The 251,118-nt window shown below is 39.1% G+C and overlaps 11 protein-coding genes and 2 non-coding genes across 17 annotated transcripts; 8 read left to right on the plus strand and 5 right to left on the minus strand.

Annotated features, from left to right (window-relative positions):
* Positions 1 to 1,141: 1,141 nt before the first annotated feature.
* Positions 1,142 to 23,335, plus strand: LOC109044220 (maltase A3). Its single transcript, XM_019061806.2, is given in 3 exon segments — positions 1,142 to 1,299; positions 20,069 to 20,920; positions 20,923 to 23,335. Coding segments are annotated over 2 exon segments (1,743 nt in total). The 5' UTR covers positions 1,142 to 1,299; positions 20,069 to 20,092; the 3' UTR covers positions 21,838 to 23,335.
* Positions 11,835 to 16,985, plus strand: LOC109044219 (maltase A3). Its single transcript, XM_019061805.2, has 2 exons — positions 11,835 to 12,263; positions 13,159 to 16,985. Exon 2 carries the CDS (start codon positions 13,185 to 13,187, stop codon positions 14,931 to 14,933), a length of 1,749 nt encoding a protein of 582 aa, XP_018917350.2. The 5' UTR covers positions 11,835 to 12,263; positions 13,159 to 13,184; the 3' UTR covers positions 14,934 to 16,985.
* Positions 23,336 to 25,077: 1,742 nt separating the features above from the next.
* LOC109044218 (Tyrosine decarboxylase 2) lies at positions 25,078 to 46,418 on the minus strand. Its single transcript, XM_072297928.1, has 8 exons — positions 46,185 to 46,418; positions 43,102 to 43,388; positions 41,714 to 41,963; positions 40,910 to 41,099; positions 40,176 to 40,243; positions 36,194 to 36,402; positions 33,546 to 33,611; positions 25,078 to 28,327 (listed from the first exon to the last, which is right to left on the minus strand). The coding sequence occupies exons 1-8, from the start codon at positions 46,389 to 46,391 to the stop codon at positions 28,132 to 28,134; spliced, it is 1,473 nt and encodes a 490-aa protein (XP_072154029.1). The 5' UTR covers positions 46,392 to 46,418; the 3' UTR covers positions 25,078 to 28,131.
* A 25,390-nt stretch (positions 46,419 to 71,808) lies between these two features.
* TRNAG-GCC (transfer RNA glycine (anticodon GCC)) lies at positions 71,809 to 71,879 on the plus strand. Its single transcript has one exon. It is a non-coding gene; the product is annotated as a tRNA-Gly (tRNA).
* Positions 71,880 to 74,080: 2,201 nt separating this feature from the next.
* TRNAG-GCC (transfer RNA glycine (anticodon GCC)) lies at positions 74,081 to 74,151 on the minus strand. The gene has a single exon. It is a non-coding gene; the product is annotated as a tRNA-Gly (tRNA).
* Positions 74,152 to 81,471: 7,320 nt separating this feature from the next.
* Positions 81,472 to 82,631, plus strand: Rrp47 (Ribosomal RNA processing 47). The gene has a single exon (XM_019061802.2). The coding sequence runs from the start codon at positions 81,730 to 81,732 to the stop codon at positions 82,189 to 82,191; it is 462 nt and encodes a 153-aa protein (XP_018917347.2). The 5' UTR covers positions 81,472 to 81,729; the 3' UTR covers positions 82,192 to 82,631.
* A 954-nt stretch (positions 82,632 to 83,585) lies between these two features.
* Btk (tyrosine-protein kinase Btk29A) lies at positions 83,586 to 144,930 on the minus strand. Of its 3 annotated transcripts, XM_019061795.2 has the most exons (18): positions 144,774 to 144,930; positions 142,736 to 142,910; positions 139,794 to 139,871; positions 133,349 to 133,616; positions 131,993 to 132,208; positions 106,907 to 106,959; positions 100,446 to 100,526; positions 99,277 to 99,341; positions 98,310 to 98,375; positions 97,509 to 97,637; positions 97,048 to 97,241; positions 96,388 to 96,559; positions 95,690 to 95,858; positions 94,821 to 94,939; positions 94,137 to 94,255; positions 93,492 to 93,625; positions 90,285 to 90,368; positions 83,586 to 89,319 (listed from the first exon to the last, which is right to left on the minus strand). In XM_019061795.2, the coding sequence occupies exons 2-18, from the start codon at positions 142,883 to 142,885 to the stop codon at positions 89,302 to 89,304; spliced, it is 2,115 nt and encodes a 704-aa protein (XP_018917340.1). In that variant the 5' UTR covers positions 142,886 to 142,910; positions 144,774 to 144,930; the 3' UTR covers positions 83,586 to 89,301. The 3 variants fall into 3 exon arrangements, with proteins under 3 accessions (XP_018917340.1, XP_072154030.1, XP_072154031.1); XM_072297929.1 differs by lacking the exon at positions 139,794 to 139,871; XM_072297930.1 differs by lacking the exons at positions 131,993 to 132,208; positions 133,349 to 133,616; positions 139,794 to 139,871; positions 142,736 to 142,910; positions 144,774 to 144,930 and adding an exon at positions 120,195 to 120,838.
* A 215-nt stretch (positions 144,931 to 145,145) lies between these two features.
* Positions 145,146 to 149,702, plus strand: MED7 (mediator complex subunit 7). The gene is made up of 4 exons (XM_019061801.2): positions 145,146 to 145,630; positions 146,480 to 146,671; positions 147,140 to 147,430; positions 148,495 to 149,702. Exons 2-4 carry the CDS (start codon positions 146,480 to 146,482, stop codon positions 148,672 to 148,674), a joined length of 663 nt encoding a protein of 220 aa, XP_018917346.1. The 5' UTR covers positions 145,146 to 145,630; the 3' UTR covers positions 148,675 to 149,702.
* A 1,223-nt stretch (positions 149,703 to 150,925) lies between these two features.
* LOC109044215 (RNA exonuclease 4) lies at positions 150,926 to 154,214 on the plus strand. Its single transcript, XM_072297932.1, has 2 exons — positions 150,926 to 151,121; positions 152,088 to 154,214. The coding sequence occupies exon 2, from the start codon at positions 153,319 to 153,321 to the stop codon at positions 154,168 to 154,170; it is 852 nt and encodes a 283-aa protein (XP_072154033.1). The 5' UTR covers positions 150,926 to 151,121; positions 152,088 to 153,318; the 3' UTR covers positions 154,171 to 154,214.
* A 1,797-nt stretch (positions 154,215 to 156,011) lies between these two features.
* On the minus strand, positions 156,012 to 164,637 carry LOC109044214 (fumarate hydratase, mitochondrial). The gene is made up of 8 exons (XM_019061798.2): positions 164,338 to 164,637; positions 163,658 to 163,783; positions 163,142 to 163,342; positions 160,034 to 160,279; positions 159,167 to 159,359; positions 158,223 to 158,426; positions 157,392 to 157,684; positions 156,012 to 156,438 (listed from the first exon to the last, which is right to left on the minus strand). The coding sequence occupies exons 1-8, from the start codon at positions 164,449 to 164,451 to the stop codon at positions 156,307 to 156,309; spliced, it is 1,509 nt and encodes a 502-aa protein (XP_018917343.1). The 5' UTR covers positions 164,452 to 164,637; the 3' UTR covers positions 156,012 to 156,306.
* Positions 164,638 to 165,511: 874 nt separating this feature from the next.
* Positions 165,512 to 186,574, plus strand: LOC109044211 (acyl-CoA:lysophosphatidylglycerol acyltransferase 1). 3 transcript variants are annotated; one of them, XM_019061791.2, is made up of 9 exons: positions 165,512 to 165,807; positions 166,574 to 166,645; positions 169,040 to 169,251; positions 169,933 to 170,147; positions 173,750 to 173,886; positions 174,497 to 174,654; positions 177,417 to 177,500; positions 179,455 to 179,600; positions 180,147 to 186,574. In XM_019061791.2, exons 2-9 carry the CDS (start codon positions 166,635 to 166,637, stop codon positions 180,387 to 180,389), a joined length of 1,206 nt encoding a protein of 401 aa, XP_018917336.1. In that variant the 5' UTR covers positions 165,512 to 165,807; positions 166,574 to 166,634; the 3' UTR covers positions 180,390 to 186,574. The 3 variants fall into 3 exon arrangements, with proteins under 3 accessions (XP_018917336.1, XP_018917337.1, XP_018917338.1); XM_019061792.2 differs by lacking the exon at positions 177,417 to 177,500 and having other exon boundaries at positions 165,513 to 165,807; positions 179,443 to 179,600; XM_019061793.2 differs by lacking the exon at positions 177,417 to 177,500 and having other exon boundaries at positions 165,514 to 165,807.
* A 10,622-nt stretch (positions 186,575 to 197,196) lies between these two features.
* Positions 197,197 to 226,261, plus strand: LOC109044364 (alpha-tocopherol transfer protein). The gene is made up of 7 exons (XM_072297934.1): positions 197,197 to 197,219; positions 210,376 to 210,509; positions 217,437 to 217,587; positions 220,702 to 220,957; positions 222,427 to 222,537; positions 223,362 to 223,470; positions 225,024 to 226,261. Coding segments are annotated over exons 1-7 (915 nt in total). The 5' UTR covers positions 197,197 to 197,217; the 3' UTR covers positions 225,176 to 226,261.
* A 2,102-nt stretch (positions 226,262 to 228,363) lies between these two features.
* LOC109044195 (juvenile hormone acid O-methyltransferase) lies at positions 228,364 to 245,571 on the minus strand. The gene is made up of 6 exons (XM_019061769.2): positions 245,277 to 245,571; positions 239,598 to 239,811; positions 237,486 to 237,664; positions 236,431 to 236,563; positions 230,567 to 230,714; positions 228,364 to 228,615 (listed from the first exon to the last, which is right to left on the minus strand). Exons 1-6 carry the CDS (start codon positions 245,531 to 245,533, stop codon positions 228,503 to 228,505), a joined length of 1,044 nt encoding a protein of 347 aa, XP_018917314.2. The 5' UTR covers positions 245,534 to 245,571; the 3' UTR covers positions 228,364 to 228,502.
* Between the last annotated feature and the right edge of the window lie 5,547 nt (positions 245,572 to 251,118).

Raw genomic sequence — 251,118 nt, forward strand, 5'->3', positions numbered from 1 at the left:
GAAAAAAAATGGATTTTTTTGGTGGAAATTAAGTACCTACTTAAAATGTTGTGTTAAAGTCTTGCCCACACATTATCTTGTAAAAAATCAGAAAAATATTCAGAATTTTAATTCAAGTGGAATCATTGATTAGTATGTGCCCAGACAGCTAACAAAATTTCTAGTTGGACTGTAGTGGCCAAACACAAATATTTAATCAAATAACACTGTATTTAAATTACTGGCAGGTACCTTATTTTCCGACTTCAATAATAAGGTACACTTCTCTTATTATATTTACTTGAATTAAGGTGATTCGTCAAGCCCACCAAGTGACGTGGTCAAACTGGTATGCGACATATCGCATCGATTCGGTCGAAAATCTCGGCAGATTTTGAATTTTTAGTAAAAAAAAAGGACGATAGCCCCTGCGCACAAGCCTAAAGTATCATTCTAATCCCAAAAATCGGCAAAATTCAGGGAAATGAAAGCAGAATAGTGTTTGGAAAGAAATCTCGCATTCGATACAGAAATCGATAGTCGAATCAAATGCGCGGTTTTTTTCCAAACACTATTCTGCTTTCATTTCTTTGAATTTTGCCGATTTTTTGGTAAAGAATAATTCTTTAGGCTTATACGCAGGGACTATCGTCCTTTTTTTTTACTATAAATTTTAAAGCTGCTGAGATTTTTGACCTGATCGATACGATGTATCGCACGCAAGCTCGACCACGTCACTTGAGCTGGACGAATCACCTTAAAATCCAAATGAAAATTGGACTACATTTTGCAAATAGGAACTATAATTTCTGGCTCAGCTTAGAAACAACGTATGTACCATCAGTTTCCTTATGCACATACGTGTTTTTACAGATAAGCCAGAAATTATTGTTCCGAATTGCAAAATGTAGTCCAATTGTAATCAAGAACCGGAGTTGACGATCTGATCAGCTGCTCGACTATGATGACCCCTCCCCTCTCCTACTCTCCTTGTGTACGGATCTTTGTAAACTGCTCATATACGTAGGGTCATACACATTTCTCCAAATAATTGTAAGTAAGTGATGCACACGCTATTGCATCTGATGAAATTTGGCATCGCTGACCTACGGTCCTTGGTCCATTCATGCAGGTGATTATCTCGTGCGAGACTGAGCTTCAGCCAGTTAAAGTCTTCGCCTCATTCGATCAATCGCAGCAATCAGATTCGCTGCACCGCGCGTGGCGAATTTGATTTTAGTCTAAAGCACTCTGACATGGATGTTTGGTGATTATCTGTGCGTTCCTTGGATCTATCGTTTCGGAGCTTGCCACAAAATTGTAAGTCCTGCGTTCCTGATACTTTTCAGCAATACCAAAAATGACTAACTTGTAACAAATTAAGGGTCGTTCTTCTCTGTTTCGGTTAGGGGTGCTGCTGTTACCCCTATCACAAATTGTGCTTACTTCAATGAACTACCTCCCCGGGGGAAAAAAACCGCTCTAAAAATAGTTCCAATATTGTAACTGTGATCTGTTCTTTTAAAAATCCAAAAATTTTGTGCAAATCCGGACGAGAGTCAGTTTCCCCGTTTCGTTTGATTCGCCCGTTTCAAATTCGCCAATCTGACTGTGTTTTAAAAAATTAATCAACAAAAATAAAATCGCGAGAACATTCGAGGGGATTGGAGGACAAGGCTCATAAGTGCAGTTTTTAAAGAAAATTGAGATATAAATGATTTCAATTAAAACTAGTCTTAGTTCATATTTTAAGAAAAATTCAATTCCATATTCCGATTTTTAAGCATCGAAAAGTCAGTTTAAACTTTCTTTCCGCCATGAGGATCCATGGAATTCTGAAACTTCAATCACGTATTTCTTAAAATAGCAAATACTGCACTTATGCGTCTTGTCTTGCAAGCCCCTCATTTAAGTGTTGTTACGCTAACTGCAGTTTGCGGTTTCACAAATTTAATGGGGGGGGGGGGGGGAGGGGGAGAGGTGTTCTTGTGTTGTTAGGTATCGTGTTTCTGTCTTCTATGCGATGCTCCTGAACATTTTTAAATGAAAATAAAGTGTTTACTGAAAAAATGTAGGGTGAACTTTTTAAAGCCAAAGGCGTCGTTTCCGTTACGTGCACAATTTGACGTCAGTAGTGTGGACACGCAAAATGTTAATTTTTCAACGTTTAGTTTTGCATTGTCACATATTTTCCAAAACTCTAGAGATTCTGGACATCTCTTTACTCAAGGACTCGTGCTTTATTCTATTAAGTTCTGCTTGCATTTTCTCTAAATTTTAAAACTAAAGCGAGATTTGAATGCATTTTTTTCAAGTTTTTGCTTGTGATTGTCGAATGTGATTGTTTGTTGTGCTTTATGATTTAACAAATCTGACTTCTTACTTGCGCCTCGAGTCCACTGTGTCAATGAATAGGTTAAGTATTTAATTAAATTAACGAACTGTATCGATCGGCACTTTTCCAATGGAGCAAAGTGGGAGGACGTCAATGTTTAAATACCGCTGCATGCTTTTGTACTCTCGTCGTATTGTATTTATTAGGGCATTAAACTTAAGTTTTGAAGTTTACTTTTTACCAACTTAAAAATGATATTTGATTTTAAAGAAATCATATTGCGATAAAAATATACGATTTCCTCTAAAATGTGTTCAGATATGTTAAACGTGTGATCTCGGACCGATATTCTTATGATTCTCTCTTCTGTCCTATGAAAAGTAACGTACATGAAAGCGCCCTTTAAACGAGGTTGAGCCTTGAAATTCAGCTGAGAACTACTCACTGTCATGAAAAAATCGACCGTAATTCTCTGATGTCCGCCCTTGCATAATCATACAAAAATTGAAAAGCAATTATCCCAGGATTTTACTTATTTTAAACTCGCGAAAGAAATTTCCAAAACGCCTAAACTTTGTCAATTTTGGGACTCTTTTCGAAAACTCGCATTCATCCAAAACCTTCCCAAGATAAATCTGAAAAACTCGATTATTAACATCTTGACGTAAAAGCCTCTTTCTGGTCATCGCATCCTACTTAATTATAAAGCGTTGCTGCGCGGCAATCAACCAGCGTGACACGCGCAATGGCGCCTACAAACCTAACGGGATACTTCACGCGTTGCGCAATGCGTGAAGTATCCCGTTAGGTTTGTAGGCGCCAGTGCGCGTTCTGCGCTGCTAACACGCCGCTCCGCTTTGTGTTAGGCTCTAATATTTAAACTCGCGGAGTCAGCATTCAAATTTATTCTTTTATGTTTTGGGCTTTTACTGTGCTGCAGCGTGGTGTAGCGCAACTGAACGCTCACAATTGGACGTATTTGACTCAAGAGGGCCGATGTACAAATAAGTTAAAAACGAAAAATTGCGTGCTTCTTAGTTTTTCTCCTCTCTTATTAATTTTTGTATAGTTTCTTTCATCACAACTACGGCTTATTGAGATTCATATCGATGCCATTGCTTCGAAAAGGTTTCACAAATATTTACCACGTTTTAAAAATGTAAATGCCTTTAAAATAAAGTAATCAGTTTCATTAAAAAAAAGAATGTGCATTTAAGGCATATTTTATATCGGAAATTTCAAGGATAGAAATGAAACCAAGTATTTACCAAAGACAATTTGAAAAGATGAACCAAAAGAAGAAATTAAAATTTCCTTTAAAATATGAGTTACGCTAACGCCACCTCATTATCTCTTAATTTTCTCATTTCGATATTGTCAATATAATTTTACACACAGACTAAAATATGACGCTTGAATTTGATTTTAGTGGACTTTACATTTGTGGACTTAACTTAGTGGACGTTTAAGTAATGGACTTAACAAAAGTGTGGGCTTTAGAACTGTGGACGTAAAAATTGTGGACGAAAAGTCTGTGGACGTAAAAAAAGTGGATATAAAGTCCGTGTACCCATCGATCTCCCTTATTAGTATGTTATCCCCTCGTTCACAGGTCGCACAGTGGATCAAGTCAATGGAGGAAGTCGAACATAAAATTTTTGATACAAATTGTAAAATTTTACGATTATCTCATCACAATTTTAATTTTAAGGGGTGCTTTTCATAGAAAATTTAACGAAAAAACCAAAGAAACTACTTTAAAAACGTCAACATTTTAATAGAATGTGTGTTGATTGTAGATATACGCTTTTAAAGTTTTTAAATCACGTCCGATCTCTCCCATTGACTCGATCCACTGTATGATCGTCCCGGAAATCGTGCCTGGAGCACTGCATCCATTCATTGAGGGTGGCTCATATTGCATTCCCTCACCTCGGGTACACGGAATGCTCGGGTGCCCAATGATGCGTCGAAAAGCAGGGACGTAGGCGCTGATCTGCCATGCTAAGGAAGAACGCTGTATGAACATTCGAGAGTTGCCAAATATCCTTCGATGAAACGTTCATTCTTAGGGAAACTAATGAATATTTTTCCTTGAAATTTTCAGGAACTTTAGGTGAAATTGCGAACAAAATAATCTGAAAAATTAGAAGAAAAATATCCATAAGTTTGCCAGAAAATTCGTGTTTTATCATAGGAAATTTGGCAGCGTTTGAAGGTTCATACGGCGTTTTTCCTTAGCACGGCGGTGATATCTCGCCATTCGGGAAGCTGTACAACCACAGCCTAAGCGGGGAAATGTTGTTCGTGTATGATTGCATAATCTCTTCCCGACGCTCGTCGCCTCAACGTCGTCCTCGTAAAGCTTCCCTCAATTAAATAATGATCGCGCCGCTCCAACATCCCTCGAATCGTCCCTTCATAGTAATATTTCAGTTCCACTTCAGCGGCTACGAAAATCTTCCCCCAGTGATCAGTCCCCAGGATAATTATCAGTGATCGTTGTCTGGACGCGGTGTCGTGATCAAACCCACGTGGGGTACCAGAATTCGGTCACTAATATCCCTCGATGAGTGTCTTGAGCCAGATTTGATTCGTTCATTTTTTTTTCATTTTTCACCTTAATCAATCCGATTGATCAAAAAAACTTCTTCATTTCATTGATTTTCGGTTCTTGTCGGGGGACAGTTACCACTCAATGGGTGATTTTAATCGGTTAACAGTTCTGAATTCATTTATTGGTGCTCATTCTCTGGGTGCAGTGTTTTAAAAGACTCTCACTTATCTTTAATAAGGATTTAAGCTTTAAATCCTCCGTCCTTAGATTCTAAAGCTAAAGATAGTTCTTCTAATAGCTGGTCCTCCTAGCTTGATCTACATTGGTACTTAAATGCAGTGATTCAATTGAATTTTGCCTCTTGTCTAATGTTGATCAGTACTTAATTAACCTAAGATCAAAATTAAGATTATTTAAAGACACAGAATGAATGGACTCCTGTTCGTCGATTTCTTGTTGAGTGTCTTCACCGCCACCAAGTTCACCTTTTTCGTTGAATCTTCTTCAACGTTCCTTTCAAAATTCGTGCTGTAGACGTCAATATTCCGGGCCACCTTCGTGTCGCTAAATTAGGAACGGAACTGAGTTAGAGGATTCCTTCCAAGATGATGTGGTTATCGAACGAAACAGAATGGCTCGCCTCGCGAGTGGACAAGTGGGTGGCTCAGTGTCGCGGGTACTCGAAGCTGCGATCGTGCAGGATCTCGCGGGGCTACCAGACGATGATGGCCAAACCGGACCCTTGTAAAATATTTTGGTCCCGGGCCGACTGCGCCTTCCTGGACGACGTCCTGGAGATCGACACGAGTTGCGCCATCCCGGAGCCCGATAATCGCGTGACGTCATCGAAGCCCCTCGACGAAAGCTCGTATCCCCGCAGAGCGTCAGCCGAAAGCTCGCACCTGAAACCCCAGCCTTGGAACAGCAACGAGATCTCGCGGCATTCCCAGTCACTGCGGGAGTTGAATTACTTGAACGAGCTCGAGAGCAGCAAGTTCTACCCCAGAGTGGCGCTTCCGAAACCGAAATTATCCGAAAATATATCGCCCGCTGGAAGTCAATTTCTGGATCATTATATAAACGTTAACGACGACACAATCGAAGTAGTTCAAAGTGATGTTAATCTCAATTACGATAACGATAGGAGCTATACGGATCTAACGCGGATCAAGAACAATGCGAATGTACTGCGATCTCCAGCGAGATATCGAGAGTGCGAAATCGAAGGAGGCTCGACGAGAGACTTGAACAGGAATTATGAAATTGAGAGGCATTACTCTATACGGAACCGGAGGTGCTCGTCGAAAAATATGAACAGGATCGGTGGAAGACCCGTTAGAATTAAAATCTACACGACGAAAATCTATAACAGCAGGGATGACGTGAGGAATATTAACAAAAGTTATTCCGCTCGTAATGACGGGGAGAATCATCGCAAGGCGGAAGAGGAGACTTCGGATTGGATGGCCAAAGTTCTTAGGGAGGACTTCGACTATTCGGACATTTTCAAAAAGTGCAAACCGAGGAGGAATTCTAACTTGAACGAGCTGCAGGGATTGAGTTTTTCGGATGCCGGTGTCGACCATTTAAGGAACTATCAAGACACCTCGAATAACTTGTTGACACCCATGAGCGAGCTGAGTCTAACGTTTGGCGAAAATGATGCGATGAGCTACCAAGAGGAAACAGCAAGATTTTAACAGGTGTGTGCCTCTGTAATGTTTTGACGAAACTGTCAAACTATATTTCTTAAGAAATATGAAAAAAAAAAAAAAAAAAAAAAAAAAAAAAAAACCTGGGGGAAAACCGGGAAACAAGGCTAAAAATACAACACTAAAAACCCGAGATATTTTGTAATTTTTAATATATTTTCCGACTACAAATGAATCAGTTTTGAGTCGAAACATTTTAGCCTTGTTTCCTTTTTTTCTCCTTGTGGGCTTTTTCATGTTATACAATTGTCCCGGGCTGCTTCGTAAAAATTTGCACCTGTGTCCTAAGAAATCCTTGTAGGGTATTTTCTCTAAGTAAAACTTACGAGATAGGTACAATTTAAGTGAGAGAATGTGCTGAGAACCTCTCCTTTCATATCTTCCTCTTATTTCAGGCTATAAAGTAGATATTTAATTTTTTAAATGATTACATACTGACCTAGAAGTAGCTCAAGCAATCATGCTGGCAATAACACATTTCTATTTCCTCGAATTTAACATGCGTACAAGCAGTTAAAAACGTCGGCATAAAAATAAATTAATAGGTAAGACTTTGAACTCACTCGTTCTAATTTCTGAGACTTGACCAGTATGCATTTGTGCTAGATATGATGCTAATCCATTTACGTATTGAGCATTGATGCCAGCTGAATCATATTCTCGCTATTAAAAGATTCCAATGGTTTAAATTGGAAAATACTATCGCTCACTATATAAAGAGAAAAAAATCCGAGCAAGGCTTTGCGCTTATTATGATCTATTCTCAAGGGTGCCCATACTCTCCTCTCCCTTGCTTCCCAATTCTACGGCGAAGTCCTACATTTTCAATTTTGCTCGAATTTAAAGGTTTTTTTGCGTTAAAAATGAATTCTTCGCAGATAATTTCTCAGAATATGCATCAGAGCTTCGCCAAAAGTTGACAATTCTGTCAATGTAAACAATTTATTGTGTTTAAGGGTCACAAGGCGCTTAACAGCTTCATAACGTTAACCTCACTCTACGATGCCCACAACCGCACGTTGCAATAAAATATGCACATTCAGTTTGAAAAGTGCCTCAAATAATTTTTATTTTTATCCCTGTTTTACTTGGAAGCAAAAAAGTCTTGGTGAAATTATATGATCGGCAGTGAAAATATTATGCTGCCTAAAAACAACTTTTGACTTGTTTAATTTATATTGACGGAGTAAAAAGTGTTTCAAGGTAGGCATACCCTCTTTTAACGAAATTTTTGCATTTCTTCAAGGCTCGATGCGTCAACGACATATATTCTCAAAACCTCCGTAGTGTACCTAATCTTCCACGCGTGCCTCTATCGGCAAAAAATTCCGAGTTCATTGTCAAGTAAATTAATGAGCTATGTACGCACTGTTTGTGGCAAATATTGGAATTGTTCCGTCGTTGACTCAGCGACGAATCAGCATCCGGTACATGGACGTAGGAATACACACAATGTGCGCAGATTAGAGTCCTGAAGAAACCAACCCTGTTTACGTAAGAAGCGATCGAGTGAAATCACGACGTGCTGCGCAAAACATTAGCGTGCTCGTCGAATGTATTCCAGAAATTGTATCAAGGAGATCCAAATTGAAGTAGGACGCTCACAAGAATGATTAGGATTGAGAAAAATTTGGCTAAATTTATATTAATATCGAAACTACATAAGCAAATGTTTTGATTGTGGCACATCAGGATTTCCACTTCTTATTCACTTTTTACGAAGCCAGAGGTAGAAGTTTTGAGATGGAATATTCAAAGAATATTCTTGGGTGGCGAAGGAAACTCACACCAAAAGAGGCAGTTATGATGGTCAATCAGCCCTTTTGAATGTGCAATTTTTTGGGAAATCTGCAACGAGCAAATAATTCAACAACAATATACGTTCTGGCCAACAAATGTCCAGAATCGGGTCAATGGCCGATATCGATCGGTCTTCATGGATTTCAGGCTGGTCATCATTGACCGTAAAATATACGCAGAATTTGTAGCTATTGAAATAAATTTTATCACAAAATAATTTAATGATAGTTTTAGCAAGCATTTTTTTGGAATTTTAAGCGATTGGATTTTAAGAATTATACATATAATCATACCAAAACATTGCTTTAATGAATGAACAAAAAAAAAAAAAAAAAAAAAAAAAAAAAAAAAAAAAAAAAAAAAAAAAAAAAAAAAGATTGACGAAAACGTGAGAGGCAGCAAACACGCGAGTAATGTTATCAAGAATATGCAGCACGGAAGAAACCTAATATTTTGTCGAAAAAAAAGGAGTTTGGGGAAAATCTCACGCGATTATTTTATATCTTCGCTAAAATATAATGCTATTAACTGACCTTTTGCCTCCTCCAGTGATTTATGCAGTACTTAATGGTTAAAACTAGTAATTCGGCAAGGCCGCCAAAAGGTCACAGTTTATCAGCTGTGAGCCTTATCGACAGGCTGAGGCATAGACGAAAAAGTCAATGCTGCTACCACCCCCTCATTCATCGAGGAAATTCATAGTTTCAACCAAGATAATTGTTCAATTTTATATGGAATATTTTCATCCTGATAATGAGAGGTCAGAGGCATTTCAAGTTTCGGCGAAACAAAGTGCTCTCACACCAAAATACTCATGACAAAGATAGGTAAATTATGCCCGTTGGATGATGCAAGTCATAGACACATGTAAACAGTGGTGTCAGTAGCCATGTTTGCATACGAGCAACGCGTCAAGTTTGAAATTGGTTATAGGACATTTCGTCAACGATTTTTTGTCCGAGTACTTGTTTTTTCCAGTAGTTTAAGTCCACGTGTTTTTCCAGCAGGGGAGTTTCGGTCCACTTACCAATTATTGAGACCCAGAGTTAATCGGTCAACATGTAAATACAAACAACATTTGCTCACGACGGTTTTGGATGAAATGTATAATGTCTTTGGAAGAATATGAGGGTTTGCTCGTTTTTTGTTTGTTTGATTGACCAAACGGAAACAAATATATAACGGAGAATTTTGACGTCAATTCCATGAGGAAAAATTCACTAAAACTCTCTACACCTCTTTGGTGCAACAGGACTTAATAATTTTTCAAGAAAATCCCATCTTCTTATACTTGAACCGGATGAATCTTTTGATTTTCCTCAGCTAAAGGCTCTTAGATTTTTCCTATGTTCGATAACTTCGCGACGGCGCTTCAAACTACTATTTCGCCATGAAGATGTTGCAAAGTGTCATACTAGATTGAAGGTACCCCAACGTATCATGATTGATGGCATCTTTCAAAAGCACGAAGTTCCCTCGCAAATTAAATCGAGTGACGACGAAAAAAAGAGAGCTGCAGTCAAAAAACTTGCTAAGTCCTAGTATCTGGATCCAATAACGTTTAGCATGATTTTTTAACTTAATTAGAGGGAAAAGTGACTTGATCCAAGCAGGAATATGCTCAAATTTACCGCCGAGAAGATTTCCTTTCAAATCAATAGAGAAAATAGTGCCTGTTTAGAGAAAAAAGAATTCTTAAATAAAAAAAAGTCACTTAGATCAAGCAAAAATCCGCTTTCATTCAGCTATTTTATTCTTGATTATAAATAAAATCTTCTTGACGCATACTCAAGAATGTTTCTGCCTAAATCGAGTCACATTTTTCTCTAATGAAATTCAAAAATTATGCTAAACGTTGATAAATACGGATGCTAGGACTAAGTGAGTTTTTTTTAGATTATCGCTCTCTTTTTGTAACGTAGTATCTTGATTTATTTTGCAAGGAAAGCTACAACCCTTAAGGGAAGTTTGTCATTCTTGACACGCTGGAGCGCCTTCAACCCCGTATGATACTGTGCAACATCTACGTCTCGAAATAGTTGCTTGAAACGCTGTAGTACTCCGCGGCGCTGCGGGCGACCAGCGTGAAACGCGCATAGGCGCCTACAAACCTAACAGGGATACTTCACGCATTGCGCAACGCGTGAAGTATCCCGTTAGGTTTGTAGGCGCTAAGTGAGCCTCTCGCGCTGGCTGCACGCCGCCGCGCCGCTCTGCTCTGTTTGGCTCTAATATTTAAACTCGCAGAGTCAGCGTTTTTCAACTCATGACTTTGAAATGCTTGCACACTCTGCATGGACTATTCTCATTTAAATTAATGAACAAAGATATGTATTAAAGGAAAATATATTGTGTTTTCTGTAAATATTAAGGTGATTCCGTGTCAAATTTAATGATTTTCAAAGCCCTCTAATTTTTTCTTCTCATGTGATCGTGGTCTTATCATAGATAGTATGAAGAATATTAATTGATTTTTCGAAAAAAAGTATGAAGAATGGGACTGTTGCATGCAAGAGATACAGCCGCGCGAATAGACTTTTTAGAGGTTAAATGACACGAAAATTACGATGGTCACATTAAAAAAGTCTGAAATACACTCCTTACTGCGCAATTTGCGTTGTTAGGAACGCGCTTTTTCAAATTTCCCGCGTCTGGGGGCAGTTTTCTAATCACCGAAAACAAGCAAACGGCGGGCTCGGTGATTTCCGGAAGATGCCGAGTCGTTGTTGTTGTTGTTATTTTTTCCTTCAGTTTGTTTACAAACCCAACGTGATCTCCCATAGTGGTCCATATACGCTTTATGCGGTAATCAAATCGATCAACTTTTAAATATCCAACGCAATCCTTCCACACCTCATTTCACGATGTCACGAGCTCCGATTTTTAGGTTATGTTGTCAGTTTTAGTTGACCGGAAATAGCCGCGAGTTGCCGTTAATTGTTTCCGTTAGAAAACTGCCCCCAGACGCGGGAAATTCGAAAAAGCGCGTTCCCAACAACGCAAATTGCGCAGTAAGGAGTGTATTTCAGACTTTTTTAATGTGACCATCGTAGTTTTCGTGTCGTTTAACCTCTAAAAAGTCTATTCGCACGGCTGCATCTCTTGTATGCAACAGGCCCATTGTTGGAGGAATTATTTTTTCTCATGTTTCCTCGAAACTTGACTTTTAGCTTTTCCGCCCTTCTTCAAATAAGCCGTTCCATTGATAGTGCGGAGAGGACTGGAGTCAGCAACCTAGCAATCTCCTATTTGCGCTACGCTGCACACGACGAATAATGAATGGAAAGAACTGAAAGAACAAGCGCGATAAAAGACGATAGATAGCGAATCAGCTATTTATTTAATGAGGAAGTACGTTTTGTGAAGGTGTCCAAAATAGAAGGTGCTATCACGTTTATTTTATGTCAAGTAATTAGGTGACTCTACGTTTCCACGCGTCACAGTTTCATGAGCGTGACTTCGGGGGCGATCGTGATAAGGGCATCTGAATGGAAAACTGTTGCAGTGAATAAACGTTAAAGCGACTTCAGTTGTTCCGTTGTCTCTGTGATTCTGTCACTTGGAAAATACAATAGTCGCGCGCGGGCCGGTGCTTCTCAACATGCTCGCGTTAGTCGAGTTGAACGCGTCAACGATAGAAAAATTCCCTTCATTTTGTGAAATACCTTACGCAACCCCTTCGGTCTGATATGTTGGATAGTGAGTTCGACTGCAAATAACACTTTTTGGTGCGTCGCATGATTCGTGTTACTTTCGTATAAAAAATTTGTATTAATTTTTTTGTGTATTGATTCTTTCATCTCGCTCTTCGTCTCCTTGTTGGGTCTACTCTTCTCTTCTATGTCAATCTTTCTTCTCACCTGCCTCTGTCTCACTTAAGGTAAAACTTTATCTTCTTTATCTAGTTTTCTCTTTTCCTCTTCTTTTTTACTATTTCTGCTTTTACAGAAATATTGCATACTTACTCTGTCACGAAGGTGTTGAGCATAAAAGTTGGTTAAATAGGATTTTTATCCTTTGATACCTTCATTTCTTTCAATCATCAAAATATCGTTGAGAGACACTGTAGCGTAATTGCATTTCTAAATTTTGATCAGCCTTAGGGGGGGGGGTTAAACTTTAAATCGAAGTAATATAAGCTTTTCAAAGTTTTTTTTCTTATCTTATTAATAATTTGATGTAGGTAATTATGTGGTAGCTCTCCTCGTTTCTGTAGTGGCTCTATATAAATGCTCACAATAGTACTGAATTTTTTCCAACAAGTAATTGTGTTAATTAATTTTATATTTTTATGGCTCAATTATTACATACTTATGGTATTATAGCAATAATAGGAATTATTATAAAATTATCTTCACCACGAGTAAAAGCTTACTTACAACTATAAATGATGCAACGACATTCAATGCTGATTCCCCTGAGCTGTTACCAACGAATAAAAAAAAAATGTGTAATTACTTTATGCTCACGTCTCATTTTCCTGAAAGATAACCAGCCCCTAATGTTTCTTGAAATTTTCTGTGAATTTTTTCGCTTCTCCCAAATTTTCCCGTACAATTTAAAGGAGATATTATGGTTACTTCTCTTTTGAAAAAATTAAGCATGTTCAGAGATTTTTAAACGTTGCAATGGAGTTTCGACTTTTTCTACTTTCAATATCAAAATATTACTCCATCTAATCTCTTGCGATTCACAACCTACTCAACTGCGTATTTTGATTACTGAAGACACCTATTGATTTTCTCTTATACAACTGCATTTCTATCTTGTTCCAGAAATCTCATTTTACCGGTAGCCCAAAATGAACCGGACACCGGCAGGCGTCCTCGCGCTGCTGGCGCTGCTCACGGTTGCCCAGCACGCGTCCACAGAGGCACCTTTGGATTGGTGGCAAACTGACGTCATCTACCAGATCTACCCCCGCTCCTTCAAGGACAGCAACGGCGACGGCATCGGGGACCTGAAAGGCATCACCGAGAAAGCCGACTACCTCAAAAGCCTCGGGATCGGCGCCATCTGGATCTCGCCCATCTTCAAATCCCCGATGGCCGACTTCGGTTACGACATCGCCGACTTCCGCGCCATCGAGCCCATCTTCGGCACCATGGAGGACTTCAAAATCCTGAGAGACACCTTCCACGAGAAAGGCATCAAAGTCATCTTGGACTTCGTGCCGAACCACTCCTCGGACGAGCACGAGTGGTTCCAGAAGTCCGTCCAGAACATCGCCCCCTACTCGGACTACTACGTCTGGGTCGACGCCAAGTACGTCAACGGGACCCGCACGCCGCCCTCCAACTGGCTCTCCTACTTCGAGGGCTCCGCCTGGACCTGGAACGAGAACCGCCAGAAGTACTATCTCCACCAGTATCACCCCAAACAACCTGACCTCAACTACCGCAACCCGGCCGTCATGAAGGAGATGCAGGAAGTCCTCCGCTTTTGGCTCGACCTGGGGGTCGATGGCTTCCGAGTCGACACCGTCTTCACCCTCGTCGAAGACGACAGGTACCTAGACGAGCCCCGCTCTTTCATCCCCGGCCTCGAGCCCACCAACATCGGGTACCTCGATCACATCTACACCAAAGACCAACCCGGAACCTACGACGTCATCTACCAGTTCAGGGCCTTCCTCGATGAGTACCAGAAGAACAGCACGAAACCGACGACGACGAAGTTCATGGCGACCGAGGCCTACTCCACCCTGGACGACACGATGCGTTACTACGGCAACGCCACCAACAACGGCTCGCACTTCCCGTTCAACTTCCTGCTCACGACCGAGGTGGACAGGCAGTCCGAGGCGGATTTCTTCAAGAGCCTCATCGATTCGTGGTACGAGAAGATGCCCGCCGGGAGGTGGGCGAACTGGGTGATCGGGAACCACGATAAACCGCGAGCTGCCTCCCGGTTCGGGCGGGACATGCTGGACAGCATCCACATGATCCAGTTCCTCATCCCCGGGACCGTCGTCACGTACATGGGCGACGAGATCGCCATGAAGGACGCCTTCATCCGGTGGAAGGAGACTGTCGATCCTCCGGGTGTCAACAGCGGCAAGCGGCTCTACACGAGCTTCTCGCGCGATCCCGAGCGATCCCCGTTCTTGTGGGACGACACCCTCAGCGCTGGGTTCTCGTCGAACCGTACGACATGGCTGCCGATTCACCCCAACTACTGGGACTTCAACCTCGCCAAGCAGGAGAAAAGCCCCAAGAGTCATCTTAGTATCTACAAGCGGCTGCTAAAGCTGAAGAGCTTCCCGGTTATCCAGCGAGGGTCTGTGAAGCTGACTGCGCCGAATAAGAATATTTTAGTCATCGAGAGGCGTCAAGAGAAGACCGTCTTCGTGGCGGTCGTTAATATCGGCAGTTTCTACGAGACGTTCGATTTGACGAAGCACGTGTCCCTACCGGAACCCAAGTTGGTTGTTTACACCTCGAGTATGAACTGTGAGCATAAAGAGGATGAAGCTGTGGATGCGTCCGCTATTAAGTTGCGACCGAAAGCTGGAGTGGTGCTGTCGAATCAGAAGAATAAAGTCGACTGATAGGAAGGTACATTTTAAGCACTGGTGATGAAGGAACGCGACGATACTTTAAGTGTTCTGCAGCACGCAACCACAGTTTTCGGTAGTTGATTTTAGGAGCAGTCTCTTGTGAAATTTACTAAAAGGAGGGAAAATGGCCCGAACTGTACACTGAAAAAAAAAGTTACGGGCTATAGAGACATACCGTGCGTTCCGGGCTCAGATGCCGAAAGTACCGGGTGCTGGAGCCGTAGCTTCGATTGCTCCAGGTGATAAGCCTGGAACTGTCGGCCTCAGAGCCCGAGACGCGGACGGTATGTCTACATAGCCCGTAAGCCCGGCTTCCACGGCCGGAGCTTTTTTTCAGTGTACGTAACAGCGTGGTATAATAGTGCTGGGTCCTCACTATTTTGCGGGAAAACAAGGCCAAAAAGTTCACAAAGTTTGAGTTTTAATAAGTATCAGTATAAGACCCGGGGGGGGGGGGGGGGGTATTCAGCTCAGACAGCTTTGAGATCAAAATTGTTGATTCTAATTGAAATTCTTGGCCTTGTTTTCCCCGTAAAATAGTGTGGACCCAGAAATATTTCACCACTTCGTTACTTGACTAAAAGTTAGATACTTTTTTGCAAATAACTAAGAAAAAAGATGCATCATCAGAACGCAAGTGTCTCACTTTCTCTCACTCACTCTTTCATACTTCATGACGTGCTGGCAACAGTGTTGCAGACCGTCTTTTAGGTAATTTTTTGGTACATTTTTAGTTTTTTACATGTTTTATTTCATCTCAAAATGAATGCGTAGTTAATTTGTTTATCTATTTCCAGTTGTGGGTACATCAACTGTGGAATTACAGTCAGCCGAAAGGCCCATCGTCAAAACGTGAGCGCCACGATTTGTTATAACGTAACTATTTTGACGTAGATGCTTATGCCTAATCGTTCTAATGAAGGAAAATTATGCTCCATACCACATAACGTGCTTTTCATGCGCGTGATTTTCCCTCTACAAGACAAATTGGCCAAAAGATTCTTACAAGTCAAAATAGGCGCATCCTCAGAGAATGACATGCTTTTTTCTCATTTTTGTGTGCTTGTTACTCAGTATATAAGTTGCTTTTCTGTTCCTACCAATAATCAAAATGTACAAAATTCACGATGTAAATATTTACAACTTTTTAATAAGAATTTTGGAATCGATCAAAAAATTCTTTCCAGGTGGGACGAACGATGGAAATTTTAAAGAAATAAACGATGAAATTTTTTACTCCATTGTCCGACCCAAAGTCTGGCAGCACACTTACGATCCAGTCATAGCAATTCCTGACGGTATTGGATTTTACAAATAAACTCAGCGTATGATCTTATTTAGCTCAGAATACTCATATTTTGCCAAATTATTATCACATTTTTCATACACACTTCCTATCACACCACGAATACTCATAATAAATATTTTGGGTTTTAAATAAATTCTGACTGATTCATGTGGTTATTTCATAGACTCTGAGACAATCACATGATAGCAGTTACCCGCGATAGATTTCAATAAAAATATGTCGTAATGTGCGTACGTAAAAGATGTCGCATAAGAAATAAAGAAGTGGAATAAATAGTGCATGCAATTTACTCAACCTAAAGCACCCAGGATAACAGGGCAATAGAGCGTTTTAAAAGTAAATATGTACTTGATTTTTAGGAATTTCAAAAGGAAAGTATGATTTAAGGATCACGAATTCAAATATCTTGTTCTTATTTTAATAATTTTTTCACTTTTCAACATTTTTTGAACCCACTATTTTTTCATTTGATGAATGGAAAATGTGTTAGTTTCACAATATGTAATGGATATGTTTATTTTACTCTTATACCTAGATCTCTAAGACTGCGATATTAACAAAACTCTCTGTGAAGCTTTAGACTAAATCAAGGTTACCCATAATTTTTCATATTTTATGAATGCGATGTTGATGTTATAATTATTGTACGATATATTTCTTGTTATTTTTGTTTTGTTTTAAATTCTTCTTTGAAATTAATCTTTCATGTTTGGAATAATATATGATGAAATTAATTCCTACGTTTTTTCTTACAACCTCGTCCTAAAATAATTAGTCTGAAATCAAAATAAAAGTAAAGACCATCCTCTCTCAGCGTCTCAGCGGGCTTCCACTTTTAGAGCTCAGCCTCTCGCTCAACCCTTGTCATTACCTCATTGTTTACTTTGAAGCAAAGTCTCGACAATATCATTTGACCAACAAGTTGGACAATCTTGTTGGACTTGTTGGACAAACTACTCATCACGTTACTTGACAGCCAACAAGAGGTAATATTAGCGAAGCTGCCTGAAGTAATATTAGTATTTTAATTCCCTGCGTGGAAATGTATTTTTACCATTGCTACTACATGATGAATTAGGTCATTTTACTAAAGCTCAGAATTCCAAGAATTTAAAAAAGCAAGCAAACAAAAAAAGCAACTTACGAATGGGAAGGAAAATTTGTCTTCCTCAATCTGCAAAGGAAAATCTTAACTTCATCAATGAAATGCATATAGCTGGCAACGACACAAATTTTGAAACAGTCTTTTGCAGATTTAACGAAAAGGTATCATTAGGACGACTGAATCGAAATCAGTTCTACTGAATTTCGAGTCGCAATTTTTTTCTACTGTTTTCAGAAAAGTGGGTAACTTTACGCTTGAAAACTTGTTGTGAATCTCCCCCAAATTTTAAAGTGTTCAAACCGATTTATAACAGTACCCTAGTGATATTCACATTTCTAAAGCAGTATATGAGTTTGATTCGCTTTTAAATAAATTAAACTTAAGAGGAGATTTTATACTTGAAAGTGCTAAATATAGCTTCTGTAATAAGCGGGCAGAAATTTCCTTCGAGGCGATGAGTATGCAATACCGCACAACAATCGTGTCTGAATAGTTTTACAGCTCAAAAATACAGGAGTTCTTATGGCTCTCGCCTAAACTATTCATGATGAGGTAAGTATTGCTCTTCCTCACTTGGTGGAAGAAATAATTGTTTCTTAAAGACGCGCAAGAGGAAGATATCTGGGATAAGATCAAATGATTCTCAACTTTAATGTCCCAGAGCTTTGATTCGTCATCCTTATAGATCTTACAAAAAAACCAATTTCACCGGTAATTTTAGGAGTGAAAAGCCGTTTCCGTTTGACATGGTTTGTTCTTATTTGCTTTAACAACAATACAAAAAAATAAAGAAATTTTTTCTGCTGCCTTGAAGTATTTTTCATCACATTTGGGACATTTTACACATAGTGTAATGGTGTCCTAAGAGCACGTCCATACCATAGATTATCAAGAAGACGTCAAAATTCTCGGTAATAATATGTCTGAACAAACACATTTCTCATTCGTTTCAGTATTGAAGTTAAAGATGATGAAAACAAGCCATGTAAAAAAATTTATTTTTTTTCAAATGTGCTGCGTTTTGCAATAAGCAGGAAGTACTATTTCTGAGCCACCTAAAAAAGCAATTATTTTCATACAGGGATATATGGCGGACAGGTTGTTTCTGAATTGAGCCAGGAATAGTAGGTCTATGATGCAAAATGTAAAGCCGAAATATGCTATTGCACGGATTTTGAAACTTTATTAAGGTCACGGTCGGTAGTATAATGACAAATGATACACAAAATTGAAAAGTTATTTGATACTGCCCTGTAGTGAAGCATCCTGCTTTTAGCAATTCTCCAAGAAAAAATAAAAGCATTTGCAGTAATTAACCTTCTCCACAGGTTGCGATATCATTACAGAAGAATCGCAATCACTTACTTGTAAATGGACAGTACCCCTTTAGTAGCGAAGTATATTCATGCATGAATGCCCTTTTCAGCGATGAGGCGTCCAATTTTGATCAAAATGGAGTGCTACCATCCATCATTTTTTGCCGGACGAAACATGTCTTCCACGATTTCATTTGAAAATATTTTGAAGTATATGAACGTAGCTGGGGGACTACGGGGGAGGGGAGATTGCCCCCTCCCCCAGAATTGAAAATAGCCTCCTCGCCCCCTCCCAAAATCCTGTCGGGTGATAAAAAAAACTTCGTCAACGATAACTTTCGGTTGCAGTGAAACTCTCTACAACAATATCAAAATATTTGAGCTGAAAATACTTAAAATAGCGTAATTATGGGCAGAAATTACTAGAAGATTTGCGCCATTTAAACTTCAAAATGATTTGAATTAGAGTCAAAATTTTAATAATTTTCCGGGTGATACCCTTTTCGACACCTTTTGGACCAAACGGTATCCTATTTCCCCGATGACAGGGGGACCAGACCCTTTTCCTCCACAGCAAAATAACCAACCACACCTATGGTGAAGTAACGATTTAAGGGCTGATGACTCCCGACAAGCTTCGTATGACTTTGTCGCTTCTCTGACGTAAAGGACGGCGGCGCTTTCACGTGAGCTCTGTTTTGAAATGGATAATTTTTGCAAAATAATTAAAAATTAAGAAGCAGGAGTAATTTCACTAAATAATAAAGGGAACTCAAATCAACAATATAATGCAAATCAATTTGGAAAATCTCGTCATGTAAATACAGAAGATTCGAAAACGCCTTCAATTGAGGCGTGATACCTCACGCGTTCCGGAGAGTTCAAATAGTTGTATTCCTGCGCCTTAGCAAGGCGATGGAAGCTGAATATTGAAGTAGCGTCAACGCGTGGTTTTTCGGTTTTCCTGTGCCGCTACTGCAGTTTCGACCGTTATGGTCTCAGTTTAAGGGCGCTAATGTACGTCCTCACGCCAGAGGAGCGATAACTTAAATCGGAACTTTGATCGTTTATCGAGGCCTTTTAATTTAGAGGTATCAAAACTTACGATTTCTACATTCAGTATTGGTGAAGATATAATCTTGTAGCAATTACAACAACAGGTGACACTTCTTCGTGTTTTTATATTCATGGTCAGTTTGTAATTTTGTAGATCTATGGCAAATGTGCCATTTTTTTTCGAGAAAAAGGTTGTTAGCTTCTAGCTGAAAATAACTCACATTTTTATGAACTGTAAATTTGGGTCATTTTACCCTGACAATAATTTTCAACATATAACTAACCTTCCCGCATCGAACTACAAACATCTAACGTAAGAATGTATTATTTTTTGTTGCAGTAATCTTGCAGTCCCAAAGTCATCATGGCGAACATAAGATACCCCTTAATAGCACTGGCACAGTGTATCCTCCTCCACTCCATCTCGGCAGACACACCTCTGGACTGGTGGCAAACGAGCGTCATCTACCAAATCTACCCCCGCTCCTTCAAAGACAGCAACGGCGACGGCATCGGCGATCTGAACGGAATCATCCAAAAGGCCGACTACCTGAAAGACCTCGGCGTCGGCGCCATCTGGATATCGCCCTTCTTCAAATCCCCCATGATCGACAACGGCTACGACATCTCCGACTTCCGCGCCATCGAGCCCACCTTCGGCACCATGGAGGACTTCATCCGTCTGAGAGAGGCCTTCCACTCGCGCGGGATCAGGATCATCATGGACTTCGTGCCGAACCACTCCTCGGACGAGCACGAGTGGTTCCAGAAGTCCGTCCAGAACATCGCCCCCTACTCGGACTACTACGTCTGGGTCGACGCCAAGTACGTCAACGGGACCCGCACACCGCCCTCCAACTGGCTCTCCTACTTCGAGGGCTCCGCCTGGACCTGGAACGAGAACCGCCAGAAGTACTATCTCCACCAGTATCACCCCAAACAACCTGACCTCAACTACCGCAACCCGGCCGTCATGAAGGAGATGCAGGAAGTCCTCCGCTTTTGGCTCGACCTGGGGGTCGATGGCTTCCGAGTCGACACCGTCTTCACCCTCGTGGAGGACGACCGGTACCTCGATGAACCACGGTCGTATGCCGAGGGATTGGAACCGACCAACGTCGACTACCTCCGCCACGATTACACCCGCGACCAACCGGGGACCTACGACCTTGTCTACCGTTACGAGCGTTTATAGACGAGTACCAGAAGAGCAGCAACAAATCCGGAGGCACGAGGTTCGTGGCTACGGAGGACTACGCCCCTCTGGACGAGAAGATGCGCTACTACGGCAACGCCACCCACGCCGGCGCCCACTTCCCCTTCAACTTCCTCCTGATCACGGAGGTGGACCGCGAGACGAACGCCTTCCTCTTCAAGGAGGTCATCGACTCTTGGTACGCGAAGATGCCGGCCGGGAGGTGGGCGAACTGGGTGATCGGGAACCACGACCGGCCGAGGGCGGCCACCCGCTTCGGGCGGGACATGCTGGACAGCGTCCACATGATCCAGTTCCTCCTCCCGGGCACCGTGATCTCGTACATGGGGGATGAGATCGGCATGCAGAACCCGTACATCCGCTGGTCCGAAACCGTCGACCCTCCGGGCATCAACAGCGGGAAGCGGTTGTTCCTCATCTACTCGCGCGACCCCCAGCGAGCTCCGTTCCTGTGGGACGATTCCGTCAGCGCCGGGTTCTCGACCAATCGCACCACGTGGCTCCCGGTCCACCCGAACTACTGGGACTTCAATTTTGAAAAACAGAAGAAAAGTGCGAAGAGTCATCATAGCGTGTACAAACGGCTTGTCCGACTCAAGAGTGTTCCGACTATCCAGCGCGGTTCCCTTAAAATTTACGCCCCGAGTAAGAATATTCTGGTGGTAGAGCGGTTTCTGGAGCCGAATTCCCTGTTTTTGGGAGTGGTGAATGTTGGGAGTTTTTACGAAGCGTTCGACATGACCAAGCTTCTGCGAGTGCCGGAGATCAAGCTCTCGGTCTACGCGTCGAGTATGAATTCTGAGTATTCCGACAATGAAGTTGTGGATGTCGCTGCTGTTAAGTTACGACCAAAGGCTGGCGTTGTTTTGACGAACCAAAAGATTCCCTCGTGATAATTATAGTTTTGCTCTCGGAAAGGCCGGGTTTTTGTCTTGAAATTTCGCCATATTTGGCATCAATGTGTATGAGTCAATCGTTGTACCTTTTAGATTCACTAATTTTCTCTTGTCTTTTCAGGGAGTACTCAGGTAGTCATTATTCGTTTGTATAAATATGGAGATGGGACCGTTTGAATTTTTTTTCCAAGCGCTACTCGAGGTCGGGTGAAGATTCCTTTGTAAAATTATACTTTCACTTTCAAAAGGACAGAATTCTGCAGCATTTGCTTGCTACAAAATCTTGAAAATTATATGTCTCATGACTCCATGACTGCCAGCTGAAGTCCCCACTTTACTAACTTTTTGCTGTCATTCTATCATCAGAATTAATATAATGGAAATATGTTCGATTAATTTCTATAAGTCAAATTTTAGTTTTCACGAAAAACCAGTAATTAAAATTCTGCGGTAGCGAACTAACATCCAAAATTACAAAAAATTTCAATAGGTTTTTGCTGTGTCCATAATAATTTATACTAAAAATAGTTGAAAGATCTCTAATGCTATTTTAATCGAAGTGGTTTATTTTTTTTACGTTTTATTTTCATCCCCACCAAATCGTACACTTACAGCAAGCCACGCGATTTATAATTTTAAAACTTAAACATTTTAAAACCACGAAAAATGATCTTAGAGATTTCCTTCAAACTGAAGGATGGGCAAAAAGTCTTACTTATGTACTCGATTATTTACGAATCAAGCCTCCTGTGACTTCTTGAGAATTTTCTGTGCCAAGGACGAGAGGAGAAGCGAGCGAGTGACAAAACAAAACATATATTTCTGTAAAAGTATTATCTCCAATTGAATAAGTTTCTGGTTTAGTTTCATTCACTCTTTCCCAAAAAGCAACTATTTGCGATTTTTACTTTTTTATCGATGTCAAAACTCGAGAAATGCGTGTCTCCGATTGCGATGTTGTCAATGTCTCACCATGCCCTATTTTTTCTTTTAAAAAGAACTGACCAAATGTTACTCTTGAAATATTCTGTGCATTTTTGTTCACTCAGTTTAAAATCTCCACAGGAAGTTTGAATGGAGACAGGTCAGCATTTTTTAAAAGAAAATAAGGAAAATGTAATCGGAGATTTTCAACCGCTGCATTGGAGCTTTACGCGCCCTTCGACTTCAGCCGTCGATAATCGGGAAATAACTCTCTAAAATATTTACCGTTTCATTAAAGGATCTCTAGACATATCTTCTTTACATGTTCCAAGCAAAGTATATTGTCGATAGTGATGATTTCGTTTGTGCGTATTATGTCGGAGAATTTCAGGAGCAGCACCTAAAATGGTTCGATCGATCAAATAATGAGCTCTTTGTTGTAGTCCATATATTTGGTATACGATATACAGGGTGAGCGAAAAGTCCCCGACCCCCCCTCTAACTTTTGAACGAATTGAGCTAGGGAAATGAAACTTTGGGAATGTTCCTATCTCAAAAGGGACCATCTTTTGGGGGGGTCAAAATTTTGGTCCCCCCTTAGGGGGGGGCGCGAGGGGCCCCCAACTTTTTTTTTTCAAATGGCAACCCCTATCTTGTGATACATCATTCGAAAGAGCATAAAAAACTAAGAATTTTGGCGCAAACCGCAGATCAATATCTTAATTTTTGACCGAGTTATGATAGGTCAAAGGTCAAATTTGACCTATTTTCAAAAAATCATAACTCCGGTTCAAATTATCGTAAAGAAAAAACTAAAACGGGAAAATTTACCAAATTGTGTCCACTTTTAAGTAAAAATTGCAAAAATCACTTCGATTTAATTTTAAGGGGGGGCTCGGACCCCCAAATACGTCAATTCAAAGGTCATTCAATTTTCCTGCGAAATAAGCCAATTTCCCCTGGATTTGCCTCCACATTATCTCAGTAAGGTCAAAATCAGTTCAACATTACGTTGGCAAGTCCCCAAATTACGGGAAAAGTTTAAAAAAAAAATGAAATTTAAGGTTAAATTTGACCTTAAATATCATTTTTTTTTAAACTTTTCCCGAACTTTGGGGACTTGCAAACGTAATGTTGAACTGATTTTGACCTTACTGAGATAATGTGGAGGCAAATCCAGGGGAAATTGGCTTATTTCGCAGGAAAATTGAATGACCTTTGAATTGACGTATTTGGGGGTCCGAGCCCCCCCTTAAAATTAAATCGAAGTGATTTTTGCAATTTTTACTTAAAAGTGGACACAATTTGGTAAATTTTCCCGTTTTATTTTTTTCTTTACGATAATTTGAACCGGAGTTATGATTTTTTGAAAATAGGTCAAATTTGACCTTTGACCTATCATAACTCGGTCAAAAATTAAGATATTGATCTGCGGTTTGCGCCAAAATTCTTAGTTTTTTATGCTCTTTCGAATGATGTATCACAAGATAGGGGTTGCCATTTGAAAAAAAAAAGTTGGGGGCCCCTCGCGCCCCCCCTGAGGGGGAACCAAAATTTTGACCCCCCCAAAAGATGGTCCCTTTTGAGATAGGAACATTCCCAAAGTTTCATTTCCCTAGCTCAATTCGTTCAAAAGTTAGAGGGGGGGGGGGGTCGGGGACTTTTCGCTCACCCTGTATTTAAGTACCTAATGATAGCTAAAAGTTCATTAAAAATGAAGAATATTAAGAGAAAGGATAGTTAAAAATTATTTTCATCGTATCAAAAAGTACTAGATGCATGCATATCCATCAAGAATTCCAGACGCAGATTGCATTAAACTGCTGGTCGTCGCATATTTTGTTACCACGGTTGAAGCTTATAACTTGACGATACGTATTTAAATATTATTTATTTCTTTGTTTTGATTTTTTTATCCAAATATCTAAAGATAGATTACACATTTGGAAACCGGTCTCTTTGAAAATAATTTGCGTGTGTGTCGTTCCTTTATGTTCCATTCTAATTTTTTCATGTTACCAATAATTTATTTTAGTTAAGTATAAATGTGCACTGCTAGACTTTTGTTTATAGACTAAGATGTATGCCAACTGGCGTATTGTTACAATTAAATTTGATTTTGACAGCTCGTAAGCTGTAATCGTGTGTAGAATTAATTTTATATGTGTATCAAAAAAAGAAAAAAATCGAACCTACGAATTACTTACCCTCTTATCTTCTTTCGTCCCGGTCGATAATACAAGAAAACATTCTTTTGATTGAGACTATCAATTTTTTGCATAAGATTCTACGTGAAGTAAAAAGTACAACGTATTTCATGCCAATACGGTGGGTAATTAAATAAATTTATTCTCAGAGCTTGCCACAACATTATTGAGGGAAAGGAAATTTACAATGATACATTTCAAAGGTTAGAAAACTCCTTGTAAAATCGAACTTTTAAAAACGATTGTTTGAAAAAGTAGGTGAAAGATCTACATGAGACGGATAAAAAGAAAGAAATTGCTGCTAATGTTAGTGTGCGCCGTAATCACTGTGCGATACATCAGGAACTAAACTCATCATACTGTGACTTCGCTCATGAGTCTACACGTACGCTCTTTCTCAATTCAAAGCGAATTACCTCAAAACTACCAAAATTCGTTGACATACGATCTGTACGTGTATACAGGTTCGTTTTTTCTGAAGGGAGAGATTGAAAACTAAGAACTTTTCATATGAGTAGTCATCTAGAGGACAATCTGACAAAACTAAAATAAAACAAAACAATAAATCGAAGTCGACAAACCTGCGGTGAGAAAAGGAACAGCTACGGTAAGGTATTTTGCAACGAGAATTACCACGAACAATTTCTTTCTATGTGAAGAAAGCCCCACAAAAATACATAAATATACAATCCTTTTATAAAACACTGAAAGTAAGGTATGATAAAGTCTATGGTTATGACATATTTTGAAACACTATTGTCGATCGGCTGTATTTGTATTTTTCGGCGCGATCAAGATGAATTCTCAACTTTCCTGTATATGTTAAGTGTAATTTCAATTTTATTGCTTGCTAGGAGGGTTCAATTTATAAACAAATGGTGAATTTGGACCACCAGATAGGACAGAAATCAAGTGAAACAGTGAAGTGAAACAATTCCGAGATCCTTTTGGATAAAAAAAAAAAAAAATAATTCAAAGAAAATAGATTCAAGTCAGACGGACCGGCATTTAAAACCTGAAGTCGATGATTCCTCTGGCTATCTTAGAATCAACATATCCGCAACTTGCTTCCTTGTGCAAGCAAATGATTATGTCGATTTATGATCCCTTTTTTACTGACGGTATGTACACTACTTACAGTGTACATACACTAGAAAACGTTACACACTAGAAGCTACGCCCCCCGACCCCCCCCCCCCCCAGCGCTTCGCGTCTCCGGCGTAACGCGTTATTTCATCCTGACTGGACTATCTGGATACCGTCCAAAAAAGTTCGAGCTAACATACCCATCTTTAAACGAGCAACTGTTCGTACTCCTGGGTAGATGACAGTTGCGGCACGAAAAATTGAAGGCGTTTTTTTTTATCCCATGCGATTCACACTGCACTTCAACTGTTGAATGCCTCAATTGGGGTCATTTCAAAATCAATATTATAAACTAGGGGGTTTCGCCCCCTCACCGCTTGCTCGGTGCAACCCCCCGCAGCGCGTCGCACCCCCGCCCCCCAGGCGTTATGTGTTACCTGTTACTCGTATCGGTATCTGTATGATTTTGTATTACAGATTATGTTATAGAAATGGAATTTGGAGTGTATTTTACCACGGAGCGTATGTGTAGCTGCCAAACAACTAGAGTGATTAGAAAGTGTCGGAAAATCCGCCCAGAAGCAGTGGAATTTACACAGCTAAAAGAGTACAAGAAGAAAAAACTGCGCTTCAAATGGAGCAGGAAAATTTTTGTTCATAGAAAGTGAAATTGTTAAGTTAGATAGCCAGATTTTTCGGTAGCCATACCGAAGAAAACTTCGCTAATCTTAACCTGAGTTCGGGTTCTATGACTAAAAACTTCCGTTACTTGGAATAAAACTTTAGTGATCCATAAGAACTTGAACTTGAGACTTGTAACCAAAGATTTTTTCTCTGATGAAATAGACTCCAGATTTCACTCCTTTATGCCAGTGTAAGCGATCTACAAAGACTGGTAATATTGAAAAAGCCCTCATCTACTAAAGCACCGTTACGTAAAGATACGGTGTTTTTCCAATCTCTCAATGCCCATGAATCTTTGGTTGATGACGTTCAAGACGCATTCAAATCAAAAGGAACTATGTACAGGTGGTAAAACTCCCAATCTACGTATCTCGTTTTCTGTGTTAGAAAATGTCCATTATTTTTTTTAACAAAGAACAAATCAACATCGTCCCTTGAGGTTTTTTTTTTCAAAATTTGCCTCGCATAGAAAAGAAAAATTATGGAAGTGTTCAAGGTTTGACGTCGAGACGTAGTTTTCCACTGAAAGAAAGAGTATGACGGGAAGACTGCAACGTCGTAAACTGAGGTACCTGGTTCGGGAATCTCACCCATATATGGAGTACATTGAGTCGTAACAAGAATGGAGGAGCTGGTGCCACTTAAAGGTATTTTCCAGTCACCGAATTCCATGACTCTTGTGCGGTGCCAGGTCACCATTTCAATACATTATTGATTGTTTTCGATACACGGGTATCTGACCATCCGATGTAAACAAAGAGGGTATAAATGGTTTAATTCTCTACATCGCCGTTTTGGATCGAAAATGTATCAAAGAGGTGACCGAATTTCGGCGCACACCGGGCTTGGAACTTGTCGACCAGAACATGGCCCGAACCCACTTTATCATATCAGTGGCGTGGCGTGCTTTACGATATATCGATTGATCTGCCCTTTGAACCTAAGAAAAAGGATCGGAAACAGGATGTTCGCAGCGAACACCCTAATAATCGATTGTTTTCCATAGCTTCAAATAGGGAAGTATCGAATCGATCATGCATGTCTCGCCACTGCTTCATATCATGACTCTATGTGCTCTATGGTTTCACCGACGATATCCATTGTGACATGAGCTCCACCTTTGCATGAATTCTTACGAATCTCAGGGCTCATGTCAGAATGGACATAGTTCCTCTTGATTTAAATACCTATGTCTTAATTAAACCGAGTCTAGCAGAGAGGAACCGTCTGTTTCACGCGATAGCATGCCTGTCACCGCTTTTTTCATCCAAATAGAAGCTTTTCTAACGGTGTCCATGTTCATCTGGTTTCTTTTGGCTATAGACTCGGTCCACCCAGGGTATTTAGATTCTGACGCTATCCGGTGGCCTTTTAGCTGGATTCCTAGATTTCAATTGATTCCTTCGTTTGATTTCTTTCTGGGAGTTTCTTTCTTCTCGACTAGGTGGTTCTGCTTCTCGGTGGGGGATACCTTGGGTGACTTGGACCTGTCTCTCCGTGGACTCGTCGACTCGGCCGGAGGCAGAGCTCGTGTGTGACCGTCTCGGTGCGGTTTCAAGTGGACGGTTGTGTCTAAGTGACGGAATCTAAAACAAATACAACGACACAATAAAGACTCCTTCCCAAGTAGCATTTTTCAATGTAAAAGTTGCCACAAGTTGAAACAATGTTGGTATTCTGCCCTGCTAAGGAAGAACGCCGTATGAACATTCGAGAGTTGCCCAATTTCCCTTGATGAAACATGAATTTTTGACGACATTTACGTACATTTTTCTTTGAAATCTTCAGATATTTTAGAGTAAATTGAGTTAAAAATAGTCTGAAAATTTTGGGGAAAAATATTCACAATTTTCCTAGAAAATTCGGTTTTTATCGAAGGAAACTTGGCAACGTCTGAAGGCTCATACGGCGTTCTTCCTTAGCATGGCAGTATTAGTTGCAACATCGGTCAACTTTTGGTAGATAAGTGCCGATTTTCGGCGATCCGATCGGAAGACAAAGTTGTGACCTGCTGAGATCGCAAATTTGCTGAACCGAAGTTGTTTAAAATCTAAGATAGGCAACCAGCAATGCTTTGAAGTTGAAACATGTTTCAACTTAATTGCAACTAGTTCCAACAATGATAGGTCCTTCGGGGGAGAGAGTAGGCAATCTGCACATCAATCCATTAGTTGCAAGAATTAAACGATTTTGTTGCAAGTTGCTGCAACCTCTGCTACTTGGGTTTAAGCTCTAAGGCCTTGTCTCCACGAGACGTTTTCATGAGCTTTGGGCTACGGTCGAATCGTGGAAATGAAATTTCGGGCACCTTTTGTACTTACCGTCCCCATGGGATGGTGGATGGTGGGAAGTTCATATAACAAGTTTGCGTGGGAAGATGAATTGGTAAAATTTTCGTATTTTACCGGAGTTAAGATAATAATTCAACATGACTGAGAAAGGAGAATTTACACACAAATTTTTTGATGCTTCGCCTGAGAGTGCTCAAAGAGCTGATTTCGCGATGGTTTTTACAATTTTCTCTGATATTGGACATAGAATTAAAATAGATTTGAAAGTGAGAAAATGCACCGCCTAATGACGTCACCTTGCGGCATTTCCCATTTACACGTATGTATTTTAGCAGACTAAATTGTTTTGTCATATCTCCTCCAATAATTGTTCAATTTATGAACCAAGAGTGTCCTCGTGTTCAGTTTACTCAGTAGTTTCCACTTAAACGCGAAGTTCATCGCATTTTGGACACCTGCAAATTCTAAATTATACTTGTTTAATAAACAAACACCTGCAACAGGAACGCCCTGGTAAAAATTGGCGATAAGAGCTGCGTTTCAAAATACCATTGGAGTTCTTATAGTTGACTGAAGAGGGCGATAGAAAATCATATAGCTGGCTGTAGAAAGTGGAAAAAATCATACGGCCGGGCTACACGAAGCGATAAAAAATTATACAGCCGGGCTATAGTTCCTATCGCCGGGCTTTACACTTTATCGCCTGGTTGTCGCTTTGGAGTTGTTGGAAGTCATGAGTTGAAAAACGCAGACTCCGCGAGATTAAATATCAGAGCCTAACATAAAGCGGAGCGGCGGCGCACCGGCGCCTACAAACCTAACAGGGATACTTCACGCATTGCGCAATGCGTGAAGTATCCCTGTTAGGTTTGCAGGCGCCAATTGGTAAAATTTTCGTATTTTACCGGAGTTAAGATAATAATTCAACATGACTGAGAAAGGAGAATTTATACACAAATTTTTTGATGCTTCGCCTGAGAGTGCTCAAAGAGCTGATTTCGCGATGGTTTTTACAATTTTCTCTGATATTGGACATAGAATTAAAATAGATTTGAAAGTGAGAAAATGCACCGCCTAATGACGTCACCTTGCGGCATTTCCCATTTACACGTATGTATTTTAGCAGACTAAATTGTTTTGTCATATCTCCTCCAATAATTGTTCAATTTATGAACCAAGAGTGTCCTCGTGTTCAGTTTACTCAGTAGTTTCCACTTAAACGCGAAGTTCATCGCATTTTGGACACCTGCAAATTCTAAATTATACTTGTTTAATAAACAAACACCTGCAACAGGAACGCCCTGGTAAAAATTGGCGATAAGAGCTGCGTTTCAAAATACCATTGGAGTTCTTATAGTTGACTGAAGAGGGCGATAGAAAATCATATAGCTGGCTGTAGAAAGTGGAAAAAATCATACGGCCGGGCTACACGAAGCGATAAAAAATTATACAGCCGGGCTATAGTTCCTATCGCCGGGCTTTACACTTTATCGCCTGGTTGTCGCTTTGGAGTTGTTGGAAGTCATGAGTTGAAAAACGCAGACTCCGCGAGATTAAATATCAGAGCCTAACATAAAGCGGAGCGGCGGCGCACCGGCGCCTACAAACCTAACAGGGATACTTCACGCATTGCGCAATGCGTGAAGTATCCCTGTTAGGTTTGCAGGCGCCAATTGGTAAAATTTTCGTATTTTACCGGAGTTAAGATAATAATTCAACATGACTGAGAAAGGAGAATTTATACACAAATTTTTTGATGCTTCGCCTGAGAGTGCTCAAAGAGCTGATTTCGCGATGGTTTTTACAATTTTCTCTGATATTGGACATAGAATTAAAATAGATTTGAAAGTGAGAAAATGCACCGCCTAATGACGTCACCTTGCGGCATTTCCCATTTACACGTATGTATTTTAGCAGACTAAATTGTTTTGTCATATCTCCTCCAATAATTGTTCAATTTATGAACCAAGAGTGTCCTCGTGTTCAGTTTACTCAGTAGTTTCCACTTAAACGCGAAGTTCATCGCATTTTGGACACCTGCAAATTCTAAATTATACTTGTTTAATAAACAAACACCTGCAACAGGAACGCCCTGGTAAAAATTGGCGATAAGAGCTGCGTTTCAAAATACCATTGGAGTTCTTATAGTTGACTGAAGAGGGCGATAGAAAATCATATAGCTGGCTGTAGAAAGTGGAAAAAATCATACGGCCGGGCTACACGAAGCGATAAAAAATTATACAGCCGGGCTATAGTTCCTATCGCCGGGCTTTACACTTTATCGCCTGGTTGTCGCTTTGGAGTTGTTGGAAGTCATGAGTTGAAAAACGCAGACTCCGCGAGATTAAATATCAGAGCCTAACATAAAGCGGAGCGGCGGCGCACCGGCGCCTACAAACCTAACAGGGATACTTCACGCATTGCGCAATGCGTGAAGTATCCCTGTTAGGTTTGCAGGCGCCAATGCGCGTTTCGCGCTCTCTGCCTGCCCGCCGCGCCGCAGCGTGCCACGGTGTCTGAAGCAACTATTTCACACCAGAGGTATTGCACAATATCATAAGTAATTGAAGAAGCTCCAACATAATAGGAATGTTAGGCATCCTTTAAAAGAACGGAGCTTTCCTCGCAAAATAAATCAAAATACTGCGGCCCAAAAAGAGAGCGTTAGTCCAAAAACTCACTAAGTCCTAGCATCCGTAATCAGTAACGTTTAGCATACACTTTATCGCCAGGCTGTTGCTTAGTAACCATCGGCTATAAAAGGCCATAAGAAATTGTGTTGCCGGCTATAGAAGCTATTGGAAATCTTACAGCTAGCTGTAGGTCTATGGTATTTTGGAACACAGATTCTACTGCAAATTTTTTACCAGGGCGACAATATATCACATGATTTACTTTCACTTCTTCCTCCTCTCTCAGTCAGTTAGGTCCTCTACAGGGACTGGTTTGTACTACGATTGATATGGAGTTAGTCAATAACTGTCCCAACTTCGCAAGGGAGACTTTTCCCTTAGAAAAATCCCATGAAAACGTCCCATGAGAAATAGGTCTTACACAAAGAGGAAAATTTTCGGTTATTCGAATCGTTAAGTTTGGTTGGTAAAAAGGTCGGTTTTCGTGACGGAGGCCTTAGTCCTCCAAGCAGGGTTGTCATATTGAATGGTATAATGTGGATATTTTATACGGGTTAAATAGGAGAGAGAGCTGATTTTCAGCACTTTCTGTTAACAATGCAAGACTAAAAGGAAGCGCATATTGCATTGATTGGTTCGTAAATCGGACGATGTTTTCTCTCGATGTTAAACTCAGGCATGTTCTTCAAACAAAGTGACTACACATGAGACAGCATTGAGAAATAGGTACTATTACATTGTTCCAAACGATGAAACACGTATATTTTTATGGAGATCTATTCTCATCTTCGTAAGCACTTAATTGTTTCTAGACGACGCACTACATGCGCCGGAAATATTTAAATACCGCACATTTGCACCATATTGTTCGTGTACTCAACGCTTTTACGAACTACAACTCCCTGCCCGAAAAGGTGCGATTTAGGAATTCCGTCTTTAATGACGGCAAATACGTCGAATTTTTGAGATCTCGACTCATGGTTTAATATGACTCATTTGACACACATTGCACTGACTTGCAGACTCATTCAGACGAGTGTTTTCATGCACATCGATGGGTTATCTAAATACAATCCGAAGAGAGGAAGTTTGAGTGAAGGGAGGGATGTGTGAAATAGAAAACTTAAAAATTATATCAAAGCATGTATGAGAAGGAACCAGACCAATCCTAGAAGATAAAACCTGTGACATACATGAAAAGAGATGCTGCTTCCTTCATCTCAAATCTAAAAGGCAAGAAGAGGGTGATAGCTTTGAGCCGATAGAAAGCAGTTTTGAGTGTGCATCTAAATTCTCTACGTAGCACAGTTTTTAGAAAAATGATTATCTAGCCATTTTTAAGGGATCATTGAAAACAAAAATTTATTTAAATTAATCGAACGAGGAACCAAAATTTAAAGTTAGTATTTTTTAAGGTTAGCTAAGAAAATGTAAATTGCACGAGCTGAGTCCTTCAGTGCTGAGGACGCTTACGTAAAAAAAGGTTGTCATGCAGCTGCTCATTGGGTCGATTTATTTTAGATGAGCGCAATTTATTAGACGATCATTAGATTACAGTTTATGGGAAGTCTTCATACAGAAAAATAATAAATTAAATTCGTTAGCTCTCGGTTTTGTTTTTGCTGGAATTTCATCATCGCGTTAATGTTGACCCACATAAATCACGTTTACAAGGACGGATGTGTTATTTGAGAACCAAGAAATCCGCAAATCCATATTACTCTGCTTACATTATTTTTTCGGCTTTTTCTCCTAAATTTTACTTTACGTTGATCAGATCTACCTTTATTTTTTTGGAAGTATTTTTTCGCCACATCGAATGTAACTAGACATTATGAAGCTCACTAAAGAGCTTTTCACTACGAGAGAAAGTTCATTACCTCATCATGACATTTGGAGTCTCGCCTTGGAATAGAAATGCAAGAGGCCAACTGATCCAGGTAGCACTGAAATGAAAGAAAATGAATTTTGAAAGTAAATGACTATTTCCCTTGATCTCAAAAAAGCAGACGAATCAAGGTCAAACTCTAAACCACCCACAATTTGATTATGCATGCTTTCATCAGAATGAAGAAAAGGAGAATTTAGGGCTGGTTTGAAAGAAATATAGGTAGTGATTGATTAGGGATGAAAAAGAACATGCGGCAAATCATGGAGAGTAGAAAGTTTGACGATGATCCCCCTCTTCTTTATCTGCACAAGGGAATGATATAGATAATAGGACTTCACAGACAAAAGAAAACAAATAAAAAAACGAAAAAGCAAATCGGAGCAAATGACATGCAGCCAGCAGCAACAGCACTTTCACGTCACTACAATTCGGACATAACAACATGACAACCCAAGCAAAAGGAGAATATCCTCCATTCTTTTTCTTGTCTTTCGCGTCTAGTAAAATTGATTACGGGGGTAGCTCTGCAGGAACTCAATTTAATATGTCACATTTGTGCATTAAAGACACATTCATTTGATCAGAGAGGGGGAAGGTGTGGGCTGATTCAGGCACGGTCGGCACAAACCGCATTTTAGCGCCTACAAGACTCCAGGACTACTTCATGCATTGCGCCAAACAGCACGGTTAGCCCGGACGCACATTAGCGCCTACAAGACTCTGAGAATACTTCATGCATTGCACCAAACGGTGCGGTCGGCTCAAAGCGCATAGTACAGGACTCTAAAAACACTTCACGCACAGCGCGTTTACTACATTGCTCACTTTAATCGGTGAAGATTCGTAATTTCTTAGTGCTGGACCTACCGCGGTGTACACATTTTCGACTTGTGTACAGATTTTACACCTCTGAGTGGCACATTAGTGTATTGAGTCATTGACGTCGGAGTTAGTCCGTCTTTTTCTGATCGACTGTCGTTACAACGTGAACTTTTCTATATAACGCGGAAATCGGCCGCTACTTTGAGTCCTTATTATAGAGAAGATTACTGCACATGTTTTCAGCTTCAGATTATTACTTTTCCACCGCAGATTTTCATTGCTCGTACTTAAAAGCAGAAATAAAATATTTTTGATATTTGAGGTAGCCACCGGAAATTTTTGAATGAGTTAAGTAAACTTCACTCATCTCGGGAATGTGTGTACAATACTCGCATATTTACATGGTTGATGAGCAAATTAAAATCGAAAACACAGGAAAATGCGGAAACGAGGCTAAAATACAAAATACACAGGCAGGACTTTTCGGTGCCTTACGGCACCATTATCAACTGCTAAAAGAGAACCAAAAATAAAAAAGAAATTGAAATAACAATCCAACAAACGGCGTAACATGTTTGTTGTATTTCGTGCCTTGTTGTTAATTTTGTTATCACTGCAGTCTCATTCCAATACCAATTTCAACATGTAACGCCGTTTGTTGGATTTTTATTTTAACTTCTTTTTTATTTTTAATTCTATTTTAGCAGTTGATAATGGTGCCGTAAAGTGCCAAAACGTCCTGCCTGTGTATTTTGTATTTTAGCCTTGTTTCCGCATTTTCCTGTGTTTCCGATTGTCGTTTCCGTTTCGGGCTGCTTCTACAAGTCTCTTTGTTTCCACTGAGCAAATTACTGTGAATTTTCTCGACATTACATTTTCGTGACAAAATACTAATTTGCACAAGTTTGTCAAACAGGGTTTTCTATGCGGAAGAAATTGCTCAACATGTTGCCCATCAATCATAATTGGGCGGAAAGTAGTGTTAATCTTTGGAAATGACTTCCACACTACGGGGAGTCTATAAGGCAAGGTGAGCCGGGAAATTTATAATCATCTGCCCGCATTTCCGGCTCAAAGAAAGGCGTGGATATTGCTGGACACGGCAGGAGCAACAAAATGCATATAAACTTGTTTTATGACGACATTAAAGGGTGCGGTTTTGATGCCCTACAGGTTCGAATTTTTACAAGGAGACGATTCGTTCCGTGAAGCGTTAAAGTTAACGAGGATGAATGGACATGGTGCCCTCTGTTTACCATATTTTCATCAGTATACTCACAGGAAGGCCAAACATATGTATTTACACGATGACTGAATGAAAGGCCAAAGTTGCAGAAAAAAGAAAAAAAAATAAATTTTCAACACGATAAGACGTGAATGAAAAAATTGACAAAGTTGCCAAATTTTGTGATATGATACGATATTGTATTTACGGCGATTCGAGAGTCGGAAACTTTGAGTCGAAATTACACGGGATAAATCGCACGCCAGTTCAGTTATGCAGTTTCACAAAATGTAAATAATTTTTTGTTTGATAATTCTGTATCATAAACTTTTACTTTGTGCGTTTCAGTGGAAAAATTCGACGAACACGTAATTTTAAATTGGTGTGGAATGCTCAAAGCATGACGAGAACTTAGGTGCGGATCTAACGAGACAACTTGGAAGCGAGGTTGCCATCGTGTAGAGCAAACTTTTGTTTTGCAACTTTTAAATGGACAATTTGACGACAACGCAACTTGACAAAACTGGCAAAAGCTCAAAGTATAGTGGAAACTCGTCTGCAGACTCTGGCGGGAAGCTTTTAAGACTTACGTTGGCGTGGTGGGCTCCTCGCTGGGCTCATCCTCGATGATGTCATCGATCTCACTCGCCGAGAAGCGATTTGAGAAGCGTGACGAAGTGGGGTGTGCCATCGTTGGGTTGTAGATTTTTGGGTCGCTCACCATTCGGACGAAGAAGGACCGTTTGTAGGCTAGATCCTTTTTCCTCTTCACCATCTCAGACACCTCGTCCGAGACAATCTGTACAGAAAATTTGAAGTTAATATTATATTAAATGTTTCTCGGTGGCTGTAGGCTCTTCTACTGGAGTAAAAGCCACTAAAATATAAAAAAAAAAGAATTTTGAGGTTATATTTTCAGTAGACTTATATGTACAGTTTCATGATTGATGAGAGGATTCATAGATGAAGGCGTTCAGTGACTATTTTTTCTCTCTTTTCTTCTTCTTTTTTCTCTTCTTTGTTTTTTTTTCCTTTTTTCTTTTTTTCTTTTTTTAATTTTTTTCTTCTTTTAATGAGATATCTTATGTGGCAGAGGCTCAAAAAATGGTTCATAAAAATATTTAAAAATTGTAAAAAAAAAGTGTTAGTGGGTGGATTTTAAAACACCCACCGTTTTTTAATTTAACAACCCCGTGAGAATTGTAACATTGAAAATGCCGGCAGATATTGTTAAATATTATAATGAAGCTGCACACATACGATCTTTAAAAAGCTTGCTCAGCTTTTTTAGGAATTCTTTAAATTTATAATATTTAGCAAAATATTCTTTGCCTCTAGTTTTATTACAAGTAGGTATTTAATATTACTTTAGCTGTTAGAATGTTTAACCTTCGCGTGTTTTTTCAAATTCCATCGCTTTTCCTATAGTTAAATTTTAATTGCTTACGAGTCTCTGGCTGCAAAAAGCAGTCACTTAAAGTACAATTGGACGCATTTATTCTAAAAAGAGCTATGATGCGCGCAAACTCTATGCACATAGTTCCTTTTAGCATAAATACATCAAATTTGTTTCAGGGTGTGCTACTCAGACACATCAAGCACTATAACTCCTAAAGTTCATTTCAATACGTCAATATTCGAGTTGAAAGTTTATTTGTTCGTAAATCTATTTAACTTTTTGGCTTGAAACGCATTTTCTTCAAAATATCTTAACTTTTTCATCTCTAATATCCTTAACAAATTATAAAATGGGGAAATTAGCAGTCAGCGGGGATGAAAGGAACGACGAAAAGCTGAAGTAAATTAGTGGCAATATGGCAGTAATGGATGCAGCAATGCACGCGTTCTTATTTTTTGGTAGATAAGACGAAAAATTGGAAAGAGGGCCGATAAGCATACTGTTAACTTTGAAAGTGCAGTCGAACCGTTAGAAAACATAGCCATTCTTGTTTTGGAATAGAATTACCTATTAAAAGCACGGAAACAATTGTAGGTCAAATTAAAGAGAAGCAGAATACAGCACAGAAAAACGATACTTTAAGGGTTTGAAGTAACACTTACGCTGTGCAGATTCTTGTGGATTTTTGAGCTATGAGACTTCTCACATCAGTTTTCTCGAGACTTGTTTATTTTCCGATCAAAACAAGTACTGCACTCGTTATTAATTCCTGGGAACCGTAATCTTAGGCATGAAAATTTACTATTTCAAGAGAATATTAGCGTCGCCAAAATAGCTGCGTACATCATTGGATCTCCATATTTAGAATAACGCGTAGTCTTAAAGTTGAAAAAGTTTTTAATCGATTAAAAGTTAATACGAAAGTGCTGTATAAAAGAGGCATCATTTACTTATCACCCAATAAATGCCCTGGTAAAAATAAGCCATACAAATTACCTATAGCCCGGCCATAGGAAAAATCCTATGGTAAATTGAAACATGGCCTTTTGGCGATAGGAATTTTCTATAGCCGGCGATTGAGAATTCCTATGGCTGGCTGTAGGAATTCTCAATCGCCGGCTATAGAAAATTTAGGGGTTCGCAGCTAGGGGATGGTGGAAAAGGGATAATTGTGGAAATAAATTTTGAAACCATGAAAAATAATAATAATGAAACTACTGGGACGTAATTTACCCGATTTTGAAGATTAGACATTTTTACCTACCTTAGGGATTGAACCCGGGACCTGCCTGACACAAACCGAAGACCCTAACCATTAAGCTATACCAGATGCTGCCTTCATGTGACGCAAAACCGATATTTAACGTCGATTTGAACGGGAAACTAGGATATTTTCAATCTGCCTGGATTTGTCCGTGTATTTATTTTACTTTTTACTTTACTATATTTTTTAAATTTATTTTATCGTTTTACTTGATTTATTTCCTTGCTGACTCTATTTTTTTCTTCACTCTATTTTATTTTTTCAAGTACTTCATTTTTTTTCTTAAATTATTTACTTCTTATTCCCTTATTTTGTTTTATTTTTTACTGTAATTTATTTTAATACTTCATCATGTTTACTTTTTAAATTCATTCTATTCTTTAACCTCATTTAGTTTCTTCCCTTATACTTTATTTTTTCTTCACCTCATTTTATTACTCCATCTCCTTGCTCCCTCTAATTTTTTACTTCAATTTAGTCTTTGACTTCATTTTATCATATATTTAATTTACTTTATTTGATTTCTCTTCTGTTGTCTCTGTAATTCTATTATTTCTGCTACTCTATTATTTCCACTATTCTATTCTATTATTTTACTTATTTAAACTTTAAATTTTTCATTTTCATCATTGGATTGGTAGGCCTAAAGGGAAGAAGAGACAGTATATAGCGCTAGTGCGAGAGAGAGATATCCTAGGTGCGCGTGACTTTGGGCCCAACTGAAGCTCCGGTGCGGAGTGCTTTGCGCACTCATGCAACACATCTCAGCACCTATGCGCTGAATCTCACTCCCCTGTTCATTCTCAATCCGGATTTTCCGTTGGACGGAATCAACGATTTTTATCAGTGTATATGGCCGATTCAAATAAAAAAAAATCAAAATCAAATCAAATTTTGGAAAAGTAAGAATTATTGAGAAAAAATTGAAGAAAAATATTTTTAGAAAAGAAACCAGGATAGATTCACTGGCGCTTATGATGATTTTCGAAAAAAATTACTTTTTTAATTGCCCCTCGTGCACACGCGTATTTCCAATCGCCGGATACTGAACATTCTGTTGCCGGCTACAGATGGCTGTTTTGGCAGCGGATGGTTATTGCCGTTATCCACAAGTGGCCAGCTATTGAATGTCCTATCGCTGACTATTCACGGCTAACGCCGGCTGCAGAACGTTCTATCGCGGCCATTCGTGGCTATCGCTGGCTGTAGAACTTTCAATCGCCGCCTGTAGAACTTTCTCTCGCCAGCCATACGTGGCTATAGCCGGCGATTGAGCCTTCTATCGCCGGCCATTCGAGGCGATAGAGTTTTTTATCGCCGGCCATAAGGGCGATAAGAAAATCCTATCGCCAGCTATAAAAGCTATAGAAAATCCAACAGACGGCCATAAGATTTCTCTATCGCCTTTATGGCTTATTTTTACCAGGGTGATTAAATAATTAAATTTTCTTAAGACGGAATCGTTGGCAGTTTATGCGTATACAAATTATATGGGTACCACTTTCTTTTAAAAATGTATAAAAACTGATCCTTATAAAATCGTATAAAATCGAGCACCATCGTTAAAATTAAAGCTAATGGATACATATAAATACTGTAAAAAAGGAAAAATGTGGTATAAAATTGCCACAATTTTTAATGACTTAGTGAAAAAATGCCTAGTCGTAAAATATTTGCTTGTTCTCCATAACTAAAGCATGTGCGTATAAATGTATGAAACGAATATATTATGAGTGTTGTCTGCAGGGACTCAATATTTTAAGCAATATTAGAAATGAGAGTTACATGTTGATATTATAAAATACAGCAGGAAATGAAAGAAATGGATCGTTTAGCTGGGGACCCCGACGGTTTTAGGGAGAAATTCATAGAAACGAGGACATAGACTAAGAATCAGGTAGAATTTCACCTCCTCTTGAATAAGCGATTCCTTCAGTGTTCGTTCACCATACTCCTTGATGATTTCCCAGGCATAGTCTATGGAGAAGAAAAGGGGAAAAAAGGTTATTAGATAATAAATTGATTTAATAACCCTAACAGGGTGGTCCAAAAGTCTCGCCCACCACCAGGAAAACTTTTTTTTTGCCAAGTTAACTAGGTATTGAATTTAAACTTTGGGAGTATTGTTTGTCAAAAGTTTGAACTGTGAAAAAAGGTAGGATTCGCCCAATCGCCCTTACTCCATAGGGTGTGACCAAAATTTAGAAGGGCCCAATAGGAGCCGCAAGGATGGGTATTTTGAGTTAGAAAAATCTTCAAAGTTTCAACTCGACACTAAAATTAACGAAGAAAAATGATCAGGGTGTAAAGGTACTTTTGGTTAACCTTGCAGAAATTAACTAATTATTATACTTTGCCCTCGTTCTGTTATCAAAGTGCGTTAAATCAGGTAATATTCCTGAATAGAAAATTCAATTGGCTTCAGAGTTAACACCATCGGTTATGCATGTGTTGTATCTACAAAAAAGTATCTAAAACAGCGAACGCTTCCATACGTGAATGAGAGTCACGAAATATTTGAACAAGTTCCCTTTGTCAATAATCACATTCAAATGTGTTTTTTGGTCTTTTCCATATTATCTTTCTTTCATTAATTTAGACATGTTTTAAGGAAAATAAAACAACTTTTCTTTGGAGGTTTACCTATATCGTCCTGGGTTTGGTCATGGGCTACGACACAAAATCTTATGATGAATTTATCATTGACTTTTGAAGGAACCATGTGCAGTTTTCCGGAATCGTTAATGGCTTCCAAAAGTTTCTGATTCATTTTATTGACGGATTCTATTGTCATTCCCTGGTTGCCAACCAGTCGGAAACACACTAAGCCCAGCTGAAAAACAAAACGGAAGTCGAAGTCAACTGATATCACTGCTTCCTTAATATTTCGATTGAAAACTTAACACTCTTTCGATACTTGATTAATAAACGCTTACTCTGTAAATTTTAGTGAATGACTTCCTAAATACAATTCTGTGAGTATCGGATTTTTTTATGAATCTTCCAAAAGACCGCATACATTACTAGGAACGTTCACAATGTTCGATCTACATCTAAGAACATTTTTTAAAATATCTTTCTGTAATTAAGAATGTTTTTCAAGTTATCTTCCGATGGTCAAGAATATTTTTTGAAAAAAATTAATTTTTGTCCGAAAATATTTTCATAAATTCCTGTCTGGGTAAAATATATTTCTCTATTCTCTTGCAAAAATATTTGTTAAATTATCTTCCTACATGTCATGAAGTTTTCAAAAATGCAGATAATATATGTGTCCATCTCCAGTCCATCTCTAGTGCGTATACTTCCTACCTTGCTAAAGTCTCAACAAATTTTTGTCTCGTTATGATATATTTTCTATTTTTAATATTTGATGGTTTTATTAAACTTTTTGTGCTTTTTTATAACATTCTGAATCTAAGAGAAGATGATTGCAAAATGGTTTACCTTGACTTCATTCGATATTTCAAATCTGGAATCGGCCAAGACAAGTTTCTCGAATCGTTTGGCCAACTCGCAGTGATGTCTTATATATTTTTGGAGGCCGGAAATCCCGTAGGTGCGAAGAACGAACCAAAGTTTCAAGGATCTAAATCTCCGACTGAGAGGGATTTGCCAATGTCTATAATCTATCGCACCCTCAAATCCGTGCTTTAAGTAAACCGGGTTTACCACCAGCGCGCTGGTCAGTTTGTACCTATAAAATCGTAAAATTTTTCATTGAATCGTCTGATTATCATTACTTTATTGTTATTATTTCGAGTAGCGAATGTACTATACCTCACCTCTGGCGAAAAAAATCCCATAGCCAGAATTATTGTCCCTTGTCGAGAGACGAAATACGAGTTATAATTATGTCGACTCCTACGTCGCTCAAATGATGTAAAACGTGGTTTCTCACTCACAGATAGAAAACTTATGTTATATCTTCGAAAAGACCGTGACATTGCTCAATTTTTCCACATTTATTGCAAGTCTGACCAACTAAGGCTTAGTAAACTTGAGATATTTGTAATTGGATGAAACTAAGCACCAGGGGAATACTCAGACAAGAGCTCTGAAAAAACGCAAACGTGTAACAGCTCAGGACTCCTGACATATGTCGGATGGCGACGCATTAGGAATTGGAAGATAAAGAAAGGAAGAGGAGGGAGAGAAAGAAGGGGAGGAGAGAAAGAAGGGGAGGAGAGAAGAAGAGGTGGTGGGTGATGCAGGAGACGAGAAAGAATCAAAGAGGGGAAAAGAAGGAGAAGAAAGAGAAGAAGAGAAAGGAAACGACGAAAAAAATAAATCGTTCTTCTTATTCCTCTTTTTCTTCCTTTCTTTTGTTCTTCTTTTTTATTTTTCTTTCGTCTCTTTTCTTTTTGCTTTCTTATTTTATTGTTTTTCTTATTTTCAGATTTTCCTATTTTCCTTCTTTTTATTCTTATTCTTCTTCTTCATTTCGTTCATTTTCCTCTCCTTTCTCTTCTTCTTCTCTTCTTCTTTTCCTTCTTCTTATTCTTCTTCTTCCATTTCTGCTACTTCTTCTCCGTCTCCTCCTCTATTTTCTCTCGTTTTCCGATTTCGTCCTCATTCGACGTACGTTAGGCATTCGACGAGCTGTTTCTGAGAGTAGGATCCATCAATGCGAATTACAGCACTGAAAGCCGCGCTAAAGTTCGGCGGTAAGTCACGCTCGAGGATAAATGAAAAGACAAACGCGTAGCAGAGCCTGCTGAGAAAAGACCTCTGGCAATTTTCCATACCGTCGGAGATTGGAGGAAAATCATATAAATATCACTTTTAGAGAGAGCAAAGGCGGAGGCGGCGGCGGCGCGGCGGAATGAACTTACCGGTTCTTAACCCAGAGGCAGGAGCAGTCGAAGCAGGTGAGGAGCCACTTGTTGGTGTTGGTGCTGATCGAATCAGCGAATTGGACCCCTTTGAGGTAGGAGCGGAACTCCGGGCAGACGAAGGCGGCCCCGGCGTAGGCGGCGTCGATGTGGAGCCACACCGTCGGGAACTCCCGGCAGACCAACCCGATCTCCTCGACGTTGTCGAACGAGCAGACCGACGTCGTCCCCAGCGTCGCCGCCACGTAGAACGGGATCATCCCCATCGCTTGGTCCTGCATCATCACCTGTCCGAATGAAAACATGGTCGGGGTCACTTCAACGGAAACTGGCTGATGAACTGGACGTATTTATGCTAAAAGGAGATATGTGCAAGTGGAAAGATGGGGTGTGCTCGTTAGTTGGGTCATAAGAAACAATGTAAAAGTGGATATAGCTCCTTTTGAGAAAATTGAAAAGCGGGATTTGACATTAAATAAAAAAAGGCTAAGCGCCAAAATATGCTAACTCATGAGCCGCGGGCATGGCAAGAGAGCGTTGTGGACAGGGCTCATGAGTTAAAGACGCCGGACGGCGATCCCGATCCCGAAACCGTCACCGCACTCACCGCTGACGTCACTGGCGCTTTATATTCCCCATTCATTCTTATAGCCCGACCACTAACGAGCACACCCCATCTTTCCACTTCCACATATCTCCTTTTCGCATAAATACGTCCAAATGGCTGATCATTCTGCCGTGCAACGCAAAAACGCTGTAAACGCCATTTAACATTCTTTGGAAACGATGCATCATGGTAAATAAACTTGTGTACCTCGGAACAATGTTTTTACAGAATTTTTTTGCAAATACTATCAAGAACTTAACCTGAAAATTTGAGGTGCATGGGTAAAACAGTCTCTGTTTTATGAATTATTAACTACCAAAAAACGCGGGAAAATCTTGATGGATTTACGGCGTTCTTGCTTAGCGAGGTAGTATTGGAGTTGATAGACATAGATGTGGACAAACATGATAAGCAGAGGCTTGGCGTGAATTGCGATGTATCGATTGTTATGCCATTTAAACCTATGGCAAAGAATCGATTATTTAGGTGTTCGCTGCGAACATCCTGTTTCTCGATCCGTTTCCATAAGTTTAAATGGCATAATAATCGATATATCGCAATTCACGCCCCGCCACTGATGATAAAGGGAAAATGGAGCGATCCTATTTGAATCGACGTATGCGAAAACGTCCGATGCCCAAGGCAGTGTTTCAGAATTTGAGTGTACAATTTCGTTGTAACTTAACGACACAAGGATAGTTTAAGACGTTAGGAATGTAGAGCAATTTCATAAATAATCCCTCAAGTGTAATTAAACGTTTACAAAAGAGATCGATCCTATTCATCAGTCCTGGAGAGCTCTTTTAGACATTTAAATGTGAACTAGGGACCTAAGGCCGCTACGCGGCTAGCAACCACTGAAAAAACTACACGTAAAAAATCGTAGAGCAACCATATTTGAGTCTTTTAAGAGATTAATGAATTCACAACCCGACGGGTGCACCCGAAAAAAAGCGTATATTTGTCTCAGATTGCAACTTTATGCACCACTTTTATGTTTAGTTTCTAATAAGTGTTTTCAAAGAGCTACACACAGTTTTCTGAGAAGTTTCCGCGAATTTACCTATATGATGTTAAATAAAAGTATTGAAAATTTCGACGAGACATTTGCGTTCGTTCTATTTTCTTTTAATGTAACTAAAAAAAATTAAATATCTACCTAATTTCAGAATCCTTAAATGAGGATACACATTTTCCCTTTAATTGTGATAAAAACTAGAGCAGCAAGTCAAGAATGATGACACGCAGTCATACAGCATTTCTACAGTCTTGCAGGCCCTAATATGCGTTTCACGTTAACTAACCGACTGTACTGCGTTTGGCGCAATGCGAGAAGTATTCATGCAGTCTTGTAGGCGCTAATACGGGCCGTGCGCCGACCGCGCCGTTTGGCGCAATGCGTGAAGTGTTCCTAAAGTCTTGCAGGCGCTAATATACGTTCAACGCCGGCCGCACTGTGTTTGGCGCGATTATTCTACCGCAAGTTCGAATAATCGGGGCATCGAATAATGAAGCATATAAGGTCCATGTTGTGTCTCGACGCCGTATGAGCAATCCAACGTTGCCTCGTTCCTCCCGACTAAATATTTCTTCCGAGAAAAGTTAGGAAAGTTTTTTTATTAATGCGTATTCAATCTTTTCACTTCATTTATCATCAGAGGGCAAGACATCGATGACTTGTCAACAAACTAACCTGTACTAGCGTTGACATTAAAATGCGTTTATTTTTCAACTGTTTTCTGTTATGCCAAACTTCTACCTTAAATTAACTTCATTTTAAACTCGCGCATTCCTGTTGTAGATATTAAGGTTTCTATTCGCGCAACCTTTGTGCCTTTATCGCGCAATCCTCATATATTTTCTTAGACCTTTCGCGCAATCCTGGATTACCGAGAGAAGAATGAGCTTCAATTTCGCCCTAAAGATAAACGATATATCGCAACTTTCAGTTACTTCAATCCTCAAAGCCGACTTTCCCATTGGTAGTAATGATACAATGGACGTATTTATGCTAAAAGAAATTATGTTGCACGGAGCTCCTAAACACATGGTATGCTTTCGGTGTAAATATGTCCAAATCATGTTGCATTAGATTGAAATAGCGACTGGAGTCGATGTTTTTATCCCTAGATCCACATTTTAATCAAACTTTATGGAGCCGTGAACATGGCAAATAACAACTTCAAACAGCTTTTCTTCTATAGGGCTCTATGGTTTTTGCAATGAATCCTTCAAACCACCATACATCCAGTTATAGATAAATGTAGTTAAATCCAGTAAAATGAAAAATGTCATTAAAATCCAGTTATGTTGGTTATTTTTTGTAGTTCTTTTGTGATTGCTACTGTCCCATGCATAAGCACCATCAATCAATAAAAACTGTTCTAATTATAGCAGTTAATTTCGAGTTTTTTGGCATTAAGGTCCTATCTCCGGTGGACGGCCACACCTGTCTTACGTAAAAATGTGTGCCTACCTCTCTCAACGCAGCTCCTCTCAAACTATTGTGCTCATCTGGTTCAACAATTTTGAGCTTGACGAAAGCCATCATCGCCCCTTTCTCAACGCAGGAGTGAGCTTCTCTCGAGCAGTACGCGATGAGCTTTGAAAGTAGGACTCCTTCGTCGATGAACGGGTGCTGTGCCTTCAGATTTTTTATAGCGTGTGCTCTTGCTGAGATCATGGTGGTTAACACAATTTCGCTCGTAGATCCCTGCAAACAATAGCGAACTTAAAACAATATTTTGTGGCGGGAAATTTTATAGCGTGTGATCTTGCTGAGATCATGGTGGTTAACACAATTTCGCTCGTAGATCCTTGCAAACAATAGCGAACTTAAAACAATTTTTTGTGGCGGGAAATAGGCTCCATTTTTAAGAGGTTCAAGGAAAATTTCCTCCAGCACTCATGCATATTTGACTGATTTGGTGCGACATTGTAAATAGATTCATTTTTTAGCTTAGTGGTAGATTTCATAATTTAGTCGCACCATTCCGTTTCTTGTGAAATGGAATGATGTAGTTGCTGAGATTTGAAACCCTGGATCTTACCTAAACTTCATCGTCAAAAATTTTACTTTCACGTAACTTTTTATATCATCTGAAGTAAATCAGCTCTTGGTTCCACTGACTCTCAAGGTAGCTCGCTCTTTAATACTCATACGTGAAAATTTACTCTTTTTGTGCTTTCTTCATTTTTTATTTTTTGGCAAAATTAATTTTATCCAAAAAGAAACCGGCGAGAACTTATCGAGGAAAGCTATCTTGACTTAGAAGATCCTCAGGCATTTTTATCATTTCCCATTCAGTACACAAATCTAAGAGTTCATGCTCGAGGATATTTCAAAATTTACAAAATGAAAATATTACAAACTTTGTAGAATATAAGCCTCCGAGAATTAAAAATTAAAAACTCCCTGAGAAGATCTTCAGAACTCTGATATCAACGATGAACGACGACGATGCGTATCTCTAAGTGCTTTTTAAGAGTGCAAATACTTTTAAGGACAGAACCATGCCAATCATCAACACAGACAAATAACCCAATACATCCCCCCACCACCCCCCCCCTCATTATCACAAACCCATCATTACGCTAATCCACCCACTCCTAAACCCAAATCAACTCTAACAATCCCTTATATCAAATCCTCCCAACAACATTACCCCCTCAATCCCCCCCCAAAAATTCCCCCATCCCCCCCCTTCCACCGCTCAACCTCTAAACCCTATCCAATCTCCTTAATAAAACTCCCCAAATATCAACATCCCCCCGATACCTCCCACCATTCATCAAACTTCAAAACCAACCTCCTTTAAACCTCTCTACACACACCCCTCCCCCATTCCACCCCATAATAAATCCAAATAATCCTACCCCAAAAACCTACCCACCCTAACACATACTCCACCCCAACTTCTCACCACACCAACCCTTTCCAACCACCTCAAAACCATAAAACCAAAATACACCCACCCCAGCACAACCCCACTTACAACCCAAACCAAAAACATCCACACTATCTCACCCCCCAAACCACAACCCCCCCATACACAACATACCCCTCAGCCTCACTTCAAAACCCTACACCCCAAAAAAAAAAAAAAAAAAAAAAAAAAAAAAAAAAAAAAAAAAAAAAATCAAAAATACCCCCCCCCCTCACCTCCCCCACCCATACACCACCTCCCCACCCTCAACAACCAACCCCACCAAACAAACACTGCCCCCACTTCCCCCCCCACCCTTCTCACCAATCCCCACATTCCACCTACACACCTCCTAAACTTCTCTCCCTCATACCCCAAAAACCCAAATCCACAACCCCTACATCTCTACCAATTACCCCCCCCACCAATCAACCTACCCCCACCCCTCACAAATAAACCCCTAACATAATCCCATCTTTCATTCCCTTCCATACCACCCTCTCCAACCAAAACCAAACAAACCCAACCTCCCACCTCTCTATTCACAACCCAATTACCCACCCCAAAAAGACCACCTTCCCACCACAAACATTCACCACCCACCCTCACCAACACTCCCACTTTCTCCATTCATCCCCCCCATTCATAAACCACCACACTCTACTCCTCACTACCAAACAACACGTACACCCATCCTACCCCCCCCCACCTCACTATCTTCAAAACCACAAAAACCAACTACCAACAACTATCCACTTCCCCCTCCTCCAACAACCCTATTCCCCTCCCAATCCCCCCCCCCTTCCAATCCTTCACCTTCCCCCCAAATTCCCCAATAAAACTACCCTAAACTCCCCACATTCTCATACCTCCAAATTCATTTACATTAACCCACCTCCCCTCCATCCATCAACACCTCCCACTCCAACCATTCTTCCCACTCATCATCCCCCAACATTCCACTCCTCATCCCCCCTTAAAACCTTATCCACACCATCTCTTCATATACCATTCAACTATTCCCCAAATCCTCCCCAATCCCCATACACACACAACCACCAACCCCAAATCACCATAATCTCACCATCCCCCTACCCCCCTAATTTCCCCATCCCCCCCCAAAATCTCTTCCTACCCACCTCCACTCCAAAAAAAATATAAACATAAAATACCAAAACCTCTCTCCACCAACCCCCTCCCCCAACCCCCTCTCCCCCCCCCCCCAACCCACTCAACCCAATTCCATCCACACCTCCCACCACTCCTTTCCCCTCATCACCCATCATTTCCTACTCCATCCCTATTCATATCCCTTATAATACCCCCCCCTCTCCCCCTCCTTATCCACCTTAATCCCCCAACTCCAAACAATAATTTCCCACACCATACCCACTCCACCCACCAAAATCCTCAACACAACTCATCACCCACCCCCCACCACCCAAACAACAACACTTCTCCTCTCCTCACTCCCACCACCTATAATACAAAACCCCCCCCCCACCTAAACCTCCCCTCTCAAAATAACTATCTTCCCCACCCAACAACATAACAAAACCTCCATAACCACACTCCCTCAACTAAACCTCCACTTCCCTCACCCCCACCCATACCCCATATCTCCTCTTCTCCTCTCTTCTATTTCTAAACTTCTCACACTTTATCATCATTCCACACACCACACACAATCCCCCTCTTCCCCTTCTTCCCATCCCCAATCCCCCAATCACCCAAAAACCCTCCCACACCACTCCCCTCCACACACTTATCCCCCCACCACCACTCCTCCCCCCTCCTTACCCCCCTCCCACTCTCACCCCAAACCATCTTATCCCATCAAAAAAACAACACTCCTCCTCCCTATCCTTCATTAACCATTCTAACAAATTTCCCCTTCTACATCTCTTCCACTCCAAAAACTTCTCCCTTAAAAATCCCATTCAACAACACTAAACTTCCCACACCCACTATACAACCCCCTACCCCCCCCCCCCCAAAACCCCCTCACCCCTAACACAATACTTTCACACTTTTCCATACTACCCCCATAACCTAAAAATCACTACACCACACCCCTCCAATAACAAACCCCACCAACCAAACTATCTCCTCACAATTACTACCTCTCACATCAACATCCCAAACCCCATCTCAACTTTCCCACAAAAATCTCCCCCCAATAACCCCCTTCCAAACCAACCTTCACACCAACAACTTCCTTCCTAAATCCCAATCCTCCCCCACATTACCTCATAATCCACATCCCTCAACCCCTACATCCCCTCCCCCCCCATCCATAACCAACTTCCAACACTATACCACAACCCTCATTTACCCTACATCCACCTTAAATACCATACACATCCCAAAACCTTCTCCAATTTCAACAAACCCCCCATCCAAACCCTTCCCAAATCAAACATTCCCAAATCATTCATCACTCTCACCCCCTCCTACCAACAATCCAAACTTCTCCCCCTCACCCACTCCCACTCCCTCCCATACACTCCACCCTCCATACCACCCATAAAAAAATCACTCTCTAAAACTTACCCCCATTCCAAACCCCCCCCCTCCAACACACACCCATCACATAATAAAATACATTCCATCCCCCCCCCACAAAACAACTCACTCAACCAATCTCACACACACAAAAAAAATCAAATCCCCTCCACTCCAAATACAAACCCACCCCCCACCAAAATCCCTACACCTCTAAATCCCCCCCACCCCCCAACAACTCATCCCCCCACCTCCAAATACACCCAACCTTCAAACCCACAATTACTCCTACACAACACCCCCCCCCCCCCCCCTTCCAACAATCAACTCCTCCCCACACACTAACTATTCCTTCCAACAACCTTCCCACTCACCCCACCAAAAACCCCCTAACACCAAAACCCCCCCTTCTCCACCCCCCTTCATCTAACCCACCATTCAAACCCCCATTCAAACATACTAAATATTCCCCCCCCAATACCAACATCCCACCAACTCTCTCTACCCAACTCTTTTACAATCCCCATCCCCTCATCACCAAAATACAAAAACTAACCCACTGCAACCCCCCCCCATACCCAATCAACAAACCACACTTCCCCTCATAACCCCCTATACCCAACCCCCAACCACTCCATTCCTTCACATCACCCCAACTCTCTATCCCCCAATTCCTATCACCTATTTATACGTCCTATAAACACTCTTCAATCACCACCTCAACCAACAACCCCCAATCCCTATAATCCCTATCCCTCACTCCAATTACCTCTCCCCACCTCTCACCTCACACTTAACTATCCTCCCCAACCACACTCACCTTAAAATAATCGCACCTGTGCTTCTCACATTACCCCCCCCACACAAACATCAAAACCATAAATCAATTACATTCCACCACTTACCACTCAAATCATAATACAATCACTATCCACTACTACACTACCCCTCCTCATATCATTCAAAAAACCTTCCCTTCTACAAACCCCTCACCACATTTCTCCTCATTTATCTACCAAAAACAACCTTTACCCCACCCCCCTTTCCAACAACCCCACCTCTTCCCAACCCCCCATCATCACAACTCCCCCACCTAACCCATTGACTCAATCTTCACACATACCCTCGACCCCCCCCCCTACCTCAAATCCACAACCCCCCCCCCCTACCCTTCTAATCTTTCAATTTTAAACCTAAAACAATATCACGTCATACACCATCACTTAAATACATACCCTCTCATCTCAAACTACACCACCCCAAACTATTCCAAAACCATCCCATAACTCCCCCATCATACCCTCACACAAAATACCAAAAAATCAACAATACCACCCCTAAGCAATACCCCTAATCCTTCTAACAAAATATCAATACCCATTTTTATCTGTGGCCCATCCCTATACTTCCATCTAACATATCCCAACCAAACCTTCCAACCCATCACTCTAAATTCTAAAATCAATCCTATCACCCCCCTCATCTATATAATAACACATTCCTCCCCATCCTCACCATAACTCCACCCACAAATGTATCCATAAAACCATACACCACTTAAAATACTCCAAAATAATATATCAACGCCAATTAATAATGAGAAACTGCCCCACCAACCATTTTCCCGCCTACTACCCTACCAACCTTTCTATTATAACACCACATTCCACCAACCCCTCAAAATTCCTAATCCAATACATAATCACAACCAAATTCAACATTAAACCTTTACCACCCCTAAAATCACACCCCCCACACCAACATATACCCCAACCTTTTACTCTTTTACTCCACCTATCACCCAATTAAAATAACATCATTATCTAATAATCTACAAAAACCCTTCAACATACCCAAGCAATAAAATAACAAAATAACAAAAACCACTTTCCATCTCACACCATTTCTACACCCCACAATCCCAACCATGTCACAATTCTTTCATTTTGTTCATTGATCACAATTTACCTTCCCCCAACCCTTACAATTGAACTCACTCCTATACAACAACTAACTTCCTCCCACACCAATAAACCCAATCTTAACAATAGTATTCATATACCTCAATCACCCGTGTACCAATCCAACACACAAATCTAACTCAACCAAAAAAATCAACATCCAAACCCCCACACACCCCCCCAATACCCCCCCACACCACACCCACCACCCAAATAAAACACCCCTCACCCACACACTAAATAACAAAACCAACAACTCCCTAAGACAATCCTTCAACGTCACACTAAAAAGTGTGAAAAAAAACTGAACATTTGAACTACGGAAACATAGGCACAATGGATGAAATTCCATATGGACCAATTTGTAACATCTTGCCTGAAAGTGGTGGTTTTTTCTACATTTGAGACCAATATCATCTCTCTACGCGACAAAGCGTTAGCGAGATAGCGAGTTTAATTTTTTTACTTTGACTCCCCTCCCCACCTCCCTCCGTGTCGTCCGATTTCAAAAAGCGTCAGTGTTTAAGTATGGGAGGTGTCGTCTATCTAACTTTGAAAATATTATCGAAGATCAGGCCAAGGTTGAAACAGAAAATTTCGAATGAGGTCCATTCTTCCTTGCTCTAGTCACAAGAACAAGAGGCAAGTGAGAATTGGAATCGATGCGCAATACGTCATTACGAATCTTTGTTTACATTCCAAGGAGCCAAAAACGTGAATATCTCAGCGGTGAAAGAGTGAAAATGTCTGTGTGTGTTTCATGTCGTCTGTGTCAGTGACTACGCGCCTCACAGAGGAACAAGTGCGTCTTCATGAGAGCGGTATCAGCAACGCGCCGCGCCGCGCCGTCGCTAAATAGACACCAGAGACTCTGCGTGAAACTAAATTCGGCGATAGTACCATGAATATCCTTGCTATTGCGAAGATAGAAGATTGGGAGAAATAATGAAAGGGGAAGAAGAAGAAGGAGAAGAAGAGAAAAAGCAGAGAGCGAAAAAACGAGAGGAAAAAGGAGGGAGAGAAAATTTTTTGCCGCCATGTCCTTCATCTCCTCATCCCTCTCTCTTTTTCTTCTTCCTCTCTCCCTTTCCTTCCCCCTGTTTCCCTTCCTCACCTTTGTCCCGAATTCGAAAGAAAAAGACAAAAAAAGTAGCGAAGGGCGAAAAGAGGCGAGAAAAACGATAAAGAGACAATCTTTTTCCTCATATCCTTCCTCTCTTCATCCTCTTCCTCCTCTTCCGTTCCTTTCTCCTTATTGTCCTCTTCACCCTTGTCCTTGCATTCAAAATACAAAGACTTGAGTTTGTCAGACTAGTATTAATCCAATTTGTTTTTCATCGCCGTAAAAAGACTTGCGGAGGACCATGTGAGAGAACTTTCGGAGTCCATTAAGAGGAGCCTCAAACACTCACTCATATCTTGAAAGCTCTGGAAAATGTTACCCGTGGGAACCGCCTCAATAAAGAGACAAGAAAAATTATTAATGGGTGGCTCACGTATAACTTACCCCGGGCATAATTTTTTCCTCTACATCCTTTAGAATGTCGTCAAAGCTCTCTGGTTCCAAAGGAGCTTCGGATGGAATTTGATGCTTGAGCCAGCCTGGACTCACTACAGGTGTAACCCTCCGATCTTTAATGTTTTCTAGGTAGTCGGCCAGGTAGTCCAGTGTCGCTCGGCCATATTTTCGTAATTCATTCGTCTCCATTTTTCTGAAAACGAATTTAAATGGAAAGATGTGTCAGAACTGTTGAGCGATATTAAAAAGACAAAATTTTTGCTCTTTACATCGGTGTAAGGAAGACACTATAGAAAACATATTTCTCACACTTTGGTCTTTCACATTTCCCTTGAACAAATAGGCTGCATTATGAAAAGGCGAGCTCTGACTCAATTCAGAGACAACGTATACGCAATTACTTTCCTCATGCAGATAGGTATTTTATGGATGACAGTGGCGTGGCGTGCTTTGCGATATATCGATTGATCGGCCATTTAAACCTATGGAAAAGTATCGACAAACAGGGTATCCGCAGCGAACACCTTAATAATCGATTATTTACCACAGCTTCAAATGGGGAAATATCGATAGATCGAAAAGCACGCCACGTCACTGATGGATGAGGGGCCGTCCCTAAATTACGTAACGCAGCTTTTCGGCATTTTAACCCCCCTCCCCTCCCCCTTGTAAGACTTTCGTGACTTAGGTCACTGATCGTCATCCTACAACACGTATAAGCAAAATGGCATAACACTCTCCTCGAACCCCCCCCCCCCCCCTCCCCCGAGAGCGTTACGTATTTTAAGGTTGGCTCCTTTGGATACAAGATCGTAAAACAGATTACCTTTTGGGTTGATGGAATCTAAGAGTCAAAAGCTCTACAGAAAATTTTGTAAATAGTACAATAGAAACAGATATACACTATGCAGAAGTTGCAACTTTTTCGTAGAATCACCAGCATCAGATCACCCCCAAATTGCAACTTGTAAATTGAGGAATGCCCCCTCTCTATCGAATAGTATATTCTGCAAAAAAAGGAAGAAAAAAAAGAAAAAAAACTCTTCCTAGTTCAGCATACAAAAAGGAAATCGGAGGAGGTTAAAAGTTCATCTTCCAAAAATTGAAACCTGACCACCGACCGCATAGTTGGAGACGGCTGTTGTCGAGAATGCACCGTGGAGCTAGTTGAAGTCTTCGGAGGTAAGGGAGCGCGACTTCGGAATGTCTTGAATTTTCCGGGAGTCGTCTCATTGTGAGGCGCGTCGAGTCGCGTCGGGAGTCAGTAGGCGAGCCAGTGGCGTGGCGTGCTTTGCGATATATCGATTCATACGCCACTCAGACCTGTGAAAAAAGATCGATTATCAGGGTGTTCGCAGAGAACACCTTAGCAATCGATTCTTTACCATAGTTTCAAACGGCGAGATATCGATAATCGATCATTCACGCCACGCCACTGAGGCGAGCTGGTAATGTGGCGAGGCAGATCGCTCGGAAAAGTGCGGGATAGACTCGAGAAAGGCGCTGGTGCACGGATGAAAAGGAAGCAATTGGGGAAAGACAGATGTCGATGATTGTCGGATATCCAAACATCTCTATCGAATAGTATATTCTGCAAAAAAAAAAAAAAAAAAAAAAAAAAAAAAAAAAACTTCCTAGTTCAGCATACAAAAAGGAAATCGGAGGAGGTTGAAAGTTCATCTTCCAAAAACTGAAACCTGACCACCGCATAGTTGGAGACGGCTGTTGTCGAGAATGCACCGCGGAGATGAAGTCTTCGAAAGTAAGGGAGCGAAACTCCGGAACGTCTTGAATTTTCCGGGAGTCGTCCAGTGGCGTGGCGTGTTTTGCGATATATCGATCGTTATGCCATTTAAACCTATGGAAAAGGATCGATAAACAGGGTGTTCGCAGCGAACACCTTAACAATCGATTCTCTACCATAAGTTTAAATGGCATAACAATCGATATATCGCAAAGCACGCCACGCCACTGGAGTCGTCTCATTGTGAGGCGCGTCGAGTCGCGTCGGGAGTCAGTAGGCGAGATTGGTAATGTGGGGAGGCAGATCGCTCGGAAAAGTGCGGAATAGACTCGAGAAAGGCGCTGGTGCACGGATGAAAAGGAAGCAATTGGGGAAAGACAGATGTCGATGATTGTCGGATATCCAAACAATGATTTCTCATTAACACTAAGAGCTCTCCAACTGTAACCTAGAGCCCTTCCGATGCGGCGCGGCGGTGCTTCCTGTTCCGAATCCCCCCCCCCCCCCCAATTCGTCCTCCAGCCTCTCGTCAGATCTCTATTACGCTTTTCCGAACGCCCCATTCGCTGGGGAATAGGGATGTGAACCGGGATCGGAGGAATAAATTATGGGAAATGGATAAGTTGATGCTGAAACCTGATATGTCCGAAAAGTTGCGGGTTTACAGGGGAAGAAAAAGAACTTTTACATAACGATTAAAGCATTGAATGAGCGTTGGCGAGGACATCTGGACATATTTTTGCTAAAGAGAGTGTATTGTGTGGAAATGAATAAAATCAAAAGGAATCATGAGGCATGGAAATCTTCTCTATATTATACATTTGATTTAATTCATTTCAATACATAGTTCCGTTAAGCATACATAATTCAATCAAATGTTCCGAAGAGTAAATGGAAGAAGCATGGATAGTTATAAAAATTCAGCTCAATGTAGTTAAAAAAAAAAAAAAAAAAAAAAAAAAAAAAACATTAAATTTTATGTAGTTTTTCCAGAATCATTTCCAGCCGATAAATATCTTCTCGAGGGAGAAACCTTTCCACAAAAAACTCATTGCTTGATACCTCGATTTTTTTTCATCTATTCAGATTTGGTTGGTTCGTAAGTTTCAACCATCAGGACACACTGCTGACGCAGCTGATTCATTCTGCACACCGTGGGTGATCAACCTGAAATATGTCCATCCACTAGTGAGAAAATCCATCTTTTACCTTCTAATCTCTCACTTGCGGGCAGACCGAGCAGACCTGTAGCTCAACCTACCACTTTTAGAAGCGCCTTCAAAATCGAGAGGATATGATTTTACTCACTTCTAAGTTCGAATAGTCGCATCCTTGTCTATCGTCCCAGCATGAGAGATCTCCCAAACAGGGAATCAACATAGTCAGGGAGAAATACGGAAAAAAAGGGCTTAACCCGGAACAAATTGCATAACAATTTATTCCTGTGTAGACGTCATCAGTAGGTCCTCCTGAACAACATATAAAAAGTTTACCACGGTCCGACCCCGGAACACCCCCCAAAATGACGAAAATTCAAAATGGCGGCCATAATAAGGGCCTATGGGATTTCGGTATTTTAAAATGTTCCTATAGTGTCATGTGAGGTATCATTTCCTATGTAATTTTGGTCGCAGATTTCATTTCTGAAGTCCAAAAAGCCCCTAGGTCAAAGGGGGTGACCCAAATCCAAGATGGCGGCCAAATTTGAAATCCAAGAGGGTCATTTTTCAACTTTTACGTGATTGGGCAAGTGAGGTGTCGTTTCCTATGTAATTTTGGTCGTGCATTTCATTAATGATGTCAAAACAGCTCCCCTGTCAAAGAAGGTGTTCTAAATCCAAGATGGCGTCTAAATTTGAAAGGCAGGAGGGTGAATTTTTTCGATTTTTGCGTAAAAAAGAACAAGGCAAGGAAGGTGACTATTCCGTGTATGTCTAGTCGACAAGTCTAAATTAAACGTAAAAGATGAATTTTACTCAGAAATGAGACGTGTCATGCAAACGGTATGAAAATATTTTAATAGGAGCACCCAATGAGTTATTTTTGCTCATTTTTAAGGGCATCGATTCTCAATCAAGATGAGGACATCGAACGTGACGGATTCACCGAACAAGGCAAGGAAGGTGACTATTCCGTGCATTTTGGTCGATGAACCTAAATTAGGTGTTTAAATTTTATTTAATAAAACAAAGAGAAAAATAGTACTTCCGAAAGAAATGTTAGCTCAAAAACGCGCGTTCGCTCTATAAATTTAACAAAAGACAAAAAATATTCGTTTCCAATTATATTACGTCTTCAACATTCCTTGACAATCTCTGCAAGAGGATTTATACGGTTTTTTTCGCCAATTTCCTATTACTGGATATAGCATGGACTCAATCAAAAGCGACTTATCCTTATTCGGCACACTCTTCTAATCTATGGAGTAAGGTGGTACATGCGAAAGAATGCAGATCTTGATATCATTGAATAGGGTGTTGCAGCTTGCTAGAGCACCAACATAATTGTGACAGGAGAGGATCCGAACCTATTTGTTTTTTGGTTAAATCGATCAGAAAGGCGTCAATTTTTCTTTGCTATTTAGAAGTGATATTGAACGCTAAATCCAAAACTATCGCTCACAACATCTCTTATATCCGTCACAGATTTTGTCAACGTTTATGTAAGCAACTCCTGTTCTTAAATGAGTTTACTGGTTACGACTTGACCTCTCACATGCACGGAATCAGAAAATCAACTGGAAAGCTGAAAAAAATGTAACAATACCTCTCTTTGGTGCCGAAAAAATGAGACTTTCAAAGACGTATGTCATCAGTCTTCAAGGAAAAATTTAGCAGCTTAAAAAATCTTCGTCGCAAGTAGAGAAATTAATTCCGACATTATCAGCCATGAAGCACCACCAATTTAGGAACTACTTTCGAAACAAATTGATGACGGATAAGCCGATCCAGATGCTTGTCAATGGGGATGAATGAATGAAAACAACGATCTTCATTCCATTTTCTACTGACTTTCCTTCTGCTCCGGAATCGCTGCTCAATTAAAATCTTCGGGTGTAATTTTAAGAAAGGGTTTGACACCATGCGGTGTACTTGTAATATCATGCCCGGACCTCCGCAAGAGCAGAAGTTTTGAAGACTCGGACTCCAACTGTAAAAACTCGGAGAAACCCGAGGTGGACGGTCCTGACAAACCTGACACAGAATTTGAATCAGCACGCTCTTTCAGATTTTCTCCTATATTGACTAAAGTAGATCCGTCACGTTCAATGTCCTCATCTTGATTGAGAATCGATGCCCTTAAAAATGAGCAAAAATAACTCATTGGGTGCTCCTATTAAATTATTTTCATACCGTTTGCATGACACGTCTCATTTCTGAGTAAAATTCATCTTTTACGTTTAATTTAGACTTGTCGACTAGACATACACGGAATAGTCACCTTCCTTGCCTTGTTCGGTGAATTTTTTTTCAAAAATGCACCCTTCCGCCTTTCAAATTTAGCCACCATCTTGAATTTCGGGCACTCCCTATAAGCAGGGGGACTGTTTTGACTTGAGACATGACATTTACAACCAAAATTTCATAAGAATTGATACACCTCACTCTCATTTTTTACGCAAAAATCGAAAAAATTCACCCTCCTGCCTTTCAAATTTAGACGCCATCTTGGATTTAGAACACCCTCTTTGACAGGGGAGCTGTTTTGACATCATTAATGAAATGCACGACCAAAATTACATAGGAAACGACACCTCACTTGCCCAATCACGTAAAAGTTGAAAAATGACCCTCTTGGATTTCAAATTTGGCCGCCATCTTGGATTTGGGTCACCCCCTTTGACCTAGGGGCTTTTTGGACTTCAGAAATGAAATCTGCGACCAAAATTACATAGGAAATGATACCTCACATGACACTATAGGAACATTTTAAAATACCGAAATCCCATAGGCCCTTATTATGGCCGCCATTTTGAATTTTCGTCATTTTGGGGGGTGTTCCGGGGTCGGACCGTGGTAAACTTTTTATATGTTGTTCAGGAGGACCTACTGATGACGTCTACACAGGAATAAATTGTTATGCAATTTGTTCCGGGTCAAACCGTATTTCTCCCTGACTAACATGCTTTATTAGACATACACGGTTACATCTAAAAATAGCGGAATTGCCGAATTTTCGGAGAGTCGTAGGACAGTAAATATTGGATTTAGACATTTATCGTTCGGACGAAAATAATTATTTTTCGCCAGTTTTCACTTTGATCAAAAAATCTTAGTTTTGTGCTTCGCACGTCTGATTCCTTCCCAGATGTACTTAATAGCGAGTGGAATTTGAACTAAAAATTTACGAAAAAATTAGATTTACGGAAAAACTTCATTAATATAAACTTCGAAGGATTCTGCCTTTTTCTATTTCACTCGAGGGGAAGTGTCCCCTCCCGGACTCTCTTCCCCACCCGGTGACTGACGCTGCGCTGTGCTGAACGGTTCAGCCTGAACCTTTCCCCTACGTCTGACCGTTCCCCACTCCTCTGTCAATCGAACCATATGCCACCGCTTACGTATTGTCGCTCGCCCACCCAGGTACCTAGCGGCCAGCGGTCAGTTGATGATAAATCTCGCTCATGCTCCTATGCAGCTACGCATTGATTACGCCAGCTAATTACTTTCTAATAATTAGAATTTCTTCGATAATAGTTTTCTTTATTTATTCGACTGTATTTTTTTCTCTGTTCTACTGTGATTTCCTTGGTTCTCTACTGTGTTTTTCCTAAATCTCCGAGTCAGAAATCTGAAGCACTTCGGTATGCACCGAGTACTTCAGATGTGTGACCTGAAACCTTCGGTATATACCGAACTACTTCAATTGTCTGACCCGAACTTCGGCAGATGGACCTTAACTTTTCGGATGCGTGATCCGAAAACTTCAGAGATCCATATGATCTCAGCTTCGGGTTCCATGCACAAATTTTTTTCTCCGTGTTTCCTTTTAGGGGACGCAACTAAAATTTCAGTAAATTTTTTTCAGAAAAGTAAAGAAAAGAAAAGAAAAAAAAAAGTGGCTAACGATGGTTCCTCACCTTCACGTGGTGTTGGCTGTTTTTACTAAGTGGGAACCGTCCATTTTAAGATATAGTCTATTTCTTGCCCTGCCATTATTATTCTACAAGTTAATTGTGGAGTGAGAATTTCATAATGTTTTCTATGAAATCTTCAAAATATAGTGATAAAAAATTTGCAACTACTACAAAATCGGCTCGCGAAGCGAGCCGAATGTCACTCGCGTAGCGAGTGACCGGGGGTCCAGGGGGCGTAGCCCCGGCTAGGCGTGACGGGCGCGCGAAGCGCGCCCAGAACGGCTAGTATAATTATACATTTCAATTTTCTTTCGCAAAGGACCTCTACATTTTTCAATAATTTCATAAATAATGACCAAACAGAGCAAAAGATAAAAAATAAGATAAAATGAAAATATGTTAAAAATAATTTGAACTAAAAATTCCACACTTAAAATTTTTTAGGAATTTATCATAGCAGAGTCTAAAAAATTTAGTTATATTTTTAATTATTCAAAAAAAGAAAAAAACTAATGAAAATTTGCAAAATCATGCCAAAGAAGAAAGATTCAATTGTTGAAAACCCAAAAAATACGTTGTTACGAATTCGTAACGCTACGCCATAGAGCGTTAATGTTTAATGTATCTATGACAAACTTTAATGAAATTGGATGTAGTTTTACGCAATTTCACGGATCTTCAGAAATTTGCCCAAACTTTCGTAAAATTTTACGAAATTCACTAAAATTGCTTAAATTTGACGAAGACGTTAGAAATTGATGAAATTTCGTGAAGTCCATGAAATATAACGAAAAGTCCTTACTGTCCTACGACACCCCGAAAAATAAGTAAATACGACGATTTATTTCGAAATCCCGCGAAAATAACTGAAAACGCGAAAGTTCACGAAACTCGAGCGGAGCGAAGCTCTTAACCTTTTCCATCTGTCCGCGAGTGGGCTCCTTTGTGCGGCTGGATAGCGGAAGAGCGTCACGATCACCTTTGCACTCGACCTGGCTCAGCTCTCTTTTCTTACCGAGGGAAATGATTTCCTCCCACGGTGATAATTGGCCAGATCCTATCTACCCAGCCCCGAGCCCCGAGCGCATGTAAAACCCGCCTCATTCAACTCCGACGTGTCACTCATAACTTTTTCGCCCCTCTCTCTCTCCCTCTCCTTCGGTTTTTTTAATTATTTATGGCGGAATCGATTCGATTCCGTTCTCTCCGACTTATTAGTTCCTTTGTCGGGTCCGTGTCCATTGAGTCACGCATCGATCCACCGACGCTCAAATTAGTTCGCACTCTTGGTCAGTGACGTCACTCGCACCCCCGAAACTACCGCCTGGATCATTATGGTGACCCCGCAATCCTATTGGTCTCCCGCCGGGGGAAGTTATTTTCGGGGAGTACCTATTTGTATCGGCTATTTGTGAGACTCCACCGCCGGAAGAGGGACCGTAGTATGCCATTCATGAAAAAGCTCCTAACGCGGTGGGAAGGGGATCTGAGCTTTTGTTAAGGGTGCCTTACAAGGAGTGGGAGGGAGTTAAGGGTCTGCGCCGGCCACGCAGCACCGATATGCACCAATATCTCGACGATTTAAAATGAAAAAATTGCAAATTCCAGTGGATTTTGCTGCGATGTGATAATCATTCATTAAAAATTCAAAAAAATAAGGTGTACATATTGTCACCTTCCGGCCAAAGTAACACAAGCGCCATGCGACGTTTAAAAAGTTTCGCCACCATTTTATCTTTTCACAGAGATTGTTGGTTTGAAAATCTTGTTGGTTGAATCTGTTTGAAAATTTCACTGAATTTTATCGGCATCACAACGAAAATTCAGTGAAATTTTCGGACAGCTTCGTTGAACAATTTCTTTCAAAAAAATAAAATGGTGGCGAAAATGTTTAAACGTCGCATGGCGCTTGTGATACTTTGGCGGTAAGGTGACAATGTCTCGACGATTTAAAATGAAATATCGCAATTTCCAGTGGATTTTGCTGCGATGTGACAATCATTCATTAAAAATTTAAAAAAAATATTTTGTACAAGGAAATGGTAAAACGTATTGTATTTGTGACACTTGTTTAGGCGTTTAGTATTGAAATTGCGTGTTGAACGTGGCGATGACAAGTTCAGGTGGACTTATTTATCCTAAAAGGCGAACCAGAGACGGGTGGAGAAGAAGGAGTGTGCTCGTTAGTTGCGGTCCGTAAAAATGAATGGGAATTATAAAGCGCCATTGACGTCAGCGGCGGCGATAAAGACGCCGACTCCTACGACGATCCTCTTTAACTCATGAGCTCTCTGTCCACAACGCTCTCGTCACATCCCCACGGCTCATGAATTAGCGTATTTTGGCACTTAGTTTCCTTTGATTCAATGTCAATTCCTACTTTCCATTTGCCAAAAGGAACCACGCCCACTTTTACATTGTTCCTGCAGCTCAAACGAGCACACCTCACCTTTTCAACCCGTCTCTAGTTCTTTTTAGCATAATTACGTCCAGGTGCGACGTGCGCTTGAGGAGTATTTGGGGTTAAGAAATTAATGAGGAAGGACATTCAGTGTAGTGCTGAGGGTGATTTAATTAAATCAATTTGGGAGCCCCTAAACCTAACTGTTCTGAAATCTCGATAAATCTTTATCTCAGACTAAATTAAATTTTTTAAACCTCGTTTTTTTTTTTAACTTCTTAGTCCACTAGCTGAGCCGCACCTCTATTCAGCCTGAAGATTCTTATTCGTGGTCCCGCCGAAATCCTCCCTAATTGATTTATTATTAACCCTGTAAACACTTACTTAAGAAAGCCCTTTTTCTTATTCAACATTCTTGTGAAAGAGAATAACTTCAACCAACAATGGATATTATGCCTTTATTATGAGTTCAACATCGTTGCAATTTTCTGATGCAAAATTATAATTTCGAGTACTTACTCTACTCGATCAAGGACGTCATTATGTTCCATCATCTTTTACAGGTTTTTTTACTAATTGAAAAGGATATAGACGGTTTAGAATGCACATGCTACGACAGTTACACACTATGGTTTCCGCCCTCCTAGCTGTCACCCCATCCCTTTTTGCGTATTCCAAATTTATGCTTCAATTATTTTTTATTTACCGAGGAATTTTATATAAATAATCGGCCAAACTTCAATTTAAAATCCAACACTTCGGTCATGATAAACATTTTTATCAACCTCCTTTTACAATCAAATCTTCTTTTATCGTATTTATTATTGAGAGAAGAGAGAATATACGATTTTCTTACAAAATAGCCACCCAGCAACCCTGGTAAAAATTGGCGATAGGAGCTGCGTTTCAAAATACCATAGGAGTTCTTATAGCCGACTGAAGAAGGCGATAGAAACTCATATAGCTGGCTGTGGAAAGTGGAAAAAATCATACGGCCGGGCTACACGAAGCGATAAAAAATTATACAGCCGGGCTATAGTTCCTATCGCCGGGCTTTACACTTTATCGCCTGGCTGTTGCTTTTTCGCTATCGGCTATAAAAGGCTATAAGAAATTGTGTAGAAATTCGTGTGCTTTGTAAATTCTTAAGTTTATACGGAATCACCTTAATATTTACAAAACGCACATCATATTTTCCTCTACTACATATTTTTTTTCATCAATTAAAATGAGAATAATCCATACGGAGTGTGCAAACATTTCAAAGTCATGGGTTGAAAAACGCTGACTCCACGAGATTAAATATTAGAGCCTAACACAAAGCGGAGCGGCGGCGCGCTGGCGCCTACAAACCTAACAGGGATACTTCACGCATTGCGCAATGCGTGAAGTATCCCTGTTAGGTTTGTAGGCGCCAATGCGCGTTTCTCGCTGGCTGCCCGCCCGCCGCACCGTGCCGCAGCGTACCATGACGCTTGAAGCAACTATTTCACACCAGAGGTATTGCACAGTATCATACGAAATTGAAGGCGCTCCGACATATTAGGAATGGCAGGCATCTGTCAAAAGTACGGAGCTTTCCTCGCCAAATAAATCAAGATACTGCGGCCCAAAAAGAGAGCGGTAGTCCAAAAACTCACTAAGTCCTAGCATCCGTTATTAGTAACGTTTAGCATATACTTTATCGCCAGGCTGTTGCTTAATCGCTATCGGCTATAGCGTGATTATAGCATGAGAAATTGTGTTGCCGGCTATAGAAGCTATTGGAAATCTTCTAGCCGGCTGTAGGTTTATAGTATTTTGGAACACAGATTCTACTGCAAATTTTTACCATGGAAGTCCAAAACTTGCAGTTCGCCTTCAATAATATAGAAACGCGATATGTGCAGCTTGCGATTTCATTCAAGTAAACGTTTGTTTTATCATGAGCGAGAGATTTGAATCTAAGCATCGGTGATATCTCAGTTAGGAATTCATTTCAATCTTTGTTGGGCAATTCGAGTTCTAAGTAAAATTTTGATAGAAATTATGTATCAGAGTGCTTAAAGTCGCACCTTGTCCAGTGGTCCATTGGCAAAATGTGTGATATTACCATATCACCAGACAAATTAGGTAACTGTTTTTGATGATATAAGCTTTTCCTCTTGACTCGCATGCATATCGAGTGGAATGGAGGGGGGGGGGGGGGTTGAGACGTCGAACTTCAATTTCTGCCTACATTCGAGTGGGTGTTATGCGCAATGAACGGAAACCACCTAAATGTGTATACTGGCGCTTTTATCGAGAACAATAATACAAAACACGGCCCGGCACTGTGACTTCCCATATTTTATCGACGGAACTTCCAAAAACTTTGGGAATACAACGGATTTGACTCCTCCGCTTTCCTTATCTGGGCGCTCTGGCGTGTGCGACTCCCAGAAATGCGCATTAAGCTATCTTCAAATAGGCCTATTTCAATTCATTCTCACCTGAAAATTATATTAAAACTAAGATTAATTCTTCTCGCGTATAATTTTCCGAACTTGATTTGAAAATGTACCTAATCTAAACAGCGTCTGCTTCAAAATAGATTTTCCGCTCCCTCTTAAATGAGGTTTTGTCCGATTTCTCTTCTTGAACAATCTTTTTCCATTACACTCTCGTGTCCTCTTTCCTCCGCCTTTTCATCTATATGTACCTATGCCTTTTGTTTTTCTGTGACGCAACACACTCTTCTATGCCTTTTTAAAACCGTCCATACAAGTTCTGGCAAAATAGAGGGCTGTGCTTACAATATTTATATATATTTAGTTAAAAAGTGAATATAAATACGGTGGTTTAGCTCCGAACCCGTTTAGATAACATTTTCAAAATTTCCGTTCTAATTTCATTCTGGCTCATATTTTTGGTTGCTTAAGAAAAATAACTAATTTGCAGAATGGAGGCAAAATATTTTTCATAGACATGGTTGGACCATTTTCTTTGGGAAAGGGGGTGAGGGTCCATTTACCCCTTGCGTGGTCTTCCTACTGGTAATTAGTGGCGACTGTTGGGAGGTTACATCTCATTAGGACCCACCATGAATGTTTTTGAAGCAGAGAAGAAAAATCAGAGAATTTGGGGGAAAATCATCAGCGGAAAAATATCACCGAGAAATTTGCAACGTTGCATATTAAGATACATTTTTTTTGGTCATGAACCATAAAAACGATGTCAGGCAGTCTCAGAGAGAATTGCATTTTAATGATAAAGTATCAGTGAGGGTTATCAACCGTTGTCCTTCCAAGAAGTCCCCGACTATGAACCATTATTATTCTGTTCATAGACCAAAGTTTCAAGGTACTGATTGACACTTTCATGGCTTCAAATGTCTCTGAAAGTTTTCAATATGCGGAGGATTTAGACATAAATTTGCAGCACTCAATGAGTTTTGAAGGCAAGAAAGTTCCATATAGCGCCTTACGACTTAGATATCAGTATCGATGCCACAAGCAAAAGATTTAACATTATTTAAAATGCATTGCCCCCTTTCGAGCTGAAACGGGGGAGTGGCAGATAAGGAGCCATCATGGCTGGAGCTTCAGACGTTTATCGACAATTCATTGCTCCTCCGACATAAAAAAGTAACTCCGTTCTGACGTAAGATCAAGAAAGTAAGCGAGCCCATCGCGAGGGGCACACCAATTACCCAATTGCGTAGCAACCACCTAGGCGCCAAACTTTCTCGCGTTTATTTTATCTCTTTAATGTTTGAGATATTCCATTTTCTTTATTATTTTTCTTCAGGCACGTTACGATATGCCTTTATCCTGAGCCATGCACATCATTTTTGAACTTTAAAAATTCAAACGCTGACCTCTGAAAGAAAATCGTATTCCTACATATTGGATTTTAAAAGATTATTCCTAAACATACACCCTCCGTATTTTTCTATTCGTTCCCTCATTCATTGACGGAGCGGAAGGGGGGGGGGGGTCCTAAATTTTCTGCTGGTGTAGGGTAATAGGTATGCCCTTGTAAGGAGCGTAGAGTTATGTAAAAAGTAAAATTCATATTTATATATAAATGTTGTTAGGTCCTTACATTGAAAGAACATCAAAGAGGTTCATATTAGGAATTATTAATCCTGTCATGATGAAACTTAATAGCTTTCTAAAATCTTGTGCGGTAGGTATCCATATTCCATGGAAAATGAAATAAATCCATTCGAGTTTTCAAAGTTAAACATGACTCTGAAATAGCCGTGTGACCTACATAAATGACTTACTTAACTTGTTTTTAGGAGAATTTACTTCAACCCTCTTCATGGAACAGAGCATATCAATTTTTCTTTTTTCTGTCAAAATAATATTTCAGCTCACATGAGTACTTTTACGAAAATGTAATCTTTGTAAAAAATGGATGCATTACGAGTGCGTAGGTGTATAGAACTTAGAGTGAAATATTAATGAGCAGATTTTTCTGTGGGTAAGCACTTTAACTTAAAGTTCGTTGATAACTCTTTCCGTTGGACATATACGATCCGATTTTCTACTTTGTTTTTAAAGATAACAGCAAAGCGTAGGTATGGGAGAACTTTTCCGGATAAATTAAAAAGATTCAGGGTTTCTAAAAGAGGGGAAAATGGGCGTATCACAAGTCTATGATGTGACTTTCCTTCTAGAGAGAGGTCGTTTTTGAAGTGGCAAAAAGTAATCTTTCAGCCCGCAGCAGAACCTATTTCGCCAGAGAAATGAATAAAACCAAAACATGTCTGTTACACAAATCTGAGATTTTGTCCAAAGAATAAGAACAAATCGTCAAAGACAACTTGTCTTAATAGCTGATTCGACTCGAGAAAAAGTTACGGACCTAATGAGAAGCTCATGCAGCCAATCATGCTGGCTGAGCGTTCAACATCTGTGAATTTAGACAATTCTGGTTCTGATACGGTGTGACAAATATTTATGGAACTAACAGCACGAGTCAGTCGGCTGAGATATATTCCTCCCAGTTTTACGCCCTAAAAATTATAAGAAAGAAAAAATATGTACAATCTTTTAATTGTTGTACCTACCGATGTGACTGTCCGCGGAAAAAGGACCTTAATTCAAGCGACCTAAATTTTTGGGAGAGCGGTTTTCGCCTAGTTAGGTAGAAAAATCGGATTTTAAAATTTCTATGAAAAACTCGTTTTACTATCCCATAGAATTAGTTGCGAGCCGATCAAGTCATTTTCATGTCAAGAAAGAGCGTTTAAAGTTTCATTATGATCCGGCAATTTTGTGACCTGAACATAAAAAATTATAATTTTCAACCATTTCCTTCCCGAGCCACATTTTGTGAACAGTAATCTTTAAACAAGATTTTTTTTAAACGTAATCTTTAAACGGCCATAACTCATTTTTAGGTGTTAAAGTTCAATTTTGAGTTTTTGTGAACCGAGATCCTTTTTCCAACAGCAATCTCAGCCCGAGATGCTAAGAGGCACAGTGCAGCGAAGATAATGAAATAATTTTGCAATTAAATGCACTATAATGCAATTTACCATGAAATTGCAGTAGATTTATTCTGTCGATAAATCCCATTTTAAGCGATCGATAAAGTGAGTTCAATGTATGAGAACAAGAGGCAATTTGCAATGCAAAAGGAAATTGAAAGATTGCCACTAAGTATTTCAATTTATTGTAATAAATTTCAATAAAGAGAAGCCCCTTCTAATAGTGGATAGGCAACATAGACTACACTCCAATACAAAAGTGATTTTACCGCAGGTAAATGCAATTTATTTCTATAAGTCGATGGGCAAAGTGCAAAACCACGTATCTCTGCTAGCAACTTTGCATAATTCCTGTCATACTTTATTGTCTCTTCGGAAAACTATTCAACGTCATTTCTTGATAACTTATTTAATTATTATTCTCTGTTTGCAGAATATTCTGTAAAAATTTGAAGTCGTGAAGCTGGCCTGTTTCTCCTCAAAAAAAATACTGAAACGCCGCAATGGAGCCAAAAGGTTTCGCACTCTGGCCATTGACGTGCTACATCAAAAGTACCACGACCACCACGACTATCAGACCACGTATCTCGGTTTTCGACGTCGCAGACTTCCTGCCATACTTTATTTTTTAGATGAAAAACTACTCAACGTCAATTCTTGAACTTTTCCGTGATTTTTTTCCCTCTGTGTGAAAACAAAAATCTGCGAAAAATTCAGTGAATGATATCGGTTTGTTCTTTTTCACAAAAATAAAACAGGTTCGGAGATTTTCAAACACCGCAAACGAGATTTGTGGTCCAGTAGTTTCACCGTTGATGTATCATTAATAACGGAAAATCCCATTGAATTCTGAAGAAAATTTTTAAGAATGTTCAAATCAACAGATTTTAACAACAGGACATATGGACTTCATTTTGCAAAAAGGAACCATGAGCATTCCAATGTCGCTAAGATTGCGCAACTTCTTTTACCTTGCATTGCAAAGATAAACTGATCATCCAAACAAATTTTATTTTCACTCTTGATCAATTATAAATTCAAGACAAAAATTACCTTTGAAAAATAAATTTTTTGCAGGGCTTCAGTATTTCATTACAAAGAATGTAAGTTGCACAATCCTAGCCAAAGGAATGCTCTTGGTTTTTTTTTTGCAAAACGCAATCCGTACCTCGCTTTTCTCGAGAATTCTTAAAGTGTTCGTGGAAAGTTAAAAAAGTCCTATCGAAAGGAATAAAAACCAGATAAACTACCGCAGGAAAAACGGTGAAAGTGAAAAGTTCTTAAAAAGAGGAGAAACTCACGATGGATTGCAACAAGTTGTCGAGAGCGCGCAACAGATTGAGGGATCAGACTTGGGAGACGGGCGCGAAGAAGCAGGGTCTTCGGAGGGTCTCACCTCGGAGGGGCTAAAGTTGGGCGGAGACGTCCCTTTGCACCACGTCGCGGGGAGGCATTCGGGGGATGACTAGCGTCTCGGAAATCGCGGAGTCAACCACTTCTAACCGACACCGCAGTAAACATACCATTTTCCATCCCCCGCCGCCGAGACGGGGCACTCCCGCCCTTGAGAACGACGCATTTTCCTCCAACGCCTACCCTCGAAATATGTGTGACCGGTAACGGAAAAGGGCATTTTTGACTCGGACTAGGGCAGTGTTCGAAACTCACATTGGAGTCTCAGGAGCCGTGTGGCGCATCAGGCTCAATTTTTAAGGGCCATTGAAGGTTTTTTAGGGGCCAATTTGACTTTTCGCCTACGTATCACGGCGCATTTAGTGACAAGTTAGACGCAAGGTGTTATAGTTACAGAACTACTAGCTATTACTTGGGGAAATTTCGAAAAATCACTAAACAGAAAAACTAGGCTTTTTTTTGGGGGGGGGGGGGGCAATTTTAGGGGCCACGACCATTTTTTAGGCGCCATGATCGATTTCTCAGGCGCATTTGGCACGTTGGCGCCTGTGAGTTTCGAACACTGCAGGACTAGGCTAGGGTAACCTACAATAAATCGCATCGCCAAAAATGGACTAACTTCTCGGCAAGATTGTTCAAAATCGCTTGAAAAAATGGACAATGCCGTTGCTGTTGGTCTGCTTTTCCTTGAATTTCAGTCAGTGTTTTTAAGTTCTATCGATGTTATCGATGTTATCGATGTTATCGATGTACTCTGATCTTTGGATTTTTAAAATTTCGGCGAATTAAATTGGTACATTTTTTAAAGAAAATCCCTCCAATGGTTTGCTCATGGGCATGTTTTCACGTGCCATAAATTGCGCGACCAATCAGAAAATTGATTATCCAGCACCAATGTTTTTTCATACGGCGATCCTAAAATGAATACCGTGGGTACTCCATTTTTTATATGTCGATCCCTTTTTCGTGTAAGACGAAAATGCAAGTACCCATCAGGGCCGGATTTACCTTCTTGCCGCCCATGAGCCGCCTGTATTTTGCCGCCCCTTCTCATTCGTTTTGAAACATCAATAAAACCATCAAGTGAACGTGCTGGAGGTAGCGGGGTGCATAGAATGCGTTTACTCGTGTTAGACACATTTTTTTGCGAAAGCCCTGTCAACACTACTAGCAAAAGTTCACGGAACTTTGCGCGAAAGTTAAGTCCCGTAAACCTATCTTTTTGTGAACAATGCCTTCCGTTTACAAGCATTGAACGAAAAAATTAAGAAAGAACAAATATGAATGTGGTTTAGTAATTTTAACTTCCGCCGCCGCTCCACTCTGACCGTACTGTATTTGGCGCAATGCGGGAAGTATTCCTACAGTCTTGTAGGTGCTATGCGTTTCACGCCGACCGCTGCTGACCGCACTGTGTCTGACGCAATGCGAGAAGTATTCATGCAATCTTGTAGGCGCTAATATGTGTTACATGCCGACCGCCGCGCCGCGCCGAGGGCTTCTCCTTTTCATCTCAGGTCCTCGTCATCATTCCTCTCTGCGCTGAACTCCAGACCAAATTGCGTGTTTAGTCCCTCTCTTAACTCGACTAATTAAAGATGATGTCTCTTGTATCACCGAAAAACAACAAAATTAGAAATTACCATACTCTCAGGAAAGGGAGATTTGGTCCCCTTTTCTCATTGATAATTTTTTTTCCGAATCCCATTTTTTTTATACCTACATTTAAAAAAATTGCAAAAGTTGCCGCCATGAGCCGCGGCCCATGTGGCCACCCCCTTAATCCAGCCCTGGTACCCTTTTCTATCTAGGTTACCCTAACTCGGACTAAATTTTCACACTACATTACTCGAAGTGTGTGGATCCGCCTATGCACCACCGTGTCGACGTGAAAAAATTCTTCTTTTTTGGGGGGCTTTTCACGTGAATGAAAACGGAACTATTAGTTGCTGATCCTCGATGTATCGAATTCCGATCAATAATTCTGATTTGAAGTTTCAATTTTTCAATTTGTCTATTTCATTCCGTATGAAAAATGTCGCAGTGATTCTCCGTGATATTCTTCAAGATCCATGTGTACACTGCGATATCAAGCATCGGTGGTTCAATGGTAGAATGCTCGCCTGCCACGCGGGCGATCCGGGTTCGATTCCCGGCCGATGCAGTTTTGGAATTTTTTAGACGGGAAGACATTGGAACATGCAAAAACGTGAAAAAGTAGTGCAGCTGAAAAAAATTTTGAGGTATTTTACACACTCTAACCTATGTTTCCCTCCTGCCGTGCTAAGGAAGAACGCCGTATGAACCTTTAGACGTTGCCACATTTCCTTCAATAAAGATCTAATTCACTTGGAAAATTGTGAATGTTTTTCTTCAATTATTTCAGAAAATTTTGTTCGCAATTTTGTCTAAAATGTCTGAAAATTTCAAGGAAAAATACGCATAATATTTCTCAAAAACACATGTTTTATCCGGGGTGATTTGGCAACCACCGAATGTTCATACGGCGTTCTTCCTTAACACGGCAGCCTCTATGGAGAGTTGGAGAGCTCATGTTGAGCACTGAAAAAAAATTCTCGGCGTTTTTACCACAGTCCGTTGGTACGTTTACCATCTCACTTTTTTTTACCAATTATTGGTAATTTTACCCAGACAGACTGGTAAGCTTACCTAAAAACCGGTATTTTTACTGATTTTTTCAGGTAAGAATACCACTTTTATTGGTAATCATTTCCCGGTAACTTTGCCATTTTATCTCGGTAATTCTACCACAGTCGATAAAAAATATTGGCGTTTTTAGCAAGGTCCAGTAAAATTACCGAGAAAGTTCAATCATTTTACCGAGATTTCTCGGTACAGTTACCAATTCCATTAATGGTAATTTTACCAAGAAAAAACTGGGATCAAATAGAACCCTGAAGTCTTAGTAATTTTACCCTTTTCTTAGTAAATACACCGAGATTTTTTTTCAGTGAGACTGGCAACAGCGGGAACAACTCTTCCTCCGTCTTAACAATGCCGAACGACAATGTGTCTTTCGTTTCATCCATTATCAACCCTTATACCCCCTCTGTCTTACCTTTGCTGTGCTATTATACCTGTCACGTGTATTTTAGAAATGCATACTAATGCACCTCTATTCACTTTCTACATGCACCCTCCAACCCTCCTGCTCTATAGGATAGGTGTGTTGAAGTTTCGCCCCCCCCCCTCCCCCGCACTGGAGTTTCCATCAACGTAGTGCCTCATTTGCACTGCCCGTTGAGGACATGACCCATAGAGAAAAAGAAGGAGGTGTTTGCATCTCGGGTATCTTGGATTTTTTTATGACGTAAGTCGGTGCGGACGAGATAAATATCGATGATCTTGGAAATGGTATAGTTTATGGAAAAAAGTCATTCCATATTAAGTGTCTGAAATTACATTATATCATGAGTTGATTTAAGCAAAAAAAATCGGACGTTATGGTCCGTTTCTCATATTTCGACTTCCGGATTTTGCTGGCCAGGTTGTGCCGACCTACGTCACGGGGTAAACATTAAACAATCCTCAAGATGCAAACGCCTCCTTTTTTTCTCTCTATGGACATGACTTGTTTGCAGGCTACCAGAAAGAGAGGCTGAGGTGGTGATGCAAGTCGGTGCTGGAATTTCGAGTCATCGTGGCGCGAAACGACATTCGACAGACATCAAATGTGCAAGAGAATGCCATGAACCCTTTTATGAAATGAAATTATGTACGCCGCTGTAATGCCGAACGTCTGCCTTAGAGATAGATTCTCGAAAAGTCTAACACTGTTTCTCTGAGAAAAAAATCCTAAAAAATCAGAGCCGGTTTTATTTATTGTGACCTAATGACCATATAGGTCATAGGTTGGCGGCGATCTGCCGGCATTTCGAGACGGGACCGTGTTCGTAATGAGAGAATTCGCCAGGTGATGAAGGTTGAGAAAGATATCGTGCACGACGTCATGTCCAGGCAGTTATGCTGGTATGGACATGTGCAAAGAATGTCGGAGGAGAGGTTGCCCAAACAAGTTTTGGATTGGGTACCACCTGGGAAGAGGCGACGGGGACGTCCCGTAAAGGGTTGGCGGCAGGGCGTTGACGAAGAGATGTTGCGGTGTCAGTTGCCCGATAACCTCTGGGAAGACAGGAATATGTGGCGTTTGGGTGTCGTAGAACGCCAGAGTGCGTTGTAAAGCGACTTTATATATATATGACCATAGGTCGCTAGTTTAATTAGGGTTTCCCAAGTCTCTCTTTACGCAAACCTAACTGACAGCGGCTTAAAAAAGGCTGAGTAAAGTACTGCAGAGAATTGCTCACGCTTTCGCACCTTTCTCTCCAAAATTTCCAAAACTATTGCATCGGCCGGGAATCGAACCCGGATCGCCCGCGTGGCAGGCGAGCATTCTACCATTGAACCACCGATGCTTAATATTTCGGGCAGAAACAAGGATCCTGAAGAATCTCCTTATAAATCAGTGCGCCTTGGTAAAAATTGGCGATAAGGAGCTGCGTTTCAAAATACCATAGGAATTCTTATAGCCGGCTAAAGAAGGCTACAGAAAATCATATAGCTGGCTGTAGAATGCGGAGAAAATCATACGGCCGGGCTATACGAAGCGATAAAAAATTATGCAGTCGGGCTTTAGTTCCTATAGCCGGGTTTTACACTTTATCGCCTGGCTGTTGCTTTTTCGCCATCGATTATAAAATGCTATAAGAAATTGTGTAGAAATTCGTGTGCTTTGGACATCATTACGTTTGATACGGAACCACCTTAATATTTACAAAACGAACGTTATATTTTCCTTTAATACATATTTTTTTCATCAATTAAAACGAGAATAATCCATACAGGATGTGCAAACATTTCAAAATCATGAGTTGAATAACGCTGACTCCGCCAGATTAAATATTAGAGCCTAACACAAAGCGGAGCGGCGACGCACTGGCGCCTACAAACCTAACAGCGATACTTCACGCATTGCGCAACGCGTGAAGTATCCCTGTTAGGTTTGTAGGCGCCAATGCGCGTTTCGTGCTGGCTGCCCGCCTGTCGCACCGCAGCGCGCCACGGCGCTTGAAGCAACTATTTCACACCAGAGGTATTGCACAGTATCATACGAAACTGAAGGCGCTCTAATATATGAGGAATGGCAGGCATCCATCAAAAGTACGGAGCTTTCCTCGCAAAATAAATCAAGATACTACGGCCCAAAAAGAGAGCAGTGGTCCAAAAACTCACTAAGTCCTAGCATCCGTAATGAGTGACGTTTAGCATACACTTTATCGCCTGGCTGTGAGTTGCTTAATCGCCATTGGCTATAAAAGGCTATAAGAAATTGTGTAGCCGGCTATAGGAGCTATTGGAAATCTTAAAGCCGGCCGTAGGTCTATGGTATTTTGGAACACAGATTCTACTGCCAATTTTTACCAGGGCGACATTTCGCACAGAATAAAGGAAGTACGTTGGAAAATTCCAAATTCAAATTGGAATTGAAAAATTCGCCATTTCGAGGATCACTTATTCCGCCGAGCAACGCAAAAACGCCGTACACGTCATTTAACATTTTTATGGAAACAACGTATCATAGCAGAAAAACATGTGTACCTTGGAACAATGTTTTTACAAACTTATTTGGCAAATATTATCAAGAACTTAACCCGATAATTTAAGGTGCATGGGCAAAACAGTTTTTTATTTCATTAAGCGTTAAGTTCCAAAAACGCGGGAAAATCTTGAAGGATTTACGGCGTTCTTGCTTAGCACATCAGTATTATTAGTTCCATTTCCATGCCGGTGAGGAAAATAGGAGCGCGGTTAATCTACAATCATGTACACGGTAGCGATGACACAGTGGAATCCAGAGCGGCTCAACCGTGGATTTTTGAGCGTGGAAAAATGTGCATAGTGATATCATCACGTCCAGTGTAAAGTTACCCTCGTAAAAATTGACGATAGGAGCTGCGTTTCAAAATACCATAGGAGTTCTTATAGCCGACTAAAGAAGGCTATTGAAAATCTTATAGCTGGCTGTAGAAAGCGGAGCAAATCATATAGCCAGGCTATACGAAACTATAAAAAAGTATACAGTCGAGCTATGGTTCCTATCGCCGGGCTTTACACTTTATCGCCATTGGATATAAAAGGCTATACGAAATTGTGTAGAAATTCGTGTGCTTTGGAAATCATCAAGTTTGATACGGAACTATCTTAATATTTATTTACAAAACACACATTATATTTTCCTTTAAAACATATTTTTTTTCATCAATTAAAATGAGAATAATCCATGCAGAGTGTGCAAACATTTCAAAATTATGAGTTGAAAAACGCTGACTCCGCCAGATTAAATATTAGAGCCTAACACAAAGCGGAGCGGCGACGCACTGGCGCCTACAAACCTAACAGGGATACTTCACGCATTGCGCAATGCGTGAAGTATCCCTGTTAGGTTTGTAGGCGCCAATGCGCATTTCGCGCTCTCTGCCTGCCCGCCGCGCCGCAGCGTGCCACGGCGTCTGAAGCAACTATTTCACACCAGAGGTATTGCACAATATCATAAGTAATTGAAGAAGCTCCAACATATTAAGAATGACAGGCATCCTTCAAAAATACGGAGCTTTCCTCGCAAAATAAATCAAGATACTACGGCACAAAAAGAGAGCGGTAGTCCAAAAACTAACTAAGTCCTAGTATTCGTATTTAGTAACGTTTAGCATAAACTTTATCGTCTGGCTGTTGCTTAATCGCCATCGGCTATGAAAGGCTATAAGAAATTGTACAGCCGGCTAAAGAAGCTATTGGAAATCTTACAGCCGGCTTTAGGTCTATGGTATTTTGGAGCACAGATTCTACTGCCAATTATTATCAGGGTACATTGATCACGGTAATACTACTGCACTCACCGAGACATTTTCTTAAACCCACGGATCTACTACCGTGGATTCCGTGTGATATTGCAAGCGCTCAATTTTTATGTGCTTATTTCATTTTTATTAAGTCCGTTCTGCTTGGTTCATAGTTATCACCAAAATCCGGTCTCTAATTTAACAGACCTCGTGCGTTTCGCTAGCACAAACTTGGACCACATTTTGTAATAAGGAGCTACTATTTATGGCTCATTTTAGGAACAACATAAAGCCACTGGTTTCCCTATGCATAAAGGTGTTTTTATGGAAGAGCCGTAGATAGTGGTTCCTTTTTGCAAAATGAAATTCATTTGTAACTATTTCTTCCATCAGGTGGAGCAGAAAGCCACTCTTCTTCGTTCCGAGAGGAAACTAAGAGCAAAACACTCCCATATAGGTAGTCGATAGCCATCGATATGAGATTTACGAAGAGCCGTGGAATTTTTGCAGGAAAACGGGCAACGTGGAGATTGACCCAGTTATGGGGGATGATGCGCGGAGGGAAGAAATATCGGGAAGGCGAGGCGCCAGCGATGCGGGATTCCAAGCATTCCTCCAAGTTCCCTCCATCTCATTTTAAAGCGAGCCCCGGATGGTGACTTGATTATTAAAATCCACTTCCCTGCCGGTTGCGTGGCGGCGCGAAAAATGCCATCCGTTTCGAATCTATTTGTTCTCCGAAATTATATCATGGAAACGTCGCGTCGCGCTGAATCGTCCCGAGTCGTGCTCGCGTCTAGCCGCCAGAACTCGCGCGATTCTCTAACCTCTGAGCTCCTGCGGGTCGCGGGATGCGTTGCCGCGCTGCAGAAACGAGATATTTTAGAAGCCCCGCACCAATACAGATGTTGCATGTGTGAGGAATTCGCGATTTGATTGTTGATTCTTACGTAGAAGTTCGCGAGAAACACGATGGTACCACTGGTTTTCTCTATATTCAACTCCCAAGCTCAAAAAAAGCTCTCAAGTTGAGGCCAAAATTGAGGGGATATCCCACGCTATCCTGAGAGTCCACCTCTACATCAAGACAAACTCTCCATGGAAAGATAGGGAGCAAATACATTGGCAGGACTGCAGCACTTTATTTGGGGACTCTAAAACTGAAAACACGGCATCACTTGCACCACGGCATCGGTATGGACTCTCAGGATAGCGTGGGATATCCCCTCCATTTTGGCTTCAACTTGAGAGCTTTTTTTGAACTTGGGAGTTGATTTCAGAGAAGACCAGTGGCACCATCGTGTTTCTCGCGAACTTTTACCTGAGAATCAACAGTCACATCGCAAATTCCTCACACATGCAACATCTCCATTGTCTAAGCAATGAAATCAGAGGAGGCCAAATCTAGGTTCGAAGTTCAACGCTAATTCGTCACCTTCCGGCTAAAGTATCACAAGCGCCATGCGACGTCAAAAAAAATTTTGGCGCCATTTAATTTTTTTACAGAGAAATTGCTCAACGAGGCTGTCCGAAAATTTCAATGGATTTTCTTTGTGCTGCCGATGAAATTCAGTCAAATTTTCAAACTGATTCAACCAGAAATTGCTCTGTAAAAAAATAAAAACGCGGCGGAAACTTTAAAACGTAGCATGGCGCTTGGGATACTTTGGCCGGAAAGTGACGAAATCTCGCCGAATGATGGTTAGTGAGCAACTTCTGCAAAAATTAAATGAAGTTTGCAGAAAGATGAACTGGTGGATGGGCAGGTGATCACTTCGCTAAGCGATTTTTTTCAAATCACATACAGGTTTGGCTCTTTAAACCAAGCACTCGACTCTTTAGTCATCTGTCATCATTGAGCGAATCTGAACTTTGACCTCCGAGAGTAACCTTCACTCTGAATGGAAAAAGACATCATTCATGGATAAGATCTTTTAAATTTTAAAAATTTTACTTATTTATAATTTGTTTTATTGATATCTTTTTAATCAATATAATTTATCTAGATATACAGTTAGTTAACTTTAGGTTTAACCGCAACTGCTGGCACCTAATTAGCTGGAATTTAAATAAATTCTTATAATATATTGCTCTAATTTTTAAATTCTAAACGTTAAATTTTTAGTTATGTTAAATCGTAGATTTATATACATTTAAAACAATTTCTAACCTATTAACAACAACAACAATTAACACAATTATTTTACAATTTCTTAATTAAGTTTAATTAAGTCTGTCCTCCGGTAGAAAGTTCATGGAATTGAAAAGCGGACATCAAGCACGAATAGTTTTATCTTTGCGCCGTCATTAACGCGCATCCTTTCCCTTGCTCTTTTTCTGTATTATGTTTGCCCCCGTTTGCCTTATTTGCAGTGGTGCTTCAAAGGCTACGTGATCTTAACAGGCAAAGATAGGAAAGACATAATCCCAAGTCGGGTCAAATTGACCCGACTATCTCTTTTAGAGGAGTTTTGGGGCCGGTACATTCGAGTTTTAGATATGGACACAAATACAAAAAAAGAATAAAAAAATAAAAAAAATTGAGTGTCAACACAGCCGAATGAGGATAGAAGAGCGTGTTCGGGCCGTCGAATCTGAGGATACCTCATTCATAAACAACATAGAGCGGAGCATTGAGAGTTCACGCCTCGCGCCATCGCGTCATCGCGCCTTCAATTTCGCAGACGCAACATGGACATCCATCACGTACGAATAGTTGTATCTCTGCGCCGTCATCCAAGCGACTCTTGTTCCTTGCACTACTGTCATGTTGTGTTGGTACCGTTTGTTTTATTTGTAGTGGTACTTCAAGAGCTAGTGTACCATACAGTCGAGGATACGAAAGACGTAATCGAACCTCGTTTTTTAATTTTTCTTTCACAGCTGAGCGACATTTTACTGGCATCATAGAGCGGAGCATTGAGAGTTTACGCCTCACGCCATTGCGCCTTCAATTTCGCAGATGTAACGCGGACATTCGTCAAGCACAAATAGTTGTAACCCTGTGTTGTCACTAACGCGCATTGAGCTTCCTCTAATTTTTGGAATTTGAGAGGGGTTAAAGTTCAGTTTGCTCAAAATTGCTGTGACGAGTTCACATCAATAATCATTTTGGGGGAAAAGGATATTTTCAAGAATATTAAATACCTACAAATTTCAAACAAGCGTTGGAATTGATTTGTTCTGACAACTGGCATCTACATCAGCAACTTTCGACAGCGATTTTCAATGGAATGCCCCATTTTCCGTCCTCAAATTTTGAATTGCTTCCAAAGGAACAATATTGGAAATTTCGTTTTATTTTTTGCACCAATTGATGCAAAATTAACCATTTCATGCAGTAATATACGGTTATTTCATCTATTTTTACACTTCAAGAGTCACTTAGTCTGATTCCCACTTGAAATTAAGTCCCGATACCACTTGATAGGAAAGTGTCATACGAACATTTAACAAAAAAAAAAAAAAGAAAATCCCTAGCTTAAAAATATCATACCAAAGCGAGGTAACGACAGTTCGAGGTTTGCAGTTCTGGAAACGTGATTCAGAGAGAAAGTGCGATTCAAACATTTAGTTTGTCTTGTTTGACGCTCATTCAAATTTTCAGATATTTTACATTAAATTGCAAACAAAATTGTCTGAAGAATTGGAAGAAAAATATTTACCATTTCTCCAATAAATTCGTAATTCATCAGAGGAAATTTGGCAACGCCTGAAGGTTCATACGGCGTTTTTCCTTAGCACAGCATCATGGGAGAGCCATTATTGCGCGGATTCCTGGTAAAAGTCTGAGGATTTCGCGGAAAATGAAAACAAAGATATCGCGAGAGAAAACAGCTGAATGAAGATAGATGAACGGGCCTCGTTTTTAATTTTGTCTCCGAATCTGAGGATACCTCATGCGTGGACAGCATAGAGCGGAGCATTGTGAGTTCACATAGCGCACCATCGCGCCTTCAATTTTGCAGACGCAACACGGACATCCATCGAGTACGAATAGTTGTATCCCTGCGCCGTCATCGACGCGACTTCTTACCTTTGCTCTATTGCCATGATGTATTGGTTTCGTTTGTCTTATTTGTAGTGGTGCTTCAAAGGCTACGTGAGCAACACCTACGATGATAGAAGAGACTTAATCCGACCTAGTTACTTAACGTTTCTCCCGAATCCGAGCGACACCTTGTTGACAGCATAGAGCAGAGCATTGCGAGTTCGGGCGCAGCTCTTTTCGGCACCAAAAAAATAGCCTTCTTCGGCACATGACATTTAAGTAGTTTCTTCCAAAAACTAATGTGAAAATGACCCTTTTAGGCAGTGAGAGATTCTTTTAAAAACTATTTGCACTTCAGTTGATACCAACACTACAAAGAGAAGAGAAAAAAAATGACTTACCTTTTATCGGTATGAAGCCACTACGAAAGAATGACAATCGAGTTATGCTTTCATTTTGATACAGCGAAAATTTGTTTTATACACCTATTTCTCCTATTGCTCCTTGACGAGGGGTTAATCTTTGATTGCAACACCAATTTTCACTGGTAATGGAGTCTGATGTTCATTTAAGACACTGTTTGCTTCAAGAAAAGAGGTAAGTATGTGAAGTGCGTAAAAGTCTGAAGACTGCTGGCTGTGATAACTTTCAGCAGCGCTGGCAAAGGCAATGTTCTCAACTTCTCCGTGCCAAAAAGGGTTGTTTTTACGTTAGTTTAAGGTAGAAAGGCCTTAAATGTCTTGTGCCGAAAAGGGAAACCCCGCGAGTTCACGCCACGCGCCATCGCGCCTTCAATTTCGCAGATGCCACATGGACATCCATCAAGCACGAATAGTTGTATCTCTGCGCCGTCATCAACGAGTGAAAGGAATGAACTGGAATGAACCAGGATTGAACCACAGTTTGTTTACTTTCAAGTTTTAGAGGTTATATTTTTAGTAACCGCATGCCGTTGTCGCATGTCCAATTTTTAGTCTTTATCCCAAATAATTATTTCTTACTGATTCATCCGTCAGTCCATTCGAAAGAACAATTTTGTCTCAAAGTGTATAGTGCCATCAAATTTTTCCGTTCGTTTTCGTCTTGAATGCAGTTTCTGTTGACTTACTTAGGTATGGTCAAGTGTGTGCCAGGTCTTAATAATCATCTGTAACGTAGCCATCATGACGGGAGAAACCTCTGAAATAATCAATTTTGGAGAGCTGAGCAACGATGAATCTCTTAAGAAGTCAGTCACAAGTTTCAGTGACAGTGTTTCGAAGATTGGCGATACTCTAAAAACAATGTGCGACAGTGATATCTACAATCAGCTCGACAGCGAACATAAAGTCAAGTATGATATATTCCTCTCTTACTCATTAAATTCACTTTTTTGGCTCTATTTAAGGACTCAAGGTCATGATCCCAATGACCATGGAATCAAGAAGGAACTCGACCGAGTCAAGGGTCAAATGGCCGAAGCCAAGAAGGCTGAAGAAAGAAAATCAATGCCGAAGGTTGATCAGGGAGCAGCTAAAAGATTTGTGAGGAATGCATTATGGGATCCTGATGACAAAGATACCAAAAATAAGCAACAGATGCCAACAGGAGCCTCTTCTTCCAAGAAACGGAAAAGGAATGATTAAATTCCATCATGGGTTTTACTTCTGACTCTGTGTATAGTTTATGCCAAATGAGTTTACGCACGAACATCTGCCGTTCAGTTTAGCATTGAAAGTAAGCACAATGCATTATCAAAATGGCAGACCCTCCGTCTCACAAACAGTGTGTAAACTTATTTGGCATAGACAGAAACTAATCGCCTAAAAATTGTATCAATCATCTTTGGCTTTGAATCCATAATATGCATGTGCAGTTAGTTTTAAAGTAAATTGATTACATGATGGGCTCGTTAAAACTAAATGATCCCTGATGAGGTTTGACTGCACCAAAATTTATTTTGTGTTAAACTGTAATGACCAGATGATAAATTTGTACCTTTTCATGGACGCTATGCCCAACCACCTGTTTGTGAACAACACTGTGTAAATATTGTTTTTAAATACATTTTTATTTTTGTGCCCAACCCGACTTCGTTTCTGAATGCACAGTATTACATTTCCATGAGATCAGCAGTATTACTCCATCTTATTTATCCGATGCCCTCAGACTGTTTTAATTAATTGAAAGATACAGTACTCTCTCTCTTTAATGGTACACTCTGTAACGAAAAACTCTCTGTAACGGATGTATCCACCGGCCCCTCGACGTTCCTATACTAAACACATGTATTTTTCCCTCTATTTAACGGATGTGGCAACCCAGTGAATCCGATTCTGTACTGGATGAACCTTCCGGTCCCTTGAAGTCCGTTTCAGAGAGAGAGTACTGTACTTTAATCTTTTTTATCAACTTAAAAATATTCGATATAGTAATCCTCCTAACAGCATATCCTGAACTGGTTCCAAATTCTCAATTTTGCAGTAGGTACTGGCACCTCTTCTTCAAGGGAGGATTCAAAGGCCAAAATATTCCAATTATCGAAGATGAAAGCCTCAATTTCAGCAATCCTTTGCCTCAGTTTTTGCAGTAAAGACATTTATTTCTATCGTGGTACCTATCATTTATCAAGTCAAACAAGTCAGGTGTAATTTGTAGTCTTCATAGAAGTTGTTAGGTTGATGCACTGAGTTCTTCTGTTTCTCAAATAATTTGAATAAATCGAAAGTAAAAATCATATTTTACTTGTTACTAATTTTCTGGAAGGAAATTCATGACAAAACTAAAACAGTATTATCGAATTTGAGAACTTGGAACTTTTTTTTTTTATGGTGCAAGAAAAGAACGATTTTTTTTCATGAAGTACAATTATAGCAGCATTGCAAATGCACAGTTTCCTTTCCTGAAACTTGGCGGAAATTGAGTCAAGTAAAAGTATCTTTCTGAGACAGATTTGTTACATAATTCTTGATTCTTTCAGAACGACCCTTGAAGAACTAAAAATGAAATGATGGAGAAATAAAAACAAATGGGAAAAATGTGAATTTCTACCAATATTTATTGAATATCTTAGATATAAATCAGTACAAACATTGCAGTAAAAACAATACTGAGTAGATAAACAGCATAACAATGCTTATATACAGATTTTTGTCCATTTGCTTTGTAGAATTCAAAACAAATAAGTTTCTGGAAAGTCACTACCCTTACATTAATGAAGGTATGAGTTGGGGAGGAAACTTTTTCCCCAAAAATAATGAATAACTGTCATTAATAGCATATTTAAAAAATATTTTAGAAGTTCAAAGGATTATGTGTAACATTGTTTGAGGGACGCTGTGGAGTATTAATAAATGTTCTCAGTAGAGGATGATGTAGTATGAGTTTGACACGAATAATTAACAACGCTATTTCTGAATAATTTGCTCGTCTCTTCACATTCAATGCAAGATCCATTATATTTAAAATTAAAATTAAACCGTTGCATTTTATATTATAAATTAATAATAGAAAATAAAAAATGCTGTACCTATAGGTAAGACTTGATTCCTAATAATGTCAGGAATTATTTTATCATGGATCGAAATAATTCATTTCTTCCTCATCTGTCTGAAATGCTAGCTTCCACTTTTTTGAGCTAAAATCACAAAAAATGTGAGTGTTGAAGCACAGAAGGATTAATTTGGTTCTTAACGTGAGCAGTTAAAATAATTATAAATGAGCGAGTGGAATTCAATCTAAATGATTTCAATTTTTTAAAGCTAACACTATAAATTTTCAAGATCTACAGACTGTAGATTCTTTCATCTTTTTTCCTCTGTTCTTTCTTGTCATTAAATAGAATTTGGGCACATGAAATACATTTTTTCTTGAAGTCCAAATAAAACTTGTTTGGGTCATGAAGAGAGGAGAAGTGAAACACGATAAACCCCTCTGAGGAAAATTGGTAATGAACAAACAAGAATAATGAAAGAAACCATCCAAAAAAACCATCACACAAGATTTGATCTCTCGTAATCAACGACCCTAAAACATCAACTTTATTTCAGAAAAATTGTTCATTACATACATCCCATCACTTATGTTTCATACCAACCAAGGTATTTTTCGAACTCGTTCTGAAAATCGGTGATCCAATCTTTTACTTTCTGAAGATTAAACCAAAGAACTGATGTCTCAAAAAACCATTGACTCGCACCAAAACTCATGATGATTCTTCTGAGAGGAAAGGAGGAATACTTTTGAAGAAAAAAAAGTTTTGCCTATGTACCATGAGAGGGGTCCCAAGTTCCCGAGGAAAAAATTTTCATGGTCATCAAGATTTGAACGTCCACTTCCTTGCTGTTAAGCTTAAGGCACCATACAAAAGTGCCCCCAAGTTCTCAAAGATCATTTATTCCGGAAATATTGATAAAAAGCTTTCTTAATCTACCTGAAGACAACAAGAAAATTAGTTTTAAATAGTACGTAGTTCAGAGGAAAAAAGAGTGTAGCAAATTAATTATGCATTTACCTTCTCAGCATATGCCGATGAAGAAGAACTGAGCCATTTTTTTTTTCCATGACCTCATGAATTTTTATTGCCCTGCAAGATCAAGTAGATAACGCTTCAGGATCATTTTAATTGACTCATTTTTCATTGACCATTAACGCTGTGCAAACTGAAAAAGTCCAGGGACCTAAGTTTATTGCCTCCTAAACGAATGCAGATAGCTTAAGCTGTTCGGTTTGCTTGATTAGCAGATGACTGTAAATAAAAATATTTGAGAGTATCAGCTTAAATCATGGAAAATATCTGCCTCTAAATTCAATCAAATTGACATAATGTATATTGGTACTTTTTAGAGAGAATATTTGCGGTGAGGCTCAAAGTGTTTTCAGTTCTAATATGAATCCATGATACATATTTTTAACAATTTTAAGCCTAATGTGCTGACTAAAATATGCCTACTTTGGGTCTCAAGTCTCTAGATCTTTTGAGCTCCTTAGCTGTACCTTAGATAACAGAAGTATGTGTATACCATCTGCTAAATAGTCTAACTGAGAGTGCAATAAATTTGGACCTTCTTTCAAAGTTGATTGCTTTTTCTAACTAAAAAGTCTGCTTGGAAGGGCACATTGAAACAGGCAATGAAAGCGGAGTCACGTATTCTGATCCTATGACTGTCGGTTTGTACAATCAACACCACACTCTGCAGGTTAGGCAGTACAAAAATCAATCCAAAACTTTAATATTTTACGCAGGAGAAAAACCAAGTGACTGAATCCGGGTTAAAACACTGCAGTAATAGGTACAAATCACAATTCCAAAACAAAGTCTACTTGAGATCAAAACTAGGTACTTTATAAAGCATAAAATAAAAATACACATAATCTAAAAGAAAGACAAAACAAATTTTACATATTAACCAAAATGCTCACTGTTTATCGAGTACAACAGAGGCCACAAAATACAAATTTTTTCGCGCATGAACAACTTTTTGAGTTCTTGGTCTACAGAATTTCACTTACAGAGGAATGTGTTAGAAGTTTTAGGGCTGGTTTCAACTTGACAGAGCTACCTAAAAGTAACATGATGTTACAGCTAGTCTGATAGGCAATGGATAAATATGTTTGATGGCGTCAGCGATCAATTATTATTAAAAACAAAAATTCCGATAAAAAAGACTTTCTGATGGTTTACATTTGCAATGGTTTCTTGGATAGAGGAAGGAATCTGACTGGTAAAATACTGTGTTTATGATGATCGTTTTGGTGCCTTCTATTTTTTTGTTGCAGTTTCATATTGCTCTAATACATTTCATAATTACTTATTAGAACCATGAGAACTTGAAAAGACTGAGTCTTAATGACATGAGTTTGTATCAAATAAAATGCAAAAAGAACATTGCACATGCTTTACAAGAGTTCGTAAAGCTTCTGCGGTGAATGTAAAACCCACTGATTCACTTTAATAACACCATGAAAGGTAATTCTTTTCCCCCTTCAAGAGCTCTCTAATTACTTTCCTGAAGGAAGGGAGACTATAAGAGGCTTTTGGTCTATTTGAAGTGCGGCTACTCTGCCGTCTAAACCAATGCCAAAAAGATTCACTACGCCCTTGTTGACCTCTGAAGGGGCATCAATACCTGGGCTGACCGCGAACTAGAAAACAAACACAAAAAGAATGTAGCTTAAATAATTGCCTGATTCATTCGACTGAGCACGCTCATTAATTACCTAAGTGACTATCAAGTCACCAATTAAGTTTTCCTGATGCGCTACATTAGTAATAAAAGGACTTAGCTTTACAGCTTCGTCTGACAATATTCACTAATATGGTAGCTTTCTAATTGAATTTCTTTACAGTAGCTCTTGAAAGACAATCTTTCGTTTAAAATATTCTTAGTCTAAAGAAATGCAAGTAACTTTCTTCAAGGAATAAGGGAAAATATGCACCTCATTTTATGAGTTTGGCACAAGTTTCAATGCAAATCATACAGCTATGATACAGCTAACTTGATTGATACATGATACAGAGAGATTTTGACAAAAATTTAAGACTAATAAGCTCAATCCGTATAATTGTTTGACTCTAATAACAATATTAAAAATGTGTGAGAAAAAATATTCACTGTCACAAAGATTTTGAGAGGAGGGCAACGGGAAAATTTCCTGGACTTTTGTCAAAAATTGATGAAGTGAACATGAATCCTTTGGTTTCATTAACATAACTGTCCTACAGGTACAGTTCCAATCTACAGAAAAGAACTTGTCTTGCAATTTAAACAAGTTGGGATGAGAATGACTTCAAATAGATTTAGGGCAGAATTACAAAATGTTAATTTTAATTTATAATGCAGAGGGAAAAGTCGTTTGCCCAAGTAGCTATTTACAGAGTTCTCGAGTGATGTAGATAGTTTTATAATCTAAAGTAAGTTAGATATTGTATGGCGCATTTCATGATGACTTGATATATTGCTTTCACCACTTGCCATCTTTCAATTTGGTTTATTCCATGATATTCTCTAATTTTACTGAGATTACTATTTGAAATCAATGGATATTCCATTATGATTCGCAAATTGAATGTCATAAGTGTCTGCGATTGCTGAAATTCTAAGAGCCTAATTTCGTTTAAATGTATGCATAGCTTTGTTGTATTTTACCCTGCAATTTTCATAATGAAAAACCTCCATTCACTGAACTTAAAGATAAAATAACATAATTTGGCACAGAAGATGAAAATCCTAGAGTCTATTTGCCTAATAAAAGGAAGAAAAACATATTATTGAAGGAATGAGTCTAAAAGATTGTTTGTCTAGAGAATGAGTAGAATCTCTCGCAAAAATCTCAAGTGTTAGGTCTTCGTGCCTTTTCGCAATCATCTTCAAACTGATGAGTAAATTTTTTTAGTGCTTAGGAAAGCGGTATTTTTCTATTGCAGAGTATTGTTCTTTTTTCATACAAACAATTTAGAGTTTGAGACGAATTGGTGACAAAAAGAAAAAGCAGGAGAAATTTTTTATTTTTGTGAAGGCTTTTTTAGCAAATAGAGATAGCTTTTTTTGTGGATTTGAATCTTTTTGAGTCATTTATGGGAATGTGCTTACATTTAGAAGTATGGTAAAAGAGAAAGAGCATTATTAATCACAATAAATTTTAACATTTACAATGAAAACCTATAAAAATTACATACGTGTATGTGGCAGTAAAAACAGATGCTCGATAACTCATGAAAAAGGACATACTTGTGCAATTATTTTTTTTCTTTGTTTCTTTCTCCATTGTATCAAGATACCCCTTGCCAAGTGAAGTTTAGGAGTTAGTAAAATAGCAATCATATTAAAACCTTAACTTTTCAACGCCACAAAAGAAAAACAAACCAGTTCATTCTAGTAATGCAAATCTATAAATACAATGATGCTACTATCTGTTCGTCCGAGAAGACAGCAATAAAGCAATGCTTTATTTTATATTAGCTCTCATTGTTGAATTTACTTTCTACTGTTTTGTAAAATCAAGTGAATGCAGTTTATGGTCTGTTTCATGAAGATGGGTCTGGTTTCTAAAGACAAGGGGAAGAATTAAAATTTATGACCCAGAGAATGACTTATTTCAACATTAAATCATCTCCTTGCCAGTGAAAGACTCACTTCCTTGGCAAAATGGGGGAGGGGCACTCAATAGGCTAATACTGTTTGATGCTTAGTATTATCTAACAAAAATGACATTAAAAAGCGAAGAGCAGAGCCCTCTTGTGCTACGGCAAGTAATACTGCTGCCTTTGAGGCGAATGTAAAGTTCTCGATTCAATGTCTTGCACCACAACAATTCACAAGTCCACAATGACAGATCAGTCGGGGAATTTGAGAAAGTCCTGAGAGAAAAAATAAGTATTCAGATTTAAGCGATTGTTCGATATTAAAAGACTTGATTGTTCTTCGTTAGGTAGTTGATTCAAATGCAAATTAAAATTTCTGAGTATTGAAAGTAGGAATACTGATTATTCAACAGTAGAATTGTCGAAGAATTTAAAACAAATTAGAAAAAACTTAAAGAAAAATAAAAATAAAAAAGTAAAAGAAATTACAATAATAAAAAATTACAAAGATACAAATGACTTTTAACAAATGGAATTATAGAGTTCCTAAATGATTTTTATGTTTGCTGATTTGTAAAGTTTTATATAATGCAATAAAGTGATGGTCAGAACCAATTAAAGCACAAAGCGGACAATTTGAAGCACCTTTCGCAGCTTGATGAAGCGCGTTTAATCAATCCGCTAGTAATCCCTGAAAAACAGTAGAACATACAAATAATTAATGGTTGTATTAGGTAAATTTATCGCACCTTCAACTATTGGCTTGTATTTTATTGTTTTTTTTTTTAAAATTGGATTTTGCAGTCTAAAGCAGATTGTAATGGTATTTCTGATCACACCTACTGGAAGTTGCGATTATAAGTAGGACTCAATGGTAATTGATGAAAAAGAAAAAGAAAAAAAATATATTAAATTTTTTATGCACCTTGCAGTAAAGAAACAATATTTTTTAGAGCTCCATAATGCTCTATCTTAATGCTCAACACTCAGAAATGATGTTGAAGCAGTTGCGGACAACCAATAAATGATGGATACAAGGAACACATATGGATGGTCAAAGTGCTAAACAACGTATCTCCATTTATGATGTTGTAGACTTCCTACAGATTGTACAGCCTGTAGACTACGTCCTACTTAATTTATTTTTTTTGTGAAAAATAAATGTGGGTATGTTGTTTCACACTGTAGCTATTGATAGTTGTTTAGATTATGACTGATCATTTTTTTCTTCTTACTGTACCTCCTCCAGAGCATACTACCTCACTCTATTGCATACAATTTTTAAAGAATAATTGAAAAAGGGCCAAGTTATCACACACAATGTCTTGCTCTGATAATGCTTCATCAGCTGTCAAATGAAAAAATTACAGAAAATTTGAGCAGCTGAGAACTTCAAGAGAACTTTAGTCCCTCGGTCGCAGTGGAGCACAAGACATTCTCACTTCTTATGCCACTCCGTTCAAGAATGACTATTATCTTTACAAAATCCTGAAAATGCAAACGCGATACAGCTTTGTTAAGTAATAGACAATTTAAAATGATGAAGTTCCTTTTTCCAGGGTGAAAACACAGTAAAAATTGTCCTGTTAGAGAGTGTATTTGAGGATAACTAGACACCTATCATTGGTAAAAACTCCAAATGAAAATCAAACATACCTGCGATACTACGGACAATTGTTCTTTAAGATTTCTAAAGGATGGCCTATCATCAGGGAACTGGGACCAACACTGTCGCATGACCTGGGAAAAAAAAAAAAAAAAAAAAAAAAAAAAAAAAAAAAATTGAGAATGAGCCACTGCAGCCATAAATTAGAAGAAGAGAGTAAGATACCAAAAGGCAGGATTATCACACACTTAATGACCCTGTCATGCCTGATCCATGAAATTCTTCTCAAGTTAAAATTGTGGCTATTAATAATAGTTCAAAAGCATTAATTTAAGCTCTTCGACTCCTCAAATTTTCACTTTTTGCCTCATTTATGCCTACAGACCTATGAGGCTGATGATATTTGTAGACATTGGAAAATTTCGCTTTTATTTTTCCCCGATTTTGCGGTTATTTTTCCCGAATTTTGCGGTTATTTTAGCTGATTTCGCTGTTATTTTTCTAGCGCTTTTTGCATTTAGCAGTTTAAGATAAAGCTTTCACACAATCACGGGTTTTGCCGACTGGCGACTTGGACGGTCAACCGTTGGAATTCGGCGATTTACCCCGAATCTCCACCGCGGCGGTGCGTTTTCGGGGGTTCGGCACTCTCAACGTTGTGACGGACCGCCGCCATATTTGTTTACGAAACCAAGCCTACCGATCGCATGCCCAAGCATCGTGTGCTGATCGGTTATAGTATAATAATTCAAAATTAATTTAATCGTTTCAGTCGTTCCATTTTAGCCTCAATAAGCTAAGCTCACCGTTACGCGAACGTAAGTATTTGTTTACTTTTTGCAACTGTTTCACTCCACTTGTACATTGTACCAATGTCTTCATGGAGTGGGTTTTCCACCGGAATTTACGTATAAAAGTCTCCAAACGTCTCTGGTTACCTAATTGGTATGAATATCTAGTATTCTCAAATTTAAATGTAGTAGCGCTGCTTGATTTTGTAACTTTTAACTTCGAAGTTGTTTGTGATACCTCTTCGTTGATGCATCAAAGGTAACACCGGCCTCTTGCCGTAATGTGTCAATATTTGCGAAAGACGTCGAACATCCAACAAATTCCATTGCTCTCAGCAGTATAAACCATTATTTCAGTAATTTCCAGACCAAGTGCAAATAACTGAGAGGATAAATGCATAAATATCTCTTGACGCTTGCTGCCTGTTGGGCTGATTGTTTTATTTGTGTTGGGGTCAGAACAAAGCTGAATCAATGGCTTTTCTAGTTCAGAGGTAAGGAATTTATCTCAAGAGAATAATTTGATTCTGTTGTGCAGCCTCTCATAACACAGCCAGACCTAAAGTCCACATGCTTCTTTTAAGGTCAGAAAGGTCTTTAAGGTCTTTAAAGAAGTCAATATAAGTGAAAACTTTTTTTCGGGCCCTCAGCTACTTTATCTGCAAAGTGAAATCTACATTTTAACCATTCATGCTAGATATTCCAGAGAAATTGGTCAGTGATGAGTCTAAGTGTGTAGACTCTGATGGAAAATCCACCGGACAATGACGCTGGTGTTTTGAAAACAGTTACAAAAAAAAACAAATGTTTGCAAATGCGTAACAGACAAGTATCGAAATCTGAAGTCTACCATAAACGTACGACTTAACGTAGATTTGAAAGATTAGATTGAATGATTAAATGTAGCTGTGCCATTTCAGCTGGACCCGGGAAATCTAACTGGAGAGGTCTTGTGCCTGCGGGGAGGGAGTTGGGCGCTGCTGACACACTTCACAGTGAAATTGACCAAAATTGTCCAAGAAAAATGTTAGTTCTCTCTCTGAATAAGGGGTAGGGGACAATCCCTATTTGCCTGATGTGTGAGAATTTTCACCCTCATGATAAATTTTAATTTGAAAAAATATGTTCCTCCTAGAGGCCCAACCCCTTTCTTGCTAGCACCATTTACATTTTTAAAGCAGCCTCAGTCTTGATAGCCTGCTGAATGGGTTCCATAATGAACAGAGATGCAAAATTGCATGTAATTTCATATAAGGTAAAATTTCATGAAAGTATAACTTCTGCAATAGGCTCAGTAGGCCGTGAAATGCGTAGAATCAGAAAATCTCAATATTTAACAAAATAAGAGTCAAACTCTTAATTTTATTATAAGATAATTTTATGGGTGGTGTACACTCCTCCTAAGAAATCTGTGTACTTTCATATCATGTTAGATTTCATTTTACATCCCTGATAAGTGATGACAAAAAATCTCTGAAAAGAAGGAATGAATGCTGAGGATGGTCGCTCAAGACTCATTCTTCTGGCTGCTACTTTTTCTCTCCTAGAATGCATTGATAAACGGCGACATTGCAGCTTTTGTCTTAACGGGAGAAAACTTCCTTCATTCGACTATCAGGAATTAATATTAACTTGATAAAAATATTTAAATGTAAATTTTAATTAAGTACGTGGTTGCTTCAAGTCCGCCTAAAGTGTGAACCTTGCCCGCGATCCATAAATTCAAAACACCCGCGCAATATGCGCCGCCATCTTAGTTGTTTACATGAAAACGTTGAGGTGCTCGATCCCCGAACATGCACCGCCGCGGTGGAGATTCGGGGTAAATCGCCGAATTCCAACGGTTGACCGTCCAAGTCGCCAGTCGGAAAGATTCCACAATCACATGTTAAACTTATTTGAGGTTATGTTTATGCCCTGGCTGCCGCCATTTCTTTCATCAGTATTTTGATGCCATTGGAGAACGTTGATAGCTAGTAGCCAATGACGACCAATGCTCAGAAACAATTCTGTAATTTCTTATTTTGAAAAAAAGTGCGGCAAATTACACGCATACATACGTAAATTTCACTAAAATGTACGCATTTCCCGGATAAACTTGGATGATTTTGCAGATTCCACGCGATTTCACGATAAATCCGGAAAATGGCCCATTTTGCGTTATTTCGCTTTAGATTTTCGTGATCAGAGGGTTATGATTGGTGCTTCTGTCTGGTTTTCAGATTTCTAAGGACATTTTAAAAATTTTGCGGCGAATCGTGGCAGCAAAATTTTCCGATGTCTAGATATTTGACAGTAAGAATCCAATTATTAACAGGTGATAATCTCTTGGTTGGCCTGCCGTTTTCAAGTTTTGAATCATAATCCCAGGCTATTTGATATCGCTGAGCACCCTCTGTAGCAGCCAAGGAGAGACCTCTTAAATTAAATTTTTTTACACCATTTTAATGACGAACAGATATATACCTCATAAACTTCTTTGAAGCAGTTTTTCGGTTTCTCTAGGATGATCCCTCTTTGAACTCGTTCAACGACTTCAGTATTTTTTAGACGACCATAAGGCATTTTACCACAGGTGAATACTTCCCACATGAGAACACCTACAAAGAAAAGGGCAAACAAATTATAAATAAGAGTAAAGCTAAATAAGAAATAATATGATAACCTAGGTACAAATGTATGATTCCATGAAATGCACCATGTTAAAATTTGATACAGCAGCTGATATTTTGTTGTGAACTTGAAGCATACACCACTTTCTGCAGTTTCATCCACCATTATTTCTCTGGTAATTTGGATGCATTTAAGTCAAAACAAACTATCTTTATGACGACAAGAGCCCTGTCATGCATTTATTTTTATGGGTGTCATGGCTTTTGTCACAGTGAAAGTAGTTCTTTTTGATTCAATTATGTTCATTTGGCCCCAAACAGAGACATTTTTTTTTTTTAGCATAGCATAGATTTTTTCCTTTTTCAAAGGTTTTCTGCAAAAGCAAACTATTCAAAGTTTGGAGGAATCATCTTCATACCTGGGTATATTTCTGCTGAATGGAATACACTGATCGATGAGAATAAATACTACATAAATGCTCAGAGGATAGAAACTTACCGTAAGCCCAAACATCCGATTTGGAGGAGAACCTGGTGTAATTAAGAACTTCTGGAGGAGCCCATTTTATAGGAAACTTTGTGCCACCGGAACTTGTATACTGATCATCTAATACATATCTAAAAAACATTACAAACAAATACATATTAGACATGCATTATTTTAATCACACTCAGAGAGAATAAACATGGTTGATGAACAGAAGAGGAGTGAAAGAAGCAACGAAAGACTACGACATAAGACTCAAGTCTCATCACTGAGGTCATTGCTAGGTAAGAAACCTTGGCAGGTTGTTGCAAGCATCAATGAAAAATCCATATTCGGAGTGGAATAAATGGGAGGTCAATGACTTCTCTTTGACATTTGCAGGTATAAAGACAAGTTCATCGACTGCAATCTACTAGTTTACACAATCTAACATTGAAAAATTTTCAACTCCGTTTGTGTGTTTTTAGAAGCACTAAGTTCTTTTCAGATTCATTCAATTAGAACTGAGAATACCTTGCTCTACTGAGAAAAAATAAGAATGTCTAATAAAAACTTAATTCAAGCAGATGTGGAATGGCTCGAATTTATGAAATCTTCGGTTTTTGTTAAATTACGTATGTATGTATCTTCTATAAAACTGGAGTTCTACTGAGCTCATTTTTTAACCTGAAAAAATAAATAGAATAAGTAAAATACCTTGCTAAGCCAAAATCAGCTACTTTCACAACATTTTCAGATCCAACAAGACAATTCCGCGCTGCCAAATCCCGATGAATGTAGTTATGTCTTTCTAGATAAGCCATTCCTTTACAAACCTGTAACAAGAGAAAAGTAAAGAATGAATTATAAAAATTCAGACACGGTGCATCTTGCCCTGAATTTTTAGAAGAGTTACTTGTGAAGCAGTGTGAATGAAGAGTTCTACATTCAATTGAAAAATTAACTGCAATTTGGATTTAAATCTGAGTTTGTTAAGAAAAAAGAAATCTAAAGAATTTTTCAGCGAAGCTGATAATTTTATCATAACCTCCTCCTCTTTCCTCACAACAAACTAGACTCTTTTCAGTTCCCTGACTGAAGAGAAGATCTTTTGAGAGGGGATGGAAATGAAACCTAACATAACTTAGGTACACTTACAGCGAATAGAAAAATTAGAGCATGAGATGATTTAAAATAATTCACGCTAAAATAAGTCAATATAAAATTTTTTCACTTCTTCTGTGGCTTTGTTTACACTAGCACATCCTTCCACGCTGGAGACAAACGACTTGAGCTTTGAATAAGCTAGGCTATCCATTCTTCAGCTGCGCAAATCTTTCCAGCCAGCTAACGGTTTTTTTTTTTCAGCAAAAGTGGCAACTGAAAGCATTCAATAGTACACAAAAATATGCTAGGTGAAAAAAAACACCTAAAAATGGTGATGAACATTGAGGGACATACTAAATACAAAAACTTACTTCTTGTTTTTCCCTCTCAAAATGATCTCTTACCATCTTGCATTCTAAAAATAAGCTTGAATTATGTTGATATAGGTTCTTCATAATTTGTAATAACAAAGTACTTACTTGAATACACATGTCCAGGAGGAGGCCAACATTACCTCCCAAAGTATTTTCATGCCGCCTAAGATAATTCAACAAAGATCCATGTCTCATATACTCAGTGACAATATAAATAGGTCGATGTTTACTGCAGACTCCATATAGTTGGACTAGGTTTTGATGCTGAAGTTTTCTGAAGCACAAAGAAAAAAAATATACACGTGAGTAATACAAGACACATTCTTTGCATGAGGCAAGAGTAAAACATTTTGACCTTTTGAAATTAATGTCAGTAAGAGATACTGAATTAAATTTGAGACCCTAACTTGGTACATTCTGGTTCTAATTGATGATGAGTATTACCAATAACAATTAAAAGAGAAAAAGAAAAACTTTGAACCCCATACTTAGATTGGGAAACGTATATTTAAAAAAAAGCAGCATTTAATAGATAACGGACAGCGCCTGATTCAATTTTAAAAAAAAGTTGTTTTAGAGGTATTGACACGAAATTATGTAGGTTAACAAAGTTGAGTTTCCTCTATGGTTCACCACAATTTGACTATATTTTGGCGCGTACATCTGACACATATATTACCATTATTGGCCTAAAAAATGTTAATAAAATAGATACCCACATAGTATGAGGCAAGGTTGGAAAGGAAAAACTAATAATTTAGAGCCTTAGTTTAAACATGACATTATCAATATATTTAGCTTACGTCATGACTTTAGCCTCTTCGATGAAGTCATCTTCCGACATGGTGCCTTCTTTCATCATTTTTACAGCTGTGTCGATTGATCCACGCCACTTGCCGCGTCGTACGACACCAAATTGTCCAGAACCTAACTCTTCCAGCAACATGAGCTCCGCAGGATCAATTTCCCACTTATCTAGAAAAAAGGAACAAAGAAAATCAGTTTGAAAGCTTATTTTTATAGTAAAAATCTGAGTAGACTTCCTTCACCAATACAAGGGATTTTTTTTAGTTAATTTCCCGAAGAACATACATGTTCTATTGATCCTTCTCTTTCTGAATAAATTGGACATGTATTAGGGTTAACCTATCAAAATTATTAAGCTGCAAAAGAGGAGCTTTGCCAAGAAAAATTTTAAAAATAAGTCTACGTTTAAAACTTTAGGACTATAAGCAAGTGAGTGCAGAATACGAAATAGAGCGTTCCTGAGGGATCAGATAGGGTGCAGAAAATTATAATTGACTTAACTTCTCTGTCTCCTGGAAATTTATTAGAAAAAAGAGGAGAAGAAGCGCACTCAATTAGAAATGTATAATTTGAAGAATTGAAAAATTATGTGAAGGAAGGGGGCTGTTTTTTTTTTTTTCCTATATAAAGATTCATGATATTCTAAAGGCACTTACCATGACTAAGACCAGCAGTCGCTGGCACAGGTCTATCACAAGGAGATGTTTTCAGTCTAGATGCAAGTCCACCACTATTGTGCCTATGATAGTTAACTAAGTCTGGAATACTATTGCAACAGTGTTTTTCAGATAAGAAAAATTCTGCCCTTGAATTCTGTTTGATATGGTAGTGTTTGACATGCGGGTGGGGTCTGAAAAATACAATAAAAACAAATAATATAAAATCGGATGTTTCTTAATCACTTTTTGCAAACAAAAATTGCTCTAGGTGTAACATTTCGAAGTATTTTAAGAAAATAATTTTGGTAGTTCAATTTATTGACTTATTAAAATAGAAAAATTATGAAGCAATTTATTCAAGTTCTTTGAATTTTGGTACACTACTTTAAAAATTGGTTCTGATTCACTTCATCTCAATCCCTTTTTGAGAAAAATGCAAAATGAAATTGATTACTTACACTTTAGTATACAATGAGAGAGTGTACAATCCTTTTGTGGAGGAATTTCGTACTACAAAACAGCCTTCTTTATCTTCTTGTTTCAACAAGGACTCTGCCCTTTGTCTTGACATGTCACCAACATACCACCTGTAAAAAAAATTGGAGGGTTGTGGATGAGTTTAATAAATTAATTACTCTAACTACCCAAAGAAAAGCCGAGATCAATAAAATTCTAATCAACCATTGAAAACAAGAGTACGTTTGATGGATTCCTGAAATTGGATTTGACAGAACTTTCTATCTTTGGTCAATACTTAACAACACAATATCAAATTAACTGTTGATGAACAGTAAGAAGATATTACTAAAATGCACACAATGATGAAACTATAACTTTTGTTTCGATTTTTTATGGTAAATGTTTGTTTTAGCAGCTTTCTCAACCATCATCATCAACTGCCTTGAGTGACTCAGCTGTCAATGGTGGCTTGAGAAGTTGCTAAAGCACGATTTGGCGGTAAAAAACGAGAGTGAAAATAGCAGTTCCTTACATACTGTGTGTATTTTAATCTGGTTTTTAAGTTGCCTTTGACTTTTGGTTGAAAGTATCGGTAACATATAGTATGTATGACCCATAGTATTGATAAACGGAGGGTGGAAAATTCTGGTGCTTTTACAGAAGAATTTCTCCTGAACAAAAATTATCAATGATTAAACGATTTCAACTATCACCCACTTTTACACATAACTGATTCATTATAGATGAGATGGGAAACTACAAATTGCAGTAAACATACAAGTATAAAAGCATTTACTTACTCATATTTTTGTAATCCTAATAATTCTTTTTCTTTCACATAATTGCTGGGAATGTAACCGATAGACCTAAAAAACAAACAAACAGAGACGTTAATGAGAAATTCAAGCATGTGCTACATTTTTGCAAATCATTTTAAGTTAAAAATTATGCTTTGGTTTTAGGGGGAGAATTTGTTTCCTTTAAATCTTGGTGTTTTAAGGTGCAATACACATTCGACGTGTATATAACGTCATCGAACTAGCTGCAAGTTCGTTGAAGTTGCAATTACAACAAGGTTACATTATAATTTAACAAATTACAAGTAAAGATGAGACGAGTTGCCAGTTTCACAAAATGTTTTCAATAGTTAAATATCATCGAATGGCAACCTGTGATGCTGTTTGTCCGAACATTAGGTAGGTAAGTTTTTTCAAACTATTGACAAAGATCTGCTATTTGCAAAAATGAGAGCATAACCTCCTACGGTTTTATCAATTGATCTACATATATTAAGTAATAGCATCCATAAGATTGGAGAGCTTCAATTTGTAAACTCATAATGTTATTTTCAGTTGTATTGATCTTCTTTTTTTTTTAAATTTAATACTCGTATTTTGATGACAATCTACTTAATAGCTAGAAATCCTATTTGTTCTGGACAGTTCTGAAACTCTAAAATTATCTGAAGCAACTGAAAGTTGGATAGGGCATTCATTGGAAACACTTGTACCCATCAAGCAGCAGATAGTCTCCTCAGCTCAAATTAGAGTTGTCTGATTGAGGTATCTTATCTTGGTAAACAGTTTCTTACAGTAAGGGTAATTCTTTAGAAAAGTGGGCAAACTAGTCAAAACACATCGGGCGATACAATAAAGACATTGATTAAGCAGGAGGAGGAGAGGGGGGAGGCGGAGGGGGGGAGGACTGATGAAAAAAAAGGAGACGATTACGCATCGAAAGGTGCAAAAAATAAAAGGTGATAGTTACCCATGCTGGTCCTTGACTTTCCACCAGTGTTCCTGAGAATCATCTAACACTTGATACTCAGCACCCTGAAACCCAAATTTTTTGTCAATTTGTTTGTGCAAATTTGCCGTGGTATAATCAAAAACATTGAATCACATAGACCATACATCCTGTGTTACGGAACTTTTAAAAATTCACATGCCGATGAGTGGTGGCACCGACCCGCATCCATGAGTTCAGGTGTCCCAATCGCGCACACCTGCGCATGCGCAAGGGTGGCTCCAGTGAATTTTTGACGGATTGTGAGGCTTTTTTCCTCGGTTATTAATTAGTTCGGAAAAATGAAACGATACTATTCGGGTGTAAAATTATGTGTTCTAAAACTTTTCTTCATAGGAATTCTGTCTGAAAATGGACTCTAAACGAGATACTCGTGAAAAACCAAGCGCAGGAATGAATTCTCCATTGCCTCTCTGCAATCTCTTTGAGTGCTTGGGACACACTCTCTCTCCCCTTCCCTGCCGGCCCATAATGGCGCTCTGTGAGACTTGCTTCGCTCCACCTGTACTAAACCAAGTGGGACGCATGGTCTACGTGATTCGATGTCTTTGAGTATAATGCATTAAAGAAGGAGAGAAAAATAATAATTTTCTGTCTTTTCTTCATGATTGAAATTATTTTCAGTGACCACCATGTCACAGCCAGAATATATAAAATAAAAATAAAAAAATTGATAAAATAAAAATTTTCTGTTTTTCCTTCATGGTTAAAATTATTTTTAGTGACCTTCATGTCACTGCCAGAGGGAAAACAGGAAGTAAACAGGAAAAGTTGAAGATTCACATGTCCTCCAGTTATTTTTTGAAGTCTATAACCCGGTTACCTTGGAAAACTGAAAATCAAAGATGCTTTGCTGCTTATTTTGAAGTAATTCAAACCAACAAAAATGGTGCAGATAGATTCATATTCACTCATACATGCTCACAATTCAAAAGTTCAAAATTCGACTACGTTATACCCCAAGGCATAATATACAATGTTGGGACACCTTTGAAATAAATTTATTTTTAAATCTATCTTAAATTTTGAGTTTATTTTAAATTCATTTAAAACACAAATTTCTCTCGTCTCATTTAAAGAAAAAAAATTCCAGTCATTTAAAATGAGAGATATGAGCAGACATCAGTTACCTTTTCTAAAGAGAGATCTCCACCCTCGATGGCTTTGAAAGGATATAAGGCTACAACAACTTTTGTTCGAACCATGGGCTCCTGAAACAAAAAGACAAAATATTTAGAAATGATCTCCACCACAAACAAAATAGATTCTTTGCATCGGAGTACACCACTTTCATCAACAGACCTAGTTCATCTTACCGAAGTTCCTCGAGCTATTTTTGACCATCGCCCTGCCCTATCCCCCAATAATAAATATTCGGTAACACAACTGTTAATAATCGCTGATTGGCCGACGACACAGCGACAATATTCCAGCCGAGTCGATCGACGACTTCCTTCCAGTCCGCAAGGTTGAATGCGAAACTGGAATCAAGCGTGGTTCCGTCCGGCGTTTCCGCGACTCCTGGAAAAACGGACACCACAACCGGATTTTGCCCGCGTATCGTCGCTCTAGTTCCAAGATTTTTCCATGATATCTAAGCTCACAGTAACTGATTGTGAGGTCCCCCTTACACGGACTGAGTTCAAGAGAGGGAAGCATTTCAAAAGCTGCCTGTTGTACTTCTAGGGATCTGGGGGAGATTTTGCAGGTTGGCAACAAACTATCGATTTTAGGTGAGCAGGTTGTCTACTAAAACAGGCTTGCGAAAAATCAGTACTTTTACAGTACATTCCCAATAAATTCCGAACATCCTCAACAGAAAAATTCAGTGGTTTTTCAATACCTCCATTTGACGAAATTCGAAAAAGTTCAAAAATTTGAAATTCTCGCTTAAATGGCGACAAAAATGACGACAGTATTTCATTGGTGGCTTGAAGATTGACCGACTGCACAATCGCGATCTTGCAGGCATATACGCCTAAAAAATCAACGCGCAGGGGATTGCATTATTTCCAGGCTTTATTAAAAAACACGCGTGGAATGAAGGAAAAAATTCCGGACCTTCGTGCGGAATTTCCGCACTTCCTCAGTACTTCCGGACCGCCTTTAAGAATCAGTACTATTTTCGAAATGATCAGGGTGTCTACTAAAACAGGCTGGTCAAAAATAAGTAATTTTAGAGTACTTTTTCAGTAAATTCTCAAGAAATTCAGTACCTCCCCTGACAGAAAAATTCCGTACTTTTTCAGTACCTCCATTTGACTAAATTCAAAAAATTTCAAAAATTTGAAATTGCGCCAAAAATGACAAAATTTTTTAAAAAAATCCGGACCTTTTAGCGGAATTTCCGCACTTTTTCAGTACTTCCGGACCGCCCTGAAAAAATCAGTACTGCTTCCGGACTTGTAGACACCCTGACTGATAAACGCCCTGCAATTGAAAAGGCGATCCACGTCGCCGGGTCTGCAATCATTGCACCCGGTCGCGCCTCGCGCGGCCGACTTTTCGTGGCCGGCGCCTCTTGGAACCGTGGCTTCACCTGATAACCGAATTGATTGCTCTCTACTCATCAGCATCCGATTCTCGGCCGGCAGATGCATCGCTTTCGGCTGCCGCGCGCCGCGACGGAGAAGCGACTCATTTGCAACTTGGCCCGTTATTCGACCGCGACGCGTCGAGCGTCGGGGTGCCCCCCGTGCCCGTGCGCCCCCCTGCGACTCCCCTGTCCAACCCCCTCCGTCTGCGGCTTCCTCGTTGTTTTATTGATTCGACCGGCGGCGGCGTGCGTTTCACAATGAACCTACAAATGCAGCGGCCGGATCCGCGGGTGGGGCGCCACCGCGCCACGCGCCGTTCCCCAATTCCTCCGCCCGATGGCGCCTAAACACGTAAGTTCAGGATTTGCGGATTAATTAGTTGAGCCGGAGGATACCTGCGGGGTAAATAGGGACTGGGTTCGACGATTTCGGAGCAGACTTCGTGGCGCGATGCAACCCGCTCATAATTTTTTCATTTTCCGATTCCTCGACTCCTAACTCTTTTCCAGGGTGTCTACTAAAACAGGCTAACCAGAAATAAGTACTTTTACAGTACTTTTTCACGCTAGAAAAAAAAAACACATTGGATCTAGAGTCCAGACTCTTAGTAACATCGACAAGAAAAAATACTCTTGATTCAATCGGATTTTTGCTTAAATTATGAACCAAGCCTCTTAATTTGAGCGGATTTCCTTTTGATTTAAGCTTCAATCTGATTGAATCAAGAGTATTTTTTCTTTTCAATGTTTTCAAGAGTCTGCACTCTAGATCCAATGTGTTTTTCTTTTTTCGGTGCAGAACATTCTCGAGAAATTCAGTACCTCCTCAAACAGAAAAATTCCGTTCTTTTCATTACCTCCACTTGACGAAATTAGAAAAATTTCAAAAATGTGGAATTGCGACAAAAATTACGAAAAATTTTAAAAAATTCCGGAGCTTTTTGCGGAATTTACGCACCTTTCCAGTACTTCCGGACCGCCCTTAGAAAATCAGTACTATTTCCGGATTTGTAGACACCCTGACTTTTCTCTGATGATTCACGACTCTTTGAAAGGGAGGGGTATCGATAAGGGTCATTTTTGGGCCCACCCTCGCTGAATTTCTTCAACCTTACGATTTTTTACGCGTTGCAAGTCTATATTTTACGAAATGCATCCGATCATTTCCGGTCTCTTTCGGCTCTAATACTTGCCTTACCATGGTTTTTAAGGCCGATTTCAGCCATAAATGCGAATTCAGTGACTATTGACACACATAAATTTTGAGGGAAACAAAAAGGCGAGGATCGGATTTCTACTTTTGACGGAGGGCGGCATCTGGCGCGCACTCAAGGAGGCCTTCAATATTTTTCCTTATAATTCCCGAGAGTTTTTTCTGGTCGCCGGCGACCGTGAAAAGCTATGAAAAGGGTAACGGTAAAACGGTGCATGCATTATGCATTGTGCGGGGATCCGGGTATACGTTTGAGAAAGAGAGAGACGATTTGAAAGAGGAGAATTTGACGCAGCCACACCCAAGATATTGTGCGCTGGCGATGCGAGATCCACACAAGTATTCATTATTGCGAGTAAATACCGGAAACAGATATACTTGTGCTTAAACGCTGATGACTGCTTCAACGCTTCGTTTTGTTACAGTCCATGGTGTGTGGATTTCTGGAGTTGCAACCCCATTATTGTTCGGACATGACAGCTCTCTTCGAATCGGGATTCGGAGTCGCACATTACGTCGCTCCTTTGACGTAAGGGCGTATCTAGACTTTTACTTGAGCCCTGTTCTCAATATAACACCATTCTTTCTGGGGCTCATAAAGAAATCGAGATACGCCCATACGTCAGAGGAGCGACGATTAGTACTACCGAACCAGGGAAGAACGCCGTATGAACATTCGAGAGTTGCCAATTTCCTTCGATGAAATGTTTATTTTTGAGGAAAGCCGTGAATAGTTTCCCTCGAAAGTTTCAGGAACTTTAGGTGAAATTACGAGCAAAATTATCTCCAAAGTTGGAAGAAAAATATTTACAAATTTTCCCGAAAATTAGTGATTAACTACAGGAAATTTGGCAGCGCCTTGAGGCTCATACGGCGTTTTGCCTTAGCAGGGCAGAGTACTTTATGCATGCCTTCCGAGGATTCTTCTTGACTCGATACAATGTAATCCATAAGTCTCTTCAACACCGATATCTTTTTTGCTAATGTAGAGCTACAGAGTTGAAACTATTAAAGTGTTCCTGGGTCAAAAGGGAATATTTTTGGCCCCCAAAAAATTTCAGTGCCCACCCCCCCCCCCCCCCCCCTCTTAGGAGAGGCTACAGACCCTCTGCCTTTTTCTTCGAAATGCAATTCCTACTTTGTGGTTTATCGTTGGAGAGATTAGAGAAATAGACCATTTTTGGCACCAAGTTCAAGTCTCAATCAACTACGGTTCCAAAATGGGGGACAGTTGAAGTTCAAAATGGCCGAGAAAGTAATTGAGCATCCGCATCCTATGAGCGAATTTTCTTCAAACTCAGTGACCGAGGGTTTTTGGGAATGCTGAACACAAAGATGTTAATTTTTCAAAATACCCAGCGCTTTCTTGCAATTGCCGGAGATTAATACTTGAACGAGTCTAAAATGAATTCGCTTTAAAATTGGTAACAGTGGATATTTTCGGACACTTCAGCATGAATTTGACGCAAAGTTTGTCAAAATACCCAATCCTTTCCAAGATGGCGCCATTTTCCGGAAAAATATCGGTTTCCACACCGGCGAATCATTTCTTTTTTCGTACGGCGGACATCCTGGATATTAAAGCCGCTGGGGTATTCCGCGCAAATTTTGCCTCACAACATGCTAGAAAACAAAGAGCCAAATCGGAGATAGGGCGGATTGTAGTTTGCAGTTCAAAAGACCTGATTATGAAAGGAAGTTTTTGAAACTTGTTGATTCGCTTTGTTTGAGACTCAACGGAGCTATCTGATTAAAATTCAACTGCAGGCCTTCTATCGGCACAAAAATTAATTTCACCGCTTGCCACCTCTTTCATTCCGGAACGTGGGTATTTTCCCCTGCATACTCAAAAATAGCAACGCTATAGTCGAGTCTATTGTCACTTTCGCGAGCTTTCAAAATTAAAAGCGTGGGCTGACCGATTCACTGTCCGTGGGAGGATGATGCCTATCTATACAGGAGATAACTGCGATCGGGAAAATTACCCGCAACGCTTCAAAGCTTATTCCCCCTTTATTGTTCCTTTGCATGATTTTCCTTCCTAAACATCCTCATAAAAATAATAGCGAAGAGAAAGAATAAGCCCTTTCTTTCCATTGAAAGGGACATTATTTCCTGATTGTGGTGATGGCCAATACACCCTTTTCCTCTCTGAAAAATGTTCGACGTTGGCACCAGCCGGTCGATTGTTGAATCTTTATCGAATAATCGCCGCTTCCCTAACGTCAGAGCGTACATGAATTTTCACGTGGACCCGGTTATAGGACATTTTGTCAAGGATTTTTTGTCAGCGCACCTGTTTTTTCCAGTAGTTTACGTCCACGCGTTTTTTCGGCAGGGGAGTTTTGGTCCACAAGCCAACTATTATTGAGACTCAAAATAAAATATTTTTGACGGCATACTCAAGAATTTTTCTGCCTAAATCGAGTCACTTTTTTCTCTAATGAAATGTAATAGTTATGGTAAACTTTATTAAATACGGATGCTAGGACTTGATGGGTTTTGGGACTACCGCTCTCTTTTTGTGCCGTAGCATTTTGATTTATTTTGCGGAGAAAGCTGCGTATTCTTAAAGGATTCCCGTCATTCTAAATATGTTGGGGCGTCTTCAATTTCGAATGATACTATGCAACACCTCTGTTGTGAAATAGTTGCTTGAGGTGCCATGCATGCCGCGGCACGGCGAGCGGGCGGCCAGCGCGAAACGCGCATTGGCGCCTACAAACCTAAGTAGATACTTCAAACATTGCGCAATGCGTGAAGTATCCCTTTAGGTTTGTAGGCGCCAGTGAGCCTTTTGCGCTGGCTGCACGCCGCTCCGCTCTCTTTGGCTCTAAATATTTAAACTCGCAGAGTCAGCGTTTTTCAACTCATGATTTTGAAATGCTTACACACTCTGCACGGAGTATTCTCATTTAAATTGATGAAAAAAGATAAGTATAAAAGGAAAATATATTGTGTATTCTGTAAATATTAAGGTGACTCCGTGTCAACTTCAATGATTTTCAAAGCCCTCTAATTTTTTCTTTCATATTTTGTGCTTTTACTGTGCTGCAGCGCAACCAAACGCTCAAAATTGGACGTATTTGATTCTAACAGATCGATGTACAAATGGGTTAAAACCAAAGATTGCGTGCTTTTTGGTTTTTTCCCCTCTTTTATTCATTTTTGTACAGTTCATTTCAATACACGACTCATTTAGATATTAATATCGATGCCATCGCTTGAAAATGTTTTACAAATGTATGCTACGTTTTACAAAGATGAATCACAAGAAGAAAGTAACATTTCATTTAAAAAATGAGTTACCATAACAACACCTTCTATTTCAATTTTCTCATTTAGATATTGTCGATATAATTTTAAAATCGGACTTAAATACAATGCTTAAACCAAGTCACTGTTGCTTATTTTACGCATGGATGTAAACTACTGGACAAAACAGGTGCGTGGACAAAGAATCGTTGACGGAATGTCCTGAAACCCATTTCCCGATTTCCCTGACTGTAGCAACCCTGGATAATGATACACAGGGGATTGTCACTTGTGCTGGACATAGAATCGTGTTCTGCTGATAGAAGCTAAAATATTAGGCAAATAAAAATCAATTTAGAATAACTTAATGAAAGTTTATAGGAGATAATACAATGATTTGATATTGAAATTAATAAATTAACAAAACAAATGTCAACAATTTATACTCAAGGTTTTTGAACGCATAAGCTTGGCGCATCGGCGTATTTTATTATTTGTGGAAATAATCCAATGATCAAAACACGGTTCTATCCCAAGCACAACTGAAGATCAAAATGCATGCACTTTAAAGTTTTATCAAAACTTACTTTTGCTTTTAAGGCAGGCGTTCCACCGGGCATGGCTGGCGTGACTAAGCTACCTGAAACAACGAAAAAAAATCCCAGAATGAAAACAGGAGTTAAAATAGGAGTTATTGGTCTTATGTTAGGGAAAATGATGTTTTCGATTTATCATCATTCGTATAAATGAAATATCATGGTCATTGTTGGATTCAATTCTATATACACAACGGAGGAAAACCCCTGTGGTGGCGTCATCAGTGTTAACGACTGTTTGATTGGTGTTCACTGAATAAAGTTATCTGTACGGGAGATTGATTCTACGATCTATACTTCGGACTGGTTTTTTTCAGAGCGCTACGGAGGAAACTTAAAGATCAAAACGAACGAAGAGTTATTATTGGAAATTGATAGAGACGAATTCTTTTGTTTTTTTCAATACGGATCTTCGGTAATGACTTAAAAATCCGCTTTCCAACGACCGATCAAATACTTTCGCTCTAGAGCTAACTAAGTCAGCAAGGAGGTTCCCACTCCCTGAAATCCTTCAATCTTTGAGGATGCAACTGTTTCGACGCGTGGGAGCTATTTTAGACTACTCGCCCAGATGAAGGCGGACTACATAAGTACATACGCCTCGCACCAGTTAACGTAGAGAACTGAAAAAAGGCACGGCCTCTTCAATCTGTGAATATGCAACTATTTCGACACGTAGGGCCTACTTTCTTCTCCGTAATCCTTCCTTCAACGATTTTCCTTGGCCACGGAAGCATGTACGAACAAGAAATAATTGTTCCTAATTGCAAAATGTAGTTTATTTAGCGGGTTGCTAAATATCGACGGAAATTCATTAACGGAGTGGCCTTGAGATATTGCCGAAAATATTAATATTTGTAGTAGACGAACGTCTTTAGCTTGACCTGCTTCGCACTCAGCATCCTGGTTCGTCAGTAACTCCCGGACGACGGAACAGGACGAAACAGAAGTGCGACGACGGCGGGAGGGGAGGGGGGCCGAAAACTGATTTCCGGTTCAATGTCTAGCGTTTCTTCAATCGGGAAACGGACGGCGGAAAGGGACGCTCGACGTTCGACGCTTGCGCGCGCATAGTTAATTAGGCTACGAGCTGCGGGTGCGCGCCGCACAGTGGAACGATTCGATGAGATAGATCGAACACAACACCAGGGTGTCTACTAAAACAGGCTGGTCAAAAATAAGTACTTTTACAGTACTTTGTCAGAACATTCTCGAGAAATTCAGTACCTCCTCCAACAGAAAAATTACGTTCTTTTTCAGTACCTCCATTTGACGAAATTTAAAAAATTTGAAATTGAGACAAAAATGACAAAAAATTTAAAAAAATTCCGGACCATTTGGCGGAATTTCCACACTTTTTCAGTACTTCCGGACCGCCTTTAAAAGATCAGTTCTATTTCCGGACTATCCGGAAATTCCGGACTTGTAGACATCCTGAATACAGAAACTTTAAAGCCTCATAATTTTCATTAATATGAACTTGGGAGATTCGTGTGCGTTACTATTGGTTTTCTCTTAAAATTTTCATTACGGAACACCCCTTACAAAATTTACTATGTGAATAGCCATTAAAATGTACGGTTTCAGTAGAATATGTCATGTTCGACCTCTCCCGAGGCTCGTTTTACTGCGCGACGCCCGGCGCGTTTAACTGTCGGATTATGATACAACTCCACGCTGAGCCGACGCTGATCGTCCTACTTGACTGATTGTGAGACTAATCCAAAACTGAGGCCACTGTTGCCGCGTCGCTCCACGACTGCACGAAAAACTATCAGACCTGGTATTGCAGTTGCTTCAGATCAGAACTGCGTTCGCGCGACATTTCACCGCTCTGTAAAAAATACAATGCTCAGATAGCAGATCATCAGATGATCGCTTGACTACCCCTGCAGTTTACATCCTGCCCTTTTTCAATAATCCCCGATTATTGAAATTGACACACAAAGCTATAGACAAAGATGACAAAAGGGATATGGAGGGATCCTATTGATGGAACTTGGTGGTTGCAATGGACAAAGGCAGTAGGGAATAGATTAACTAACGGCAACCCACGAGAGGCCCGACAGTTAGTCTATCATTTTCTCCCTCAGTCCACAAGAACCACACATTTCAGCCAATAGGATAGCTCCATTCCCCTATGTCTGATTTGTCTATAGCTTTGTCTATCCATTTCAATAATCAGCCCGCAGGGCAAGCAAACTTAACTGCATTGACAGTCGAGCCAGAATTTAGAGATGACCACACATTTTTGACAACCTTGATTCCTTGTTGCTAAAGCTGCATATTATTTTTCTCGATGGGACTAAAAAGTAAATTTTTCTGTGAAATCGAATAGATAATCTTCGAGTGTCTACAATTTGATAGTTTCATTCATAATTACCGAACAATTACTTGTTGCAGAAATTAGGATAGAATGACCTAACCTGCTAAAATACATGTGTTTCAGTGAGGTATGCTGCCCTAAGACGTCATAAGGTGATAAAGTTTTTCACCTTTTCGATCTATTCTTAGCCAAGCCATATAATACAAACAAATTGAGGAAAATTCTGTGAACTCACAATCAGCTCTTCGAGGAGTTTCATATGCCTAACCCATTGTTGAACTACACACTCAAGGTAAAATTCAAAAATCGTAACAAACGAAGAGTATTTAGACATTTGTAGAAAAATGTCCCCGAATATTTCTTGGCAAAGATATACGTCAGTGCTAAGGAGATCCGCTTTTTGACGACCGATCTTCGTTAGAGAGGAGGATTCCACTCTCTGAACTCCTTCGAACTCTAAAGATGCGACTTTATCGACGCGTAAGAACTCCTTTTGCCTACGCTCCTGGATGAAGGCGAGCTAGGCTTCGTGCCAGGTAACCTGGATCAAAGTTAGCAAAAACGCACGGTCTACCTTCATCTGATAATAAGTGCGGTGATAACAGATCTCACGTGCCTCTATTACACCTTTTCTTTACGTTTTAAAATTTTTAGTTCTAAGAAGGGAATACTTTTTTCTTCAGATACAAGAATAGATAGCTTGTTCAAAATTGGACGTACAAATTTCAGACATTCGTAATTAGAAATGGAAAAAACTAATACTACAGGAATGGATGTTTAAATGAAACTGAGATTAAGCGAGAACTGAACATAATGACCTCAGAAATTTAGAGCGATTGTATAAACTAAAGACAATTTTTACATTCCTGAAGTCCTGTCCTTTTCCTGGAAAATCCGTACTTTTCCGCACTTTAAGCAGACTTTTCAGAATCCATTCAGTACTTTTCAAGCGTATCTGAACTTTTTCAACAGGAATCCTGGAATTATGTAAAACGATTCCTTCACTAAGGGCTGTCAAAATTTCCTACCTTCCAACTTTTTTTTTTTAAATTGACCGACTTCTAAAATTTTTCATGGTTTTTTCGGATCCTATAACGGGAGAAACTTCAGCTTCTCACCTGGACTGGGACTTAGGCGACTATTCTGCCGTGCTAAGAGAGAACGCCGTATGAACATTCAGGAGTTGCCAGATTTCCCTTGATAAAACCCTATTTTTTACAAAATTTATGCATATTTTTCCTTGAAATTTTCAGATATTTTAGATTAAAATGTGTACAAAATTGTCTGAAAATTTGAGAACATAATATTCACAATCTTTCCAGTAATGTCGGGTTTTATCGGAGGAAGCTTGGCAACGTCTGAAGGCTCATACGGCGTTCTTCCTTAGCACGGCAGTATTGGAAAGGTGACGTTGACGAGAGACAGCTTTAGGATTATCGTCTACTGATGCGGGACTAAAATACAGAGTGGATAAACCGACGAGGCGAACAATACTGTTACTTTAGTAATATGCAATTAACACGGAGAAATTACACCGAGAGCTTTCTCTGCTGGGTTAACGTTGTTCCACCGCTCGCTGACTACAGTTTATCCGACCCCGCTTTGGAGTCCCTCCTAGGCCAGATTGCCAGGTAGTCGTGGCACCATAGACTGCGATTTAGTGAATCAAACTATAGAATCAAACATTTTCCAATGCTCTAATTTCTGACCTTTGAATAAAGCTGCCGCTTTGCTTTCATTCGTTTTAATAAGGCTGACTTCTGCTAAACGCTGCTCCTAAAATTCCCTGGCTTTACCTGTGAATTCCCTATATTCCCCCGACTTCCCAGGTTTTCCAGACCGCCGAACCCCCTAACACTGAGAATGGGAGATGAGGAGGGGGATTTAGACGGGAAGAATTTCTGAAAATCCTGGGAAATGAGAATCGAAATCCCATTCCAAATCGTCCATACACAAAAAGTAAGCTATTCATAGGAAAGCGTTCGGATCAATGGAAAGAGGAGTCTGCTTTTGCATGAAATGAAAAAAAAGAAGGAACGGAGGGAGGCGGTTTCGGCGTGCAATAATGCAACTGCACCGAGCGCCTCCGGCCGCGAAAAATTCTTATTGCTTGCGCGTCGCGTACCCCATACCGCCTTGTATTTACGGTTCGCGAAATTGCGAACGGAGATGCCGATTTTTCACCTTCGAGGATTGCTCAGTAGAGGGTGCGTCGAGCTTGCTCGAAGGTGCCAACTGGGCGACTGGTGCTCACTTCCAGACTCTTGAAAACATTGGCAAGAAAAAGGACTCTTGATTCAATCAGATTTAAGCTTAAATCAAAAGGAAATCCGCTTAAAATAAGAGGCTTGGTTCTTGATTTAAGCTTAAATCTGAGTGAATCAAAAGTTATTTTTCTTGTCGATGTTTTTAAGAGTCTGGACTCTAGATCCAATGTTTTTTCCAGTGCTATTATTTAACTACAAACGCGTGCCAACCGATAATACCACACGAGGACAATTGGCTCTGCTAAAGGAAAGAGTACGTTGAATTCTTTACAAAATAAAGATTCTGATAACTTGAAATCCAAGTTCAATGGGATTAAAATGATCGAATAATTATTTAATGGATAAATGATTATTGTATCGTGGACCTACATTTTGCAAAAGGAAACTCATTATTTCCGGGTTTTTTTTTTTTTTTTTTTTTTTTTTTTTTTTTTTTTTTTTTTTTTTTTTTTTTTGTCAAAAATAAATGTAAGGTGTGACTTCCAGGTTTTCTCTGACCAAAATTCACTGACTGACTTTTCATGTCGACAATTCGTGCGTGCAGAACTAAGAATAAACGATTTTTTGCTTTAACTTCGCTGCGATTGACTGATACACATGAACCGTTTTTCTTCGGGTACAGACGATTTCCTCGAATAAAATTGCAAGTCCTTCTTGGAGTTTAATCTGCTTTCCGTCAGAATGGAACCCACATCCAGATTACGCAAATGTTGATGCAAAATTTTTTACACTTTCTGACTTCGGGCAGAAAAACGAAACCTCTACCTTAAATTAGACAACACCGTTGACTCCTCAGCGCACAATATATGAGTCTACAAGCTTGGCAAAATGTGACGTCACTCGTACACCAACAACCGCGGCAGGTCGTAAATGAATGGTCACATCGCACCGCCGAGATGGGGCAAGCACAATGATAGGTAGGGATAGGTGGGAGTGTTGCCGTGAGCTATGAGGTGTATGATCCCACAAGTTCATCCATGAACACCGTGAAAAAGAGGCGGATTTCGAGATGAGATTCGGCACTGTTGGTCCACGAATGCCTCCTTGGTAAATGGTGGACTTCGTGACGCAATAGAGGCAACCGACAATGAGGCTAGAACGAAAACTCGCTCACTTCACACGGTTTTTCGTGGAACTTTTTTGGGCTGTACCGATAGTAATTTAAGACATGAGATTCAAGCACACGGTCAGCGACGACAGACTAGCGTGATATACTGCCGCCGTACCAAGGAAGAACGCCGCTTGAGCCTTCAGACGTTGCCAAATTTCCCCCGAAACAAAATCGAGGAGAAATATGAATCTTTTCTCAATAAATTTTCACACAATTTAGATCTGACCGCGAATAAACTTCTTTGAAAAATTCAAGATTTAAAAAAAAAAAAAAAAAACCAGATTTACCTGGAAATTCGTATTTTATTAAAAGGTATTTGGCAATGTCTGAAGGCTCATACGCCGTTCTTCCTTAGCACGGCAGTATAGGAGATCTAAGAAGGTAAGATGAATGTGTCGATGGATAAAGTTGGAGAGTGCGTATTGCGTAAGTGTCCATGATTGATATGTTGTAAATTTTCTCTCGAGTTCAATTTTTTTAAAAGAAAACTAACAAACAGTTTTTCCTAAAATTGTCTGCGGATTTTCTTCTCTCGTCCAAACACTCTCACAGAATATTCCAAGGGAATATTTGGGCTGCTTTTCTCTATAAAAGAAGTAGACTATCATCGGAGATTTTGAAACACTGCAATGCAGATACGTATTTCCCGCACTTCTCTAGAAATACGATTCGCTTTTGGAACCAAGGAGATGTTAAAATATGCGCCGGATTGTCATTTTAAACAAATAGACTAGATTAATCTAAACAAGAAATCCGGTAAAAATCCGACAACATAAATAACTACATTTTCGACGAGTTTTAAGTACCAGAGAGAGCAGTATATATGAGACACGTGACAAAACATCAAATTAAGAATAAATCATTAAGAATTTGAACACAGAGTTCAACATCTTTCAGACTGGCGCAATCATTCAGTTACATAAAAGAAATTTCATAATCTCTAGCACTTCTAGGTAGAGATTCTCATGTTCGCGCATTTCTATTGAACTAATTGACTAATCAGACTGCATTAGCATTAATCGGGAAAATCAGAGTCATCGAGATAAATTGGGCTGAACCGTGATAAAGCGCGGCTAGTGGATAAGCGCGGCAAAATGGATTACTTTGTTGCGAACGACGTTCGCCGAACGTAGAGATTGATTTTAATTAACTGCTCATTTCTTTATTTTTTTAATATTTTATAAATGCTCAAGCGTCCTACGTGTCCGTCGTGCACCGACGACGTGCGAACGCTATGGGCGACAGAGTTTGTTATCACAAGCAGAAAAAGTGGAAGGCGCTTCAACTTTGTCAATGGCGAAGTCTGGATGCAACTATTCGTGTCCTTGGGGCGTCCGTGTTGCATACCTAAAAATTGCAGGCGCTCTAGCTTTCCCGAGCGCAACGTGTGGCTACGGGTGTTAGATCTCAAGGGGTTTCTGTGTTGCATTTAAAATCGTGTTTATCATGATATCCACGAAAGTCGGATGAGTCATTTAGCATCGCATCATGGCAGCGTTGCAAAATAGTACAAATCCCGAAACTATTCCAGTACTTTGTAGATTGACATCCGCGATGCCTTTAAAGGAATGTTACATACATTTAAGTCGCTTTCACAGCGCGCCCGGGCGCTGTGCGACACTTAATCGCCACTCTTGTCAGTCGACCCAGAGGTCATCTGGTAAATGGCATCTTGTAGTTTCATTTTGAATGCTACCTATCCGCGATTTTGTTCGTCTTCTCCCAGGCGGAACCCAATCCAATATCTTCTCAGGCGATCTGTCATCTGCCATTCGTTGAACATGACCATACCAGACGAGCTATTCGGTCATGATTTCATGCACGATGTTCTGCTCGGCGTTCATGATCTCACGCACTCTTTCGTTCCTTACGTGATCTCTCCTCGAGATTCCGGCTGATCTTCGCCAGAAATCCATCTCAGTTGCCTGAGGAATCTTTTTGGTGGAAAATTTGCACGATAGGGCAACGCTGCCGTGATGCAACACGGCTCATTTGAACTGTGAGGAATTCCTGGTGGACACGATTTTACATACAACGTAGAAAATCCGTGAAAACTAACAACCGCAGCCGTACATTGTGCTTAAGAAAGCCGGAGCGCCTGCAATTTTTGCGAATACAACACGGACATCCCGAGAACACGAATTGTTGCAGCCAGACCTAGCCGTTGAAAAGCCTTCAATTTTTCCCTTGTACTTTCCACGTACTATTTTGAAGAGGAGGAGGGTTTATGTTCCGTAGTGAATCAAATCTGCAGGTTGATTATTGAAATTTATAGATAAAGCGATAGACAAAAAAGACGAGGAGAAAACGGCGCGATCCTGTTGATTGAAATGAGTGGTTGCAATGGACAGAGGAAATAAGGAATAGACTAACAAACGGCAACCCACAAGGGACCCTATAGTTAGTCCATTATTTTCTATGACAACCGCCCGTTTCAACCAATAGGATCGCTCCAACGTCGTAATCAGTGGCGAGGCGTGAATGATCGGTGAAAGAATCGATTATTAGGGTGTTCGCTGCGAACACCCTAATAATCGATCCTTTTCCATACGTTTAAATGGTAGATCAATCGATATATCGCAAAACACGCCACGCCACTGCTTCATATCATTTGTCCATTGCTTTGTCTATCAATTTCAGGGATTAGCTCGCTGGTCTAGTGGCTCATCGGAATGAACCAATCTTTTTTCTCTTCTCTTTGAAAAAAGTAAACTTTCCTAGGCGAAAAAAGCGGAGGAGTGAAGCGCGAACGGCGAAGAACCCGTAGACTTGGCGCGTTACGAAACGTCGAAGAGCGCAGAAACCGAAGACCAAAGCGAGGTCGGCGAACGAAGAGGATGCTGCTCTAGTTAGATTTCGTGTTCCGCTTTACATAACGTTGACAGTTTCCATGTCTTCATGCACCGCGGTTCCCCGCCCCTCGTGCTCTTCGTCGCTGTTGCCAAAAATGCCTGAAAATCACCGAATTCACCCGGGAAATCAGCAGCAGTCAATAGGCCCGGGAGGGGGGGGGGAGGCAATGTTTTCGAGGATTATCTAAAAAAATTAATCGACAACGTCACCATTCGAAGCTGGAATTATGCGCTGCAACTTGTACATGTTGATGAATATTCGTCAGGAGGCGACATGAAACTCCTCCCTTCTTACAAGAGCTAATCCGAAGGTGATGGCGAGATTCCTTCCTCTTGGAGCCCCCAAAATAAAAGGAGGAAAAAGTGATGTTTCGCCATGAAAATAGCCAAATATTGCCTTCTAACAGTTCTTAGGCACTCCTTTAAAATAGTGTTACGGGGAGGTCCCCTCTCGGCTGGGGGCTGAGAAGGCATCCCTCCCCTCTCCATTTTTCCAAATTTAGCCCCCTCCCCCAGATTCAGTCTACTCAACGCAAATTGTACAGACTAAGGTTCGCTTTTGATATATCAGTACTCCAGAGCCAAAAGGTATTTAACTCCATTTGAGATACAGGGAAAACCCGCGCGTCGGCCCTATTGATTCCAATGTAAATCGCAAGTTTTGAAACTCTGTATTTCATAACCGGCGAAAGAGAGGGCTACCAAATTTTGCACACAGACGGAACCATTAACGGAATTTTCGAAAACGCCAATAACTTGATTTTCCTAAAAATGTGAGTTAGGTGCCTTTTGGCTCTGCGATGCTGATATAATCTTATTATTTCGAAGACTACTTTGAAAGCTGTTCGTCTAGAATTTTGAATTTTTCATATTCTAATAATTTCCGAATTTTTCCGAGCTCCACGGAAAAATATTCTGACGAACGGAAAGAAAGCTCAACAGGGTTGCCATAGAATTTCGAAAATGCATCTTCCTGATTTCCCTGACTCATTTTGGTGAAATTCCTTGCCAATTAAAGATGTGACGGATGGTTAAGAAGGCATAATTAAAAATAGTTTTCAGGCACTTGTTGTTTGAAACCTCAAACCCATTGTGGAAATCAAAGGAAGGCGATTTAACAAATTTTCCTTGACATTGTCATCATTTTCCCTGACATGTCCCGGTTTTCCCTGACTGTGGTAATCTTGGCTCAAGGATATCATTGCCTGATGACCCTCGCAGGAACTTCAGATTGGCGACCTGAGGTAGCTAGATCACACGGGAATGCTCTCTAAAAGAGACTAAATGATATTCGCTACCCCCCGGGGCTTCAGCAATCAGCGGGACTGGTTTGGTCCACTCGATGCAGTCGCAGCTCGAGGGTTGAGTCAAGGATAACCTGGATATCTTCACCGCGAACCAGTCCCATTAAACGCGCTGAAACTTGTTCGTTGACCGGCTTTAAGTGCTGAACAATTGAGCTTAAGTTCCGAGAAAAGGTGTTAACTCGCTAATTTATAGGGCGAGCAATGCTGTGACCGCTTATTAAGGTTGACGGGGCAGTAATGTAAACAACCACTTTAATTTGTTGATGGGTTTGCTGCGAACTTCCGCGCGAATTAGTGCTACCGTGCCTGGCTACTGACTACCTGCAAAATGTACCTATTACCGAAACACACTTTGAATTGAAGCTGAGGGTCACACCGAGTCGACGGTAGCATTAGTCGGAGAATGTGTTTTGATATTCGGGATTCGAGTGATCGTAAAGAAAAGAAAAAGAGGAGGAAAAAGAAACGATTTACTGATCATTAAAATTAGAGCACTCCGTTTTACTCACATCCGAAGCTTTTTGCGTAACAGTTTTTTCAGCTTTTTGCCTCGTATCACGCGTAGCCTCAATTTGTTTGTTTACACCTCGGTAATTTTAATGTATCAACTCCTCGTTAATTTTAATGCATTAACGCACTAATGTACGACATCAACTCCTTGTTAGTTTTAATGCATTAACGCAAAAATTTACGAACAAATACTTATTGATATTTAATGCATTTTTCTTTGGAAGTTGCATCATTAATAGTTTTTCTCAGCGTGATGTTTAGGTGCGTGTTTACGTGTGCATTTTTACATAAATAAGGTAGGCAAATGACAAGCAAATGGCAAGCCCCTGCGTTGAACATTCGCGAACCTTTCGAAGGTGGCTGATACGTCATACGTTTTGTGGACAAATCCCCTTTCTGTACATAGGGATTCAAATATAAGGTGATTTAACAATTCTCCCCTCATGCTACCGTCATTTTCCTTAACATTCCTCGGTTTTCACTTATACTTCGGCAGCCAGGGCCGAAAATCCCAGCTCCAGCTGCCGAACTTTTGGGGGTGCAAATATAACAGCCAATTCTTCTAGGAATTCTTTCTTTCAAATATGTTGCACGCATTAGATACAGTAGTGTGGATAGACTTTACAGGCGTAAAGTGACTTAAAAAGTCACGATGGTCACGTTAAAAAATGTGACCCCCCTAATGTGACCATCGTGATTCTCGTGCTATATTTCTGGCCTCAACATTTTTCCATTTTGGCCTCAACTTGAGAGCTTTTCTTGAGCTTCGGAGTTGATTTCAGAGAAAACCAGTGGCACCATCGTGTTTTTCGCGAACTTTTATATAAGATTCTTCATTCAAATCGCAAATTCTTCACCTATGCGCCATCTCCATTGTGAATATTTTTTTTGAAACTTATCAGAGAATTTTGTCTAGTATTTGATCTAAAATTTATGAAAATTTCGAGGAAAAACATACAATTTTTCTTTCCAAAATAAATGTTTTATCCGGTGACATTTGGCACCTCTCGAACGTTCATACGGCGTTCTTCCTTAGCACGGCAGCGTAGTGTTGGTGTCCATGAGATCAGCTTTTCCCTCGGTTTCTCCCTGGTGTATCCGACTACCCGGTCGGGTCGGTTGGGCTGCCCGTCGGCGTCGGGCATCGGATCCGCCTCGAGTGCGACGAGCGTGCTGTTATTAGTTGTGACACTGTGACACTGCAACTCCTGCAACATCGCCGCTCCCGCTCGTCGAGTCGCTTTCACACGGCACCGGTGTCACGGGTGTCACCTGCGCCGCCTCTCCCGCCATCCCTAAAGAGCCTAACTACCCTCGAAAACAAGGCGAGGATACGCGCTTTTCGAGGCTCTACACTCGAGCGAGCTCCGTTGCCCTGTTTCTCGTCGCACACTGGATCGAGTCGGTCAGACATGAAATTTTCGACTAAAACAGCTAATTTTGATGTTTATTTCGTCGCATTTTAAACTTCACGGGGTGCTTTTCCGAGAAAATTTTACGGGAAAACCAGTGGAGCCACTTTTAGAATCTTAAACTTTTGTACAAACGGAGTTAGGCCTTGTCTTCACGGGCCGTTTCACGGGATTTGTCCCAGGGAAAATCCCACTTACGAAGTTGGGAAAAATATTGAGTTAATCAATATTTTTCCCAGTACCAAGTATGGTCGCCTTTTACCCTTAGGACCCACTGAGAGAAGAAGTAGAAGCGTAAACAAATTATGCGATATTTTGTTGATTACTCCATTGTTCATGTTTAATTAGTTAAAATAATGTGTCTAATTGTCAATTGAGTGCAATTATTATTTTAATCCCGGTTAAATACTCGACTTTAACTAAGTTATCTTCCCGCGCAAACTAGTCGCAGGACCGTATGAGCCTTGTCCCGTGGAGACGGTAACTGGGAAAAATCCAGAAGTTTCACTCCTGCGATTCGAACTTGGGACAAATCCCATGAAAACGTCTCGTGGAGACAAGGCCTAAAACAGCAAATTTTGATGTTTATTTTGTCACATTTTCAACTTCAAGGGGTGCTTTAACGAGAATATTTTACGAGGAAATCAGTGGAACCAGTTTTAGGACATTGAAGTTTTGTATAAACGGAGTTATGAGCATTTGAAGTTTCCTAATTTTTGTCCGACCTCTCCCACTGACTCGAACCACTGTGCGTCGTCGCACGGCTCGCATCACCATTGGCTCAGGTCCGAGAGCCTGTCGCGAAACCCGTGGAAAAGTGACCGTTCCAGGGTGACCGTAGAAATTGAGCATAGGATTTCACTCATTTTCCAAGTTTTTCCCACAATAATTTGAGAAAATCCCTTGATTTTGGAGACCACACGGGTAGGATGGGTGATAATTTTAAGTTTTTCCGATCTGGCTAGAAGACAACCGAAGGTCGGGTAGTAATTTTCCATTTCTATGAATGTTATTTGAATCAGTGAGAACGAAACGCATCAACTCCGAAAAATGAAACTAAAGAAGACACACACAAAACTGCATGTAGGTGAAGAAATTAGTTTAAGGAAAAGATTTGGGGTGTTCAATGATTTTCAAGACCGAACAAAAAGACTACAATTCATACAATCGCGCTTTCATGACTGAAGGTTAGAAAAAATAATGAGTTTCAGGTGAGAATAATAATCGGGCCATCAATTTCGATAATTGATAGAGACTGTAGAATCTCTATTATGTGTGATTATCTTCATTATTCGCGATTTGGATTGTTTGCGGCTGGATAAGCAGCAATTTGGAGTATCCGCAATACGATAATTGATTCTACAGTTGGGAGTATTTTGAAGTTCAGTCATTGTGGGTTATGTTCAATCAAATTTCAATCCAGAAATCTATAGATTTACTCCGGCGTGTCAGTGGTTACTGAAATCGCCTGCAATGATTTAGATGATAAATTACCTTCGGCATGTTTCAGGAGGTCCACAGTTTTGTTTTTCGGCATGTTTCTCGAGAGAGTCGAATAAGACGATGCGCACGAATACGACTGAATGCAGCGCAGGGTAAAAAAGCAATGACTTGTAACTTAAGAAATACAGTACTTTTTACATTATTTTTCGCAGTTAATTGCGTTATTCATACTGCTGAGTGGAACTATTTGAAAAAAACGCAAATGTTTTTATGAAAACAGACGCAGCTACCTTCACCTTTTCACAAACGGCTGATCAATGACTGTCGGATTAAAATTCTTCAGAATTACTTAGAATTGAGACACACACTCGCGCACAAGTCGAAGTTAATAAAGAATCAATCGGTTAAGACGTATCGAATAAAGGAGAAGGTCACGATGACAGGCACGACACAAAAAGCTGCGATTGATGGGATGATCCGACAGCTGCAAGAATAAGATTTCGAGATGACTTGAACGCTGAAAGTGACATCGGCCGCTAATAACTTTCCTCTTGACAAGCCACTTGACATAAGTCGAGTACCATACAATGTAAGATACCTCTTCAGAATTTCACGAGGAATAAGCTGAATACTTTGAACATTTCTAACTTTTAACTCGCAAATAACACATTTTGTTCGCCGTCTTTGTCAACATAAAAGTCCCATCCCGAAAAAAGGAAATACTTTTTGAGCCAAAGCGAGCATTGAAGTAATTTCAGAGCTACTCACGGTAGACAATTTGTTTTTAGACTGCTGAACTTATTTTGACAAGCTTATATTTTTCGTGTAGCAAGACTGCTCAGTCAAAACAAGAACACACTTTGTGCTTGGTCGATAAAGAGCACAGCGTCGTTCAGAGCCAAGCTTTGCAGCACGAGAAAATTTAAGGCTTGACGATAAAATTCACCAATTTCCCCAGGTTTTCCCTGACTTTTTCAGGTCCTGTCTCCCTTTAAAAGACCAATTCCTCAATTTTGAATGAGACTCTGAAATTGTCGTTAAAGACTTCTCCAGCATGAAATTTTGACGAGGAACCTCATTTTCCAGTCCTTACGAGGACTGGGAAACAAGGATAGAAAGATTTCGAAAATCTATTTTTTCGAGTATCACGGAGTTTGTTTTGCGTTGAAATCTTTCTAAAAACTAATAAAAAGGCCGATTTCTCACTTATGGGTTAATTTCTAAAATCTACCGTGCGTTCAACTTCTTCAACACTAAGTTTTGACGAGGAACCTTCTTATTCACTTTACTTCCAAATTCAACATATCAAATATTACACGTTCGGGTCAGAGTTTGTCCCTCTCAAGATTCGAAAGTCTATCTTTCCGAATGTTACCAGGTTCGTTTTGAGTTGGAAGCTTTCTAAAAACTAATAAAAAGGCCACTTTCTCACTTATGGGTTGATTTCTAAACTCTACCGTGCGTTCAACTTCTTCAACGGGAAGTTTCGACGAGGAACCTTATTTCACTGAACTTCCAAAATTATCACTGTATAAAAAGTCCCGATTTCGGGACTAATTTCCAAAATCTACCGTGCGTTCAACTTCTTCAACAGGAAGTTTTGACGAGGAACCTTATTTCATTGAACTTCCAAAATTATTCCTGTATAAAAAGTCCGATTTCTCACTTTGGGACTAATTTCCAAAATCTACCGTGCGTTCAACTTCTTCAACATGAAGTTTCAACGGGGAACCTTATTTCACTGAGCTTCCAAAATTATCACTGTATAAAAAGTCCGATTTCGGGACTAATTTCCAAAATCTACCGTGCGTTCAACTTCTTCAACATGAAGTTTCGACACTTCTGAACTTCCAAACACAACGTTTCGAACATCAAAGATTTCGGTCGGAGTTCGAATCTCTCATCGCGTGACGGATCGCACGCGATTTTTCCCGGCGGCAACGGAAACGCAATCGAAGCCAAACTCGCAGAAATGATAACTGGACCCGCAATCAAATCCCCGACGGCGGGAAACTCGTTAACGGTGCTCGAATTTCTTTTCGCCGCGATTATCGGAGGGGCGAACTGCGAATCGGGCGGCGCTGCAACAAGGCGAAGGCGCACATAAATAAAGGACGCGATGGAATAAGTTGATCGGACGAGACCGAAGACGGACCAGGGAGTAATTGAGGCCGTGGCCACGGTGGACGGCGACGGACGCGGGCAGGTGTACGGGACGTCGGACGTTGGACGTCGGGACGCGGCGACCGATCCGCGCTTCGGAGGAAACCGCACTGACCCGACTGAACTCGCGGCGTCCGAGTCGCCGGGGCCTCCTCCGCTCCGCCGAGCCATCGCACAGGGGCCCCCGCCCGCGGCTCACGGGGAAAATCTCATCAAAAATCAGAATTCGAAATGTGACTGTCAGAGTGTCTACTAAAACAGGCTGGTCCAAAATAAGTACTGTTACAGTATTTTTCAGTACATTCTCGAGAAATTCAGTACCTCCTCCAACAGAAAAATTCCGTACTAAATCTCATCAAAAATAAGAATTAGAAATTTGACTGTCAGGGTGTCTACTAAAACAGGCTGGTCCAAAATAAGTACTTTTACAGTACTTTTTCAGTACATTCTCGAGAAATTCAGTACCTCCTCCAACAGAAAAATTCCGTACTAAATCTCATCAAAAATAAGAATTAGAAATTTGACTGTCAGGGTGTCTACTAAAACAGGCTGGTCCAAAATAAGTACTTTTACAGTGCTTATTTAGTACATTCTCGAGAAATTCAGTACCTCCTTTAACAGAAAAATTCCGTACTTTTTCAGTACCTCCATTCGACGAAATTAGAAAAATTTCAAAAATTTGAAATTGCGACTAAAATGACAAAAAATTGAAAAAAAAAAAATTCCGGACCTTTTTACGGAATTTCCGCACTTTTTCAGTACTTCCGGACCGCCCTGAGAAAATCAGTACTGTTTCCGGACTTTCCGGGAGTTCCGGACTTGTAGACACCCTGACTGTTGAATTTCGACGAAACCTTGAAAAATAGAAATTTAAGGCTACTTTTTTAAGAGTTGATGAAACTGTGTGAAATTTCATTGAAAATTCACGTGAGAGTTGACGTAAAATTAAGGGGCTATCTCAACTCTGGGGCTGAGGAAAATTTCATGAATAATTTGAATTTGAGATTTCTTGTAAAATTTCAATAGAACATTAAAAATTGAAAAGGCTTTTCTAAGCATTGGTGATTAGTGTCTCGTGTTTAGCGTAAAATTACGAGGACGACCTCAACCCCGGGATGCTATTTTTACTCGTCCGCCTGAAAAAGTGCGAGGCTCAGAGTGACACGTTTTTCAGAATTCCGTAACAGTTGTCCTGACTTTTCAATTGTGTTCTCAGAGGAGCCAGTGTGTTCTCAGTGTTCATTGTGTTCTGGAAGGAGAGCCTTCCATGTTATCTTATAAACATTTTACTCATGAAAAATATTAAGTGCGAAGCTTCTTGAAAATTAAAAGCAAGCGGGAAAGCTGTAATACGTTAGTATTGCAGCCTCCCTTCAGGGGCGATGTATGCAACCCGCACTAGAAAATATCTTACGACCCGAACACCCTCATTTCCTTCCCTTTTAAATTTCTAGAGATGTTGCCACCCTGCATTGACCCTAAACTGTTAGAAATCTCAGGAGTGAAACGCGAGGTGCATTTCACTAGGGAGCTTGTGCTGCTTCCAAACAACTAACGGATGTCTTAACTGACTAAAATCCTTTTTCCGGGGATAGGTCACGCTCACGTTTAAGTATGGTTTAGTTGGACGCACTCATCTTAGATTAAAGAGCTCGACTAGAAATTTGGAATCAGCGCTGTTCCCGATGACACGGGAGCATATGACGTCATTCTGCCACATTCGATGCGCATGCGTGCCTACACCAAAAATTAAACACGGAAAATAATCCGTATGACTCCTACGAAGTCCACGCAGAATAAGTTTACGCATTTTCAGACTACGACAGAAAATGCGCCAACTCGAGTCATGCATTTACTTGACAGGCAAAAGTGAAGTCAGACGATCTTCTGTCGCAGTCTAGAAGTGCGTAAACTTATTTGGCTAAAGGGCTCTAGCTAAAGACAACAGGGTGTGCTTTCCGATACGTAACTCCGAATGAGGAATGGAGATGTTGCATGTGTGAGGAATTTGCGATTTGACTGTTGGTTTAGTGTAAAAGTTCAAGAGAAACACGATGGTGCCATTGGTTTTCTCTGAAATCAACTCCCAAGCTCTAAAAAAGCTCTCAAGTTGAGGCCAATATGGAGGGCATATCCCATGGTGTCCTGATAGTCCACCTCTACACCAAGACAAACTCTCCATGCAAAGATAGGGAGCAAATACATTGACAGGGCTGCCACTTTATTTGGGGACTCAAAAACTGAAAACACGGCAACCCTGCTAATGTATTTGTTCCCTATCTTCGCATGGAGAGTTTGTCTTTATGCAGGGGTGGACTCTCAAGATAGCGTGGGATATCCTCTCCATTTTGGCCTCAACTTGAGAGCTTTTTTTGAGCTTGGGAGTTGATTTCAGAGAAAACCAGTGGCGCCATCGTGTTTCTCGCGAACTCTTACACAAGAATCAACAGTCAAATCGCAAATTCCTCACACATGCAACATCTCCATTCCTTGACCACGATTAAAATTCCCCGGTTTCCGTGACCATTGCAACCCTGGACGGTGGATGAAAGAAGGGCCTTAGAACTGAAAGTCAAAGTCCTCAGACGCGTCTACGTGTCTGGCAATGCTCGCAGTGATGAGTTTCGAGCCGTTTTACTGGGCCTCGCCGTCTTCGCAGCGCACGGCTACGGTGGCCGTCGGGCCGTCAGCTGATGACGTGACGTCAACAGTCACCGTCGCACCGTTACCTACGTACCTACGCCGCTTTGCACCGTACCCATGGGCCGTGTAGGATGCGCTCACCTGGTCACGGACTGTTGCCAAAGCTAACTAAGAAGTCGAAAAAATTACGGACGTCAGAAATCAAGCTGAAGGGTCTCAGGTCTTTGCATGCTCCGGCGAGGAAGCTGGACGTAACCCTGACAGACTCAGATCGCAGGACTCCCGACACGTGCCAAATGATGACGAAATCGGAGGGGAAACGACTAAGGAAGGAGAGAAAAAGGAAGAGAAACAAGTGTAGACGAAAACGACGAAGGAAACTAGAATATGAAAGGAAACACCGGATGAAGAAAGAGAAAAGGAAAATATTTTCGGAAATTCAACACACAAAATTCATTGCAAAAATGGGTAAGAACGATTGACTATTTAATTTTGGTAGGATCCACAACAAAATAGGAATACGCACTTTAAAACTGCGACTGGGGATTCACCACCTTGATTCTTGTACTTACTTGTAATGCGCAACTAAAGGCAGCTTATTATCTGCCGCACTCGAGTAGTGCGTTAACTTATTTGCCGTGGAACCAAAAATCCACAGCGATGAAGGCAAGAAAAACCTAATTTTCTGACATTTTGAATCATCGGCCGTTTCTTTGGGACCCTAGGAGCTCCGCAAGCCTAAGCTGACTGACCAATCAGATTGACGTGATCTGTCAACGAACAGCATATGACTGAGCCCTGTATGCATGATCTTAGGGTCCAGGCTCAGTCTAATGCACAGTTCCATTGATAGAATAGTCCATTGACACTCTACAGGTTCCTAGTTTCTTCATTTTCCGATTCCCTATCTTTCCCTGATCTTCAAGAGAACTCCCTTATAAACAATTACGCCGACTTCGCACGGGAAAAAGAGGTATGGGTTAAGTAAGTCCCAACTTAGACATTTCCGATTAATCGTGGTAGTAGCCCCAATCAATTAAGTTACTGACCCGAATGTTGCGGTGCTACCCCAACGTGAGTTGCGGTACTACCAAAACTAATTAGAAAGGTCCATATCATCAAACAAACGTAGAATCCGATGTATGATTGCTTAGATTTTCACTAAAATTAATGTGTACCTACTATTAACTACAAAGTCATTCTCATCTTTCCTTCATTCAAGCTTTAATTACAAGCAATTATGTGCACCCATCGAAAAGAAAACACATTGGATTGAGAGTCCAGACTCTTGAAACATTGCAAGAAAAAGACTCTGATCAATCAGATTAAGCTTAAATCAAAGGAAATCCGCTCAATTAGAGGATTGTTCTTGATCTAAGCTAAACTGATTGAATCAGGTATTTTTCTTGTCGATGTTTTAGGAGTCTGGATTTAGATCCAATGTGTTTTTTTTCCAGTGCTTAGTACAGTTAATCTGCTCGGTAGTGCCTTAATTTTAGAGGAGAACCCTTAACACTTTTTTCCCGCGGTCGGTTAAACGCTGTTCGTGAAATTCCCCGACTTTTCCAGCTCGGCGAAAATACTCCGACTTACTGGGATTTCCAGAAGGGCCGGAAACCCTGCTCGAGTGTTGTTCCTCTCCCTGTAAGGCACTCGAGTTTGCTCTGAGCGGGAACGAAAAATGGCTAATTTTGACTCGAGATCCCCAGAGTGGAATTCAACCGGCATCGATGGAAACACGCGATGTTTTCTCTGGGCGCGCACATCACGATCACGCTCTCGTCGCCGACGACACAGTGAGAGATGCTTGTCCGAGATCCGACCAAAAGCAAAAGCGAGCCCTCTTTGGAAATCGCCGCGCCGCATAGTGGATCGAGTCAATCAGAGAGGCCGGACATAAAATGTTTGACTAAAACTGCGAATTTTGATGTTTATTTCGTCACATTTAAATTTTGAGGGGTGCTCCTGGAAGAAAATTACGCGAGAAAACCAATGGAGCCACTTTTCAAATCTCAAAATTTTGTAAACACGGAGTTAAAAGTTCTTAAAGTTTCCAAATCATGTCCGACCTCTTCTATTGACTCGATCCACTGTGCGCCGCTTCATTCATGCCTCTCTCGTCCACAAGGGTCAGTTGCGCTTGTCACAGAATCGTGTTTTAATGGTTATAGATTATAGATACGCTAATACAGGGTGCGCAGGGCCCATCCTAAGACAGGCTGGCCAAAAATCGATACTTTTACGGTACTTTATCAGTACATTCCCAAGAAATTCAGCACCTCATCGACAGAAAAATTCAGTACTTTTCAGTACCTCCTATTGGCGAAATTCGAACAATTTAAAAAAATTGGATTCCTCGCTCAAATTGCGAAAAAAATGACAAAAATTTTTAAAAAAATTCGGACCTTCTAGCAGAATTTCCGCACTTTTTCAGTACTTCCAGACCGCCCTTAAAAAATCAGTACTAATTCCAGACTTTCCGGAAATTCCGGACTTGTACACACCCTGTAATAATATATGTCCAAACGCCTTTTTTCCACGTCCAATATTTACCAAGATATCACGCTTTGACGAACATGGTAAGCAACAACACAAAAACTGGAGTACCTGTATACGGGAGAGTAGTGCCATCTCAATCCTTTTACTACAGAAAAAGCGTGCCGCTCTCTGATTGGTCGGCTATCATGGAGCCCCAAAGTTGGACCAATGTAAACAAACCCCAGCCCCTCCGCTCCTAGTTTGGCCCAATGTAAACAAACAAGATGGCGAAAGAGTTCTACAAAGTTCTCGACGTGATTTTGAATGTGAAAGAAATTTTCTTGTATCGAACTCCTGAATTGAGTTCTGATCGATCTCTGATGAACATTTTTGTCGAAAATTAAGCTTTGAGTGTGATTATCATGTATTTCTCAGACGATGATACGTGTTCCTCTGGGTCGGATTGTTTACATTGGTCCAACTTTGGAGCTCTATGATGGCTTAGAACTGAAGAACCAATCAGAGAGCGGCACAGAGATGGCAATACTCTCCCGTATACAGGTACGTACACTAACGAAAACGGGAGATTGGCTGGTTGCGTCGGGGACAAATTGAAGGGGATTCAACGAGGCGTCGATTTTCAATTAGCTCGCTTGAGCTTTGGAACGTGAGAGACTACGAAAACTCTGATCTAAATTATCTCAGATATATTAAGACTTAATACGAACAATACATTTGTGAAAAGATTCAAATGCCTTAATCAATGGTGACCACAGAGATTTAGAATTGGATTTCCCTAATTTTTTCAGGTTTACCTCGGCGATCTGGAGCTAGTACCGTGACTTTTAAGGCGATTCGGGATCGAGGTGATGAAAAACACTCTCAAATCCTACATGACGCTGTATAGGTATTTTGATGCGACTTGTGGAAACTCGCTACTTCCGAAAATGTAATTCATCCGCAACTTCTTCTGGTTTTTCCTAGATCCACACTTGTCACCTGACTTTTCCCGGTTATTTCTGTTGCCACCCAGTTGATAGTGTTTTTACCCGTTGGGAGCGATCATAACTAACATAACGAACTTTTTCGGTATTACAGACACCACCCCCCCCCCCGGAATTACCTCGGTACGCTTCTTAACGAACCCTCAGACCCATCCTTAATAATTACGTGACGTTTGACGGACACCCCCCCCCTCTTTAAATCCCAAAAATCGTGGGAAACTGATGATTATGATATTATGATTGTGTGTATTTTTCAACCAATAGAGAGGGTTACGTAACACTGGCACTGCCTCCCCCCATCGCACCGCCCTTGTAACGCAAGCTCATCGTAGACCCATTCCCCCTGAGCGTAACGTCACTTATGAACGCTCCCTTTGGACCGTCTCTAAATTACGTAACGCACTTTTTCAGCATTTTTGACGCCCCCCCCCCCCCAACCTTGTAACGCTTTTGTGACGTACGTCCCTAAACTTCAACAATTAACAAAAGATGCAACCCCCTCCCCCTAGAGCGTTACGTAATTTACAGACGACCCTTTTCGAATTTTTGAGGGTTCGTTGTCGGCGCACGGAACTCATCAGCGCGATCGAATTTCAAAGATGGTCAGAACACAGGCATCCTGTGAACGCCGAGTGCAAAAACGCAAAAGCCTCACGGTTGAAGTTGCAGAGCAAAAGAGCGGGGTCAAGAAGGGGGGAGGTGTGGGAAAAATGAAAAGAGCTCAGCAGGAACTGGAGCGAGCGAACGGATTGAAGGCGAGGTTAGCAGCTTATCAAAGATGCAGGGACGGGACCCGGCGCGACCGGGTGCGCGCTGGACGTTCGATTCGAGAGCGAGCGGCCAACTGTCACTGCTCCGAGCTGACGATGAGAGATTTCCTTCCCGTCGCACGGTGGAACGAACTGATAGGAGAGGTCGGACATGAGATTTTTGGCTAAAACCGCAATTTTTCCTTTTCATTTTGCCACAAATTCAAATTCCAAGGGTCCTGGTGTCTACCAGTTATAAAAAATCGAAATTGGGGACTTTTAGGGGTGTATTTTTAAAGAAAATCGGGGGCTTTTTTCCCGAAATAGTATAGAGAAAGGGAGCTAGTTAGAGCGTTAAAGGGCGTATATTATATGACTAATTTTGCAAGTCATGTTGAATCGATAAAAACATACGCAAAACTAGGCACACTCAGTTTTCTATTCCTGATTATCCCGAGCCGCCGTGGCTGGCGGGAAAATTTGAAAATGCCGGTAGTTCAGGACGATTTCTGTCATTTTTCGGGGACCTGAACAAGAAAATTGGGGACTTTTGGGGATATCGGGGACACACTTCAAAAATCGGGCAGGATGTCTACTAAAACAGGTTGGTCAAAAATAAGTACTTTTACAGTATTCTCAGTATTCTCAAAAAATTCAGTACCTCCTCAAACAGGAAAATACCGTACTTTTCAGTGCCTCCATTTGACGATTTTCAAAAATTTGAAATCGCGACAAATATGACAAAAAATTTAAGAAAATTCCGGACCTTTCTGCGGAATTTCCGCACTTTTTCAGTACTTCCAGACCGCCCTTATAAAATCAGCACTATTTCCGGACTTGTAGACACCCTGATCGGGGATATTCGGGGACATTAGGGGCTTTTGGGGACCGGTAGACACCCTGCGGAAGGAAATTTCACAAAAAAACCAGTGTAGGTAGCCACTCTTGAACATTCTGTTTAATACGTTCGAAAATATAAACTAAACTTTCAAAGTTTCCGGAATTTTTCCGACTTCTCCTATCGACTCAGTCCACTGTGCGTCGGTAGGGAGCTCGGGACGCACAAAGCAGCGCGAGGACGCGCGAGAGACGCGGACGGCGAGGATTGAGATTAATTGAAAGTTGAAATGAGGCGGGAACCGGAAAAAACGGAGCCGGGCCATGCCGATGCCACTGGAAACCCCCCCCCCCCTCACCCCCGGCTTCCGAGAACCCCGAGGAAAAGCTCCGGATCAATCGGTCTTCGGCCGGACTTTGAGCTTGAGCTTTTCAGAGCGTTCGAGCGTGAAAGCCTGCGTTTACGCTGTGGGAAACGCCGAGCGGATGCGCGCTGGAGTGCCGAAAAGGTAAAAAGGTTCAAGTAGAATCTGCGGCATTTCGGCCGACTTTTCGACCTCCATTCTACTATACTAAGGAAGAACACCGTATGAGCCTTTGGACGTTGTCAAATTTTATTTGACAAATCTCAAATTTTCTGGTAAACTTTTGGATTTTTTTCCTCCAAATATTTAGAGAATTCCGTTCCTAATTTGGATTGCACTTAGCAAAAAGGAACCACGAGAATTGCAATGTTGCTAAGACTGTGCAACTTCTTTGGTCTTGGAAAAAAACCTGATTATCCATTGACAGTTTCAATTTTACTCGCTGAAAACTGTGAATCTAAGACGAAAATTACCATGTAAATTTCGTATTTTTTCACGATTTCAGTTATTTTACTACAAAGGATGAATTTGTACAATCTTAGCATCATTGCAATGCTTCTGGTTCCTTTTTGCAAAATGCAATCCATTTGATCTATGATATAGTGTCGAAAAGTTTCAATGAAAAATATGCATTACTATCCTCAAAAATAAGTAATTTTGAGAGTAAATTTGGCAACATTCGAATGTTCTTACGCCGTTTTTCCTTTGCTTGGCAGGGTTAGACAAGCTTTCATTCCTCTTTTGAATTATGTAAGACTGGCCTGACCTCGTTCCAAATTTTTCGAAAACTGTTGGAGTAAACCTAATGTTGAAAAAATTCTGGCTATTGCTTTTTCTCTGGGGTTGGAGACTCACATAAGACTGTTCCTCCTTTAAGGGACCCTGACAGATAAGCTCAGATCCTGTTCTCCTAGCTTATGCATTACTCAAGAAGCTTTTGGAGGTGTGTTGCCCTGCTGAGGAAGAGCACAGGCTTTTAGTGAAAATCGACTCTGTCGTTTAATGACATGAAGTCTTAAGGCCCAGTCCTCATGACCCTTGAAGAATTCCCAGAAACTTGCCCAATCTCAGATCACAAAAGATGCCAAGAAAAATGTAAAATTTCCTTATTTTTCCTATTTCCAAAACGAGTATCCGAAATATTCTTCATCTCTTAAGTTCAAGCTGATGATAATTAGCAAATTACAGATATGGTATGACGACAAGAAAAATGGTAGAATTTTTTAATTTCCAAAAAAAAAATTTGTCACATTACGGTCTCTGAAACTGGTGGCAAAAGAAGCTTCACAATTTTAATACATAATTTTTTTTTCTTCCTTTCTTTCTTCTTTTCAATTTGTTAGGAGCCAAATAAACTTCTTGCAGGCGCATGATGTGCTACCACTGCTTTGCAAATACGAGTTCAAAAAAAAATGGACAGAGTGTGTCAACTTTTTTAGGCGCAACGATGGCTCGCCCCCCCCCCCCCCAAATTTCAGACGCTAAAGCTCGATTATTTGTGCATGGCGCCCAGGGAATGCAGACACTGCTGCCAGCAAACGACATACTGATGAAATAAAAAACATGTTGATAACTTAGAATTAGTTAAGAAATTTATAAATAGTACTCACCAACTCGGTTGATGTTCTGGGAATGATTGGCGTTGTTCAACTGCTGAAGCTCAACAGAGGCATTATCGAGGGGAAGAGGGTTTTCCGGATTAAGCCACTCTGAACATGACTCGCATCCAGTCAAGTAGCGAGTTGAAGCCCTACAACATTCCCATCGTTTTCCGTTCCACAATCCTGGATGATAGTTTGTGGACAAATTTAAATTATTTGTGCACACTGAAAAAAAGGAGGGTATAAAATGAAATGCATGACAGAGGGAAGAGACAAACCTATACAACAGATACAATAAACAATAATAATTTTCTGCAATAGTCTGGATATAGAGAATTTCAGAAACATTTAAAATTTCGCTAGGGAACTTATCAATCAGGGTCGTTTGTGGGCCCACCCTGAAAATCTTTACATTTACGATTTTTGAGTCATTGAGGGTCTAAGTTTCACAGAATGTATCGTGGTTTGGTCATTATTGGTCTCTTTTCAGGTCTTTCTGTACATAGGTCTGAAAGCCGATTTTGGCGAAAAATGCGGACTTGGCGGGTTCGTAATTGAAAATTAGTCTTTGGACTCATGTTTAAACCAGTATTGGACCAGAGAACTAAATTACAATACATTCCATAAAATATAGACCTTCAGTGAAGAAAAAATCGTGGAGTTGAAGAGATTCAGCTAAGGTGTACCCAAAAACGGCTCTTATCAATACCCCTCCTATTACAAAGAGGTTTTTCACAGGCATTTCAAAGGGAAGAATGTTTTGGAAAATTATTCTTTAAAAAGCTGCATGATATGTAGACCTACACACAGCACACTCACCTGTGGATGAGCAAAAAGAAGCAATACCACTTATGAGTAAAAATCTTTCTAAGCAGCTGATGATGAAAAAAAAATAAGGAATGTAATTTTCATGATAACACTGCGATTCCTTATCGATAGGCTTCAAATTTTAGAGCTTTCAAGGACTTAAAAATGTAGGACTTTGTCCCTTTAATTAAGTGCTTACAGAGGCTTGAAAATCGGAAAAATCAAGGATATTCGGAACTTCTCAACGCAACCTAAGCCCTATAATTTTTTTCTTCTTTTCTTTTCTTTCTTTTTAAATAACTGGGCAATGCCCAGAACGATGAAAATCCAGACAGTAAATAGTCAAAAAGGCTTTGATTTAGCTTTGGTACAGTTTGGGACCAGAACATTATCGTTACAATTTGCTGATCTGCCGAAATTCATTAACTATTTCACAAACAATATGAAAAAGTGAAGAACTACCTTCTCTCAAGGCTAAAGAACATTATCGTTACAATTTGCTGATCTGCCGAAATCCATTAATTATTTCACAAACAATATGAAAATGTGAAGAACTACCTTCTCTCAAGGCTATGAGCCAATCAGTTCTGTCCTGTTCCCTTGCTGTGATAAGGTACAGGGTATACTCCTGACCGGATGAGTCTATATAACACAGCTGAAATGGGTAGCCAGAAGCAGAGGAATTGAGGACACTGCAATTATTGTCAACCAGGCTTAGACTTGAGTTTAAATCTTGAATCGATGAGTTGAGCGGCACGGAAGATATGACAGCATTCTCAATGACATTGACACTGTTTAGCTGAATTCTACCGCGTTCTTTCCTCCGCTGAAATGAAAAATCGATTAAAATTAAATCAGTTGCTCACAAAAGAAAACAAAAAACGGAGAAGGCGGAGGTGGATTTTGGCAATTGAAGCCTCTGGTGAAAGGAGGAGATAAGTAACATTCTCTTACAAATTGAGATAATGGCATTTTGGGATGAAAATTATTTCAAGGTAAACTACGCAAAGAATTATTTACTTACAGAGAGTGCTTCTAGCTCTACAACATGAATTCAAAATTTTTGGGACCACTTGACTCAATTTAATTTTCCAACAGTACTGAAACTCAATTTCCTCAAATTCACAGATATTAAACATATCTCTCTCATTCACTGTGGGCAATCATTGCCATTTTTTTAAAAAAGAGAAAAAGAGGGAGGAGGGGAGTAGGATAAATATGGATGGTACACAAAAAAAAAGAACACAGGCAACAACAAAGACCTTTTTTTAGGAAGTAAAATGTATTGCACGAGAAATAAGAAAAAATAATACAATAAAAGCATTAAGCAAGCATTGTGAAAGCAGTGCATATGTCTTGAATTGACACTGACTTTACTATCAGCTTCAGCAATGATTGGATCAGAGGCAAGTTGATCTCACTGTCATCTCACTAGGAGGAATCTAATAATCAACTGTTCGAAGAGTCCACACTACATATACCTTCATAGTGGCATTTTCGGAAAAAAACGAGTTAGGAACGATTTTGGCATTCTTCTGAGAGGTAACTAAGTACACCACGATAAAAATAAAAGGGCGAAGGGAAAAACACGGGGATACGACCACCCTCAACCACTAGTTACACCAAACAAATAACTTTTCGTAAAAAATGATGCACCACTCAACCTTCATTCTCGTTTTCCTCAGCATCATAAAAAATGCACTTAACGGGAGGGGGGCGGGCATGTTGCGGACCCTGCATTTCTGAGTCGAGAAGGGCCCGATCATTGAACTGCTGACTTCAAACCGGACTTGCTAACTTCAGATTGGGGGGTAGGGGGATTTTCACGAAGATTTTCCAGCCATGGTACTTAAAAATCACTCCTCCAAGGCAGGGTACCAACAATTAATTTTGAGGGGGATTTTCCTCGCACCGAGTACCTTTTCTTGTGGGGAGGGGGGGAGGAGGGTGTCGATATAAATGATTCAGGGAAACCCCCGACCCCGGACGAGGGTCGAAAAATGGGCGATACCCCAAAACAACTGAGCTGAAAACGTTACCTGGATCGGACACCCAACAGAACCGGAGATTTTCCCTCAAAGAAGCAAGAAAATCGCGTCGAAGTAAACTAACCGCACGAATCGGCAAAAACTGAAAGTTGAATACTTTGTGTAAAATATTTTAGTGTAATTTAAAGTAGCGGAGCTCGGAGCTTTCGCGGGGGTCCCTTCCGCCGTGAGAACGTCTGACACACTGCAGGGTACAACACCCTTCAGTGGGCTTGACCCATCTGACACGAGGGTTGTCATGGCTACAGCCTCCCGCCCGCCGCCGCCCCCTTGCACACTGCACTACGGAAAACAGCAGTAAGTGCAATTCCCGTGAGCCGGAAGCGCGTGAGGATACGCGCGAACCGCGGCTCACGCTGAAACCCACTTACTGCCGTCTTCCGTAGGGATATGCAATCGGGGATTCGGAATTGAAACGCGATTACGATCTAATTTGATCCCTAAACCCAGCATGTCCGCTACCGTGCGTGCCCTGGAAATGCAGCGTTCTTACGGGCCCCGGGGCCTGTCGGAGGTGCGGTTTCGGCGACGAGGGCTATTCAAGCGAAGCGAAGACAGAAGTCTTTGCGGAGCGATTAGAATTGCATTGACGGATGATGACTTACTTTCCCGAGGAGGGAAAAAATTGAGTCTTGCGAACGGCGGGTTGAGATGCCGACTGTGAATAGAAAAAAAACAAATCAATAACTGGACCACGATGGAATTTACGCTGGTAGAGAGGGATGAAGAAAGCCTCTGAGCGTATGTCGCGGCTTAAGCAAAAAAAAAGCTCAGCAGCAGTTGAAATACTCACTGTGGAGGACCACACGAAAGTATCAACTTACAAGGGGAACTTTCCAAGCTACCGCCTCCGATCGGGCTGAAAAAATTCGTACGAACTCTTTGGATGAATCCATTTGACCCGTGCTTTTTTTTTGTTTTGTTTTTTCCGATGCGCCCTGGAAACACCCCCAAAAAATCCCGAGAAGTCTTGTTTAGAGCGCGTGAGTCTATATACGCAGTTTCAGGGCCGGATTTACCTTCTTGCCGCCCCATTCTCATTCGTTTTGAAACATCAATACAAACCATCCAGTGAACGTGCCGGAGGAGGAAGAGGTATAAGACGCGTTTACTCGTGTTGGGCACATTTTTTGTGAAAGCCCCCTGTCAACACTAGCCAAAGTTTCGGCGACGAGGGCTATTCAAGCGAAGCGAAGACAGAAGTCTTTGTGGAGCGATTAGAATTGCATTGACGGATGATGACTTACTTTCCCGGTACTTAGCGCGAAAGTTGAGCTCCGTAAACCTATCTCTGTGTGGACAAGGCCCTTCATTTATGAGAAATGAATGAAAAAATTGTGAAAGTATAATCATGAATGTGGTTTAATAATTTTAACTTCCGCCACCGCGCCAATCGCACTGTGTTTGGCGCAATGCGTGAAGTATCCCTACAATCTCGTAGGCGCTATGCGGTTCACGCCGACCGCTGTTGACCGCGCTACGTTTGACGCAATGCGTGAAGTATTCATGGAGTCTTGTAGGCGCTAATATGGGTTTCATGCTGACCGGCGCGGCTCGACGAGGGCTTCTCCTTTTCATCTCAAATCCTCGTCATTATTGCTCTCTGCGCCGTACCGCTCCAGGCCAAATTGCGTGTTTGGTTTCTCTCTCAACTAGACTAATGAAAGAAGCTGTCTCTTGTATCACCGAAAGACGAACAAATCAGAAATTACCATACTTTAACCTAAGGAAATGGGAGATTTTGTCGCCATTTCCCGTTTGTGATTTTTTTTCGGAATCTGTTTTTTTTTTTTTTTTTTTTTAATACCTACATTTGAAGCAATTGCAAAATTTGCCGCCCCCTAAATTTGCCGCCATGGGCCGTGGCCCATGTGGCCACCCCCTAAATCCGGCCCTGCGCAGTTTAGCAGCTGAAAACAAGACTTATCGGAATTTTTTTGGGGGTGTTTCAGGGCGCATTGGAAAAAACAAAAAAACACGGGTCAAATGGATTCATCCAAAGAGTTCGTGCGAATTTTTTCAGCCCGATCGAAGGCGGCAGCTTGGGAAGTTCCCTTTGTTAGAAGAAAAAAAATTTGAGCAATTGCACTATGAAAAAACCTGTATGGTTGGAAACTAACAAAAGTAAGGTTCCATGACACCAGAAAAAAGTAAGACCACATCTCCATACACATCGTTTGAGATCGTCTAATGTACGTACCGAAGGCTAAAGTTGAAAAATGCGCACAATCGTAATCGTACATCAATTGAAACTGTTTCAAAATCGTCGATAATGTGTCATTTCTGTTAAATCAAACTGACCGAAATATCTCCTCGAAATGTTCTGTGAGAGTATCTGAGAAAGAGAGGAAAATTCTCAAAAACCTTCAGGAGGAACTGCTCGTTGATTCGTCCTCTAAAAAAAATAATAATATAGGAGCGAAGTGTTGCAACGTCGCTATCGGAGACACGCATTTTTCAACTTTAGCCATCGATACTTGTGACTGTCTACGGAAAAAAAGACACAAGGTCACAAAAACTCAAAATTGAGTTGTTGGCATCAGAGCACAGCAGAGTGTTCTAAAGTGAATCGCTCACGGCAAATTCTTGTGGATGTCGAAAGGACGTTTTCGGTCGGAAACTTAAACTCCAAATTTAGGGCTCCATCTACTCAAAAATTCCATTCATCGGAAGATTACTCCCGTTCGCTACAATCCTAAGTTTCTGAGACGGGTCAAACTTTATGAAATTCGTTGAGATTTCTAAAATTTCCGCAATATTCGTGACTTTATGGTCAAAAAAATTATAAAATTTGAGAGATCGTGAGCAACATGCGTGTGCATGGATGGAAACGTCATGAAAATGGGATGCGAATCGACGAGAATTATGGTACGTCCATCAGCCCACGGATTCTGAGCGATAATAATTCAGGCACGGCTGACGTGGGAGTTGCATACTCATAATTTTGAAGGCGATTTCTACGTATAATAAAATGTGCTCGGTAGAGCTGAATCGACGCGCTCAAGAACCACGACCACGCCACAGCTCACCATCAAATTTATTTAGGACCGAAGTTGTAGGAGGGTTCCACCACACTGTGGGGCTGAGCCCCTTGGTCACTCCATGGCTCAACCCCTGACAGAACATGAATTTACTTTTTCTAAATTGTGAGGGTTTCCATTACAGACACTTAGATTAGGTATTAAAGCACGGAAAACGGCATTTAAGACTTCGTTCAGGTTTTGTTAAGAGGGTAATATACTGCCGTGCTAAGGAAGAACGCCGTAAGAACATTCGAGAGTTGCCAAATATCCCTTGATAAAGCATGTATCATGACAACATTCATGCATATTTTTCCTTGCAATTTTCAGATATTTTAGATTAAATTGCCTACAAAATTGTCTGAAAATTTTGGAAAATAATATTCACAATTTTCCCAGTAAATTCGGTTTTTATTGGAGGAACCTTGGCGGCGTTTGAAGGCTTGAACGGCGTTCTTCTTTAGCACGGCAGAACAGTTGGAAAAATTTTCCTCAAAAATTTTTAAAAGAAATCATCAAGAAAATAATTTTACGAAATAGTGTATTTCTGTCGGAAAACACACTAAAATCTGTAGTTGAAAGCTCTTTTAGACTCGCAAGTTCTTGTCATTCTCCTGTTTCTGTCTTGTTGTCGCACATAGCAAAAAATGTATTTATAAAGTGATGGACGAAAGAATGATGACACACATAAAATGCGAAAAAGTGCTAAGCAGAAGCAACGGACTAAAAAGGCAGGCTACAGGAAATGACTGATGAAACAAGCGAGCAGGCATAAATGATTGAGAAATTTGAAATCGACAAATATTTTTTTAGAAAGCTTATAAGACTATAAAATTCAGATGTCTTGTGCTTTTAAATAAAAATTTCATCTGTTGCTAGCGGTAAGAGCATTTTCTGATCCAAATGTCAGTTATTAGGGCTAATCCATATTAGCAGTCCGATTGTTGAAATTTATGTCGGCACGACAAGAATCGAAAATCGATATATTACACGGCGCAGATAGGGCTAAGCCTTGTCTTATCATGCCGACAAAGCCAGTTAAAGTTTCAACAATCCGGCTGCAAAATAGAGAGAATGAATAAAAGTGAAAATGCAATTGCTTAGAAAACAGTTACAGTATTTGTGATTTAATATTTCCTCCCAACTTGATTCAGAATATTTTAGACCTCAATCATTCTAAATAACCAGCAGCATTTAATTCGAGATACCACAAACAGAGTCTATTTGGCATGCAAGCAAAACCAAAGCGTAGGTGTTCAACATGCAACATTAGAAAAAAAGCTGCTCATTTATATACTCCCGATAAATTTTGTTTGTTTGACATGATTCTAGGCATTGTTTCTTTAAAAATACTAATCAATTAGCTCTCTTGACAAGAGGATACTTGGAAGAAGACAAGATAAATCAATGTTTTGAGCTTAAAAAGATTGAGCGCTTGCTGAATGAGAATTATTCCCGTTTTTCTGGGAACTTGGATATTGGCACTTGGGCCCTTAAAAAAAATTGGTACAATTATGATTTTTTTCACCTCTTATAAGGGTCAGAAAATAATTATGATAGACTCAGCTAGCCTCAGTTTTGATCAGTATACACTTCATGTTTAACAACGCACATGCTATTAAAAAAAGAGTATCTTTTAACTTTATTTCCCGATCCACATAAGATAAGATACTTGTTTTCACAACTATCTTTGGGTATTCATGAAATAATTTTTTACTTTAGAAAGCTTTCAAGTCGACAGCCTTATATAAATTAATAATTTGCAAAAGTTAAGCTATTCAACTCCAAAATCATTGTGATTTGATTTGCACAAAGAAATATTTCCTCCACTACTCAAATGATAACCTCACCAGAGATTTAAAAAACAAAGACCGAATTTCAATGAGCAACCTTTGGGGATAAATTAATAAAATGTGTTAATGAGTAAGTTCATACCCTATTTAGAAGAAGGTGAAGGCTTTGTAAACATGGTAAATTTCCGTAACCACCTGTCGCGGATTTGGGCACCAATTCCTGAGAAACACCATTAGTTTTCAATGAATATTCACAACAAATCAGACGTTTCACAGCGAACAGTGATAGAAAGGGTGTGTAAAATTGGTTTTTTGTGCACGCGAATCTTTAACACCTGAATTGTTTACCATACATTTTTAGGAGAAACCCATGTAAAAGTGCAAACACAAGACTCAAGACAGTGCAAAGTGAATTTTAGAACTGGAGGTGACTCAGATATAAAACTCTTAATAATTTCTGAACACTCTACCCCAGTCATTTTAAAAGTAAGCGACATCTTTCCTTGGAATGACACGCTTCGTAAAATAAAAATTTACCTCCAGCTCCCAAGAACTTTTTGACGACTTCTGACAAAATTTTCAAACCCTTTCATTCAAGGGCTTAAAATATAATGTCAGAAGCGTTTTGGAATGTCTCCAGAAGGGAAAATTGTTTTCCATTCACCTTCATTTTCTATTACCTGTGATAACAGGCAAACATTAATAAAGCGATAAGACCCTGTTATTTTGGAAGTCCCCATTACAAAAGAAAATAAGGATGGTTCCTTTCAACAATCTCAAATGTGATATCTAAATGGGAGAAAAATCATTTGAAATTCAAAGTGTTTTTTCAAGAGATCTTCTGGGCATCCTTAAAAAATTTCAAGACTAGTTCCAGCCAAAAATTTGAAAAAAAGATAAAAAATTGGATGAAACTCTTAAAATGTGAATCAATACTGAAAATGTTAAGAGAAAGGACTAAGGGTTTGAAGTTGACCCTGCCTTGAAAATGTAGGATTGCCACAGTGATAGAAGTTGTCTACAATCCTGCATTCTCTTATTTCTACTGTTTGGTTCCCATCAGTAATCAGCCTAAAGCTCATACTATATGAAACACGATCTTGCAAAGAGCAGCACATTCTTAGTTACAATTAATGCAAAAACAAATTAGTAATTGGACTCAGTAATTATGATGCACATTCAGTATACATGTTTAAAGTTGAGAGAATATTAGTTCTGGTTAGTCTCAATGTGATCCACAAAGCAAAACGTCAGCACATGAATTGATGGTATGGACAAAATTATAAAATATGCTATCTGAACTTACAGAGGCCCTCACATCGACTGAAAAAGAGCTAGGGCTACCTATATCATTAACCCAGATAAAATTTACGAAGATCATGAAAATTATTGTTTTTAACTTTCTACGCCTCATGGAAATAAGACATTTTTTGCATTGGGACACAGACTGAAAATCACCACTTTTGAGGGTTTGAGTGATGTTGAGTATTGACAAGTGAAACAGGGACCATGAAGAAAGTTGGTACTCTGGTGAAAAATGGCTCGCTTTTTCTGGCAAATGTGCATTTAACAACAAAAACAACAAAAAAGAACCATATTGCATTCTCAAGCTTTCGACAGTAATGTTGTAAGTTCCCCTCCCCTCAGAATTCTGTTTGGTTTGTCTTGAATGAAGCATACAACCAAATATAGCATTTAACAACAGAGAATAATGGTAGGACTAACGTGAACATTGAACAGATAAAAGAAATTTCTTTCGGTTTCTTTGGAATAGCCATCATCAGGGACTAAACCTCACTTGTTCCAGTTTGTAAATCTATTTTGAAAAATAGATTTATGAGGATCAGAACCAACTTATATTTATTGATTAATGAGGAACTATGAAAGCGTGTGCAGAATAATATAAACAGGTGCAAGTTCGCAGACTGTTGGTTCTGACCTTATTGGTTCATCAGAGCCTATCTCACCACAGATACATCCCTTGAAAGATCAACCGTAAAAACTTGCATTTGAAAAAAAATCCAAGGTTATACAGGGAGAAAATACGGTGGGGACCTCACTCTTTCAATTCAAACAATACTAATAAACGGGCAATAATTCACTTTGGGAAATTAAGACTATATTTATGAAGAGCTTTCGTATTTTTTTGATTTGCTGCGATGCAACAATGTTGGACCTCATAAGTTTTTATGCACAAATTCCTAATGTTACAGAGCTTGAGACACATTGCTGCTGACAGCAATTAGAGTGACACCCATGTAACAGTGAAAAATGTGCACCTAAAGCGTTACTTTAGAGCCTTAGAATCTATTATAAACTGGTTTGCACCATTTGACAGGTTGGAGAAGCCTGACGTGAGCTGTTTTACTTTGTTCTTCTTTTTGCGTGGCAATTATTAAAATTTTGTGGTTGACAATGGAACAAGACAAGGGAGGGCTGAGATGGAATTATGTGACTGGTCAGCTATGTTGTTAGGAGTACCAAGAGTCATTTTGAGAGCCCTTTATCAGGATGAATATTCGACTGGTTGTCAGTCAGGAGGAGCTTTTACTTGCCTGGTTTATTATTCAGTCTAGTAAAAGGCTTGCTAAGACACTCTTGGTATCTCAAGTGACATAGCTGACCAATCACATAATTCCACTGCACCTTTGTCTTGTCAGTTTTTAAACACAAAATTTCGACAATCGGCCTCAGGTGTGATTTAAACCAGTGGACATCATTATAAACAAGTTTGTTTCAAGTAGCTAAGATTTTTAAATTAAGGAGATTTCTTGAAATGGACATACAAGTCCATAGCAGTGTTTCAAAATAGCCTGTACTTTTAATTTTATAATCCATGACTAAAGAGATGGAGATCTCCAAAAATGTCTGTCCTTTCCTCCAGATTTAACTACATGCAATGTCAGATATGATCTTGAGACTGGTTGCAAACAGTCTTCAACAAGAAATAAATTCAATTGCTAATCTATCCATGGCCACAATCTACAAGGATCGTCCAAAGTTCTATTCTGTGGATAAGAGAGGAATTATTTCAAACTGTTGGTGATTATGTAATATTTGTTAAATGAAAGTAGGAAAACATACCTCTCCTTCAGTATCATAGTAAATTAGATGTTTCCGGGTTAAAACGAACCATCGCTGTTTATAATTTATTGGAGTGAACCGCTTCTTGTTCTGTGACCTTTTGATCATCAAGCCTTGCTTGATGATTTCTTCTCCATCTTTGCCCGCCATCACAGGAAAAAATGGACTCAACAACCTATGCAGGAGAGAGACAAGTATGAATCAATAACACATTCTCAAATTGCACTACTATTTTGTCCTCAAAGATGTTAAAACAGCACCATTTCACTACTTTGTTACATTCAGTACGGGCTGTTTCTTGGCGTTTTTTCTCATATAAACACACAGTTTTTTTTTTTTTTTTTTTATTCATAGAAAATATAACAATTAGCATACAAATAATCAAGCTGTTCTTGAAAACTCAAATATGTGAGTTGTTGGAAGTTATGGATAAATCGTATCTTATAAAAGTTAAAATAAGTTAATATCATAGAATATTTCAGTACATGAGTTTTCAAATCTTTTAGTTTGGTTAGTTAATTATTCAATGAATAATTAATTGTATTCTTAACCTAGTTATTCTCTACGGAACCGGGACCGGCCATGGCCACTACGTCGGTAATAAACACACAGTTTGGGGTACTGTGTTTTTTCTTGCTTCGGAGCTGGCGGTTGAATAGGTGCATTCGCATCTCCGGCCTGCCTGATAATAATTTTTTTTGGGGTTTTCCTTGTTTTGATATGAGAATTGTTCAGCACGGATGGTAGATGGTGTGGGGATCACATTTTTGTGTCATGCCTCGCATCATATTTGTAACGGTGTTTCGATGCTGTCTTGGATTTTGTGGGATGCTAAGTTGGGTTCACTGATGGGTGTAATCTACTGATGAGGTCTAAAAAGATCCAAAATGTTAGAGATCTCTCAGCTTGACCTCAACTTAATATTTTAATGTAAGCTGCCTGCGCTGAACACTCTCCTCTCTCAGTCTTTTTCTGATACGCATTAGAGCTCAAAGATGTTGACTGTAGTTAAAGTTTTTGAACTTTTTGGCTTTGTTTTCCCCTTGAAACAATGTGGACCCAGCACCATTTCACCACCTCGTTACTACACAGCATCTTTGGACACATTGAGACTAAATATATCAAATCAAGAGCTGAGTTAATGCAACAAAAACACAAGAATTTGTTGGATTCCAAAGCGATTAACAACTTGTGCAGATGCGATTAACAGTCCATCTTGTTGCTCAAATTGTCGAGCCATTCTTTGAGTCAAATTCAGCAAATAAAAAGCTGACTATTTACACAATGTGTAAATCTTCAGTGCAACTACACAGAATCTGTGGGAATGTAATCCCAAGCCTTCAAATTACGATCTGTTCTATAAGTATGATGCCGCCCTAATCTTAAAGCCCGTTGCAGGTGTTTTAGATCATGATGTGCCCCTCCATCATAATATCTAACAAAAGACTAAGAGCAAGGAATTAAAGATTGAGGAACAAAAATATGTTGTCTTGAATTCGTATAGCTTCCAAAGTATGTTAATTCCAGAAGGAAAGTATAACCTAAGCCTAGGTACAGAAATGAGGGCTGACTCATACTCGTGAGGATATAATAATCCAGGAGAACCATGATGTTGAAAGTAAAAATAAAGAATATGGAATTGACAAGTGATAAGTAAGTAGCAGAAAGGAATCAAAGTACACATGAGGTCCAGTGTGTAAATGCAAACATAGACCGAGATTGAAGGAAGCATACCTAACAAACCACAATTCACACCATACACCCCTGCATATCATACAGCAGATAAATGAAATTCTTTAGATAGCCAGAATTTTAAATAGCAGTTGGAATGGAAGATTAACGATAGCCACACAATAGATTCGCAAATTATCATTGATGATACTCATGTTATGTTCGATCTAATTATGATATGAACTGATTTGTTTATTTTGTGTAGTGTTGAGAGGATGCCTCCTCTAGAGGGTGCAAACAAAGAGGAATGCTGGATTGAGATTTTTTTACGATTAAGAAAGCGTTGAAGCTAAGTTTTAATACTTACGAGAATCATAAAGAAGAAGGTGGGAGTATTAAAATTCACTGGGAGGCAGTAACAAAAAGACTTGAAGCACCCGAAGCCACCATGAAGAATTCGGGATTCGGAGAAAAAGACGTCAGTAGTCCCTGTCCGCGGTACACCATCAAACAAGGGTTTGGACACTCAAATGCGCACGCAGCCACAAAAGCTTCGCTGTTACCTTGACAGCCAATGAGCAGTAGAGTTTCAGGCGAAGCGCACCAATCAAAATTTAGTATTCGTACCGGCTTCAGTGTTGCTGTGGCTAGTCTACCAATCTGGTTTGACAGTGTACTTATGCTTGCAGACTAAAAAAAAACTGGATAAAGAAGAAGAAAAAGAAAGGGAAAAAAAAAACAATTGATTGAGTTAGGTTATGTTGTTTGTCATCAGTCATTTTCCTTTTGAGCTTTCGAATTTGATTCAGCTATATCATGTTGATCAAGCCTCTTGGTAAATAAAAAAGTTAACTGTGTGGGTATTTAAACGTGTTTCCGCCGCAATCAAAGTAACCGAGATCCAGTTGCTGTTTGCAGTAAGTACCTAACGCGGCGAAAGAAAAGTGTGTTACGTTCAACATTCCCTAGGGAATCAATGAGTATAATGCTTCATCGAAATTCTTACTTGAGTGAAAAGTTGGAGGAGAACTTTCGTTTCCACCGCTCACCTCAGTGAACATTGATCCTTTCCACTTTGCGTCTCTTTCACCCGTTTTCTGAAGTCTCTGAACTAAACTAGTTGCGAATTGCGAATCTACCTCTCTTTTATCATCTTCAACAGGGCGCTCTTCGTCATGTCTTTCTAGTTTCATTCCCTGGAAAAAGTTCTGCATCAACCTTAAGGTAGGTTCAATATCCATGTACAATATGATACTTTAAGCTGTAAGGCCTTCTTAAGGTGATTCGTCAAGCTCAAAAGAAGTGGTTGAACTGGCATGCGATATATCGCATCTTTTAGGTGAAAAATCTTGACAGATTTTGAATTTTTAGCAAAACAAAGGACAATAGCCCCTGCGATGACCTCGCATTCGATTCAGCTATCGATTTCTGTATCGAATGCGATGTTTTTCTCCCAACACTATTATGCTTTCATTTTTCTGAATTTTGCCGATTTTTGGGTTTAGAACGATTCTTTAGGCTCATGCGCAGGAGCTATCGTCCTTTTTTTTTGCTAAAACTTCAAAATCTGTCAAGATTTTTTACCTAATCGATGCGATATATAGGATGCCAGTTCGACCACGTCACTTGAGCTTGACGAATCACCTTAACTGGTGCAGAGGTGCCGGAACGTTAATAGAATAAGCTGTAGCTGAGAACCTGTACTGTTTGGGCACACCAGAGGGGCGAATTTTTAAGGTAATTTGTGTCTGTTGAACAAGCTTTAGAGTAATTTTTATTTTCAGAAAGTGAGCCTGAAAAGCACTTTAGAATATGGACCAATTCTTCAGTTTTGTTATACCCAAGTTTTTTTTTTTTTTTTTTTTTTTTTTTTTTGAGGGGGGTTAGTCATGCAATCAACAAACTTAATGATTGTTTTTAGCTGTATGGATGTTGAAAAAGACACTGGTGGTGAAAACACACTGAGATATCAATATACCCGAGCCTTTGATTCAGGAATAATTCCGGAAGCCATGAAGACTTGTAATTTTTCTGTCGTCTGTAATCTAAATCTTCCAATTTTACTGTCCACAGATGGCAACCCCTGATGCCAGCCAAGTTAGTTCTTTGCCTCTTCCGCCTGTCCAGTATATCAACAACTACACGGATGAAAATATCAAGCGAGGCAGAGCTCCGAAACCGCCTCCACCTATTGCGGACTCCTACACAATGTTCGGCAATCAATTCAGTGCTGATGACGTCATAATTCGGCCTTTAGAAAGTCAGGTAAAAAACGTTTTATCATCTTATTGTTGTGGTAGAAAAAAGGAAGAGAACTGATTTAATTTCTTACTAGCTTGATTTTTTATATCCATGACTGCTCTGTTTGGAATTTGCAGATCCAGTGCTAACCTTAGTATGTAAATTTCTGTTGAATGGTGCAATATTTTGATGTGACTTATCTTTTCTCTCCCCAGTTCTAACTTGTACAAGGTTGGACAGGAGTAGTTAGCAAGATGATTTCAATTTATTGTCCCTACCTAAAACGAGTCACATCATAGAATGTGAATGTGTGATCAATCACGCCCCAAGATCCAATCCATCATTCTATTAAGATTTTGTAAGATATAACTTTTTTCAATGAATGCTGAGATTGTGGAATTCAGGTTCTTTGGTCTATCAGGAAAAATAGGTTTAAGATATCTAGAAAGCTCATGATTGAAAATTATATCTTTATTTTGTTTCATTTTTCAGGGAATTAAACGGCTGTATCCTCAACATTTTGACCGAAGACGTGAATTAAGGAAGTTGAACCACTCGCTTCTAGTAAATTTCTTGGACCTGATAGACTTGTTAGTTCAGTCTCCAGATTCTCCGAGGAGAGCAGAAAAAGTTGAAGATCTTAGTTTATTGTTCATTCATATTCATCATCTTTTGAATGAATTCAGGCCACATCAAGCTCGAGAAACGCTGAGAGTCATGATGGAAATGCAACGTAGGCAAACTTTAGAAGCCATCAGTCGCTTCCAGAAACACTATGACAAGGTGAGTTGTATTTCTTCCAGATTTTCCTTCTATGGGCTTTATATTTAACCTTCACTTCTAAAAAAGTTACCAGAAGTTAAATTGAGAGATTGCAGTGACTTCTCAGCTGTCCTAATAACTTTCCCAGCATCTAACACTTTATTGCAATTTTTGCCAGTCTTGATGAGGAGGCAGTTAAAAGCTGGCTCAATTGAATGCACCAAAAATTGTTATTAGCTCTCTTCCGTCAAATCTACAGATTCACTTTCAAACATAACTGTGGGTCAAACTCCTCTTTTCACGAGGCTGTGATGTGATGTAGTTATAGTCTGTGCAGACCAATTAGTAGACCGAGCAATAATTCGGGCATTTTCGGGCGAGCCGAGAATTGCAACGTAGGATCCCGGCGAGGAGCTGCTGGGTCATCGCCGAACTCACTGGGGTATTGTTCCCATAGTGTCCACACCGGGCCTTTACCTGGCGGCCGAACCCTTGTCATTAAGGCTCTCTGTCTACTGGTGGACCAAAAATTTCTCACAAATTTTTTTATCATCTGTGAATTTTTCCTTTAGTTTAACAGATTCGGATTCAGCTTGCAATCCTGATGAAAAATATATATAATTTTAGGTAAGTGTAATGGTAAGTTCTTGTATTACAAAACTCGCGAAATTCGCGAGTTCTGTTTTACTCGGTCTAATTGGTTTGCACAGACTATAGGTTGGTGTCCTTCCAAATTAATGCAGTTCAGTGCAGCTTGTTGGTGCCTAAATAGTGTGCAGGGATGCAGGCTAGCCTCCTGTAGTTTAGTGGTTGTAGTGCTGGCCCTATGGCCAAAAGGTCCTGGGATCGATTCCCGGTCAGGTGACCTGAAAATTTCAATTCCTTTAATTAATGGGTGAATGAAAGAGAGAGATTTCCCTTACTGCAAAACAAATTCTACATCTGATTGAAGATATTTGCACGATCAAATACCTTAAAGCAGGTTACTCTTCTCATAAAAAGAGTGTTCGATGTTGAATGCAAAAAACTGGATGGATTCGAAGATCTTTTCTTAAGCGTTTAACATTTTTCTTTTTTTGATTCAGGTGATGGACATCCTAAATGAAGCCATCCAAATGCCTCCAGGAGCCAACTTAGATAACAAATTACTGGCAAGGACAGAATTCTTCGAAGAAACCAAAATGGATGACAAAGATGCAGAAACGCCGGATGCATGCTCGCCACAAGATCAGTTGATGTGTTCCATCATTGATGCAATGCAGTGAATGTTTTCAAAACTGACACTCTGTATGTTTCAGTTTTGTCTTTTAAGAAACAGATATCAACTTCAATCAGGTTTTGATTATCTAAGCTGTGATACACTGAGGTCGCACGTGACTTGGGTGCCACCAAACTTAGGACCAATACTCTCATTTCATTACTTTTCTGTAAATTTTGGAATTTAGAACAGGACAACACTTATGCCATTGGACTGAGTTTTCAGTAGCAGTTTCAAAACACGTTTATAAGTTTGCAGGACAAGTAGGAATAGAAAGGAGGGTGTCCCCATTCATTTTGAAGGAAGTTTGTGGCAATTTTTAGTCGAAAATATCAGCACCGCATTTAACGCATCACATTAAGGGTTTACTCATGGCATTGTCAAACACTCTTCTAAGTTTGCAAGACAAGTCGAAATGGAAGGAAGGTGGACCATGTGAAAGAAAAATTATGATGGGCATTTTTTTCCCTTAAATACACTAGAAGCTCTCTTGATGCAACTTAAGATTTACTGTTTGCTTTTCATATTTTTAGTGCATCATACGTAAATTTCAAGGCTCATTTGTTCAATAATTGATTGTGACTTTAACAAACATGCTGTGGGTATCGTTGCTAGAGGATTATTCTCCCATATTGTTTTATTTTTGTAACAAAAAACTTAGCAACATATTGACATGGAATTTTGTGAGTACACATATTCTTTATATGTAGTCTTGGAAAAATTCACAGAAATTTTCAAGGTGTTATGTTTTTTAGTTTTCTGTTTTAAAAATATAATATACCTATGAGAAAATTCAAAATGTATTGAAAGGCTAATTCTGATTAATGCTGTTGAAATGCTCCAAACTTATAGCAACTTGTAGTACTCAATATTAAGGTACTCCAGGCTACTTATTATTTGTACCCATCATTTTCTTGTTGGAATGTGGTTTTTATGCTTCTTTAATTTTGTTTTTGTTTGTACTTAATATATTACTATGGTGTAACTCTTGTAAATATATCTTAAAAATATTAAATGAACAAAGATTTTTCTAAATTTTGGATATTCTTTATTCATTTTCAATATCCTTAGCTATTGTAGTTTGCAAGTTCTGACTTTATTACCAATTTAATTAGGTGACCTATACAACCAGGGGCGCAGAGAGTTCTTTGCGTTCACATCCTTTTAGGCAGCCCTCGAATTGCTGTCCACATTAGACTGCACGCTTCACTTCTTTTTTGCGTAAAGTAACATGCTTATCAGTTTTCCTCTAAAAAAGTATGCATATTCAGATTTCCCTCACAAAAAGTCGCACATGCATCTGTATTAAGAAATACCTAACACAAAAAGTTAAAGAAAAATCACAAATGCCCTCTGCCTGCAAATTTCCCTCCTTTTAGGTGCGGCTTCATACATTTCTAGCAACAAGCCAGTCAAGCACTTTCTGCACCCCTGCATTGAAGCGCTTTATCTCTCACTTCCGACCACTAAGTAGGCAGAAAAACTGTTCTGGTACTTAAATCAAACTAAAAAGCTTGAAAGTGCTTTGCCGACAAAACTTGTTCTAGAAACTACTTTTGCAATGTAAGTAACTAAATTTCAACAACACAAAATTTCCTTTTTCAAGTTGTATGTTAGGATGGATTAGTTGCGCATTTCTAGCCGAAATTTTTGCTGACTTTTCATTGGATTATAGGCAAACTTCAGGAAAATTTGAACTTATATTGCACAATCATGCGTTCTTGTGAAAAAGTAAACTATTTGCGAAAATTTTGCAATCTTGGAGTGGAACTACGTTCTTCTTTACGAAAATGGTTATGTGATTGATGAGCTCCAAAAGCTCTTCTATTTTTAATCTGTCATCTGGTAACTTCGATAATTAATTTTAAGGAGATTTATCTCTCGATTCCCAACTGTCGGTCAAATAAAAAAAGTGACCAAGTTAGTGGTACATGAGTACTACAGTAGGCACTGGCACTGGTACCAAACTGGTACATACTCTAGGTAAAAGGCAAAATGACATTGACGAACGTTGCTTTGGCTGCTTGGAGCATTCGGTTCGTTACTTCGTTGAGCGTTCGCACTAATTTTAAAATTCCCGCTGTTTTGAGTGAGAGTTTTCCTGGTTCTTTTCCTTCCACGTTTCCGGTTCGGCAAATTCCATTTGTTCCTGTCGTGGTGTCGAACGAGTAGCAAAGGTCGACATCGGCAATGGTCGATTCGTGGCGAACGGTCAGAGGTCGATTCGCGAATGGTCATACGTCGATGCCCGAACGCACCGAACCAATCGAACCTAGTTCACCATTGTGCATTTTATTTTACTTTTCATTGTGCTTTTCATTTTATCGTTTGTTGCAAATGGAGCATTATGTATAGGCTGCTTGTCTTTGCCGAGGACGACACTAAAGACCTCTAAGTTTAAGTAGCTCTCTTAGCAGAACGAGAGCCATAGTGGATCAGGAAATTCCATCAATGGTTGTAAATTAATCTAAATTTATGCTTTGTTTCTGACCCTTAAAGTAGATACCTAAGTAACCAGGTCTCGATTTTTAATTTGACCTCGACTGATGAGCAATAAAAGCCTAGCGTCACCATTAATGTCTTCCTTTTCTTCATCAGAGAAAGGCTATGTCCAATAATAGACTTAATTGAAAATGAACTTTGGAGAAACGTTCTCCTCTTAATTTTGCACCATGATTTGAAGAGAAAGGTCTTCAGGATTTTTCCATTCTGATACTTGGAGGGAATTTAAGTTTTTTTAATATCTTTTCTAATAAGACCCAGCTGGGGCGCTAAGTGGCTTTTTTTATTTATTTTTATCTTTTAATGTGATTAGACATACACATCAATGGTGAACCTAGAAAAATTTCCATTGTGCAAGGAATATGGATTGATAGCATCTCAGAATCGGTGCATTACATGCAATTTTTCTTCATGTACTGATCCGTTATGCTTCAAAATAGTAAAAAATTTAAGAACATCTGAAATGATGCAACTGTAGATAGGATTGTGGTTAAGTGATGTCACCTTCATTATGCATCCCCTTAAAATGGAAGGATTTATAAAATGAACTTCAAATTTCTTCAATGAAAGTGAAAAACTCTTATGAAGTTGCGTGTAAAAATCAATGTCTCATTTCTGTGTTTTCAGAAACAAGTCGCGGTGAAAATGCCTAATTTTTTTTTTTAATTTCATGGCAAATAAACTTGATTTTTCTCGTCTTTGAAAGTATCATGTCCTACCGCGATGTGCAAAAAGAATGCTCGATAGGTACCTATGTCATAACTTTTTCCATGTTTGAATTAAAATGTTCCGATTAGGACTAGTGTGAGAAGTTCCAGTTGTACTTCTTTGAGGCTGGGCCTCAACCGGCTCTTTCACTTTTGCAGTCAAGTATACTTAGTGTTTCATCCTCTTATCTTTTTGTGTTCGTGTTTTCAGCACCCTGTCTCTCTTTAGTAGGGAGCCGAGGCACCCTTCTATGACTCAGTCTTGTCACGTTACAGTATGAGGAACTGCGCAAAAGCAGATTGAAGCAAAGGAAACTGCGTGTCGGTAGTAAATTCTAGGTATCCTACATGAATGTATTTATTTCCAAGTAACTCCTGTGGGTAACAAAGCGTTGGCTTCCACATCAAGAATAAAGTTGTCAAAGTAGAGGCTTGAAAGCAACTTACAATGAGGTAGATGTAAAGACCTGTGATATTAAAGCGTATTAAAGGTGATAAGGAACTTTACCATCGAAGAAATCTTCAGTCATGGCGACTATGACCATGGAGCAGAGACGTTTCCCTCGCTGTATAAGAAAATCTGCCATTAAAGTTTTTCAAGAACAAGAAAAGCTACAGTTTCATCTGCATTTTTCATCAACTTGGTTCTCAAGAAACCTTCAATGATCAGACGCAATGATATGCTCCTTTGGCGTGGTAGCGAGTGGAGATAATCTATGAACTGCTGAAAGACTACTTTTTCCTCAAAAAGTGGATTTTTCCACCTACCTACACGAAAGTCGTAGAATGTCCACTCAATTAGGGCTCAGACTGAAAAAGAAATTAATTAATTAATTTAAACTGACTCAAAAACACTTCCGGATTGAACAGCTTCGATTAACTTCCCACCGTTCCGACAATGAACAGCAGTGGCTAGGCAAGAAATTACTACTAAACAGACACACTGCCAAAAAAATAATTTATCCGACGACATGCGAAAATTTATTCAGTGAAAAATATTAGACATTCTTGACTAATAAATAGGTGTGTAGATGTACTATCACTATTACTAATGTCCTCAAAAGGGGTTAGTTTAATGAGAAACAATAACAAACTCGTCCGAACTCGCCCCGGCGAATGTTCATGACATTCGCGGCAGTTCGCGGAACCATTCGACCCGTTCGCTTCGAGTCGACGACTGCCCTTTTTTCGAATTCGACTTCTGCCGATGTCGACGATTGAACTCCGCTCGTGGTGTCACATGTCCCTGGTTTGAGGTTATACTTTTGCTCTCTCTTAATTTTTCTTCCTCGCAAGTTTTCCAATTTTACTCGAAGTAATGTTAAATTAAATTCCTTCGCCTAGTTTGGTCTCATGTCAAACTTTTTCTAAGTTATAATTTCCCTAGTGCGGTGGTCAGAGCACTTAACTCTACTGAATTAACCCAGAACTCTTTGACTATCATGTTAAACACAGATCAGCCTTGTGCAGTGGAAAAAGTAGCCTCTGTTGTCAGGAACTCTACTTCAAACAACTGGTTGCAGTTTCTTAAAGGTACCAAAAAACCAACTAAACAATCGAAGAAATCAAAATTTTCATTCAAACAAAAACAACTTTCCGCCTTGTCAGCTGTCGCTTCAAAAGTGAAGGAGGATTCCTCTCCATACATCGCCCCAGACTTCCCCCGTTACAAGAGTAAACCGGAGGTCGAGCCATCGCCGATCCCTATGGATGATGAAGAGGAGCCGCAAATTGACACTCAAACTGTTAATTTTCCATTAAAACCTTTTAGAAATAATTATGTAGCCCTTGATTGTGAAATGGTGGGTGTAGACAAAGACAAAAAAGGGAACATGCTAGGCAGAGTATCCATCGTAAACTGGAATGGAGAATGTATTTACGATAAATATGTCAAGCCCATGGAAAAAGTCACTGACTACAGAACCAGCGTTAGTGGCCTGAAAGCTACAGATCTACAAAATGGTGAGGATTTTACTGTTGTTCAAAAAGAGGTTGCAAGTATTCTGAAGGGTAAAATTTTAGTCGGTCATGCCTTAACCAATGATTTTAAAGTATTGTTTCTGAGTCATCCACGAAGAAAAATTCGAGACACTTCAACATTTCACAAATTTCGTCAGGCCTGTGGTAAAAGACCAAGTTTGAAAAAATTAGTGGCAAAATTTTTACGCAGGAACATCCAAGATGGGGAGCATTGTTCAATTGAGGATGCAAAAGCAACAATGCAACTGTTCCAATTGTTTTGTGAAGAATGGGAGTCTAGTATAAATGGAAAAAAGACTCGATCCAAAAGATAACCCAACATTTTGTCATCATGCAAATAAAATTTGTTTTACCTGTACCCATGATTTCAGTCCTTTCACTCCTATATTAAACTAACATCTTATCCCAAGAAGTTTACCAGCCCCAGAAAGATATTTTAATTGTGAGGAATTAAAGCTGGTTTCCTATAGAGTACCTGTATAGTGAGAGTATGGACAGATCGCTTCATGGAGGGCTTAGGGCCCAAAAGTGCAACCACCCTTCTAACCAACTTCTAACGCACAAAATTTCACTGCCAGTCTGCAGGTTCCAATTCTAACCGAGATGGCCAAGAATGTACATAAATGAGCGTTCTTCCGCAAAACTAAGTCAAACACGTGCTTAATAAACGACGGTTCGTAACAATAGTATTAGTAAATCGTTCTGGATAATTGAAATTCATAGGTTGGCTGCATTTCTGGGCCCTAACTTTATTCGCAGAAGCATCGGTGAAGGCCTGATGGATTTTCGGAGTTTCACATCTGTCCATACTCTTGCTATACAGGTACTCTAGTTTCCTATTGAACATCATTGCACATTTTTAGAAAGTTTTCTGCATCTATTCTATGAATCAGCAATTTTTATTCCGCAAGAATTTTCATGATTTTTCTTTGCTCTGATGCGAAAGTTCTACAGCAATTCTCTTCAAATATATTGGTTGGTTTTTATTTTTTGTTTCTATGAAATAATTAAATTTTAATAACTTCAATTAATACTTATGTCATTCTTGACTACCCATATCAGCATACCCATTCATCTGTTGCTACTTAAGATTGTTAATTTCACAGGTTTCAACCATCACAATGTTGATGCATAAAAATCCTCTCAGAAAAATAGATAAGTACTATCAGAAAATGACATTGTTTTTTTCCCATCTTGCACAGATTTTTCGGGAAATTGAATTTTAACATATGAAGCTCAATTATTGAAACTAAAACTGACCCAGATCTTTCAAGCGTGTTCAGCTTTTTCTTCTCTTAAAAAACTGGTATTTTTGCCTCCACCAAGAAATGAAGAATTTTGTTGTCATTGGAGCTTGTCAGCGTTCTTCCATAAAAAATCTGGCAAAAATACAATAAAGAAATTATAAAAGAATTGAACCCACTGAACACGATATATCAATTGATATCCTTTGAACTAAGGTAAAAAATCTTTAAATATGCATGTTACCTAGGAGAAGGAAATGAGTGAAACTAAAATTTTCTTTCGAAAATAATATCTGATCTCCCAACAGAGAAAGAATCATGCAAAGTAAAATTCAGCATGGACACAATTCTTTCATAAAGTGAGTCCCCTGCAGAATACCTCAATCATGATTCTCTTTTTAGAGCAAACACTCATAGAGGGTGCTCTTGGAAACTTATTGATGAGATCTTGCTTTAACAGTAAAATTATGTTTTGGAACCAAACAATTGGTTAATTTCTGGAATGGATGTAGTTGTTGGATTAGGTACATACTCAATTCCACCCTTAATATACTGTAAAGTTAGAGTCTTACAGGATAGCGAAAATAGTGAGATTAATCTCTTATTAACACATCTCCATTCTAAGATACCTGCGCAGGAGATAAAGCCTTTCATACTACACAGTGAACGACAACATCCACCACATAAAAGCGTACAATAGTTTCTTTTATTTTTGAACGATCCATTAGGGATCCACATATTTGTATTGGTTTTCTGTTAAAATCCATAGGATTTTATCATAGATGCGCATTTCCATTGCTTGCAAAAAAGCGAGACTGTCCCTTCGAGATGAAGAATAATGGAGAAATGATGTACTTTTGCAAGAGGATCAAAACAGAAAATAATAGTAAAAAAACTCCTATCACATGGTGTTGGTGCTAATAAATTTATTATTTGGACTTATGGATTAAATAACAGGTTTTTGTTGAATCCATCCTTAAAACAATGATTCAAAGTAGAAACAGTAATTCAATATGAATTTTTTGTAACAGATCCAAAAAATGCAGGTGGGAAACATATAAAATTTAAGATTAAAAATTGGCAGTAATCGATACCTACCTGCATTAATGATTACGCTGATTTAAAAACAACATAACTTACAGAATTTATACATTTAAGTACAGTTGTTATATACAATTAAAAAAATTTGTGACAGAATGAAGCTTATTACTTCGGTCCCAACATATCCTCAGGTCGGACCCATTTATCAAATTCATCACTGGTCAAATATCCCAATTTCAAGGCAGATTCTTTCAAAGTCGTTCCTTCCTTGTGCGCAGTTTTAGCAATTTTGGCAGCCTGAAAAACGTTGGAATAAAAGTTAAAGAACGAAGAGAAAAATTAAATTATTTTATTTCTTCCACGATTCTATAGAATCAGAGTTCCGCAAGCAGTTTTTTCTTTGTTAAAGTTGAAAAGTTTCAGGTGATGAAACATTCTTTACTCAATTTAAGGTTAAAAGATAGGAAAGCAGGGGAAAAAATTACATCCTGAAAAATTACATTCTTTGTGTTGAGCTATTTTTTAAAATCTTTTCATGAGCAATCCTTCTTTAGATAATCTATCAGGCCAAGATACAACCATCAAAACTTTGATCTGAGTGCAGAAGTTTAAAGGAGATTTAAGCCTAAGAATAATAGTTCACGAGGATAAGTGATTGTATTGGTTTAAAAGTGGAGGATCAGCACATAAATTTAATGGCTTCATCTGTGATTGCCTAATGACCTGAGTTTCCATAGACCAATACAATTTCAACAAAGGCCTAGTAAGCATTGGCACTGCATTCTAACATACAACTATTCTAAACAAATGATTTTCTGACAGAAAAACACACTTGGAATGAGGCAACGGCAGTTTCTTTTTAATTAATTTTTAGAAAACATCGAGTAAATTTTTTAAACCCTGAATGGCAAAGAAACCTTGTTTTGAACATGCCAAAAAGCGGATCCATTAGAAACAATACTTTTGCTAAAGGAATCCGAAGCTACGCAAGGGAAGCGGCATTTGCTGATTGGCTGAACTCATATTCAGGTGTCGCCTTGCTACGTCAACTTAACTGTCCGCTTTCAATTGGTCGGATTTTGATTAGCTGTTTCTTCCCTCACAAATGATTTTTTTAACTTTGTAATGAGCTTGATGGATTTTTACAAAATATTACGCAAGAAAATCAGTACCACAACCCTGCAAAAATTCCTGGTTACTGACGTATTTAAATAGCCTTGACAATAGATACAGAGAAGGATCAATCTCACCTTATCATATCCGATGTGTGGGTTCAATGCAGTTACTAACATGAGGGATTCATGGAGCAATTTATCGATGCGGTCTTTGTTGGCTTCAATTCCAACCACGCACTTGTCAGTAAAGGCTTTAGAGCTGTCTGAAATTAAACGTATGGAGCGAAGGACATTCGCGACCATGACTGGTTTGAATACATTCAATTCGAAGTGACCATTGCTTCCTCCGACTGTTACAGCAACATGGTTACCAATGACTTGAGCTGCGACCATGGTGATGGCCTCACATTGGGTGGGGTTTACCTTACCTGGAATTAAAAGTTTGACAAAATAACTTCAGAGGTGTCAACTTGAAGTCCCTGTATTACTTAGTATGGTTTTTTTTTTGGTCTGCGGTCAAAATTTGCATTTAATTAGTTACAGAACAATTAATCGTCATTTTACTACTTTTGTTCAATTTGTGAGGTACTCAAATGTATTTTGACACAGATCTCTGTAAAAGCAATTCCATTTCGTAATTGATAAATAGTGAGTGTAACTTATTTCTGTTTTATCACAAGAGAAGGAAACAAAAAAAGCCAGTTTTTCTTTTGTTCATCCTAAACTTTTTAGAAAAGTGAACAATGTCTGCCATCTGCTGACTTAACAACCAGACAAAATCCAAACATTGCTTCTGCTCAGCAAGGAGTTGTTTCCAGTTTCATGACTTGTAGAACGAAACAAATGTTGTTTTTCATACTATAAAAGTAGAACCATTCTAAGTAGACAAAATTGTAGGTTCAAAGAAAAATCTACCAAGTTGAACATTGCACAGAATATTTTTTTTAACGATTAATTTATTATTACCGGGCATAATACTGCTTCCTGGCTCATTTTCTGGGAGACTAAGTTCACCAAATCCACACCTTGGTCCAGATGCAAGGAATCGAATGTCGTTTGCAATTTTCATTAAACTGACAGCAATAGTGTTGAGGGCACCAGAAACTTCAACCAGAGAATCATGGGCAGCTAATGCTTCAAACTTGTTGGGAGCTGATTTAAAAGGCAAATCTAAAATCACAAAAAAAGGAGAGAAAAATTAGAAAAGCTCCACTGAAGATCAAAGTTCTTAAAGTTATAAATATTCCCAATTTTCTGATGCCTAACGACTTTATAAGCAATCAATTCATGCTTTGGTCAAAAAATAAAAATAAAAAATGGAAGAGGTAAAAATACTCAAAATGATAATGGTGATACATCTTGTACAATAGAAGAGTTATATTTAATATACTAGCATTCAGTCAATTATAAAGGAACTACATTTTGTAATAAGAAACTACTATTTGTGGCTCATTTTAGAAACAAATGGCACTTTCATGAATGAATTAATAATAGTGGGTAGTTCATCATTACAAAAAGTAGTCCAATTTAAATTTATCATTACACAATTACCTAGTTTTTCTCAATTGAAATCAAGTATCAGTTAGGCAAGGGAAAATTGTCAATTGTGGTAAAAAGTAATTTTCTCAAAATTAAGTTTTATAGGTAGTAAGTAGTTGTGAACATGGTTTGATTTTGAAAATAGGTAAGTGCAACTTCAAAACTATATGTTGAAGTAACAATGATGTTAGTCCTTTCTAATAAGAAATGGTTCATGTGAGACAAGCCTGTAAATTCTGACACACTGAAAAAAATTGGATGATGTATTAAGTAATGCAAAAGAGTAGGGTATCGATTCTCTACCAGATCAGTAGACTCCTTCTGCATAAAATTGTCAGATTACAGACTGGAGGACAAACTTCAACACTTACTTGTCAATTCGCTGATTTTGGAGGCGCATTTTTCGGCAAAGCCAATGCGGGTGTTTAAGCCTGTTCCGACAGCTGTACCTCCAATTGCAAGATTATAAAGTCGCGGCAGAGTATCCTTGACTCGTTCAATGCCAAATGCAATTTGTTGTACATAGCCACTGAATTCCTGACCAAGAGTCAATGGAGTAGCATCCTGAGAAAACAAATTCAGAAATTAAAATGCCCACAACCGGAAAACATTACAACCAATAAAAGTGGGTTGATAGCCTTGATCAATTTTTAATCCATCAAATATTGCCCCCCCCCCCCCCCCCAAAAAAAAATAAAAAAAAAAAAACCAGTAAGTTCCGGCAGACAGCAATATTCTTACAATTTTTACGACCCTGTTTTGTACGCATAAGGATCCAAACTAAATTTAAGTTATTCATCAATTAGCATTTTGAGTAGCTATTTCGTTCAGCTGTTTCTTGAGAGACAAATGTAAAAAGTTATAAACTCTGGAAAATTTCAGTTCAAATTCAAAGCTAGGGCTGTGAGAAATTAAACAGATAGACCACAAGAGAAAGTGTCTCAGAGAAAGGCGCAAAGAACAGTGCCATTTTATAAAGCATTCTTTGGTAACTCCAATTTAGTATAGTAAAGATTTAAGGTCTTCTCCTAATTTTAGTTTGTTATTGCTCATTGGTTTTGTTGACAGTTGAGTGCCCTAAAAATTTTACTGAATGCTATCAAAACATATTGGCAGATATTTGATGGACTCAATGAAAAGAAATAAATCTGTATCAACGAAAGGAGAAGGAACAAAGGAAAAGGGATGAGGATAACAATTTAAAACTCTTAGGGCATAATTCATTAGACGTTGGATACCTGAGTGTGAGTCCTTCCAATTTTGATGATTTTATCAAATTCAACAGATTTCTTTTGCAAAGCATCATGGAGCAACTGTAAGCTCGGCAATAAGCTAGAGTTGATTTCAACTGCAACAGCAATGTGCATAGCCGTGGGGAATGTGTCATTTGAGCTTTGGCTTTTGTTGACATGATCGTTTGGATGAACTGGAGTTTTAGAGCCCAGTTGTCCTCCCAAGATTTCAATTGCTCTGTTGCTAATAACCTGCAAAAAATCAATTTAAATAAATTTGCTTCATGTATTTATGTCGAACCACAAATATAATTTGATTTTGGAAACTCAACTCATTAACTAGTTTATCTAAAACTTTAAACTATTTTCCTTCTTCATTTTCTATCGCTGTCTGAAGTCTGAAGAAAAATGTTTACCATTGTATCTTTAATGTTCAGCTTGGTCTTTGGTTGCTAACCCCTCATGGGATGTCTTAAAATCAAAGATAAAACTTTCTTCTTCTCATATTCAGCCAGAGATCCATCAGACATTTCGAGATTCCATGTGCTGTTTTTAAGATATTTAACTCTGAATATCAGTAAAAGATTAGTCACGTTACTGCTCAAGTTCAGGCGGTGATTAAATCATGGCAAAAGCACTATAGATCCTTATCTTGCTATTCCTTTTTCTCTTTGAACTAAGCATCTTATAAACAATGGGCAAGAATGCTGTCTTGGAGGAAACGGTCTCAACTTGCTCTTTAAGTTTTACCATCCTACAGATCATTCACAGCTCACTCATAACAACTTGCTATTGTCCTTTTAATCTAACACTACTATTGTTATTGTTGTCTTATTGTCTTATTCTTAAATCAATCTTTCGTGCTCTGTTATTTCACTATCAGTCGCCATTTGATGCCATCACTCAGCAATTATTGATGGTTGTGTCATACATACATCATGATTAGCTTATAGAACAGAAAAGACTAGGAAAATATCAAAACCAAGATTCCATAGACTCACTTTGGATAAAAATTACACCTACTGATGCCACTGATGATGATCTCGCTTATTAAGGAGCTTGATTGACAAACAATGCTCTGACAGTTTTTGATGGTTCCAATAAAACGAAACAATGATTGTGCTGTGATGACCACAAACAACAACTGACATCAATGAGAACAATTACTTTTACTCTCAAATAATAAAATTTCATACCTAATAATGGGCCTGTTGCAAACTTTTGCTAGAGCAAAACTAAGAGTTGTTTCTTGTAGATAATGCCTCAAAAATCACGATGAGCGCATCGGCAAAGTCTGAAGTGCACTCATAACTTCACAATCTGCGTAAGAAATTTGCGTTTTTTTAAGCTTCCCGCTTCAAAAACGATACTACGGCATAGGTGAACATTTTGTTAGAGGAGTCGCTCCATCGTCGGCGATATTCATCATGGCCGACGCTTGCACGCAGTTCCGCGCGTAATTCAAGGAGAGTTCAAGGTCAATCAATTCGGGCGTGGAAAATATGAACGTTAACACACCGATTGTTATCTGGTCTAATCCAGTTCAGGTGTTATCTCGTCCCATCAAACGTGTTTTAGCGGATTGGCGTCGGCTATGATGATTATTGCCGCCGATGGAACGACTCCTCTTACAAAATGTTCACCTGTGCCGTAGTATCGTTTTTGAAGCGGGAAGCTCAAAAACCCGCAAATTTCTTACGCAGATTGTGAAGTTATGAGTGCAATGCAGAGTTTGCCGATGCGCTCATCGTGATTTTTGAGGCATTATCTATAAGAAACAACTCTTAGTTTTGCTCTAGCAAAAGTTTGCAACAGGCCCATTGAAGCGCTCTTACTTACCTCTTGAGTACCGAAAAAAGTAGTGTTGTTGTATTACTTAACGATGGCCATTTCGCTAATTTATAATTATTTATTTTTCGCATTTTACATTTCTTTTGCTGTTTTTTCTGTCCAGAAAAAAAAAAAACACTCAATGCTCTGAGATGGCAGCTTTGTCCTCGGAAATAGCCATTAGAGAATAATACAACTACTCAGCTTTTTTTGATGATTAGGAGGTAATAACTCATTACTCACTATAACATGTACTCTGGTAAAGATAATGCAAAATTCTTGTTAATGACGTTTTGATTGATCTTTAAGAAGAAAAATCTGTCTCGGAAAGTCAGTACAGGATGTCTGGCAAAATGAATACCCAAGTACTGGCAAAATGGCACAGCATGCTTGCTTGAGCTTTGCAAAACAATCACTGCATTCAAGTAATTTTATTTCAGAAAAAAAGAGACACAAAGTATGCTTGAAATTTGATAACGGTGCAGGAAAAGAAAGAAAAAAAAGATTAATTCCTGGAATACTCCATTATTTTTGTGCAATCTTTTGGATCATGAAATGAAAGACCGTCAAGCTCTTCATTCTTTTTGTTGAGGGGCTAGAGACTAGAGGGATAAGTGTAGTTCTTGAAAAAATTGAGATTGTAACGATCTCAACATATTATAGTTTTTTTCAAGTATACGGGGTGAAAAATTAACTGCTAAAATACAATTTTTAAGGTGATTTGACAGACGCCATTTTTTGTGTCAGAGCAACATGCAATATATCGCGTCCACTCGTTCCATAATTTCAGCTACTTGTCATTTTTTTTTAATGTTGAGATCGCACTTCTGTTGTCTTGAAGCTCAACAATTCATGTACCAAATTTGACTAAGAAATTCAGAGTAATACAGGCAGGGTTTTTTTAGAGAAAAAATATTGCATTCAATACTGACATCGAAACTGCACTTGAATGCGATTTTTTTCTTCTAAAAAAACCCTGCCTGAATTTCTTGGTCAAATTTGGTACATGAATTTCTCAGTCTCAAGACAACAGAAGTGCGATCTTAAAATTTGGAAAAATGACAAGTAGCTGAAATTATGGAACGAATTGCCGCGATACATTGCACGTCGCTCTGACAGAAAAAATGGCGTCCATCGAATCACCTTAAGTATCAAAACTTGAGTTTGAGCTCTTTTTCTGGTATAGAACTCCATGTAATTTTAAAACTTTACACATATATTTCTTGAAATAGGGAAAACTGCACTTATCCCACTTGTCTTTCAAGCCCCTCTATTGATCTTTACCTCATTGGTATTCATATTAGTTTGAGTGCCAGATCCAGTTTGCCAGATAACGAGGGGGAAATGCTCTTCATACAGCTGTCCACTGATAACTTCATTTGCAGCTTTGGCGATGGCATCAGCTATTTTCGGATCAAGACCATAATCTTTATTGACAAGAGCAGCTGCTTTTTTCAATAGCCCCATAGCTTTGATGACTGCTTCCTGAAAAGAAAAAAATTAAACACGATACAATTTATGTTTGATACCTTAATAGGACATGGCATAATTTAATTGCTCAAGATTTTTATCCGCAGCTTTAAACAGAGTGGATAATTGCAAGAGAGTAAGGAAAGGAAAAGAGATAATGCTCAGACACATCTTTTGATTCAGATTTGCAATGATTTATAAGATGCAATTGGTGGGACTGGTGAAAATTAGTATAAACTATTTTCATAGAATCATTTGTGATGAACTGATAACAATTTAATAACAAGAAAATATCTGAAGATAAGAGGGTAAATCTATACTGATACTTACGGGCATTCTTTCTGTGGTTCCACCGATCGGAAAGTTCATTGTTGAGCGAACAGTTTGTGCCCCATAGTATTTATCAGCAGGAACTTCCAACTCCCCAAAGGTGTCAGATTCCTTTCTGACCTTTTGCTGGAAAAAAAAACACAAAAGGAATAAGGCACCAAGTTTCGTCCAACTTTACACTAATTAATTTTGACATCCTTCTCAAGGCCTCAAAGGTGCTTTGAGCTCTATTTCTACGATCCCAGAATTTTTATTCTACAGCCTATCTGCCACTATAAATTATTCTCGACATTGGTGAAAAAAAAGACACAATAATACATAGTACTTTGGAGGAGCGATTACTCCGGCAGCACAACAGCTGCTCAACTTCTGTATGAGTCCTGTAAACAAACATGGAACACAAGCCCATCAAAATTTTAGCTCCTCATCCATCAACATACTGTTACAAAACTTACTTTTAGATAAGTGTCATACATGTGTTCTCTGTAGAGAGAATCTACTATGGAGCGGCTTGTTAGTTGAGCCGCGGGTCTAAGTGAATAGTGTCAAGTGGACACACCTAGAAAAATTAAACAGGATAGCAGTTGTAGAAACTAGGTTATTCATTGAGACCGACAATATAATTGCAATTGTAATGTAATTTTAACAAGGATGCTCATGTCAGTAAAGAATCTTTTTACCTGATTCATGGCAGAGGTTGAAAATTTGGTGACAGATAAAAGGTATTTGTCCACGAGCGTTCGTCTAGCTCCTCTCCTCCCAAGCCGGGATAGCTGAATAATGCCGGATGCCATGGTGTTAATACAGTTGAAAGCAATACTTGGGAGAAAAGGGGATTATGAAATCACAGTTATTGAAGACACGAACGACCTTCCCCACTCCTTCGGTTCGGCCCACAACAACAATATACGGCGACGAGGTTAGTCGGAGCACCTAAGGCAAGAGAAAGAGAGAGACAAATCCCTTCGCAAGTTTCGCAAGAACCGTGCAAAACCCAATAATAACACTGATAAGTGATAACAGCCTTGAGCTGATAAGAGGTAGATGCATGCGCCAATCACAATGCAGCTTGAAAAAACGCCGCTTGTAGGCGCGGAATGGCGCGGATTTCAACTGCGGAGTCTCAGCCGCCCCATTATGTATTCTCGGTATTTTAAAGAGAAATTTATCCACATTTCAGCGAGAAATTTGCATCAGTTTACCACATCATGCGGCCATTTACAGATTTAAGTGTCCTGGGAAATCAGACTTGTTGGTAAATGGCTAAATGGTCTCATGAACGTGAACCCAAACGTGTCTGAAGTGCAAAAAAGACCGCGGAAGCTGACTGCACCGAATAAACTTCCTTTTCTTCTGGCATACAATAAACCATGTAAATCTGATCAATTAGGATTACATTTTCGTTAATTTTTCTGCAAATGTACAGTGTTTGATGGCAGTTTATCCATGTAGTTGGGATAGTTAGTAGCTTGGCAGGATTGCATTTTGTCTACATATGTAGACAAAATGCATTGATGTAAAAAAATTTCATTATCAGTAAAACTAGCGCAATCAATTTGCAGCATTATCGGGCGCGTTCGGAAAATGTTCGTATCCCATTCCAGTCAAGAAAATACACCTCATGAAGGGGAAAACCCTGAAGAAAAGGGCATGCACAAAGATCTTTTTGTCGTGATAAGGTGCACGAAATAGAGGCAAAATTTGCAGTCATTGCACAAAAGTTGCTTAAAGCTGTTCGATCAAGAAACCAATCACGTCAGGGGACTGACTTACGTCACACTCTAGACGAATCGCTTACCTCCAATCACTATTGAGTGCTAAAGGACGTCAAAGAGAGGTCACGTGAATCTAAAGCGACATGTTCGTCCCGCGCTTCTGTCAGATCATGTGATAAGTGTTGTTTTTCTTGGCATGGCCGCAAATGCTAATAACGAATGTAAATCGACTGTTCTTGAACTCTCCTTATTTCTACCGTTTGCGAATGGTCATCCTCTATCTATATCATCTACGATCATCACCCTAAAGTTGTCTCCGGGTATTGCTAAAAAATTTTTAGTGGCCAAAGTTCATAAGTTCAACCTATCAGCTCAGATCCATGTTTCACCAGTGACACCTCTAATGGGATAATTCCCTTGATGGACTTACTTCGGGTAATTATTTTAATCCATTGAATGTACAATGTACCTATAAAAGTTTTACAAATAGCCTCTTGAACTCATAATCTGACCTTACTCTCCTACTAAGTACTCGAACTCTTCAGTAATGGCAGTTACTTAGCATGTACTTTAATCTATACGGTATGTTACCAGCTATCATGAAATAAAAGATAAATCCGATCATGGACTACAAATTACTGTGTCTTGTCTAGCTTCTATTGGATGCGTACGAGTAAGACCTTCCTTGTCTAAATTTCATAGATCTTTACCTCCTATAATGAATGATATAATTTTAGGTTAGGTCAAGCAGGACTTGATTTTGTCGGATTACTACCCAGTTTGACACTTCACTGTCTCTATGAACTGTACTTAGTCCTAAACTTCATCGGCTGTGGCTGTTACACCAGCAATTATAGATGCTATGAACATTACTGTTTACATTATTCCGAGACATAATAGTCGAGTGTTCTTGAGATCTGTCAAGAGACGAATGTTCTTGATGCATTCTCCTTAGTACTCATTGATGTAAGATAATCAACAGCAAGTATGTTATTTCTGGAAGGACACAAAGTATTGTGTTCTTTTATGAAGGCCATCCATCGGACCGTTGACGAGCAGATTCTTATCTTTCATATTCTGAAGGCTGCTGTGTGATCAAGGAATAACATTAAGTATCATGTTTGTGTCCTTTTTTTGTAACTAACTTCTAACAACATTTATTTTTACTCATGTTTTGACCTCTTATCTCTTTTTGTTTTAGAACTGCTTCAATACATGAGTACCTCTTTTATATTCCAAGAAACTAATCGCTGAATGGAAAAATGAATATTTTGTAAGTGTATCAAGTTTTCTATGATCGATGAAATAAGTTTAAACATAAAGTTTTCAAATGATTAAAATCGTAATTAAGGATTAAATTCCCATGGGCCACAAGACAAGGTGCAAATTTAAGCATTATGATGTATGTCTTCTCAGATGAACTTCGCACCGTAGACGATTTGTACAACAAAGATTACTGGAAGTCACTCCTCACAAAATTATTAATGTTTTTTTCAATGCATAAACTCAAACTTCCCATTCATAAAAAAAACCATAATCTACACGAGTTGAATACCCTAACAGTCTACATACATAAAGTTGCTTTTATAGCGCCGCCTCGCGCTCTGCGACGCCCAATCGCCATTGCCCCCTATCCTCCCAGAGATCATCAGGCAATTGGCACCTTCTGATCTCCTCCTCCACCCCTTGCAGTCCCCCCTAACAGTCTCTCTGGTATAAAAATATGGCAATTGCAAAATCAGCGCTTCGGCTCGGCTTCTCCATGTTGTTTGAACAACACAGGGATGAGAAAAAACACTGCTCCATTAAGATGCCCCCAAAATCTGTAGTGCGCCTTTTAATTCACGCATGCTCTGGTTTGTTATCAATTCAAATTTTTTGTAAGTAGTGCTAACTAGCACCTTAGAAGCTTGGTTAAGAGTTAATTTTAGTAATTTTCTTTGCACAAATAGTGTTTGACTTTAAATTTTACAGAGGAAACATTTATCAGAATGCCTAAATTCGTACCTTGACTAGTGGCTATTCATTTACCTCATGAAGCATTGTTGTCAATATTCTTTTTTATTGCTCTCATGGGCCCTGCTTTGAAACTATATTTCCTAAGAAGTAGAAAGAGGGAAAAATTTGAGACGTCCAATGAAAGAGATATTGAATGAAATTTCAAAATCCACCTCTTGAATGTATAGATATTTACATTTCTTTCAACTTTTGCTCAATTCTGAGATAAACAACGTTGAATATAGGGGTATGAAATTCTAATAAAGTAAAAGTTAGCTGTCACAATATAGAAAATTACGTAGAATAGGATCAAATTTTTACTGAGGAAGCAAGAAATCTGGGTCTTACGGTCTGCTGTTCTTGAAGTGGAGCTTCAATTAGAAAGCTTCTGTTGTCGTTCTGAATTTCCATCATTTATATGAAACTAGCGAAAAGCCCGTGACTGAAGTCATGGGTCTAGATACTTCACCAAAAATTATTAATTTAATGATGGGGATTAATTTTTTAGAATTTACCGATGCCCAATTAGCAGTGATCGTGATAAATAGCGATTTTATCGGTGGCAATATATCAAGGTATTATCGCACTAAAAATTGCAATATATGGCAATTAAATTGCTCCATATTGCAATTTTTGGTTCGATGATCGCGATCAAATTTCGTCGATAAAATCAAAATTAAATCGCCATTAATCGTGATTTTTATCAAAAAAATATTGTGATAAATTGCCGGGCGATAAAAGCGCAATTTTATCTGGATAAGATCGAGGATAATTGCTCAGATGTTGATGATCCTAGCAATTTTAGCGCCGATAAAATTGCAACATATCCCGATTTTGTTCTCAATGGAAAGAATATAAATTGCTTTGGTTTTGTGCTGGTCTATCCTAAACGATGTACCTAATCTATGTGCCCTCATTTCCTCCTCCTTTTCCAAGTCAACCATCTACCTTCCTCTGCATTCCGTACCAATCTGAATGTCCTCTCCCTGCACTTTCTCCTCTAACTGGTATGTGAGATCAGTCAAGGCTTGAGTCACTGTTATTCTGATAAATCAGAACAATGCTATTGAGTGTCTTAAATACTTTCCCAGGCATTCTTTGGTTACCCAGGTATGTTCCTCAACAGATCTAGTAATGATAATTGATGATTCCCTCGACAATATCCTCCAACAATTAAAAAATTAGCGTAAATTCAGCTATTAGTAAATCTGCAAAAGATCTCCAGAAAGAAGGCAAATTATGCAGATTTTGTGCAATAGTTCATGAAACTAATTGACCCCCCATGGACATGAGGGCTTTCAGGAAGATTTTTAATAGAAAAACTCCACTCTGATTACAGGTGTAAATAACTCAATATATGTAATTCAGGAAGTTGCCCAAAAAAACCAGGAATAATTTTTAGTCTGGTTTTTTTTATCAAATCATGTTACCATCAATGCAGTTACTATTGTGAATTTGAAAGCTACACAACAAAAATGGCAGTTTTTTTACAGAACTTCAACCGCAAAAGTACCTATAAGAGATATGAAATTAGGATCATTGGTGCATTTGTCAAAATTTTCCAATAATCCTCATTGTAACCTCATTCTTTGAAAGTCTAGTTCATAGATATAATTTAAATCAATTGTAACAATTTTTTTTTTCATGTTGCCTTTGTTTCCAATTCCAGCCGATCAATATATATTTTCCTAAAAGCTTTGCTGCGATTGGCTTTTGTGATCGTGAACAACATCTATTGTATACCAACCTATTGCATATGGATGCTCTTAATTTTACCCCTGAAGAAGTATCATCCCGCCCTATATTGGAGGATAGAGGGATTCTTCTTTCATTGGTTACTGTCCATGGTAACTCTGTGGAGTTGGTCTGCAGGCTATCACAGTAAGTAATTTTCTGCATAAGTACATCATGGAAAAATCCTAAGATAATTTTTAAGAATTAATAACCTTATTGATCTATGATCTTCATAAGCAGATTTTTCACTGGAATTTCATCAAACATCAGGGAGCAGAGTGCCAGCTGGTCTAGAATATGAGCAGAATGTAAATAAGCACTCTGGAAATTTGCCTCTGGGTCCAAAAAATTTTAAAAAAAATTTCCGAAAAAGGAGATAGATTTTTCCAATCAATAAGGTTTAAATAAATAAACAAACACTAATTTAGCTAATAGTATTTCACTTTATTTCGGAAAAACCAGGATTATGACTTGTAATGATACCCTATGTCATCGCTGCTAATCATTTGATTATCAATATTGATATTGCTTTGACCACTTTATATATGTATTTGTACTCCTCGTCATCTTACGTACGTACTCATCATCTTACCTGCATACATATCAACTCACCCAGTCTCTAGACTGAGTCTCTTAGCACCTTCACCATGTAAGCTTACTTTAATAAAGAATAGTATATTATGTACTTCAAGTGTTGTTCATCGAGCTATGCCAACCATCCGCACCACTGAGTTCATGAAATGTACTTTGCTCAAGTGAATTTTGTTTTGTTTTAGGTGTTTTTTTAAATTTTTCCCCTCAGTCATGTCTTTTTCTGTGCTTTTTCAGTTGTTGAAATGGGCGATGACATAAGACACTGTCTAGAAGATCGAACTCTAGTTCTAGTCAACCATCAGTCCACAGGGGACGTCCCAATGATGATGGCGACATTAAATCCAAAACCCAAAGTTTTACCATCTGTCATGTGGATCATGGACTACGTATTTAAGTTCACCAATTTTGGTATTGTATCTGTTGTACATGAGGACCATTTTATTCTATCGGTAAGAATTGTTTGTGTTGTAAAAATGTAGACTTACTCCAATTTCCAACATCCATCTCAAATATTAAAAATTTTTTTTCTTTTTTCTCCATCTTTTTCTCTAAAAAAAGAAGTATATAAAAACTTCCCTTAGTGAGGTTGATGCTGTTAGCATTCGTTTTTTCGACTGTATGACACCTTTTTTTTTCCTCTTTTACATTCTTTAACATATCATTTTTTCACTGATCCCTCATGATCCTCTCGCAGAATAGGCTTCAAAGTGTCTCAAGCAAATTCCAGGGTCCACATCGCACAGTGGGACGAAAAGGTGTCAAAACGGGACATTCGCCCATTAGACGATAATTTTTCGCCGATCTTCTCAAAACTTGACATTTTCGGTCTTTTTGGGAAAAGGAATTTAATATTATGTTCAGTATTTGGTTCATGGTGACAATCCCGCCAAAAAGTGATGTTGCCAAGTCTCTGTTTTAATCTATTTGATAAACAGATTAGCATGATTATGGTAGAGATTTAACCCACGTGTCGTTTGCTTTTTTTCATTGAAAAAGAAAATGAATTCACTTATCCTGAAATTGAGAAATGCTTTTATTAAGAAACAACACACCACCCCCCCCCCCCCCCTACCGTCTTCTTACCTATCGCAAAAACCGCATCGATATTTGACTATAGGGGAATGAGTTCATCAATGGGCAGACATTAAAGTGAATCCGAAAATCATAATCGAATAGGTTGCTCCCAAATATTATCATTCTTTGACACAGATGCTTTTTTCCCGTTTTTTATCAAGGACTTTTCTTCTTCCCTTTTGAGCGCCATTTTCTAAAATCCTGATTATACGAAATATGCAACACTACAACAGACACTCAAAAGCTCTAATCTTAAGATGTCAAGGCAAAATTCCATACTTTAGAAACGCCGAGTTTCTTAGGGGTCTTTTCTGCACTTCTGAGATATCGTTCATAAGAATGAGGATTTATTGCCACTCAATATATTGCAAATTTTTCCATCGAATAAGCTGGAATACAAATCATGGGATACTGTCAAACTGTCGCTACATTGGTTGAAATTATATTTTCAATTTCAGCCTCGATTCTAAGGACCGTTTCCATCACAACATCATTCGATTCTTTTCAAATTCAAAATAAAAAATTGCTCTACAAAAAAAGACGATAGCAATCAGTATCTTAGATATCAGATAAGCATTGCAGCAAGCTGATAAGCAACGCAGCGCACAGTGTGTCAAAACCCCAATCTAGCTGCTCAAAAGCCCCCTTATATGAAGTCAACAAATGGTGTTATTTATGGTCAGAGTGGGTTCACAGGCACCCACTGGTTACGTATCTATCATGGTTATCACAAAAATAAATTTTTTGGTCGCTAAAATGATAGGGATTGCAGCCGGCAAACCTCCAACCTCAATCTCCCCATCAGGAGTGGTGCCACTGTATTGCTTTTTTTTAGAGTACTTTGTGGCGAAAAAGGGTCATTTCTGGATGAAACGAGATGCCAAAGGCCAGAGAAAGGAAATATGACCGTTGATTTCTCCAAAATCATTATTTAAGTATTATAATTGCTCATTGAAAACAGTGCCCAAGACTGTTTACGTTTCCTGGCTTTAATAGAGCCGCAAAAGCGCGGAACTACACGGAACACCATGAAACTTATATGAGAGTGTTCAGAAAACTATCTAGATTTGAAATGTCTTTAGTTTTACTGCTACCTTCCGCAACCTTGAGAATAAGAGCACATTTTGTTCGGCGATTCCTAGTGTAAAAGCGAGCGGGCAGCGTTTTGCGATCTCCCCCTACAGGCTGTCACAGGTGAAGTGAGACGGAGGCAACATCCCACCACGCGCGCTCGGTCCCCTGATTTGAGTGAGCCTTATCATGAGGCTTTTCACCATACTAAATAAGACAGTGTGGTGGCTCAGTTGATTGCTTCTTTCATTATTACTTGCATGATCGGGGTTCAAATCCCGAGCAGATCAATTTTTTTAAATTTTATTTTCTATTTCATTACGATTTTCCCATTATCTATACTGTCATGGAAGGGGGAGGGGGGTCCTCATAAATACAAAGTTGCATCGTATTTTTAACAAGTTTCTTGTATGATTTGAAACAGACTTTCTTATTTATTTCTAATGAGGAAAGGTTTCGGGCATGGTTTATGAAACGTAGGAAAATGAAAAGGGGGGGGGGGGGGGCTCGCCGAAATTTTCCTTTACTGGCAAACATTTTGAAAATATTATCTTTGACTTATCACTTAGAGTTGCCGAAACGTATCATTTTAATAATATGGAATTCATATTTCTTTGGATGGCCAAATGAGAAATTCGCCATTTTGAAGTGGAATGCATAAGCCCAAGACATCCTCCAGGACTTATTTTGGATCGAAAAACACAATTTGACTAATTTTTGGGGTTCATCAGGTCACATAAGGCGCCTAAAACTTAGTTGGAATTTCACGATTTTTACATGATTTGAACAGGATTTTTACATGGCCGCCATTTTGAAAATTTTGATGACTAAGTTTTGAAATTTTAGGTGAACCTTCTTCAAGCTTACACTAATGCCTGTGCGAAATTTGGTGGTTATCCGACCAAATTTAGAGACGTGAAGAGGTTTTGAGCAGCTAGATTGGGGTTTTGACACACTGTGCGGCGGCGCGGCGGCCAGCAACGCAGCCCGTTGCGCTCAACCTCAACCGTCAATTGGTCTGAGAAAGCGCTCGATTTTAAGCGAACCGCGCTCATGTTTTCCCTTGTAACTTCCAAAGTCGGAAGAAGTCGGATGAAAACTAATATGATTCTGAAAGCTGAGGATACGCAGAATCTCGATATGCAAACCGTTTCTTGGACAAGTCTGGACATTTTTTTAAAACTCTAATTGAAGTTTGAATTTTAGTTTTTTGACTTGTCGATTTTGAATTCACTCTCTGACCCCCAGGAAGTTAAAAGTAATCATCACCAATGACGTAAACGAATAGCCTATGTTTGTATTCAATTGTTATAACAAAAAATTGCATTTAAAATCATCTCGGAAGCTAGAGGAGCAACATTTGTATACGTGCGCTTTTACCTCTTTTTTTCATCTTTCCGAAACACGCGTTTCTCTACGCCTGTCATTTGAATATTCCTCAATTAAATTGTTAAAATCTTCGTTATTCTGGAAGTTTAGACCCTCCAGGTAACTTCTACACCTTTGGTTTTTGCTTTTAATGATTTTCATTTTTACCGTGAATGTCCCGTTTCTGTAATGGGCTCGTCCCAATGTGCATCGGCTGATCTTTTCAAATCACAGGGGACAAAGACGCTATAACGGTTTGAGTGAAATCAATTCACTGGATTTTATTAGGACCTCTATTTTATTCAACGGACTTAGACTGGTAATCCATTAAATAACTAAAAGGTTAATTGAGTAAATTATCTCCTCCCTGTTTCTTCAATCAAACATTCAAACTTTACTGTGTCTCCTTAAAAATTCCAAGTAGCAACATTTTTTAGAGACTCTTCTCAAAAGAAAGTATCTTGACTTTAACAATGTAACGAGTGAAAAAATTATCATTGCCTGTGACAAACTGATTTACTTATTTTTATTCATCCAGGGTAAAAGCCAACGAGATCAAGGAATACTTCTATTACGGAAACATCTGCGTGAGTCTTACCTACCTCTAAAACGGAAATTGATGGTCTTGTTTCCAGAGGGCGGATTTCTGCGGAAGCGGAAAGAGACAAGTCAGAGGTATCGCATTTTTGTGTATTTTTTTATTCTTTACCTTTCCTAAGTGTTAAAAGGAGTTTTTAATCAAGTTTTAATTTTTCTTTGCAGCTTTGCCAAAGCATACTTTACTATCCAGTCTGATTTTAATCGTAAACTTATGGAATGGTTTTCTTGGTGGAATATTTTAATTGAATTTACAACAAAAAAAAAATTTGTTACTTTGTTACCTTATTATTGTATTCTAGTTTTTATTTATGTTTGTATCATCAAAGGTTATCTCGACCTTATTGCTGTCTTTGTGTTGATAATATTCTCTTACTAATGTTTCCTCATTACCCGTTGATACTATGAATAGATAAATAAATAAATAAGTATTCAATTAGTTTTAAAATGTTTGTGATTTATGATCAGATTGTACAAAAGCTGAAACTTAAAGTGTTGAACTGGAAAAATTTGAATTTTTGGCTTTAAAAACAATTTAAAAAGCAGATGGGGTAGATGCTCCAATTTTGACATGTTACTTGCACATATACTTTGTAATAAGATTGGGAGATAAATTAGAAAATTTTCAAATTGCAGGATTGTGACAAAAATTTTTACAGTATTGCTTTCTTAATTTTTTCTTCCTCAGGTATGCAATTAAGAATAATTTACCACATCTAGAGCATGTAACAATTCCACGCATGGGTGCAATTCGTGCTATAATGGATGAGCTTGCAACGCACAAAGAAGAATCGGAACAACCAACAGCAAACAATAACAAATTTGGCTCTGATTTTGAATATCGTGGTGAGTTTTTATGTTTTTCCTGTTTTAGTACTACATATCTTCTGAACTAATTACAGATTCAGGAAAATATTTTAATCAAGACGAACACAAAACAGTTTTATTTCTGTTGAGTTCTTTGTCTAAATATAAATTTATATATTTCTTGAAATTAAGCTTACTCCTGCTATTAGTGAATGCCGAGATCAGGTTTGACTTTGAAGAGAGCCTGTAATGCAGCAACATGCTTACTCTCTGATGTGAATACGCTGAATTTTAGTCCATATCTTCATTATTAGGTAGCTTATATCACCAATCTCATTCCATCAACATTTAGGATAGTGAAGCAAAAATTTAATTGCGCAGCGGTGAAACAAATATGTACATGCATAGTATATGAAGTGTGTAACCTAGAAAATGCATTTGTTCATCTGCAGTAATAAAAATGTTAAAAACACAACTCAATTTGATTTACTCATTTTCCAAAGACGGTACATGAGTCACATGAGTTGTACTTTGTCAGTCCATCTATGATGTTCTGATGCTGTTAATCTAACATTGGTTGTCCTTTATTTCCAAGTATATATCGATGAAGTAGTGTGGCTTTGTTCCGTTCAGTTGCCCTGATCATTCAACCCGAGTTGAATGAAATGTCCTTAAATGTGAGGTCATCATTCTTCATTATTCTCTTTTGCGCCAAAGCCAAGATTCTCACCTTACTTATCCCAAAATAATGCTTGATTAGACTGTTTGCTTCAATGCTTTCTTTTGAAAAGCACCATTTCTTCCTGCAAATCCTATTTGACACATTGTCAGTTGAGTCCAAAAGAAGAATGGCAGTTTTTACCATTGGTGCAGGGATGTAAGAAACTTCTCGACCGCGGAACCTGCAAGTGAAACGCACAAATGGGAAGACTGAAAAGGGGTTTTGAGTGTGAAGCAGAAAGGCAGGTTCACTTTAGTGATATTTCCCAAGTTTTGGATAATTTTAAGTACAGAGCGAAAAAAAGAAAAAGAAAATGGCCACTGTACCATGAAAAAAATCAGAAAGATAAAGGATTTTCAAAATGAGAAGGTTAATTGGAAAAGAGAATTCCTGCGTCCTAGCATGCTTCTCCAAGTGGCTTCCCTAATGATTTTGATGAATTAGTCATGAAATACAAAAGAGAAGACTGAAGAAAAAATGTCATTGTTTCATCAAAAGAAGGCAGTGTTTTCTGACAAAGGATCATATCCTTTTTTCCTAAGGCAATGTCAGCTTTACATTTAAAATAGCTGGATTTTATGGCTAAAATAGTCTAAGGCTCACTGCTTTAGTCATTGGTGTCTACAACCTTCAAATGTGAATTGTTTATGACTGAATGAGCCCTAGGAATGATGTGAAATGTACCACAAAGTTTAATTATTGTTTCATGTACCTCTGAGAGGATACACAGAAAGACATTCAGGACTCACGAAGCATATTATCCTACTGTGTTTGGATTGCATGGCAAATTATCTGTTAATCTGTGGCTGTGTTGATTTGAAAACCATAGTTTAAGTGTCAATTCCTTAACAGGGGTGCAGAAAATTAGTATTGCAAAGTAAGCGTAAGCACTCTTTCATATTTCGGCACTTTTCTTCATGGTCACATTTGCAATCTTCAGGATGCTCCCACCGAAATTTTTCAATTTCAAGGAAAAAGGTCCTTTTAAAAATGTTTAGGGTGTCCACGGTCAAAAAAAACCTGAAAATATCAGGAAAATCAGTCATAGATCAGGAAATTTTAATAGCATCAAGCATTTTTCAGCCACATGTAGTTTAGCACTTAGAAAAGTGAAACATTTGATTCAGTTCATAAATATGTTTGTAAAAGCAAATGAGTGTCAATTTTGTAACGTGAAAAATCAGGAAATATCATGTAAAATGTCAGGAAAAATCTGTAAAATCTAAAACATATTATATTTGACACCTGTTTCCTTCCTTTAATCATGCATTGTACCCCATGTTTGCATGTATCTGCATTTTATCAATTTGGTAAGTTTCTGCACTCCTGTCCCTCTAAGGCCATGGGAGGCCTCAATGTCCATTTCTATCCCCACTCATCAAAGAAGAAAAGCTGGTTATAGGTCAGTTTTGCTGATCGCAGAATCGTATTTTGATGCTTGATTTCTATAGATTAATTTAAACTAATAAGATCTGTCTATACAGCAACTCTCTACGTTCAATATTAAATGAGGTATTGCGTTTTGAAAAGTCGTGTTTTTGACATCATCCACCGCGGTAGTGGCACACTTGGTTTCAACCTCTGTTATTCTGTCAGTGCGCAGTGATGCACATTGCACAGGGCTCAAAGCGAAACTTCAACGACATTAAACATAAACAAACTCAAGAAACAGAGGGATTCGTACTTCAAGGATCTTCTTCTCAGGAGATTACGCCCTCGACGCGAAGAGGTTAGCCGATCAGTCAGTTTACCACCGTGTGTTTATGTTTAATGTCGTTGAAGTTGAGCAATGGGCCCTCTGCATCACTGATCGAACAAAAGAGGAAGAAACCAAGTGTGTCACTACCGCGGTGGGTGATGTCTAAAACCTGGCTTTTCAAAGTGCGATATCTCTGTTCATATCGAACATGGAAAGTTCCTGTTTGGATGGATCTTACTAGTTTTAGCTAATCTAAAAATAATGAGCATCAAACACGATTCTGTGACTAGTGCAACTGATCCATTGTTTGCCACTGTCCAACTTGTGTACATAATTGATTTTTTAAATTATGTATATTTTAATATTTTTGGCTTACCCAAGGAGCAAAATTGGCAAAGCGCTACCATGATCCGTTGTCGTTCTCCGACACAGGATGTATTAAAGATCCTAACAGTCCAATGAAAGGTTAGTCTGGTTGGTTTTTTTTTGCTTTCATCTGTTTAAAGTACAATGGAAAGTTGAAAATAGAATTTTAGTTTTATTGTTTTTCCACCCCCAATTTTTTCTAGGGTAGGTAGCAGTTTCCTAGGTTTTTGCTTTCATGCGACGTAATGTATCCATTCATTTGTTTCTTCTTCAGTTCATATTTTGGTTTGTCCCCCCTTTGTTTCCTCTCCTGTCCTATTTTTCTTTTTTGCTCTATATCAGAGGCCCTCAAAATTTATTGATTTTAATTAGGGCTGTGCGAGTACTCGAATTTCGAGTCGAGTCGAGCCGAGTATCGAGTACTCGACTCAGCTCGAAAGTTAGGTTAGGTTCGAGCGAGTACTCGAACTCGGCTCGAGTGTCAACAACACGAGTTTTTTTCGAGTATTTCGAGTTTTTTTGAGCCGGAAACGCCGAAAGAGTCCAACTTCCAAACATTTCAATCATACTTAAACTATTGTTAGTTTTGCCATCATTTTACGATTGAATAACATCAGAGTCTCGTCGGCAAATTTCTACCATCCGCAGCGCCAACACGCTACCGCCCGGCGATTTCCTGCCGCGCGCGCGGTTTGTAACTACACGGAGTCATATGAGCGCATTTATGCGCGCGACAAATTTCAACCTGCGGCGGCGACCGCCGCTTGGAAAACTGAAAGTGAGCACGTGTTTTGGACCTTTTGCGCTCCAGAAAAACGGTGTCGCGGCGGCAGAAAAAAGGTGCTGCGGCTACAAAAATAGGAATCGCGCGATTCCAAAAAACGTCGCGGCGACAACTGCCGCCGGCGACACGAATTGCGTACTCCGGTCCAACTTTTTATCTAGGGTAGGTAGCAGTTTTCCTAGGTTCATTTGCTTTCATCGCGACTTAAGTATCCATTCATTTGTTTCATCTTCAGTTGCATTATTTTGGTTTGCCCCCTAATTGTTTTGTTTTTTCCTCACTCTGTCCTATTTTTGTCTTTTTTGCTCTATATCGAGGCCCTCAAACATTATATGATTATTAAAATTGTTTGTCTTGTTTCTTTTCTTTTTTCCCACTTTCTCTGGTCATCCACTGCATACATCTGTTTCCTCTAATTCTCTATCATGCACCAACCCATCAACTGATTCCTCAATGGTTATTACTAATAAAATATCATATAACAGTCCTACAAAAGTTTTCAATCATGTAGTTACTCCAGTTACATAGGCTAAATTTTCTTGGAGCTGATTTGTAAGTTAGTCATGAGAAGACTGTGCGGAAGTAGAAAAGTTTATATTAGTTTTTTTATTCTAGCCCTTATATTGTGATTCAATCGGTAATGGCCAATTAAAAGAGAGGAGTGTTCTCAAACTTGTCTCCCATGTCTGACTGAGAATGACTTCTTTCAGAATCTGTTAAGACTTAGATTCGTAACTCTCTAGACTGTTCCATAAGAAAGTGACTTTAGACTCTTTGAGACACTACTTACTGTTTCTCAGCCTTTCTATTGATTGAGGCAAAAATGCAGTCACTGACACTTACAATCATTGTAAAGAGAAACTGAACATATGTAGGTTATCAAGCGTCTATCATATTTCTTGTTTCTGTTTGAGTTGCTCGCAAAATATTGAATGTCAGTTTTGTTTGGACTGAGTTAAGACAGACTTCAGTTTTGCATTATACACCTTAATTTTCCAAGCCTTCTTTAGGAAATATCTCATGAATGACGTACAGAATCTCAGAGCACTAGGTAGGATTTTTGATGGGGACAAAGTAAACTTTTTTGTTGAGCTGATCGAAAGGCAAATCCCTCTAAGATATGTCAAGTTCCTTACGTGAATGTTTACTTCCTATCCTTCAAAATCAATCCAAACCTCCGGTGAACATCCTGTCCACTTTCTCTAAGAATATATGTTGTGTGGGTAATTTACCATTCTAGCTCATTAAAATGCTTAGTTTTGCTTTCAGATCCAAATGAAGATGTTCTAAGCTGGATTCTAGACATAACGATAGGATACCCTGGCGGACGTCCCATAGACTTATCACACATTATCTTTGGACATAGAGACCCTTGTCAAACATTCCTGTACTATAGGCTATATCATTTATCTGAGGTAAGATTATTTTTTCCTACCATCCCTCTTTTTGCAAATTCATTCTCTTTTTCCCCCCTTTTAAATGAAATAAAAAATGTAGCACCAGTAATGATATAATTTTCTGCAAACATCTCTCCTCTATAGAAAAAAAAAAAAAAAAAAAAAAAAAAAAAAAAATTGGTTTTTTGCCTTACAAAGCAACTGACTTGGGTGCATTTTCAGTGTTCGTTCCGTAAGAAATCACCATGTAGCGTTCAGTGGCATTGCTTCACCATATTTGATGGGTGTTCAATAGGAGTATCAACTTAAGAGGAGGGTCTTAGGGAGTTCTTTCCTTAGCCCGAGGAAATGGGGGGAGGGGGGAGGAACTTTCCCAGAATATTTTCAAAAACTGAAACCCCAACATTATAATTTGCAACTCCTTCAGTGGAGACTGTATCACAAAATTGAATTCAATTTTTTTTATAAAACTGATACACTTAAGATTATTAAAATGACATCGTAGAATCTATGTCTTAGGCTACAGGAATCCATGTGTTAGTAACTACTTCATGAATGTTTCAGGTTCCAAAAGAAGAAGAGGCATTTTCCAAGTGGCTCCTTGACCGATGGGTTGAGAAAGAAACAATGCTGGAACAATTCTACACCTCTGGAGAGTTTCCTCAAAAATCAAGTGCCTACCTTATACCTCCTCGACCTGTGACGCAAAATAATCTTAGATTCCTTTTACTGCATCTTTTTTTCATGTTGTCTAGCTATGTCCATTATATAATTATTTCATTTATTATTTCTAAGATCAATGGGTAGCTTCTGGTTGATTAGGGTTCACATTATTTTCTTAGAATCATAATTCAATTTAAAATTGAGAGGTTGTTGGAAAAATCAAGAGAAATCAAGTCAATGAAAAACAAGCAAGTTTTTCTGGTTTCTTTTCAAACTATATTTTATCACACTGCAATTCTATCTCTACCCGGTGACAGATACAAGCTAGATGGGAAGTTGCAGCTCATCAACAGGGTGTCATCAAAGAATCAATATCAATGTATGCTTAGCTTTGAAGAAACCCGTTTCTGCCTTAGAAAACTATGCACAGTTTTTTGTTTTTTCCAAAAAACTAACATAAATGATCTTGTCTGCTTAATGACACCAAATCATGATTGAGTAGGCAGTTTATTTATTGCAGGTAAAAGAACTTACAGCAAAAAACATTTCAACAGAGGCTGCTGGCCCATTGTTGATGAGCTGTGCCTGGGCTTACACTTAATCTGCAGACATTTTCTCGTTATTAAAAAGTTGCACCTTCTCTCTTCACTGCAATACTCACTTATTTTTAGACTACTATGTTCTTTCCTCTCAAACTCTTGCTTGTCTTTACATCTCCCCTTTTCCTAAGTTTTGTTGTGAGGGGACCATCAAGTCCTACTGATGGTTAAGAGCAATGTTTCTCTTTTCACTGCAAATTTTTTATTCTCTATTTGGAGGATTAATGCCCTGTTTCCTTTCCTTCGTTTTTCTAACTTGAAACAAAAGTCATTAGGCTAAACTGAAATCAAATCTTGCTTAAATATCCTTAAACGCTCAAGATCACAGGAGCAAATCTCCAATAATTACATTTCGTATTATTCATCGCTCATTTAAACCTTGTATTAGTTCAGCTCAATTAATTTTATTTGAATCAATTTTCTAAAACAGCTTTCATCGGAATAAAGTAGTCCAGAAAGATTTTTTCATTCAGCCCAAATTTCAATTGAGTGTTTCTCGTTTTTTTGTCACCTGGAAAATGGTAGAGAGTGATATTTTTTTTTTTTATTCGTTTATTTGTTTCAAGCAGTGGATGATTTCTTTCAACATTTTCTCTAAACAACCCTGCCAACTCCTTTTGAGGATATGTGCCACGATTGATTTCCCATTTTTTTATTGTATTCAACTCGTCTATGGATGCTGATTAAAAGTCATCATTGCTCCAACTTTCTTCAAGCCCCCGTTTGCGCACAATCTAAGATAAGACTGCCGTTCAACAGTAGTGGCTGCTGACAACAAAATATGTAAACAAGCTAGGGTTTTCCTGATTTCCTTGATTGCACAGCTGACCCGTTCTCAAGTCCTGAAATGAGGGATCTCTTTGACTCTTCATTGTTGCACTGCCTTCATTTATTCAAGAAATTATGGAAAGATCCACCGCAGATTGTGCGGAAATAGTGGTTTGTAGAAAGTTGGCGCAATGATGACTTTTAATCAGCATCCGTAGACGAGTTTAATGGGGAAATAAATAGGAAATCGATCGTGGTACTTATCCCCACAAGGAGTTTCGAGGGTCTCTTAAGCTTTCGTTCATCAGTAGATGTAAATGATTATAATGGCCAATCCTCTCTCTTATGACCTGTTTGTTCAGGGTTTAGTTTTTGGACCAAACTATTTTTATAAAATGTCTAAGTTTATTTAAGTTCTTGTAAAATATTAAGTCTCATTTTCTCACTCACTCTTGCTTTCAAACTTGAACTAGAAAACAAATACAGAATGATTCTATCTTCAGTGTAGATGAGTTGAAACTACCATTCATGTTAGCTATTATCACAGCCCTATGGCTTCTAACGTTCCTTAAGCTATTCAGTTGTGTATCCATGGCTACGATGCTCATAGTCTTTTCGAGTGTATCATGACAAAGAAGATTTCCCAATGACTATCAAAACTTCAATGACCTACCCCTACCTTTTGACTTGTTGTGACCCAATTGTATGATAGAATATTTTGCAGGGGCTAAAATTATGTATGCACTACTACTTCTATAACTAACTAATGAACGTGTCGCTCTTACAGCGCTTCTGTGCACTCTGCAACACTCAACCGCTGCTAATAGCAATCCTGCCAGAGCTCATCCGGCAAATTGCACCTCCTCGTTTCCTGCCTTATTCCATCAATCCACGATTTGGCAGGGCGGAATGTAGAAAACTACTTCTATATCCTCTCTTAAAAAATTGCCGAATTCATTCATTCTTCTGGGAACATTGAACTGATTCCATAAGTAATCAGAGGAAAGAAAATTCATTTCAGGACCTCCATTATTTATCTGTTGCTTTTTTGAGCTGGATGTCTGGAAAACAAGAAAATAAGAAGAAGAACAAAAGTTATTTTGGAGAAAGACCAGTCTGTTAATGAGAAAGTATGGTTGAAGGATTTTTAATCCATACAAGTGGATCCTTATTATCAACAGTCTCGCATAATACTTCTCATTTGCATAAATTCCAATTATTCAGCATTGGCAATAAACTAAAAACTATGACAAATTGACCTGACAATCATCAAAAACTAAATTGAATACTCGTTCAAAACTGGTCAATAGCATTAAGTGCATAACTGGTCAATTACTAGGGTATAATTTCAGAAGCGAATATGATCTAAGCATTGTACGAGTTGATGAGAAAGTTTAATTTGCCCTCTCAAAAAGCTCCATTTGAAAAATGAGGTGAAAAGGAGGTTTTCAGCTCTGTTTCCATGCCAAATATCAATGAAGGAAAAAGTGAACATGATCTTATGAAGAGAATCATTTATTAGGAAATTGTTTGTTATATTAATTTTAGGTTAAGTCATTCGATGTAAATCCAAATTAGCTATAATTGTATGATGACATCCAAACCTTAACAAAAACTACTAAAACCGTTCTAAAAAAACGACTTCTGTTGTCTAACCATGTCATAGGTGTTTATGTTCTTAAATTCAGTTTTCCTCATTAGATCGGGCACTTATTTCAATCTTGTCTTAAAGCTATTTAAAGAGACTGATTCAAGTCTAAATTATTGTCAAAAGGAGAGGATACGGAAAATGAGATATTATCAGAAAGGCTGTAACCAGTGTTCAAAGATATTTGACTATGTAGGAGGAAAGATAAAACCAGGGGCAAATTTAATGAATTAAGGCTCTCAAGCAGTACCAAAAATCCCCTTTAGTAAGCAAGTCAATCTTTTTTTCTCTTTTTTAACTTCTTCTATGAAAAAGTGTGTAATTTCGTACATTGTCATATTTTTCTGATCATTTTGGAAGAGTATCGAATCGCTAAAAGTGTTGAATCAATAAATTGTAAGTGAATTGGCCTATTAACCTGAGTGAAAATTGTCTGTCTCCCGGCAAAATATTACCTTCCAGTTGTCAGCAGGATAGAAGCTATCTTAAAAATTTTTTGTTCAGAATTTTTCATGTTTAATTATGACAATTTAGCAGTAAAAAATAGTGCAATTAATCTTTTTCAAAGAAATAGCTAATTTTTTTGTTTTTGTTTTCACTCTTCAGCAGATAAACCGGCATACAGTTTAAATCAATAGATATCTGTCAAGGAATTATCACAAATGGCAAATTCAACAAATACTTGGACATTCCATTTCTTGTAAAACGAATGAGAATACCTACAAATTCTGGGCGTAAATTTTAAGTTTCATCACTCATTTTGAAGCCTTAATTCCTCTCTCTCATTTCCTCTGTCTTTTTTGAGATCGGCCCTCAGTTACGGTCTTTGATATTCTTCCCAAAAACAGTTGAAATGAAGCAACTTAATGGTTTACCATCAGGTGATCATTGATTAAAGAAATTACCATTTTCCTCATGCTTGTAGTTATCAAACTTTTTGGGTCGACCGTGGTATCAGCGCAGCACAGAGTGTAATGTTAGCATCATGGGACCTTTCAAGCCTTTCATGGGTTTTCTATAAGTTTCATTGCTATACAAGCATCGCTTGCGTTACAGCCTTTCTTGATCTCATTTGCAAGTATCATCTGACTTCGCGTGATTTTTTATCTGTGTACTTAGTTTTAATACCTACCTGTTTCTGCAAGTGCAAATTTTTCCAATTGTGGTAACTAATGAGTTGCTATCAAATTATTTATTTATGTCACATAGAAATTTTGAAACAATGTACAAAGTTTTTTCCCCCTCTCTCTCACTCAGTCAATATTGTTTTTACCTCTTTCAATTCTGATGAAATTTTTCTACCGCTTCCGTTACTCACCTCAAAGAAACCCATGCATTTAATTTTATGCCCTGCAACATCGTTGTAACACTTTTTTGTCGATCTTAGTTCATAAAATTCTGAAGAAATAATTTTATGTTGTTGGAAAGCTATTAGAGCCCAAATTCATTTTTCAGACGTGATCTTCAACCTTAAATTCATGTCATTATTTTCGACTTATAGAAGTAAGAGTGTATCTATTTTAACTCTTCTACGATTGTATTTTTGTTTTTTCAAAATCCTTTTTACTCTCTGTATTCTGCTCCTCTCTCACTTCATTAATCAGCCTCTACCTCTAGGAAACTGCAAGCTTGTTCATCAACCGCTCCAATAAAATCGAAACATTGTTTTAAATCTTTGTCCATTTTGATTAACAGGAGAATTTTGAATTGATGAAGACTTTGTATTCAAGCGATACCTCAAAAATGATCTGCCAGTTTTTGAATTCGGTCAATATTAAATGCTTGAATTTTTCCAGATCTGTTACATTTTCATTTTGTTTCCTTTATTTATGTCCCTCTATGCGGTCATAATTTCAAAATGCTAGTCTTTAGTTTTTTCTCTCTTTTTTTGGCAGAAATTCTGTTGATATGTTTTATGACCATGTGAGTTAAATGCGAGTCTCCTGTAGCATGATGTTTTAAACTTGTCCTTGCGGTTTTTAAGGTTCCTAAGATGAATTATTATGTTTGAAGTGGAAACCCCCGTTATTTAGTCCTTATCATTTTGAATAATTTTCTTATCGTCTTTTAAAAATGTATTTTTTATCGGTTTGTGGTAACTGTTTAAATTAATTTTTGGTGATAAATCTCTACTGAATTGGTACGCTCTCCTCCTAATCATCAATTCTGATCCCAGTAGAAATGTTAAGCGAAGCACCTTTTCTCTCTCTTCAACACTCACTTATAGTTAAATATTCACTACTTGGCTACTATTTAAGGAATAATAATGGTCTGAGCAAGCATCAACTTTGGCGGAATGATTGGAGTTGTCACTCCCTCTTCAGGTGTATTTGTAGCGTTTCCATACATTTGAAACATTTTATAAGAAAACCTCTAAATCTTTTTTTCTGTGAATCGCCAGGTGTCTACGCACAACATGAGATAATCAATTGGATGTTATTTTGTTTTTTGTTAAAAAATAAAACTTCAGAGAAAATTAGGCGACATCTGATGTAGTTTGACTGATTTTCTCTAAGTCCGTCCAATTGATCAGAAATTACTATTGAAGTATGGCTGGCGTGAATATTTCTAATTATTATAGCTTTAGAGTTGCCATATTCACCAAGGCTATATTTTTGGAGTTATTTAAAACCTCTTCATGATCAAATTCATATTGATACCTGATAAATCATGAGAAGTTTCAGGAATTTCTGACAAAAATTTCTTCAAATTTAAAATGTATAAATATGTTGCTTGGTAATGTGCTGAATTGAAATCTCTGGAATTGCTCTCCTTACAAAATTATGTAGACAAAATTGGTCAGTGAAATATTTTCATTAATTTTATCCTTTATTTTCATCGTGTGTTGTAAAAAGAGGAAAGGTCTACCCTATTTCATAAATCATAAATAAAATTCATGGAAACTGAGGTGTAACAATTCTGAACTATTCTTCCTGTCGGTTAAGCTTAGTTATTACCGTAGGTTAGATATTTTCACCCATTCAGCTTTGCCAGTAAGAGATGTGGATTCACCAAATGCATTTAACCATTAAACATTTTGGAGTTATAAGAAGGTCTTCAATTTAAGGACTTACGGTGGTGTCTTTGATCATAAATGGTCTATTCTTTTGGAGAAAACAAATATTTTTTTAATCGTCGAAATTGTAAATATTAGCCCTTAAGTATATTTTTAAGTGAGTTCCTGTCAAAAGTTATTTTTTTCAAGTAGTAATTTATATTTGTACATCAGGCAATAGGTATGTGCGCATTAGTTTTGACTATTCCCTGCATAAATTTGTTATTTTAAAATCAGTCGATTAAAACGGTGAAATTCATTGATTTTGTTTTGTGATTTTTTTCCCTATAATGTACTCTTGAAGTTAAAAATGGATGTCACTAAGCAACATGGAACCTTCTACATTTAGTTTTTTTAATACAGAACCTGTCTAATCCTAGAACAGATTTGACCTAGATCAAGTCGAATAAATGTTTTGAGGGAGGTTTTACTTCAAGCCATGTTCCAGTTTTAAAACTGTATGTTCAACTGTTAAGATGGCGGTTTGAGGCAGATAGAACCCTTTTCTTTGACATTTCTACAGATGGCTCGCTTCTGCTAAACAGTGTTTAGCCAAGGAATACCTACCTTTAGCCAAAATGACCCACCTATAGAATGGTCAAAAATACTTGAGTAGATTTGAAGTTTAATTGACTACTAGGTGGCTTCTGTATGCTCCTTGTTGCAACCACACGATCAATGTTTTTTTCTCTTGTCATTTTGCATACATCTCTTTCTATCACACAAGGCATCAGTTCTTAGCTGTTGCACATATATTTTTTCTTTCAAAACTCCCGATTTTAATAGTTCCCTATTTCTCAGTGATACCCAAGTAATAAATCAAGCACAGTAAAGTATGAACTTGGTCCAACTGAGCTCTAATGGAATCTTAAATGAGCCTTACTTAAGTTAGTAATATTCACTTGTCTGAAAAATTGTTTTATTTGTGAGCATCAGGATCTATAAATTTGGCGGCGAAAAGATGTAAACTTGATCATTCATCATTTAAACAATTGGCTTTCCCTCTCATAGGTATTTGCCAGTTCTAAATTAAAAAAATAGGAACACATTTTTCATCACATTTAGGACACACCATAAAGCGATTGATCCAAACATATCAGTAATAATATTAAAGTTCAAAGATAGCTGTTCCTGACCTTTACGAATCAGATGTTAAGTGCATAAGCTAGGTACTACTTGCTCATGCTCAGGGTGTCTATTGGTCCGGAAAGTCCGAAAATAATGCTATTTATTTGAAGGCCGTCCGGAAGTTCTGAAATAGTACGGAAATTCCCTCTGAAGGTCCGGAATTTGTTGCTTCATGCCACGGGCTCATTGTCCCCAAAAGGGGACGAAATCTCTCTTTCCTGAGAGTATAGTAATTTTTAGTTTTGTCGTTTTTCGGTGATACAAGAGACAGCATCTTTAATTAGTCGAGTTTAGAGAGGAACTAAACACGCAATTTGGCCTGGAGCTCAACGCAGAGAGGAATAATGACGAGTACTTGAGATGAAAAGGACAAGCCCTCTGCGCGGCGGTCGGCATGTAACACATATTAGCGCCTACAAGACTGCATGAATACTTCACCCATTGCGCCAAACACAGTACGGTCAGGAGCGGTTGGCGTGAAACGCATAGCGCCTACAAGACTGCATGAATACTTCACGCATTGCGCCAAACACAGTGCTATCATCGTGGCGGCGCAGCGGCGGAAGTTAAAATTATTAAACCACGTTTATGTTTGTTCTTTCATAATTTTTTCGTTCATTTCTTATAAGTGGAAGGCCTTGGCCACACAGTGATAGGTTTATGGAACTTAACTTTCGCACAAAGTTCCGTGAAATTTTGCTAGTTGTGTCGACAGGGCTTTCACAAAAAATGTATCCAACACGAGTAGGTAAACGCGTCTTATGCACCCCTGCCCTTCCGGCACGTTCACTTGATGGTTTTTATTGATGTTTCAAAACGGATGAGAAGGGGGCGGTAAAATACAGGCGGCCCGTGGGCGGCAAGTATAGGTAAATCCGGCCCTGAGAGGAGGTAGGTTCAGAAAAACCCTTTTTTTTTAGAGTTTTATCAGGTCAAATTTAAAAATCTATAGCGCGTTAGAGAGCCTAGAGTAGTGGCTTTTTAACGCGTTTTACAGATTTTCTCTTCCTATCTTAATTTAGGATATATTGAACAGTTAAACTTACTTTCTGGACGACCCTCGTACTTTAAGTAATATTTGGACTGCATTTTGCAATTTGGAACTATAAATTCTGGCTCTTCTGGAAAAACACTCATGTGCATAGGGAAACTAATGGCGCTTACGTTGTTTTTAAACCGGGCTAGAATTTATAGTTCCTAATTTCAAAATGTAGTCAGCCAGTTTTAGTAGACACCCTACCTATTTATGCGACAAAAAAAATCCCGATATGGAGAGATGGTGGTTTTGAAAACGCCTTCAATTGTGGAGTGATACCTTACACACTCCGGAGAGTACGAATAGTTGTATCATTGCGCCTTAGCAATGCGACGATGGAAGATTAATTTTGAAGTAGCCTCCACGCTGGCCTTATCGGTTTTTCTTTGCCGTCATTGCAGTTTTGACCGCATAGTTTAAGTGTGCTTCAAGCTAGGATTGTATTCAGCAAATGGATGATTTTTATAGAAGAATGAAAAATAAACAAGCGGTAATGAAATATAACTGAATAGTAGGAACTCAAATCAACCGAAAAAGTACCAAATTTTTCTGCTTATGAGGTACTGAATTTTTGGAAAGGTACCGAGAAAGAACTGTAAAAGAATTCAACTTCTGCCAGCCAGTTTTAGCAGACACACTGATGTTGCGTCCTGTTGGCAAAATTGCGTAGCTCTCGTAGGACTGGCCGGTCTTAAGTCCGAAAAATTGCGCCAGAGGCAGATCCAGCAATTTTGCCACACTGAATTCCTCCATTTAAACCTATACTAAATAATCGATTATTGTGGGAAGACCTGGCCCCCTCAAGAATCGATACATTCCCATAGGTGTAAATGGAGGAAATCTGGCGTTGCCAATTTGCTGAATCTGCCGATGAATTGCGCCAACTCGTCGATAATTAATTTTAGTTGCAATCCATACCTTAGCCGACGAATGTCCTCCACTGACGGATTTCTGACGAATCTCTCTCGAGTTTTTTGAAGCAACCTAAAACTACAAAAAGAAAAATCAAGGTTACGTAAATCAATAGTTCACGGTTAATTTCTTTCAATTTATTTCAGGATTTTTTAATAAAAAATAAAGTTTTTTTTTTTTTTTTTTTTTTTTTTTTTGTACAAACCCGGTGTCTGAGAAAACAAATCCGATCAATATAAATTCGTTTTATTGGGCGAGAGATGAATGATACTAACGGAAAAAGGATGGTTCTCGGCGAGAATATCCATCAAATTCAATTTTTTCAGAAATCGCTTCAAAAGTTGGAAAGAAAAGAAAATCCATGCATGGAAGCCTGAAAGTTGACCAATCAGAGAGCGGTTTTTTTCTAGTAAAAGGATTGAGATACAGTACCTACAGTTTCTGTACATGTGTTATTCGGGTGTACATGTGTTACAACAACTCCTATGCATTTTCGAAGAGGTGAAAAAAGCGAAAGTGCCTTCAATTTTGAACATGCAACACGGGCAACGCTCAAATGTTCATACGGCGTTTTTCCTTAGCACGGCAGTGTGCTTCTTCTCAGCCAGCTTGCCAGCGCTTTTTCGGTAAAGCAACTACCTACCCAGCAACGTGCGTAATCGACGAGAGACCCAGAGACCCAGTTTCTGGCACCCCTCCCGCCACCTCAGCTCGGCGCCCGGGTAAGTTCAAGTTCACCGAAAACGAAAGCAGCTCTCCGCTGTTTTACGCGATGCTCATCAACAGACGTACAATTTACGAAAGGAAAAGTAAATTGTAGCGCGCAGCTCAGATTATTCGATTCGCCCTCCTGTTTGATCGCGAGGCTAGGAGGGGAGCGTCCAACTTGACTCTTTGCGAAGTCCTCCGCTTTTTTTCAAGATTGAGGGCACTCTCGCATGTAATTGGACCACATTTTGCAATTTGGAACTATGCATTCTAGCCCGGTTCAAAAACAACGTATGTGCCATTAGTTTCCCTATGCACATGAGCAGGCCCGCCACAAGGGGAGGGGGGGATACTGGGTCCTTGGTACCGGGGCCCGGGCTCCGGAGGGGGCCCGTGTCACCCGTGAAAAACCACTACGAATTCACATGCAACCATAGTCTCGTAAGACAAAGTGAAAAATTTACCCTAAAAATTTCGCAAAAGGTGAAACGATTTTCAGAAACACGCTGGGGAACTGTAGAATTCTTCTTAAATTTTCAAAGAAGTATACTTCCTGGAAAATGTCTATCTATTTTCAGGATTTTCAGTACAGAGGGATAAATTTTTAGTAACTGCGTTTCATTTTCTTCCGTCGTCAGATGCTAAGAGTCTCCAGTCTGGGCATCCTCGACTTCAATGGCTCATGGGTCAACTCCCTTGCCATAGACAAACGAAGGGGGAATCCAGGGGGGCCTGGCCCTCTTAGAACTGAAAATAGTATCATATGCCCCCCCCCCCCCAAAAAAAAAAAAAAAATTCCAGATGTTTTGAATGCAACAATTCGCAAGTATTTTGTGCTGAAAGTAGAAAAAAAAACATAATTATTCCGCAGAAATTGATGGAAAAATTCTTTATGGAAGCTTCAAAATGCGTCCGATTAGTCGTATAAATTCTAAAATTTCTCGAGGGATGCCCCTCGGACCCCGCACCCTCCGTGCTTGTGGCCCGGACCTTAAAACTGGTACCAGGGCCCGAGATGGGATTTGGCGATCCTGACGGCGCAAAGATACAACTATTTGAACTCTCTGGAATGCGTGAGGTATCACGCTACATTTGAAGGCGTTATCGGAATAATCGTTTTGCATAGTTCATATTATTTTGTTATATTTGTTTTGTTGTATTTCACTTGTTATTTTTAATCCTCGTAGAAAAATCACCCATTTGTAAATACAATTCTAGCTGAAGCGCACTTCAGCTATGCATTCACCACTGCAAAAATTTCAGAGGAAATCGGCAAGCCCAGCGTGCATGGAGGCTATCTCCATTTAAATCTTCCGTCACATTCTTACGGCGCAATGATACAACTAATTGAAAATAAACAAGTGGCACGGAATATAACAAAAGAATATGAACTATGCAAAACGAAAATCCGGGTATCGGAACTTGGCTGATTTGAAAACGCCTTCAAATGCGGCGTGATACCTCACGCATTCCGGAGAGTTCAAATAGTTGTATCATTGCGCCTTTAAAATGCGACGGAAGATTGTAATTGAAATAGCCTTCATGCACGCTGGCCTTTTCAATTTCCGTTAACATTTTTGCAATCATGAATGCGCTTATATTAAGTGCGCTTCAGCTAGAACTGTATTTAGCAAATGGGTGGTTTTTATAGGAGGATTATAATTGAAGAAGTGGTTAGAAATGGAAACAAAATAATATGAACCATGCGAAACGATTATTCCGATAACGGAACTTGGCTGTTTTAAAAACGCCTTCAAATGCGGCGTGATACCTCACGCATTCCGGAGAGTTCGAATAGTTGTATCATTGCGCCTTAGAAATACGACGGAAGATTTAAATGGAAATAGCCTCCATGCACGCTTGGCGTGTCGATTTCCTTTGACATTTTTGCAGTGGTGAATGCATAGCTGAAGTGCGCTTCAGCTAGAATTGTATTTACAAATGGGTGGTTTTTCTACGAGGATTAAAAATTAGTCGTATAAATTCTAAAATTTCTCGAGGGATGCCCCTCGGAACCCCCCCCCCCCTCCTCTCCGTGCTTGGGGCCCGGACCTTAAAACTGGTACGAGGGCCCGAGATGGGATGTGGCGGGCCTGCACATGAGTGTTTTTCCAGACGAGCCAGAATTTATAGTTTCAAATCGCAAACTGCAGTCCAGTTTTACATTAAGCAGAGCGATGGCCGAAGTGCAAAACCACGTATCTCCGTTCGCGACGTTGTAGACTTCCTTTTATACTTTATTTTAGGGGCTCAGAGGACAAGGCACATAGGTGCAGTTTTGGAAAAAATTGAGATTTTAATAATGTCAGGTAAAACTAGTCTTTATGCATATTCTGTGAAAAATGCGCTTAAAAATTCCAATTTTCAAGCATCAAAAAGTTGCTGTACAATCTATCGCAAGAATTTGTGACATTCTTCCATGGGAAAGGGCCGTAAGGAGGTAGGGGTTTCCGGGGGGGGGGGGGTGGCTGGGAACAAGATAAGAAGGCCATAGAGTACATAGAGTCGTAATGTAAATGGGAGAGCTGGCGCCATGTTCTGCTCGACGAATTCCGAGCCCGGTGTGCGCCGAGTTCGGGTCGCTTTTTCGATACATTTTCGATCCAAAATGGCGGTGTGGAATACGTGGTAATTCCTATCTCCGTTGTTGTTGTTGTCATCGGATGGCCGGGTACCCGTGTATCGCAAACAATCGATTATGTATCGAAAAAGTGACCCGGCGTCACACAGGAGTCTCGGAATTCGGGACATGGAAAATGCTTAAAAGTGGCGCCAGCTCTCCCAATTACATTACGACTCTATGTACTCTATGAAGAAGGCACGCAGGTATACCCTTCCCGATCCTTTCGGCCAGAAATCGGTTTTCGGCTCCCGCCATGCTAGAGCTGTGGCGCGAAATTTGAATTTCAACAGCTTTGCAGTCTTATTAAATTGTTAGCCGAAAACAAATACAGGGTTATTCAAAAGTCACGCACCTCTGGCCATAACTTAAGTTCAAATTATGATGTAGATTTGAGGTTTAAGACGTTTTTCCTCATGTGGAGGGGGAAACTTTTTTGGGTACTTTCCAGTTTTTGATCCCCTCGGGAGGAGAGAGCGGGGGGGCAACTCAAAAATTTCAAATGGCCACCTCCCTCATGGCTAGTAGTGGTGCGTGACTTTTAAATAACCCTGTATGACCATCTGCTGTTGATGGAAACAATCACATTTTTCAAAGAATAAAATTAATTATTTTTCCGCTTGGCCTCGGCCTTTTATGGCATTGCTGACTTACCATAGTTACATATCGCTAATTTTCATCGTCAGGTCCGTATCAAAAACAAGTGCTGCTTGCCAATTTTACTACGTAGGCATGGTTAACCGTAATGCACATCGTGAGGTGCTAGTCGTTAGTGTAAATGGACAAGTGGAGCCTTGCGCATGATGAACAAATAATTGGACGGTACATTTATTACGCAAAGGGAACTGACTTTTGGCTCGTATAAAAAACGGAGTGTCATTCCATTACTCTTCCTGTGCAGAGGGGTGCTTTGATGAATGAATCACACACGACTTTAATGACGTTCAATTATCCTCCAGCCAAATTTCCCGGTTTGTTCACGTGAGTAGGAACAAAATCCGCCAACGAGCGCGAAGCCGAAGGATAAAATTATCAAATGAGCCGTTAGAAAGAGAGACTGTGCAACTCCATTATCGTTTCAGCGTTTCCGCCGACAGTTCACGGTCCTTTGCGGTAATTTTAGTAGATTTCCTTGAGAAAACGTAAGTTGATGATCATATAAAAAATAGTATGTACCTATCAAAGACTCTCGAGGGCAGTGTAGCTTTCGATATTGGCGCTGAAGGAGGAGGCAAAACTAGAGTAAATTTACAAAAATGTACTGAAATTCAGCAAAAGTGCATAAGAAAAAAGGTGCAATCATATTACTAACAGGGTAGGACCTATGTCTTAATATCCAAAAGTCTCGTGTCTAAAGATTGCTTGAAGATGTTACACGGTTGCGATAATATGGTTTCACCAATTTAATACTTCTTACAGCTATTTTTAAAAATGGCTTGTTGAAGCATAGCTAATTATTAATTGCAGCAAATGCTCGACGTGTTTCCGAAAATATACCGAAAAACTTAAAGCATACAAAAAGTGTACTTACCTGAACATAAACTTCTGGCAAAATGACTCGTTTAAGTACATTTTTTTCATACTTCTATCTTTTACATATTATAAAACTTATAACATATTTTCTTTTTCTTTTTGAAACTCGATAAAAAAACAACAGCGAAAAGAGCTATGGTAGCAAATTTTAAGGATCCATGAAAAGGCTTTAGATCTATAAAATGTTAGATTCACGCAGTTAATTTTTAAAGAATGAGATAAACTCGAAAAAAGACTATTTGGTAGATTTTTCCTACAACTGGTTTTCTCCACCTTTACTTCGGTATTATTCCCAAGTAGCATTTTTCAACGGAAAAATCGCGATATATTGCGATTTTATCGGCGATAAAATCGCTAGGATCATCAACATCTGAGCAATTATCCTCGATCTTGTTGCAATATAATCGCGATTTATATTGCGCGGAAATTTGTCGCAATATTATCGAAACAAAAATCACGATTTATGGCAATTTAATCTCAATTTTATCGATGAAAATTGATCGCGATTTTATCGAACAAATATTGCGATGCATAGCAATTTAATCGCCATAAATCGCAATATTTCATTCGATAATATTGCGATAAATTGCCACCCATATAATCGCGATAATCAACCGATAAAATCGCTATTTATCGCGATCACTGCTACTTGGGTTAAGACATTTGTTCCGGTAAAAAATGCTGTTTCCGTCTGTCGTGGGTAAGTTTTTTATTACCTACTTTATACTATGTTTTTAAAGCAAATTACCTCAAAAACAAGCGCATATTTATAAGTTTCGCACGAACTTACAGTAAAAATCAGCGAACATTGTAAGGCAATGTCTGAAGGTAGTAGCACTGAATATATTGGAGTTTGGATTGTAGCCGAGTGCTAGAAATAATGTAAAATTTCTTTAAAAAATTATTAAATGTACAAAAAGAGGTAGATCTGGCAACTACTCCCTGGCCGGGGTGGCGATGGGGCGATCGCCCCACTTTCATCGGCCAAAAGGGGCCCCGGAGGGGCCCCTTTTGGCCGATTTGAAGGGCCGTATTTCGCCGTTTCGAAGAAGCGCCCGAGGGCTTTTTCGGTTCGTCCTCGAGAAAGGGCCCCGAGACTCCTGAGAGGACAGGACACTTTATTGCCGATTCGGAGAGCGCCCTGAAGGAGCTTTTTTATGCCGTATCTAAGGGCGTTGCATTTTGAGAGCCCTTTTTTCTGATTCGAATAAGTCCAAAGGGGTCCTTTTTTGTCATTTCGGAAGAGCCCTGAAGGACTCATTTATTGCCGATTCGAAGAAGACTCGATGGAGCCTTTTTTTGCCGCTTCTAAGGACCTTAAAAGAGCCCCTTTATCTGATTCGAAGGAGTCCTTTTTTGCCGTTTCCAAGGGACCATTTATTGCCGATTTGAAGAGGCCTTGATGCGGTTTTATACCGCCTCTAAGGACCTTCAAGGCACCGGGCTCTTTATCGCCGATTCGACAAAAGGGTCCTTTTTGCCGGGGGCCCTTTGGTACTGATTCAGAGAGGCCTCGAGGGCGCATTTCTATGCAATTTTGAACTTTGGAGGCCCCTAGTAGGGAACCTTTCCTACCTTCCTCAAGGGATTTCGTAGGGGCCTTCGGCGATTTTTCCCCCCTTTAGCGAAATCCATAATGGGGGCTGTCCATATAATACGTAACGCAGTTTTTCCGATTTTTTTACCCCCATCCCCCCTCCGTAACGCATCGTAACGCAAGCTCGAACCATCCCCCCCCTCAAAAAAAATAAATAAATACGTAACACAAGCCTCGCCCCTCCCCCCTATTTTGGTCAGTTTTTTAAATTAACAAGGAAAAAAAAGGTCTTACGGCAAAAAAGAGTTACGTAACGTTGGGCTTGACCCCCCTCCTCCCCCTTTAATACGTTACATATTGTATGGGCAGCCCCAATGACTTTTTTCTAATTCTAGTTTAATTAACACAATAATTTTCAAAGTGTCAGATTTTTGTCAATTTTTTGTTTGTATTTTTATTTTCATTTTTATTTTTATTTCGATGGCTAAATTCTGAAAACACGTATCTCGGAATCCGCATCATTAACTCATGAACCCTGAGACTCATAAGGATACACGCAAAACATGAGCATCCTTACGAGTCTCAGGGTTCATGATGCGGATTCCGAGTTACGTGTTTTCAGAATTTAACCATCGATTTATTCATTCATTACGCGTCATTTAACTAGTAAACGGCACTGATTTTTCTATGAGCAGAGCGAAGAAAGGATCCAATAAAACGTTCAAAAAAAATTAAGACAGTTGTCAATTTTGGCGGCTAAAAAGTACATTTAAAAAAAACAAACGAACAAAAAAATCCGAACTGTGTTTTTCAGAATGTGTTCTTTTTAGACTGTCACTATTACTATTCTACTTGATTCTATGTATCTTCTGTATACTAATTTAGCTTTGGCACAATTTTTCGTTGGAAGAGGAAAATAAAAGTTGAATTCCAAGTATACAACGGATTCTCATTTTTTCATCCAGTTTAAGAAAATATACTAAGTTTTGCATTTCTGGTCTCTTTTTGGATAATGTTTCAAAAATAATATTAAAGAATAGGGTCTAAAATAGCGTAAAATTCATTCTAAAAGGGCCTAATTTTCAAAATTTTCCGGGGGAGGGCCCCCGGACCCCCCTTCTACTGGGGGGCCCCCCAGACCCCCCTAGGGGCCCGCCCCATACTTAATTTAGGGCCAGTCCGCCCCTGACTAATCCCCTGTACATAAAATGTGCTGCCATCTCTGATGAGAAACAGGTACTGAGCATACATTGACAATGTTTTGATTATTAAGAGTAATTTGATCTAATAGAATGTTATCAATTGTTACCATCAATGAAATATGTTACCTTGTTTGAAATTTAAATTATAGCCTTTGTGATATTGATTTTGTGACCCTGACGATGAAGTGTTCGCTTCGGAAAGCTTCGGTATAAATTTGTGAATAAAATGTAAGTTTTTTAAAGAAATTTTACATTATTTCTAGCACTCGGCTACAATCCGAACTCCAACTTACAGTAATAGACTGGGATATGGGGCAAAATTTGAGTATAGCCGCAAATCGGCAACACAAGTATGCTTGCTCGAATAATTTGCAAGCCAAAATCTTGCCATATTTTCAATTTAATTTGCGTGTATAATGTGGTACCTGTAAAATTTTAATTTAGGAGTATATTTGTGACCGTATTTTCGGGCTATTTTGAGGCGCGTTTATTGGCGTTATAATAACGTCTGCACCTTTAACCATAAAATATCGAATCTGCGGCTCCAAGTCGCACTCGTCCAAATTACAACTTTAATAACCCAATTCAAATTAGCGTTACATAAACTCGATTTGCTCTTTGTGTCCGACTGCGCACCGTAATGCAATGCATTGCAGTGGCGCTAACCACTCGATTATTCGACTTTCGGGAAGATCGCTGTATTATTCGTTGCGTAAAAATACCAGCTTTGTACCTATACCCCATTTGAGAGTCAGTTGCTGTGTACACAAGGTTTGCAGCTCGAAACTAGAATAATTTTGCATGCCATCATGATTTTGCATCAGGTGATCACCTGACGGCAGTTGCGCCGCACAGTGCGTTGATTACTAGAGAACAAGTGTCAAAAATCGATATCTCCGTTAAAAATTGTTGAAATTTCATAAAAATTTGGTGAGTTGCTCTTCTTGGTACGTATACTATCTTGCGACAAACAGACATTTTTGAGGAGAACATTTTGAGGGGGTTTTATGGCCCCTTTTTGAGGGGAACTCGGATAAAATCCTTTTTTAAAATTTTCCAAACATTATGCGGCTTAACGTTCACCACATAATGTTTGGAAAATTTCGACTTTTATTTTCAGGGGGATTTTTGTCACCATTCAACGCACTGTGCGCCGTTTTATTTGTCAAATTGGTCAGCCCTCTGCGATGACGTCAACCAAGTCAAAACGAACTTTCAACTTTCCATTGAGGAGGCTATCTATGGGGTGATTTACTAATAAGAGCAAATATATAATATTAGTAGTCGATTTTAAGAAATAGGGCTAAAGTAGGATTTAAGTTTGAAAAGAGGAAAACATATTTTTTAAAAGATTATTTGCGGGAAGATGGGGGGGGGGAGGGGTTAATTTTTCAGGAACTTATCCATACATAATAAAGTTTTCGTAATCTCCTGAATCTTCCGCAATGTAAGTACGATGGTTTTGTTTTCATTACTGTTAGAAATGGTTAGATCGTTTAAAATTACTCACGGACACCGATTTTCATGAAATTTGATTCAAAATATTGCCATAATGTGCCTAGCGTAAATGATCGATTATCGATAATTCCCCATTTGAAGCTATGATAAAGATTCGATTATCATGGTTTTTGTTGAGAACAGCCTATATATCGATCTTTTTCCATAGGTTTAAATGGCAAATCAATCGATATATCGTAAACAAGCCACTGTTGAGGACCTATTGCCTCGCGGAAAAATGGTTCTGGACATGAACGTATTTTGAACAGTTTTCCTCAACTTTGGAGGCAATTATCTCGGTCCCACGAAATAAGCGATAAGAACAAAAAAGTTGTATTTTTTATGATATTTTGAACGGTTAAGCTTTAATGAAGACTGCCATGACTTATGGTCGCAAATCCTACAAAAAGTGAGAAAGCATGGATAAAAAAAACCCTAATTCATACTTTTGAATCCAGAAATGAGAAGCATGCACAATAATGAGAGACTTGCATAAACAGGAATTTTCCTCATGTGATCCTGTATGAGGCAAATTGCAGGCAGAAGAAAATAAAAGCAATTGATTTTTTGGAATCCAAGGGCAGAGAAAGAGTGATTTTGAAAAGAAAATTCTATGGAGAATTCAAGTTTTATTTTAACCCACAAAATTGAACCCGAAATCTAACCGTGTAAGTACAGGAGGAGGGATCTTAGTCCACAAAAACTAAATATTGAGTTATTGACACAACAAAATAAAGGAGTTTTTTCCGAACATTTTGGGACGAACATCGCTCAAAATTGTCGGATTAAACCCCGAAGTGAAGGCGGTTTGAAATTAAAGTTCAAAATACATAAGTTCAGGAAAATGGTGTTTCAATTTCTAGTCTGCCTTGTTTCAGGACCGAGGATTGTCGGTTGAGATACACCTTTATTTCCTTTTATTAAGACAAACCCCATTTAAACTGATCGCTCCCTATTTTTAAGAAACTGGAGAGTTTTTTAAAATCTTCAAATCCAATTTTAGTGACCCGCCCCACCGCGACAAAAAACGATGAACTAAAAATTTTCCCATTCTGAACTATAATCGTTCTTTCTCTGGACGACCACATTTTAATTCTGAAACACCCTGTATGCATGGGAATACATATCTGCATCACAAAATTATCCAAAATTATAATTTTAAAGGTTCGATGGATCCATCAACTGGATGGCGTTATAGCTCTTCGCATTTCGTCAGTTTAAGCCGCTCGTCCACAAAAAAATGACGCACATAATTCAGTTCGCTTATAAAGCGACTTTTGTTCGATATAATTTCGTTCACTTTTGAGATCAAAGCTTTGGAATATTACAACCTAAAAAATATTTTACCCTGCTTGCCATGCGAGGCTGATGAGCGTTGCCAAATTTCACGCATTAAATATGAACTTCATAGAAAAATTTTGAATTTTTTTCTTCGAATTTTTCAAATGATGTTATTCGCCATTCAGTCTAGCGTTTTTGAAAATATCAAGGAAAAGTATCCATATGATAAGAATTTTTTTATGGGACATTCAACGACATTCGAATGTTTGTGCTACGCATTACCTTGATACGACTGTTTTTGTGGACTTGCGCGCTGATCAATGAATTTGATAAACAGAGGGATAGCAAAGGGAAAATGGGACGATCCTATTGGTTTGAAACGGGTGGTTGTGGTTGTTATGTACTAAAAGGGAAAAAATGATTGGCTAACTGGATTGCATTTCGCAAAAAGGAACCAGGAGGACCGCCGTGTTGCTAAAATTTTGCAACTTCACTCTTGCCGTAAAACTACTGTAATCGTGCAAAAATTAGACAATTTTTAAAGATGATCAGGTTTTTCTTCCAAGACAAAAGAAGTTACACAATCTTAGCAACATTGAAATGCTCTTGGTTCCTTTTTGCAAAATGCAATTCAACTGTAAGATCTCTCGTGGGTTGCCGTTACTTAGTCAATTCTTACGTCTTTCGTTCATTGTAACCATGCACACTCCCACCACTGTATCGCCCCATTTCCTCTTTGTCTTCTTTGTCCATTAGCTTTGTCTACCACCATCGGTGATCAGCTCGCGGTCCAAGCCAGAAAAAAACTCGCCGGTCGCAAGTATGTTAATCGTTGTTCATACTTATCAAGTCCATTTCCTTATGAGCTCTGAGCTCCAAAAGGGTGATCAGTGAAAATGTCCAGTCTAAAATGTCCAAATATAAAAATGTCCAATTAATAATACCCACTGTTGTAATGTCCTCTTTTTAATGTCCATGACATAAAATGTCCACCAAGCAAAAATACCCATGCTATCTAATGTCCAAAGTACTAAAAAGGCGTGTAACTACAAATATCAAAATCCAGGTGTTGTAATGTCCAAAGTAATAAAATGGCCGCCTGTATTTTGCCGCCTCCTTCTCATTCGTATTGAAACATCAATAAAAACCATCAAGTGAACGTGCCAGCGGGGGAGGGGTGCATAAGACGCGTTTACTCGTGTTGAACACATGTTTTGGGAATGCCCTGTCAACACTACTAGCAAAATTTAAGTTTCGTAATCTTATCTCTGTGTGGACAAGACCTTTCATTCATAAGAAATGAACAAAAAAATTATGGAAGAGCAAACATGAATGTGGTTTAATGCTTTTAACTTCCGCCGCCGCGCCGCGCAGACCGCGCCGTGTTTACCGCAATGCGTGAAGTATTCACGCAGTCTTGTAGGCGCCATGCGTTTCACGCTGACCGCACTGTGTTTGGCGCAATGCGTGAAGTATTCATGCATTCTTGTAGGCGCTATCCGTTTCACGCTGACCGCAATGATCACACTGTGTTTGATGCAATGCGTGAAGTATTCGTGTAGTCTTGTAGGCGCTAATATGTGTTACATGCCGATCGCCGCGCCGAGGGCTTCTCCTTTTCATCTCAAGCCCTCGTCATCATTGCTCTCTGCGCCGCGCCGTTCTAGACCAAATTGCGTGTTTGGTTTCTCTCTTAACTCGACTACTTAAAGATTCTATCTCTTGTATCACTGAAAGACAACAAAATTAAAAATTACTACACTCTCAGGTAATGAGAGATTTTGTCGCCTTTTCTCGTTTGTAATTTTTTTTTCTAAATCCAATATTTTTTTATACCTACATTTAAAAAAATTGCAAAATTTGCCGCCCTCTAGATTTGCCGCCATGGGCCGCGGCCCATGTGGCCACCCCCTTAATCCAGCCCTGACCACCTCAAAGCCCAAAAGAACGGTCTTGAACAACTCATCGTCCAAAGAAGAGGTGCTCATGATCAGATAAAGCACCCCGATTAGCCGTAAATACATCACGAACCAGCAAAAAGCGGAAAACATCGTTCAAAACTATGAAATTTATAAAGAAGACACTGACATTTACTTGAGAGCATCGGCAAATCTGTTGAAGAAGCCTGTTGTGGAACTTACTGGTGAGGAGGAAAATCCCTAATTGCGTTAATGATTTAGGTAAAGTTGTTTACTCTGGGCATTTTCAGTTAAGTGTCATTTTAGCGCTATGGACATTAGATATCACTTATGTATGCTTGTTAAAAGGACATTATATGTAATGGACATTAAAAATAGGACATTACGACAGTAGGTGTCTTTTATTGGACATTCTCGCAGCCGTTTTAGACTGGACATTTTCGCCTGTCACCCTCCAAAAAATTGCCTTTATTCTAGAGCTCGCTGGATATTGGACCTAATCGTTTACACATAAACCGATTCTGCTGTGTTCAGCAGGAACATCACAAGAACAATCGGATGCTGCCAAATTTCCTCGAGTTTAAAAACAATAGATTTGCTACGACTGCAAGAAGTAAAATAAAAATATCGATGAACCTATTCTACGCTTTTGAAAAACTTTAATGAAGGTACGTATGTCACTTTAAAATTTTCAAAACCGGCAAATTATTGCGATCCTTTGCAAAGGTTTCCGCAACGTATTGTTGTATTTAACTCTGAATTGGGTTGAAATTGTTGATTTTCAGACGTTACTTAACGTTAAGGATCTCGTTTAATGCCCCTTTGGAACATTGTAAACAACATCGAAGGGTGAAACTGTAAAACTGCATATCTCGTTTCTGGTATTAAAAATGTCTGCTCTCATTTCTGTTTTTCAAACAGGCGAACACACCAGCACTATCACTTGAAATTCTCACGGAGTGTTCTTTACACACATACAGCAGAAAAATCAAAGAATTTATCAGGAATTTAAACGTCGGCTGGTTTTTCCATGAGATTATGAAGTTTATAACAGGAAGTCTGCAACGTCGCAAACCGAAGTACGCGTTTATGCAGTTTCACCGACGATAAATCGATGACCAAAGTGCGAAACCACTTATCCCTGTTTGCGTCGTCGCAGACTTCCTGCCCTGCCATAAACTTTATTTTCTCATCGATACCAGCCAACGTAATTCCTTGAAAATCTCTTCGATTTTTCTTTTCTGTCAGCAGAATATTCAGTATCAAGTTCAATCTGTAAAGTTGGCTCGTTGCTCTAGGAAAAAATAAAATAGGAGCGGAAATTTTGGAACGGCGCAATGGAGATACGCGTGGTTTCTCAATTTGGTCTTCGAAAAACAGTTCAAGGAACGACGCGACGGTGAATACGGCCCATCAAGATCGGAGTGCGAATGAAATTTTTTGAAAAATCAAAAGACAAATCACTGAAAAAAAGTTACGAGCTATATAGACATACCGTCCGTTCCGGGCTAAGAGACCGAAAGTTCCGGGGCACTGGAGCCGTAGCTTTGATTGCTCCGGACGCCACGCCCGAAATTTTCGGCTCCTGCGGGCAAATTGTTGAAATTGATCGACAGAGCTATAGACAAAGTAGACAAAAGGGATATGACGGGATCCAATTGGTGGAAATAGATGGTTGCGATGGACAAAGGAGGTAGGTAATGGACAAACTAACGGCAAACCACAAGAAACCCCATAGTTAGTCCATTCATTTTTCGATCAGTCTATTAGAACCATCCATTTGAACTAATATGATCGCTCCATACTTTCTATGTCTTCGTTGTCCAGCGCTTTTCCTATCAATTTCAATAATCAGCCCGCTGAGCCTAAAACGTGGACAGTACATACAGGGTGGGCATAAAGTAACTGAAAAGTGTCTGAAACTTTTGAACAAAAAGAGATACCGTCAGTTGGTCTAACATGAGCCTCGGGGGTAACATGAGCCGTTTGGGGATTTTTTTTTCTCTTGCCTGTGGCAGCACTGTCGCGATAGTAAACAACGGAAACAACAACATGATGTGATAGTGGCGTGTCTTGGCGGAATTTCAATGGTATAGAGACACATTTTTCCATCGATGAGAAATTTTTATAAATTATTTAGTTTTTAGAATTTTTTGCCCCTTTTTCTATCTCTGAAACTAACCTCCTTGAAAAGTGACTATCGATAATCACAGAATAATTTTGCCGGTTGCCGAACCTCACAAATACCTCCAACTTTCATGCCCATGCATTGGATTTTGAACATTTTAGTTTTTGACCGATTTTTTTTGGAAAAACCAAAATTTGGGAATGTTGGAGGTAACTTGAGCCACCCAATTTTCGCAAGTCTTCCAGGAACAATCTATACAGTAATGGTTTTCATGATACATTCTTAGTAAAATTAGCATTCCTTTAGAGCATAAATCAAATCCTTCACGTATCTTTCATATTTACTGTTCGTCTTTTTAAGACTTGTATTCTATATATACTTATATAAGAAAAAAAAAAGAAAAAAACACTAAGAAGTGGCCCGAACTGTATGTAACAAGGTAGAGAAATGGTGCTGAGTCCACATCATTTTGAGGGGAAAACAAAGCCAAAAAGTTCCAAAAATTAAAATTAAAGTCAATATTAATTTTATACTTATATATATACTACTATAAATAAAAGTGAATCTAACGTAGCCCAAAATACTACTATATATATACTTTTTAAGAACCTTTGACTGATCTCTCTTGACTTTAGGTCCCACATGTCTTGTCGGTGTGCCTTTAAAGTAACTTAGTGCTATTGATTGTTAAATGATTTCCTGTTAGTCACAAGGTTTTAGATGTTAAATGTATTTCTTTGCCTGAAATTTGACGTAAATTGTAGGAAAATTAAAGTTTTGTACGTTTTTAGCCTGGTTTTTAATGTTTTGTAACTCAATTTTTTTTTTAAAAAACTTTTGGGAGGCTCATGTAAGCCTATAGTAGGCTTACATGTGCCTTTAATTTAAAAACAATAGGGTGGCTCATGTTACCCCACCTTGCAGGTAACATGAGCCACCTCAATTTTTTGTTTTTAAAAAATACCCAGTTTGCTGGAAAATTTTTTCAATGGGCTATTCTTACTCTTCTATGTGGAACTGATCTACAACAAAAATTGATTGCATGAAAAAAAAAATTACTGCAAAAATGCAAAGCCTCAAAGTCAAAAACCGGCTCATGTTAGACCAACTGACGGTATAGGGTTCCGGTTTGGACCATTGTTCATTGTGGCAAGGGGCTGATTTTTACAGGAGGCCTCATTAACGGGCCCTCCTAAAAATATCAGTCCCTTGCTACAATGAAAAATGGTCCAAACCGGAACCCTGTATCTCTTTTTGTTCAAAAGTTACAGACACTTTTCAGTTACTTTATGCCCACCTTGTGTATCTATAAAGCCCGTAAGTGCAACTTCCACGGCCGGAGTTTTTTTTTCTTTTTTCAGCGATTAAGTATATTTTAAACTTTCCGCGAAAACTCGCGTTGAATCCGAGGAGCCTTGGCAAGTTCCAAAGGCTCATACGGTGTTTTTCGTCTGCATTCACGTGCAGGATTTGAATCCCAAGGCAACGGGACGGGTTTTAAGGCGACGGCAAACCACAAAAGACCCCATAGTTAGTCCATTCATTTTTCCCTTTGTCTATTAGAACCACCCAATTCAACCAATTGGATCGCTCCATACTCCCTATGTCTTCTTTGTCCAGCGCTTTTTCTATCAATTTCATCAATTATTGATGAAATTGGGCCCGCTGAGCCCAGAACGTGGACAGTACACATATCTATACAGCCCGTGAGTACAACTTCCACAGCCGGAGTTTTTTTTCAGCGATTCAGTAAATTTTAAACTTTCCGAGAAAACTCGCGTTGAATCCGAGGAGCCTTGGCAAGTTCCAAAGGCTCATACGGTGTTTTTCGTGTGCATTCCCGTGCAGAATTCGAATCCCAAGGCGACGGGACGGGTTTTAAGGCGACAGCGCTGCCGCGTCTCGTCAGTTGGGTTGTTCCCGGTGACGGAGTCGGAGAGCAGAGCTTTGGAAGCTGCCCTCGCGCGGAGTCGGTGATTCAGTCCTCAGCGTGACCGCATCGATTTCACTGGGCCGTTGCCGCAGCCGTTGTCGTAGTCCTTGCCGTTGCCGTTGATATCGGTTGCGTTCCGCGCCAACGCGTGACCCGACCCCTCGCCGCCGGAGCCCCGATTCTCTTGTCACTCCCGTGCGCCCGTCCCGCGCCCGCTTTGGATAACCCTCCGCTCCCGTTTCGGCCCATCCAAGTAAGTGCTCTCGCCCAGCTATGGGCGACCCCTCCGGTGCGATACCGGAAACCGTATCCTAGGAAAAACTTGGAAAATTGGAGGGTCAAGTGGATTGCATTTTGCAAAAAGGAACCACTAACATTGCAATGATGCTAAGATTGTGCAACTTCATCTTTTGCAATAAAATTGCGGAGATCGTGAAAAACTATGAAATTTAGATGGTCATTTTTGTCTTAAATTTACAGTTTTTAGCAAGTAAAATAGAAATTATTAATGGATAATCGGGTTTTTCCCCCAAGACAAAAGAAATTGCACAATCTTAGCAACATTGCAATGCTAGTGGTTCCTTTTTGCAAAATGCAATCCAAGTGCATGAGCCTGCGGACCGATTATTGAAATTTATAGACAAAGCTATAGACAAAGAAGACATACGGAGCACTGGAAAAGAAACACATTGGATCTAGAGTCCAGACTCTTAAAAACATCGACAAGAAAAAATACTCTTGATTCAATCGGATTTTTGCTTAAATCAAGAACCAAGCCTCTTAATTTGTGCGGATTTCCTTTTGATTTAAGCTTAAATCTGATTGAATCAAGAGTACTTTTTCTTGTCTATGTTTTCAAGAGTCTGGACTCTCGATCCAATGTGTTTTTTTTTCCAGTGTAAGGGAGAAAATGATGGATTAATTATAGGGTCCCTCGTAGGTTGCAGTTAGTTAGTCTATTACCTATCTCCTATGTCTATTGCAACCACCCGCTTCCACCAATGGGATCCCTTCACATCCATTTAGTCTCCTTTGTCTATCACTTTCAATAATCGGCCCGCTGTTCAGCACTAGGACCGAAAAACCAAGATTCGTCACGGAATGAACAGTTTCAGGAAAAATCAGGGGAAAATCAGAAAATCTGCTCAAAAAACCGGAAACTTCTTCTTTTACAATAATAACAATTTAAACAGAGGGTAACAAGGCTTTTTTACACAAATGACGCGCCGAAACGTTTCGGCTGAAAACTCAGCCCTCCGCAGTTGGATAAAAAACCAATACAAAATTAAAAAATCTAAAATCTTAGCACGCGGCTATACTTACCTTTCAAAACGAGAAGAATCTTGTTCTTCTTTTACCTACCGCTCAATATAGACCATTGCATTATTGCACCTGAGCCGTCATTATTGATATCTTATATGAAATATTTGATTCGTCAAACCATCAGAGTAACAGAGAAGCTTTCATATTGACCAAATAACATAAATATCAAACAACAGGATAACGCTCTCGGAATTTAAAAATTGGACTGCGCATCAAAAAATCGGCTGAAAGATGAAAAGAAAAAGATCGGATCGATACTGATAACCGGAAATCCGAAGCGTTATATTTCTTTTCCTAAGAGTATTTCAAGTGAGAGGGAGAAATCCTCGGTTTTTTATCGGGAATGAGCTCGAAATAATCAAGGAATGAGCACGGTCCTTCCACTAACTTTGCTACTCCAGCGTTAAAGTCTCTGAGGTGTATCGCGGAATGAGGGCAACGGAGCTCACGCAGTTTGTGTTTCATCTTAATCATCAACATATTTTAATGTATTATAACTGAGTTTATTGACTTTTTCTTCATTTGAGGGTAAATGACTTAAAATTGAAGACAGGAATCTCGTGCATTATAAGTTCACATTTCCCGCCAAATCTGAAGATCTGTCATTTGAAGTGCAGCGCTATTCAGACCATTATAATGTTCCTGTATGGACGAAAGTTGTTCGATTTACCAAACTAATTCCATGTACATTGCTTTGAAATTTGTCCATTTGTTCTGTCTTGAATAACCCCCTTAGCCCCCCCCCCCCCCGTATTCAGTCACTCTTCATATACAGATATAGTACTGAATATACGAGCAGGGTTACCACTCAACCTGGGCCGCCAAAAGTTCTCTACTCAACTCTTAGGTTGAGTCGGCAACCCTGCCCATGCATTTAGTCCCGCCTGTATCCCTGAATATAGATTATGATCACTCTCACTATAACGTATCGCACTAACATTGTAAATTCAATTCCAGAGCTTTGTATGAGCTTGAGAGTTGATTAGGCAAAATTAGTGGCGTAATCTCTTTTCTTGAGAAAGTAACATCGGAATAATTAACTGAATTGAAAATCACGATCTCACCTAAACTTAACGGTCATAGTCTTGTAAAGAGTGTTGCTCCAGCAAACAGATCTTTAGAAGAATGTGTAATTTCGTTGCTTGCTTCGATTTTTTTTCTATTTTAAGCCGTAAAACCTCAAAAGAGACAAAAGACGGATGATAAGTCTTAATACTTGCGTACGTGTAGAGACAAGACGTGTTGCGTAGGTAGAGGCAAGACACAAAATTGCAAGGTCCGTTGGTTTCGTTTATACCAAGTGATAATTCTCGGAGACTTTAACGAAAGGGTAGGAAAATTGAAAAAGAAAAACATGCGTGGTTGCTTTCAATTTTGTGCTTGTACTGTCCACTACATAGATAGCTAAAGTTGAAAAATGTGTTTTTTCATTACAGCATTTACAGTGTCTCAAAGTATTATGTTGTTAAGTTTTCCGCGAAAAAAATATAATATGTGAAAAAATTAAACAACGTGAATACAAGGCTCACACTGGTAAATGCCGTCTATATGATCATTTACCTCCTCCCCCCATCATAAAAATATTCTCAAATGCCCCCTTTTTCGAAAAGGAATGTTTTGCCATGAAAGAAGCAATAAAGAGATCAAACAGGACTTTTGATATAAATACCAAAATAACTCGCCCATAATAATGATAATTTATGATTTCAAGACAACGCTCATTGTGCGACAAAAGAGGTCGGTGAAATAACTCGTAAAACTGTCTCGTATATATTGGACGACTCGTTTGGAGTATGTGCATACGTATATTGTTTCATTTTATCACTCGTACAGTGGTTTTTGCGCAATGCAACTCAGCAACAAAATACTTACTTCTCTCTCTAAGTGGAATTGGTTGGATGTTGAAAACAGTTATTTTCTAGTTGCATTCCAATTCAATTTAGGTTACCTTCTTGTATAACCCTAGGGTAGCGATTTGCGAATGATCAATTCATTTTAATCCGAAAATACTATCTTCATGTATTGCTCATTATTTTCTTGGTTTTCAAGTATCAAACCTTCGGCTCGGAATCTTATGAAAGGTAGCAGCAGCTCTGATTTTACGATTTTTTCCTGTAAATTTTTTTGCGGGTGTTTGGAGGCTCACATCGCTATGAATAAAGTGCAATTCCACGTTACTCCATTGCGGTGTTTCCAAATTTCCGCTCCTATTTTATTTTTAAATGAAAAACAAGCCAGTTTAATACCTAGAAAATTGCACAGAATACTTCGCTGATAGATGAAATTTTACTCAGACTATTTTTTCAAAGTAAAATTAAAGTATGACTGGAAGTCTGCAATGTCGCAAACGTAAAAAAAAAAAAAAAAAAAAAACAAAACGTGCTTTCGCACTCATGTCATCGACATACTCTCGTTCGAAAAAGGTAGAAAGGAAAAAAGTGAATATTTACCAAACAAACTAATTAAACTCAATTAAAAACTCATCATTAGGGTTTATTTATGATCTGGATTTCTTTATCACCGTATTAAACTCTTTTTGTCGTCTGACTCGAAATCATGGACCTTTTCTAATTCTGGCTGCTCTGAAGTGTAATGAAGAATTTGTATGCAGTGAGTGGAGTGTGATTTGCATCCAAAAGTGAGAAAGATTGATTGGATTCAAATTGAAAAGCCGCATTTGTAAGTGCTTTGAGCGGTTGTAATCCTCCGAGGAAAATTTCCTATCAATCAGAGCTGCAATCAAGAAAATCGCTAATGAGATGGAAATCTTGCAGGCTTAATTTTTCTCAAGGTTTCGACGTGGGTGAGATGAGTATATCTCAGCGCTATAGTACTTATTTCCCACCCATTCATCAAATTTCACTAATTTTTGAAATAGCATGAGGTTTTGAAGTATAAAATTTCGATTTTGGCAGTAGAATTTTTTCTTTATAGCGGGTTGATGATGCTGTTGGCTGATATAAAGGTCAGTTTTCAAGCACGTGCAAAGACGGTTCGAGCAGGCTGGTAACACTTACTTTTCTCCATTTAAACCTGTATTCAATTATCGATTCTTGTTGGGGCTTTCGCCCCCTGAGAATCGATCCATTTTCATAGGTTTAAATGGAGAGAAAATAATATCGCCAACCTCCTTGATCCGCCGATGAGCACGTAAGGCGCTTAATGCAATTTTCTTGTGTGTTTTCTCACAGTGAGTGCCATAAGCGAGTAACAAACAGATTTTCTGTATTTTTTAAATGTTTACCTTTCTCCAAGCATCAAAACCTAAATTTTAAACCTAGCCTTTGCTTTATTTTGTTCCAGGAAAATGGCTCCTATAATATCTAATGACCTTGATAAATATTTTTCCGATGTTGATATTCCTGACGAATTACGTGACGATATTGATAGTCTAAAAGCTTGGCTTGAGAAACAGCCACATCTTCCAAAAGTTTCAGGTGAGTTTCAGCACAAATATCAGCAAACCAACTAGTTTTTTTCTGAGGTAAACATGAGTTAATAAAGTATCTATTATTTTAGACTCTTATTATTTTAATGAAAATAATTGATTCATTTCATTTGAAGCCAATGTAAGGCAAACACGCAACGTCTCACAACTCTTATGTGGCTTTGTTTTACTGAAAATTCACAAGATTCATTTTATCTTTACTTTAACGATTCGAAATGACCAGCTCATGTCGCTATGTGATATAGCATGGTTACTCGTCTCGTTTACAAATAAAATCCAGGGGAAAACATCATGTAAAGCAAAAAGCAGATATATCTCTCATGTTTCTTGTGAGGTTACACGTTATAAGAATAAACGACAGAAGCACGTTTGGGGTCACGCACGTGAAATACTTTTTCAAAATTATGGGCTGCTGGTGTGCGAATGTGTAATTGCGAAAGATTGAGCCTAATTGCCGTGCGCATGGATAGACAACGTTCACGGACAGATTTTGTCATGTTTCATCTGGGCGAGGTACATACTCTACCTGTAAAATTATGCAAAGTGGTAACGTTTAGTGAGGATAATTTTTTCGCTAATTTCAGTCTAATTGTGAGTGTTGTAAAGCTGCAAAACTGAAGATCCCGCACAATCTTGAGGTCTCGGCCGGTTGATTGATCTTGACACCAACACCAATAATCGGTTTGATGATCATTTGTCACCATTAAATTCGCCATCAAATGCGATACTGCCAACTTGTACCATTGCACATTTGTCGGCTTAAGTGATTTCACATGTACAAGTTTAACCCAAAATTTGCAACACCAATCGTGCGGATATTCTATGCGTGGGCCTTGGGTGTTTTTTTTTCGCTGTAGACGGGCAAAAAATACTTTTTTCTCGCGAATCGTTTACCGTGTTTTTTTAAGTATCGCTAAATGGTGATAGTATTGAGCGGGTGGTATTTCTCTGATTACCATCCATTACTTCCTTGCCTTTGTGCATCTATCGATCACAAAAAAATGCTGCCTAAAGCTCAAATCGAGGGCGCCTTTTGTGAATAGGAAGGAGGAAGATATCACGCCCCCTCGCTCCCACACTTCGTCACTATGATAATTTACGGATCCATTGACTCATACATCGACTAAACATATAAGAGGATAAATACAACAAATATCAATACAGTCTCTTTTTAAAAGGATTTTTTTTCTCTCTTGACTCACCACCAGGAACTCAGGATTGTCACTTTTTTTTATACATCATCGATTGAGGATGAAACGCATGTTTATGAGGAACACACCCAGGCAAACACTGTCCATTTATCTCAGCTACTTTTCCTTTGCTTTCTTTGTTTCTGTCAAATTTAAATAAATTTAAGGCAGTCTTAATAAAAAACGTACTTACAGTTGACACTGTCAGCAATTTGAAGGGTGGTTGCTTCCTTGAAATACTAAAGGTTGATGCACACATATACCTATCTAGAGAGGAATATGAGCGAACTAAAGCTGATAGGTTTTATCACTGAAAAAGACTTTATAGCTGTCGGTTCCTCGCAGAATTTGAGCTTATAATTGAACTTTTTTGGTCCTAATTTAATTTTTTGAACTTATGTGATCCGTGTGATTTTCTTCTCCGAAGAATTTTACAAAATCAGCACGAATGATCTCATTCAGAACCGACAGAATGAAATAATTTGGATTCAATTGACATTTGAATTAATTATGAATGGAGAAATTATTTAAGTATCCCATACCTGCATACCCAGTCGATTATTTTGATCTGTTTCATTCAGTCAGAAGCTAGGCACTATACCGGGCCAAACTCAGCTCGACTTTACACAAGCTAGCATAAAGAATCTTTAAATGAATGTTCTCATACATTTTCATCAAAAGCAGGGCTGGGATGCGCATTGAAGATTCAACTTTTTCCTCTGGTATCATCTTTTTATGGGTGCCGCTATCATTGAAATTTTAAAAATTAGCCGCAGATGAAGTCATGGTAAAAGTGGCACTCGTACAATTTACAATTTAAATTATAATAACGCATATTAAAATTCTAGCGAGTAATCCCTTTAATAATGTAACTTGATATTCTGAAATCAAATGTTCATGGTTTTGACGTAGGTAAAACGACCAGCAATATGCGTAAGAATACGAGTATGAAGAATCTCGACAGAATATCAAGAACCAAAGATCTCTTTAGTTAACCAATATTCTGGGGTAACAGTCAATAACCTTTTAAACGAATACTACAGACAGATTAACCTTGATCTTGCAATTTTGCTTGAATACGTCGTCCGTAATTTGATGCATGCGTGGGTTGTACTTGTGGGAACCACGGAGTCATACAAAGCAAGCAGGAAAGATAGTTAAATTCTGAATCGTCGCAAAAAAAGGACAAGTGGATAACTGGAGGGGAAAAATCCACCGCAAAAAGTAGGTAAACGGTAATTTTTTCCCTCTTATTATTTTCCTGTTCCGGATAAAGACGCGGTATTTTTTTTCTGTGTAAGATAATCTTGAGTGAAAGGGAAAATGAACAAAACTATCATGCGTCTGAACATCTTTTACGTATGTTTTGTTTCAATGCTCTCCCACAAGCCATGAAAAATTTCAATAAATTCTAAATCGACTCGTGAGTTTTTTACCCACCTTTATAGTTAGGCGGGACCAGGAACTGGTCGTGAGGGTGGAGGGGAGGGGGAGGAAAAGGGTACCACATCAACGGAGCTGGGAGACTCAAAAAAAACTCCACCAATGGGGGTCTGCTTGCAGTTTGGTAACATCCCTAGTTCCAAAGGAGGGTTCAGAGAATATTTCTAGCTTTAAAAGGGGATCCAGTGGGCCTCCTCCGGATTAGGTTGAAAAATCAAGTCGTCTCAGGAGCAGCGTTGAGCTGTTCTTGCCGAAAAATTGATGAAATTACAATTTTCCAGATGTCATTTTTTTTTAAAAAAAAAAATTTACGAGGAAAATTAAAGAGAATGTCAAAAAATTTTCCAACGCCACAATTTAGCCGTAACGGCAATTGACTAATGCCATTAAAATCACGCTTATTCATCGTTTCATGAAATATATGCGTCAGTATTTAAAATATTTCAATTTTTCTCCCTCCCACACCGCGGTGGAAAATGAAAATTTCTTCGCCGAAGCTACTAAAATTATGCGAAGTATTTTGTAGGAATTCCTTGAAATCCACACGTGAAGTCTCATCGACCATTTCACCTCTTTTCAAAGAATCACACCATAATTTCAAAACCATGATAACAGTGGAAAAAACAAGGAGGAAAAACGGGAAACAAGGCTAAAAATACACAATTAATGAAATCCGAGACGTTCCGACTCAAAACTGAGTCATTTTCAGTAGGAAACAATAAAAATTTAAAATTTCCCGTTTTTCCTCCTTGTTTTTTTCACTGCTAATTTCAAAACCTTCACACTTTCCTCCCTTATTACCATTTCACTTTATTGCCGATGGGGGGGGGGGGGGGGGGGGGGGCTCCTGCCGCCCTGTAGTGGAGGAGATCAGAAGCCTCGCCGTCTAAGCACCGTGCGCCGCGCACAATGAAAAATCCACCGGTTGCAATGCCATAAAAAGGCGTTAATTATCTTCCATTATCATAACGTCAGTTTTGGGAGCACCAGACTGCTGCGCGGCGCGCGCGCGCGCGTCGTTTTTTATTGACGTGGACGCTCCGACAAACCTGTTTGTGTCTCAACCGTTGTGTGGTGTACCTTATCCATTGACCACTAGAATCAACCCGTGGCCCGTTCTCGGCCGAGCCCCCCTTCTCCCCCCCCCCCCATCACGGCAACCTCAGCCCCCAACCATTCACCTAGAATCTGTGTCTTTCCCCCGTTGCCGGCTTTCTGTTTACGTCGATGGGGCAATCGCGAAATCGCTTCGTTGGAATGCGGCGATTTCATCAATGCTATCATTCACTCATAAGTCATCTACCTAGTGGCTAATTCAATTCGAAATTCAGTAATCTGTCATGGCAAACTTTTTGTACAAGGAAAAAAGAGTAAATTTTACATCTTGAATTTTGAATTAGCACTCTGTCGCGAGATATTTGCACAGATGTTACACACATAGTCAAATTTGGCAGTTTGTGCTTAGGTCAACTGTTAAATTTTGAAAACCTACCAAGTTTTTTCCCCCTAAGGATTGAATTTGTCAACACTTCGTGAGAAAATTGATGAAAATACCAATTATTCCTCTAAAATGAGGCAGTTCAAAATCGTATGCATTTCCCCTTCAAACTTTCAAATAATCTGTATTTTACGGGAAACTAAGCTATCTTGAAATAGTCGCGCGCTCAGAGCTAAAACTTCTTGAAAGTATCATAATATAGTAGGACATTTAATATAAGATCTAATCCATGTCTTTGGTTATTTTCCGGTTGAAAAATCAGGAAAAAATCATATTCCTACAATTTAACGTGAAATAATTTGTTAGATGTTTAAGCATGCGGCAAGACGCTTGATTTGACTATTAGCCCGCAGAAGTAAATCCATTAACTTTGCTAGTCTATCGTTAAAGTCTCTAAGATGTAACGCGGAATGAGGACAATGGAGCCCACACAGTTTTTAAATTGCCTCATACTCGTATTACCTCAATCATGAACACTTTTGAAGGTATTATGACTGTGATTATATGAAATTTTTCTTAATTTTAGGTGCAAATTACTTAATATTGAAGACAGTAATTTAGTGCATTTTGAGTGCACACGTCCCTCTGGATCTAAGATCTGTCATTTAGAGTATGGCACTACTACGACTATTATGACCAGTAACGCGCAACATGCATGTAGACTACAATGCGTGATATTAAAACAAACCTGCACTTTTGTGCGGGTGCCATAATGTTAGAAAAAACTTAAGTTGCTCCCTACATATTTTTTAACACTTGGTCTGGAAAAATTTCCCTAAAATTCCATCGTACCACAATTTTTTTACAAAATTCAAGCACTTCATTCCCCGGAAAAAATGTAGTTTTTTAGAGAACTGGTATGGGTATTATGGAGAAACAAATCAAGGAGGTCTTGTCATTTCCCAGGTAAAAGAACGTTACAACATTTCAAACTTAGAACATACGTCCCCTCGTACATTCACGCATGCACTTTCAATTTTCATTATGAAACTGTCGGGCGCTTCTCAAGGAAAATTTCACTGATTTTGCCTCTAGTTACACGCAAAGTTCAACAAAATGTTGGAAATTGATTTCAGCCATACTCTTGTGAAAACTTGAATCCTTTAAACTTTTGAAACTTTGGAGTGGAGCCATGTTCTTTAGTCTGGGAACCCGTCCACGATTATTGGATTCAAGACAAGAAATACATGGTATTCCACTGACAAGTTACAACTTAAACTATTTGAGGATTATGCCCTTACTCTAGCGGCGATTTTTTCCTGTTTTTCCCCCTATTTTTTGGCCAGACGACCTATATTTAAAATGCGACCATTTAACTTTAAATAAACCTAAACCGATTATTTAATGTCTAAAAAGAAGGGTAAACATTTTTTGTTAGAAGACTTGGGGCACTTCTCATGTCCTTTTTGCTGCAAAACTCGAATATTTCCCTAATTATTTCGATATACAACAAATATTTCCGAAAATTGAATTTTTTGCTGAAAGACGTGGGTCTGGGACATTCTACGGTTTAGTCAGGTTGAATCGCTGGCCCCACACAGAAATTCTGCGGCTAGAGCTGTACAACCGACAGTTAATTTCGATTGCAACATTCTGTCGTGAGTCTGCTGGTTCCAGGTCAAAGTGGCTAACCTACCCATACATTCACCGTCATCCAAAGACAAAATATCTCAGATGTTTAAGCGATGCACATAAATGTGCGTTGCAAACGTTACTTTCGGGACATCCCGTTTTGGACAGGAGCACTTATTTCCAACTTTGATAATTATGAATGATGAATACGTTACGCACAGTTAAGTGCCAGAGAATTTCTTTGAACTGGGAGTTAAGTTTGAGGAATTGTCGGCTCAACTAGACAACACCTCAACCATCATTCCTTTTTTTTGTAGGTTGCAATGATTGTTGCAATAACTAATTGAGGTAGTATATTTTTTAATGCGATCGTTAAATTTAAAATCGTGCCAAATTAAAATAGGAAAGATCCAAATCACGTTTTGGGAAAATGATTTAGGATTAGTTGTGAACTTAACGCGCTCATTTTCTCTGGTCAAAAATTCAAAGTCGAGCAAAAATATTTTAAATGTGAAAATCGGCGCTGAATTTCATAATTGATCATAACGTATGTCTTTTGGAGGAATAGAACTTTAAACAGTGGCGTGTCGGGCTTTGCGATAAATCGATTAATCTATGTCATTTAAACCGATGGAAAAGGACCGATAGTCAGGGTGTGCGCAGCGAAGACCTTAATGATCGATTCTTTACCATAGCCTCAAATGGAGAAATATTGATAATCGATCGTTCACGCCCCGCCACTGAACTTTAAATCCTTTACCTTCGGTTCGTTCTTAATGTGATTTTATTCCTACCCATGAAGCTAGGTTCAAATCTTCCTGTATTTGTCTCTTTTATGTAAATTAGGTGCGCATATTTTCAATTTTCCGTGATATTAAGTGTAAAACTACGAGGGGAGGGAAGACAAAATCGGAGAACCACCTGACGTGATTAGGTGGTATCACCCTTAATGGAACTAATATTTCAGGCTTTCCCATAAAGGTATCTACATTGGGAGACTTATTGGTACATACATATGTTCTAAGAAAATGAGCCACGGAGGTCCGATTTATTTTTTGTGGAGCAGTCAAAATTTTGGACGGCCCCTTAGAGTGGAAGAAATTTCCTTTGCTAAGTCTTTGAGTATCTGTATGACCGATTTAGCACAATCTCCTTTCCTTGATGAAATATCGAACTTTTCGTGTATCAATGGGCTTATTTGTTATTGTTCCAGATCGACAACTTCTAGTTTTTTTCAATGTCAACCAGCAAAGCACAGAGAGGACCAAAAAGTTCCTGGAATGTCACTACACAATTCGGACGCATGCACCTGACTTTTTCTCAAATCGAACGGTCGATGAGTTCAGGAACATCGCGGACTATCTGTAAGTATATTCAGGGGTTTTTTCACCCTCATTTTGACTCAACTTTATCCTTTTACTAACAAAACCTGTTAATACTTATGCAGGGGCCGACTGGTAGTCGAAAAGTTAGGAGGAGACCTAAATGTAAGGGCCCCTCTTGTCGTTCGGGGGCCCCTCTAGGAAGTGCCGGGGGCCCTCCCCCGGTAAATTTTGAAAATTTCACACTTTTTAAACACGTAGGCATTATTGGAGTTTGATTCTACAGTACTTGAACTTCAAAATGACCCATTCTCAGGATTCATCGGGGGTCGCTTCATCACAAATGCTTTTGGCGACCTTCCATGTCTCTTAGAGACAAATTTTCAAGGAATTCGGGGCCTTTTGGTGATTGAAAAGAATAAGAAAATTACAAAATTACGAGGAAAAAACGATGACTCGAAAAAATTCGCCGCGGGGGCCCCTTCGGGACCTCTGCGGCAAAGAGGTGTGTGAAAAAACGGCCAAAAATGCCTCAAGACATTTTCGAATTTTGATCACTTGGGGTGATACAGTAGCTTCCGAGACGCCCAAAACCGGTCGCCGTTTTGCTTAGAAGCGCCGGGTTGCGACGTTACCATTTTTTAAAGTGGAAACCTTTAAAAATTCATATCTCCGCCGTATCTCAACCGATTTCAATGAACTTTTTTTTAAAATGTTCCTCTTAAATAGAGCTTTCTAGTGATGTATAGTTTTCTGTGGTTTACTTGGCTGTAAATGGCACTTACGCGGTTTTAGCAGTTTTTGATAGACACAAAAATTTAGTTTTTATTTTACCACGATCGTGGAATCGACGGAATCTAAACAAAAACCAGTCTAAATGAAAGTTCAAATTCTCACCTTTCTAACGAGCACAAGATCATCCCGGGGAAACGTTTAGTTTCCGAGATATGACCGCTCAAAGTTGGTCACATGCGCTTTTGCGCAATGTGAATGCGTCTTATCACTGCGTCATTCGCGAACTAGAGGTCCCTAATGTTCAATTTACGTTGAAATAATTACACAGAACAGTAAGGTGTACAACACGAGCCGTATTTTCACCTTCGGCTACCGATGTGTGACGTTGCCATTATTTGAAGTGAAAAATCTTAAAAATGCATAACTCCGCTGCATTTCAACCGATTTCAATGAACTTTTTTTTAAAATTTTCCTCTTAAATAGAGCTATCTAATGGCATATAGGTTTCTGAATTTTATTTAACTTGGGGAGGTACTTAGGTCGTTTATTTGGTTCTTTGTAGAGATTTTTCATACAAAAAATAGTGTTGCTATTTTTTTTTCCTTCTTTTTTTCTTTTTTTTTCGGAAGGGGGTCTGTATTTCCCCCGAATCTTTTTAACATTCAAACTAGATCGGAAGATCACCATCGCTTAAAGTATAATGCAAACATCTTGGTAAATTAGCAACACCACCTACTCTTGTACAATAAGAGTGTCGCTTTCAATATTTGTACACGTTAGGATAGTGATTAAAAGAATCCCTTTTTTAAAAGTTCTTTCTTTTAAATTTTGCCATTTCAAACCCTCCCACAACCCGCGGGAGAAAAAAAGAAAAAAAGAAAGAAAAAAAATAGCAACACTATTTTTTGTATGAAAAATCTCTACAAAGAACCAAATAAACGACCTAAGTACCTCCCCAAGTTAAATAAAATTCAGAAACCTATATGCCATTAGATAGCTCTATTTAAGAGGAAAATTTTAAAAAAAAGTTCATTGAAATCGGTTGAAATGCAGCGGAGTTATGCATTTTTAAGATTTTTCACTTCAAATAATGGCAACGTCACACATCGGTAGCCGAAGGTGAAAATACGGCTCGTGTTGTACACCTTACTGTTCTGTGTAATTATTTCAACGTAAATTGAACATTAGGGACCTCTAGTTCGCGAATGACGCAGTGATAAGACGCATTCACATTGCGCAAAAGCGCATGTGACCAACTTTGAGCGGTCATATCTCGGAAACTAAACGTTTCCCCGGGATGATCTTGTGCTCGTTAGAAAGGTGAGAATTTGAACTTTCATTTAGACTGGTTTTTGTTTAGATTCCGTCGATTCCACGATCGTGGTAAAATAAAAACTAAATTTTTGTGTCTATCAAAAACTGCTAAAACCGCGTAAGTGCCATTTACAGCCAAGTAAACCACAGAAAACTATACATCACTAGAAAGCTCTATTTAAGAGGAACATTTTAAAAAAAAGTTCATTGAAATCGGTTGAGATACGGCGGAGATATGAATTTTTAAAGGTTTCCACTTTAAAAAATGGTAACGTCGCAACCCGGCGCTTCTAAGCAAAACGGCGACCGGTTTTGGGCGTCTCGGAAGCTACTGTATCACCCCAAGTGATCAAAATCCGAAAATGTCTTGAGGCATTTTTGGCCGTTTTTTCACACACCTCTTCTTAGGGGGCGATCGCCTCCCCGCCCTCATGGCCAGTCCGCCCCTGCACTTATGTTTCAGGGAACCTTTTATGGGTATTTTTGAAGGAGAATTTACGCCACAGAGTCTCTAACATTACTATATGGTTTTTTTTTTTTTTTAAGAATTCTTTCGGCATATTATTTCAAACATTTTAAATGTTGTAAACTGTCAAGAGATTTTTTAAGACCCTATTTTATCAATTTTCCCACTTAAATTTTAAGGCTTCTGAATTTCACTCGAAAAAATACTCAGAAAGGGATTCTTAAAATATAATTTTGAAAAATATGTTTTAAATCTAAAATTTATGAATTTTTAGAATTTTCTTTAAAATAAAACAGTTGTCGCTACTGGGAATGAACAAATAATCTCTTCTCATATTTTTACAATACGTCTCTTTTAATAATGCCATGCTGACCAATCATTTTCGATGTTTTGACTTTTGACACTTGCCCCGCTTAGGTAGGTACTTTGTCAAATGGGCATCTAAAGTTACAAGAGTGACACCATTTGTGTGGCTTTTTTACGTACATTTGAATGCATCTTCATTTAGGTTCCTTCTTTTTCATCTAATTCGATGTCTAAGCATAATCAAAATGAAATAATCCGTGATTATTTATGAAGCCTCTCTATGTGTCCAGTTTGAACTTAGAAGACATTGATTAAGTACCTGTGTGTGTTAACAGGCATTTGAATATTCTGGCGGGCAAAACGGTGGAAGGACACAAATTGGAAGTAATCTCATTGAAAGATTTTACCGTTAGCAAATTCAATTTGGCACAATGTTGTAAATACATGTTCGCAATGTCTGATATCGCATCTCACGAAGTACTTGACAACAACAAAGGATGGCGGATACTTTTTGACATGAACGGTTTTGGGTTAGGTCATTTCTTGAGATTCCATCCAGCAGTTGTTAAGAAATGCATTCTCTACGTTCAGGTACACAATTTTATTATAATTTCATGTGGATTAAATGTGTATTATTAGAGTCAGAATAAGTGTTATAGAAATACATATACGACAAACAATTCGACCAATCCTTGAGTATACGACGGTATCATGCCGTAAGCACGGTGTGCTTATATTCACTCTATTCAATGAAAGCAAACTGTGCTTTGTTTTTCTAGGAAATGAAGCACTGTTTGCCCTCATCTCGACTAAATAGGCAGGAATAGCGCCTACAAGTCGAAATAGTTGTATCGTTAAACATTGAAGGGGCATAGTGAACGATTAATTTAGAAAGGAATTGGTACGTGTAGATTGTTTGAAAATACTCCCTTTATTTTGAAGGAAACCCCGAATCATTCACAAGAAAGCAGTTTAAAACATTTTTCTAAAGAGAAAAAATTGAAATTGACGAATCAACAATCTTATTTATAATCAGATGCGAGTCTTCTGGTCTAGTTGATGGTGATTTCACGTTAATCGAGTATTGGCTCAAAATGAATGATGAGGGGCTGTAATTTTCTTCCTGTGAGCGATACAGATATTTTAAATGAACTGGGCCCGGACGTTCCATCAAGCTAACGACCATAACCACGCAACGGAATTTGACGAGCACGATAATTTTCCCACGCTTAATCATGAATGTCGATCACTTTCCAATGCCACACTGGAAAAAAAAAACACATTGGATCTAGAGTCCAGACTCTCAAAAACATCGACAAGAAAAAATACTCTTGATTCAATCAGATTTACGCTTAAATCAAGAGGAAATCCGCTCAAATTAAGAGGCTGGGTTCTTGATTTAAGCTTAAATCTGATTGAATCAAAAGTATTTTTCTTGTCAATATTTTCAAGAGTCTGGACTCTAGACCCAATGTGTTTTTTTTTCCAGTGCATGGTGATAATGTTGTGGTCCTCCAATTTCTAATGCCAGAAAATTAGAATATTGCCCGAATGCGATTTACCACAAATTCATAATTAAGAAGAGGAAGAACGCTGAATGAAAATATCCATTACACACCGTTTGGACACCCAAACTAGATCTTTCTTGAGTTAAGAGGTCGATTAGTTTTCCTAAAACCCTTGAATTCGTCGGCCTTTTGACGTATGGGCGTACCGTACCTTCATTCCAAAGTGAACCCTTTTTACATATAAACCCATGCTTTCTGGGTCTCATGCGGGAATGGAAATCCCGCGTCAGATGGGCGACTAATTTCGAGAAACGTATACCTTAGCAAGACGTATATTGCAAGTTTCGTAGTGCAACGTGCAATGTTCATAGTAACGCCTTGATGTAATTATTTGTGCACAAGGGACGTCCGTGTTGCATACACTAAAAAGTGAAGGCGTTCAAGTTACTCTTGCTCAAGTAGCACTATCACGCAGCAATGTGACTTTACGAGGGCGCTTTTGCGAGTCTATGAGATGTATAAAGCTGATTCAAATTTCTTTGATTTTTCCAGGATGCCTTGCCTTTGCAACTCAAGGGAATCCATATTATCAACGCAATTCCCTTGGTTCATCAAATTCTTGCAATGGTGAAACCCATCATGAAGAAGGAAGTTTATGATTTGGTGGGTACTCTTTGCGTTCCTTTGTGATTTGATGAATGGTCGTATTTTTTCATAATTTGAAAGTAAAAAGTGGAAAGTTAAACGGAGGAGGTACGGAGATACATACATATGGAACTGAATGAATTTAATCATGAATGCCAGTAAGAAAATTAAGGTGGATTGCTTTGTGTGCGATTTTTGGCAAAAAATAGTTTGCAAGCTGGGATAAAGATTATTTTATAATCATACTGACGGTGGAACGTCCAAACCACGCATATCTCAGTTTGCGACGTTGCCGATTTCCTTTCTGACTTTATTTTTTATATGGAAAACTACTCAACAGCAATTCTGGAAGAAATGCCGTGATTTTTTTCTTAATTAGTGCGAAGACGATTCTGTAAAAACTTCAAGGAATTATATTGATTTTTGTCTCCTTTAAGCAAATAAAATAGGAGCGGACGTGGTTTGGGAGTTTCACCGACGATACATACTCATCTGAAAAACACTTATGTGCATAGGGAAACTAGTGGCACATACGTTTTTTTTCAAACCGGCCCAGAATTTATAGTTCCAAATTGCAAAATGCAGTCCGAATCTCGGATGAACCGAACTCAAAATAGTTCGAAACTATCCTTGGCGGAACTAATATTTTCCACTCGTTTTCCCTATCTCCACCTCCTCGCGGTGGACAATGCAGAACAATCTTTCTTACGCCTTTTACATTGTCATAATTTGCATGACGGTGAGCACGTAACAAGTGTAAATTATAAAATACACCTGTTTATACCGTCTATTCATAGTGCGATGATCATTGTTTTATGAATTTTGTGATTTACCCCTTCCAGATTCAAATACACACATCCTCTGAATGGGAGTCACTTTACAAAGTGGTGCCACAAGAACTTTTACCATCAGATTTTGGCGGCAAAGATCAGTCCATGGACCAGCTTCACGGTAAGGATAATCGACGAAAAAAATCAACCGCTCAAAATTGAAATTTAGCAATGTAAACACAAAATTGAGGCAATTTCGCAGCCAAAACTTATTGCTCCATCAGAAATTTAATCATAAGCTTTTTTCCTAGACCTTCACAGAAAAGAGGAATGATAGTGGTTACCAGATTACTGATTATGATCGATAGGAAATCTAGTACTCATTGTCAGTGGTAAATTCTTGACAAAGGTTATCATATTCACATAATTGGCTAAGCCAAATGCACATACATAATTAACACTGACAGAAATCTTGTATTGGTTACCAGATTTCCTGGGGTTCATCCGTCTACCTACCCATTAATATCTGGTAACCACTGAACATTCTTTTTCGTCGGTGTCAAAGTAAGACTTTAAAAAGTAAAAAATTGAATTTTATGTCTCCGAATGATGATAATCAAAGTTGGAGGTAAAGTCGTATTGGACAATGGAGGATCATTTAAGCAATTTTTATCATCCTCTAAAATGTATTGAGAAATATTAGTTTCAGCCGTATCCCAAGTAGCAGTGATCGCGATAAATTGCGATTTAATTGGAGAATGTATCGCGATTTTATCGACGTCGCGATTTATTGCAATATTATCGGGAGAAAAATCGCGATAAATTGCAACAAAATCGCGATATTATCGAACGCGATTTTATAGAGATAAAATTGCAATAAATTGCAATTTTTCATTAACGCATGAATGACGCATATGAAAGATGTTTCTATTCCGCCGCCGCCGTTTTTACCGAGATCCGTTGGTAACTTAACCATCTCATTTTTTTTTATCAATTATTAGTATAATGTTACAAAGACAGACTGGTAAGCTTACCTGAAAACCGGTATTTTTACTGATTTTTTCAGGTAAGAATGCCACTTTTATTGGTAATCAATCCCCGGTAACTTTACCATTTTATCTCGGTAATTCTACCACAGTCGATAAAAACTATTGGCGTTTTTCCCAAGGTCCATCGGTAACTTTGCCATCTCACTATTATTGGTAATTTTACAGAGACAGAATGATGAGATTACCAATAGAACCTTATTTTACCAACCGTATTTCAAGGTATGAAATAAAATACAGAGGAGGGAAAATTAAAAAAAAAAAAAAAAAAAAAAAAAAAAAAAAAAAAAAAAATCCAATGAAAAATCGGTGTCAGTCAACGCAAAGACATAAGTTGTGAGGTTGCGAAGCGCCGATCCATACCAAACATTCGATATTCAGTATCGCCCAAACCCAAAATGTCGGGCTGTCAAACCAAAAAGAACTCTGCTTTCTGTTCATACAGCCTTTTGTCGACCTATAATATGAAATGAGAATGGATTCCATAAGCCGAAAGTTTTGGGCAATGTTGAACGTGGAATGTTCGGTTACAGTTAGCCAAACTGGATACCTATTTCCGGGGCAATCATTCACTGGTTTCACCATAGATTTGGTTACAGAATGCCTATCTCTCTATGATGCTCAATTTTCTTTTTAGAAATTTGCCGCAGGAGCATAATTACTTTACCGATGTAATTTTTTGTTCCAGGTAACTCATTGAAAAAGCTGGAACACTATGCAAACTGGTTCAAAGAGGAGGAAAAACTCAGGGTTGACGAAACAAAGAGGCACGGTCACGCAAAAGACCCCAGTGAAATTTTCGGCATTGAAGGTTCCTTTAGAAAGTTATGTGTAGATTAAGCAACAATTTTGAGTGTGTAAGCGCTGAGTGAAGGGTCGTCAGTTTAGCTTGACCGTTTTTAATAGGTGAGCAACTGAATTATGAAAAATAGCCCCATCTCATGTTCTATTCCTCCAGTCATTTAAATGCACTATTTCTTTTGCGGAAAGGAAAGTTTCCTAAACTACTTTTTCTATACATACCGATCAAAACTTTGATATTTAGTGGTTTTGTTTGAGTTCTAGTAAAGCGTAAACGGGAATGTGTATTCTAAACATATTATGTAGATGGGGTTGTTGTGTTAAAATCCTTGCCAAATTGTGATTAGACGAATTCGTTTTTATGGTATGGATGAACAACAGTAGAAATGAATCGTCGTAGAAACCTGATTTTTTTATGAATAAAATCTTTGTCGCGGTACTTAAATCCCATCAGTAAATTTCAGTACGTCGGAATCAGAAAGATGTTTATCATACTTTGACGTTAATACGCATTTCTGCACGACACAATTCGTGCAATAGCACTGCGTGTAGGTACCCATTTCTGTAAATTTTTATCTAAGAAAATTTGTATAATAACTGTATAATTATTTTTTAAACTTGACCTATTCTATCAGAGGTATTTTTCATTTATATAAGTGTCTGTTCATCGCTTTGATACATATCACCTACATGATCAAACATGCTTTATAAGAGAGATTGTTCGCTTGAATTGATTGAAAACCGCGATGCACTCGTAGGCTTCAGGATGAATGAATATAATTATGAAGGTGTGATGTATTTATTTCGTTTCGGTTTGAGGTGCAAAAAGGTAAATTATCTGACAAACGATCTCGCTCATGTTATCATAGGATTTATGTTAATATTTACTCCTAAGATATTGTTTACTTTAGCATACTGAGCATACAGGCATGCAGTCCGACTTTTTTACAATCGGATACCACACTATTGTCTTCTTTGTAAAAATACAGAGAAGCTGGTCGATATATATAGATCGATCGATCGATTAATTGTTTTACAAAGAAGCGTGTAAGTATCTCAAACCAATGCTTCAATTATTCCTGATGTAACTCTCTTGTTCAAATAAAGGAAATCTATAACAATAAACCTTTTTGTTTTTGTTCCTCAATTTCCATGGTCATTATTTGTCATAAAGTCAGGCAAGATGTGTCTCAATGCGAAAGAAAAAATAAAGAATTCGCTAAACCATTTTTAAGAGAGGTCATTCTAGAGTCATTCAGTGCAGACACCGCTCAAAAATATACCGAATATTGGCCTTTCGAGAGCATTTAAAAAATAGAGGACTAAAACCCGTTCAATACTTCTTTCCAAAATCAGTTTTTTTCGTCTCACTGATAATTTGAGTTATTGACACCAAAAGTTCTAAATCCCTGAGTAGCCACTACGAGCACCACCAAAATTTAGTTATAGACGAGATTCTACGAACATTTTAGAAGAACCCTGCCCTGTAAAGTATCAAAACCAAACCAGATTAATGACGCGGTAGGTACAAATTTTCCAATTCGGAGTGTAAATTCAAGAAAACATTTTTAAAATTCGAAACCGTCATACTCAGGGCACGAAATTTTTAATCCATTTTCGAAGAGGAACAAGTCCTCTGTTCACTTCAGTAAAAGATTGAAATAGATTCAGTGTCGTAAAGTAGGTCTAGTTTATTTCTAACTTAGAAAAGTAAAAGTATATTGCGCTAAAATTTTCGAAAATGGAATAGAAAGCTAGATGAGAACGAACTTAAAAAGCGCCGTCAGCGCGATGCATATGCAACTATTGCCGCTCCAGTGATGTCTCTATTGCATACTCAAAACGACGAAGGCGCTCCGCATGGCATTGCACACCAGCGCAGTGAATCAAAAGTGTGCGACGCGCAGATATACAACCCGCAAGTGCATTTGGGTGGGACGTTTTAAAATTAATATTTTATAAAGTCTACAATGTTTTAAATGTTATTTAAATGTTGGAAAAAGGAGAACACATTTGAAGGGAAGCTCCATTTCGTATCCGGTGTAATAATCTGTCATGAAAACACTAGTAATAATGAATATTAAAATCTAGCCAGCAATTTACTGCGCAACTATGACGGATGATGAGTAAATTTCAGCTCCTACTCACTTCAGAAAGAGGAGAGGACTCCTCCCCCCCCCCCCTCAAAGAAAAAGAAAAAAAAGACAGCCACCCATGTAATAGAGATAAGTATTTGGACCAAAAAAGAGCCTTCAAACTGGATACTAGGCCACAAAAGAATCACTACAATCACCAATATGTTGCACTCACACCTGTTGGTGTGCTTGAACCTTGAAGGACGAAGCTTTGCACGTAGTTTTTGTTAAATGAGTTTTCCTAAACGTTTAAATGACCGTTTCATACTTAAAGTAAAAAGGTTATTCTTTGGAATTTTGCAAACATTTCGTTTAATTTTTGATATTTTGAAGTAACTTCAAAGGAAAAAATCTACCATTACATATTCGGAACTTTAAAAAAAAGTCTTTTTCTTTTGTATTTTTTATTGAATTTTTTTTTATTTATTCCATCCAGAAATTACATTTGCAATTGTAGTAAACATTTTACAAAATCAATACAAATTTTATAACTTCTCTCAAAAAGATGAATTCGAATACCTTGGTTTTTTATCAGTTCAAATAGTACGGTAACATTGATATCTTTTTATAATTTTGCAGGTAACGTTGTAATATTATTCCTTACTGTCTAAAGAAAGATCCACTCTGAATTTCATGCACATTATTTACATTTTTTAAGCCAAAAGTAACTAACTTTGAATCTGTTCAAGGATTTCTTTTTACTTTGATGTACTGATCAAATCGGCATTATTAAGAGGAAGCAATTTCAAACTGCTTAATGCTTTTTTTCAGACTCAACTCAGTATTCCTGTATACTAGCCTCTTCGTTTAGTTTTCTCGCCCCCCCCCCCCCCCAAAAAAAAAACCCAACGTACTAGCAACCAACGCACCGAGCCTCCAATTGCATGATGTCCACGTGAAAATCTCGCAAATTGAAGGCTTTCAAATTTGTATTGCAGAGGTGTGCGGATTTCGTGTTTCATTACGCTACACCTTATATTTCCAAGAAAGAAGAATTTTCTTACATGATTCAGAATGCATCTAAAAGTACCTCTATTCAAAAGGTGTCGTGTCGACGAATGGTAGAAAAAAGAACAAGAACCGTAGGTGAGATACAATTTTCCGAATTTCGTCATTATTTTCATCTGGGAACTTGATCCCTCTTAAAAATTGAAGCATGTGTCATAATTTGGAGGCATATAATGTTATTGTCTTATAATGCACAATAAACCCCTCTCCATCCTCTGACGACTTAACCAAGCCGTCCATACCTTGAAGAATTTCCGCCTTGTAGTCGGATAAAAAGGATTCTTTCAAATCTTTCGGAATTCTTATTTATGAATGGATCGATTGCTTGAACAGATTCTGGAAAAGAAGGAGAAAAAATTAAAAGTTTCAAGAAAATATAAAATGGAGTGTAATATGTCTCTATTGATTTGAAGAAAAAAAAATCGAGGTTGCCCTAATCGAAAAACTTCACGGACGGCAAAAGTCTCACCCTTCCGCATAATAGGACTACAGCAAATCAGGAAATCAGGAGTCAGTTATGAAGTGCCTTAAGGTGGAACAATCAAAATAATAAAACTATTACACAACTTGAAATAGCTACCTGCTACTCATTACGAGGTGTTATTAACGAGGAACAAAGAAATAACGCCTAACAGGGCCGGATTAAAGGGGCGGATACATGGGCCGCGGCCCATGGCGGCAAATTTAGGGGGCGGCTTTAGGGGGCGGCAAATTTTGCAATTTTTTTTATGTAGATATAAAAAAAATCGGATTTAGGAAAAAAAATTATCAATGAGAAAAGGGGAAAAAATCTCTCTTTCCCGAGAGTAATGTAATTTCTAATTTTGTCGTTACTCGGTGATACCAGAGACAGCATCTTTAATTAGTCGAGTTAAGAGAGGGACTAAACACGCAATTTGGCCTGGAGCTCAGCGCAGAGAGGAATGATGACGAGGACTTGAGATGAAAAGGAGAAGCCCTCGGCGCGGCGCGGCGGTCGGCATGTAACACATATTAGCGCCTACAAGACTGCATGGATACTCCACGCATTGCGTCAGACACAGTGCGGTCAGCAGCGGTCGGCGGGAAACGCATAGCGCCTACAAGACTCTAGGAATACCTCCCGCATTGCGCCAAATACAGTGCGGTCAGCGCGGAGCGGCGGCGGAAGTTAAAATTATTAAACCACATTTATGTTTGTTCTTTCTTAATTTTTCGTTCAATGCTTATAATGGAAGGCCTTGTCCACAAAGAGATAGGTTTATGGGACTTAACGCGCAAAGTTCCATGAACTTTTGCCAGTAGTGTTGACAGGTCTTTCGCAAAAAATGTGTCTAACATACGAGTAAACGCATTTTATGCACCCCGCTACCTCCGGCACGTTCACTTGGTGGTTTTATTGATGTTTCAAAAACGAATGAGATGGGGGCGCAAAATCCAGGCGGCCCATGGGCGCAAGTAGGTAAATCCGGCCCTGCCTAAAAATTCCGAGAAGTGACCCTCAGAGGGAATTCCAGGGTTAGAAGACGATAAATCGCAAATTGACAACAAAAGCAAAGTTTGTTGGCGCTGTCGCCAGCTTTAGAAAAGATTCATTTCAAAGCCTTAAAAAATCATTAATAATGCATATTATGGCTTGGTATCGCCTAGAAACTTTTTTACAGCGCAAACTAAAAATCGATATTTTAGGCCCCAGTTATAGGTTTTTCCGCAACCGAAAAATTTGAGCGTCCACTTTAAGGTACATTTCCCCTGACTTCATTTAATTGAATTATTTAACTTGCAACTGATGGCTCCATAGCAATTGTGGGTGCCTTGTTACCATACTTCTTCGTAGCGCCATTATTGCCTTTCATCCAATCAAAGACCGTTTTTCATTCCGGCGAATGATGACGTTAGGGCGGGCAAGAGAAACACAGATACACACCCACTCCCAAAAAATGAAGTCCCTTCATCCAAACTCGTGCCCCTCTTTTTTCATAGCCTTCTCATATTCTTAAGTATAATATCGTAAACTGTCTCTGTAAGTTCTGGTTTACACTTTCGATCTATTGTTATTTGTCATGTTACTTACTCTCCCCATTTTCCCCATATTATTCTATCATTCTTAATGTGCAAGAAGGGGTTCAAGCCCTTTGCTACACTTGCATTTTGCACGCAAGTTTAGGCACAATTAATTTTTCTAATAGTAATTTATAATTTTCTCGTTACATGCTACCTGCGTTCGTATTATTAAATTCTGAACTTTATTGCCTGTTCAAAGTACCTTATTGGATGATTCCAAACAATATTTCATACGAATACTTACTCATCAAAGCAGCCATTGATGGAAATTCGTATGTACTATTCTGGAGAGTGCATTTAATGTCCTGGAAATTCAAAGTTTTTGCCAAATGTCGAACTTCAGCGCAAGGGTCCGTTCGACCATGGAAGGGGGACAACATCTTTTTAACGTCCTGGAACAGCGGAATCATTAAGTTAATAGACGCAACCTACATTCCAAGGGAGAAAGAGCAGAATATATAATATAATTTGCACTAATATATAACAAAGTGGTAAAATATAGTGCTGGGTTCATCTATTTTGCGAGGAAAACAAGGCCATAAAGTGCAAAAATTTCAATTAGATTAAAAAAGTTTGAGTCCTAATAAATACCAGTGCAAGACTAAGGGGGGGGGGGGGTGTATAACGCAGGCAGATGTGTTGGAATATTAAGCTGAGGTCACGCCGAAAGATACCTATATACGTTTTTGGTACTTTTAGACCTCGTCAGTAACCGTCAGACACTTGTCAGTGAACCCAGCTTAGCATCCCCTAAAATCCTAGACGGCAGACGGCATAGAAACGCCGCCATAACGGCGTTCCAATTAAATAAAATATAAATTAGAAGGAACTAACATCAACATTTGCAGGTATAGTCGAAAATTCCATGTCCAACCTCTTTGAAAGGCTTGTCCCACTCTGCTGGGCGGGCTTTACTGCAAGACTCTAAACTGACAGAGTACCTTCAATCCTTCATTTATACTTCGGAGACATCTCATAGACATGAACAGTTGCTCTACAAATCATGCTTAGCACATCACGATATCAAAACTGAAGCACAAAAAATGCTCAATCCTACGCCTGTGCCTTTATGCAACTATTCGTGCCTAAGAGATATCTTCGTGGGGTAAACGTGAATTAAAATCGCTCTACCATTTTAGATCTTAAAGGCCTAGATACACACGGCGATTAATCGCCGCGATTGAAAGCCGAAAGCCAATAGAGAGCCTTGATTTCGATATATCGACGTCAATGGATCGAAATCAAGCCTCTTCATTGGCTTTCGGCTTTCAATCGCGGCGATTAATCGCCGTGTGTATTGGCCGGATTAAAGGGGGTGGCCACATGGGGTGCGGCCCATGGCGGCAAATTTAGGTGGCGGCAAATTTTGCAAATTTTTTTATGTAGATATAAAAAAAATCGGATTTGGGAAAAAAAATTATCAATGAGAAAAGGGGAAAAAATCTCTCTTTCCTGAGAGTAATGTAATTTCTAATTTTGTCGTTACTCTGTGATACCAGGGACAGCATCTTTAATTAGTCGAGTTAAGAGAGGGACTAAACACGCAATTTGGCCTGGAGCTCAGCGCAGAGAGGAATGATGACGAGGACTTGAGATGAAAAGGAGAAGAAGCCCTCGGCGCGGCGCGGCGGTCGGCATGTAACACATATTAGCGCCTACAAGACTGCATGGATACTCCACGCATTGCGTCAGACACAGTGCGGTCAGCAGCGGTCGGCGGGAAACGCATAGCGCCTACAAGACTCTAGGAATACCTCCCGCATTGCGCCAAATACAGCGCGGTCAGCGCGGAGCGGCGGCGGAAGTTAAAATTATTAAACCACATTTATGTTTGTTCTTTCTTAATTTTTTCGTTCAATGCTTATAATGGAAGGCCTTGTCCACAGAGAGATAGGTTTATGGGACTTAACGCGCAAAGTTCCATGAACTATTGCCGGTAGTGTTGACAGGTCTTTCGCAAGAAATGTGTCTAACATACGAGTAAACGCATTTTATGCATCCCGCTACCTCCGGCACGTTCATTTGATGGTTTTATTGATGTTTCAAAACGAATGAGAAGGGGGCGGCAAAATACAGGCGGCCCATGGGCGGCAAGTAGGTAAATCCGGCCCTGGTGTATTTAGCGCTTCATAGTAACGCCCGCCGCAGCCGTTCACGCCGCGCATCGCGGCCTCACCTCGGCTCATGAAGCGGCAAGTGCATGCAGGCCCGCCACAGGGGAGGGGGATACTGGGTCCTTGGTACCGGGGCCCGGGCCTCGGAAGGGGCCCGTGCTGCCCGTGAAAAACCACTACGAATTCACATGCAACCCTTGTTTCGTAAGAAAAAGTGAAAAATTTACCCTACAAATTTCGCCAAAGGTGAATAAATTTTCACAAACGCGCTGGGGCACTGTAAAATTCTTCTTAAATTTTCAAAGAAGTATACTTCTTGAAAAATGTCTATCTACTTTCAAGATGTTCAGTACAGAAGGATATTTTTAGTAACTGCGTTTCATTTTCTTCGGTCGTCAGATGCTAAGAGTCTCCAGTCTGGGCATCCTCGACCTCAATGGCTCATGGCTCAACTCCCTTGCCATAGACAAACGAAGGGGGAGTCTAGGGGGCCTGGCCCCCTTAGAATTGAAAATATTATCAAAAAATAGACCCTCCCCCCCCCAAAAAAAAAAAATTTCGAGATGTTTTGAATGCAACAATTCGCAAGTATTTTGTGCTGAAAGTAGAAAAAAAGCGTAATTATCCCGCAGAAATTGATGGAAAAATTCGTCATGGAAGCTTCAAAATGCGTCCAAGTAGATTTATAAATTCAAAAAGTTATCGGGGGATGCCCCTCGGACCTCCCCCCCCCCCCGTGCTGGGGCCCGGGCCTTGAAACTGGTACCAGGGCCCAAGATGGGATATGGCGGGCCTGTTTCCCGTCGAAAAGTACCTCCCGACACCGAATTTTAGAAAAATCCATTGAACAGGAGCCGAGATAGCATTTTAGCCCATGTCCGCCATCTTGGATTTGAGAATTTTAAAAATTTGACTATAAATTCGAGTTTCCCGTCGAAAAGTACCTCCCGACAACGAATTTCAGAAAAATCCATTGAACAAGAGCCGAGATAGCATTTTAAGCCACTTCAGTCATTTCGGATTTTCGGATTTTGAATTTCTTGAATTTTGATTTAAAACGCGTGATACCCAAAATCGAAGCTCAGATTCGGATTCCTCGTAAAAAATCGATGCCATTTCATGTATCATACCCTGACACCGAGTTTCAGAAAAATCCATCGAACAGGAGCTGAGATAGCATTTTAAGCCACTTCAGTTATTTCGGATTTTCGGATTTTGAATTTCTTGAATTTTGATTTAAAACGCGTGATACCCAAAATCGAAGCTCAGATTCGGATTCCTCGTAAAAAATCGATGCGATTTCATGTATCATACCCTGACACCGAGTTTCAGAAAAATCCATCGAACAGGAGCCGAGATAGCATTTTAAGCCACGTCCGTCATTTCGGATTTTCGAATTTAAAAAATTTGACTTAAAACGCGTGATACCAAAAATCGAAGCTCAGATTCGGATTCCTCGTTAAAAATCGATGCAATTTCATGTATCATACCCGATCATAGCGTGAAGGAAAGAGACGTAACGTAGACATACTGATTCGAGCATATGCATCCAACGTGGCAACATGGGTAGTGCTCAACGGGTCAGCGGAGGAGGAAGAATAAGAATTTATCGTGAGAAATTCCTCGCGACGAAACCGAATGCTTAGCGCCAGGCGCCACCCCGTTCGGTTTCACTCGGGCGACCCGCGCGGCGGCGGCGTAGTTCAAACGGGTAGTAAAACAGAATTTATACGCGTCGTTAAACCTTTTTCCTTCATGTTATGCTAACATATGATACATGAAATCTCATCAATTTTTCACGAGGAATCCGAATCTGAGCTTAGATTTTGGATATTACGCGTTTTAATCTATTTAAAATCGTAGGAGAAATTACAGAATTGTCCTTGAAAATTGATCACACATGAGTGTTTTTTTATCCCGTTTTTCTTCTGCCTTCACGTATTGAAATTAGACCAACAGTTGACTCATCGACTAGTCTAGCCTAATCCCCCAGAATCGGTCTAAAGAGCGAACGATTTTATCAGATAAGATGTGCGGTCCTAGTTTCCGGGCAATTGCGATTTGATGAAAGCAGCGATGAGGAGAAACGGAAGATATGCGAAACTCGGGCGGGTATCAAGTAAAAAACCAGGAAGGGGAAAGCCTTTCTTCCCGAAAAGTTTGTGCTCGGGCCAACTTATGTGGTCACTGGAGCATTTTATAGGAGGTTGTGGGAAACTATTTTTTTGTAGCAACAACCAATTGGATTGCATTTTGCAAAAAGGAACTAAGAGCATTTCAATGTTGCTGGGATTGTGCACCTCAGGTACATTCTTTGCAAAAAGTAAACTTTACGACGGTAATTTTCGTCTTGCGTCTGTTTTACGCGATGCTCATCAACAGACGCACAATCCACGAAAGGGAAAGTAAATTGTAGCGCGCAGCTCAGATATTCAATTCGCCCTCCTGTTTGATCGCGAGGCCAGGAGGGAGCGTCCAACTTGACTATTTGCGAAGCCCTCCGCTTTTTTTCAAGATTGAGGGCACTCTCGCGTGTAATTGGACCACATTTTGCAATTTGGAACTATGCATCTAGCCCGGTTTAAATACAACGTATGTGCCATTAGTTCCCTATGCACATGAGCAGGCCCGCCACAAGGGGGGATACTGGGTCCCTGGTACCGGGGCCCGGGCCCCGGAGGGGGCCCGTGTTACCCGTGGAAAACCACTACGAATTCACATGCAACCCTTATTTCGTAAGGAAAAGTGAAAAATTTACCCTAAAATTTCGCAAAAGGTGAATACATTTTCAAAAATACGCCGGGGCACTGTAGAGTTCTTCTTCAATTTTCAAAGAAGTATATTTCTTAGAAAATGTCTATCTATTTTCAAGATTTTTAGTGCAGAAGGATATTTTTAGTAACTGCGTTTCATTTTCTTCGGTCGTCAGATGCTAAGAGTCTCCAGTCTGGGCATCCTCGCGACTTCAATGGCTCATGGCTCAACTCCCTTGCCATAGACAAACGAAGAGGGAGTCCAGGGGGGGCCTGGCCCCCTTAGAATTGAAAATAGTATCATATGCCCCCCCCCAAAAAAAAAATTCCAGATGTTTTGAATGCAACAATTCGCAAGTATGTTGTGCTAAAAGTAGAAGAAAGCGTAATTATTCCGCAGAAATTGATGGAAAAATTCGTCATGGAAGCTTCAAAATACGTGCAAATAGATTTATAAATTCAAAAATTTCTCGGGGGGGTGGCCCTCGGATCCCATCCGCCCCCCCCCCCTGCTTGGGGCCCGGGCCTTAAAACTGGTACCAGGGCCCGAGATGGGATGTGGTGGGCCTGAGTGCATGGATAGGCAAAACGCCTTCAGTCCCGAGCGTATGCAACACGGACATCCGTGGAGCTCGAATAGTTGCATATAGGAGTTAAAATGAAATTTGCATTGAGTGCGCGCCGCATCCGACACAAACTAAGGACGCTTTGCTTGTTTTTCCCACACCGTAACTTGATTCCAGCGTTGGCTATTGTACCGATGATGGGTACTGTTAACGGATTTCATCTCGACATTGTCAGTTTTTCGAGTAATGCTTTGATTTCATAAATGTATAACAACGTTGCCATATTAAAGTGTGGGCTACGGCTACCACATTTCCTGATCGGAGACTGATGAATACGGCAAAGTCGTTTCACGATCACTTCAGGAAAAATTCAAGCCCGTATCTTAAAATACCTGTAATATCCCCCCCCCGCCCCGCTAAAGAGTTAGAAAAAGTCCGATTATAAAGAAAACCAATAAAGTCAATTCAGATTTCAGTGCGTTAGGGCTCAAAGCTTGTAGAAAATGTTTCTTACGTTTCTGATTGCGTCAGGATGTTCGAATTGGAGCACCATGTAAAATATTCTATGTGAAAATGAAACGTATGAGTAATTATTGCAACGTTTTAGGCTCTCAGGTCTCCTGAATTAATCGAAGCTCAGAATATGCCTATATAAAAGCAGAAAAATTCACTTACTGTCATGTATTTGCTCCACCTAGGATATGTGGAAATGGTCTCAAAAAGGTTATAGATGGGACTTGTTGCAAGAAACAAGAATAGGATTTCTCCATCCGATTTCAGTAAGTCATGCACATTTTGAAAGGCAACCCTGAAATCAGCATCATCATCATCATCATCATCATCATCATCAAAAGAAAAGAAAGAAGAAAAGAGAGAGGAACCGTATAAACTTGGTCAGAAATTATTTGTAACATTAATTCATGAGATTGAAGTTGAAGAGTTCATTATTTCAAACAAAAAATTAGATCTTTTTTGCATAGGTAATTTAGATAATTAAAATTATAAAAAGCTAATTTTACCTGAAATTCATTTTGAATAGATTTTTAAGAGGTCGTGTTCCATTGGATCAATTAAAGCCAATCGGAAAGCCTTTTGAGCCTGAATGTTCAAATCAATGCAAATAATGCAACCACACAACGTGGTCCAAACTGAGCGACGAAGCGTAATTTGCCTTAATTCAAACGGGTAGGCCAAAACAGATGCTACGTTCAGAAGTAGTCTGTGTAGATATGACATTCGGCCTGACTATTAACCTGAGAGTCATTCTTGGATTTATAAAATATTTGAAATTTCAACATCGCTAATCAGCAGGTACCCGGTATTAATTATTGATGGGGCAGATTAATTTATGAGAGAGGATTTTCAGTCAAAAATTCCTCAGGAGCGCGGGAGAGGGATCTAAAAGTAAACCATTTTGAAATTTGCACTGAAGAACTTCCTTTCAACGTCAAGAGGAGCGAGAGTCAAAATTTCAAGATCCTGCGCACCTTCAATAAGGGGTAAAAAATTACGCCTATATCTAAGATAGGGGCTGTATTCATGGTCTCTGTTTAAGTGGCAACTAAAAAAAAAAAAGAAGAGAAAAATCAATTTTCTAAGTAACTATTTACGAAATATCTAGTACAACATATTAAATTTGTCTAATTATGAAACAAATAGCTCAAACCTACTTTTTTTATGATTTCACTTTTGATTTGATCTACTTATGAACAACTTTGCGAAGATTTTACCTTTGATTTTGAATCCAGTGGAATGTCCAAAAAGAATAGATTTGATCAAACTTTCCGAGAGTATCACCTATGTTAATGCCACAGCCTTCAATATTGCACTCTTGAAATTCAATGCGTGGATTTGATTTATAGGTTTCTCTTGCAACCCGAATCATTTCAGGTGAAATGTCCACCCCAACCTGGGAATAGTGTGAAAAATTCGCCTATGTATGTAGGAATGTAGGTATTTATAACAGTAAAAACCTCTTATCAAGCTTGATTGAAGGTTATTTTAATAAATATTGCTGAGCGATTGAAGGTTACTTTAATAAATATTAAAGTAACCTTCAATCAAGCTCGGTAAGGCGTTATTGGTTATAACCATTAATAAACGACATAGTCAAAAGCTACCACATATAGGTGATGGAGTCAGGCAGAAAAAATACTCCTGAAATGGAATAATAAAATGAGATAACTATCACATAGGAAAGAGTCTTCTACATCGTTTGGCGCAAAGAACACCCAAGTATTTCCAGACGTTTTCCGTGGAAAGCACTTCGAAGTTAAAGAACGATGAATTGCAAAGATAAGAATACGCACTGACAGAGTATCCCAGCACTGTTCCTAATTTTAGAAACAATTATTTTCAAACGTTCATCACATTATTACGTTTAAATGATGACTTTTGACCTATGTTTCTCACAGTAAAAAAACGTCTAAGGTAAAAAAACGAATAATTGATACTTTAGACCTCAAATCGCCTTTTTCGCTATGCTGGTCAATTTGAGTTTCCACCTTAAGGACCCTCGTGCCCAACTCTATCATGGACATAATTGGTCTACATTTTGTGATTAAGAACTATAAATTCTGGCCCGGTTTAAAAACAACGTATGTGCCATTAGTTTCCCTATGCGCATAAGTGTTTTTTCAGATAAGCCAAAATTTATACATAGTTCTGAATTGCAAAATGCAGTCCAATTAAACACGCTTTTTGCGCTCTTTTCCCTCTTGTATAACATTTCCTCAGATCCCCATTTGAAATATGCATCGTTCGATGGAACCATCCCCCTCCGAATTTCCATTTATTTCTCCGCAGGAATGGTCCCCTCAAATAGCATGCGATTTGTTTGCATTTTGGTCGTCATGTTTCGCTAGGATGTAGTGCTCTCATCATACGTGACGCATTGTTACGCACACCCTGACCAACCTTTCTTTCCGCTGCATGCAGCACACATCGATGGCTACATTTAAAAAATGTTTATCTAAATCACAACGTTCCATCTTCGATCAGGTTGTATTTATTTACTAGCAAAATAACCGAAATACGCTCTTGAAAATTTCTACGTGAATATTTTCTAAGAAAACTTTCTGAAATTTCTGAGAAAAAAATGTGGATTTGTTCTAATTTTTAGAATGAAAAAAATCGTGGACAAAGACTTGCAACAGAACAAGTGGGTTGAACTGTATTTTATTTAATGTTGTTGTGGCTTGATTCCTTTCTGTTAAGGTGATTCGATGGACGCCATATTCTGTGTCAGAACGGCATGCGATATATCGCATCAATTGGCTCCATTTTTTCAGCTACTCGTCATTTTTCTCCAATTTTGAGATCGAAATTCTGTTGTCAGGAGACTAAAGCACTCACTTACCAATTTTAACTAAGAAATTCAACGTAAAAAAGGCGTGGTTTTTTCAGAGAGAAAACATCGCATTCGATACTGATATCGAAACTGCACTCGAATGCGATATTTTCTCTCTGAAAAAACCACCTTAATTACGTTGAATTTCTTTGTTAAAATTGGTAAGTGAGTGCTTTAGTCTCCTGACAACAGAATTGCGATCTCAAAATTGGAGAAAAATGACGAGTAGCTTAAAAAATGGAGCCAATTGATGCGATATATCGCATACCGTTCTGACACAAAAAATGGCGTCCATCGAATCACCTTAACCTCGGTTTACCTCGAGATCTAGACTAGATTGAATTTTCATTTTCTGCAAAATTTTACCCAAAAACCAATTCAATGACACGAGCTATAAAAAAAAAAAAAAAAAAAAAAAAAAAAAAAAAAAAAAAAAAAAAAAAAAAAAAAAAAAAATAGGGGAGCGAGAAAGTAAAAACTCAGCAAACCTCACCACCTGGGAATCATCCGGCAAAAATGGGAGAAGCAGCGAGCACGTTGTGTCACCAGGCCCGCAGCCTATGTCCAGAACCCTTTGATTTGGCAAGTGTCTCAGCATTGAGCTGTCTGATGCTTTTTTCAGAAGGTTCGCCACATCTCGTCTCTGCATATGATAGTTTGCTTTATAAAGTTTTGGGTCGTCCATGATCTTGGCACTATGTTTAGGCCTATGAATAATTAAAAGAAAATTAATGAGCGCCTTGAATGATAAAATATTTGATTGTAAAATTTGCTGCTTCAGTGCGCTACGCTCGCTTACGCAGCGATTTATGTCGGAATCACACGTTGAATGTGGGAGCTAAAAGTGGCTTCAATGTGGAAGTTATTGGCCCGATGCCTGAATTTTTCGCGCGTCGCGCAAAATTCAGCAACGATTCTAAGCGACCATCGGATGATATCGGATTCGTCTGAACTATTCGAGTAGATTAAATACAAATCTGGATGAAAATAACTAGAATTTGCAAAATTTTAGCCTTTGAGCGATGACTGTTGACTTCCATATTCAGCTGCCAAATTCAGCGTATGATTCCGGCATTAGAGGGCTTCGCCCACTAGACCTCCAGGTCACTCGCTTTTAACTTGAATTTTGACTTTTGGCTTCTTGCTCACGCGTTCGGTAACTTTTATTTTCCTATCTCGTCTGCATTGCATTAAAACCAATGAAGCAAGAAAATAAAGAAAGGTGAGGCTGTCAATTTGCGTAATTTTCGCAGGAGGGACGTAACTTTTTGAAGAAAAATTAACTGATCCACCCTAATAAGGATTTTTTCATAAATCCAGAAAGACAGCTCTGAATAGAAATGGATTAAGACCATACAATCAGATAAAAAAATTATTTCTAAACAATGATTTCTGCAGAATGAACAATAATTTTGTATTGAAACATTTAAAACAATGCATAAATAATAAGAATAAAAAATTTAAAAAAAAAAAAAAAAACTTCATACATACTTGAAAATCCCTTTCACAGCGTCCTCTGGCTCTCTCGGATATTAGCCGCTAAAGTTTACCATATTCCCCGAAATCCCCCCAAGGCCAACTTTAAATAATCAAAAACTTCATACCAGATGTAATTATTACCTTTTATAAAAGGTAAGAAAGTTGCTGCTGTGAATATTTTGCAATGAAATCGACTATTCACAAAAAAATAAAAGGGGGCACGTATCTTCTGTGGAAAAAACTCGACACTAATTTGTAAGTTAGTTACAAAAAGAAAAAAAATAGTCATATCAGAAATGAGAGAAGAATACGAAAGCGAAGAAAAAAAATTAAAAGCGAACACGCAGGTACCTAAATTATTAGTAGCACGTTTCCGCAAGGTATACCCGCACTGAATATAGCTAGTAGGAAAGGTATAAAGATGGAAAACGCAAACAGAGAATAACACGGATTCCGTTGACGGTGTAGCAGAGGAGCCAGTTTTAATACTAAGATTCTGTGCCAGGTCAAGAAGTTAGCTTAAGTTGTAAGCCTGCATGTGGACAGGTTATGGATTGGATGAGGAAGACTCGGAAAATCAGATGGCGGGGACAACCTTCCACCAATCGACCCTTTTGACCCTTTAACGCTGATAAGTGACAGCAGCTTTTAGTTTCCAGTTTTTTTTTTTTTTTTTTTTTTTTTTTTTTTTGCAACCGACACTGCAAAATTTTGCTGAGTAATAAAAAAAAGGATGAAGAACGAACTATAAGCTATTATGAGCAAGAAACAAAACCATTTATCTTAAGGATTTTAAGTGAAGTTTTTTTTGTACATCGAAAAAGCGTACCGGAAGCTTTTCAGCTAGGGAAGAACGCATGAGGGATGACCTACTTTTTTGATAAATCTGAAAGAGAAAGACAAACACTCAATTTATTTTGAGGGCATTCATTCACACGGTGATTCTTGTTCCTACTTTTATCAGTGCTCGAGTTTCAATTACCTGTGACTGCAATTCACTGATTAAATTCTCAGATCACAAGGATCTCTCCATTTTTCGTAATGTGCGTAAATGGTCCGTTTTGGCCTCTTACGTGATCGTCGGATACTTAAAGGTAAGAACCTAATAAAATATATCGTCTCGGTGACTACTAGGGGAAGAAAACTTCCAATTCGTATTGCGGTCACAATTACGTAAATAATAGCAGTGAGACTCTACCTACGTAACAATCACCAGAATGATGTATTTCACGCAGTTCCTAATTTTAATTAATTTATGATGGCGGCCGAAATGGGACGATTTCATAAAATGTGTTCTTAAAACAAGCTCATTTTATACGTGCTGAGGTATACACAAAGCACAGGGTGGTCCACACAGCTACCGCGCCAGGCTTTTTTCTCGCTTATTTTAGGTCCAGGACCGCGGGGAGGAATACGGAATCGGCCCCAAGGAATCCAGATTTTACGGTTCCGGAGTCCTACTGGCCTCTGGGGGGGGGGGGGGCAAAAGGGGGGTCCTCACTTGAAAAGTCGGGGTTCACGTCAAAATTTTGAAATAATTTATTTCATTGGAATCAGAACATAGATCGACACCAAAAGATCCAAAATCATCCCACCCGTGTCCAAAATACTGACCCCTAAAGGTGGGGGGGGTAGAGTCCCCTCCATAAAGAGCAGGTCTATATTGAGGAAAGAAGATTTTTCCCTGGGTGATCGACCCCAAGAAATCCTAACTCAAGGGTCCCGTTGCCCCAAGAGGCTTTTCTGATGGGATACAGGGGGACTCCACACTGGTAAAATTAGCGAGTTTAGGGTCCTCCCTGCGCCTCATCAGAAAAGCCTCTGGGGGTAACGATACCTCCAATTCGGTTTCCTAAAGGTCGATTACTCGTGGTAAGCCAGCAATAAATTTTCATAAAGTCCATGAACCCAAGTTAGATCATAGCTTTCACTTCCGATGAGCGAGATTCAAGGTGAAAGACTCCATAAAACACGGAGCAGCGCAGCGCATCCTCTCCGAAGGCCGGGACCACTTTCTTTTTCTTCAGTTTGCTTAACCTAGAAGTCGTTGACAGTTAATTTGGATCCTTTAACTTTATAATGAACCGCGCTCCCCCCCAGCCCTCCTTCGAAGCTTTAAGTCCGCCACAGTAAGCTGGCCTTCTGAGCCTTACTGAAGCAAAAATTCCTAGATTCACTTAAGCTTGCAGCTTGGGCCTTTTCTCCACGGGCCGTTTCACGGGATTTGTCCCAGGGAAAAATCCTGTTCACGAAGTCGGGAAAAATCCTGTTTACGAAGTCGGGAAAAATACTGAATTTGAGTCAATCAAAATTTTTCCCAGCACCGAGTATGGTCCTTGTGCCCCTAGGACCAACCGAGAGAAACACGCCACTCCTATGTCTTTGGCGGTCATCCACGATGCCTCCAGCCTTGAGGTCATGAAATCGTACAAGCTTAGCCAGCCAAACCCTATCCATCCTCACGGCGACGTGGTCGGGCAATATTTTCCTTTGCATCCTGGTCAATTTGTCTATATCTTGGACCTGGCGCACAGTGGATCGAGTCGATAAGAGAGGACGGACAAAATTCGGAACCTTTAGACGCTTATAACTTCGTTTATACAAAACTTTGAGGTTCTAAAAGTGGTTCCATTAGTTTCCTCGTGAAATTCTCTTCTAGAAGCACGGTTAACATTTAAAATGTGACGAAATAAAAATTAAAATTTCCAATTTTGATCAAAAATTTCATGTCCGACCTCTCTAATTGACTCGATCCACCGTGTGGCGTACCTACATCGCGAATCGACTCGTTACTTTGCCTGTCCCGGAGCTTAATGGCTGCTATTTTTCTCAGGACTCCCATGATCTGCCCGGTCAAGAACTGCTGTTAAGTGCGCTTCGTTCCTGATCAGGTCTCGGCAGTATACTCAGGCCAACACACACATAATCATCGTTCAACAAGTCCCAATTTTGCTTTCTATAGCCATGTGCTAATTTCTCCAGATCATCTCATGGACACATCCAGTGATTTTACTTTTTAATATAACGGTTTGATAGTAAATTAACCAACATTGGCGATTTAAAATTTCAAAATGAAGTTCGAAGACTTTAGAGCGTCTCTCACTCTCGTAGGGTAAATCGATTGCAGATGTAATCTTTTTTCAACGACTGCACGGGGTCTAATCAAAATCCACCAATAAGACGGCACTTATTACGGAAGTCCCTGATAGGATTTTCAAAACTTTTAATAGAAAAATCGCCGTTTCTAAGTATTACCTACGAAAAGGACAGAGCTGGGATATGGGGATCGGTCACAGATGTAATTATTATCAATGAATGAAGTTTGATAAGGTCGTATTATGTTTGTACGAGTAAACTGTCGGAAAAGATTAGACAGAAGCAGCATAATATAACATGCCAGGAGCCAGGCGAGTATATGAGGTTTTCTTCTTCTTCTTTTAGGAATAAATCATAGGGTTGAATCGAGTAAAACTATTACAATAACAATAAGTATAACATGCTTATTTTACTTTAGAATTGAATCTAAATCAAATGAATCTGCGGGGATGGCATTGCATCAACTTCATTAAGGCTCAAAAACATGCAACAAAAACCACCAGACAAAGTTTCTGAGAAATTACATTTAAAAAAATTTAGCTCATAAATAATCAGAATCTCACTAAGACAGATAAATGAAAATGAAAGATAAAAATTAAGAAATGAATAGGTACATTACTAACTCGTATAAGCTTTTGAAACTTGAGCGCTTGAACAGTTAACTCGAAGAATGCTGTGCTTAAAGTTTGAACGTTGAAGTGAGATCACGCAAGTCATTCACTTCACTATCAGCAATTTTATAAACTTTAATTCAGTTTCATCCAGGAAACAATTTAAAAAAAAAAAAAAAAAAAAATGAACAAACCTGAAAGGTCTTAGCTGTATTATTTTTGATTTTTTATGAGATTCAATTTTATGAGAAGCCATTCCCGCCAAAATATGATTTTCATCACCAGTATTTCCGAAGTTATAAGTGATACGGAATAACAATAATTGTTATCGCTACATCGTCTATTGTCATTGCGCTTAGTGGCAGTGATCTCCACGAACAAAATGTCAAAAGCTCCCAAAAAAAAAGATTAAATGTTCTCTTCCGGCTATTTTTTAAAGTAAAATTTAACTCGCCCTGTAAAATTTACTTTACAAAGTCTTTTGAGGAAAGTTGTACTTTTCCTTCTTTTGCATGTGTGTTTTAACAATTTTTTCCAATTAATTCTAGAGCTAAAAAACTACAATTGATATTTTAAGAAATTTTTAACACTTTTTTTTATTCACATTTTACTGAAATTTTGTCCTCGTAAATTTTACTCAAAGAAATAACCAAGAAAGGTTTCCGTACACGAACATTTCAACTGTTTTCTCAAGAGTATCCACTTACATGCGGTGAACCCAATGTCGCTACCAAAATTCTGAAACTCTTCGCCTCTCTTAATTTAAAAATCTAAATTTTCGTACATATACACCCATTTTCAAAATTCTCTGTAAAGATGTTAATAGCCTGTGACGCTGGATGTCTTAAAATATATTAACTAACTAACTAACTATCTTTTTAACACAAGTTTTCTTTAACAGTTGTTGCTATATTTTCCATGACACATAAAAGCGCTCAACACTTTAAACTTACAAAATTGGACAAAGCATTTGAAAGAAAATTTACCTGTGAGAGGAGACACAAACACTCGGGAACTTGAACCAAAAATGACTCAGGAGTCGAGTCAGTGGGGCAGTGGGAGCCGGCGTACCCGTGGATTTAGTAATGTATGCACGTGGAACCATTAGCTTTTTCATATTTCTGTATCGATCGAGAATCAGACCCTTTCCACTGGTTTTCATGGTCCAAGCTTCACTTTCTTTGGCCGTAACAACTTGCTCTTGCTCTTGCTCTTCCTCCGTTCTCGGTTCCTCGCCGTCCATTCGTCGCTTTTCTAACGTGAGGCCGTTCCTCTTGAGCCGTGGAAAGCGTCGAGTTATACGGCCGGCAGGGCTCATTTCTAAATATAGTTAGGCCTTTACGCCGGAGGCGCAAAGAATAGGCGACCTTGAGGCAGCTCTTCTATTCTTCACTTTTCCAATCTCACATCTCCCGGTGTCAATATGGGTCATCTCATAATCAGTCATCTGATCCCGGCCACTTCGTCGCCTCAGGAGCGGTGATGCCTCTCGTGTCACAGCTGGGTGTTTCTTACATTGATTTGGACGTATTTATGCTAAAGGGAACTATGTGCATAGGGTTTGTGTGCAACATAGTTCCTTTTAGCATAAATACGTCCATTTTGTACCCTTGAAAGTCTTGACATCTCTTCGAACTTTACTCTGGGCCCTCACGGCGTTTGCTTAGAAACAAGTTTAAAAACTCGTGGGTAAAAACGGAAAAAAGTGTTTGGCAAGAAAAAAGAAAAAAAAATGTTGAATTGAGGGACTTGGAGGACAAGGCGCATAAGTACAGTTTTTGAAAAAATTGAGATACTGATGATTTCAAGTAAAACTAGTCTTAATGCATATTCTGTAAAAATTCCCTCCCAAATTCCAATTTTTAATCATCAAAAAGTCACTTTGAACTTTCTTTTCGCCATGAGGATCCATGTGATTTCGAAACTTCAAACACGTACTTCTCGAAATAGCAAAAACTGCACTTATGCGCTTTGGTCTCCAAGCCCCTCAATTTGTGACGAAGTCAAGCAAAATGTACATTGGAAAAAAGGGAAAATAAGATACTATACCACAGCTTAGAGGGGTTAATTTTGCATCGTTTGGCGCAAGGAAAACCCAAGAATTTATCCTTTGACAGCGATTAAAAGTTTGAAAACAATGAAATGTGAGGAATCAGGGAAAAAAGTTGTCGATGTTCGCCAGCGAAATGATTCAGTTTCAACGCTCATGACATCAAATAATGCAATTCAGGCGGGCTTGAAACTTCGACCAAATATTTTTTCAGAATATTAGGAGGTTCTTAGCATCGAAAACTGAACATTCTTTTTTATTCCAAGTAAAAAAAATTAAACTAAAGAAAAATGTGATGCAATATTTTCTTCATGAATTTTTTTACGTAAGTTTTGTATAAATTTTCCTCAAAAAGAGCGAAGAGGGTTCCTTAGTTCGTATATTAAAACAATCACTTTTTTTTAAATTTTCAGAACAAATAAGACCCTTCTGAACTCGGGACCTGCAGCGTTTTTGGCGGGATCACTTTTAATGTAGGTGGGAACTTGCATTCATCGAGGCATGGACGAATTGGATATTTTTGCTAATCTGTTTTATGAAGTGTTCAAAGCAGAAGGGCCTCCTTGAATTGCAGCGTTGCAAAGCTTTATGAGACACATCGTTTATTTACTCAAGAGCAATTGCAAATTTTTTTTTGACAATTTCTGTGACGATTCTTTATGATTTGATAATTCCCTAAAATTTTTGAAACAAATCATACATATCCATTCACAAATAAAGAAATAAGTTATCACGCAAAACTTTACAACGTTGCAATGGGTCGAAGCCCTTCGAGCTCGAGTTTTTTCACATTTAATCCTCAAAATACGAATCTTGGCATGCGTAATGGTGAACCTATCACGCACTCCAAATGATAAGATATCCTAGCGCGCCACCAAGTATAAACTGTTTCCACTATGATCTCTCTCACTCTCTCTTTCCACGTTTAAATGGCCATGTTTCAAATAACTTTTTCCAATTCCGACATCAGTGAAAAAAGGACAGATTTCTCCCATGAAAACATTCACCTGATTGTTCAAATCGAGATGAATACTCTAGCTTTTCACGTATAACCACGCTCAATTAGAGTAGTTAGGTTGAAAAATGGCGTGACTGCACATACTTATGCTTTTTTACCGAAAAAACTAAAGCGTTACCGCGAAGTGATAGACGGACCCAAGAATGAGCAGCAATAAACATTAATAAGTAGAGAGATAGAAGAATAGACATTTAATCATATTTAACGGCGTTATATATTTAATAATACTTAAATGCTATAATAAATCAGCACTTACATATATTTAAGTAGATAAGTAGAAAGCATATATTTAATAATAAACATTCTCGTAGACCACCCTGACCGCCTCGTTCACCCCAGAGGACCGCCCGGGGGGGGGAGGGTGTCTTCGAAACCATGAAATTCGAGTTTCTTTGGGTCAATTACCTACATATTCAACCTCTGGTCCTCCTCTTTGATTGACCTAAAATAACCGAGAGAAAAAAACCGGGTAACGATGGTCCGGTAACGATACCTTAAACTTTGCAGAGCTGTATCGCGATCGATCGCTAGACCGCTGGCGCACAATGGATCGAGTCAACAGGAGAGGTCGGACAGACCTCTTTCGAAAACTCCGTTTATACAAAACTTTGAGGTTATAAAAGTGGTTTCATTGGTTCCCTCGTGAAATTTTCATCTGGAAGCACCCCTTAAAGTTTAAAATGTGACGAAATAAACATCTGCATTTGCAATTTTAGTAAAAAATTCCATGTCCAACCTCTCTAATTGACTCGATCCACTGTGTGGCGCTGTGTCAACAGTCTCCATCCTCAAGCAACACAATAGCCCTTGATACTGTGCCTGCCTCAGAAAATAATAAGGGATGAACTAAAGTTGCTTTTTTAACGAAGGAACTCCAGAATATTACCATTTATGTAGGGTAAAAAATGTAAACTTCGCAACGCTGTATCGCCAAAACAAGCTTAAAGCCCAAAATAAATTTTTTACTGGAGCTGGAATAAGCGCTTTTTTAGAATATCGTAAGAAAACCTCTGAGGTTTCAAAAAGGTCTACAGCGAGACCCTTTTTTCACCGGCTCGTTTCCGATCGCGGACAATATACTGGGTACATTTTCTCGGGAATTTCTTTTTTCAGTTACACGGCTGCAGTTAACTTTAGGAGCATCCAAGTAAGTGGAGTGAATACATTACTAGAGAGGAAGGAGTTCACAAACTTGATGAGGTGCGTCTTGGAATTTATGGACGACCCTTTACACTGGATCGTATTGAGAGCCGCATGGAGACTTCAACGCCCGGTAAGGAAAAAAGGAGAACAAAGAGTGACATTTTCATCGCGAACCAGTATATGATAGGTTCTTTGCCGACGATCCAGGATCCAGAAGATTATAATTTTTCTCGAAAAATGCTCGGGAATTAGCTTAATGCAGAATCCTCGGCGATCTATACATCTTGTATTCGACGCTCCTGTTTACAGCGCTGTTACTAAAATATACGCCTCCTCGCGCTTTCGAGCCCAATGCGATATTCTGTGGTGAGTCCACTTTATGATGTTCTCGAACTCCATTCACCATTTCCACTGCGGTAATTTTAAGCACAAGGTACTATTCGTTGTCTGATTATCGATTCCTCTCGTTCCCAAGAACGAGAGAGGCATTGCTCTGCTTTTATTTACGCAAGTCCCCATGGCCAACAGTGGACCGAATCAATAGGAGAGGTCGGACAACTTTAAAAGCTTTTAACCCCGTTTATACAAAACGTTGAGGTTCTGAAAGTGGTTCTATTGGTTTCCTTTAGAAATTTTCCTCTAGAAACACTCCTTATTTAAAATATGACGAAATGAACATCAAAATTTAGAGTTTTAGTCAAAAATTCCACGACCTCTCTGATTGACTTGATCCACTGTGTGGCCGCTCCCTCGTTTCTGTGATTATCAAGTTGCATGTCATTGAATTGCAAGGGTAAGAGCCAGAGGGGCTTGATTGCATATATAGGCGGATCCAGACTTTTCGAACGTAGCGGTAAGAGGGGGGGGGGGGGTCCGGGGGGCTTATTTTAGAACATTTTCGAAGTTTTAAAGCATCTAATATGCAGTTTGAGTCAATTCCATCATGAATAATTACCAAATCTGAGCATCCCTCCTTCCTCCGTCCCTTCCTTCTTTCTTTTTTCGGGCGAACAAGGGGGGGGGGAGGACGTAAAGGGCCTAACCCCCCCCCCACCCCTGATCCGCCTCAGACTGCATTGCAACGTTTTGAGGTTTCATTTTGATAATTCATCCATTTAATCAAGAACCGCTGCAAATTTTCTGTCGAAATGTTTTGTGAATTTTCTTTGTGATTTGAGGGAAAATTCCGAAATTTTCTTTTGAAGCATCAAGCATCCATTTACTGATGAAGTTAGAGATACGTTGATAGGTGAAAATTTGAAACATTGTTCGGTGAAAGTTTGAAACGTTGTTAGGTGAAAGTTTGAAATGTTGTCAGGATGCAATTAAGCCTCTTTGCTGTCAACGCTTCAATAGTTTTTCGACGATCAAAAATCACAGGTTGGCAATAAGGTATAGGCCAAACACCAAACGCCTGGTATCAACGAAAAAGTTTGACTTATTTCGTTATTTGATCGCTATAACTCGTGTCCGTCTCTTCCTTCAGCCATAAAACACATCAAAGTTTTCAACAATGGACGACAGTGATTTTTCACTAGAAAATAAACAACGCAACGACAGGAAGTTCTGCAACGTCGCGAACTGAGATTCGAGGTCTGATGGTTTAACCACCGATGGCATTTCTAAAACGATTCACAATTGGTACTTAGTTTATTATTGTAAAATTAAGTCCAAGTGACCCCCAGGCTACATTAGAATCTTAGTGTTTCAGGGCTTATCTGAAAATGGACTTGTTCCCTTTTAGGGACAATTTAATTTTAGGAGGAGAGGGACTCTCCCATTTAAAAAAAAAAATCTTGGAAATCAAAATTTTGAATGATTATGGTTACTTTTGTATACTTCTTTATTACAATCAATCGATAGTCTCCACTCACGTCTCATCCCGAGCAGGGCCGGATTTAGGGGGTGGCCATATGGGCCGCGGCTCATGGCGGCAAATTAAGTGGGCGGAAAATGTTGTATTTTTTCAAATGTAGGTATCAAGAAAAAACTTGACTCAGAAAAAAAAAATACAAACGAGAAAAGGCGAAAAAATCTCTAGTTTCCCGAGGGTTGAAGTATAGTAATTTCTAATTTGTTCGTCTTTCGGTGATACAAGAGACAGCGCCTTTTATTAGTCTAGTTAAGAGAGAAACCAAACACGCAATTTGGCTGGAGTGTGGAGTGGCGCGGCGCAGAGAGCAATAATGACAAGGACTCGAGATAGAAAGGAGAAGCCCTCGGCGCACCGGTCAGCATGAAACACATATTAGCGCCTACAAGACTCCATGAATACTTCACGCATTGCGTCAAACGTAGTGCGGTCATCAGCGGTTGGCGTGAAACCCATAGTGCCTACAAGACTGCATGAATACTTCACGCATTGCGTCAAAAACAATGCGGTCAGCAGCTGTCGGCGTGAAACGCATAGCGCCTACAAGACTGCAGGGATACTTCACGCATTGCGCCAAACACAGTGCGGTTGGCGCGGTGGCGGAAATTAAAAATCATTAAACCACATTCATGTTTATTCTTTCATAATTTTTTCGTTCATTTCTTATAAATGAAAGGCCTTGTCCACGCAGAGATAGGTTTAGGTACGGAACTTAATTTTCGAGCAAAACTCCGTGAACTTTTG

The sequence above is a fragment of the Bemisia tabaci genome, chromosome 3 (assembly GCF_918797505.1).
Source record: "Bemisia tabaci chromosome 3, PGI_BMITA_v3".
Classification (NCBI taxonomy): Eukaryota; Metazoa; Arthropoda; class Insecta; order Hemiptera; family Aleyrodidae; genus Bemisia; species Bemisia tabaci.

Coding starts and splice junctions, on each gene's coding strand:
- LOC109044219 (XM_019061805.2), top strand. CDS start 13,185: ATGAACCGGACACCGGCAGGCGTCCTCGCGCTGCTGGCGCTGCTCACG.
- LOC109044218 (XM_072297928.1), bottom strand. CDS start 46,391: ATGATCTCAGCAAGAGCACACGCTATAAAAAATCTGAAGGCACAGCAC. Junction 41,964..43,101: donor TGCCTCTGGGTTAAGAACCG/GTAAGTTCATTC, acceptor ACGATTTTATAG/GTACAAACTGACCAGCGCGC. Junction 41,100..41,713: donor AAATATCGAATGAAGTCAAG/GTAAACCATTTT, acceptor TTTGTTTTTCAG/CTGGGCTTAGTGTGTTTCCG.
- Rrp47 (XM_019061802.2), top strand. CDS start 81,730: ATGACGGGAGAAACCTCTGAAATAATCAATTTTGGAGAGCTGAGCAAC.
- Btk (XM_019061795.2), bottom strand. CDS start 142,885: ATGGCGGGCAAAGATGGAGAAGAAATCATCAAGCAAGGCTTGATGATC. Junction 106,960..131,992: donor CCAGAACATCAACCGAGTTG/GTGAGTACTATT, acceptor TCGTTGTTTCAG/GTAGCTTAGTCACGCCAGCC. Junction 90,369..93,491: donor GCTTCAAAGAAGTTTATGAG/GTATATATCTGT, acceptor TTTTTTTCCCAG/GTCATGCGACAGTGTTGGTC.
- MED7 (XM_019061801.2), top strand. CDS start 146,480: ATGGCAACCCCTGATGCCAGCCAAGTTAGTTCTTTGCCTCTTCCGCCT. Junction 146,672..147,139: donor TTCGGCCTTTAGAAAGTCAG/GTAAAAAACGTT, acceptor TTCATTTTTCAG/GGAATTAAACGGCTGTATCC. Junction 147,431..148,494: donor TCCAGAAACACTATGACAAG/GTGAGTTGTATT, acceptor TTTTTGATTCAG/GTGATGGACATCCTAAATGA.
- LOC109044215 (XM_072297932.1), top strand. CDS start 153,319: ATGTTAAACACAGATCAGCCTTGTGCAGTGGAAAAAGTAGCCTCTGTT.
- LOC109044214 (XM_019061798.2), bottom strand. CDS start 164,451: ATGGCATCCGGCATTATTCAGCTATCCCGGCTTGGGAGGAGAGGAGCT. Junction 163,784..164,337: donor CAACCTCTGCCATGAATCAG/GTAAAAAGATTC, acceptor TTTTTTTTCCAG/CAAAAGGTCAGAAAGGAATC. Junction 158,427..159,166: donor CAAAATCAGCGAATTGACAA/GTAAGTGTTGAA, acceptor TTGTGATTTTAG/ATTTGCCTTTTAAATCAGCT.
- LOC109044211 (XM_019061791.2), top strand. Junction 174,655..177,416: donor CTCTGATTTTGAATATCGTG/GTGAGTTTTTAT, acceptor GGCTTACCCAAG/GAGCAAAATTGGCAAAGCGC. Junction 179,601..180,146: donor GGCTATATCATTTATCTGAG/GTAAGATTATTT, acceptor TGAATGTTTCAG/GTTCCAAAAGAAGAAGAGGC.
- LOC109044364 (XM_072297934.1), top strand. Junction 222,538..223,361: donor AGAAGGAAGTTTATGATTTG/GTGGGTACTCTT, acceptor TACCCCTTCCAG/ATTCAAATACACACATCCTC. Junction 223,471..225,023: donor GTCCATGGACCAGCTTCACG/GTAAGGATAATC, acceptor TTTTTGTTCCAG/GTAACTCATTGAAAAAGCTG.
- LOC109044195 (XM_019061769.2), bottom strand. CDS start 245,533: ATGGACGGCGAGGAACCGAGAACGGAGGAAGAGCAAGAGCAAGAGCAA. Junction 236,564..237,485: donor CACTGGATTCAAAATCAAAG/GTAAAATCTTCG, acceptor TGCTGATTTCAG/GGTTGCCTTTCAAAATGTGC. Junction 230,715..236,430: donor GGTGGAGCAAATACATGACA/GTAAGTGAATTT, acceptor CCGCTGTTCCAG/GACGTTAAAAAGATGTTGTC.